The following is a 233,489-nucleotide window of genomic DNA, read 5'->3' on the forward strand; positions in this document are numbered from 1 at the left end:
GGCGTGCACGTACAAGTGTTGGTGTCATGACACATGCAATTCACACCTTTGACTTATAATCCATATTTAATTATTTAAGCAAACAAGAATACTTAAACAATATTTACAATATTACTCGGATACTACTGAAATATTAAATACACAACACCTTGCAGCTTAGGTATAATCCCCACCTCAATAAAAAATGCATCTCACCACATATACAATATACTACATGAAGGATTTCTTCCTCTTGTGGGATAACCCCTTTCCAGACAGGGGTATCACTCTGCTTAGCAAGTGAGACTTGTGGCTGTGAAACCATCTCAGATTCTATGGCCTCCTCCTAGTGGTTGTAGGAGTTGTTGACTCTGAGACTGCAGGAAGAGGTTCTGACAGTGTTAAATACATAGAGTACATAGAAATCTACAGCACATTACAGGCCCTTTGGCCCACAATGTTGTGCCGACCATGTAATCTACTCAAGAGATTGCCTAGAATAGTCTGTAAAGGACACCTTTCTTCTCCTAGTTCATGCATTTAGTTCACTGGAGTATTCTCTTATTAATCCTTCTATTGCTCCCGTTATGATCTGATCTTTCATCTTGGTTTCCTCAACCACAACATGTGATGAATCCTCTGTTTTTGTCTCTCCTTTGACTCCTTTTTTGGCCTTCCTTTCATCGATCTGGGCTTTGGTCTTTGCATTTACTTTTGCAAGCAGTATTTTGTCTCTCACTTAAGTTCCTGAAACAACCAAAATGCACACAGAACAGGCTCCAGTCCTTTGTGCTCACACAAGCCAAATGCTTGCATCTTTCCTGACAATCCTTGAAATCTATTCCAGCTTAAAACCAAGGCACATTTCACAAGTAACTGACTGATTAACGTGTCAGAAGCTTCCTCAGACATGTTGCCGATACAGAATGTTGTAGTTGATCTGGTGCTTACATCATTTTCACATTCCTCTGAGCAACATGATCCTTCCTTGGTACAATATGCTTTCCAACTAAAGGCACAGAGGTCGGCACCAACACATGTTTGTCCTCAGTTAGGCAATGGTTTATGGTGTTTGTCATAGAGGCAGTTGTGGCATTATCCGGTACCTTTCTTAATTTGGTTTCAGTTGGCTTCTTTGCAAGGGATGTGGCATGCAGTTGGTGGATGGATCGCCAATCAAACAGCAGATGTCTCAGCCAATCAAGTCCTCACAATGCTGGTTCTTCTGTTTTGTTTTCCACATACATGCTCAATGTGGCTTGTTGGTTGTTGTATTTCACATTTAGGAATATCATTCCGACAGGAGTTATCTTTCCACCAGTTTATGTTCTCAGTTGAGGACCTGCAGGCTTTAGCTTACATCTTTAAAATGCCATTCAAACTCATTTTGTGGAGTGACTGAAACAGCTGAACCGGTGTCTAATTCCATTTTAGTGAATATGCCATTCTCTCATGGTGCATGCCAAATTGCCTGTCTATTGTTAATTTCATACAGTAAATCTGAAGGCTACACTGTCCAGTGTCACACTCATCATTATCAGATTTTTCATCTACAGCATGCAGATTAGTGCTCTTTTTGAAGCTGCAATTTGACTTCTTAGCTTTTTCTCTTCCCAGTACCATTCATTTATATTTATCTGGACAACATGCTGTTTGTATGTGTCCTACTTTGTTGCATTTTTTGCAAGTTTTACCTTTAAACCTGCATATCTTTAGTGAAAGTGAGTCCCTGACACAATGGTAACACAATTTGATCAGCCTGGCCTGTTTGTGTTTGGACATTGCAATTTGTTCACACTCACTTTCATTCCTGATTGCAATTCAATTGCATCTGTCTGTTGATTCCATTGGAACAGCAATTTTAGCTGCTCTCTCCAATATGAGTTGTGCTTCAGTTAGGAGCCATTTTTGAATGCTTTCTTGTAAGATTCCACAAAGTAAATAATCTTTCAATGCATCATTGAGCTGACAATACTCAGATAATCTCTTCAATTCAGCCACAAACGCTGAAGTGGACTCCCCTGCTTTTTGATTCTGCTTATGAAACCTATAGAAAACCCTGATCATCCTGTACATAGCACCATCCAGAGACAGAGAAGCAGTTTCAGCGACAGGTTGCTATCGATGCAATGCTCCTCAGACAGGATGAAGAGGTCAATACTCCCCAATGCCATTAGGCTTTACAATTCAACCGCCAGGACTTAAGAACTTTTTTTTTTTAAAGCTATTATTAATGCTTTTTGAGTTAGTGATTTAGATGCATATCATATTTATACTGAGTTAAGTATTGTATGTAATTAGTTTTGATACAACAAGTGTATGGGACATTGGAAAAAAAGGTTGAATTTCCCCATGGGGATGAATAAAGTATCTATCTATCTATCTATAGCATTCTACAATCAACTATGGCATTTTTTCCAAAAGTTCCTGCCTTACTCTAAGAATATCATTAAAGCTAATTTCTGGTTTGGTTGAAGCAGTCAAACTTTGAAGTCAACTGTATGCCTTTAAAGGCAAAGTGCTCAGCAAAATTTACACTCGTTTCTCAGTGTCTATTACATTTGCTTCAGACTAGTGTTGAATTAGCTCAGTATACATATTCCAATTATCTGCTGTGGAATCAAACGAGCCAATCTTTCTGATGTAACCAACTATTTCTACTGTTTTAAATTCTTTATCACCCAGTACCAACTCTTTATGAACGGATGAACCCTTCCAATTTCTGACATTAAAAAAAACTTGATTGTGTCCTCCCTTCAGAAGAACATGTGCTGTGCTACTTCTCTTTTTTTAAACTTGACCATCTCTGCACATGCTGGGCTACGTTTTTTAAACTCTTTTTTTGTTTGAGTCTTTAGCTGCTCTTCAAAAGGTTCATTTTAGAGATACCTTGTCACACGTGCTACATTTTCTAACTTCCGAATATAAAACTAATTCAAAAGAAAATACAGGGGTCAGGGAATGTGGGTCTAACAAAAGAGATTGATTCTCCACAAATGTTATATTTGCACAATTTCTGAAGACGTATGTATATTTGATCTTGGTACAAAATTCCAGCACAATCTGTGTGATCCAGAAGCCTTCACTTTACCTTATAGACCAATTTGTGAGGAGCTGATTCATCAGGTTTCTGTAAAAGGCAACATTCAAATCATCAGACTCATCGACACTGGGAACTCTGCTATACATTTGTATCTGGAGCTTGGACTCCAATTTATTCACATCAACCATTCTGCATACATACAGTGTGTCAACATCTTTTCAATATCATCTGCAAATAGCTTTGTATTGACCATTGGATAAGAAAACATAAATGTCTTTTCTCAAATGATCTGTATATTTGAAAGCAAATTCCACTGACATACAGAAGCCTACCTTAGTTTTCCTTGTGAACCACGTGACTGAAATAGTGCAGATCATCAGCAGAGCGAAGAGTAGCCAACGGCCCATTTTCCATATTTTCCATATCATGAAACTGAGCAAAGGGGAAGAGATACAGAACTGATGAGATGAACCAAGGTGGTTTTGTGCTTGAAGCATTCATCTCTTGTTTCCTCTGTAACCTTAGTCAAGTGAACAGTGCAATGTAAGCAGAGCCAGACAAGTTCAACTAGAGGAGTAAACTAGCATTGACTGAACGGTGGGTTGGAGAAGGGGGAACAACCTGATCATCAGTTGGAATAAAACCAAATTTTCTCAAGGCAATAGCAACATCTTGCATGTGGTCATTCATTGATTCTATTGTGGTTGTTGGAATTACTAAGTGTGCCACGATAAAATGAATCTTAGTGTTTTGTATGACAATATATACCTGTCTATACTTTACTTTGAACTTTCAAATCCTTTCTGCAATTCATCCAGTTTAATAACTGTTGTTTTTAGCAGATTACCAACCTCTCTACTATGATTCATGCTAGAAACTTACTTTACTAACCTTTCCTTTTCTGACTCCACTTTCAGGGAACCATGTACCTGAATTCCAAGATTCCATTGTTCTTTAACACTTCCTAAGGCTGACCAAGCACTGTGAAATTCTTACTTGATTTGACTTTTGAAAATACAAAACTTGGCACAGTTCTGAATTAAACTCCATTTTGCTATTCCTCTGCCCAAAAACCCAGCTGATCAAGATTCTTCGAAATCCTATTCACTGCCTGAGAAACAATCTGTCTGAATGTCATCTGCAAATGACATTTATTTCTCCAGTTATTGTCATTGAGACTTTGCCCAACCCTGCAAGATGTGACCTTACTACTTGTTACTCTACCAGCAATCTTTGAGTCAGTGAATGTCAATGAATATCAGGGTAAAGGAAAGCAGCATCCTAGGGTTTGGCAAACACAAAACTCATCACACATCATGGGTGAGGGTTAGTGATGGAGTAGTCATGGAGAATACTGCATGACACCCCTTTGAATGTAACAAATGATTTTTATTTCCAAAGGATTAACATTTAACAAAAGATTAGGCTTGCTGTTCTTGGAGCAGATAGGGTGAAGATTGGATATAGTTGAGGGATGGAAAATTATGAGATGTACAGGTTGGATAGACGACAGCAAATTTTCCTCATTCTCAGAGGTGAATAAACCAAGATGACATAGATTTAGAAGGGATTTGAAGGGCTTGTTTTTACCCAGAGAGTGGTGGAAACAGAGTCACACTCAGTGTTTGTGAAGTGTCTGAATGAGATCTTAAGTCACATCTCCATAAAGGCACTGGGCAATGTGCTGCAAGGTTGAGTTTACATATAGTATTGTGCAAAAGTCTAAAGCACATGTAAAATAATTCTGTAAAGTGAAGATGCTTTCAAAACTAATGAAACAAAAAGTTTTTAAATATCTAAATATTTACTATAATGTGCAGTTAGCAGAAAGAAACTAAATCAAATCAGTATTGGGTGTTACCACACTTTGCCTGTAAAACCAATTACTTTCAGTACACTGTGATGCAGTTTTATAGGAAAATTAGCTGGTAGATTATTTGAAGGATCTTGGAGAACTTGCTAACTTCTTCTGCAGACTTTGGCTGTCTCACTTGGTTCTGTCTCTCCATGTAATCCCAGAAACCCTCAATCTTGATATCAGGGCTCTGTGGAAATGTTGGCATCTGAAACTATATATAAAAAACACTGAGGGTTCAGTTGAGAACAGTAACTTGTCACTTTCATTCTGGTCATGTTGTAAGCTTTATGCATACTTGAAAAGTATTTTTCACTGTTTCTCTGAGGCTTAGGGGAAGCGGTGGGAACCGGACCTGCTGATAGTCATCCTTGGACCAACAAGCTTCCTGCCTTCAGCCAATAAGTATGAAAAAATGGCTGTATTGTTTGGAATGGTGATTGCTAAGATGTTAATCCTGCAAATGTGGAAAATGGGCTTTGTGCCTACGTACGAACTGTGGCTGACAGAACTGGCAAATATTTTACATTTGGAGAGACTGAGACTATGTAATGAGAACAGAGGGGATATTTTTGAAAGGATATGGGGCCCTGTATTGGACTTTCTTACGGGGTGAGGACTAAGGTTTTTTTTTGGTGCTGTGCACCTCTGCTGTGTATGTTTACTTTTGCCTTTATATTATTCTCCCTTTTGCTGCTCAATATTTAATTTGATTTTGTTATTGTTGTGGTTTTTGTGGATGTGTTGCATTTTTTTGTTGTTAGTTTGTTGAAAAAAAAAGAATAAAAAATATATTTTAAAAAATTGAGGGTGCCCAAGACATTTGCAGTGTTCTGTAGATAGATGTGCAATGGAAATCCACATGGTCTTTGTCTGTTATACGACTCTAGGACCATATGATTCTGTTACACAACAGCATTATCTGAACCCTGAAGCTTAAAGTTCAAAGTGGATTTATTATCAAAATACGGTACATGTACGTCACCATATACAACCCTGAGATTCAATTTCTTGTGGGCATACTCAATAAATCTAAAGAATAATAACCACAACAGAATCAATGAAAAACCCGCCAACTAGAACGTTCAACCCGAGTGTAGACAATAACCATCTGTGCAAATAGAAAAAGAAATTAAAATATTAATTAAATAAGGAAAAAAATATCGAGAACATGAGATGAAAAGTTCTTGAAAGTGAGTCAAATAGTTGCGTGCACATTTCAATAATGAGACAAGTGAAGTTGAGTGAATTTATCCCCTTTGGTTATCATTATCCATTCCAATAATCTACTTAAAATAAAACACGCACAACACGTTGGAGGAACTCAGCAGGTCGAGCAACATCCGCGGAAACGAACAGTCAACGTTTCCGGCCACGACCCGTGGAAATGAACAGTCAACGTTTCCGGCTGAGACCCATGGAAACGAACAGTCAACGTTTCCGGCCACGACCCGTGGAAACGAACAGTCAACGTTTCCGGCCAAGACCCGTGGAAATGAACAGTCAACGTTTCCGGCTGAGACCCATGGAAACGAACAGTCAACGTTTCCGGCCACGACCCGTGGAAACGAACAGTCAACGTTTCCGGCTGAGACCCATGGAAACGAACAGTCAACGTTTCCGGCCACGACCCGTGGAAACGAACAGTCAACGTTTCCGGCCAAGACCCGTGGAAATGAACAGTCAACGTTTCCGGCCAAGACCCATGGAAACAAACAGTCAACGTTTCCGGCTGAGACCCATGGAAACGAACAGTCAACGTTTCCGGCCGAGACCCATGGAAACGAACAGTCAACGTTTCCGGCCGAGACCCGTGGAAACGAACAGTCAACGTTTCCGGCCAAGACCCATGGAAACGAACAGTCAACGTTTCCGGCCGAGACCCGTGGAAACGAACAGTCAATGTTTCAGGCCGAGCAGGTGGGGGGAGGGTGGGAAGGAGAAGGCTGGTAGGTTTCTCAGCCTGAAATGTTGACTGTTCGTTTCCATGGGTCTCGGCCCGAAGCATTGACTGCTCATTTCCCCGGACGCTGCCCGACCTGCTGAGTTCCTCCAGCATATTGTGCGTGTTGCTTTGACCCCAACATCTGCAGTGTATTTTGTGTTTACTTATAAAAAAAATGTATCAACTTTCACGTTTAAGTTATTGCAGAATATTTAGAGAAATCAATTTATCTTGGATTCCTGGCCTTAAAACATGTAGTAGAGAATTGGTTATACTACTGGATGTGGAAATGAAAACAATATTCTCACAGACATTCAGTTTAAATGAATAAAATTGTAATTTCCCCCTTAATCATCTCTTATACAGGAGCAGGGTGCAATGATTGGTGCAGGGCCAATCATTGCACCAGCAATGAGAACATTGTACATTTGAGCAGAACTTGATCAAGTGGTTTACCTTGCAGCTGATACTGTTGTAAATGTTTCACATGAATATTCACGTCCTGTTGAGGCAAGGAAAGATAATTCAGTCTTATGTCTTTTCCAAGTGCAGTTAAGCAAGAGTACATGATTGACGGGTAGAAACTCATGCCTCAATAAAGGACTGATTGGTTACATGGAGGTGAGTAATTTCTGTTTCCTGTGCATATCTGAACACCGATGTTCCTGGGGAAGTTATGGGGCTTGGATCGCTGGGATTGAAAACCCTATTTAATCCTGTGCATATCTGAACACCGATGTTCCTGGGGAAGTTATGGGGCTTGGATCGCTGGGACTGCAAACCCTATTTAATCCTGTGCATATCTGAACACCGATGTTCCTGGGGAAGTTATGGGGCTTGGATCACTGGGATTGAAAACCCTATTTAATCCTGTGCAAACAGAAGTGGAAGTTCCAGCCGGGCTAATGACAGCTGCCAGCACTGGGAGATCTGTTGTTGGGGTCGCAACATCCACCAGAGGGATGAACTCATCTCTGCACTGAGTGAATGTGGAGATATTGGACCAAGTACAGTTGCTGATATGACAGTGTAATGCTTCTGTTCTCAATGAAAAGCCAATTCCTGATATAATACAAAATACTGAAGGAATTCAGCAGTTCAGGCAGCATCTACGGAAAGAATAAACAGTAGACATTGCAGACGAAAACCCTTTCTGATGAAGGATTTTGGCCTGAAACACTTACTGTTTTTTCCTTTGCATAGATGCTGCCTGACCTGCTGAGTTTCTGCATCATTTTGGATATGTTGCTCTTGTTGTCCACCATATGCAGAATCCCTTGTGTTCCTGTTCTTATATTGGTCAGACAAACGTCGTTGAACATCAGAGAGTTATACAGTATGGGAACAGGCCCTTCAGCTCAACTCATTCACACTGATGAGTGTGTTTAACTGATCTAGTCTTACTTGCTTGCATTTAGTCCAGAAAGGTTTTAAAATCATTTTTGTGGTCTCCACCTCCACAAATTTGTTCAGTAATATGTTCCAGATACACTCAGTATCTGTGTAAAAATACTGCCCCTTAGGTCCCCTTTATATACAACACAGATCTGTATTACACAATACAGACCCTTCGGCCCACCATGTTGTTCCAGCCTTAACCGTACTCCATGATCAATCCAACCCTTCCCTCTGCACAGCACACAACCGTCATGTATCGATTGAAAAGTCCCTTGTACATCCCTGATATATTCGGTTGCATCATGGTAAATCTCCTCCACATCCTGTAAAGATTCCACAACCTTCCTATAATGAGGAGACCCGCACCAAACGCAAAACTCCATGTGTGAACTAACCAGTGTTTTATCGAGCTTTAACGCTACCTTGTGACTCTTGACTTCAGTACTCCAATTAATGAAGGCCAGTAGAGCATGTGCCTTCATCATCATCCTTTCAACTTGTTAGTCAACTTTGAAGGACTATTGGTCTTGGACTCCAACATCTTGCCATTAACACTGTACTCTGCCTTCAAATGTCATCTTCCAAAATGTACACCTTCACACTTTTCCAGATAGAACTCCATTCTGCATCCTGTCTACATCCCTAAGACTACAAGGATCAGAAGATAGAGAAGCAGAATTAGGGCTTCAGCCCATCGAGCCTGGTCCACCATTTTATCATAACTGATGCATTGTCTTCTCAACCCCATTCTTCTGCCTTCTCTCCATTACCTTTCCTGCCCTGACTAATTAAGAACTGATCAATTACTGCCTTAAAGACACTCAAGTGACATGGCTTCCACCACTGCCTGTGGTAACGAGAGCTGTATAACCTTAGGCCACAAACTTATCAATCACCCCTCGTATTGCACATGGTATAACCTGTTCAATTCGCTCTATTTTCCATGAAACAAACCACTGGAAACTGTTTCGAAATCTAGAAGAAGCGAGTTTGGGTACTTGCTGTTTTTCAAAGATGAGAAATCTCAGTCAGCGACCAGAAACATCAGCCATTTGGATACAAAGCTACCATACTCAGTGAGACAGGATACTCTCTGGTTTAAGACTCACTTCTCAGCTACTGAACATGACATGCCATTCTCTGCAAGATTTGTCATAGCAGAGACAGAATATTCCAGAAATGCTTGAATGCAGCCTTAAGAACATAGATTAGCACCCTCACTCCACTACCTCACCCCTCCACAAAACCCACTACCACTACTTTTTCATTTCTTATCAGCCACCTGAGTTACAAGCACAATTGTGTCTATGGTGCTTTATGAACATGCAATCAATGTATATAAACTGTCTTATGAATTTGTATTTATTGTATATAATACAAATATACAATATTTGACTTTATTATTGTGATCTATATCTTATTGTGTTTTTGTGCTGCATTGGATCCAGAGGAACAATTATTTTGTTCTCCTTACAATTGTGTATTGGAAATGACATTTAGCAATCTTGAATCTTGAAAACAGTATATGATACTCAATCACCCTGATGATTCACAGCCTCCACCACTTACCAGTGCCACTGAATCGAATCACAAGACTGCAGTTGCCTCCTCTGTTGTAGATGGACACATTCACTATTTCACTAGACTTTGCTCCATGAGTATTTGAGGCTCTGCAGTAATATTGATGGTTTTGGTGTTTGAAGGATTGACAACGTAGATCCAGTTTACTGGTGTTAGAGATCTTTGAATCCAAAGATGAGATGTTTTCATACCATGTGTATTGAATGGGAAGGGATCCCAGTACAGACTCACAGGACAGTGACACGGAGCCCCCACCACACGAGCCATTTGCAGAAGACAGAAAGTGAAGCACAGGAACAGACACCGGTTCTGTGGGAAAGAATCATTGAACATCAGAAAATCAATAAAGATGCTGTAGGTGGGGATCTGAACTCCACATCAATCTGTGGCTTTGCATCGTCCCAGATGCCTGAACTGCCACATTTACCATTATCCTAAAGCACAGCAGAATTACCGATCAGGACAGCAGTGATGACACTGAGGATGTGTCTGTGTGAACATCAGAGTTACAATCTCTCTCAGCATCACGGAGACAGTCTCCAGTGTTGTTTGAAAATTCAAGGCAAGTGTTGTTTTAAGGTGCCTTCTTTAGGCACGCAGGCAGAACAGATACAAAAGCAATATTAGAGACGCATTTAGACTAACCCACTAAAAGGAGCAGAATTCAGCCATTTGGCTGATTGAGTCTGCTCTGCCATTCAATAGTGCTGATAAATATTTTCCCTCTCAAACCCATTCTGCTGCCTTCTCCCTGAATCCTTTGATGCCCTTACTAATCAAGAACCTATCGTACTACACTTTAAGTATACCCAATAACTTAGCTTCCATAGCCTTCTGTGGCAATGAATTCCACAGAATCATCACCATCTGGCCTAAGAAATTCCTCCTCAGCTCTGTTCAAAAGGAGTATCCTTCTATTGTCTCTCTCCCACAGTCTTGACTCCTCCATGGTTGGAATGTGCTTTCTATGTCTTCTCTATGTAGTCTTCAATATTTTATTGGTTTCAATGAGTTCCTCTCTCATTCTTCTAAGTGCTAGTGAGTAAAGGCACAGAGCCATCCAATGCATCTCATATGTTAACCCTTTCATTCTGGGGAATACGGACAGTGGTACATGGTGGACTGAAGGGCCTGTTTCTGTGCTGGAAGTTTCATGTTCAAACAACTTCTGTAATTCCATTGCAGTATTTTCCGTATGGGATTGGGCCGGATGGAAAGATTGGCTGTTGGCTGTGGGTGGTCAATGGGTGCTGATTCTGGGGGCCCATAGTGGCTTGATTGGGATGGAGGGAGAGAGTGAGAGATAGCCACAGACAGAGAGACAGATAGAGACAGACAGGGAGACACAAAGAAAGAGGCATATTGTGGAGGGAGCGACTGATCCCTGAGGTGAGGTGGGACTGTGCCGGCCTACTCCTAGAGGACTGAGCTGAGTCTGCTGAGCTCTGACAACCAATTTCCTTTTAATACATATTCAGGTACTTAGACCAGGAGTGACATTTTTATCTCACTGATCTGTTGTTGGATTATTAGTTTATGTCTGAACGCAAACCTCTGACAGGGTGACATTTCATCCAGTTCAGAGGCAGGAGAATGTGCTGAGCCTCCCACTGGAAATCGGTGTCCAGTCAGTGGGTCAGAAAGCATGAGTAGGGTATCCTGACCCCTCCCCACTCACCACAGGCCTCTGCACTGCTGAGCAGCTTCAGGATATTCCGACTGCCCAGAGACTTCCCAGAGAAAACATGGATCAGACATTTCAATAGAGACATAATGTCAATCAATGGGAAACTTACCATCAGACACTATTAGATGCACATCAAAGACTGGATTATTGCCAGATGTTTTAATTCCACATCTGTAATATCCTGTATCATTAGAGACAAGATTCTCCATAGTAACAGTAAATATTCCCTGGGATGTGTTATCTCTGATTGTCATTCTTCCATACTGCGCAATTGTCCCATTTGTATTCACTGACAATGTGCATTGGCGACCCCACATGCGGCACAAATATTTTGAGTCTGAGCGGTACACTGGTGCATAGTGACAATCGATTGTGATCGCTTTTCCCACAACTCCTCTTACTTTATCTTCTGCCCATAAAGCACCTGAAACTGGAGAAAATGGACAGGTAAAGCCAAATTTCATCAAGCAGATTCAAGATTGTTTAATGTCATTTCCACTACACAAATATAAGGGAGAAAAAATTCATTGTTACTCTGGATTTGATGCAGCACAGAAAAAAGACAAACCATCAAGGATGTAATAATGATAAAAAAGTTGTTTTATTTAAAGCTGTTGCTGTGTTCTAAGGAATCTGCTACACTGTCAACTGGTATAATTAAATTCTACATAGACTGAGAATACAGCAGCATCATCCCTCATCTCGTGCTCACAGCTCTTCACTAGTAGTGATTTTTATTTGATTGGGGTCATCATTGTCACTGCCCACTAATGCCCACTCAATCCCATTCTCCTGATTTCTGCCCAGAATCTTTGATGCATTTACTAAAGAAGCAACTTTTGAGTTCCATTTTAAATATACCCAATGAATTCATCTTTAAAGCCATCTATGGTAATTAATTCCGTAGATTCAATACCCTCTGGCTAAATAAATTCCTCCTCATCTCTCTTCAAATGTATGGTGTCTGAATATTCTACATGTGGAATGCGTTGAGGTTGCCTGGGAGGCCTCATTTCCTCTCGTAGTCCAACGACATACAGGGTGGTTTAATTGGTCTTTGTAGATTGTCCTCTGATTAGGATATGTCTAATCGGGTTTGTCGAGGGTTGCTGGGCTGGTGTGGCTTGATGGCCTGAAGAGCCTACACTACACTCTATCAATAAATAAATAACGCCCTTTAACACAGAGGCTGGTTTTTCAGGCAAGATTTCCCCATATGGAAACCATATTTTATTATATGCCTCCAAGTATCCCAAATTTTGTTCTTAATAATGGACTTCAACATTTTCTCAACCACCGAAATCATGCTAACTCTTCTATAATTTCCTTTCTTAAAGAGTTGAGTGACATTTTGAATTTTTCAGTCCTCTGGAACATTCCAGAGTCTAGCTAATCTTGAAAGATCACCACTAATGCCTGGACAATTTCTTTAGCTACCTCTTTCAGAACCTTGGGGTGTAGTCCATCTGGTCCAGGTTAGTTATCTACCTTCAGAGCTCTCAGCTTCCCAGGCACCTTCTCCTTAGTAATAACCATATAACAATCACAGCACGGAAACAGGCCATTCCGGCCCTCCTAGTCCGTGCCGAACTCTTAATCTCACCTAGTCCCACCTACCCGCACTCAGCCCATAACCCTCCACTCCTTTCCTGTCCATATACCTATCCAATTTTACCTTAAATGACACAACTGAACTGGCCTCTACTACTTCTACAGGAAGCTCATTCCACACAGCTATCACTCTCTGAGTAAAGAAATACCCCCTCGTGTTTCCCTTAAACTTTTGCCCCCTAACTCTCAAATCATGTCCTCTCGTTTGAATCTCCCCTACTCTCAATGGAAACAGCCTATTCACGTCAACTCTAACTATCCCTCTCAACATTTTAAATACCTCGATCAAATCCCCCCTCAACCTTCTACGCTCCAATGAATAGAGACCTAACTTGTTCAACCTTTCTCTGTAACTTAAGTGCTGAAACCCAGGTAACATCCTAGTAAATCGTCTCTGCACTCTCTCTAATTTATTGATATCTTTCCTATAATATAATAATAGCAACCACACTTACCCCTGCCCCCTGACATTGCGAATTTCTGTCATTCCCACCAATATTTGAGATATTTTATGTCCTTCCTTTTCTTTTTATGACAGTTTCACTGTCACATGACTCAACACACACTCCAGCCTTTTTCAAAGCAGAAGCTTGAAGTATGAATGGAATGCTCTGAATTTGTCCGAGAGGAAAGTCCTCATGTTTGAGATGCTTCCACATCTTCCTGGAGGAAGTGACAGACTTAACTGTTCACTGAACTTTATTTCTACCCCATGGTGGCTGCAATGTGTAGCTTCTACAAATGCAAAGAAATTCCTTACCCTACTAGAAGTATAAGAGCAGCAGGAACAGAGAAACAAAAAGAAATAGTTAAATGTATGCTTCCTTGAAATTAGAACTTACTGGTGCCATTGATTTCTGTCACATAACTGCAGATCTCTCCGTTGTTGAAGACTGTCACTTTAACCATTGCACTGGATTTTGCTTCAAGCCAATTCGAGGCATTGCAGTAGTATTGATGGTGCTGGTGGTTGAAGGATTGACAATGTAGAGCCAGTTCATTTGTATCTGAAATGTTTTGATTCCCAGATGAGGTTATTTCATACCATGTGTACCGAATGGGAAGGGATCCCTGGAAGGACTCACAGGAAACTGACACTGAGCCCCCGAGACGTGAGACATTTGCTGGTGACAGATATCGAACCACAGGAACAGACACAGGTTCTGTGGGAAGGAATTAAACATTCAGACACTGAATGAACATCTGAAAATCAAACACTCTTCTGCACTTTATTACATACACCTGTTCACCTGCTCGGTAAAACAAATACCTAATTAGTCAATCATGTGGCAGCAACATAGCCCATAAAAGCATGCAGACATAGTCAAGAGGTTCAGTTGTTGTTTAGGCCAAACATCAGAAAGAGGAAGAAATGTGATCTAAGTGACTTTGACCATGAAAGAATTTTAGGGGCCACATGGGGTAGTTCCAGTATCTCAGAAACTACTGATATCCTGGGATTTTCACACACAACAGTCTCCAGGATTTACAGAAAATGGTGCGAACAGCATAAAAAACACCGAGTGAGCAGCAATTCTGTGAACAAAAAACATTGTTAATGAGAGAGGTGAGAGGCGAATGGCTTGACTGCTTCAAACTGACAGAAAGGTGACGAGAAATCAAATAACCATGTGTTACGGCAGTGCTGTGTTGAAGAGCATCTTGAAATGGATGGTCCACAGAAACAGAAAACCACAAGCGTACACTCAGTGGCCACTTTATTATGTCCAGGAGGTGTCTAATAATGTGGCCCCTATGGTTGAAAGGCAGCAACTTGTGAGATATCTGTCACATGTCTGGTGGCTTTCAGGAGATAATGAAATGGTGATTGGGTTTAGTGACCTGCCGTTTAGAGGGATATTTTGCTTTATGGAAGGCATAATGTTAATCCCTGAGAAACCTACCATCAGATACTTGGAAATGTATGTTAAATATCGGATCGGGACCAGCTGTTGTAATTCCACAGCCGTACCATCCTGTATCTCCAGAGCGAAGATCCTCCATAGTAACAGTAAATATTCCCCGTTCCGGGTTATCTGTGATTGACACTCGTCCACTCCGTCCCTGTTGCCCTTTTGTTTCCACTAAAACTGAACAGTAACGAGTCCATCCATGGCACCAATACTTTGTGTGCGAGCGGTACTTTGCTTCATAGTGACAATCGATTGTGATGGCTCTTCCCACAACTCCTGTTACATTTTTCTCTGCCCACAAGGCACCTGAAACTGAGGTAGGCATTTTCAGATTTGAAGGGAAAGGAATAACTTAATAAATAACAAATAACTTTGAACATTACAGTAAAAGCTGGTGCAGGTCACGACCAGCATGTGGTTCATGATGTCACAGCCAATGATATTGGTCTGAAGTGCAGTTAGTGCTGTTACCGTGTCAGTTGTGTCGGTGCTTTCCTCCCTGTGTCGGGGATTGTTTAAAGTCAAGCTTCAATTCTCTCTATGAGACTGATGTCCTGACTTCCTCCTCACTTACAGAAGAGTTTATAAACTAGAAAGAAACTCCTCATGATGTCTGAAACTGAGCCCTCTGGTTCTGATGGAAATTGTATATATTGTACCCGTCAAGTATTTCTATGTGCAGTTAAAAGGTACTGCAACAGTGGTCATTACCACTTTGGTGTCTAGAAATCCAGATGTGTTTTCAGTTGCTGTAAAGATACATTGAGTTTCTAAACACAATGAAATAATTATTTTTGGAATTAGAAAACACATATCAATGATTCATTTAATGATCAATTGCCTGGTGTCAAAATCCCATCTGGATTAGAAAGGCCTTTAGGGATTGAAATCTCTCATCCCTACACATCCCTGTACCTTTGACTCCAGATTTAGTAACGTTATTTACTGAAAAGGCCCAGGAAAACATTGATTTCAAGACAATAATGTCATTGGTGTAGCGATCCCTACAGAGTGAGATCAGATTCCAGCAATGGTAGTCCTGATATTCTTGGTTAACAGCCTCCAGGAGATACCTCCACCTGGACATATTCTCCCCCCACCTGGCTCCACACTATTCCCCTTTTCTCTTTATCTGCCTCCACCTCTCACCCACCCCAAACTGCACCCCTTTTCATCCCACTCTATTTGCCTGTTGTGCTTCACCTCTCCTCACTCCCAACCACCTAGTAGACCCAGTCTCACACCTCCCCCTCTCCTATTTACACTGTCCCCCTCTCCATTCACACTTAATGCAGAGTCTCAACCTGAACCATCGACAATTCCCTTCCTCCTGTCAGATGCCAGGAGTGTACTCTGAACTCCAGTTTCCAACATCTTTAGTGTCTACAGGTTTTCAAGCACTGTTGTGGAAATGGTGAGCAACCACCTCCCTCCCCAATCCCCAAACAACACTGATTGTGCGAACGTTCACCTAGTTGTCACTCACCGGGTAGGAAACCAATCAGAAGAATCAAAGTCCACATTGTTTTATTCACAGAGACCCAGCCAGGACCTGTCTGTTCTCAGAGGGAAATAACTGTGAAATAAAAATGAGGAAGAAGGCAGCAGGAAGTTTGTTCAAAAAACTACAATGACACAACTGGTGTGTGGTATGTGACAATCTGGGGAGCTTTCAATGACACTTAGCGGGACAGAAACATTTAAACAATTTCCTAAGGCTGAACAAAACAAAGTGCAGAATTAAAATATTAGACACAAGCAAATGTTGTAATCTGAAGCAGAAATAGAAGGCTGGAGGTGTCCTGAAGCAGGGGATTAATCTGAAATGTTGACCATGGACTCCCGAAGTTCATCCAGAAGCATTATTTTTTGCTTTATTTAAAATGTTAGCTGTGCTGAGTCTTTGGGGAAAGTGTTTATGGTGAGTAGTTAATGATGGAAAGGTAAACAGCCCATGTTGAGTGTTATTCTGAGTGTGAGTAGAAAGCTCCACCACCCCTAGTCCAGCCCAGAGGAGTGTTTGATGGCTCTGGGCCTGTAATCACTGGAGTTTAGGAGGATGGGGAGGTTTTGGTGTAAGATGGCACTGCTGAAGTCAGGAGACTAATTATTAGGTTTTTGCCAGGTCTTCAGGAGTTGAGCTACAGAGAAAGATTGATCAGGTCAGAACTTTAGATCCTTGTAGCATAGAAGAATGAGGGGGGATTTGATAGAAGTTTACAAAATTATAAGGAGTATGGACAGAGTAGGCTCTTTCCACTTAGACTAGGAGAGATAAATATGAGAGGACATGGATTTATGGTGAAAGGGGAAAGGTTTAGGGGGAACATTAGGGGGAACTTCTTGACACAGAAAGTGGTGTGAGTGTGGAACGAGCTGTCATCTGACATGGTAAATGTGGGTTCACTCATAAGTTTTAAGAATAAATTGGATAGATACATGGATGGGAGAGGTCTGGAGGATTATGGACTGAGTGCAGGTCAATGGGACTAGCGGAATAAAGTTTCAGCACAGACTAGAAGGGTGAAATGGCCTGTTTTCTGTGCTGTAGTGTTCTATGGTTCTATGGTACTGGCTAGTAACAAAACAAGGAATAGAACTAAATACTTAATAACACTTTTTCTGTAAACATTTCTGGTAAACGAGCACTGAAACGTTGAGGAGGTGAGTGAAAGTGAGGCTGAGTCAGAGATGAAAGTGTGTGGCGGAGAGGCAAAGTTAGATAGATAGATAGATAGATAGATACTTTATTCATCCCCATGGGGAAATTCAACATTTTTTCCAATGTCCCATACACTTGTTGTAGCAAAAACTCATTACATACAATACTTAACTCAGTAATAATATGATATGCATCTAAATCACTAATTCAAAAGCATTAATAATAGCTTTAAAAAAAAAAAAAAGTTCTTAAGTCCTGGCAGTTGAATTGTAAAGCCTAATGGCATTGGGGAGTATTGACCTCTTCATCCTGTCTGAGGAGCATTGCATCGACAGTAACCTGTCGCTGAAACTGCTTCTCTGTCTCTGGATGGTGCTATGTAGAGGATGTTCAGGGTTTTCCATAATTGACCGTAGCCTACTCAGCGCCCTTCGCTCAGCTACCGATGTTAAACTCTCCAGTACTTTGCCCACGACAGAGCCCGCCTTCCTTATCAGCTTATTAAGACGTGAGGCGTCCTTCTTCTTAATGCTTCCTCCCCAACACGCCACCACAAAGAAGAGGGCGCTCTCAACAACTGACCTATAGAACATCATCAGCATCTCACTGCAGACATTGAATGACGCCAACCTTCTAAGGAAGTACAGTCGACTCTGTGCCTTCCTGCACAAGGCATCTGTGTTGGCAGTCCAGTCTAGCTTCTCGTCCAACTGTACTCCCAGATACTTGTAGGTCTTAACCTGCTCCACACATTCTCCATTAATGATCACTGGCTCCATATGAGGCCTAGATCTCCTAAAGTCCACCACCATCTCCTTGGTCTTGGTGACATTGAGACGCAGGTAGTTTGAGTTGCACCATATCACAAAGTCCTGTATCAGTTTCCTATACTCCTCCTCCTGTCCATTCCTGACACACCCCACTATGGCCGTGTCATCAGCGAACTTCTGCACATGGCAGGACTCTGAGTTATATTGGAAGTCTGATGTGTACAGGGTGAACAGGACCGGAGAGAGTACGGTTCCCTGTGGCGCTCCTGTGCTGCTGACCACTGTGTCAGACCTACAGTCTCCCAACCGCACATACTGAGGTCTATCTGTCAAGTAGTCCACTATCCAATCCACCATGTGAGAGTCTACTCCCATCTCCGTTAGTTTGTGCTTTAAGATCTTGGGCTGGATGGTGTTAAAGGCACTAGAGAAGTCAAGGAATGTAATCCTCACAGCACAACTGACCCCATCTAGGTGAGAGAGTGATTTGTGCAGCAAATACGTGATAGCATCCTCCACTCCCACCTTCTCCTTGAGGCACCTTCAAGGCAATGTCAAGACCAGTGGAGCAAAGCAAAGTCAGAGTGAAGGATGGGCAGATAAAAGGCCCTTCCACCGAGAGCGACGTTTGATCGATCTAAGTACCAAGCCAATTTGGAATGTTCAAGTACGAGCTGAAACATGATGGCAGGGTCCAGGCCCAAAGCATAGCGATGCAACAGGGTGGGTCTTAGAGTGAGGAATGACCCAATATTCAGACAATTTAAACACTGGGCCAGATGGATTGAAAAGGCAGAGTGTCGGGACCAGAGGTGTGTGCGGGCTGGTTCTGTTCACTGATCCATCACGTTTTCTCTGCTCTGTGCTGCACTGAGGGTGAGGCTGTAGTCTATCCTGGCGATTCCAGGCTTTGTGTATGTGGGCTCCATAATGTTTAAACTGCTATGTGCTGTAATGCGGTTGAGGCTTTGGCCTCCTTCAGGCTTCATTCTAAATGCTATTTGTTTACTTTTATTGTGTGCACCATTTCTTTACTTCTCTCTCTCTGCACATTGGGTGTGTTTGTTGGTCTTTTATTTAAGGGTTCTTTTGGGTATCTATGTTTTGTGGCTGCTTGTAAGGAGATGAATCTCAAGGTTGTACAATGTATATACACTTTGGTAATAAATGTAATTTGAACTTTAAATTGGTGTACTTTGGGACCTATTGAATATTGAAAGGCTGTGATAGAGTGTGGTAAACTACATATACCTGTCTGGACTGCTCCTGTGGCTCCTCCCACAGACCCCTGCTGACTGCTTCTGTGGCTCCTCCCCCAGACCCCTGTATAAAGGCGATTGAGGCCTGATGCCTGGCCTCATTCTCCAGGATGTAGTGTTGTTCATTCTTCCAGTCAATAAAAGCCGATACCTCGCTTCTTACGTCTCAGAGTGAGTTATTGATGGTGCATCATAGAGTGGATGTGGAAAGGCTATTTCCTATAGTAAGGGAGCCTAAGACCAAAGGGCACAGCTTCAGAATACAAGGGCATTCCTTTAGATCAGAGATGAGGAAGAATTCCTTTAGCCAGACAGTGCTGAATCTGTGGAATTCACTGCCACAAGTGGCTGCAGAGGCCAAGTTATCGGATATATTTAAAGTAGAGGTTGTCAGGTTCTTGATTAGTAAGAACCTCAAAGGTTATTGGAAGAAGGCAGGAAATGGCTTTGAGAGGGAAATCAGCCGTGATAGAATGGTGGATTAGACTCAATGGGAAGGATGGCCTAACTTTTCTCCTATGTCTTTTGGTCTTATGATCTTCTCATACAGGAACCAATCTTGTGAATCTCTTCTGTAACCCCTCCAAAGTTTCCATATCCTTCCGACTATGCTGCAAACAAAACTACACACCTACCCCCAAATCTGACCTAAACGTATTTTTATATATTTGCAATATGAATTCTTAAATGCTCAATTCTCTCCCAATGCCAAAGACATCATGTTTAGACCTATTCCCAATGCCATGCATATTTGTAAATAGGATTGTAAAATGTTTTCCATTTGGTTGTTGAGAAACTATCCAACTGAGGCTTTATAAGCTATTGGTCAGATCACATTTGGAACATGGTGACCAGTTTTGGAGCTCCTATTGCTGAAAGGATGTGCTGTATTTGGAGAGGGCCCAGAGGAGGTTCATGAGAATGATCCCGGGAATGAATGGGTGAATGTTTGGGGCATTTGATGGCTCTGGGCCTGTACTCACTGGAGTTTTAGAAGAATGTTGGGAAGCTGGTATTTCTCATTGAAACCTCTTGAATACTGGAGGACCTAGAACCTCAATGGAGTGTATGTGGAGAGGATTTTTCCTATAGTGGGAGAGTATCAGACCAGAGGGCACAGCCTCAGAATACAGAGATGAGGATGGATTTTTTTCAGCCAGATGGTGGTGAGTCTGTAGAATTCACTGTCACCAGATGGCTGTGGAGACCAAGTCATTGAAAATATTTAAAGTGAGTATTGATAGGTTCTTGATTAGTAAGGGTGTTGAAGGTTACAGGGAGAATGGGGATAATAAATTAGAGATCTGGCATGGGGGCAGGAAGCAGAACCAACTTCCAATTGCCATCAAGTTCACTTGATCTTTTTCTAAAACCTCCCTCCTCTTTCTCGATCTCTCTGTCTCCATCTCTCCAGGAGCTGTTTGAAAATGTAATAATCAGCACTGCACAATAATAGAGTTAGGGATCACTACAAAAGTCTCCACAATTTCTTCAGCTATCTCATTCAGAACCCTGGGGTGTTATCCATCTGGTCCCGGCAACTGGTGCTGTTTCACAATGTCCACTCTCCTATTTACATTTCCATCTTTCTTCTGCACTCAGACTTGATGCAGGGTCTCGACCATGTTAGACCAAAGGAAATGGCCAGAGGTTATGACCAAAGGGAAAATGACTGGAATCGCTTCACACTTTACTGCAAGAGTGTTTATCAAGTGTGTCAAAACCTTAGCAAAAATAGTGAAAATGAAACTGCCAGTATCTGTAAAAAGACATCTAGCAGACAGCACAATAATAACTCCTTACTTTTCCCAATCTGAACTTCAGGCAGCCCCAATCTCTCTCCTATCCAAGAGTGATGAGCCCCGGTTATTAGGCACAAGGAGATATCATCTTTAATTACCCACAAAGTTAACTTAAGACTACACATGAATTAAATGCGCTTCCCTTGGACAACATCGGTGGTGTGGAGAGGGGAGACTTGCAGCATGGGCAACTGCAGGTCTTCCATACAACCTTGCCGAGGCCTCAGTCGTCATCGAAAATCGACGGACAGCCGAAGAGAGAGAGAGTTACTATCATATTATGAAATAAATTGAGGGATCTACCTTAAATACTACATACAAACAACCTATACACATTTACACATCCCCATTACTAAAGAAATAAAAAAATTCTCTGTGCATAGTGGGAAGGCGCCATAAACCAAACCAAGTGTATCAGCCCAGTTTAGGACCCATTATGAGAATATATTGGAGAAAACACTGAAGTCCGTACACTCAGCTCAACAACAGCAATGTTTGGGTGTGTGTGAATGTGCAAGTGTAAGTTTACAGAGTGCTCTCCATAACAGACCCAAGCCATGGACAATTCTTCCCACTAACAGATACTGCTTGTCCTGCTGAGTTCCTGCTGGTGTTTTCTCTGAAATTCAGATTCCTGCATCTTTAGTGTCCGTATGTATTCAACACTGTTCCAGAAATGGTGCACAGACCACACACAAACACCAATTATGAAAATGTCGATGTTGGTTGTCACAAACAAGAGACAATCTACAGATGCTGGAAATCCAAGCAACACACATAAAATGCTGGAGGAACTTTGCAGTCCAGACAGCATGGATGGAAAAGAGTACAGTTGACATTTCGGGCCGAGACCCTTCAGTAGGACTGGAGATAAGAGATGAGGGGTCAGAGTAAACGTGTGGGGGAAGGTGACGGAGAAACACAAGGTGAAAGGTGGAATCGGGAGCGGGGAGGGGTAAAGTAAAGAGCTGGGAAGTTGATTGGTGAGAGGTATACAGGGCTGAAGAAGGGGAATCTTATGGGAGAGGACAGAAGGCCATGGAAGAAAGAAAAAGAGAGGAAGAGCGCCAAAGGGAGGTGATGGGCCGACAAGGAGATAAGGTGAGAGAGGGAAATGGGGCATGGGCGCAGAAGGCATTATTGGAGGTTCGAGAAATCAATGTTCATGTCATCAGGTTGGAGGCTACCCAGCCTAAGTGTGGCCAGATTGTAACAGTGAAAGAGGCCATGGATAGACATATTGGAATGGGAATGGCAAGTGGAATTAAGATGGGTGGCCACTGGGAGATCCCCCTTCTTCTGTGGATAGACTGTAGGTGCTCAGCTAAACGGTCTCCAAATCTATGTCAGGATTGTTGGTTGTCACTCACCAGGTAGGAAACAATTAGAAGAATTGTGATCCATGTTGTTTTATTCACAGAGAATTAGAGTTTGATACGTGACAATACAAAAATCAACACAACCCACTTATCCTATTGAAAGAAATTTGCTTAAATTGAAAAGTCAATTTTATGTGTTTAAAATAGGATCATCTACATTAGGTCCATATAGGTTAACCGGAACAATTTTTCTATTACAAATTGTTCCTTTAACAATTAAAAATCTACCATTAATATCTGACACAATATCTTCTTGGATTAATAAAATATTAGATTTAATAAAAATAGATATTCCCTTTGTTTTATTTTGACAAGTAGCGTTAAATTGAAGGCCCCTCCACATTTAAAAAAATCTATTTCGATCGCCCGTTTTGATATGCGTTTCTTGAGCAAAAATTATATCGGGTTCGAATCGATTAATGATTTTAAAAGTCTTCTTTCAATTAATAGGATGCTTCCAACCACATACATTCCAACATAATGTTTATCTGTTTAGTCACCATAATAAAATTTTATTTTATTGAACACATAAATACACACATACCAGTGCGGGCTGATCAAAAGTGGTGGTGGTAAATATAACCATATACAAAACATGCATGCTCCGGAACTCCATAATGGGAAAAAATACAAAAAAGAAAACTAAAATTAATCCTACAGTTAATCCTATAACTCAAAACTAACCCCAATCCTCCCACCACCCCTAAAAGCCTGAAATTCCGCAAAGAAAAGCCAAAATGCATACCCATAGAGTAAAAAAGAGAGAGACTCCGTGAGCTGCCCATTTTATAATAGTGATTTTAAAAGCTTTCCTTAATTCTTCCCCCCAAGTTACAAAAAAAACCATACAACCCTAAAATAAAAAAAGCCCTGCAGAGGAAAAAAATGTTTTGCTAAATATAAAAAGCCAAACACTAAAGAGAAACACAACAGCATATCAAGTCATGTTAACTGGTTCTTCTGCCCACTTACAGGCCTTGCTTCTAACTGATATATATGCAATTTAAATATCAATTTACTTTGATGCCTTCCATTGCTTTATAGAGTATTATTGTTCTGGAACAATGGACACTGGTGAGGCTGAGTAATCATTAAAACATGGAATAGATTCCCAGCCGAAAGATCTACCATGGGTAGTCACAGAGGCAGACACAGTAAGGACATTTGAGAGACTCCTAGATAGACTCTTAATGAAAGACGAATGGAATTCTCTACAGGTCAGAAGCAATAGATTGATCATGGAGTAGATTGAAAGGTGAGCAGAACATCATGAGCCAAAGGGCCTGTATTGTGCAGTATTGCTCTACAACATCTGGCTCCCCACATCCAGCATAAAAGTTCAGAGAAATTTTTTTTTAACTTAATCCTTAAAAACCAGCTGGTGAATGCAGAAACAATTTCCAAAAATGCCAAAACAATAAAATTAATCAAAGAGAAAAATGCCTATGTAATCTCTAATGAAGAAAAATCAGCACCATTTTCCAATTAACTTACACTCCCAATGAAAAATTGTTTTTAGAAAAAACTGTGTCTATCTACTAAGCACTCACAACTATATATATATAAAGAAAAGTCCTTATGAACCATGAAAACTATCACTTAATTAATAAAAAAAGGAGGATAAAAACAAATAATCAAACAATCTGTCCATTGTGTTAATTCGCTCAGTAGACCAAACAGATTTTGGAAAAGTCATTCATCATTCACATCAAAAAGTTCACATCTTCTTCAAATAGTCAATCGATCAAAGGACATCTTAAGCAAATCAGAAATCTTCAAAACTTATCTTCTTTCCGAAATAACAATTATTCAGCAGACCTAAAACCATTCAAACCTCGGCTACAACTGAAATAGAATTAACATAGTCCAATGCTTCTTTGGGGTTCAGAAAAACACGTGGAGTCAAATCTTTGGGAAATAATTTTAATCAGGCTGGATTTTGAAGTGATGGGAATAATATTTTAACATAGACTATTTTCATGATTGGAACGAATTTAGACCACCGGTCCATAACTTCCCGTGGATAATCTTCATAAAAATGAATCTCAGAACCCTTAAATTTAAAAACTCTGTTCCCTTGCATATTTTATGATTTGGTCTTTAGCTTTGAAACGAAGAATCACACCAAAACTTACCTTGGTTTATTTGGATCCTGAGATTTTGAAGTGAAAATTCTATGCGCTCTTTCGATATCGGGAGGTTGAGGTAAAATATACGGAAACAGAGATTGAAACAAGTCAGCAAAATAGTCCAATAAATCCCCACTCTCAGATCCTTCCTTCAGTCCAACAATTTGAATATTATTCCGACGAGATCTTCCTTCCAAATCGATAATCTTATGTTGAGACTTTTCCAAGCGGGCTGAAATATTCACTATTTGACACTTTGTCCCTTTAAGTTTAGAATTCAGGGAAATAATATTTTCCCGCAAAAATTGAAAACTCTCTCATAACAACTTCATCTCAGAAGAGGTAGCATCAAATTTTACCGTGTTGTTGTCTATTTTCCTGTCGAGAACCATCAATGAACGTTCTAAGCACTCAGCCCAAGCCGGGATATACTCTGATTGTTTCCCCTGTCCATTGCTGGATTCAGGAAGCTGATTTCCACTTCTTAAAGATTGTGACATAATAACAACTATTCCCCTCTAAGATCCGACAAATAAAAGTTAAAAATTTGAAGTTTAGACTGGGGAAAAGGAAGAATTAATTGCAGCCATATGAACTGCGTGTCACTCCATTAGACAGTAGACGGAGTCTCCATCTTTCTCACTTTTCATTGGCTAAATATTAGCACATTACCAATGTGATTGAATTGCTTTAATTATGTAGTATATTAACTAGTTTATTTCTATTTTAGGAATTTTCCTTATCTTAGTGATAAAAGTGATGTATTTTTGAGAGGCACAATCCTTTTGTCTTTGCATTCTTTGCCATTCATTTACTTCTTTGCATTGTTTCTCAGCTCTTTATTTAGTTTGCTGAGTATTTGTATGTTTGTTTGTACTTTAAAATTAATGATCTTTAGAATTAAGATTGCTTGTCATTCTTGACTCCCAGAAACACCCAAAGGATCAGAAAATAAACATAAATCCATTGGAGGAGAATGGCCAAACTGGTTCAAGCTGACAGGAAGGTGACAGTAACTCAAAAAAATATGCGTTACAACAGTGGTGTGCAGAAAAGCACCATTCAATGCACAACACGCTGAACCTTGAAGAGAATGGGTTACAGTGGTAGGAGCCCACAAACATACATTCACTGACCTTTTTATTAGGTACAGGAGGTACCTAATATGCATTGCAACAGCAAGACAAGGATGGGGAAATAAACAGCACAGACTGCAGTAAGCAATTCCCCTAAAAAGTAACATAAGTTGCCTGTGTAGAGTCCTGTGAAGTACCAGGAGAGAATGCTTTCCGTTTGGGCTTTGCAGGTTGACCTTGAAAGTTGATATCTGCATAGATGATGGTCTCCTCAGCAGTAACAGAGTGTACAGCTCTCGATTTCTTTTTATGTTTCATGTTTGCGTACACAATTTCATTTTCATTGTTAGCCGACTGGGCAGCAGCCTCGTTGTTTTGATCATAGTGTAGATCTGCATAAATGACATTTTCTTGCAACGTGGCCATTTCCTGAAATAAAAAATAAATTCCAAGATCTATTGTATGCATGATGAGTGTGAAAGGTGAAGGTGTGAAAGTTTGAAGGAAGAAGGCAGGAACATGGGATGAGAAGGTAGAGGGACAGAGCAGTCTTGATGGGCAAAATGACCTACCGTAGATTCCGGACTACAGAGCGCACCTGATTAAAAGCCGCTGGCTCTAATTTTAGAAATAAAATCAATTTTTTACTTGTACAGGCCGCACCGGATTTTAGGCCGCACCGGATTTTCGGCCGCAGGTGTCCCACGTTGTAATATGAGATATTTACACAGAAAGATATTACACGTGAGGATTTTTTAACTTTTAATTAAATCCATATGGTAACAAACAAATATATATTGCAAATGCTTTTTTTCGAACCGTGCCTGTAATACGGCTACTTTTAAATATACATACGTATCGGTAACACAAATTACGTTGCATATACTTTTTTACTGAACAGCACGAATAACATTCCAATATCTCCTAGCGACTGGTAAAAATATATATACTGCAGCCTACCAGGAAAAGTTATTGATCGCCTTTAACTTAAAAGCAGCGTTTTCGCTCGGGTCTGATGTGCTCGGGTCTGATGTGCTCGGGTCTAATGTGCTCGGGTCTGATGTGCTCGGGTCTGATGTGCTCGGGTCTAATGTGCTCGGGTCTGATGTGCTCGGGTCTGATGTGCTCGGGTCTGATGTGCTCGGGTCTGATGTGCTTTTCTTCGAGTGTTTTCCATGTTGATGAGGGTGAGTACAAATGACTGATTTACAATAATTTAATTGTGAAAGTGCGCTTGATTTATCGTACAATTTCATTGGACCTCTGTGAACTACTCATCAATTTTATTGGTCTACTGTTACGAGGCAAAATGTTTACGAGGCGGCATGAAAAAAAACCATGTATTAGCCGCTCTGGATTAAAGGCCGCAGAGTTCAAAGCTGTTCAAAATGTGGGAAAAAAGTAGCGGCTTATAATCCGGAATCTACGGTATTTACTTTTTATTCACAGTTATTTTGTAAATAACACTATTCTTTGCATATATGGTTAGATGCTAACTGCATTTCATTGGCTTTGTATCTGTACTTGGCACAATGACAATAAATTTGAATCTAATCTAATCTAATTCTGCTCCTGGATTGTTCCTGGATTTTTACAATTACCTATCTTATGCTTATAGCTTGAGTTCTATTCTCATCTGTAAGTGGGAACACCTTCACTATCCTATAAAACAATTGGATAGTCTTGCAAACATCTACCAGATCACCCTCAGATTTCACTCTTTAAGTAAACCCTGATCTTTTCAATTAACTTGTAGAGCTTAATTTTCCATTATGTTTGATAACAGTTTATGACCCAGTAGCTGTGATCCTTAGTGAGGACCCGCTACTAAATGTACAACAACAGCATGCTGATTTACAATACCAACACACTAAACTGGTCCTAGATGTTTCACAGGGGTTCAGCAAGAGAAGAGGTTGAAAATGAACTTGGGGATTATTTTGGCAAATTACAGACTCAATGGTTTACAGACAAAATGGTTTGTCATAGCAGGTAAATTGATCAGACGGGTGTAATTGGGTGGCTCGTGGACTGGAAGGACCTGTTACTCTGCTGTATCTCTAATGAACAAAAGTTAAGAGGACAGAATCGCAGGAGTTCATGGATTTGTGGGATTTGTCTAGGTTGTGGGATTTGGGCATCTGAAGCTACTGACATTGGGGGTGGGATTCAGAGACTGGAGGATGCACAAGAAGAGCACACAGTTCTCTGAGGGTACAGCTCTTGGAGGGAAAGTGTTGCCAACAATCTCCACCTTGTAGTTACCTTTGGGAAAGTGAAAAGCAGCTGATGAAACTGAAGCTCTTTGATAATATTGACCCTAATTCTTCAATTAGGAAAAAGATAAATCAATTGGGATCTTTTAATCAGAAGGTAATAATAACAAGCAAGCTGAAAACTGTGGAAAATATCACAAATAATATTATTGATGACAGACTGAAGAGACAATAGAATATTCATACAGGTGTCAGGATTGAGGGGTAGAGTGAGAAAGTGGGTGGGTGAGGTCAGTACAGAACAGATATTTACTTATTTAGAGATACAGCATGGAAACAGGCCATTCTGGCCCAACAAGCCCACATCACCTAATTAAACCCATGTGACCAAATTAACATAGCAATGTCTTTGGAATGTGGGAGGAAACCAGAGCACCCAGAGGAGACCCACATGGTCACAGGGAGAACATACAAACTCCTTCCAGACAGGAGCAGAACTGAACCCAGGTTGCTGTCGCTGTAATAGCGTTACGCTAACCACTACCCTACCGTGTCACCCCCCCAATTTATTGTTCTGAATAGACCTGCCCTATTTTTTCTGATTTCACATCAGAGTTTGAGACTCAGAGGGAATATACAAAATGTAAACAGCAAAGTCATTGAACCCAAAGTCAGATTTACACAATTAGGTGTTCCATCTGAAACAGTAAAGCAAGGACCAGTCTCACTTTTCAACTTTCAGTAACGTAACAAAGACTGAAGCATTTTGAAGATTAATCACATAAGATATTGTGGTTAGACTGAAGGAAAAGCTGGATGAGCACGAGAGCAAGGGACGATTAACTGGAAGGATATGCTGATGGGATTCAATGAGAGGAGTGTTCGGAAGTTTGCGCAAAATGTGAATAATGGACTGATCTGGGGGGATGAATGAACTGTAAACTCCCATGTAATCCAATTGTTAAACATTCTGAAGCATTCAGACAATTGATACTTCATGTCCGTACCTGGGTTTCATTGTTGCCTCCTCTGTTAGATGCGTTGAGCTTGGATTCTGGAAAATACAACATTACTGCTCACAATTCTGCATCTGTCACGGACATAAGCATTTATTTATTCATTTATTTATTTGTTGATACAGCACAGAGTTGGCCCTTGTAACCCTTGAGCTTCACCACTCCAGCAACCCCTGACAAACCAGATTAACCCTAACCTAATCACGGGACAATTTCCATTGATCAATTAACTGAGGAGGAGGAGAAGATGGCGGCACGATGCAGCATGCGCGGCCTCTCTGGAGATGGATATCTGTCACTTGTTAAGTAGGGATCTGTGCACAATCCTGATTTGATGGAGACAGATGTGAGGGTGTGGAGGAACATCTGGAGAAACTTCTGAAATGCGAGCTTCGCTGCCGCTGTTACTGTGTGGTCCGGAATCTCCGGAGGAGAAGGCCTCCGAGACCTCGGCTTTGCTTGTTTCGGTGGCCGGGACGAGGTCGAAGGCGCTTGGCAGAGGATGGCGCTCGGTAGGCTGTATTGGAGGGGCTGGTCGGAGGCTCGAAGTTTTCGGACGGACTCAGAGTCTGCTGTGGTAGGGTGCTTCCAAGGCATCAGCTGTCGGTGCCTGGAAGTTTATGGCAGGAGAGTTTCTCCCTTTTGCTGCCTGATATCGGGACTATTGGAGTCGATTGGGACTAGAGACTTTTCTTAAAACCGTGCCCATGGTCTGCTTTCATCAAATTACTTTGCACTGCTTTGCACTGCTTTGCACTGCTGTAACTATATGCTATAATTATGTGGTTTTGTCAGTGTGAGTCTTTGGTTTGTCCTGTTTTTTTGTGATATCACTCTGGAGGAACATTGTATCATTTCTTAATGCATGCATGCATTTCTAAATGACAATAAATGAGGACTGAGTGTCCTCATAATCTAAATATTCTAATCTACCTGGTAGGTTTTTGGACTGTGGGAGGAAACTGGAGGACCCGGAGTGTATCCATGCATCCCACAGGAAGGACATCCAGAGACTCCTTTCAGAACGGCACTGGAATTGAACTACAAACTCTGGAACACCCTGAGCTGTAATAGCTTCATGCGAACCACTACGTTACCATGGTCACCATACTGAATCTCAGAACCACAGGAACCCAGGCTGCAACACAATAATGATTCTCCACACAGAGCAAACCTCTGCTCTGGTTACTACATAATATTCAGAAATAGGAGCAGAATTAGACCATTTGGCCCATTGAGTCTGCTCCACCATTCATTCATGGCTGATCCTTTTCTCCCCTCCTCAAACACATTCCCCAGCCTTCTCCCATAATCTTTGATGCTGTGTCTAATCAAGAACTCTTCAATCACTGCCTTAAATACACCCAACGACGTGACCTCCACAGATGCATGTGGTATCAAATTCCACAAATTCACCACCTTCTGGCTAAAGAAAATTCTTTGCATCTCTGTTTTAAATGAGCGTTCCTCTATCCTGAGACTGTGCCATCTTGTCCTAGACTCTCCCACCATGGAAAGCATCTACTCTGTCTAGGCCTTTTAACATTCGAAGGGTTTTAATGAGGTCCCACCTCATCCTTCTAAATTCCAGCGAGTTCAGACCCAGAGACAGTAAACATTCCTCGTATGATAACCCTTCCATTCCTGGAATCATCCTTGTGAAACTTGTGAATGGAGTCACCAGGTTACAGTGGAAGCAACACCATTCATTCATGAGTTGTAAACCAACACACTGGCACTCTAATCCTGGCTTTTTGTTGACTGCAACCAAATCAAGTTCCTTAAAATTCAGCAGCTAGCTATCATATTCATCATGAAATAATTAAAGGAAAAAAGAAACCTACCCCTGTTTTTTCTCTTCAGGTAACAAAGTACACAAACGACAAGCAGTATGAGTAGAATCCCAACGACACTGAGCACAGTTGTGTAAGTGTGTCTGTGGTAAAGAATAGGAAAGGGTCAGTCCTGGTTCACCATTTATTCTTGGCCATTTGTAAAGTCTGTCATTTACACAACACTTTTCATGAACTCAGGATGTCTGCAGCTCAGAAAATCAACATTGGACACTGTTGACTGTGTGGGAAATTGCAACAGCCAATCTGTTCACAGCAAGGTCTCACAAGCAGAAATGTGATCATGACCAATGATGGTGATGTTGGTTGAAGACTAACTATTGTCCAGGCCATTTAGGAACACTTCCAGCACTTAGAGAAATAACTTGAAGTGCGATGCCGTCAGCCTTCAGTTCAGCAGGGAGTTTGCCTTGCTGTGACTTTCTCTGCTGTGGCACCAATGGTAAAGAAGCATTGCAAGAGCTTCACAAGTGCAATTCAACTTATGTCATGGGATATAGTTAGTCTTGGGACTGTCATAGTAAACATTACAGGGAGCACCCTCTGAGTCATGGCAAATGGAAGAATTTATTCTAATTTCCTCACTATGGATATAACACAGCAGTGTGATGTAAACATGACACCATTTCCATTCCATAGCAGATCAGGAGAGTTCAGGAATGGCACGTTCCTGTAAGGGTGAAGTGCAAGACAGGCAGGATTAGGAAATCCTGGTTGACAAGGGATATTGAGATACTGGTCAGGAAATACAAGGCATTTGACAGTTATAGGCAGCTGGGATCAAGTGAATCCCTTGAGGAATATACGAGATGTAGGTTTACAATTAAAAGAGATCAGGAAAGCAAATAGAGGATATGAGGTAATTCAAGCAGATAAGGTAAAAGGAAATTCTGAGAGATTTACAGGTCTATTAAAAGGAACAGAGTAGTAAGGGAGAGATTAATTATTATTAGATAGGGAAGTAGGGTTGATCATAAAAAAATGTCCTTGCAGATTCCAAATAACCAACCGACAGAATATACCTCATTGGCTGTAAATTATAATTAATTATTTGACTACCCCCATGATGTATTTCCTGTCTTCTCTCTCTGTCACTGTCTCTTTCTCTCTCTCTCTAACAAACCAGACAATGACTTTCAGTGTAGTGTTATCCCCTTGTCACTGTTTGTTGCAAAGATCTGAACAAAAGGAATGCATTATTTTCCAAAGAGAAATTCCCTAAGTGATCAATACCTGAGATATTGGCAGAAAAGTGCTGGGAATGCTCAGCATGTCAGATGGCAGCTGTGGGGAGAGGAACAGCTGATTCTTCAAGGATTAATGTGATCATCCATATGTGGAGCTACAGGAGACCAGTGCGGTCTTAAATTAATACAGAATTTCTCATCTTTATTTACTATGGAGCAGGCCATGGAAGATAAGCAATTAAGAGAAATGAATAGTATTCTCTTGGAATACTATTATTCTATTGAATAATAGTATTCACTATTATAACAAAAGAGGAATTGTCAGTGTTGAAGAATACAATTTTTGGAAAATTTCATAGGGCTTGAGCAAGAGTAGCCCAGGGAATTATGGGAAGCTAGGAAGGAAATGGTTAATGCTTTGGCAGAAATACTTGCATCATCGTTACCAAAAGTGAGGTAACAGAAGTCTGGAGGATTAAAGGCAGATGTGTCTTTATTAAAAAGGGATACAAAGGCACACCAGGAAGCTGCAGGCCAGTGAGACCAACATCAGTGGAAGGAACATTACAGGAGAGGATTCTGAGCAATTGGATAAGCGAGGACTGATAAGGGATAGACAGCATGGGGAATCAGATCTCACCAATATGATTGAGCTTTTTGCAGAGGTGACATTGTCACAATGTACACTGGCAATATTGGAACCCAATTGCGCAGGAAAGCCAAACTCTAATGTAGAGATGGTTACCAAAGTTTATTCATAGGATTTCCACCAGAATATCAATGGCTTGGCTGAGCGGCAACTGCAACACCGAACGCTCTCAAATAGGACCCCGCGATTAGCGCTAATCCGACATCCGCTTAAGTTATACAAGTTACATGGAATTCCTGAATGCAAACACGAGAAAATCTGGAGATGCTGGAAATTCAAGCAACACACACAAAATGCTGGTAGAACACAGAAGGGTCTGCTGCATTCCACCAGCATTTTGTGTGTGTTGCTGGAATTCCTGAGTCTATCAAAATAAACTTAACAAGTTTAAAGAGAAAGCACTGGGGTCCATACTACAAAGAGCGAGTTGCTCAAGAAAAAACCAAGGATCTCTAAAGGATTAACGATACTTGTTAAACTACAATTAAGTAATTCAGGTGCTCTGAAAACTTCGGCGCTCAATGCTCTCTGGCTCCCCACACAGGCCCAAAGAGCTCATTACAGACAGAAAGGATTAATGAGGGTAGGGTAATGGATTTTGTCTACATGAACCTTAGTAAGGCCTTTGACAAATACACTACTCCAGAGGTTTAGATCAACATGGGATTCAGTGTGAGGTACCTAATTAAATATAACTTTGGCTTGGTTGAAGGAGTTAGCGGGTTGTAGTGGGGTTCTTCAAACTGGAGGTTTTGAATTTTAGTAAGTTAAACCAGTGCAAGACATACACAGTAAAATGGTTGGAGAATGTTCTAGAAAAGAGATCGAGGCTTCCAGGTACATTGTTACCTGAAAGTGGTGACACAGGTAAACAGGGTATTGAAGAAGGCAATTGGTACATTTACTTTGTTGGTCAGGGCATTGAGTTCAAGATAATTATATTATGTTATGGCTGTACAAGATGTTAGTGAGACCACTCTTCAAATACCATGTGCAGTTGTGGTCTCCCAGTTATAGGGAAGATATCATGAGACTGGAAATGGTGCAGCAGAAAATTCATGAGGACATTCCTGGGAATGGAGGGCTGGAGTTATAATGGAGGTTTGGATATGATGAGACTTTTGCCCTGGAGTTTAGAATGCTGACGAGTCATTGAACAGAGGTATATAAAATCATGAGGGGCGTCGATAAGGTGAATGATTACTGTCAATTTACAAGGGGAGCGGACAGTAAAGTGACCAGCTGCAGGCTAAAATTGAGTAGGGGAAGGACCTAAGGAGCAACTTTACATACAAAGGCTCTTGTGTATATGGAACAAGCTGCCAGAGCAATCCTTAGAAGTGGATACATTTACAAAATTTAAAAGACATTTTGACAGATACGTGGATAGGAAAGGCTTAGAGCAGGGGTTACCATAGAACCATAGAACCATAGAACACTACAGACCCTTCAGCCCTCCATGTTGTGCCGACCCATATAATCCTTAAGAAAACGTACTAAACCCACACTACCCCATAACCCTTCATTTTTCTTTCATCCATGTGCCTATCCAAGAGGCTCTTAAATACCCCTAATGTTTTAGCCTCCACCACCATCCCTGGCAAGTCATTACAGGCACTCACAACCCTCTGTGTAATAAACTTATCCCTGATGTCTCCCCTAAACTTCCCTCCCTTAATTTTGTACATAATGCCCACTGATGTTTGCTATTGGTGCCCTGGGTAACAGGTACTGACAATCCACCCTATCTATGCCTCTCAAAAGTTCACAAACTTTTTTATGCCATGGACCTTACAATACTTAATTCATGCACTTCATTTTGTTTATTTATGTGTAATCCATCTGTAGATTTCATCCTCGTAATGCCATTAGGCTTTACAATTCAACCGCCAGGACTTAAGAACTTTTTAAAAGCTATTATTAATGCTTTTTGAGATAGTGATTTAGATGCATATCATATTTTTTACTGAGTTAAGTATTGTATGTAATTAGTTTACAATTAATACAAGTAATTAATACAAGTGTATGGGACATTGGAAAAAAGTTGAATTTCCCCATGGGGATGAATAAAGTATCTATCTATCTATCTATCTATCTATCTATCTATCTATCTATCTATCTATCTATCTATCTATCTATCATTTTCATAAGTTATTATGCATTACGTATACTATGGTACTTTACAATTTGGTTTGGAGAAACAGTGTTTCACTGGACAGTATGCATATAAATGACAATAAACTTGAGTTGACTGGACTGGACTGGACTTGACACTAAGTTGGGAACACCTGGCAGAGAAGAATATGGGATAAATATTTTTTTTTTAAATTTTTTTTATTAGTTTTTCAAAACATTTTACAAAATTAAAAACCCCAAATCCCAATGAGGAGCATTAATACAGTGCAAGATTAAGCATACAATAACAATATGCTACAAAGGAAGAGAATTTAACAAAAAAACACCCAAATTAAAGACAAGTGAGCTTAGTGTCCTCCCCAAGCCCCACAACACAAGCAAAAAACAACAACAACTCCAGACCAACCACCACACAATATAAAGAGTATAAGTCCGGACAGTCAAACTCCCAGACTGTGAATACACTTAGCAACAGAGGATAATAATGCCTACTACCAGAAAAAAAAAGGGAGCTGAAAGCAAGGGACCGAAAAGAAGAGAAAAAAAAAGAAAAAAAAACCCTAGTCAAGAGGAAGGTTATGAAAGTACTCGATAAAAGGTCCCCAGACCTTATGGAACTTTAGATCCAAATTAAGAACTGAATAATGAATTTTTTCGAGGTCCAAGCAGGCCATAATGTCGTTAAGCCATTGCGCATGAGTGGGCGGGGCAACATCTCTCCATCTAAGGAGGATCAAGCGTCTCACCAGGAGAGAGGCAAAGGATAGTATTCGGCATTTGGTCGGACCCAGACATAAATCTGTCTCGCCCCAAAAACTGAACAGAGCAATTAAGGGGTTAGATTCTAGGTGCTGATTCAGAATACCCGATAACGTAGTGAAGACATCTTTCCAGAATTTCTCCAAGCTAGGACAGAACCAGTACATATGGATGAGAGAGGCCACGCCCCACTTGCATTTATTACAGAGCGGACTAATGCCAGGGTAGAATCGAGATAGTTTAGATTTAGACATATGGGCTCTATGAACAATCTTAAACTGTAAAAGGCAATGGCGAACACAAAGGGAGGTTGAGTTAACCGATTTGAGAACTGAGTCCCAGCTCTCCTCAGATAAGGAGATACTTAAATCCTGCTCCCAGGCCATTTTAATTTTATCCACAGGGGCCCGTCGTAAGGCTGCTAGTTTATCTCGGATAATTGATATTAAACCTTTACCTAGTGGATTAATGGAAAGAAATAGGTCCATAGCATTTTTCGCAGGCATTTCAGGAAAGTTAGGAATTAAAGGAGCAGTAAAGTGTCGGATTTGGAGATATCTGAAAAAGTGAGCTTTAGGCAGGTTGAACTTAACGGAGAGCTGCTGAAAAGAAGCGAAGCGATTATTAATGAAGAGATCTTCAAAATGTCTAATGCCCTTCCTGTACCAAACATGGAATGCTGAATCGTACGTAGTAGGTAAAAAAAGGTGATTATGTGCGACAGGGCTAGAAACGGAAAACCCCTGGAAACCATAGCATTTCCTGAACTGAGCCCATATACGCAAAGTGTGTCTGACCAGAGGATTAGCTATTGATCTGGGCAGACTGCTAGGGAGTGCAGAGCCAAGAAGTGCAGATATAGATAATTCTTTAGTGGAGCTCAACTCCATTGCCACCCAGTTAGGGCACTCGGGTTGACCGTGGAAGAAAGACCTGAAGGCAGCACAATGTATATTAGCTGCCCAGTAATATAAGCGAAAGTTAGGTAAAGCCATGCCACCCTCTTTTTTAGATTTTTGGAGGTGGATTTTATTAATTCTAGAGCGCTTATTCTGCTACAGATATGACAAAATAATAGAGTCTAAGGAATCAAAAAAAGATTTAGGAATAAAAATTGGGATAGATTGAAATAAGTATAAAAATTTGGGGAGAACATACATTTTAACAACATTAATACGACCTACCAAGGACATAGATAGAGGTGACCATTGTACCAGACTCTGTTTTATAGCATATGAAAGATTGACAAAGTTTTCACGAAAGAGATCTTTAAACTTCCTTGTGACTGTAATTCCAAGATAAGTAAATTGATTATGGACTACTTTAAAAGGGAGATCACGAAATATTAGTTCTTGTGCTTCTTTATTAATTGGGAAAAGTTCACTCTTATGTAAGTTGAGTTTATAGCCAGAGTTCTGGCTAAACTGGTCAAGAAGTGAAAACATTAGAGGTAAGGATGTAGATGGATTTGAGAGAAAGAGTAATAAGTCATCAGCATAGAGAGAAACTTTATGCTCAACACCCCCTCTTCAAATCCCTGTCAATTCAGGACAATTTCGAAATGCTATCGCCAGAGGTTCTATAGCCAAATCAAAGAGAAAGGGACTTAAGGGGCATCCCTGACGGGTGCCACGTTTGAGATTAAATACTTGGGATTTCTGAAAATTAGTTAGAACAGAAGCAGTAGGACACAGGTACAGCAATTGGATCCAAGAGGGATAAATAAAATTAAATGTGCCAAGCTGAGATGAACATCTTGGTTGGTTTGGATGAGTCAGGCTAAAGGACCTGTTGTTCTAATATGTAACAATGACTTTATAACTCCATACATGAGCTTCAACTGCTATGCTTAAATTATTAAATATTTGGGAAAAGAAATTTATCTTTGATCTCAGGCTTGATGCATGCACAAGAAAATCTATATTACTCAGTTTCCAAAACATCATTTTATTGAAGTTAATCATGTCAAATATGTTTAACACCAGTTAAAGAGAAACATATTTCTCTCCCAGCTGGCTCTGTTTGAAAGCAGTTAGTGAAACAACCAGAAGAGAGAACCTTATACTTTACGTTTGAGGTGAAGTAGTTTCTTTCCTTTGTGCAGTCGTCATCGATTCTGTCACAGTATTTTCACATAAATGAATTGGCCCTTAAAAGAAAATAAAATTGAATGTTATCTGCTTTGTACTTGCAAGAACAAGAGAGCACAATAGTTAGACGATAGGAACTTGAGCATGGTGGACCAAAGGTGATTTTTACCCAATGAACATTTAAAGATTAAAGATGAGATTTATTTGTTACATGTACATCAGATCATACAGTGAAATGCATTGTTCACAACATCAACCTACAGAATTTGTGCTGGGGGCAGCCTGCAACTGTGCCCAGTTTGCAGCGCCAAAATGACTTGCACAGGATTTACTAATCCTAACCTATCCATCGCTGGAACGTGGGAGGAAACTGCGGCACCCGGAGGAAATCCACGCAGTCACTGGGAGAACGTAGAATCAACTTGCAAACAGAGGTGGGAATTGGACCCTGATCACTGATCGCTGGTGCTGTCATAGTGTTACACTAATTGTTGTGCTCCTGTGCACCCAATTACATTTACTGGCAATTGGGATACAGGATACACTTTTTATCCAACAGGCTAATGCAGGAGATTTTCTCAATGAAAAGACAAGGTCTTTTGTTTCCCATATCTCTTCATCTCTCTACCTCTGAGAAAAATAACTCAATCTTTCTTGAACACAGGTCATCACATTTTGGGGAAGAAATCCTTCCTAATCCCAGTTTTAAATGTCTCATCCCTCAGATTCTTTCAGAGTCCATGTTTACTTACTTACTGCCCATTACACCACTGGCCTTTCAGGCAGCAATGAAGGTCTCCTATCTCTGGCGGTGTTCAGGGCTTCCTTCATTATGTCAGTAGATTCCTCTCGGTTTTCACTGCTGTCAGTCATGCAAGACCCGGATGGGGACTGAGCAATACCATCAATCTCTGATGCAGGATACTTGTTTCCATGAAAATTTTGTTTAAGCAGTCAGGGTTGTTAGTCCTGAGCTGAACCCCTGAACCTGGAGGACTGGTGGACCACTCTAAGGCTGGTCTCTAACCTTTGTCCTGTTTGGGAATGGGTGACCCTTCCAAGAGCCAAATCATAAAGCCCTCACTCCAGCCAACATAGCTGTCTGAGTTATTCAGGCATGCAAGTCTCCAAATCTAACAACAAGATTGTGGTCCTTTTGGAGGTTAGACTCCATGGACTACCCTGTATTCCCTGGCATTGGAATCATCCTACCTGCATCTGTACCACCCTGCTAAAATACTGCAGGTTTCTATGAGATCACCTTTCAACCTGCTGAACTGAAACAGATAAAATCCCCAATCAACCAAGTCTCTGATCTTGTGTCACTTATGGCATTCCAAAGATCAGTCTGCTGATCCTTGGCTTGCCTTCTTCCATAACAAGAACATCTTTCATCGGACCAAATCTGCTGACAACGCTGGTGACCCGAGAGTGAGGATCAAGTCAATGTCTGACCAATTTAAGCTTCGGGCCAGAATGGAAAGGTCGGGTACGAGCCCAATGAATGCAGTTGGTCCTGAGTATGAGAGCATATTGAAGTAGCTAGAACTCCTACTATCCAAGCCATGCTCTTTTCTCACTGCTGCCAGTATGAAGGAGTTGCAGGAAGCTTAGATCCCACACCACCAGGTTCAGGACCAGTTACTACCTTCAATCATTAGGCTTCTGAAACATCATGGATTACTTCACTCACTTCAACACTGAGCTGATTCTGCAACCTGTGGACTCACTATCAAGTGTTGTACAACTCATCTTCTCAGTATTTACTTATTTATCTCCTTCACCTTTCCCCATTCCCCTTTCCCTCTCTCTCCTATCTCCTAAACTGCCCATGACCTCACTCTGGTCCTCCTCCACTTTCCCTGCTTTCCATGACCTCCTGTCTTCTCTTATCAGATTTCCCCTTCACCAGCCCTTTATCATTTTCATCATTTGACTTCCCAGCTCTTTAATTCACCCCTCGCCCTGCCTGTTTCACCTCTGACCTATTACCTTGTACTCCTCACTCTCCTCTATCCACTTCCTCACTTTGACCTCTAATCTCCTTTTTTCCAGTCCTGCTGAAGGGTGTCATTCCGAAACGTTGACTGATGGCTCTTTTCAATAGATGTTGCCTGGCCTTCTGAGTTCATCCAGAATTTGTCGTGAAATGCTTTGCTTTTCAGTATCTGCAAATTTTCTCTTGTTATTTACTTATTTATTATTTGTTTCTTTTGTATTTGCACAATTTGTCTTATTTTGCACATTGATTGTTTGTCCACTTTTGATTGTGTGTAGTTTTACATTTTGTCTGTTGTATTCATGTGTATCTACTGTGAATGCTGACAAGAAAATGGATCTCGGGGTAGTATATGGTGACATAGACATAATTAACTTTGAACAGTGAAGTGGTTTATCTTAGAAGGACTATCTTAATGAATGGCCAGAAATATTACCGGATGAGACACATTCACACCCAGCCAGTGAGAACAGATCAGAGGCAGGAGACCCTATGGTGAGTGACTCATGTTTGAACTGCTGTGCTGAAAGGCTTTTCATTCTCTGAAAGGTGGTGACAACATTCACTCCATGCTCCTGAGTGAAGTTCCAACAACACAATATCCAGTACACATCAGTCATTCAGTTGTACTCCATCGACCATCATAAAGAATCAAACCCTGCACCACTTACCCATGCTGTTGATTTCAATCACATTTCTGCAGGTGCTGACACTGTTGGAGATGGACACTCTGACCATCTCACTGGACTTGGTTCCATAAACATTTGAGGCTTTGCAATAATACTGATTATTTTTGTATTTTAAGGATTGACAATGTAGATCCAGTTTATTGGTGTCAGAGATCTTTGAATCCCCAGATGGCGTCTTTTCATACCATGAGTACTGAATGGGAAGGGATCCATGGACAGACTCACAGGACACTGACATGGAGTCCCCACAACTTGAGCCACTTGTTGGTGGTGAAAATCGAAGCAAAGGAACAGACGGGGGTTCTGTGGAAAAGAATCAGTGAACATCTGAAAATCAAACACTCTGAAGAATTCAACAATTCTGTATCTCAACCAGGACTGACCAGTTTGGAATCTCAGCAGCTCATCGACCTCTCTGAGTCTCTGAATCCTCGCAGCTGCCTGAACTGCCGTGTCTGCCATTATCCCAGAACACAGCAGGACTCCAGATCAGGACAGCAGTGAGGACACTGTGTATATGTCAGTGTGAAAATCAGGGGTACAAGCTCTCTCAGCAGCAAGGAGACTGTCCAAAATGGCACCTAACTGTTTGACTCTGCAAAGGCAGCTTTTGTGGGTGTCCTGGAAAACTCTGCATAATGTGAAAGCAGAAACCTGTCGGATATGTACAAATGAATGGTGATTTCAGGGAGAGTATAACTGTGATTGGTTTTGGTGATCTTCAGTATAAAGGCAACTGATTAGTACTGGTATCTACTGTGAGACTGGAGATCCAGAAAGGCTGTAGACCAAAAGACCATAATATATAGCAGCAGAATTAGGCCATTCTGTTCATTGAGTCTTTTCCACCATTAAGTCATGGCTGGTTTATTATCCCTCTTTATCTATTTCCAGCCGTCTCTCTGAAACCTTTGATGCCCTTTTTAATCAAGAACCTATCAACCTCCATGTTAAAAACACCCAATTATTTGGCCTCCACCACTGCCTGTGGCAATGAATTCCAAGATTCACCAGCCTCTGGCTAAAGAAATTCCTCCTCATCTCTCTTTTAAAGAGATGTCTTTCTATTCTGGGTCTGTGCCCTTTGGTCCTAGATGTTCACACTGTAGGAAACATCCTCTCCACAACCACCTGGCTTTTCCCTGCTGGACAGCTTTTCATGAAATCCTCCCTCATTATTCCAAACTCCAGAAAATACAGTTGCAGAAGCTTCAAATGCTCCTCATAAGTTAAGGGAGTGTGACACCTCATGGAATTCAATAGGTGGATTCCTTTAGAATTTATGTACAGAGAATTCTTGGGTTTCAAGTCCATTGCTCCCTGAAAGCAGCAACACAAGTGGATAAAATAGTAATGAAAGCATTCAGCATGTTGGCCTTCTTCATTCTACATATTGGAGACTAAAGATGATAAGGCATTTTGTAACTTTATTAGACTTTGGTTAGGGCACATTTTCAACACAGTAATTCGTTGTTCTAGTTGCAACACTATAGAAAAGATATGGGAGTTTTGGAGAGCGTGAAGAGGTAATCAGGATGACACCAGTGTGGCACGATAGTGTAGTGATTAGCACAACGCTTTACTGTACCAGTGACCTGGGTTCAATTCCTGCTGCTGTCTGTAAGGAGTTTGTATGTTCTCCCTGTGACTGCGTGGAATTCCTCCAGATGCTCTGGTTTCCTCCCGCAATCCAAAGACCAAAAGTTTGTAGGTTAATTGCTCATTGTAAATTGTCCGAGGTTTAGGCTAGGGTTAAATCTGGGGATTACTGGGTGGCGTATCTCAGAGGGCTATAGGAGCTATTCCATGATGTATCTCAATCAATAAATAAACATAAATATATGTTTCCTGGATTGCAGTGTATTAGCTGTGGGGAGAAGTTTGTCAAAGTTGGTTTGTTTTCATTGGAGTGTAGGAGGCTGAGGAGTGACCTAATAGAAGTTTAAAAAGTTACATAAGTCAGAAATAGGGAAGATAGTCATAATATTTTTCCCAGAGTTGAAACAGCAAACAGTAGAGAGTATAGTTTGAAGGCAAAAGGGGGAAGGTTTAAAGGACGTTTGTACGACAAGTTTTTTTCCCACTGAGGGTGGTGACTCCATGGAATACACAGTCAGACTGGGTGGTAGAAAGGGATATCATAACAATATTTTAGAGGCTTTTAGACAAGGTCAAGAAAAGGGAGGGACCGGAGGACTATGGACCATATGCAATGAAATGGAATTAGCTTTGAATGATATGGTCAGTGCTGACATGGTAGACCAAAGATTCTATTCCTGTGCTGGACTGTGTCCCATGTTTTCTCTAATTCAATTACTCTATTTCCCACCAGGAATGGGCCAGAAGAAAAGTCTGGTTGCTGGGAAGTGGATGGTCAGTAAGTGCTGTGGGTGGAGTGTTGGAACACATTGACAGGAATGAAGAGAAAGACGGTGGGGTAGGGGAGTGAGTGACTGGTCCATGAAACAGGGATGGGAAATGGGAGAGCTTGCCCAGTGAGGACTGAACACAGTCTGTTTATCTCTGAGAACTGATTCCCTTTTTATGAATTTTGAGGTATTTAGACCATGAGTAACACTTGCTTCTCATTGATTGTTAGTATCAGATTATTAGTTTCAGTCTGAAGTAAACCTCTGACAGGATGACATTTCATACAGTTCAGAGACAGGAAAACATGCTGAGCCTCCCACTGGAAATTAGTGTCCTGTCTATGCGTCAGACACCGCAACGGGTGAGAACAACATGGCTGGAGTTTCCCCGACTCCTGTCTGCTCCCTATAGTACTCTGCACTGCTTTGGAGCTTCAGGATATCTGTGCTGTCCTGACCTTTCCCAGAGAAAACACAAATCAGACAGTTCACTGGAGGCACCAGGTCAATCAAAGAGAAACGTACCGTCAGATACTTGTAGATCTATGTCAAACACTGGATGATTGCCATATGTTGTAATTCCACATCTGTAAAGTCCTGAATCTTGAGAGACAAGATTCTTCATAGTAACAGTAAATATTCCCTGAGTTGTGTCATCTCTGATTGTTACTCTTCCATACTGCTTATTTATCACATTTGTATTCACTAACGATGTGCATCGGTGACCCTGGATGCGGCACAAATACTTTGTGTGTGAATGATACATTGGTGCATAGAGACAATTGATTGTGACCGCTCTTCCCACAACTCCTCTTACTTTATCTTCTGTCCATAAAGCACCTGAAACTGAGGAAGAAGTTTTTCAGAAATTGGACAGGTAAAATCAAATTTACAGAAGCAGATTCAAGATAGTTTAATGTCATTTCCTGCATACAAATGTAAAGAACAACATCATTATTCCTCTGGATCTGTACCAGCACAAAAAACAAATGATAAGGAAAGCATTAGTAATAAAAAGAGATGTTTTATTTAAAGCTGTCGCTGTGTTCTAAGGAATTTGCCACACTGTACAATTGAATTCCACATTGACTGAGAAGACAACAGCATCGTCCCTCATCTCGTGCTCCCAGCTCTTCACAAGTAATGATTTTTATTTGATTGGAGTCATCATTATCACTGCCCACTAATGTCTCAGTGTGTTTCCACATTTCTGAGTCAATAGATTACTGATCCTGTCCCATTTGAGGCAGGGGAACACAAGATCAGTGGTGGGTAACTTACTGGAGGCAATTGTGTGGGCCAGGATCGACCTGAATTTCCCAAGGCAAGATCTGATTTGGGATAGTCAAACTGATTTTGTGCATGAGAGAACTTCATCTACAGAATTTTCTGAAGGGCTGATCAAAGGGACTAATGAGGGTAAGGAGTTTAGCAAGGCCTTTGACAAGGTCTAGCATTGTAGACTGTTCTGTAATGTGAGATCACAAGGTAAGCTAACAGGATGGATATTGACCAGACTTGGTGCAAGTAATCCGATTGGTAGTGCAGTGTTATTTATTTGAAAGTTTTAGACTTCATCACCAGTTGAATGCCGTTAGGATCATTGCTCTTATTCAGTAACAAATTACTTGTCATCTACATTGATAATTTCCAATAATAATGTAGTTGGCATGATTAATAATTTGTGGATGACACTGTCGTGCGGTGGGCAGTGAAAAGAGTTGTCGAAGTTTACAATGTGATCTGGAAAAAGAACCTGGGTTCAGCCCCATTACTCTGTGTCAGCAAGATCCCCCCCACCTGAGCCAGTCCCGTCTGCCTGAATTTGACCCGTCTCCCTCTCTTCATGCTACTACCATTGGGCAGGATTTGCAGGAGTCTTGGGACCCATGCCGTTGGCTCTTGGACCAGCTTGACTTGCCTCAGCACAGAACTGACTCCGTAGCTGTGGACTCACTTTCGGGGACTCTGCGACTCATGTTCTATGTATTATTTCTTTACATATTTTTATTATATGCACGATTCATTCTCTTTTGCACATTGGATGTTTGTTGTGTGTGGTTTGTCCTGGATTCTATTGTGTTACTTTGTTTTGTGGGTGTCTGCAAGAAGATGAATCTCTAGGTTATTTATGGCCTGCATACTCTGGCAAAAATTAATTTGAACTTTGACCAGGAAAGTAGCCAATGGAACAGCTGAGGGAATTGAACTCAGGCAGTGTGAAGTGAAGCATTTTCATAAATTAAAACTGTACACAATTTACACAGTAGAGAACTAGGACTGCAACTACATAGGTCCCTCAGGGTGGCAACACAGGTGGACAAAATGGTGACGAAAGTATATACCATGCTTGCCTTCATTGGAGAGGTCATTAAGTACAGTTGGGATGGTATGTTACATCAATAACGAATATTCAGAAGACCTCACCTCAATTGCTCGGTGCAATTTCAGAGGAAGGGTGTGATTAAATTAAAGAGTACAGAATACATTCACAAAGACCAACCACTGTGGAACACCACAAGCCACTGACAGCCCCCTTTATTCCCACTCTTTGCCTCCTGCCAGTCAGCTAATCCTCAATGCACATGAGTATCTTTTCGGTAGTAGCATGGGCTCCAATCTTGTTTAGCAGCCTCATGTGTGGCACCTTGTCAAAGGCCTTCCAACAATCAAGCAAATAACATCCACGGACTCTCCTTTGTCTATCCTGCCTGTTATTTCCTCAAAGAATTCCAATAGCTATTTCAGGTAAGATTTCCCCTGAAGGAAACCATATGTTATCACATGCCTCCAAGTAGCCCGAAACCTCATCCTTAATAATGGACTCCAACATCTTCCCAACTACTGAAGTCAGGTTAACTCATCTGTAATTCCCTTTCTTTTGCCTCCCCTCCTTCTTAAAGAGTGGAGTGACATTTCCAATGTTCCAGTCCTCTGGAACTTTCTAGAACCTAGTGATTCTTGAAACATCACTACTAATGCCTTCACAATCTCTTCAGCTATCACTTTCAGAACTCTGGGGTGTGGTTCATCTGGTCCAGGTGACTTATCTACCTTCACTCCTCTCAGCTTCCTAAGCACCTTCTCCTTACCAATATCAACCGCACTCACTTCTGCCCCCTGACATTCTCAAATGTCTAATATACTGCTTGTGACTTCGTCAGTAATGGCTGATGCAAATTTCTTACTAGGTTCACCTCCCATTCCTTTGACTCTTATTACTATCACTCCAGCGTCATTATCCAGTGGTCTGATATCCACTGTCACTTCTCTTTTCCACTTCATGTATCTGAACATTTTTTGGTATCCTCTTTTATATTATTGGCTAGTTTTTATTTATTTTTTGTCTTTTCTCTCCTTATGGCTTTTCTTGTCACCTTCTATTGTTTTTTTAGAAGTTTCCCAATTCTGTAACATCCCACTAATATTTGCCATATTATATGTCCTTCCTCTTGTTTTTATGACAGTGTCACTGTCTCACAACTGAATACCAGTTCTAGCATCTTCAATGGAGAACCTGGAAGTATGAATGGAACGCTCTCAATTTGTCTGGATATGCAATTCCAACAATGTTTGAGATGCTCCAATTCTTCCGGGAGGAAGTGTCGGACTTAACTGTTCACTGCACTTTATTTCAACCCCATGGTCGCTGCAATGTTTATACAAATGCAAAGAAATTCCTTACCCTCACTAGAAGTATAAGAGCAGCAGTAACCGAGAAACAAAAGTAAATAATTAAATGTATCGAATCCTTGAAAGGAGAACTTACTAGTGCCACCGATTTCTGTAACTTAACTGCAAATGTCTCCGTTTATGAAGGCTGTTACCTTAACTGTTCCCCTCATTAATTCTCCATTACCATTTGAGGCTCTGCGGTAATATTGATGGTATTTGCGGTTCAGTGTAGAAAGGGGAACATTTGGCACTGATATTAATGCAGAGATAATGAGGGAGGGACAGGATCTGGACAAAGATCTTGTGCTCTATCCTAAGGTTGAGCAGGAGACTGCTATTCTTCAGGCACATCCACAAGATGGACAATTCTGCATTCTACAAGCTTACCCTGGGATCAGCACAGTGTCACTGCCAAGGACATCTGATGCTCTGACCCTTCCCAGAGGAAACATGGATGAGACATTTATTTTACTGAAGGCACAGAGTTAATAACTGAAAATCCTACCGTAAAGTACTTGTAGATGTACATAAAATATTGAATTGTGCCCTGTTGCTGTAATTCCACATCCGTACCATCCTGTATCTCCAGAGCCAAGATTCTCCATAGTAACAGTAAATCTTCCCCGTTCCTGGTTATCTGTGATTGACACTCGTCCACTCTGTCCATATCGCCCATATGTTTGCACTAAAATTGAATGAGTCCTTTCATGGTACCAATACTTTGTGTGTGAGCGGTACTTTGCTTCATAGTGACAATCGATTGTGATCGCTCTTCCCACAACTCCTCTTACATTCTGCTCTGCCCACAATGTACCTGAAATGAGGGAGGCATTTTCAGATTTGAGGGGAAAGGAACAACTTAATGCAAACAGTAATGAACATTACAGTAAAAACAGTTCCAGGACAAGTCCAGCATGTGGTCCATCATGCCACAGCCAATGATTTTGGTGTGAAGTGCAGTCAGTGCTGTTACTGTGTCAGTGCTCTCTCCCCTGTGTCAATACATTGTGGGTTTACTTCCCACTCCAGAGTCCTGAGCAGAAACCCAGGGCTGACCTTCCACTGCAGTACTGAGAGAGAGCGGCAGTGTTGAACTTTCAATAATCTCTGAATATGTTGTCCTTTCAAACATACACAAAGATCCCAGCTATTTCATTTGGGAGATGTGTGTGTGTGTGTGTGTGTGTGTGTGTGTGTGTGTGTGTGTGTGTGTGTGTGTGTGTGTGTGTGTGTGTGTGTGTGTGTGTGTGTGTGTGTGTGTGTGTGTGTGTGTGTGTGTGTGTGTGTGTGTGTGTGTGTGTGTGTGTGTGTTTCTGATTCGATGGAATTCTAAGGTTGAGATGGAGGATCGGTAGATTGATTTGAGGACACATTTCAAATCTCTCAATAAGGCCAAAGTCGTGACCTTGTCCTCACTTACAAAGAAGTTTATAAGTTGCAGAAAGAAACCGTTCATGATGTCTGAAATTGTGTCCTCTGGTTCCTATAGAAACATTATATTTTGTACCTGTCAGATATTTCTATGTGTAGTCAGAAGGTGATGCAACAGTGGTCGTTACCACTTTAGTGTCTACAAATCCAGATGTGATTTCAATTTCTGTAAGGATACATTGAGTGATTAAATACAATTTATTAAATAATTCTGGAATTAAAAGCCACATATCAATAACAATAATGAGGAACTGCCAGATTGTCAAAATCCCATCTGAATTGGAAAATCCTTTATAGACAGAAATCTCTCATCCCCACCCACACTAATTTACCTTTGACTCCAGATCTAGTAATGTTCTTTACTAACTGTCCTACTGAAATGACACAGGCAAGACTCTGCTTTCAAGACAATAACATCGATTGTCATAGTGATCCCTGCAGAGTGAGATCAGTTTCCAGCAATGGTAGGCCTGATATTCCATCCATGAGATGGACAATTCTGTATTCAACAAGCTTACCACGGAATCAGCACAGTGTCACTGCTCTGGACATCTAATGCTCTGACCCTTCCCAGAGGATGCATGGATGAGACATTTATTTTACTGAAGGCACAAAATCAATCACTGAGAAACCTACCATCAGATACATGTAAATGTACATCAAACATCGGATCGGGACCTAGTGTTGTAATTCCACATCTGTACCATCCTGTATCTCCAGAGCCAAGATTCTCCATAGTAACAGTAAATATTCCCCGTTCTGGGTTATCTGTGATTGACACTCGTCCGCTCCGTCCGTGTTGTCCATTTGTTTTCACTAAAACTGAACATTGGATAGTCTGTCCACGGCACCAATACTTTGTGTGTGAGCGGTAATTTGCTTCATAGTGACAATCGATTGTGATCGCTCTTCCCACAACTCCTCTTACATTCAGCTCTGCCAACAATGCACCTGAAATGAGGGAGGTATTTTCAGATTTGAGGGGAAAGGAACAAATTAATGCAAATAGTTATCTTTGAAGATTACAGTAAAAACAGGTCCAGGACATGTCAGGCATGTGGTCCATCATGCCACAGTCAATGATTTTAGTCTGAAGTGCAGTCAGTGCTGTTACTGTGTCAGTGCTCTCTCCCCTGTGTCATTACATTGTGGGTTCACTTCCTCTGAATATGTTGGCCTTTCAAACATACACAAAGATCCCAGCTATTTCATTTGGGTGTGTGTGTGTGTGTGTGTGTGTGTGTGTGTGTGTGTGTGTGTGTGTGTGTGTGTGTGTGTGTGTGTGTGTGTGTGTGTGTGTGTGTGTGTGTGTGTGTGTGTGTGTGTGTGTGTGTGTGTGTGTGTGTGTGTCTCTGATTCGATGGAATTCTAGGGATGAGACGGAGGATCGGTAGATTGATTTGAGGACACATTTCAATTCTCTCAATAAGGCCAAAGTCGTGACCTCGTCCTCACTTACAGAGAAGTTTATAAGTTGCAGAAAGAAACCGTTCATGATGTCTGAAACTGTGTCCTCTGGTTCCTATAGAATTGTTATATTTTGTACCTGTCAGATATTTCTATGTGTAGTCAGAAGGTGGTTCAAAAGTGGTTGTTACCACTTTAGTGTCTAGAAATACAGTTGTGATTTCAATTTCTGTAAGGATACATTGAGTGATTAAATACAATTTATTAAATAATTCTAGAATTAAAAGCCACATATCAATAATAATAATGAGGAACTTCCAGATTGTCAAAATCCCATCTGGATTGGAAAGGCCTTTAGAGACAGAAATCACTCATTCCTACCCCCCCCCCACCCTAGTTTACCTTTGACTCCTGAACTAGTAATGTTCTTGACTAACTGCCCCACTGATATGGCCCATGAAAGACTCTGATTTCAAGACAATAACATCGATTATCATAGTGATCCCTGCAAAGTGAGATCAGATTCCAACAATGGTAGACCTGATGTTCTTGCTTAACAGCCTCCAGGAGATTTCTCCACCTGAACATATTCTCCCCCTACCTGGTTCCACACTATTCCCTTTCTCTCCTTGCACTATTCACCAAACTCCACACTCCTCCGTTTTTCTTCCCCTTTCCATTTGCTTGTCGTGCTTCACCCCTCCTCAATCCATGAACACCTAGTGGACCCAATCTCACATCTTCCCCTTGCCTATTTACACCATCTCCCTCTCTGCTCACACTTGATGCAGAGTCTAAACCCAAACAGTTGACATTTTCCCTCCCCCTGACAGATGCTGCTCAACCCACTTAGTTCCTCAAAGACTGAACTCTGAGCTCCATTTTCTGACACGTTTCATGTCTACAGCTATTCAAGCCGCGTTGTGGAAACGGTGTATGACCCCCAAACCAACACCGATTATACAAATGTCCAGTGCTGTCTGTCACTCACCAGGTAGGAAAACAATGAGAAGAATCGAAGTCCACATTGTTTTATTCACAGAGACCCAGCCAGGACCTGTCTGTCCTCAGAGAGAAATAACTGAGAAATAAAAATGAGGAAGAAGACAGGAGGAAGTTTGATCAAAAACCACAACTGGAGTGTGGGAAGTGACGATCTGAAAGCTTTTAGCTATATTTAGCAAGACAGAAACATTTAAACGTTTCCCAAAGACTAAGCAGAATGTTGAGAAGAGTTAAAATGTTAAGATCAGAAAATGTATCAACAAGATGAGTTGCAATGTAAAAGGCAGACAAAATCGAAAAGAGTGAATACAGAACTGAAGGTGTGATATTTGAATGTGTGGGGTATATGGAATAAAGTAGATGAGCTTGCAGCACAGTTACAGATTGGCAGGTGTGATGTTGTAGGCATCACTAAATCATGGCTGAAAGAAGATTATAGCTGCGAGCTTAATGTATAAGGATAGACATGATATTGAAAGGACAGGCAGGAAGGCAGAGAGGTGGGTGGCTCTGTTGGTAAAAAATGAAATCAATTCATTAGAAATAGGTCACATATGGTAAGAATCAATTGTGGATAGAGCTAAGGAATTGCAAAGGTAAAAAGACCCTGATGGGAGTTGTATACAGACCTCCAAACAGTAGTAAGGACGTGGTCAGCAAGTAACAACAGCAGGTAAAAAATGCATGTCAAAAGGGCAAAGTTACAACAATCATGGGGGACTTCAATATACAGATAGATTGGGAAAATCAGGTTGGTGCTGGATTCCAGGAGGGGGAATTTCAGCTGATGGGGCTCCGTGCATGGGCAATTGAGGGCATTTTGAGGTTGCAAAGATGCTGGGCTAGCAGCATGAATGCTTCTACTGGACTGGGTACAGGCAGGATGTGGATCTGTTGGTGCACTGCTGCTACGCTAGCATGTCTCAGAAGGTGTAGGCCACTATTCTAGGGTGTCAATGCAGCAATACATTGTGTAGTGCCCCACTATGGATCTATTGCCCCTCCCAGTAGAAAAAACTATCCCCCAGGCTGGGAAACCATTGGAAGTCGCTGGAAGAGGTGCTCAACCATCTCTCTGAGTATTGGGTGTGGTTGGCAGAGCAGCAGAATGCAGTCGTGCTACACTGGGACTGGCTGGCACTGTGTCGGCCATTGGCCTCCAGTCCAGTGAGGCTGAAGGAAGGAAATGACATCTGGGTGACCTGCCTTTTTCCTCACACAAACTGGGGCTCCAGAAACCTCCAGCACCCCAGGCGGCAGTGTTGACCCCCACTGGGACTTAGGACTCTGTTACTAACTGAAGCGTTGCCGAGGATGGCTGAGTCCTCAGGTGGGGGCAGTGTGATGCTCCAGGGCAGGGGTGTGTGGGTGTCATCGACAAACTGCCCCTGCATTTCTGATGGTCAGCACTGTTTATTATTCTTGTGTTAAAATGCTCTTGTGGGATTATGGTTGGAAGGTACAGTTTCTGCAGTTATTTATTTGTGTATTTGTGGGTTACAATGGACTTGGCCAGAACTGATTGGCAATGAACACTGGCAGGGATGATGGCAGAGCAACAGTGGCTGGATTTTCTGGAAGCAATTCTAAAGGCACAAGATATATACATCTCAAAGAGGAAGAAATCTACCAGAAGAAAGATGACACAACAGTGGCAACCAAGAGAAATGAAAGTCAACATAAAACTGAAAGATTGGGAATATAATAGAGCAAAATCTAATGGGAAGTTAGCGGATTGGGAAGTTTTTAAAAACAAGCAGAAGGCAACTAAAAAGTTATTAAGAAGGTAAAAGATGGAATTAAAAATAAAGCTAGCCAATAATATAAAAGAGGATACCAAACATTTCATCAGATACATGGCTTGTAAAAGAGAGGTGAGAGTTGATATTGGACTGCCGGAAAATGATGCTGGAGAGGTAAGAATGGGAATCAAGTAAATGGCTGAGGAACTGAAAAAGTGTTTTGCTTCAGTCTTCACTATGGAAAGCACCAGCTGTAAGGTGGAAGTACCAGGTGTCAGGGGTCGTGAAGGGTGTGAAGTTACCATTACTAGAGAGAAGGTTTTTGGGAAACTGAAAGGTCTGAAGGTAGATAAATTACCTGGACCAGATTGTGTATAGTACAGATTACTGAAAGAGATGGCAGAGGAGACTGCAGAGGCATTAGTAACGATCTTTCAAGAATCACTAGATTCTGGAATGGTTCTGGATGACTGGAAAATTGCAAATGGTACTGCACTCTTCAAGAAGGCAGAGAGGCAGAAGAAAGAAAACTATTGGCCAGTTAGTCTGATGACAATGATTAGGAATATATTGGAGTCGATTATTAAGGATGAGGTCTCAGGGTACTTGGAGGCACATGATCAAATAGGCCAAAGTCAGTATTGTTTCCTTAAGGGAGAATCTTGCCTGACAAATATGCTGAAATTCTTTGAAGAAATAATAAGCAGGACAGACAAAGGAGAAATGGTTGATTTTGCGTACTTGGATTTTCAGAAGGCCTTTAACAAGGTGCCACACATGAGGCTGGTTACAAGCTATGAAGTATTAGAGGAAAGATTCTAGCAGAGATTGAGCATTGGCTGATTGGCAAGAGGCAAATAGTGGAAATAAAGGGAGACTTTTCTGGTTTGCTGATTGTGAGTAGTGGTATTATATTGGTTTATTACATTTGTTTTAGGGGAAAGCAGTGCAGAATATTAGCTATGAATGTATAACTGCTTAAATTCTGTACATTGTATAGTAAGTGCTGACTCTGTTGCATCAGTCACTGCTGTCATCTGTGTAATGTTCATCTCAGTGAAGGATGTGGTCAGAACTTCTGTTCTCTTTATTTGTCTTACCAAACTGAATATAGAGAAGTAACAACAGATGCTACACATTGACCTATTGCTCCACTCTCTTCCTGCATTGCCTCATCAGTTCTTGGAAAACTTTTCAACAACCATGGGTCAATATGCTGATGAGAACAAGTGCAGAGATACAAAACATCTTCAGCAAAACATTGATACTTCTCTAAAATCTGTTTCGTGAGTCAAGTTAAGAGGACAGAATTTTGAAGCACATCCATTCAGAATTCCTTTGGGATGTCCTCAGACAGGGAAAGGTTCCTGTTCAGAATCAGAATCAGGTTTGTTTTCATTGTCTTCTGATGTAAAATCCGCTGTTTTGCAGCAGAAAAAACAATGAACAAGTTCCTTCCCTCTGACAATTAATGAGCTTAGGTTTAAAAGGTCCAGATTCACAAGTGGGACCACTGTAAATGGAATTACCTCCAGCTAATCAAATCCGATCAGATAACTCTGACCTGTAGAGGTCAAGAGCTCCAAACAGACTCGTGTTTTTGCTTCACATCCTCACACAGCAAGTGAAGGATATTGTGCATATTCCTCCTTGTCAGTGAGGCATTTCAAAGTTCAAAATTCAAATGAAATTTATTATCAATGGACATATGTCACCATTAACAACCCTGATTATATTTACAACAATGCAGTTCACATTCTGTTTTATTTCCAAGACATTTTATTCCATGTGTGTACATTTATGGGTTAGAGACGCATGTTAGTAATGAGAAAAGTTACACAGTCTGTTTGCAGGTTTACACCCTGATGACCAATGCAAGTTGCAATAATTTGCAGCTCACTCATTTTAATCAGCATCAACTTTATTTTCATGCTTGAATCTCTTTCTCAATCCATTTCTTCAATATGTGTTACGCTAGGACAGTGGTAATGCACCTTATCAAAGTTCAAAAAGAGCTGCTGCATGCTTCTTGGAGAAACGTCACTCTGGGACAATATCCCTTGCTCCATCACTCTTCAGGACGGACATGTCACTCAGTGGTTTGGACTGATATTATTATAATCATTTATTTTTGTGAATCTATGTGCTATTTTAACTTTATGTGCCATGTGGTGTGTGCTGTGTGTTAAGGTATGTACTGTATTTTTCACCTTGGCCCTGAAGGAACACTGTTTTGTTTAGCTGTTTCATGTGCGTGGTTGAATGACAATTAAACAAACTTCAGATTGAACTTGAAAAGGAGTGAATAATCCTTTGTATTTTCTAACTTCATGACTATAATGACAATATTGCAGTTCACCTCTTATTTTCAAGAACCTTTATTGCACATTCATGGGTCATAGTCACAGATCAGTACTGAGAAAAGTTACACCATCTATTTGCAGATTCACGTCCTGATGACTGATGCAAGCTGCAAAAGTTTGCAACTCATTCAATTTATTCAGCACCCAACTTTTATTTCCATTGATCGTTCTCCTTTAAGTCCCTTGTACAGTGACTGGAAATTTTTCATGGTAGTGTCTGTTTCTCATTCCATTTTTACAAAATAGGACAGACAGGAGATTCTTTAGCAGAAAAAGAGACAGCAGGATAGTGTGTTGTCTGCTGTGAACTAGGGTCCAGTATGTCTCAGAATGGTTGCAGAATATTCTTGAAGGGGAGGGTCAGCAGCTGGAAGTCATGGTACATGTTGGTACCAGTGAGATAGGCAGGAGAGGGGTAGAGGTGCTGCACCACACTTTTAGGGAGTTAGGCAGGAGGCTGAAGAGAAGAACCTCCAAGGTGGTAATCTCCAGATTACTCGCAGTGTCACGAGCTGGTGAAGGTCAGAACAGGAAGATAACACTGATGAATGAGTGGCTGAGGAAATGGTGCAGGAGGCAGAGTTTCAAGTTTTTGGATAATTGGCGGCTGAACTTAGAGTGGGGATCAATATGTGGAACTATTATGTTGCGGCCAAAACAAAGACCTGGATGTCTCAGATGCAGGAATGTCTGCTGAGCGTGGCAGCCTAGAAGTTTTAAAAAGGACTGAGAGGGAGGCAAAAGAGTTGGGAGAGTAGCATTGCTAATCAGGGATAGTATCATGGCTGCAGAAAAGGAGGAAGTCATGGAGAGATTGTCTACTGAGTCATTGTGGGTGGAAGTCAGAAACAGGGAGGGGGCTAAAATTTACTGGGTGTATTTTATAGACCATCACCCAATAGTAACAGAGACATCGAGGAGCAGATAAGGAGACAGAATTTGGAATGGTGCAAAAATAAAAGGGTTGTTGTGATGGGTGATTTTAAGTTTCCTAATATTGACTAGCATCTCCTTCGAGCAACGGGTTTAGATGGGGTGGAATTTGTTAGGTGTGTTCAGGAAGGTTTCATGACATAATACATAAGTAAGTCAACTAGAGAAGTGGCTGTACTTGATCTGGTATTGGGAAATGAACTGTCAGGTGTCAGATCTCTCGGTTGGAGAGCATTTTGGAGATAGTGATCACAACTCTTTCTGCTTTACCTTAGCGCTAGAAAGGGATAGGAACAGACTAGTTGGGAAAACATTACATTGGGGCAGGGGGAAATGTGATGCTATGAGGCAGGCACTTGGAAACATAAATTGGGAGCAGATGTTCTCAGGGAAATGCATGGCAAAAGTGTGGCAAATGTTCAGGGACCATTCGCATGGAGTTCTGCATGGGTATGTTCTATTGAGACAGGGAAAGGATGGTAGGGTAAAAACATCATGGTGTACAAAGTATGTAGAAAATCTAGTTAAAACGTAAAGAAAAACTTACAAAACGTTCAAGAAACTAGGTATTATTAAAGCTCAAGAAAATTACAAGGGTGCCAGAAAGGAGCTCAAGAATAAAACTATGAGAGCCAGAAGGGGCCATGAGAAGGCCCTGGTAAACAGGATGAAGGAAAAACCAAAGGCGTTCTACTATTATGTGAAGAGCAGGGGGATGAGCCGTGTGAGAATAGGACCAATCAGGACCGATAGTGAAAAGATGTGTATGGAGTCGATGGAGGTAGCAGATGAACTTAATGTATACTTTGCTTCATTACTCACCAATGAAAAGGAGCTTAACAATTGTGGGGATGACATACAGCAGATTGAATCACTTGAGTGTATAAACATTAAGAAAGAGGATCTGCTGGAGCTTTTGATAGGTATTAAGTTAGATGAGTCACCGGGACCAATTATGATATACTCCAGGCTACTGTGGGAAGCGAGGAAGGAGATTGCTGAGCCTCTGGTGATGATTTTTGTATCATCAATAGGGACGGGAGAAGTACCAGAGGACTGCATAGTTGCAAACTTTGTTCACTTGTTCAGGAAAGGGATTAGAGATACCCCAGGAAATTCAATTCAGTCAGTTCAATTCAGTTCCGTTTCAGTTTATTGTCATTTAGAAACCACAATGCAATGCAGTTAAAAAATGAGACAACGTTCCTCCAGAATGATATCACAAAAGCACACGACAAAACAGACTGTACCAGAAAATCCACATAATGTTTGGTAATCCCCAGATCCAGAGTCCGGAGAGACTGCTGCGTATTAATATCACGCTACCATCTTAGCGCATTCCCTGGAAAGGAGCTCCAAATCCACCAGACAAAACAAGACCACCCAGACACACCAAGTCAGGAGACCAATTCTGCCACCCAACAAACCAGAAACTAAAGCTACAAGACCTACACAAAACCACATAGTTACATATAGTTATAGATAACATATAGTTACAACAGTGCAGACAATACCATAATTGATTAAAAAAAAGACCATGGGCACAGTAAAAATAGTCCAAAGATGTTAGAAGACTATAAGTTCTAAAGAAACCACCATACAGTTGCCACAAGCCCTCAGGGTCCTGATAGACTCGTCATCCCACGCCGGCGGCAGAAGGGTATACCCCCGCTATGGACTTCCACGGCGCCGCCGGACACAGCCTAGCAGATGCAGCACACAGTGAAAGCACCCCGACCGAAGCGGACTCCAAGTCCGTTGAACATCCGATCCTCTGACGATCCCCTACAGCACAGCCTCTCTGAGCAGTGTCCTCTGCCAGACACACTATGACGCCCCCTCCAAATGCCACCAGCAACACGACCCCGAGGACTGGGAGCCTGTTCTTCGCAGCAGAGACCCAGACCCCTTCACTGACCTCTTATAGATCAGTGACACTCACTTCAGTGGTGGGCAAGTTGTTAGAGAAGATCCTGAGAGGTAGGATTTATGAACATTTGAAAAGACATTGTCACCAGATTCAGATACGGCCCAAGTGCGGAGTGAGAGAAACTGAAGCAGTTTGATATTTCACAGTCTTCAATGTGAACAATGTTAAAGGGAAAAAGAAAACAGTAACTGCTAGGCCACACAGGGCCGTTGACTAAAACACTCAAATGGAAAATAAAGGCTACACTGCGACTGAAAAGAACAACTAAGAGAAAAATGAATACCGCTGGTCTTCACAGCCAGTTGATAGTCCAATTTCTCAGCCAAGGCAGAATGCAGTTAACGAAGTGTAGCTATGTCCAAGTCTCGAAAAAATACTACAGCGGAATGAATGGTGTTAAATACTATTCCAACGAAATAATAATTAGCTGGCGCATGCATATTCATGTGTGCAATTGTCGAATCTCCTGTGCTGCCGAATCCATGGTTGTAACAGACATAATCTGATTAGGGATAGCAGCATGGCCTTGTCAAGGGCACATCAAGCCTTATGAACCTGATTGAATTCTTGGAGTATGTAACAAAACCATTGATGAAGGTAGAGCAGTGGATGTAGTGTATATGAATTTCAGTAAGGCATTTGATAAGGTCCCCCGGCAAAGCTCATTTAGAAAATATTGAGGCATGGGATACAAGGAGACCTTGCTTTGTGAATCCAGAATTGGCTTGTCCACAAAAGGAAAAGTGTGGTTGTATATGGTTTGTATTCTGTTTGGAGGAGGGTGACCACAGTGTTCCACAGTGATTTATTCTGGGACCCCTCTTCTTTGTAATTTTTATAAGTGACCTGAATGAGGAAGTAGAAGGGTGTTAATGGCACAAAAGTTGGGGATGTTGTGGATAGTCTCGAGAGTTGTCAGAGATTACAGTGCGATGTCGATAGGGTGCAGAACTGGATTGAGAATTAGCAGATATATAAGACGTTAGTTAGAACTCACTTGGAGTACTGTCTTCATTTCTGATCACCCCACTACAGGAAGGATGTGGATACTACAAAGACAGTGCATAGTAGATTTAAAAGGATATTGCCTGGATTGGAGATCATGCCCAATGAGAATAGGTTGAGGGAACTTGTCCTTTACTTTTTGGAGTGATGGAGGATGAGAGATGACCTGAAAGAGGTGCAAGATGATGAGAGGCATTGATAGTGTGGATAGCCGGAGGCTTTTTCCCAGGGCTGAAATGGCTAACGTGAGGGATCATAGTTATAAGGTGTTTGGAAGTAGGTACAAGTTTTAAGTGAGAGGTGAGTTTTTCACAAAGAGTTGTCATTGCGTGGTATGCACTGCTGGCAACGGTGGTGAAGATGGGATTCAATAGGGTCTTTTAAGGGACTCGTAGATAGGTAAATGGAGCTCAGAAAAATAGAGGGCTATGCAGTACGGAAATTCTAGGCAGTTTCTAGAATAGTTTACATGGTCGACATAACTTTGTCGGCTGATGGGGCTGTAATGTGCTGTAAACTTCTGTGATCTATGCTCTAAAATGTGTTACAGTTGGTAAGTAATCAGGCACCTTATCAAAGCTCAAAAAGTTTAAAGCAAATTTATTATCAAAATTTGGAAATACCACTATATATGAAGAAAGTGTAATTCTGAAAAGTGGAGAAAAAGAAAACAGTTCTGTTATTTGTAGCAACACACACAAAATGCTGGCGGATTTTGTCAGACCAGGCAGCATCAATGGAAAAGAGTACAGTCAACATTTCACATAGAACAGTAAAGCACAGTATGGACCTTTCGGCAGACAATACTCAGACAATCTATACTCCCTGATCAGCTTAACTTATCCCTCCTACATCGCCCATAACACTCTATTTTTCACACATACATGTGTGTACCTATCTGTGAGCCTCTTATATGTCCCTATTATATCAGCCTCTACCCCCAAGCCTGCCGTGCATTTCAGGGACGTACCAGTCTGTGTGGAAAAAAACTTACCTCTTATATTTCCCCTAAATTTTCTTTCACTCACCTTAAATGAATGTCCTCTGGTATTGGTGATTGTCACCATGGGAAAGGGGTGCTGGCTGTCCACTCAATCTATGCCTTATACTCTACAATACTCCGAGTGTGATCAAATCAGAGTTTTATAGAGCTGCAACATTACCTTGCAGCTCTGGAAATCAGTCCCCTTGACTAATGAAGTCCAGCACATCATACACCTTCTTTAACATCCTTTTAACTTGTGCAGCAACTTTGAGGAATCTACATACTTGGACACCAATATCCCTCTGTACCTCCACATTGCTCAGAGTTCTGCCATTAACCTTGTAATGGCCTTCAAATTCAAACATCTAATGTGTTCCATCCACTTATTTTTGTCTGCCCAACATGTTCTTTGTATGTGTCATATTTTAATGCTCCTTCTGCAAGTTTCACCTTTAAACCTGCATTTGTTTGGTGAATGTGAGACCCTGACACATTGGTAACATAATTTGTTCAGCCTGGCCAGTTTGTGTTCAGATATTGCCATTTGTTTACACTGACTTTCATTCCTGACTGCAATTCAATTGCGTCCCTGTCTGTGGTTTCCTTTGAAACAGCAATTTTAGCTGTTCTCTTGAATGTGAGTTGTGCTTCAGTTAGGAGCCATTTTTGAATGCTTTCTTGTAAGATTCCACAAATTAAATAATCTTTCAATGCATCACCAAGCCCATCATTGAGCTGACGATGCTCAGACAATGTCTTCAATTCAGCCACAAATGCTGAAGTGGGCTGCCTTGCTTTCTTATTCCGCAAATGAAACCTAAAGCTTTCTGTAAGTGACAGATAGATAGATAGATAGATAGATACTTTATAGATACTTTATCCAACATTTTTTCCAATGTCCCATACACTTATTGTAGCAAAACTAATTACATACAATACTTAACTCAGTAAAAATATGATATGCATCTAAAATCACCCTCTCAAAAAGCATTAATAATAGCTTTTAAAAAGTTCTTAAGTAGTTTACTTAAATACATTGAGTTCTAACCCCGGCACTTTAACCTATCTTACTCCTGGCGGTTGAATTGTAAAGCCGAATGGCATTGGGGAGTATTGATCTCTTCGTCCTGTCTGAGGAGCATTGCATCGATAGCAACCTGTCGCTGAAACTGCTTCTCTGTCTATACAATAGACAATAGCATTGTTTCTAAATGTTCTAATATGAGAATATTAGCAAAGCTATTTTCTGCTGGTTTGTTTGGAGCAGGCAAATTTCAAAGCAAACACTATGCCTTTAAAGGCAAAGCTCTCAGCAATATTGTCACTCATTTCTCGGTGACTATTACATTTGCTTCAAACTAATGTTGAATTAGCTCAGTATACATATTCCAGTTCTCTGCTGTGGAATCCAACGAGCCAATCTTTCTGATGTAGCCAGCTGTTTCTGCTGTTTTAAATGATGATTATTGATCGGTACCAGCTCTTTATGAATGGATGAATTCTTCTGGTTTCTGAAATCTTTTCAACTTGATTGTGTCCTCCCTTCAGAAGAACATATGCTGGCTGTATTTTCTATTAAATATGACCATCTCTGCACGTGCTTGGCTCCGATTTCTTTTTAACTCTTTTTTTTTACTTAAAATCTTTTGCTGCACTTCAACAGGTTGACAGCCATCTAACATTTATTTTAAAGATACATCGTCACCAATGCTATGTTTTGTAACCTTAAAACACCAAACTAATTCAACAGAAAATATGAGAGTCAGGGAATGTGGATCTAACTTCATTCTTCACTTCAAGTGAGGCGTGCATGTATCATGTGAATCGCATACATCATCATGCTGGCTTATATTTTATGATCTTATGGTGTTGATTTCATCAAGAAAATCCAGGAGCCTAAATGTGATCTGTTCACCATGTTTAAATTTTATTCTCAACTAAACCAAAAGGATAAATTTCTTATTAACATCAACAATTTATTAATAAGGATACTAACTGATTATTGAAACATACAACAATCACCTCAGGCTTTTGAATCCACAGCATTTAATAGAGTAAAATGGTCTTAAGCAGTTCACAGCCATGATAGGGTTAAAAATTGTTGCTTGTGCAACAAAAAGAAAATATTGTGAAAAAATGCCATGCGATTCAGATCTGTGGAGGTGACATGTTGAAAATGGATTGCTAAAAAAAATCAATGTCCTGAGGTATGGTAACATTATTTCTTTACCTTCATGAAGTTGATAATGAATGACAAGAGGGGTTAATATTCCACAAATGTTAAATTTGCACAAATTCTGAAGAAGTATGAATATTTGATCTTGGTGTGAAATTCCAGCACAATCTGTGTGATTCAGAAGCCTTCACTTTACCTTATAGACCAGTCTGGGAGGAGCTGATTCATCCGGCTTCTGTAAAAGGCAATGTTCAAATCATCAGACTCATCGACACTTGGAACTCTGCTATACAGTTGTGTCTGGAGCTTGGACTCCAATATATACACATCAAACATTCTGCACACATACAGTGTGTCAACATCTTGACAATATCATCTGTAAATAGCTTTAGATTGACCATTGGATAAGAAATAGTAAATGCGTTTAAATGTCTTCCCACAAATGATCAGTACATATGAAAGCAAATTCCAACAACGTCCAGAAGCCTACCTTAGTTTTCCTTGTGAACCATGAGACTAAAATAGTGCAGATCATCAGCAGAGTGTAGAGCACCCAACGACCAACCATCCATATCATGGAACTGAGCAAAGGGGAACAGATACAGAACTGATGAGAAGAAATGAGAGGGCTTTGTGTTTGAAACATTTACCTCCTGTTTCCTCTGCAACCTTAGAGGAGTGGAGCGAGGTAAATAAACAGAGCCAGAGGAGTTCAATTAGAAGAGTAAAGTAGTGTTGACTGAACAGTGGGTTGGAGAAAGGAGAAAAACCTGATCATCATTTGGAACTGAACCAAATTTTCTCCAGGCAATGGCAACATCTTGCATTGCAGTCATTCATTGATACTATGATAATTGTTGGAATTACTGAGTATGCCTACTAGAAAATCAATCTTCGGGTTGTTTAATAAATTTAACTTGATAATAAATTTATTTTGAGCTTTGAAATCTTTTCTGCATTTCATCCAGTTCAATAACATCTCTTTTTTCTTAGCATATTACCAACTGCCCCTCTCATGTGTCATCTCTGATATTATTCTTCCATACTGTTCACTTTTCCCATTTGTATTCACTAACAATGTGCACTGGTGATCCCACATGCGGCACAAATACTTTGTGTGTGAACGGTATATTGGAGCATATTGACAATCGATTGTGATTGCTTTTCCCACAACTTCTCTTATTTTATCTTTTTCCCATAAAGCACCTGAAACTGTAGGAAAAATTCTTCAGAAAATTAACAGGTAAAATCAAATTTACACAAGCAGATTCACGATTGTTTAATGTCATTTCTGTCAATTGGTATAATTGAATTCCACATAGACTGAGAAGACAACAGCATCATCCCTCATCACGTGCACACAGCTCTTCACAAGTAATGGTTTTTATTTGATTGGAGTCATCATTGTCACTGCCCACTAATGTCCCAGTGTGTCTCCACATTTCTGAGTCAATGGGGTTCCTGACCCATCGTATTCCAGTCAGGTGGGCATACGATCAGTGGTAGATAAATTACTGGAGGTTATTGTGTGAGACTGGATCTACCTGAATTTGCAAAGGATCCTGTTGTGTTTCTTTGTGTTGTGCATGTGTGAAAGAAGATGAAACTCTAGGTTGTTTATGGTCTACATACTTTGATAAGAAGTTTACACTGAATTTTGAACTTGGAAAGTGGCTAATGGAATGACTGATGGAATTGAACTGAGGCAATGTAAAATGCTGTAGTTTGGGAAATTGAACAAGGGCAAAACTTATACAGTAGAGAACTAGGTATATGACTACACAGATGCCTGAAAATGGCAACACAATTCCTGAAATTGGCAACACAGCTGGACAAAGTGCTGAACTAGGAATATGGCCTGCTTGCCTTCATTGGATGGGGCACTAAGTACAGTTGCGATGGCATCTTAGAGATATAAAGGATATTGACAAGACCTCAATTTGACTACTCCGTGCAGTTCCAAAGGAAGAGAGTGATTAAATTAGAGAAGGTACAGAAAACATTCACAAAGATGCTGCCGGGACTGGAGGGTTTGCTTATGGATAAAGTTTCAGTTTGAAACTTGGATGTGCACGTTCAACTATGTTTGCGATGTTCCACATTTGAATGGAGTAAGTGACAGATTATAACATTGCATTAAGGTAGTACAAGGAAAAACAGGAACAGAATGCAGAATAAAGTGTTACAGTTACAGAGAAAGTGCCATGCAGTAGACAATGAGGTGCAAGTGGAGTTAGATTATAAGATCAAACACCCATTTTTTCATCCTAGGAGACCATCCAATGGTTTAGTAACAATGAGAAAGAAGCTGTCGTTGAAGACTGTGGTACATGCTTTCAGACTTTTGTAATTTCTGCCCGATAGGAGAGAAGAGGAAGGGAATATGTCAGTGGCTAAAAGATGGCTGCGAATGTGTTGGCACATGGCCAAGTGGCTAAGGCGGTAGTCTAGTGATCTGAAGGTCACTAGTTCAAGCCTCAGCTGAGGCAACATGTAGGGTCGTTGAGCAAGGCACATAACCACACATTGCTCTGTGACGACACCAGTGCCAAGCTGTTTCGACCTAGTGCCCTTCCCTTGGACAACATTCGTAGTGTGGAGAGGGGAGACTTGCAGCTTGGGCAACTGCCTGTCTTCCATACAAACTTGTCCAGGCCTCAGTCAAGTTCAAAGTTGATGGACAGCCAAAGAAGAAGAAAGAAGAAGAAGTTATTGGGAACTGAATGTCCAAGGATATACAGGGTATCTGAAAGATCGGTTAGTAGGCAGAAGGGGTGGTGTGACCGTGTGTATAAGAAATAATATTAAATCATTAGAAAGGGATGACATAGGATTGGAAGGTGTAGGATCTCTATGGGTTGAGTTAAGAAATGGCAAGGGTAAATGGACCCTAATAGCAATTGTGTACAGACATCCAAACAGCAGCTGGGATGTGGAATACAAACTTCATCAGGAGATAGATAGGGCATGTGATAAGGGTAATGTCATGATAATCTTTGGGGATTTTAACATGAAAGCGGATTGGGAAAACCAGGTCAGTACTGGATCTCAAGAGATAAGAATTGTAGAATGTCTAAGGGATGGCTTTTTAGAACAGCTTGTTGTTGAGTCCACTAGGGGATCGGCTGTGCTGGATTGGGTGTTTTGCAATGATCCGGAGGTGATAAGAAGCTTAAGGTTAAGGAATACTTCAGGAACAGTGATCACACTATGATTGTTCACTTTGAAATTTGAGAAGGAGAAATTAAATTCAAATGTGTTGGCATTTTGGTGGAATAAAGGAAATTAGAATGGCATGAGAGGGGAACTGGCCAATGTTGACTGGAAAGGGACACTTGCAGGAAGGATAGCAGAGCAGTAATGGCTGGACATTCTGCAAAATATGAGGGATGTGCAAGGCAGATTTATTGCAAATAAGAAGAAATTTTCGAATGAAGAAGGCTGACAAGTGAAATCAGAGCCACAGTAAAAGCAAAAGAGAGGGCACACAAGGAAGCCAGAGCTAGCGGGGAGATAGAAGATTGGGAAGCTTTTAAAAACTTGCAGAAAGAAACTAAGAAAATCATTGGGAAGGAAAAGAAGAATTATGAGAGGAAGCTGGTAACTAATATCAAAGAAGATACAAAAAGCTTTTTTAAGTATATAAAGGGTAAAAAAGAGTCGAGAGTACATATAGGACCAATAGAAAATGACACTGGAGATTTGTAATGATAGACCCAGAGGTGGTATATTTTGCAACAGTCTTCACAGTGGAAGACATTGGCAGTATACTGGATATTTAAGAGTGTCAGGGAAGTGAAGTATGTGCAGTGAAAATTATGACTGAGAATGTGGTCAGTAAGCTTAATGGTCTGAAGGTGGATAAATCTCCTGGACCAGAAAGCCTGCAGTGAACGTCTCAGGGCAAGCTGTTTGACATCTCATGAGCTCCTCCAAACACACATTGTAGATGAGATGTCTCCTGCTGTTACACTGACCAGCACTTAGAGAAATAACTTGAAGTGTGATGTCCTCAGCCTGTAATTCAGCAGGAACTTTGCCTTGCTGTGACTTTCGCTGCTGTGGCACCAGAGGTAAAGAAGCTTTGCAAGAGAGACTTTCACGTCTATTAAAAGGAAAAGAGCAACGAGGAAGAGAATAGGCTCCCAAATGGATTAATATGATCATCCATATGTGGAGCTACAGGAGAGTGGTTCGCCATTTATTCTTGGCCATTTGTATATTCTGATATTTACACAGCACTTTTCATGAGCTCAGGATGTCTGCAGCTCAGAAAATCAACATTAGACACGGTTGACAGTGTGGGAACTTGCAACAGCCAATCTGCTCACAGCAAAGTCTCACAAGCAGAAATGTGATCATGGCCAATGATGGTGATGTTGATTGAAGAATAACTATTGTCCAGGCCATTTAGGAACTCTTCCAGCACTTAGAGAAATAACTTGGTGTGATACCCTCAGCCTGTTGTTCAGCAGGGAATTTGCCTTGCTGTGACTTTCTCTGCTGTGGCACCAATGGGAAAGAAGCATTGCAAGAGCTTCACAAGTGCAATTCAACTTATGTCATGGGATATAGTTAGTAATGGGACTGTCATGGTAAACATTACAGGGAGCACCCTCTGAGTCATGGAAAATTGAAGAATTTATTCTAATTTCTTCACCACAGATATAACACAGCAGTGTGATGTAAACATGACACCATTTACATTCCACTGCAGATCAGGAGAGTTCAGGAATAGTACATTCCTGTAAGGGTGAAGTGCAAAACAGGCAGTATTTGGAAATCCTGGTTGACAAGGGATATTGAGATACTGGTCAGGAAAAACAAGACATTTGACGGGTATAGCCAGCTGGGATCAAGTGAATCCCTTGAGGAATATACGAGATGTAGGTTTACAATGAGAAGAGATCAGGAAAGCAGATAGAGGATATGAGGTAATTCAAGCAGATAAGGTAAAAGAGAATTCTGAGTGATTTATAAGTTTATTAAAAGGAACAGAGTATTAAGGGAGAGATTAATTATTATTAGATAGGGAAGTAGGGTTGATTGTAAAATGATATCCTTGTAGATTCCAAATGACTAGCTGACAGAATATACCTCACTGTCTGTAAATTATGATAGCTAATTATTTGACTACCCCCATGATGTATTTCCTGTCTTCTCTCTCTGTCACTGTCTCTCTCTCACTCTCTCTCTAACAAAACAGACAACTTTCAGAGTAGTGTTATCCCCTAGTCACTGTTTGTTGCAAAGATTTGAACAAAAGGAGTGCATTCTTTTCCAAAGAGAAATTCCCTAAATGATCAATACCTGAGATATTGGCAGAAAAATGCGAGGAATATTCAGCATGTTAGATGGCAGCTGTGGAGAGTGGAACAGCTGATCCTTCAAGGATTAATGTGATCATCCATATGTGGAGCTGTAGGAGACCAGTGAGGTCTTAAATGAATATTTCACATCTTTATTTACTATGGAGTAGGCCATGGAAGATAAGTAATTAAGGGAAATGAATAGAGTTCCTTGGAATATATTATTATTACAAAAGAGGAGTTGTTGTCAGTGTTGAAGAATATAATTTTTGGTTAATTTCATAGGGCTTGAGCAGGTGAAGCCCAGTGAATTATGAGAAGCTGGCGAGGAAATGACTAATGCCTTAGCAGAGATACTCGCATCATCGTTATCACAAGTGAGGTAACAGAAGTCCAGAGGATTGAAGGCAAATGTTGTGTCTTTATTAAAAAGGGATACAAAGGCACAGCAGGCAGCTGCAGGCCAGTGAGACCAACATCAGTGGAAGGAACGTTACAGGAGAGGATTCTGAGCAATTGGATAAGCGAGGACTGATGAGAGATAGACAGCATGGGGAATCAGATCTCACCAATATGATGGAGATTTTGTAGAGCTGACATTGTCACGATGTACGCTGGCAATGTTGGAACCCAATTACATAGGAAAGCCAAACTCCAATGTAGAGATGGTTACCAAAGTTTATTCATAGGAATTCCACCAGAATATCAATGGCTTGGCTGAGCGGCAACTGCAACACCGAACGCTCTGAAATAGGACCCCGCGATTAGCGCTAATCCGGCATCTGCTTAAGTTATACAAGTTACATGGAATTCCTGAACGCAAACAGGAGAAAATCTGGAGATGCTGGAAATTCAAGCACCACACACAAAATGCTGGTAGAACACAGAAGGGCCTGCTGCATTCCACCAGCATTTTGTGTGTGTTGCTGGAATTCCTGAGCCTATCAAAATAAACTTAACAAGTTTAAAGAGAAAGCACTGGGGTCCATACTACAAAGAGCGAGTTGCTCAAGCAAAAACCAAGGATCTCTAAAGGATTAACGATACTTGTTAAACTACAATTAAGTAATTCAGGTGCTCTGAAAACTTTGGAGCTCAATGCTCTCTGGCTCCCCGCACTGGCCCAAAGAGCTCATTACAGACAGAAAGGATTAATGAGGGTAGGGTAATGGATGTTGTCTACATGAACCTTAGTAAGGCCTTTGACAAGTACACTACTCCAGAGGTTTAGATCAACATGGGATTCGGTGTGAGGTACCTAATTAAATAGAACTTTGGCTTGGTTGAAGGAGTTAGCGGGTTGTAGTGGGGTTCTTCAAACTGGAGGTTTTGACTTTTAATAAGTTAAACCAGTGCAAGACATACACAGTAAAATGGTTGGAGAATGTTCCAGAAAAGAGATTGAGGCTTCCTGGTACATTGTTACCTGAAAGTGGTGACACAGGTAAACAGGGTATTGAAGAAGGCATTTGGTACATTTACTTTGTTGGTCAGGGCATTGAGTACAAGATAATTATATTATGTTATGGCTGTACAAGATGTTAGTGAGACCACTCTTCAAATACCATGTAAAGTTGTGGTCTCCCAGTTATAAGGAAGATATCATGAGATTGGAAAGAGGGCCGCAGAAAATTCATGAGGACATTCCTGAGAATGGAGGGCTGGGGTTATAATGGAGGCTTGGATATGATGAGACTTTTGCCCTGGTGTTTAGAATGCTGATGGGTCATTTAACAGAGGTATATAAAATCATGAGGGGCATCGATAAGGTGAATGATTACTGTCAATTTACAAGGGGAGTGGACAGTAAAGTGACCAGGTGCAGGCTAAAATTGAGTAGGGGAAGGACCTAAGGAGCAACTTTACATACAGAGGGTCTTGTGTATATGGAACAAGCTGCCGGAGCAATCTATAGAAGTGGATACATTTACAAAGTTTAAAAGACATTTTGACAGATACGTGGATAGGAAAGGCTTAGAACAGGGGTTACCATAGAACTATAGAACACTACAGCACAGTACAGACCCTTCAGCCCTCCATGTTGTGCCGACCCATATAATCCTTAAGAAAAAGTACTGAACCCACACTCCCTCATAACCCTTCATTTTTCTTTCATCCATGTGCCTGTCCAAGAGGCTCTTAAATACCCCTAATGTTTTAGCCTCCACCACCATCCCTGGCAAGTCATTCCAGGCACTCACAACCCTCTGTGTAAAAAACTTACCCCTGATGTCTCCCCTAAACTTCCCTCCCTTAATTTTGTACACAATGCCCTCTGGTGTTTGCTATTGGTGCCCTGGGTAACAGGTACTGACTATCCACCCTATCTATGCCTCTCAAAAGTTCACAAACTTTTTTATGCCATGGACCTTACAATACTTAATTCATGAACTTCAGTTTGTGTATTTATCTGTAGATTTCATCCTCATTTTCATAAGTTATTATACATTATGTAAACTACAGTACTTTACAATTTGTTTTGGAGAAACAGTGTTTCACTGGACAGTATGCATGTAAATGACAGTAAACTTGAGTTGACTGGACTGAACTGGACTTGACACTAAGTTGGGAACACCTGGCAGAGAAGAATATGGGATAAATGAAATTAAACGTGCCAAGCTGAGATGAACATCTTGGTTGGTTTGGATGTGTCAGGCTGACGGGCCTGTTGTTCAAATATATAACAATGACTTTATAACTCCAGACATGAGCTTCAACTACTATGCTTAAATTATTAAATATTTGGGAAAAGAAATTTATCTTTGATCTCAGGCTTGATGCATGCACAGGAAAATCTGTATTACTCAGTTTCCAATACATCATTTCATTGAAGTTAATCATGTTAAATATGTTTAACACCAGTTAAAGAGAAACATATTTCTCTCCCAGCTGGCTCTGTTTGAAAGCAGTTACAGTGAAACAACCGGAAGAGAGAACCTTATACTTTACGTTTGAGGTGAAGTAGTTTCTTTCCTTTGTGCAGTCGTCATCGATTCTGTCACATTATTTTCACATAAATGAATTGGCCCTTAAAAGAAAATAAAATTGAATGTTATCTGCTTTGTACTTGCAAGAACAAGAGAGCACAATAGTTAGATGATAGGAACTTGAGCATGGTGGACCAAAGGTGATTTTTACCCAATGAACATTTAAAGATTAAAGATGAGATTTATTTGTTACATGTACATCAGATCATACAGTGAAATGCATCATTTACAACAACAACCTACAGAATTTGTGCTGTGGGCAGCCTGCAAATGTGCCCAGCTTGCAGCGCCAAAATGACTTGCACAGGATTTACTAATCCTAACCTGTGCATCACTGGAACGTGGGAGGAAACCGCGGCACCCGGAGGAAACCCACGCAGTCACTGGGAGAACGTAGAAACAACTTGCAAACATTGGTGGGAATTGGACCCTGATCATTGATTGCTGGCGCTGTCATAGTGTTACACTAATTGCTGTGCTCCTGTGCACCCAATTACATTTACTGGCAATTTGGAAACAGGGTACACTTTTTTATCCATCAAGCTAATGTAGGAGGTTTTCTCAATGAAAAGGCAAGGTCCTTTGTTTCCCATATCTCTTCATCTCTCTACCTCTGAGAAAAATAACTCAATCTTTCTTGAATACAGGATCATCACATTCTGGGAGAAGAAATCCTTCCTAATCCCAGTTTTAAATGTCTCATCCCTCAGATTATTTCAGAGTCCATGTTTACTTACTTACTACCCATTACGCCACTGGCCTTTCAGGCAGCAATGAAGGTCTCCTATCTCTGGCGGTGTTCAGGGCTTCCTTCATTATGTCGTAGATTCCTCTCGGTTTTCTCTGCTGTCAGTCATGCAAGTCCCGGATGGGGACTGAGCAATACCATCAATCTCTGATGTAGGATACTTCATTCCTGTTTCCATGACAATTTTTTTTAAGCAGTCAGGGTTGTTAGTCCTGAGCTGAACCCCTGAACCTGGTGGACTGGTGGACCACTCTAAGGCTGGTCTCTACCCTTTGTCCTGTTTGGGCATGGGTGACCCTTCCAAGAGCCAAATCATAAAGCCCTCACTCCAGCCAACATAGCTGTCTGAGTTATTCAGGCATGCAAGTCTCCAAATCTAACAAGATTGTGGTCCTTTTGGAGGTTAGACTCCATGGACTACCCTGTATTCCCTGGCATTGGAAGCATCCTACCTGCATCTGTACCACCCTGCCAAAATACTGCAGGTTTCTATGAGATCACCTTTCAGCCTGCTGAACTCCATCAAATTTAAAACCCCAATCAACCAAATCTCTGATCTTGTGTCACTTGTGGCATTCCAGAAATCAGTCTGCTGATCCTTGGCTTGCCTTCTTCCATAACAAGAACATCTTTCATTGGACCAAATCTGCTGACAATACTGGTGGCTCGAGAGTGAGGATCAAGTCAATGTCTGACTGATTTAAGCTTCGGGCCAGAATGGAAAGGTCGGGTACGAGCCCAATGAATGCAGTTGGTCCTGAGTATGAGAGCATATTGAAGCAGCTAGAACTCCTACTATCCAAGCCATGCTCTTTTCTCACTGCTGCCAGTATGAAGGAGTTGCAGGAAGCTTAGATCCCACACCACCAGGTTCAGGACCAGTTACTACCTTCAATCATTAGGCTTCTGAAACATCATGGATTACTTCACTCACTTCAACACTGAGCTGATTCTGCAACCTGTGGACTCACTATCAAGTGTTGTACAACTCATCTTCTCAGTATTTACTTATTTATCTCCTTCACCTTTCTCCATTCCCCTTTCCCTCTCTCTCCTATCTCCTAAACTGCCCATGACCTCACTCTGGTCCTCCTCCACTTTCCCTGCTTTCCATGGCCTCCTGTCTTCTCTTATCAGATTTCCCCTTCACCAGCCCTTTATCATTTTCATCATTTGACTTCCCAGCTCTTTAATTCACCCCTCGCCCTGCCTGTTTCACCTCTGACCTATTACCTTGTACTCCTCACTCTCCTCTATCCACTTCCTCACTTTGACCTCTAATCTCCTTTTTTCCAGTCCTGCTGAAGGGTGTCATTCCGAAACGTTGACTGATGGCTCTTTTCAATAGATGTTGCCTGGCCTTCTGAGTTCATCCAGAATTTGTCGTGAAATGCTTTGCTTTTCAGTATCTGCAAATTTTCTCTTGTTATTTACTTATTTATTATTTGTTTCTTTTGTATTTGCACAATTTGTCTTATTTTGCACATTGATTGTTTGTCCACTTTTGATTGTGTGTAGTTTTACATTTTGTCTGTTGTATTCATGTGTATCTACTGTGAATGCTGACAAGAAAATGGATCTCGGGGTAGTATATGGTGACATAGACATAATTAACTTTGAACAGTGAAGTGGTTTATCTTAGAAGAACTATTTTAATGAATAGCCAGAAATATTACTGGATGAGACACATTCACACCCAGCCAGTGAGAACAGATCAGAGACAGGAGACACTGTAGAGAGTGACTCATGTTTGAACTGCTGTGCTGAAAGGCTTTTCATTCTCTGAAAGGTGGTGACAACATACACTCCATGCTCCTGAGTGAAGTTCCAACAACACAATATCCAGTACACATCAGTCATTCAGTTGTACTCCATCGACCATCATAAAGAATCAAACCCTGCACCACTTACCCATGCTGTTGATTTCAATCACATTTCTGCAGGTGCTGACACTGTTGGAGATGGACACTCTGACCATCTCACTGGACTTGGTTCCATAAACATTTGAGGCTTTGCAATAATACAGATGATTTTTGTATTTTAAGGATTGACAATGTAGATCCAGTTTGTTGGTGTAAGAGACCTTTGAATCCTTAGATGGTGTCTTTTCATGCCATGAGTACTGAATGGGAAGGGATCCATGGACAGACTCGCAGGACACTGACATGGAGTCCCCACAACTTAAGCCACTTGTTGGTGGTGAAAATCGAAGCAAAGGAACAGACAGGGGTTCTGTGGAAAAATCAGTGAACATCTGAAAATTAATCACTCTGAAGATTTCAACAATTCTGTATCTCAAACAGGACTGACCAGTTTGGAATCTCAGCAGCTCATCAACCTCTCTGAGTCTCTGAATCCTCGCAGCTGCCTGAACTGCCGTGTCTGCCATTATCCCAGAACACAGCAGGACTCCAGATCAGGACAGCAGTGAGGACACTGAGTATATGTCAGTGTGAAAATCAGGGGTACAAGCTCTCTCAGCAGCAAGGAGACTGTCCAAAGTGGCACCTAACTGTTTGACTCTGCAAAGGCAGCGTTTATGGGTGTCCTGGAAAACTCTCCATAATGTGAAAGCAGAAACCTGTCGGATATGTACAAATGAATGGTGATTTCGGGAGAGTATAACTGTGATTGGTTTTGGTGATCTTCACTCTGAAGGCAACGGATTAGTACTGGTATCTACTGTGAGACTGGAGATCCAGAAAGGCTGTAGACCATAAGACCATAATATATAGGAGCAAAATTAGGCCATTCTGTTCATTGAGTCTTTTCCACCATTAAGTCATGGCTGGTTTATTATCCCTCTTAATCTATTTCCAGCCGTCTCTCTGAAACCTTTGATGCCCTTTTTAATCAAGAACCTATCAACCTCCATGTTAAAAACACCCAATGATTTGGCCTCCACCACTGCCTGTGGCAATGAATTCCAAGATTCACCAGCCTCTGGCTAAAGAAATTCCTCCTCATCTCTCTTTTAAAGAGATGTCCTTCTATTCTAAGTCTGTGCCCTTTGGTCCTAGATGTTCACACTGTAGGAAACATCCTCTCCACAACCACCTGGCTTTTCCATGCTGGACAGCTTTTCATGAAATCCTCCCTCATTATTCCAAACTCCAGAAAATACAGTCGCAGAAGCTTCAAATGCTCCTCATAAGTTAAGGGAGTGTGACACCTCATGGAATTCAATAGGTGGATTCCTTTAGAATTGATGTACAGAGAATTCTTGGGTTTCAAGTCCATTGCTCCCTGAAAGCAGCAACACAAGTGGATAAAATAGTAATGAAAGCATTCAGCATGTTGGCCTTCTTCATTCTACATATTGGAGACTAAAGATGATAAGGCATTTTGTAACTTTATTAGACTTTGGTTAGGGCACATTTTCAACACAGTAATTTGTAGTTCTGTTGCAAAACTATAGAAAAGATATGGGAGTTTTGGAGAGCGTGAAGAGGTAATCAGGATGACACCAGTGTGGCACGATAGTGTAGTGATTAGCACAATGCTTTACTGTACCAGTGACCTGGGTTCAATTCCTGCTGCTGTCTGTAAGGAGTTTGTATGTTCTCTCTGTGACTGCGTGGAATTCCTCCAGATGCTCTGGTTTCCTCCCGCAATCCAAAGACCAAAAGTTTGTAGGTTAATTGCTCATTGTAAATTGTCCGAGGTTTAGGCTAGGGTTAAATCTGGGGATTACTGGGTGGCGTATCTCAGAGGGCTATAGGAGCTATTCCATGATGTATCTCAATCAATAAATAAACATAAATATATATTTCCTGGATTGCAGTGTATTAGCTGTGGGGAGAAGTTTGTCAAAGTTGGTTTGTTTTCATTGGAGTGTAGGAGGCTGAGGAGTGACCTAATAGAAGTTTAAAAAGTTACATAAGTCAGAAATAGGGAAGATAGTCATAATATTTTTCCCAGAGTTGAAATAGCAAACAGTAGAGAGTATAGTTTGAAGGCAAAAGGGGGAAGGTTTAAAGGACGTTTGTAAGACAAGTTTTTTTCCTACTGAGGGTGGTGACTCCATGGAATACACAGTCAGACTGGGTGGTAGAAAGGGATATCATAACAATATTTTAGAGGCTTTTAGACAAGGTCAAGAAAAGGGAGGGATCGGAGGACTATGGACCATATGCAATGAAATGGAATTAGCTTTGAATGATATGGTCAGTGCTGACATGGTAGACCAAAGATTCTATTCCTGTGCTGGACTGTGTCCCATGTTTTCTCTAATTCAATTACTCTATTTCCCACCAGGAATGGGCCAGAAGAAAAGTCTGGTTGCCGGGAAGTGGATGGTCAGTAAGTGCTGTGGGTGGAGTGTTGGAACACATTGACAGGAATGGAGAGAAAGACGGTGGGGTAGGGGAGTGAGTGACTGGTCCATGAAACAGGGATGGGAAATGGGAGAGCTTGCCCAGTGAGGACTGAACACAGTCTGTTTATCTCTGAGAACTGATTCCCTTTTTATGAATTTTGAGGTATTTAGACCATGAGTAACACTTGCTTCTCATTGATTGTTAGTATCAGATTATTAGTTTCAGTCTGAAGTAAACCTCTGACAGGATGACATTTCATACAGTTCAGAGACAGGAAAACATGCTGAGCCTCCCACTGGAAATTAGTGTCCTGTCTATGCGTCAGACACCGCAACGGGTGAGAACAACATGGCTGGAGTTTCCCCGACTCCTGTCTGCTCCCTATAGTACTCTGCACTGCTTTGGAGCTTCAGGATATCTGTGCTGTCCTGACCTTTCCCAGAGAAAACACAAATCAGACAGTTCACTGGAGGCACCAGGTCAATCAAAGAGAAACGTACCGTCAGATACTTGTAGATCTATGTCAAACACTGGATGATTGCCAGATGTTGTAATTCCACATCTGTAAAGTCCTGAATCTTGAGAGACAAGATTCTTCATAGTAACAGTAAATATTCCCTGAGTTGTGTCATCTCTGATTGTTACTCTTCCATACTGCTTATTTATCCCATTTGTATTCACTAACGATGTGCATCGGTGACCCTGGATGCGGCACAAATACTTTGTGTGTGAATGATACATTGGTGCATAGAGACAATTGATTGTGACCGCTCTTCCCACAACTCCTCTTACTTTATCTTCTGTCCATAAAGCACCTGAAACTGAGGAAAAAGTTTTTCAGAAATTGGACAGGTAAAATCAAATTTACAGAAGCAGATTCAAGATAGTTTAATGTCATTTCCTGCATACAAATGTAAAGAACAACATCATTATTCCTCTGGATCTGTACCAGCACAAAAAACAAATGATAAGGAAAGCATTAGTAATAAAAAGAGATGTTTTATTTAAAGCTGTCGCTGTGTTCTAAGGAATTTGCCACACTGTACAATTGAATTCCACATTGACTGAGAAGACAACAGTATCGTCCCTCATCACGTGCTCCCAGCTCTTCACAAGTAATGATTTTTATTTGATTGGAGTCATCATTATCACTGCCCACTAATGTCTCAGTGTGTTTCCACATTTCTGAGTCAATAGATTACTGATCCTGTCCCATTTGAGGCAGGGGAACACAAGATCAGTGGTGGGTAACTTACTGGAGGCAATTGTGTGGGCCAGGATCGACCTGAATTTCCCAAGGCAAGATCTGATTTGGGATAGTCAAACTGATTTTGTGCATGAGAGAACTTCATCTACAGAATTTTCTGAAGGGCTGATCAAAGGGACTAATGAGGGTAAGGAGTTTAGCAAGGCCTTTGACAAGGTCTAGCATTGTAGACTGTTCTGTAATGTGAGATCACAAGGTAAGCTAACAGGATGGATATTGACCAGACTTGGTGCAAGTAATCCGATTGGTAGTGCAGTGTTATTTATTTGAAAGTTTTAGACTTCATCACCAGTTGAATGCCGTTAGGATCATTGCTCTTATTCAGTAACAAATTACTTGTCATCTACATTGATAATTTCCAATAATAATGTAGTTGGCATGATTAATAATTTGTGGATGACACTGTCGTGCGGTGGGCAGTGAAAAGAGTTGTCGAAGTTTACAATGGGATCTGGAAAAAGAACCTGGGTTCAGCCCCATTACTCTGTGTCAGCAAGATCCCCCCCACCTGAGCCAGTCCCGTCTGCCTGAATTTGACCCGTCTCCCTCTCTTCATGCTGCTACCATTGGGCAGGATTTGCAGGAGTCTTGGGACCCATGCCGTTGGCTCTTGGACCAGCTTGACTTGCCTCAGCACAGAACTGACTCCGTAGCTGTGGACTCACTTTCGGGGGACTCTGCGACTCATGTTCTATATATTATTTCTTTACATATTTTTATTATATGCACGATTCATTCTCTTTTGCACATTGGATGTTTGTTGTGTGTAGTTTGTCCTGGATTCTATTGTGTTACTTTGTTTTGTGGGTGTCTGCAAGAAGATGAATCTTTAGGTTGTTTATGGCCTGCATACTCTGGCAAAAATTAATTTGAACTTTGACCAGGAAAGTAGCCAATGGAACAGCTGAGGGAATTGAACTCAGGCAGTGTGAAGTGAAGCATTTTCATAAATTAAAACTGTACACAACTTACACAGTAGAGAACTAGGACTGCAACTACATAGGTCCCTCAGGGTGGCAACACAGGTGGACAAAATGGTGACGAAAGTATATACCATGCTTGCCTTCATTGGAGAGGTCATTAAGTACAGTTGGGATGGTATGTTACATCAATAACGAATATTCAGAAGACCTCACCTCAATTGCTCTGTGCAATTTCAGAGGAAGGGTGTGATTAAATTAAAGAGTACAGAATACATTCACAAAGACCAACCACTGTGGAACACCACAAGCCACTGACAGCCCCCTTTATTCCCACTCTTTGCCTCCTGCCAGTCAGCTAATCCTCAATGCACATGAGTATCTTTTCTGTAGTGGCATGGGCTCCAATCTTGTTTAGCAGCCTCATGTGTGGCACCTTGTCAAAGGCCTTCCAAAAATCAAGCAAATAACATCCACGGACTCTCCTTTGTCTATCCTGCCTGTTATTTCCTCAAAGAATTCCAATAGCTATTTCAGGTAAGATTTCCCCTGAAGGAAACCATATGTTATCACATGCCTCCAAGTAGCCCGTAACCTCATCCTTAATAATGGACTCCAACATCTTCCCAACTACTGAAGTCAGGTTAACTCATCTGTAATTCCCTTTCTTTTGCCTCCCCTCCTTCTTAAAGAGTGGAGTGACATTTCCAATGCTCCAGTCCTCTGGAACTTTCTAGAACCTAGTGAACTTACTAGGGTCACCTCCCATTCCTTTGACTCTTATTACTATCACTCCAGCGTCATTATCCAGTGGACCAATATCCACTCTCGCTTCTCTTTTCCACTTCATGTATCTGAACATTTTTTGGTATCCTCTTTTATATTATTGGCTAGTTTTTATTTATTTTTTGTCTTTTCTCTCCTTATGGCTTTTCTTGTCACCTTCTATTGTTTTTTTAGAAGTTTCCCAATTCTGTAACATCCCACTAATATTTGCCATATTATATGTCCTTCCTCTTGTTTTTATGACAGTGTCACTGTCTCACAACTGAATACCAGTTCTAGCATCTTCAATGGAGAACCTGGAAGTATGAATGGAACGCTCTCAATTTGTCTGGATATGCAATTCCAACAATGTTTGAGATGCTCCAATTCTTCCGGGAGGAAGTGACAGACTTAACTGTTCTCTGCACTTTATTTCTACCCCATGGTCGCTGCAATGTTTATACAAATGCAAAGAAATTCCTTACCCTCACTAGAAGTATAAGAGCAGCAGTAACCGAGAAACAAAAGTAAATAATTAAATGTATCGAATCCTTGAAAGGAGAACTTACTAGTGCCACCGATTTCTGTAACTTAACTGCAAATGTCTCCGTTTGTGAAGGCTGTTACCTTAACTGTTCCCCTCATTAATTCTCCATTACCATTTGAGGCTCTGCGGTAATATTGATGGTATTTGCGGTTCAGTGTAGAAAGGGGAACATTTGGCACTGATATTAATGCAGAGATAGTGAGGGAGGGACAGGGTCTGGACAAAGATCTTGTGCTCTATCCTAAGGTTGAGCAGGAGACTGCTATTCTTCAGGCACATCCACCAGATGGACAATTCTGCATTCTACAAGCTTACCCTGGGATCAGCACAGTGTCACTGCCAAGGACATCTAATGCTCTGACCCTTCCCAGAGGATGCATGGATGAGACATTTATTTTACTGAAGGCACAAAATCAATCACTGAGAAACCTACCATCAGTTACTTGTAAATATACATCAAACATTGGATCGAAACCTCGTGCTGTAATTCCACATCTGTACCATCCTGTATCTCCAGAGCCAAGATTCTCCATAGTAACAGTAAATATTCCCCGTTCTGGGTTATCTGTGATTGACACTCGTCCACTCCGTCCATATCGCCCATTTGTTTTCACTAAAACTGAACATTGGATAGTCTGTCCACGGCACCAATACTTTGTGTGTGAGCGGTACTTTGCTTCATAGTGACAATCGATTGTGATCGCTCTTCCCACAACTCCTCTTACATTCAGCTCTGCCAACAATGCACCTGAAATGAGGGAGGTATTTTCAGATTTGAGGGGAAAGGAACAACTTAATGCAAATAGTTATCTTTGAAGATTACAGTAAAAACAGGTCCAGGACATGTCAGGCATGTGGTCCATCATGCCACAGTCAATGATTTTAGTCTGAAGTGCAGTCAGTGCTGTTACTGTGTCAGTGCTCTCTCCCCTGTGTCATTACATTGTGGGTTCACTTCCTCTGAATATGTTGGCCTTTCAAACATACACAAAGATCCCAGCTATTTCATTTGGGAGGTGTGTGTGTGTGTGTGTGTGTGTGTGTGTGTGTGTGTGTGTGTGTGTGTGTGTGTGTGTGTGTGTGTGTGTGTGTGTGTGTGTGTGTGTGTGTGTGTGTGTGTGTGTGTGTGTGTGTGTGTGTGTGTGTGTGTCTCTGATTCGATGGAATTCTAGGGATGAGACGGAGGATCGGTAGATTGATTTGAGGACACATTTCAATTCTCTCAATAAGGCCAAAGTCGTGACCTCGTCCTCACTTACAGAGAAGTTTATAAGTTGCAGAAAGAAACCGTTCATGATGTCTGAAACTGTGTCCTCTGGTTCCTATAGAATTGTTATATTTTGTACCTGTCAGATATTTCTATGTGTAGTCAGAAGGTGGTTCAAAAGTGGTTGTTACCACTTTAGTGTCTAGAAATCCAGTTGTGATTTCAATTTCTGTAAGGATACATTGAGTGATTAAATACAATTTATTAAATAATTCTAGAATTAAAAGCCACATATCAATAATAATAATGAGGAACTTCCAGATTGTCAAAATCCCATCTGGATCGGAAAGGCCTTTAGAGACAGAAATCACTCATTCCCACCCCCCCCCCACCCTAGTTTACCTTTGACTCATGAACTAGTAATGTTCTTGACTAACTGCCCCACTGATATGGCCCATGAAAGACTCTGATTTCAAGACAATAACATCGATTATCATAGTGATCCCTGCAAAGTGAGATCAGATTCCAACAATGGTAGACCTGATGTTCTTGCTTAACAGCCTCCAGGAGATTTCTCCACCTGAACATATTCTCCCCCTACCTGGTTCCACACTATTCCCTTTCTCTCCTTGCACTATTCACCAAACTCCACACTCCACCGTTTTTCTTCCCCTTTCCATTTGCTTGTCGTGCTTTACCCCTCCTCAATCCATGAACACCTAGTGGACCCAATCTCACATCTTCCCCTCGCCTATTTACACCATCTCCCTCTCTGCTCACACTTGATGCAGAGTCTAAACCCAAACAGTTGACATTTTCCCTCCCCCTGACAGATGCTGCTCAACCCACTTAGTTCCTCAAAGACTGAACTCTGAGCTCCATTTTCTGACACGTTTCGTGTCTACAGCTATTCAAGCCGCGTTGTGGAAACGGTGTATGACCCCCAAACCAACACCGATTATACAAATGTCCAGTGCTGTCTGTCACTCACCAGGTAGGAAAACAATGAGAAGAATCGAAGTCCACATTGTTTTATTCACAGAGACCCAGCCAGGACCTGTCTGTCCTCAGAGAGAAATAACTGTGAAATAAAAATGAGGAAGAAGACAGGAGGAAGTTCGATCAAAAACCACAACTGGAGTGTGGGAAGTGACGATCTGAAAGCTTTTAGTTATATTTAGCAAGACAGAAACTTTTAAACGTTTCCCAAAGACTAAGCAGAATGTTGAGAAGAGTTAAAATGTTAAGATCAGAAAATGTATCAACAAGATGAGTTGCAATGTAAAAGGCAGACAAAATCGAAAAGAGTGAATACAGAACTGAAGGTGTGATATTTGAATGTGTGGGGTATATGGAATAAAGTAGATGAGCTTGTAGCACAGTTGCAGATTGGCAGGTGTGATGTTATAGGCATCACTAAATCATGGCTGAAAGAAGATTATAGCTGTGAGCTTAATGTATAAGGATAGACATGATATTGAAAGGACAGGCAGGAAGGCAGAGAGGTGGGTGGCTCTGTTGGTAAAAAATGAAATCAATTCATTAGAAATAGGTCACATATGGTAAGACAGTCTTGAATCAATTGTGGATAGAGCTAAGGAATTGCAAAGGTAAAAAGACCCTGATGGGAGTTGTATACAGACCTCCAAACAGTAGTAAGGACGTGGTCAGCAAGTAACAACAGCAGGTAAAAAATGCATGTCAGAAGGGCAAAGTTACAACAATCATGGGGGACTTCAATATACAGATAGATTGGGAAATTAGGTTGGTGCTGGATTCCAGGAGGGGGAATTTCAGCTGATGGGGCTCCGTGCATGGGCAATTGAGGGCATTTTGAGGTTGCAAAGATGTTGGGCTAGCAGCATGAATGCTTCTACTGGACTGGGTACAGGCAGGATGTGGATCTGTTGGTGCACTGCTGCTACGCTAGCATGTCTCAGAAGGTGTAGGCCACTATTCTAGGGTGTCAATGCAGCAATACATTGTGTAGAGCCCCAGTATGGATCTATTGCCCCTCCCAGTAGAAAAAACTATCCCCCAGGCTGGGAAACCATTGGAAGTCACTGGAAGAGGTGCTCAACCTTCTCTCTGAGTATTGGGTGTGGTTGGCAGAGCAGCAGAATACAGTCATGCTACACTGGGTCTGGATGGCACTGTGTTGGCCATTGGCCTCCAGCCCAGTGAGGCTGAAGGAAGGAAGTGACATCCGGGTGACCTGCCTTTCTCCTCACACAAACTGGGGCTCCAGAAACCTCCAGCACCCCAGGCGGCAGTGTTCTACCCCACTGGGACTTAGGACTCTGTTACTAACTGAAGCGTTGCCGAGGATGGCTGAGTCCTCAGGTGGGGGCAGTGTGATGCTCCAGGGCAGGGGTGTGTGGGTGTCATCGACAAACTGCCCCTGCATTTCTGATGGTCAGCACTGTTTATTATTCTTGTGTTAAAATGCTCTTGTGGGATTATGGTTGGAAGGTACAGTTTCTGCAGTTATTTATTTGTGTATTTGTGGGTTACAATGGACTTGGCCAGAACTGATTGGCAATGAACACTGGCAGGGATGATGGCAGAGCAACAGTGGCTGGATTTTCTGGAAGCAATTCTAAAGGCACAAGATATATACATCTCAAAGAGGAAGAAATCTACCAGAAGAAAGATGACACAACAGTGGCAACCAAGAGAAATGAAAGTCAACATAAAACTGAAAGATTGGGAATATAATAGAGCAAAATCTAATGGGAAGTTAGCGGATTGGGAAGTTTTTAAAAACAAGCAGAAGGCAACTAAAAAGTTATTAAGAAGGTAAAAGATGGAATTAAAAATAAAGCTAACCAATAATATAAAAGAGGATACCAAACATTTCATCAGATACATGGCTTGTAAAAGAGAGGTGAGAGTTGATATTGGACTGCCGGAAAATGATGCTGGAGAGGTAAGAATGGGAATCACATAAATGGCTGAGGAACTGAAAAAGTGTTTTGCTTCAGTCTTCACTATGGAAAGCACCAGCTGTAAAGTGGAAGTTCCAGGTGTCAGGGGTCATGAAGGGTGTGAAGTTACCATTACTAGAGAGAAGGTTTTTGGGAAACTGAAAGGTCTGAAGGTAGATAAATTACCTGGACCAGATTGTGTATAGTACAGATTACTGAAAGAGATGGCAGAGGAGACTGCAGAGGCATTAGTAACGATCTTTCAAGAATCACTAGATTCTGGAATGGTTCTGAATGACTGGAAAATTGCAAATGGTACTGCACTCTTCAAGAAGGCAGAGAGGCAGAAGAAAGAAAACTATTGGCCAGTTAGTCTGATGACAATGATTAGGAATATATTGGAGTCGATTATTAAGGATGAGATCTCAGGGTACTTGGAGGCACATGATCAAATAGGCCAAAGTCAGTATTGTTTCCTCAAGGGAGAATCTTGCCTGACAAACATGCTGAAATTCTTTGAAGAAATAATAAGCAGGACAGACAAAGGAGAAATGGTTGATTTTGCGTACTTGGATTTTCAGAAGGCCTTTAACAAGGTGCCACACATGAGGCTGGTTACAAGCTATGAAGTATTAGAGGAAAGATTCTAGCAGAGATCGAGCATTGGCTGATTGGCAAGAGGCAAATAGTGGAAATAAAGGGAGACTTTTCTGGTTTGCTGATTATGAGTAGTGGTATTATATTGGTTTATTACATTTGTTTTAGGGGAAAGCAGTGCAGAATATTAGCTATGAATGTATAACTGCTTAAATTCTGTACATTGTATAGTAAGTGCTGACTCTGTTGCATCAGTCACTGCTGTCATCTGTGTAATGTTCATCTCAGTGAAGGATGTGGTCAGAACTTCTGTTTTCTTTATTTGTCTTACCAAACTGAATATAGAGAAGTAACAACAGATGCTACACATTGACCTATTGCTCCACTCTCTTCCTGCATTGCCTCATCAATTCTTGGAAAACTTTTCAACAACCATGGGTCAATATGCTGATGAGAACAAGTGCAGAGATACAAAACATCTTCAGCAAAACATTGATAATTCTCTAAATTCTGTTTCGTGAGTCAAGTTAAGAGGACAGAATTTTGAAGCACATCCATTCAGAATTCCTTTGGGATGTCCTCAGACAGGGAAAGGTTCCTGTTCAGAATCAGAATCAGGTTTGTTTTCACTGTCTTCTGATGTAAAATCCGCTGTTTTGCAGCAGAAAAAACAATGAACAAGTTCCTTCCCTCTGACAATTAATGAGCTTGGGTTTAAAAGGTCCAGATTCACAAGTGGGACCACTGTAAATGGAATTACCTCCAGCTAATCAAATCCGATCAGATAACTCTGACCTGTAGAGGTCAAGAGCTCCAAACAGACTCGTGTTTTTGCTTCACATCCTCACACAGCAAGTGAAGGATATTGTGCATATTCCTCCTTGTCAGTGAGGCATTTCAAAGTTCAAAATTCAAATGAAATTTATTATCAATGGACATATGACACCATTAACAACCCTGATTATATTTACAACAATGCAGTTCACATTCTGTTTTATTTCCAAGACATTTTATTCCATGTGTGTACATTTATGGGTTAGAGGCGCATGTTAGTAATGAGAAAAGTTACACAGTCTGTTTGCAGGTTTACACCCTGATGACCAATGCAAGTTGCAATAATTTGCAGCTCACTCATTTTAATCAGCATCAACTTTATTTTCATGCTTGAATCTCTTTCTCAATCCATTTCTTCAATATGTGTTACGCTAGGACAGTGGTAATGCACCTTATCAAAGTTCAAAAAGAGCTGCTGCATGCTTCTTGGAGAAACGTCACTCTGGGACAATATCCCTTGCTCCGTCACTCTTCAGGACGGACATGTCACTCAGTGGTTTGGACTGATATTATTATAATCATTTATTTTTGTGAATCTATGTGCTATTTTAACTTTATGTGCCATGTGGTGTGTGCTGTGTGTTAAGGTATGTACTGTATTTTTCACCTTGGCCCTGAAGGAACACTGTTTTGTTTAGCTGTTTCATGTGCATGGTTGAATGACAATTAAACAAACTTCAGATTGAACTTGAAAAGGAGTGAATAATCCTTTGTATTTTCTAACTTCATGACTATAATGACAATATTGCAGTTCACGTCTTATTTTCAAGAACCTTTATTGCACATTCATGGGTCATAGTCACAGATCAGTACTGAGAAAAGTTACACCATCTATTTGCAGATTCACGTCCTGATGACTGATGCAAGCTGCAAAAGTTTGCAACTGATTCATTTTATTCAGCACCCAACTTTTATTTCCATTGATCGTTCTCCTTTAAGTCCCTTGTACAGTGACTGGAAATTTTTCATGGTAGTGTCTGTTTCTCATTCCATTTTTACAAAATAGGACAGACAGGAGATTCTTTAGCAGAAAAAGAGACAGCAGGATAGTGTGTTGTCTGCTGTGAACTAGGGTCCAGTATGTCTCAGAATGGTTGCAGAATATTCTTGAAGGGGAGGGTCAGCAGCTGGAAGTCATGGTACATGTTGGTACCAGTGAGATAGGCAGGAGAGGGGTAGAGGTGCTGCGCCACACTTTTAGGGAGTTAGGCAAGAGACTGAAGAGCGGAACCTCCAAGGTGGTAATCTCCAGATTACTCGCGGTGTCACAAGCTGGTGAAGGTCAGAACAGGAAGATAACACTGATGAATGAGTGGCTGAGGAAATGGTGCAGGAGGCAGAGTTTCAAGTTTTTGGATAATTGGCGGCTGAACTTAGAGTGGGGATCAATATGTGGAACTATTATGTTGCGGCCAAAACAAAGACCTGGATGTCTCAGATGCAGGAATGTCTGCTGAGCGTGGCAGCCTAGAAGTTTTAAAAAGGACTGAGAGGGAGGCAAAAGAGTTGGGAGAGTAGCATTGCTAATCAGGGATAGTATCATGGCTGCAGAAAAGGAGGAAGTCATGGAGAGATTGTCTACTGAGTCATTGTGGGTGGAAGTCAGAAACAGGGAGGGGGCTAAAATTTACTGGGTGTATTTTATAGACCATCACCCAATAGTAACAGAGACATCGAGGAGCAGATAAGGAGACAGAATTTGGAATGGTGCAAAAATAAAAGGGTTGTTGTGATGGGTGATTTTAAGTTTCCTAATATTGACTAGCATCTCCTTCGAGCAACGGGTTTAGATGGGGTGGAATTTGTTAGGTGTGTTCAGGAAGGTTTCATGACATAATACATAAGTAAGTCAACTAGAGAAGTGGCTGTACTTGATCTGGTATTGGGAAATGAACTGTCAGGTGTCAGATCTCTTGGTTGGAGAGCATTTTGGAGATAGTGATCACAACTCTTTCTGCTTTACCTTAGCGCTAGAAAGGGATAGGAACAGACTATTTGGGAAAACATTACATTGGGGCAGGGGGAAATATGATGCTACGAGGCAGGCACTTGGAAACATAAATTGGGAGCAGATGTTCTCAGGGAAATGCATGGCAAAAGTGTGGCAAATGTTCAGGGACCATTCGCATGGAGTTCTGCATGGGTATGTTCTATTGAGACAGGGAAAGGATGGTAGGGTAAAAACATCATGGTGTACAAAGTATGTAGAAAATCTAGTTAAAACGTAAAGAAAAACTTACAAAACGTTCAAGAAACTAGGTATTATTAAAGCTCAAGAAAATTACAAGGGTGCCAGAAAGGAGCTCAAGAATAAAACTATGAGAGCCAGAAGGGGCCATGAGAAGGCCCTGGTAAACAGGATGAAGGAAAAACCAAAGGCGTTCTACTATTATGTGAAGAGCAGGGGGATGAGCCGTGTGAGAATAGGACCAATCAGGACCGATAGTGAAAAGATGTGTATGGAGTCGATGGAGGTAGCAGATGAACTTAATGTATACTTTGCTTCATTACTCACCAACGAAAAGGAGCTTAACAATTGTGGGGATGACATACAGCAGATTGAATCACTTGAGTGTATAAACATTAAGAAAGAGGATCTGCTGGAGCTTTTGATAGGTATTAAGTTAGATGAGTCACCGGGACCAATTATGATATACTCCAGGCTACTGTGGGAAGCGAGGAAGGAGATTGCTGAGCCTCTGGTGATGATTTTTGTATCATCAATAGGGACGGGAGAAGTACCAGAGGACTGCATAGTTGCAAACTTTGTTCACTTGTTCAGGAAAGGGATTAGAGATACCCCAGGAAATTCAATTCAGTCAGTTCAATTCAGTTCCGTTTCAGTTTATTGTCATTTAGAAACCACAATGCAATGCAGTTAACAAATGAGACAACGTTCCTCCAGAATGATATCACAAAAGCACACGACAAAACAGACTGTACCAGAAAATCCACATAACGTTTGGTAATCCCCAGATCCAGAGTCCGGAGAGACTGCTGCGTATTAATATCACGCTACCATCTTAGCGCATTCCCTGGAAAGGAGCTCCAAATCCACCAGACAAAACAAGACCACCCAGACACACCAAGTCAGGAGACCAATTCTGCCACCCAACAAACCAGAAACTAAAGCTACAAGACCTACACAAAACCACATAGTTACATATAGTTATAGATAACATATAGTTACAACAGTGCAGACAATACAATAATTGATTAAAAAGAAAAGACCATGGGCACAGTAAAAATAGTCCAAAGATGTTAGAAGACTATAAGTTCTAAAGAAACCACCATACAGTTGCCACAAGCCCTCAGGGTCCTGATAGACTCGTCATCCCACGCCGGCGGCAGAAGGGTATACCCCCGCTATGGACTTCCACGGCGCCGCCGGACACAGCCTAGCAGATGCAGCACACAGTGAAAGCACCCCGACCGAAGCGGACTCCAAGTCCGTTGAACATCCGATCCTCTGACGATCCCCTACAGCACAGCCTCTCTGAGCAGTGTCCTCTGCCAGACACACTATGACGTCCCCTCCAAATGCCACCAGCAACACGACCCCGAGGACTGGGGGCCTGTTCTTCGCAGCAGAGACCCGAACCCCTTCACTGACCTCTTATAGATCAGTGACACTCACTTCAGTGGTGGGCAAGTTGTTAGAGAAGATCCTGAGAGGTAGGATTTATGAACATTTGAAAAGACATTGTCACCAGATTCAGATACGGCCCAAGTGCGGAGTGAGAGAAACTGAAGCAGTTTGATATTTCACAGTCTTCAATGTGAACAATGTTAAAGGGAAAAAGAAAACAGTAACTGCTAGGCCACACAGGGCCGTTGACTAAAACACTCAAATGGAAAATAAAGGCTACACTGCGACTGAAAAGAACAACTAAGAGAAAAATGAATACCGCTGGTCTTCACAGCCAGTTGATAGTCCAATTTCTCAGCCAAGGCAGAATGCAGATAACGAAGTGTAGCTATGTCCAAGTCTCGAAAAAATACTACAACGGAATGAATGGTGTTAAATACTATCCCAATGAAATAATAAATAGCTGGCGCATGCATATTCATGTGTGCAATTGTTGAATCTCCTGCGCCGCTGAATCCGTGGTTGTAACAGACATAATCTGATTAGGGATAGCAGCATGGCTTTGTCAAGGGCACATCAAGCCTTATGAACCTGATTGAATTCTTGGAGTATGTAACAAAACCATTGATGAAGGTAGAGCAGTGGATGTAGTGTATATGAATTTCAGTAAGGCATTTGATAAGGTCCCCCGGCAAAGCTCATTTAGAAAATATTGAGGCATGGGATACAAGGAGACCTTGCTTTGTGAATCCAGAATTGGCTTGTCCACAGAAGGAAAAGAGTGGTTGTATATGGTTTGTATTCTGCATGGAGGAGGGTGAACAGTGGTGCTCCACAGTGATTTGTTCTGGGACCCCTCTTCTTTGTAATTTTTATAAGTGACCTGAATGAGGAAGTAGAAGGGTGTTAATGGCACAAAAGTTGGGGATGTTGTGGATAGTCTCGAGAGTTGTCAGAGATTACAGTGCAATGTCGATAGGGTGCAGAACTGGATTGAGAATTAGCAGATATATAAGACGTTAGTTAGAACTCACTTGGAGTACTGTCTTCATTTCTGATCACCCCACTACAGGAAGGATGTGGATACTATAGAGACAGTGCATAGTAGATTTAAAAGGATATTGCCTGGATTGGAGATCATGCCCAATGAGAATAGGTTGAGGGAACTTGTCCTTTACTTCTTGGATTGATGGAGGATGAGAGATGTCCTGAAAGAGGTACAAGATGATGAGAGGCATTGATAGTGTGGACAGCCGGAGGCTTTTTCCCAGGGTTGAAATGGCTAACGTGAGGGATCATAGTTATAAGGTGTTTGGAAGTAGGTACAAGTTTTAAGTGAGAGGTGAGTTTTTCACAAAGAGTTGTCATTGCGTGGTATGCACTGCTGGCAACGGTGGTGAAGATGGGATTCAATAGGGTCTTTTAAGGGACTCGTAGATAGGTAAATGGAGCTCAGAAAAATAGAGGGCTATGCAGTACGGAAATTCTAGGCAGTTTCTAGAATAGTTTACATGGTCGACATAACTTTGTCGGCTGATGGGGCTGTAATGTGCTGTAAACTTCTGTGATCTATGCTCTAAAATGTGTAACAGTTGGTAAGTAATCAGGCACCTTATCAAAGCTCAAAAAGTTTAAAGCAAATTTATTATCAAAATTTGGAAATACCACTATATATGAAGAAAGTGTAATTCGGAAAAGTGGAGAAAAAGAAAACAGTTTTGTTATTTGTAGCAACACACACAAAATGCTGGAGGATTTTGTCAGACCAGGCAGCATCAATGGAAAAGAGTACAGTCAACATTTCACATAGAACAGTAAAGCACAGTATGGACCTTTCGGCAGACAATACTCAGACAATCTATACTCCCTGATCAGCTTAACTTATCCCTCCTACATCGCCCATAACACTCTATTTTTCACACATACATGTGTGTACCTATCTGTGAGCCTCTTATATGTCCCTATTATATCAGCCTCTACCCCCATGCCTGCCGTGCATTTCAAGGACGTACCAGTCTGTGTGGAAAAAAACTTACCTCTTATATTTCCCCTAAATTTTCTTTCACTCACCTTAAATGAATGTCCTCTGGTATTGGTGATTGTCACCATGGGAAAGGGGTGCTGGCTGTCCACTCAATCTATGCCTTATACTCTACAATACTCCGAGTGTGATCAAATCAGAGTTTTATAGAGCTGCAACATTACCTTGCAGCTCTGGAAATCAGTCCCCTTGACTAATGAAGTCCAGCACATCATACACCTTCTTTAACATCCTTTTAACTTGTGCAGCAACTTTGAGGAATCTACATACTTGGACACCAATATCCCTCTGTACCTCCACATTGCTCAGAGTTCTGCCATTAACCTTGTAATGGCCTTCAAATTCAAACATCTAATGTGTTCCGTCCACTTATTTTTGTCTGCCCAACGTGCTCTTTGTATGTGTCATATTTTATTGCTCCTTCTGCAAGTTTCACCTTTAAACCTGCATTTGTTTGGTGAATGTGAGACCCTGACACAATGGTAACATAATCTGTTCAGCCTGGCCAGTTTGTGTTCAGATATTGCCATTTGTTTACACTGACTTTCATTCCTGACTGCAATTCAATTGCGTCCCTGTCTGTGGTTTCCTTTGAAACAGCAATTTTAGCTGTTCTCTTGAATGTGAGTTGTGCTTCAGTTAGGAGCCATTTTTGAATGCTTTCTTGTAAGATTCCACAAATTAAATAATCTTTCAATGCATCACCAAGCCCATCATTGAGCTGACGATGCTCAGACAATGTCTTCAATTCAGCCACAAATGCTGAAGTGGGCTGCCTTGCTTTCTTATTCCGCAAATGAAACCTAAAGCTTTCTGTAAGTGACAGATAGATAGATAGATAGATAGATAGATAGATAGATAGATACTTTATTCATCCCCATGGGGAAATTCAACATTTTTTCCAATGTCCCATACACTTATTGTAGCAAAACTAATTACATACAATACTTAACTCAGTAAAAATATAATATGCATCTAAAATCACCCTCTCAAAAAGCATTAATAATAGCTTTTAAAAAGTTCTTAAATAGTTTACTTAAATACATTGAGTCCTAACCCCGGCACTTTAACCTATCTTACTCCTGGCGGTTGAATTGTAAAGCCGAATGGCATTGGGGAGTATTGATCTCTTCATCCTGTCTGAGGAGCATTGCATCGAAAGCACCCTGTCGCTGAAACTGCTTCTCTGTCTATACAATAGACAATAGCATTGTTTCTAAATGTTCTAATATGAGAATATTAGCAAAGCTATTTTCTGCTGGTTTGTTTGGAGCAGGCAAATTTCAAAGCAAACACTATGCCTTTAAAGGCAAAGCTCTCAGCAATATTGTCACTCATTTCTCGGTGACTATTACATTTGCTTCAAACTAATGTTGAATTAGCTCAGTATACATATTCCAGTTATCTGCTATGGAATCCAACGAGCCAATCTTTCTGATGTAGCCAGCTGTTTCTGCTGTTTTAAATGATGATTATCGATCGGTACCAGCTCTTTATGAATGGATGAATTCTTCTGGTTTCTGACATCTTTTGAACTTGATTGTGTCCTCCCTTCAGAAGAACATATGCTGGCTGTATTTTCTATTAAATATGACCATCTCTGCACGTGCTTGGCTCCGATTTCTTTTTAACTCTTTTTTTTTACTTAAAATCTTTCGCTGCACTTCAACAGGTTGACAGCCATCTAACATTTATTTTAAAGATACATCGTCACCAATGCTATGTTTTGTAACCTTAAAACACCAAACTAATTCAACAGAAAATATAAGAGTCAGGGAATGTGGATCTAAAACTTCATTCTTCACTTCAAGTGAGGCGTGCATGTATCATGTGAATTGCATACATCATCATGCTGGCTTATATTTTATGATCTTATGGTGTTGATTTCATCAAGAAAATCCAGGAGCCTAAATGTGATCTGTTCACCATGTTTAAATTTTATTCTCAACTAAACCAAAAGGATAAATCTCTTATTAACATCAACAATTTATTAATAAGGATACTAACTGATTATTGAAACATACAACAATCACCTCAGGCTTTTGAATCCACAGCATTTAATAGAGTAAAATGGTCTTAAGCAGTTCACAGCCATGATAGGGTTAAAAATTGTTGCTTGTGCAACAAAAAGAAAACATTGTGAAAAAATGCCATGCGATTCAGATCTGTGGAGGTGACATGTTGAAAATGGAATGCTATAAAAAAATCAATGTCCTGAGGTATGGTAACATTATTTCTTTACCTTCATGAAGTTGATAATGAATGAAAAGAGGGTTTAATATTCCACAAATGTTAAATTTGCACAAATTCGGAAGAAGTATGAATATTTGATCTTGGTGTGAAATTCCAGCACAATCTGTGTGATTCAGAAGCCTTCACTTTACCTTATAGACCAGTCTGGGAGGAGCTGATTCATCCGGCTTCTGTAAAAGGCAATGTTCAAATCATCAGACTCATCGACACTTGGAACTCTGCTATACAGTTGTGTCTGGAGCTTGGACTCCAATATATACACATCAAACATTCTGCACACATACAGTGTGTCAACATCTTGACAATATCATCTGTAAATAGCTTTAGATTGACCATTGGATAAGAAATAGTAAATGCGTTTAAATGTCTTCCCACAAATGATCAGTACATATGAAAGCAAATTCCAACAACGTCCAGAAGCCTACCTTAGTTTTCCTTGTGAACCATGAGACTAAAATAGTGCAGATCATCAGCAGAGTGTAGAGCACCCAACGACCAACCATCCATATCATGGAACTGAGCAAAGGGGAACAGATACAGAACTGATGAGAAGAAATGAGAGGGCTTTGTGTTTGAAACATTTACCTCCTGTTTCCTCTGCAACCTTAGAGGAGTGGAGCGAGGTAAATAAACAGAGCCAGAGGAGTTCAATTAGAAGAGTAAAGTAGTGTTGACTGAACAGTGGGTTGGAGAAAGGAGAAAAACCTGATCATCATTTGGAACTGAACCAAATTTTCTCCAGGCAATGGCAACATCTTGCATTGCAGTCATTCATTGATACTATGATAATTGTTGGAATTACTGAGTATGCCTACTAGAAAATCAATCTTCGGGTTGTTTAATAAATTTAACTTGATAATAAATTTATTTTGAGCTTTGAAATCTTTTCTGCATTTCATCCAGTTCAATAACATCTCTTTTTTCTTAGCATATTACCAACTGCCCCTCTCATGTGTCATCTCTGATATTATTCTTCCATACTGTTCACTTTTCCCATTTGTATTCACTAACAATGTGCACTGGTGATCCCACATGCGGCACAAATACTTTGTGTGTGAACGGTATATTGGAGCATATTGACAATCGATTGTGATTGCTTTTCCCACAACTTCTCTTATTTTATCTTTTTCCCATAAAGCACCTGAAACTGTAGGAAAAATTCTTCAGAAAATTAACAGGTAAAATCAAATTTACACAAGCAGATTCACGATTGTTTAATGTCATTTCTGTCAATTGGTATAATTGAATTCCACATAGACTGAGAAGACAACAGCATCATCCCTCATCACGTGCACACAGCTCTTCACAAGTAATGGTTTTTATTTGATTGGAGTCATCATTGTCACTGCCCACTAATGTCCCAGTGTGTCTCCACATTTCTGAGTCAATGGAGTTCCTGACCCATCGTATTCCAGTCAGGTGGGCATACGATCAGTGGTAGATAAATTACTGGAGGTTATTGTGTGAGACTGGATCTACCTGAATTTGCAAAGGATCCTGTTGTGTTTCTTTGTGTTGTGCATGTGTGAAAGAAGATGAAACTCTAGGTTGTTTATGGTCTACATACTTTGATAAGAAGTTTACACTGAATTTTGAACTTGGAAAGTGGCTAATGGAATGACTGATGGAATTGAACTGAGGCAATGTAAAATGCTGTAGTTTGGGAAATTGAACAAGGGCAAAACTTATACAGTAGAGAACTAGGTATATGACTACACAGATGCCTGAAAATGGCAACACAATTCCTGAAATTGGCAACACAGCTGGACAAAGTGCTGAACTAGGAATATGGCCTGCTTGCCTTCATTGGATGGGGCACTAAGTACAGTTGCGATGGCATCTTAGAGATATAAAGGACATTGACAAGACCTCAATTTGACTACTCCGTGCAGTTCCAAAGGAAGAGAGTGATTAAATTAGAGAAGGTACAGAAAACATTTACAAAGATGCTGCCGGGACTGGAGGGTTTGCTTATGGATAAAGTTTCAGTTTGAAACTTGGATGTGCACGTTCAACTATGTTTGCGATGTTCCACATTTGAATGGAGTAAGTGACAGATTATAACATTGCATTAAGGTAGTACAAGGAAAAACAGGAACAGAATGCAGAATAAAGTGTTACAGTTACAAAGAAAGTGCCATGCAGTAGACAATGAGGTGCAAGTGGAGTTAGATTATAAGATCAAACACCCATTTTTTCATCCTAGGAGACCATCCAATGGTTTAGTAACAATGAGAAAGAAGCTGTCGTTGAAGACTGTGGTACATGCTTTCAGACTTTTGTAATTTCTGCCCGATAGGAGAGAAGAGGAAGGGAATATGTCAGTGGCTAAAAGATGGCTGCAAATGTGTTGGCACATGGCCAAGTGGCTAAGGCGGTAGTCTAGTGATCTGAAGGTCACTAGTTCAAGCCTCAGCTGAGGCAACATGTAGGGTCGTTGAGCAAGGCACATAACCACACATTGCTCTGTGACGACACCAGTGCCAAGCTGTTTCGACCTAGTGCCCTTCCCTTGGACAACATTTGTAGCGTGGAGAGGGGAGACTTGCAGCTTGGGCAACTGCCTGTCTTCCATACAAACTTGTCCAGGCCTCAGTCAAGTTCAAAGTTGATGGACAGCCGAAGAAGAAGAAAGAAGAAGAAGTTATTGGGAACTGAATGTCCAAGGATATACAGGGTATCTGAAAGATCGGTTAGTAGGCAGAAGGGGTGGTGTGACCGTGTGTATAAGAAATAATATTAAATCATTAGAAAGGGATGACATAGGATTGGAAGGTGTAGGATCTCTATGGGTTGAGTTAAGAAATGGCAAGGGTAAATGGACCCTAATAGCAATTGTGTACAGACATCCAAACAGCAGCTGGGATGTGGAATACAAACTTCATCAGGAGATAGATAGGGCATGTGATAAGGGTAATGTCATGATAATCTTTGGGGATTTTAACATGAAAGCGGATTGGGAAAACCAGGTCAGTACTGGATCTCAAGAGATAAGAATTGTAGAATGTCTAAGGGATGGCTTTTTAGAACAGCTTGTTGTTGAGTCCACTAGGGGATCGGCTGTGCTGGATTGGGTGTTTTGCAATGATCCGGAGGTGATAAGAAGCTTAAGGTTAAGGAATACTTCAGGAACAGTGATCACACTATGATTGTTCACTTTGAAATTTGAGAAGGAGAAATTAAATTCTAATGTGTTGGCATTTTGGTGGAATAAAGGAAATTAGAATGGCATGAGAGGGGAACTGGCCAATGTTGACTGGAAAGGGACACTTGCAGGAAGGATAGCAGAGCAGTAATGGCTGGACATTCTGCAAAATATGAGGGATGTGCAAGGCAGATATATTGCAAATAAGAAGAAATTTTCGAATGAAGAAGGCTGACAAGTGAAATCAGAGCCACAGTAAAAGCAAAAGAGAGGGCACACAAGGAAGCCAGAGCTAGCGGGGAGATAGAAGATTGGGAAGCTTTTAAAAACTTGCAGAAAGAAACTAAGAAAATCATTGGGAAGGAAAAGAAGAATTATGAGAGGAAGCTGGTAACTAATATCAAAGAAGATACAAAAAGCTTTTTTAAGTATATAAAGGGTAAAAAAGAGTCGAGGGTACATATAGGACCAATAGAAAATGACACTGGAGATTTGTAATGATAGACCCAGAGATGGTATATTTTGCAACAGTCTTCACAGTGGAAGACATTGGCAGTATACTGGATATTTAAGAGTGTCAGGGAAGTGAAGTATGTGCAGTGAAAATTATGACTGAGAATGTGGTCAGTAAGCTTAATGGTCTGAAGGTGGATAAATCTCCTGGACCAGAAAGCCTGCAGTGAACGTCTCAGGGCAAGCTGTTTGACATCTCATGAGCTCCTCCAAACACACATTGTAGATGAGATGTCCACTGCTGTTACACTGACCAGCACTTAGAGAAATAACTTGAAGTGTGATGTCCTCAGCCTGTAATTCAGCAGGAACTTTGCCTTGCTGTGACTTTCGCTGCTGTGGCATCAGTGGTAAAGAAGCTTTGCAAGAGAGACTTTCACGTCTATTAAAAGGAAAAGAGCAACGAGGAAGAGAATAGGCTCCCAAATGGATTAATGTGATCATCCATACGTGGAGCTACAGGAGAGTGGTTCGCCATTTATTCTTGGCCATTTGTATATTCTGATATTTACACAGCACTTTTCATGAGCTCAGGATGTCTGCAGCTCAGAAAATCAATATTAGACACGGTTGACAGTGTGGGAACCTGCAACAGCCATTCTGCTCACAGCAAAGTCTCACAAGCAGAAATGTGATCATGGCCAATGATGGTGATGTTGATTGAAGAATAACTATTGTCCAGGCCATTTAGGAACTCTTCCAGCACTTAGAGAAATAACTTGGTGTGATACCCTCAGCCTGTTGTTCAGCAGGGAATTTGCCTTGCTGTGACTTTCTCTGCTGTGGCACCAATGGGAAAGAAGCATTGCAAGAGCTTCACAAGTGCAATTCAACTTATGTCATGGGATATAGTTAGTAATGGGACTGTCATGGTAAACATTACAGGGAGCACCCTCTGAGTCATGGAAAATTGAAGAATTTATTCTAATTTCTTCACCACAGATATAACACAGCAGTGTGATGTAAACATGACACCATTTACATTCCACTGCAGATCAGGAGAGTTCAGGAATAGTACATTCCTGTAAGGGTGAAGTGCAAAACAGGCAGGATTTGGAAATCCTGGTTGACAAGGGATATTGAGATACTGGTCAGGAAAAACAAGACATTTGACGGGTATAGCCAGCTGGGATCAAGTGAATCCCTTGAGGAATATACGAGATGTAGGTTTACAATTAGAAGAGATCAGGAAAGCAGACAGAGGATATGAGGTAATTCAAGCAGATAAGGTAAAAGAGAATTCTGAGTGATTTATAAGTGTATTAAAAGGAACAGAGTATTAAGGGAGAGATTAATTATTATTAGATAGGGAAGTAGGGTTGATTGTAAAATGATATCCTTGTAGATTCCAAATGACTAGCTGACAGAATATACCTCACTGTCTGTAAATTATGATAGCTAATTATTCGACTACCCCCATGATGTATTTCCTGTCTTCTCTCTCTGTCACTGTCTCTCTCTCACTCTCTCTCTCTAACAAAACAGACAACTTTCAGAGTAGTGTTATCCCCTAGTCACTGTTTGTTGCAAAGATTTGAACAAAAGGAGTGCATTCTTTTCCAAAGAGAAATTCCCTAAATGATCAATACCTGAGATATTGGCAGAAAAATGCGAGGAATATTCAGCATGTTAGATGGCAGCTGTGGAGAGTGGAACAGCTGATCCTTCAAGGATTAATGTGATCATCCATATGTGGAGCTGTAGGAGACCAGTGAGGTCTTAAATGAATATTTCACATCTTTATTTACTATGGAGTAGGCCATGGAAGATAAGTAATTAAGGGAAATGAATAGAGTTCCTTGGAATATATTATTATTACAAAAGAGGAGTTGTTGTCAGTGTTGAAGAATATAATTTTTGGTTAATTTCATAGGGCTTGAGCAGGTGAAGCCCAGTGAATTATGAGAAGCTGGCGCGGAAATGACTAATGCCTTAGCAGAGATACTCGCATCATCGTTACCACAAGTGAGGTAACAGAAGTCCAGAGGATTGAAGGCAAATGTTGTGTCTTTATTAAAAAGGGATACAAAGGCACAGCAGGCAGCTGCAGGCCAGTGAGACCAACATCAGTGGAAGGAACGTTACAGGAGAGGATTCTGAGCAATTGGATAAGCGAGGACTGATGAGAGATAGACAGCATGGGGAATCAGATCTCACCAATATGATGGAGATTTTGTAGAGCTGACATTGTCACGATGTACGCTGGCAATGTTGGAACCCAATTACATAGGAAAGCCAAACTCCAATGTAGAGATGGTTACCAAAGTTTATTCATAGGAATTCCACCAGAATATCAATGGCTTGGCTGAGCGGCAACTGCAACACCGAACGCTCTGAAATAGGACCTCGCGATTAACGCTAATCCGGCATCTGCTTAAGTTATACAAGTTACATGGAATTCCTGAACGCAAACAGGAGAAAATCTGGAGGTGCTGGAAATTCAAGCACCACACACAAAATGCTGGTAGAACACAGAAGGGCCTGCTGCATTCCACCAGCATTTTGTGTGTGTTGCTGGAATTCCTGAGTCTATCAAAATAAACTTAACAAGTTTAAAGAGAAAGCACTGGGGTCCATACTACAAAGAGCGAGTTGCTCAAGCAAAAACCAAGGATCTCTAAAGGATTAACGATACTTGTTAAACTACAATTAAGTAATTCAGGTGCTCTGAAAACTTTGGAGCTCAATGCTCTCTGGCTCCCCGCACAGGCCCAAAGAGCTCATTACAGACAGAAAGGATTAATGAGGGTAGGGTAATGGATTTTGTCTACATGAACCTTAGTAAGGCCTTTGACAAGTACACTACTCCAGAGGTTTAGATCAACATGGGATTCGGTGTGAGGTACCTAATTAAATAGAACTTTGGCTTGGTTGAAGGAGTTAGCGGGTTGTAGTGGGGTTCTTGAAACTGGAGGTTTTGACTTTTAATAAGTTAAACCAGTGCAAGACATACACAGTAAAATGGTTGGAGAATGTTCCAGAAAAGAGATTGAGGCTTCCTGGTACATTGTTACCTGAAAGTGGTGACACAGGTAAACAGGGTATTGAAGAAGGCATTTGGTACATTTACTTTGTTGGTCAGGGCATTGAGTACAAGATAATTATATTATGTTATGGCTGTACAAGATGTTAGTGAGACCACTCTTCAAATACCATGTAAAGTTGTGGTCTCCCAGTTATAAGGAAGATATCATGAGATTGGAAAGAGGGCCGCAGAAAATTCATGAGGACATTCCTGAGAATGGAGGGCTGGGGTTATAATGGAGGCTTGGATATGATGAGACTTTTGCCCTGGTGTTTAGAATGCTGATGGGTCATTTAACAGAGGTATATAAAATCATGAGGGGCGTCGATAAGGTGAATGATTACTGTCAATTTACAAGGGGAGCGGACAGTAAAGTGACCAGCTGCAGGCTAAAATTGAGTAGGGGAAGGACCTAAGGAGCAACTTTACATACAAAGGCTCTTGTGTATATGGAACAAGCTGCCAGAGCAATCCTTAGAAGTGGATACATTTACAAAATTTAAAAGACATTTTGACAGATACGTGGATAGGAAAGGCTTAGAGCAGGGGTTACCATAGAACCATAGAACCATAGAACACTACAGACCCTTCAGCCCTCCATGTTGTGCCGACCCATATAATCCTTAAGAAAAAGTACTGAACCCACACTCCCTCATAACCCTTCATTTTTCTTTCATCCATGTGCCTGTCCAAGAGGCTCTTAAATACCCCTAATGTTTTAGCCTCCACCACCATCCCTGGCAAGTCATTCCAGGCACTCACAACCCTCTGTGTAAAAAACTTACCCCTGATGTCTCCCCTAAACTTCCCTCCCTTAATTTTGTACACAATGCCCTCTGGTGTTTGCTATTGGTGCCCTGGGTAACAGGTACTGATTATCCACCCTATCTATGTCTCTCAAAAGTTCACAAACTTTTTTATGCCATGGACCTTACAATACTTAATTCATGCACTTCATTTTGTGTATTTATGTGTAATCCATCTGTAGATTTCATCCTCATTTTCATAAGTTATTATGCATTATGTAAACTACGGTACTTTACAATTTGTTTTGGAGAAACAGTGTTTCACTGGACAGTATGCATATAAATGACAGTAAACTTGAGTTGACTGGACTGGACTGGACTTGACACTAAGTTGGGAACACCTGGCAGAGAAGAATATGGGATAAATGAAATTAAACGTGCCAAGCTGAGATGAACATCTTGGTTGGTTTGGATGTGTCAGGCTGAAGGGCCTGTTGTTCTAATATATAACAATGACTTTATAACTCCAGACATGAGCTTCAACTACTATGCTTAAATTATTAAATATTTGGGAAAAAAAATTTATCTTTGATCTCAGGCTTGATGCATACTCAGTTTCCAATACATCATTTCATTGAAGTTAATCATGTTAAATATGTTTAACACCAGTTAAAGAGAAACATATTTCTCTCCCAGCTGGCTCTGTTTGAAAGCAGTTACAGTGAAACAACCGGAAGAGAGAACCTTATACTTTACGTTTGAGGTGAAGTAGTTTCTTTCCTTTGTGCAGTCGTCATCGATTCTGTCACAGTATTTTCACATAAATGAATTGGCCCTTAAAAGAAAATAAAATTGAATGTTATCTGCTTTGTACTTGCAAGAACAAGAGAGCACAATAGTTAGATGATAGGAACTTGAGCATGGTGGACCAAAGGTGATTTTTACCCAATGAACATTTAAAGATTAAAGACGAGATTTATTTGTTACATGTACATCAGATCATACAGTGAAATGCATCGTTTACAACAACAACCTAGAGAATTTGTGCTGTGGGCAGCCTGCAAATGTGCCGTGCTTGCAGCGCCAAAATGGCTTGCACAGGATTTGCTAATCCTAACCTGTCCATCACTGGAACGTGGGAGGAAACTGCGGCACCTGGAGGAAACCCACGCAGTCACTGGGAGAACGTAGAAACAACTTGCAAACATTGGTGGGAATTGGACCCTGATTACTGATTGCTGGCACTGTCATAGTGTTACACTAATTGCTGTGCTCCTGTGCACCCAATTACATTTACTGGCAATTTAGAAACAGGGTACACTTTTTTATCCAACAAGCTAATGTAGGAGGTTTTCTCAATGAAAAGGCAAGGTCCTTTGTTTCCCATATCTCTTCATCTCTCTACCTCTGAGAAAAATAACTCAATCTTTCTTGAATACAGGATCATCACATTCTGGGAGAAGAAATCCTTCCTAATCCCAGTTTTAAATGTCTCATCCCTCAGATTATTTCAGAGTCCATGTTTACTTACTTACTACCCATTACACCACTGGCCTTTCAGGCAGCAATGAAGGTCTCCTATCTCTGGCGGTGTTCAGGGCTTCCTTCATTGTGTCGTAGATTCCTCTCGGTTTTCTCTGCTGTCAGTCATGCAAGTCCCGGATGCGGACTGAGCAATACCATCAATCTCTGATGTAGGATACTTCATTCCTGTTTCCATGACAATTTTGTTTAAGCAGTCAGGGTTGTTAGTCCTGAGCTGAACCCCTGAACCTGGTGGACTGGTGGACCACTCTAAGGCTGGTCTCTACCCTTTGTCCTGTTTGGGCATGGGTGACCCTTCCAAGAGCCAAATCATAAAGCCCTCACTCCAGCCAACATAACTCTCTGAGTTATTCAGGCATGCAAGTCTCCAAATCTAACAAGATTGTGGTCCTTTTGGAGGTTAGACTCCATGGACTACCCTGTATTCCCTGGCATTGGAAGCATCCTACCTGCATCTGTACCACCCTGCCAAAATACTGCAGGTTTCTATGAGATCACCTTTCAGCCTGCTGAACTCCATCAAATTTAAAACCTCAATCAACCAAATCTCTGATCTTGTGTCACTTGTGGCATTCCAGAAATCAGTCTGCTGATCCTTGGCTTGCCTTCTTCCATAACAAGAACATCTTTCATTGGACCAAATCTGCTGACAATACTGGTGGCTCGAGAGTGAGGATCAAGTCAATGTCTGACTGATTTAAGCTTCGGGCCAGAATGGAAAGGTCGGGTACGAGCCCAATGAATGCAGTTGGTCCTGAGAATGAGAGCATATTGAAGCAGCTAGAACTCCTACTATCCAAGCCATGCTCTCTTCTCACTGCTGCCAGTATGAAGGAGTTGCAGGAGGCTTAGATCACACACCACCAGGTTCAGGGCCAGTTACTACCTTCAATCATGAGGCTTCTGAAACATCATGGATTACTTCACTCACTTCAACACTGAGCTGATTCTGCAACCTGTGGACTCACTATCAAGTGTTGTACAACTCATCTTCTCAGTGTTTACTTATTTATCTCCTTCACCTTTCCCCATTCCCCTTTCCCTCTCTCTCCTATGTCCTAAACTGCCCATGATCTCACTCTGGTTCTCCTCCACTTTCCCTGCTTTCCATGGCCTCCTGTCTTCTCTTATCAGATTTCCCCTTCACCAGCTCTTTATCATTTTCATCATTTGACTTCCCAGCTCTTTAATTCACCCCTCACCCTGCCTGTTTCACCTCTGACCTATTACCTTGTACTCCTCACTCTCCTCTATCCACTTCCTCACTTTGACCTCTAATCTCCTTTTTTCCAGTCCTGCTGAAGGGTGTCATTCCGAAACTTTGACTGTTGACTCTTTTCAATAGATGTTGCCTGGCCTTCTGAGTTCATCCAGAATTTGTCGTGAAATGCTTTGCTTTTCTGCATCTGCAGATTTTCTCTTGTTATTTACTTATTTATTATTTGTTTCTTTTGTATTTGCACAATTTGTCTTATTTTGCACATTGATTGTTTGTCTGCTTTTGATTGTGTGTAGTTTTACATTTTGTCTGTTGTATTCATGTGTATCTACTGTGAATGCTGACAAGAAAATGGATCTCGGGGTAGTATATGGTGACATAGACATAATTAACTTTGAGCATTGAAGTGGTTTATCTTAGAAGGACGATCTTAATGAATGGCCAGAAATATTACCGGATGAGACACATTCACACCCAGCCAATGAGAACAGATCAGAAACAGGAGACACTGTAGAGAGTGACTCACGTTTGAACTGCTGTGCTGAAAGGTTTTTCATTCTCTGAAAGGTGGTGACAACATTCACTCCATGCTCCTGAGTGAAGTTCCAACAACACAATATCCAGTACACATCAGTCATTCTGTTGTACTCCGTCGACCATCATAAAGAATCAAATCATGTACCACTTACCCGTGCTGTTGATTTCAATCACATTTCTGCAGGTGCTGACAGTGTTGGAGATGGACACTCTGACCATTTCACTGGAATTGGTTCCATAAACATTTGAGGCTTTGCAATAATACTGATTATTTTTGTATTTTAAGGATTGACAATGTAGATCCAGTTTATTGGTGTCAGAGATCTTTGAATCCTCAGATGGCATCTTTTCATACCATGAGTACTGAATGGGAAGGGATCCATGGACAGACTCACAGGACACTGACATGGAGTCCCCACAGCTTGAGCCACTTGTTGGTGGTGAAAATCGAAGCAAAGGTACAGATGGAGGTTCTGTGGGAAAAATCAGTGAACATCTGAAAATCAAACACTCTGAAGATTTCAGCAATTCTGTATCTCAACCAGGACCGACCAGTCTGGAATCTCAGCAGCTCATCGACCTCTCTGAGTCTCTGAATCCTCGCAGCTGCCTGAACTCCCGTGTCTGCCATTATCCCAGAACACAGCAGGACTCCAGATCAGGACAGCAGTGATGATACTGAGTATGCGTCAGTGTGGAAATCAGGGGTACAAGCTCTCTCAGCAGCAAGGAGACTGTCTAAAATGGCACCTAACTGTTTGACTCTGCAAAGGCAGCATTTATGGGTGTCCTGGAAAACTCTCCATATTGTGAAAGCAGAAACCTGTCGGATATGTACAAATGAATGGTGATTTCGGGAGAGTATAACTGTGATTGGTTTTGGTGATCTTCACTCTGAAGGCAACGGATTAGTACTGGTATCTACTGTGAGACTGGAGATCCAGAAAAGCTGTAGACCATAAGACCATAATATATAGGAGCAGAATTAGGCCATTCTGTTCATTGAGTCTTTTCCACCATTAAGTCATGGCTGGTTTATTATCCCTCTTAATCTATTTCCAGCCGTCTCTCTGAAACCTTTGATGCCCTTTTTAATCAAGAACCTATCAACCTCCATGTTAAAAACACCCAATGATTTTGCCTATGGCAATGAATTCCAAGATTCACCAGCCTCTGGCTAAAGAAATTCCTCCTCATCTCTCTTTTAAAGAGATGTCCTTCTATTCTAAGTCTGTGCCCTTTGGTCCTAGATGTTCACACTGTAGGAAACATCCTCTCCACAACCACCTGGCTTTTCCCTGCTGGAGAGCTTTTCATGAAATCCTCCCTCATTATTCCAAACTCCAGAAAATACAGTCGCAGAAGCTTCAAATGCTCCTCATAAGTTAAGGGAGTGTGACACCTCATGGAATTCAATAGGTGGATTCCTTTAGAATTTATGTACAGAGAATTCTTGGGTTTCAAGTCCATTGCTCCCTGAAAGCAGCAACACAAGTGGATAAAATAGTAATGAAAGCATTCAGCATGTTGGCCTTCTTCATTCTACATATTGGAGACTAAAGATGATAAGGCATTTTGTAACTTTATTAGACTTTGGTTAGGGCACATTTTCAACACAGTAATTTGTAGTTCTGTTGCAAAACTATAGAAAAGATATGGGAGTTTTGGAGAGCGTGAAGAGGTAATCAGGATGACACCAGTGTGGCACGATAGTGTAGTGATTAGCACAACGCTTTACTGTACCAGTGACCTGGGTTCAATTCCTGCTGCTGTCTGTAAGGAGTTTGTATGTTCTCTCTGTGACTGCGTGGAATTCCTCCAGATGCTCTGGTTTCCTCCCGCAATCCAAAGACCAAAAGTTTGTAGGTTAATTGCTCATTGTAAATTGTCCGAGGTTTAGGCTAGGGTTAAATCTGGGGATTACTGGGTGGCGTATCTCAGAGGGCTATAGGAGCTATTCCATGATGTATCTCAATCAATAAATAAACATAAATATATGTTTCCTGGATTGCAGTGTATTAGCTGTGGGGAGTAGTTTGTCAAAGTTGGTTTGTTTTCATTGGAGTGTAGGAGGCTGAGGAGTGACCTAATAGAAGTTTAAAAAGTTACATAAGTCAGAAATAGGGAAGATGGTCATAATATTTTTCCCAGAGTTGAAATAGCAAACAGTAGAGAGTATAGTTTGAAGGCAAAAGGGGGAAGGTTTAAAGGACGTTTGTACGACAAGTTTTTTTCCCACTGAGGGTGGTGACTCCATGGAATACACAGTCAGACTGGGTGGTAGAAAGGGATATCATAACAATATTTTAGAGGCTTTTAGACAAGGTCAAGAAAAGGGAGGGATCAGAGGACTATGGACCATATGCAATGAAATGGAATTAGCTTTGAATGATATGGTCAGTGCTGACATGGTAGACCAAAGATTCTATTCCTGTGCTGGACTGTGTCCCATGTTTTCTCTAATTCAATTACTCTATTTCCCACCAGGAATGGGCCAGAAGAAAAGTCTGGTTGCCGGGAAGTGGATGGTCAGTAAGTGCTGTGGGTGGAGTGTTGGAACACATTGACAGGAATGGAGAGAAAGACGGTGGGGTAGGGGAGTGAGTGACTGGTCCATGAAACAGAGATGGGAAATGGGAGAGCTTGCCCAGTGAGGACTGAACACAGTCTGTTTATCTCTGAGAACTGATTCCCTTTTTATGAATTTTGAGGTATTTAGACCATGAGTAACACTTGCTTCTCATTGATTGTTAGTATCAGATTATTAGTTTCAGTCTGAAGTAAACCTCTGACAGGATGACATTTCATACAGTTCAGAGACAGGAAAACATGCTGAGCCTCCCACTGGAAATTAGTGTCCTGTCTATGCGTCAGACACCGCAACGGGTGAGAACAACATGGCTGGAGTTTCCCCGACTCCTGTCTGCTCCCTATAGTACTCTGCACTGCTTTGGAGCTTCAGGATATCCGTGCTGTCCTGACCTTTCCCAGAGAAAACACAAATCAGACAGTTCACTGGAGGCACCAGGTCAATCAAAGAGAAACGTACCGTCAGATACTTGTAGATCTATGTCAAACACTGGATGATTGCCAGATGTTGTAATTCCACATCTGTAAAGTCCTGAATCTTGAGAGACAAGATTCTTCATAGTAACAGTAAATATTCCCTGAGTTGTGTCATCTCTGATTGTTACTCTTCCATACTGCTTATTTATCCCATTTGTATTCACTAACGATGTGCATCGGTGACCCTGGATGCGGCACAAATACTTTGTGTGTGAATGGTACATTGGTGCATAGAGACAATTGATTGTGACCGCTCTTCCCACAACTCCTCTTACTTTATCTTCTGTCCATAAAGCACCTGAAACTGAGGAAGAAGCTTTTCAGAAATTGGACAGGTAAAATCAAATTTACAGAAGCAGATTCAAGATAGTTTAATGTCATTTCCTGCATACAAATGTAAAGAACAACATCATTATTCCTCTGGATCTGTACCAGCACAAAAAACAAATGATAAGGAAAGCATTAATAATAAAAAGAGATGTTTTATTTAAAGCTGTCGCTGTGTTCTAAGGAATTTGCCACACTGTACAATTGAATTCCACATTGACTGAGAAGACAACAGCATCGTCCCTCATCATGTGCTCCCAGCTCTTCACAAGTAATGATTTTTATTTGATTGGAGTCATCATTATCACTGCCCACTAATGTCTCAGTGTGTTTCCACATTTCTGAGTCAATAGATTACTGATCCTGTCCCATTCGAGGCAGGGGAACACAAGATCAGTGGTGGGTAACTTACTGGAGGCAATTGTGTGGGCCAGGATCGACCTGAATTTCCCAAGGCAAGATCTGATTTGGGATAGTCAAACTGATTTTGTGCATGAGAGAACTTCATCTACAGAATTTTCTGAAGGGCTGATCAAAGGGACTAATGAGGGTAAGGAGTTTAGCAAGGCCTTTGACAAGGTCTAGCATTGTAGACTGATCTGTAATGTGAGATCACATGGTAAGCTAACAGGATGGATATTGACCAGACTTAGATAGATAGATAGATAGATAGATAGATAGATACTTTATTCATCCCCATGGGGAAATTCAACTTTTTTCCAATGTCCCATACACTTGTTGTAGCAAAACTAATTACATACAATACTTAACTCAGTAAAAAAAAAATATGATATGCATCTAAATCACCGTCTCAAAAAGCATTAATAATAGCTTTTAAAAAGTTCTTAAGTCCTGGCGGTAGAATTGTAAAGCCTAATGGCATTGGGGAGTATTGACCTCTTCATCCTGTCTGAGGAGCATTGCATCGATAGTAACCTGTCACTGAAACTGCTTCTCTGTCTCTAGATGGTGCTATGTAGAGGATGTTCCTCTACCGGGACAATACAGGATGTCTTCCACTGTCTGGGTACTCTTCTCTGCTCCAGGCTCATGTTGAAGATGCGCTGTAGTGGTTCTCCCAGCTCAGTAGCACAGGCCCTCAGTAATCGTGGGGAAACTCCATCCGGTCCAGCCGCCTTGCTGGTACAGATCTTCCTCAGTTGACCTTCCACCTGTGCAGCTGTAATCCTGGACTTGGTGCAAGTAATCCGATTGGTAGTGCAGTGTTATTTATTTGAAAGTTTTAGACTTCATCACCAGTTGAATGCCGTTAGGATCATTGCTCTTATTCAGTAACAAATTACCTGTCATCTACATTGATAATTTCCAATAATAATGTAGTTGGCATGATTAATAATTTGTGGATGACACTGTCGTGTGGTGGGCAGTGAAAAGAGTTGTCAAAGTTTACAATGGGATCTGGAAAAAGAACCTGGGTTCAGCCCCATTACTCTGTGTCAGCAAGATCCCCCCCACCTGAGCCAGTCCCGTCTGCCTGAATTTGACCCGTCTCCCTCTCTTCATGCTACTACCATTGGGCAGGATTTGCAGGAGTCTTGGGACCCATGCCGTTGGCTCTTGGACCAGCTTGACTTGCCTCAGCACAGAACTGACTCCGTAGCTGTGGACTCACTTTCGGGGACTCTGCGACTCATGTTCTATGTATTATTTCTTTACATATTTTTATTATATGCACGATTCATTCTCTTTAGCACATTGGATGTTTGTTGTGTGTAGTTTGTTCTGGATTCTATTGTGTTACTTTGTTTTGAAGGTGTCTGCAAGAAGATGAATCTCTAGGTTGTTTATGGCCTGCATACTCTGACAAAAATTAATTTGAACTTTGACCAGGAAAGTAGCCAATGGAACAGCTGAGGGAATTGAACTCAGGCAGTGTGAAGTGATGCATTTTCATAAATTAAAACTGTACACAACTTACACAGTAGAGAACTAGGACTGCAACTACATAGGTCCCTCAGTGTGGCAACACAGGTGGACAAAATGGTGACGAAAGTATATACCATGCTTGCCTTCATTGGAGAGGTCATTAAGTACAGTTGGGATGGTTTGTTACATCAATAACGAATATTCAGAAGACCTCACCTCAATTGCTCTGTGCAATTTCAGAGGAAGGGTGTGATTAAATTAAAGAGTACAGAATACATTCACAAAGACCAACCACTGTGGAACACCACAAGTCACTGACAGCCCCCTTTATTCCCACTCTTTGCCTCCTGCCGGTCAGCTAATCCTCAATGCACATGAGTATCTTTTCTGTAGTAGCATGGGCTCCAATCTTGTTTAGCAGCCTCATGTGGCACCTTGTCAAAGGCCTTCCAAAAATCAAGCAAATAACATCCACGGACTCTCCTTTGTCTATCCTGCCTGTTATTTCCTCAAAGAATTCCAATAGCTATTTCAGGTAAGATTTCCCCTGAAGGAAACCATATGTTATCACATGCCTCCAAGTAGCCCGAAACCTCATCCTTAATAATGGACTCCAACATCTTCCCAACTACTGAAGTCAGGTTAACTCATCTGTAATTCCCTTTCTTTTGCCTCCCCTCCTTCTTAAAGAGTGGAGTGACATTTCCAATGTTCCAGTCCTCTGGAACTTTCTGAAACCTAGTGATTCTTGAAACATCACTACTAATGCCTTCACAATCTCTTCAGCTATCACTTTCAGAACTCTGGGGTGTGGTTCATCTGGTCCAGGTGACTTATCTACCTTCACTCCTCTCAGCTTCCTAAGCACCTTCTCCTTAGCAATATCAACCGCACTCACTTCTGCCCCCTGACATTCTCAAATTTCTAATATACTGCTTGTGACTTCGTCAGTAATGGCTGATGCAAATTACTTACTAGGTTCATCTCCCATTTCTTTGACTCTTATTACTATCACTCCAGCGTCATTATCCAGTGGACCAATATCCACTCTCGCTTCTCTTTTCCACTTCATGTATCTGAACATTTTTTGGTATCCTCTTTTATATTATTGGCTAGTTTTTATTTATTTTTTGTCTTTTCTCTCCTTATGGCTTTTCTTGTCACCTTCTATTGTTTTTTTAGAAGTTTCCCAATTCTGTAACATCCCACTAATATTTGCCACATTATATGTCCTTCCTCTTGTTTTTATGACAGTGTCACTGTCTCACAACTGAATACCAGTTCTAGCATCTTCAATGGAGAACCTGGAAGTATGAATGGAACGCTCTCAATTTGTCTGGATATGCAATTCCAACAATGTTTGAGATGCTCCAATTCTTCCGGGAGGAAGTGTCGGACTTAACTGTTCACTGCACTTTATTTCAACCCCATGGTCGCTGCAATGTTTATACAAATGCAAAGAAATTCCTTACCCTCACTAGAAGTATAAGAGCAGCAGTAACCGAGAAACAAAAGTAAATAATTAAATGTATCGAATCCTTGAAAGGAGAACTTACTAGTGCCACCGATTTCTGTAACTTAACTGCAAATGTCTCCGTTTGTGAAGGCTGTTACCTTAACTGTTCCCCTCATTAATTCTCCATTACCATTTGAGGCTCTGCGGTAATATTGATGGTATTTGCGGTTCAGTGTAGAAAGGGGAACATTTGGCACTGATATTAATGCAGAGATAGTGAGGGAGGGACAGGGTCTGGACAAAGATCTTGTGCTCTATCCTAAGGTTGAGCAGGAGACTGCTATTCTTCAGGCACATCCACAAGATGGACAATTCTGCATTCTACAAGCTTACCCTGGGATCAGCACAGTGTCACTGCCAAGGACATCTAATGCTCTGACCCTTCCCAGAGGAAACATGGATGAGACATTTATTTTACTGACGGCACAGAGTTAATAACTGAAAATCCTACCGTAAAGTACTTGTAGATGTACATAAAATATTGAATTGTGCCCTGTTGCTGTACTTCCACATCCGTACCATCCTGTATCTCCAGAGCCAAGATTCTCCATAGTAACAGTAAATCTTCCCCGTTCCAGGTTATCTGTGATTGACACTCGTCCACTCCGTCCATATCGCCCATATGTTTGCACTAAAATTGAACGAGTCCATTCACGGTACCAATACTTCGTGTCTGAGCGGTACTTTGCTTCATAGTGACAATCGATTGTGATCGCTCTTCCCACAACTCCTCTTACATTCTGCTCTGCCCACAATGTACCTGAAATGAGGGAGGCATTTTCAGATTTGAGGGGAAAGGAACAACTTAATGCAAACAGATACCGTTGAACATTACAGTAAAAACAGTTCCAGGACAAGTCCAGCATGTGGTCCATCATGCCACAGCCAATGATTTTGGTGTGAAGTGCAGTCAGTGCTGTTACTGTGTCAGTGCTCTCTTCCCTGTGTCAGTACATTGTGGGTTTACTTCCCACTCCAGAGTCCTGAGCAGAAACCCAGGGCTGACCTTCCACTGCAGTACTGAGAGAGAGCGGCAGTGTTGAACTTTCAATAATCTCTGAATATGTTGTCCTTTCAAACATACACAAAGATCCCAGCTATTTCATTTGGGAGACACCCAATTGTGTGTGTGTGTGTGTGTCTCAGATTCGATGGAATTCTAGGGATGAGACGATGGATCGGTAGATTGATTTGTGGACACATTTCAATTCTCTCAATAAGGCCAAAGTCGTGACCTTGTCCTCACTTACAGAGAAGTTTATAAGTTGCAGATAGAAACCGTTCATGATGTCTGAAATTGTGTCCTCTGGTTCCTATAGAAACATTATATTTTGTACCTGTCAGATATTTCTATGTGTAGTCAGAAGGTGATGCAACAGTGGTCGTTACCACTTTAGTGTCTACAAATCCAGATGTGATTTCAATTTCTGTAAGGATACATTGAGTGATTAAATACAATTTATTAAATAATTCTGGAATTAAAAGCCACATATCAATAACAATAATGAGGAACTGCCAGATTGTCAAAATCCCATCTGAATTGGAAAATCCTTTATAGACAGAAATCTCTCATCCCCACCCACACTAATTTACCTTTGACTCCAGATCTAGTAATGTTCTTTACTAACTGTCCTACTGAAATGACACAGGCAAGACTCTGATTTTAAGACAATAACGTCGATTGTCATAGTGATCCCTGCAGAATGAGATCAGTTTCCAGCAATGGTAGGCCTGATATTCCATCCATGAGATGGACAATTCTGTATTCAACAAGCTTACCACGGAATCAGCACAGCGTCACTGCTCTGGACATCTAATGCTCTGACCCTTCCCAGAGGAAACATGGATGAGACATTTATTTTACTGAAGGCACAAAATCAATCACTAAGAAACCTACCATCAGTTACTTGTAAATATACATCAAACATCGGATCGGGACCTAGTGTTATAATTCCACATCTGTACCATCCTGTATCTCCAGAGCCAAGATTCTCCATAGTAACAGTAAATATTCCCCGTTCTGGGTTATCTGTGATTGACACTCGTCCACTCCGTCCATATCGCCCATTTGTTTTCACTAAAACTGAACATTGGATAGTCTGTCCACGGCACCAATACTTTGTGTGTGAGCGGTACTTTGCTTCATAGTGACAATCGATTGTGATCGCTCTTCCCACAACTCCTCTTACATACTGCTCTGCCGACAATGCACCTGGAATGAGGGAGGTATTTTCAGATTTGAGGGGAAAGGAACAACTTAATGCAAACAGTTATCTTTGAAGATTACAGTAAAAACAGGTCCAGGACATGTCAGGCATGTGGTCCATCATGCCACAGTCAATGATTTTAGTCTGAAGTGCAGTCAGTGCTGTTACTGTGTCAGTGCTCTCTCCCCTGTGTCATTACATTGTGGGTTCACTTCCTCTGAATATGTTGGCCTTTCAAACATACACAAAGATCCCAGCTATTTCATTTGGGAGGGGTGTGTGTGTGTGTGTGTGTGTGTGTGTGTGTGTGTGTGTGTGTGTGTGTGTGTGTGTGTGTGTGTGTGTGTGTGTGTGTGTGTGTGTGTGTGTGTGTGTGTGTGTGTGTGTGTGTGTGTGTGTGTGTGTGTGGGTGTGTGTGTGTGTGTGTCTCTGATTCGATGGAATTCTAGGGATGAGACGGAGGATCGGTAGATTGATTTGAGGACACATTTCAATTCTCTCAATAAGGCCAAAGTCGTGACCTCGTCCTCACTTATAGAGAAGTTTATAAGTTGCAGAAAGAAACCGTTCATGATGTCTGAAACTGTGTCCTCTGGTTCCTATAGAATTGTTATATTTTGTACCTGTCAGATATTTCTATGTGTAGTCAGAAGGTGGTTCAACAGTGGTCGTTACCACTTTAGTGTCTAGAAATCCAGTTGTGATTTCAATTTCTGTAAGGATACATTGAGTGATTAAATACAATTTATTAAATAATTCTAGAATTAAAAGCCACATATCAATAATAATAATGAGGAACTTCCAGATTGTCAAAATCCCATCTGGATCGGAAAGGCCTTTATAGACAGAAATCTCTCATCCCCACCACCCCCCCACCCTAGTTTACCTTTGATTCCAGAGCTAGTAATGTTCTTGACTAACTGCCCCACTGATATGGCCCATGAAAGACTCTGATTTCAAGACAATAACATCGATTATCATAGTGATCCCTGCAAAGTGAGATCAGATTCCAACAATGGTAGACCTGATGTTCTTGCTTAACAGCCTCCAGGAGATTTCTCCACCTGAACATATTCTCCCCCTACCTGGTTCCACACTATTCCCTTTCTCTCCTTGCACTATTCACCAAACTCCACACTCCACCGTTTTTCTTCCCCTTTCCATTTGCTTGTCGTGCTTCACCCCTCCTCAATCCATGAACACCTAGTGGACCCAATCTCACATCTTCCCCTTGCCTATTTACACCATCTCCCTCTCTGCTCACACTTGATGCAGAGTCTAAACCCAAACAGTTGACATTTTCCCTCCCCCTGACAGATGCTGCTCAACCCACTTAGTTCCTCAAAGACTGAACTCTGAGCTCCATTTTCTGACACGTTTCGTGTCTACAGCTATTCAAGCCTCATTGTGGAAACGGTGTATGACCCCCAAACCAACACCGATTATACAAATGTCCAGTGCTGTCTGTCACTCACCAGGTAGGAAAACAATCAGAAGAATCGAACTCCACATCGTTTTATTGACAGAGACCCAGCCAGGACCTGTCTGTCCTCAGAGAGAAATAACTGTGAAATAAAAATGAGGAAGAAGACAGGAGGAAGTTCGATCAAAAACCACAACTGGAGTGTGGGAAGTGACGATCTGAAAGCTTTTAGCTATATTTAGCAAGACAGAAACATTTAAACGTTTCCCAAAGACTAAGCAGAATGTTGAGAAGAGTTAAAATGTTAAGATCAGAAAATGTATCAACAAGATGAGCTGCAATGTAAAAGGCAGACAAAATCAAAAAGAGTGAATACAGAACTGAAGGTGTGATATTTGAATGTGTGGGGTTTATGGAATAAAGTAGATGAGCTTGTAGCACAGTTGCAGATTGGCAGGTGTGATGTTGTAGGCATCACTAAATCATGGCTGAAAGAAGATTATAGCTGCGAGCTTAATGTATAAGGATAGACATGATATTGAAAGGATAGGCAGGAAGGCAGAGGGGTGGGTGGCTCTGTTGGTAAAAAATGAAATCAATTCATTAGAAATAGGTCACATATGGTAAGACAGTCTTGAATCAATTGTGGATAGAGCTAAGGAATTGCAAAGGTAAAAAGACCCTGATGGGAGTTGTATACAGACCTCCAAACAGTAGTAAGGACGTGGTCAGCAAGTAACAACAGCAGGTAAAAAATGCATGTCAAAAGGGCAAAGTTACAACAATCATGGGGGACTTCAATATACAGATAGATTGGGAAAATCAGGTTGGTGCTGGATTCCAGGAGGGGGAATTTCAGCTGATGGGGCTCCGTGCATGGGCAATTGAGGGCATTTTGAGGTTGCAAAGATGCTGGGCTAGCAGCATGAATGCTTCTATTGGACTGGGTACAGGCAGGATGTGGATCTGTTGGTGCACTGCTGCTACGCTAGCATGTCTCAGAAGGTGTAGGCCACTATTCTAGGGTGTCAATGCAGCAATACATTGTGTAGAGCCCCAGTATGGATCTATTGCCCCTCCCAGTAGAAAAAACTATCCCCCAGGCTGGGAAACCATTGGAAGTCACTGGAAGAGGTGCTCAACCATCTCTCTGAGTATTGGGTGTGGTTGGCAGAGCAGCAGAATGCAGTCATTCTACACTGGGACTGGCTGGCACTGTGTCGGCCATTGGCCTCCAGTCCAGTGAGGCTGAAGGAAGGAAGTGACATCCGGGTGACCTGCCTTTTTCCTCACACAAACTGGAGCTCCAGAAACCTCCAGCACCCCAGGCGGCAGTGTTCTACCCCACTGGGACTTAGGACTCTGTTACTAACTGAAGCTTTGCCGAGTATGGCTGAGTCCTCAGGTGGGGGCAGTGTGATGCTCCAGGGCAGGGGTGTGTGGGTGTCATTGACAAACTGCCCCTACATTTCTGATGGTCAGCACTGTTTATTGTTCTTGTGTTAAAATGCTCCTGTGGGATTATGGTTGGAAGGTACAGTTTCTGCAGTTATTTATTTGTGTATTTGTGGGTTACAATGGACTTGGCCAGAACTGATTGGCAATGAACACTGGCAGGGATGATGGCAGAGCAATAGTGGCTGGATTTTCAGGAAGCAATTCGGAAGGCACAGGATATATACATCTCAAAGAGGAAGAAATCTACCAGAGGAAAGATGACACAACTATGGCAAACAAGAGAAATCAAAGCCAACATAAATGTGAAAGAGTGGGAATATAGTAGAGCAAAATCTAATGGGACGTTAGCGGATTGGGTAGTTTTTAAAAGCAAGCATAAGGCAACTAAAAAGTTATTAAGAAGGTAAAAGATGGAATAAAAAAGTAAGCTTGCCAATAATATTAAAAAGGATACCAAACATTTCTTCAGGCTTGTAAAGGAGAGGTGAGAGTTGATATTGGACTGCTGGAAAACGATGCTGGAGAGGTAACAATGGGGATCAAGGAAATGGCTGAGGAACTGAAAAAGTGTTTTGCTTCAGTCTTCACTATGGAAAGCACCAGCCGTAAGGTGGAAGTTCCAGTGACAGGGGTAATGAAGGGTGTGAATTTACCATTATCAGAGAGAAGGTTTTTGGGTGTGATGTGTGATGAGCAAACCAGACTGAGATGGGGTCCAGAGTTGACCCCCCTGTGAGTTATACTGCTAACGAGAGAGAGAGAAGAAGAGGGGGGAGGCATCCTGCTGCAGATGCTGATAATGAGAGGGAGAGAGAGATGATTTAGTATTATGGCTTCTTCGATAATTGTTTACTTTACTCCAAGGACACTTTTCTTTGCCTGCTCGTGTGGATTCCGGCTGAGACAGCAATGCGGTACCAGGTGATGGACAGCTGATGAATGGCTGGTACCCCGTCAGGTGAGATAAAAAGCAAGTCTGCTGAGACACAAGCAGACACACCACGGGACACTGGAAGAGCATAGTGCACCCACACAAAGATGGGGGTTTGGAGGATCAATTCGGGGGAATCGATCAGAGGCTCACAGTGTGTGAAGGCAGACCGGTGGGGGTTTGTGTGTGTGTTCACCCTCACCTGGGTGACAGGCTCACCACTGAAGAACGGACTGGTCTGGTATGGAGGGGTCACAGTTGGTGACCACAACAGGACAAGAAGACAACGGAAGGTTTGCCTGCAACTGCTCACCTCTCGCTCTCTGTCCCTCTCCAATGGTACAACAGCAACTACCTTGACTCAAACTAAACTGAACTGAACTCTGCACCATCATAAGACTATTCATTTACCCCTAGACTTCGGTAGAGCTTGGTTTTGATTCCTATTTCCACACTTCTGTATATATCATTCCTAACCTGTTTTATATATATTTGCATTTTATAGTACTCTATTACTTAGTTTACTAATAACCACTTTTAGTTATGGTAATACCAGACTCCAACGTATTATTCCATTTCTTCTGATTTGGTAACCCGGTCACGGGGTACGTGACATGGGAAACTGAAAGGTCTGAGGGTAGATAACTCATCTGAACCAGATTGTGTATTCTACAGATTACTGAAAGAGATGGCGGAGGAGATTGCAGAGGCATTAGTAACGATCTTTCAAGAATCACTCGATTCTGGAATGGTTCTGGATGACTGGAAAATTGCAAATTGTACTGCACTCTTCAAGAAGGCAGAGAGGCAGAAGAAAGGAATCTATTGGCCAGTTAGTCCGGTGACAATCATTTGTAATATATTGGAGTCGATTATTAAGGATGAGGTCTCACGGTACTTGGAGGCACATGATCAAATAGGCCAAAGTCAGCATTGTTTCCTTAAGGGAGAATCTTGCCTGACAAATATGCTGAAATTCTTTGAAGAAATAGCAAGCAGGACTGACAAAGGAGAAATAGTTGATTTTGCGTGTTTGGATTTTCAGAAGGCCTTTGACAAGGTGCCACACATGAGGCTGCTTAACAAGCTATGAAGTATTAGAAGAAAGATTCCAGCAGAGACAGAGCATTGGCTGATTGGCAAGAGGGAAATAGTGGAAATATTGTGGGAGATAGTGGGAGACTTTTCTGGTTGGGTGCTTGTGAGTAGTGATATTGTTTTGGTTTATTACTTTTGTTTTAGGGGAAAACAGTGCAGTATATTAGCCATGAATGTATATCTGGACGTGAGAAGCACGGAGGAACATCTGGTGAAACTTCTGACATGCCTGTTTCGCTGCCGCTGCTACAGTGCGATTGAAAAATCTCTGGAGAGGAAGCCCCCGAATCCTCGGCTTTGCCTGTTGCTTGGCGGCCGGGGCCGGGGTCAAAGCGCTTGGCAGAGACGGTGCTCGGTGCTCGGTGTCGGAGGGCTGGTCAGAGGCTCGAAGTTTTCGGACGGACTCAGAGTTGGCTGTGGTCGGGTGCTTCCAGATGCTGCATCGGGAAGCTTTGCAGCGCTGGAGGTTCATGGCAGGAAGAGTTTTTCTTCCTTCTACCGTCTGCGTGAAATGATGGGCTGTCGGGGAATTTGAGACTGTTTTTACCATGCCTATGGTCTGCTCTTATCAAATTATGGTATTGCTTTGCACTGTTGTAACTATATGTTATAATTATGTGGTTTTTGTCAGTTAGTCTTGGTCTGTCTTGTGTTTTTGTGATATCATACTGGAGGAACATTGCATTATTATGCATGCATTACTAAATTACAATAAATGAGGACTGAGTGTTCTCATAATCTAATCTAATAATCTAATGAATGTATATCTGTTTAAATTCTATACATTGTACAGTATGAGTGCTGACTCTGTTGCATCAGTCACTGCTGTCATCTGTGTAATGTTCATATCAGTGAAGGACGTGGTCAGAATGTCTATTTTCTTTATTTGTCTTTCCAAACTGAATATAGAGAAGTAACAACAGAAGTTACACATAAATAAGTTGTTCCACCCTCTTCCTGCATTGCCCCATCACTTCTTGGAAAGCTTCTCAACAACCATGATTCAATATGCTGATGGGAACAAGTGCAGAGATGCAAAATATCTTCAGCAAAGCACTTTTGTTTCAGCAACAAGATCACTGAACAACAATAACAATTTAGTGAAGGAAAGTCAAAAGGCAATTTAGCCACTGTGTTTAAACCTAATCCCAGTCCTGTGCACACCTGTAAATACAACGGTGAGATTGTAAAACATTTTCCTTTCTGGTGTTGAGAAGTCATATAAAAACTGCAGCTTTATAAGGTATTGATCAGACTACACGTTGAATATGGTGAACCATTTGGGGTCTGTTATCTTAGAAAGGATGTGCTTTAATCGGAGAGTGTCCATAGCAGGTTTCTGAGAATGATCCCAGTAATGAAAGGGTTAATGTATGAGGAGTGGTTTGTATTTGCTGGAGTTTGGTAGAATGGGGGTGAGGTGGTGGTTCTCATTGTAACACCTTGAATAGTGAATGGCCTAAAACCTGGATGGAGTGTATGTGGACAGGATATTTCCCTGACCTGATTCTGTGGAATTCATTATCGCAGACAACTGTGGAGGCCAAGTCCTTGCCGATACAGTATATTTAAAGTAGAGGTTGATAGGTTTTTGATTAGTTACGATGTCAAAAATTATGGAGAGAATGTGGTTGAGGGGCTGAATAAATGAGTCATTATAGAATGGTGGTACAGACTCAGTGGGCTGATTGGCCTTCTTCTGCTCCTATGTGTCTTATGGTCTGAAGTGATTGGCCAATGCAGGAAGAGGGTGGAACAGTTTGTTTACGTGAGGTACTTCCCTTTATCCTGTGCAGATTGGTAGTTTGTTAGTCTTAGTGTGTAGTTTTTCAGCTTTGATCAGGTGCATGATCGCTGAACTTTCATAACACATTTTGTAGAAATGGAGTGAGAAAGATACACTGCATCAACATTTCCAGTAACTGTATACAGGTCTTAAGGAGAACAAACAGGGGAAAGAAAAGTTGGGTGCTGAATAAAATGAGTGAGCTGCAAATTATTGCTGCTTGCATTGGTCATCAGGGCGTGACTCTGCAAATAGCAGGCGTAACTTTTCTCAGCCCTGATCTGTGACTGTGACCCATGAACGTCTAATAAAGGGTCTTGAAAATGAGAGAAGGTGAAATGCATTATTATGGTGGCATATATGCACTTTGATAAACTTAATTGGAATTTTGAACTTTGATATACTCCACTGACAACGAGGAATATCACTTAATATCCTCCATCAGAGATGTGAGGTTGTAAAGCAGTAACACCAGAGTCTGTTTGAGCTCTTGACCTCTTCAGCCCAGGGTTATCTGATGGGTGTTGATGAGCTGGAGATAATTCCAGATGCAATGGTCCCACTTGTGAATCTGAACCTGATAATCCTGAGCTCATTGATGGACTAAGGAAAGGAACTGGCTTTTGTTGTTTTCTGCTGCAAATCAACAAATTTAACATCAGAAAACAGTTAAAGTAAACTTGATTCTTATTTTGAAAGAGAATGTTTCCCTGTTCCAGGTCAATTCAAAGCAATTCTCAAAGGATATGGTTAGAACTTCTGTGCTCTTTACTTGTCTTACAAGGCAGGATAAAGGGAAGTACCAGTGGATGCCTCACATAAACAAACTACTCCATTCTCTTCCTGTATTGCCTAATCACTTCAGCACATAAGACGATGAGACATCGGGGCAGAAGAAGGCCATTCAGCCCATTGAGTCGGTTCCACTCAAGGCATCAACTGCATATAAAACTCAGAAGAAAGAATAATTCTGAAAATTAGAGAGAAAGAAAACTAGTTCTCTTATTTGTAGGAACATAGAACATATGGTTCCTATAAAAAGTATTGAACCCCATAAAAAGTTTTGTGTTTTATAACATTGAATTACAGTGGACTCGGCTATTTTTGACACTGATCAACAGAAAAAAAAAGTCATTTTTGTGTCAAAGTGAACAGAAAACACTACAAAGTGATCTAAATTAATTATGTGTATAAAACACAAAATAATTGTTAGTATAAATATTCACCCCCTTTAATATGACATATCAAATCATCACTGGTGTAGCCAAATCATTTTAGAAGTCACATAATTAGTTAACCAGAGATCTGTTTTAGGAGACCTGTATGCAGTCAAGATGTTTCAATTACTCCTGTATCTGGAAGGTCCAACTGCTGGTGAGTCAGTATCCTGGCAAAAACTACACCATGAAGACTAAAGAATGCTCCAAGCAACTCGATGAAAAGGTCAGAGATGGATACAATAAAATTTCCATGTCACAGAAAATCCCTTGGAGTACAGTTAGGTCAATTATCTTGAAATGGAAAGAATAAGGCACAGCTGTAAATCTGCCTAGTGCAGGCCATCCTCAAAAACTAAGTGACCGTGTAAGAACGGGACTAGTGAGGGTTCCACTGAGAGATTTACAACAATCCTGGAGGAGTCACAATCTTCACTAGCAGAGATGGGAGAGATTGTGCATGCAACAACTATTGCCCAGGTGCTTCACCAGTCACTGTTTTATGGGAGAGCGGCAAAGAGAAAGCTGACGTGAAATCTTGGCTGGAGTTTCCCAGTAGGCATGCGGGAGACTCTGAAAACAGCTGCAAAAAGGTACTATGGTCTGATGAAAACAAATTGAGTTTTTTGGTTATCAGACTATGTTGATGCAAGCTAAATGACGCACTTAATCAAAACCACATAATCCCTACTGTGAAGCAAGGAGGTGGCTGCATCATGCTGTGGGGATACTTCATTGCAGCAAGCCCTGGAAGGCTTGTGAAGGTAGAGGGTAAAATGAATGCAGCAAAACACAGGGAAACACTGAGGTAAACCTGATGCGGTCTGCAAGAGAACTTTAGGAGAAGATTCGTTTTTCCAAGAATGACCCCAAGCATAAAGCTAAAGCTACACAGGAATGACTTAACAACAACAAAGTTAATGTCCTGGAGTGACCAAGTCAGAGTCCAGACCTCAATTCAACTGAGAATTTGTAGCTGGACTTAAAAAGGGCTGTTCGCTCACGATCCCCATGCAATCTGACAGAGCTTGAGCAGTTTCATAATGAAAAATAAGGAAAATTGCAGTGTCCAGATGTGCAAAGCAGATGGAGACCTATTAGTCCGTGAGCCAATAGGGTTGGTCAGTACCATCTGAGGGGAATAATGCTCATAGTGATTTTTAGCAAGGTATACATTTCTAGAGTTAGAAAATATGTGATAGTATTGCATCAGTAGTAGCTTTATGCATTTTATAACATTACCCTAAAATAAGCATTTCTGAAAAGTGGCCAATATAAAGTACAACATATATATTCAACCTAGTGGTATTTTGTCATCAGTGATCCTTCAACATTGAAATTTGTCACGATGATAGCTGAGTTCGAGCACTTTTCGTCAAATGTTAAAAATTCTACATTGAAAACTATGTCATTGGTGGCACTCGCAGTACAGTGCCCAATTTCAGTAGAGTGAATCATTTCATTTTTAGAAAAATGTTTGTCTGTTGTTTATTTTGGAAATGTCAATTAAAACCCTAGGTCACATATAAGCACATAGGTTTGCAGAGAATTTATTTAGGAATTCAAATAAGTAATCACTTTTTGTATATATTCCATATTAACATCATACAGTAGAAAATGTTACCCCACCCCACAAAAGGTGAAAAAACCTCATTTGGAGAGAGTTCTGGAGTTTTATCAATGTTGTGATATTTTCCATATCGTTGTATCAAATCAAAACATTCTTAAGCTTTTGTCGTAGCATATAGAATTTCAGTACAATAGTTCAAAAGTGGGCTTCCACGCGGCCATAACCTAGGCCCCATTTGGTTGTTAAATGAATATATTTAATCAAAGACTGCTTTCCATACTTTGTTTTCCATTCTTTTATAACCTATTAATAATCATCATAATTTTCCAAGTCTTCCACATCTTCCACATCTTCATCTGAACTTTCCACACTCTCTGAGGTGGATGCCTGGTTCTCACAGTCTGCCAGTCTGCACATGTCAGTACACCTGAGGCCATTTGCAACACACATCTTGGGAGTGAACAATTTTTTGGACAGTTACAGGCCAGTAGATCCAGGACGGCATTGGGTGCTGGCTGGCCTCCCATCCAGTGCACCACCAACTGTTCAGCTTCCTCTTCTCTCTCCATCTTCCATCCTCTGCCAACAGGGCTTGGCGCTTGTGGGTCCTTCTCCAAACATCTTCTCCAAATACCAGCTTGGTCATTGACTCGCTGTGCATGTTTTGTTAAGCAGTCCTTGCATGGCGGGGGTTGATTACTTTTGATTTCACCTTTTTTGGCACAGAAAAAGTGATACCTGAGCTCATTGCCTTGGTGATTGATACTTTTGGGACAGGGCCCAGGGCAATGAGAAAGGACGTCCTCCATACGTTGACTGCACCATTGTGCCATCACTATGATGTGTCCAAACAAAGACCTGTCTGCTTTCAAGATGATCGCCCTCCCATTTGATTTCACTTCTCTCTTCTTACACATATCACTGAATGTTTTGAGCTTGTTGGTTTTCATTGGGTCATGGAAATTCTTTGCTGGTGGGTCTTCCTCTAGTCTCTCATCCTTGAAGGGTGCATAGCATTGCTCACCAATCTCACATGCCTTCATCACACACAGAAAGCTACCACCGCTATAATGCTATCACATACTTTCTAGCTCTGGGGTGCATACCTTGCCAAAAATCACTAGAAGAGTTATTCCCCCCAGATGGTACCAGTGGCCCACATTTGGGGTCCTGGCTCATGGACTATATCCACAGAGACTCAAGGCTGTAATTGCTGCCAAAAATGTATTACTAAATACTAACTTGAAGGGGATAAATTGTTGTGCAATCAATCATTTTCACTTTTATATTTGTAATTAATTTACATCATATTGTAGAGATCTGTTTTCACTTTGATATGAAAGATACTTTTCCTGTTGATCAATGTCACAAAAGCCAAATTAAATCCACTGTGATTCAATGTTAGAAAACAATAAAATATGAAAACTTCCAAGGGGGAGGATACATTTTAAAGGACTGTATATGTACTGCATATGCCTATATAAAGCCTCTAAATGTCCCCGTTGTATCAACCTCTACCACCATGCCTGCAGTGTATTCCAAGGACCCACCACTCACTAAAAAAAAAAGAAACCCTATCTCTTACATTTGCCCTAAACTTTCTTCCACTCACCTTAAATGGACGTCCTCTGGTATTGGTCGTTGTCACCATGTGAAAGAGGTGCTTGCTGTCCTCTCAATCTGTGCCTTATAGTCGACAATACTTCAGGTGTGATTGAACCAGAGTTTTATAGAACTGTAAGATTACCCTGTGGCTCTTGAACTCAGTCCCCTCAACTAGTGAAGTCCAGCACAATATACAACTTCTTTAACACCTTTTCAATGTAAGCAGAAACTTTGAGGACTGAACAGACTTGGACCCCAAAATCCCACTGTACGTCTTCATTGTTAAGAATTCTGCCATTAACCTTGTAATCTGCCTTTAAGTTCTATCACACAAAGTAAATTACTTCACATTTTTTCAGTGATAAAATCCATCTACCACTTCCCCACCCAGCACTGCATCCTGTCTATTTTCTCTTGTAACTTACAACAGCCTTCTTTACCATCCAAAACACCAACAATCTTCATGTCATCTGTAAACATATGTATATATGTTGGTCTTCCGAATTAAGTAACATTACCGAGGCTTCTTCAGATGTAGAAGTGTCCATCAATCAGGAGTTCATAACCTGGACTGAACTGTATCGTTTTTCATCTTACGCATCATTCTTCTGACCATAATCTTCTTTCTACACTGATAGTCTTCCACTTTTAATCCAGATCTGAGGAGGGATCCCTGACCTGAAACTGGGTTCATGAAGGGTCTCAGCCAGAAACATCCACTGCTTATTTCTTTCCATAGATGCTACCTGCTCTGTTGAGTTCCTCCAGCACTCGGGTGTGTTCAATCAGCATGTAGGAGGAAGATAGAAAGTCTGCTGAATGGTATCAGAACAACTATCTCTCACTCAACATCAGCAAAACCAAAGAGCTGATTATTGATTACAGGAGGTGGTATCCAGAGGTCCATGAGCCAGTCCTCATCAGGGGATCAGATTGGAAAGAGGAAGTAACTTTAAATTCCTTGGTATTATCATTTTAGAGGATCTCTGCTGGGTCCAGCATGTATCTGCCATTACAAAGAAAGCACAGCAGTGCATTATTTACTTAAAAGTTTGGGAAGATCAAACTGTCATCTAAAACTTTGACAAAGTTCTATAGATCCACGGTGAAGAGTGTTCTTACTGGTTGCGTCATGGCATGGTATGAAACACTAATGCCTTTGAATGGATAAGCCTATAAAATGTAGTGGATAAAGCCCAGTCGATCACAGATAAACCTATCCTCACTGTGGAGCACATTGTCACACTAAAAACAGCATCCATCATCAACCAGGCCATGCTCTCTTCTTCCTGTTGCTGTCAGGAAGCAGGTACAGGAGCCTCATGTCCCACACCACCAGGATCAGGAACAGATATTACCCCTTAACCATCGGGCTCTTGAAGCAGAGTGAATAATTTCACCAATCACTAAACTGATTCCACAACCTCTGGACTCACTTTCAAGGACTCTACAACTCATGTTCTCAAATATTATTTTGTACTCATTTACATATTATTATTATTTTGTTTTTCTTTTAGTATTTGCACATTTTTCTTTTACACATTTGTTGTTTTTCTGCCTTTGTTCATGTGTAGTTTTTCATTCATTCCACTGTGTTTCTTTGTATTTACACTGAATGCCTGTAAGTAAATGAATGTCAGGATAACATATGGTGACATATACATTATGTACTTTAATAATATATATAACTTTCTTTTGGAGAATGATGCAATAATTTGCTCAACATAAAAATAAAATTAATTGAAAGTGGATATATTTCCAGTCAATATTCAAAGGCGTTAAAAACAAATGAACAATAGATTAAAAGTTGGGCGTTGAATAAAATGAGTGGTTACAGCTTTTTGCTGCTTGCAATGGTCAGTGGGGTGTGAATCTGTAAACAGAAGTTGCTATTTTTCTCAGAGTTGACATATAACTGTAACCCGTGGATGTACAACTGGCCTCGGAGCTGCTATTTGAAGGGAGCTGTTTGCAAATGTGAGAATCAACACTGCATGATAACAAAGTGCAAAATATTGAAGGATTCTTTGTAATCAGATAACGATGTGGTATAGCATAAGTTTTTTTCACACAGTGGATGAGAAAGAGAATAAATAAGACCAAAGGTCATCATTACATTGAAAACTGAGGCAGGGCACTATTATGCAGCAAGTTTCAGCATGGAGTAAAACTGCTAACTACACACCAATTTTGAGTTTGTTTTAGTTGTATATCTTTCAACATTGATCAAGATGATGTCATTTTCTATGATTAATTTGACAGAGGATTCACATTTTAAGGTGTCAAGTTTCAGTAACCAACAGACTGTAGTTTCAAGATCAGGCTCCTGAATCAGCATGGATACCTTCACTCTCTCAACACTGAACTGATTACTACACACAACCTATAGGCTCACTTTCAAGGACTCTACAACTCATGTCCTCTGTATTTATTTATTTGGAGATTCAGCACAGAACAGGCTCTTTCAGCCCAATGAGCAACACCGCCCAGTAACCCACCCATTTAACCCAGCCTAATTCCAGCACAGTCTTTGCTAATTTGATTTGACACAAGAAGATGCATTTTGCTGTATGTTTCAAAGTTTTCATGTACATATGGCAAAAAATGTGAATCTATTTCATCAAACTGAATATACATGCAATATTTCCTTCCTGTCCGTGTAGCCCATTTATTTCTACTAAAGATGAACATTGGTGACCAATATTCCAAGGCACCGACACATTGTGTGTGACTGATTTACTGTTGCATAGGGGCAATCGATTGTGATTGCTCTTCCTAAACTCCTCTTAACCCATCTCTCCATCTCCACAATTCCATGTCTCCCTACCCAAAAGGAAGATGAAACTGAGAGAAAAATTCTTGAGGATCTGAAGACAATTCAGAAATGGGGTGAAGGAGGGTGAGAGACAATATGATAGAGATGTACAAGATGATCAGAGGCATAGATCAAGCAGATATCCAGAGAATATCTCAGGGCAGAAATGGCTACAGTGTGGCGAATAATTTCAAGGTGATTGGAGGGGTCGTCAGAGGCAGGATCTTTGCAGGGTGCATGGAAAGCCTTGCCAGGAGAGATGGAATATGCAGATACATTTAAATAATCTCTCAGGTGGGCACATGGAGGATTGGAGAGTTACAGAAGGAAAGGATTAGATTGATCTTAGAGGAGGTTAAAAGGCCCTGTACTCTGCTGAAATATTCGATCTTCTATGTGCCATGAGTGGTGGAAACAACCCAGTCCATGACAGGGAAAGGCCACCCCACCAATGGACAAACACATTTACAAGGGGAGCTGCCACAATAAAGCAATGTCCGTCATCGAGGACCCCCACCATCCAGGCTCTTTTCCCACTACCATTGGGTAAGAGGTGCAGTCACCTTAGGTCCCACTCACCCAGGTTCAGGGATAATTAACACCCTTCAATCATCAGGTGCATAGCTTCACTCACTTCAACTCTGAACTGATTCCATTATCAATGGATTCAGACTCACTTTCAAGGATTATACAACATATTATCAGCATAAAATAATAACAACAATATTTAGATTTTTATTTGCACTCTCTTCTTTGCACATTGGTTGTTGGTCAGTCTTTTCTTTGGGTGTAACTTTTTCATTGATTGTTTTGTATTTCTTTGTTCTACTGTGAATGCCCAATTGAAAATGAATATCAAGGCAGCATATGATGACATATGTACTTTGATAATAAATTTACTTTGATCTTTGAAGTCTAGTGGTAATGGAGATGCTGCTTTCAAATCAGATGCCTTCCAACTACTCAAATGCGCACAATGATCACTCACTGATGTTTCTTTAAGAGTCCCAGCTGTAATGGCTACACTTCTCATTTAAACTACACTGGCCTTGATTTTTCAGATGGCATTTGGGCGTGAGGATCAGTGGAATCCCTTAGTCCTCACAGTACCATCAACCATCCATCTGACCACACTAATGTCAGATGGTACCTCATGAGTGAAGACAGTCACTCCAATCCCCCTCCATTCTACTGGAGCCTGACAAGCCAAGCCCAAAATCTCATCAGGCAGCCTCCTCTTCCAGTATTTCTTGCTCCCTTGAGAATTTTTAGCAAACTGGGTTCTGAATGATGAGAGAAACTCTGGTATAGCAAACAGAGAGAAACTCTAGTATAGCATGAAGTCTGTGGACCATTCTGGAACTTGGCAGAGCAAACAAAGGCACTGAGAAACAAAGTCTCCTTTGTCTATCCTGCCTGTTATTTGCTCAAATAATTTCAATGGATTTGGGAGGGTAGACTTCTCCTGAAGGAAACCATGTTGACTTCGGTGTATTTTATCATATACCTCCAAGTACTCTGAAATCCCATCCTTAATAACAGATTCTAACATCTTACCACCCTTTGAAGCCAGGCTAGTTGGCCTGTAATATCCCGCCTTTTGTCTCCCTCCCTTCTTAAAGAGATGAATTACATTTTAATTTTCCAGTCGTCGGGAACCATATTTGAAAGATTATTTCTCATGCTTCCACAATCTCTTCAGCTACTTCATTCAAAACCCTGGGGTGCGGTCCAGATAACTGATCCTATTTCACAATGCCCTCTCTCCTATTCTACTCCACTCAGATTCAATTCAGGGTCTTGACCCAAACTATCAACAATTCCCTTCCGCACGACAGCTGCTGCTAGGTCTGCTGAATTCCTCCAGGAATTTTCTCTGAGCTCCAGATTCTGGAATCTTTAGTGTCTACATATATTCACACACTGTTCTGGAAATGATCAATGACCACCTCATCAAAACAGGTTATGAAAATATCCCACACTGGTTGCCACTCACTGTGTAGGACATAAATTGGAAGAATCAAATTCCACATCATTTTATTCACAGAGACCCAGTCAGCACTTGTCTGGTCACAGAGTGAAATAACTGTCAAATAAAATTAAGCAGGAAGGGGGCAGGAAGTCCAATCATGTAACCATACATCATCAGCTTATGTGTGATATGTAATCATATTTCATGTTTAACTTGAAATTTGATGGGGAGAAAATAATGTCTAACTTTAGCGGAGTAAAGGAAATTACAGTGGTATGAGAGAGGAGTTGGCCAAAGTAAATTGGAAGGAGCTGCTGGCAGGGATGACAGCAGAGCAGCAATGGCGTGAGCTTCTGGGGAAAATGAGGAAGGTACAGGATAGATGCATTGTAAAAATGAAGAAATACTCAAATGGCAAAATAGTACAACCGTGGCTGACAAGGGAAGTCAAAGCTAATGTAAAAGCAAAAATTAGCAGGAAGATAAAACATTGGGAAGCTTTTAAAAACCTACAGAAAGCAACTAAAAGTATCGTTGGGAGAGAAAAGACAAACTATGAAAGCAAGTTACCAAACAATATCGGGGTGGATAGAAAAATGTTTTTCAAGCATTTATGAAAATAAAAGAGGGATAAGAGTTGATATTGGACTGCTAGAGAATGATGCAGGAGAAATCATATTGGAAGTCAAAAAGATGGCAGATGAGCTAAATGAGTATTTTGCATCAGTCTTCACCGTGGAAGCCACTAGCAATGTGCCAGGTGTAGAAGGTGTGAGGGGAGAGAAGTGAGTGCAGTTATTATTACAAGGAATGAGGTGCTCAGAATGTTGGAAAACCTAAAGGTGCTCAAGCCACCTGGAACTGCACCCAAGGGATCTGAAAGTTGTAGCGGTAGAGATTATGGAGGCCTTAGTAATTATCATTCAAGAATCATTGGACTCTGGCATAGTGCCAGAGGCCTGGAAAAATTGCAAATGTCACTCCACTCTTTAAGAAAGGAAGGAGGCAGCAGAAAGGAAATAATTGATTATTTAGCCTGACCTCCGTGTTTGGGAAGATGTTGATCATTAATTATGAGGTTATGGAGTATTCAGTGACACAGAACAAGATAGGATAAAGTCAGCATGGTTTCCTGAAGGGAAAATCTTGCCTAGCAAACCTGTTGGAATTCTTTGAGGAGATTACAAGTAGGATAGATAAAGGAGATTTATTGGATATTGTATATCTGGATTTTCAGAAGGCCTTTGACAAGGTGCCACACATGAGTCTGCTTACCAATTTAAGAGCACATGGTATTACAGGAAAGTTAATAGCATGGCTGATTGGTAGGAGACTCCAAGTTGGAATAAAAGGGTCCTTTCTCATTGACTGCCAGTGACTAGTGGTGTTCCGCAGGGGTCGGCATTAGGACAGCTTCATTTTATGTTATATATCAATGAATTAGATGATGGAATAGATGGCTTTGTTGCCAAGTTTGCAGCTGATATGAAGATAGGTTGAGTGGCAGATAGTGTTGAGTAAACTGGAGGCTGCAGAAGGACTTAGACAGATAAGGGAAATGGGCAAAGAAGTGGCAAATGAAATACAATGTTGGAAAATGCATGGTCATGCACTTTGACAGTAGATATAAATGTAAAGTCTGTTTTCTAAAAGGGGAGGAAATCCCAAAATAAGATGCAAAGGGACTTGGTAGTCCTTGTGCAGAACACCTAAAGATTACTTATAGGTTGAGTCAGTGGTGAGGAAGGCAAATGCAATGTTAACATTCATTTCAAGTGTTCTAAATATAAGAGCAGGGATGTGATGCTAAGGCTTTATAAGGCACTGGTATGGCCTTACTTTGAGTATTGTGAACAGTTGTGGGCTCCTTATCTGAGAAAGGGATCAAAGGTGGTTCATAGCAATTATTCTAGGAATGAAAGGGTTATCATATGAGGAATATTTGATGGCTCTGGGCTTCTACTCACTGGAATTTCAAAGGATGAGGGGTATCTCATTGGAACCTTTTAAAAGTTGAAAGGCCAAGACAGAGTAGATATGGAAAGGATGTTTCTCATGGTGGGGGAGTCTAGGACAAGAGGGCATAACCTCAGGATTCAGGGGTGTTCATTTAAAACAGAGATGCAGAGAAATTTCTTTGGCCAAAGGGTGGTAAATTTGTGGTATTTGTTAGCACAGGCAGCTGTGAAGACCAGGCCATTGGATGTATTTAAGGTGGCGATTGTAAGATTCTTCATTGGCCATGGTATCAAATGTTATAGGGAGAAGGCTGGGAAGTGGGGCTGTGGAGGGCAAAACAAAGGATCAGCCATGATTGAATGGTGGAACAGGCTTGGTGGGTCAAATGGCCTAATTCTGCTCCTACATCCTACAGTCTTATGAAAAGCAACACACACAAAATTCTTGAGGAGCTCAGCAGGTCAGGCAGCAACTATGGAAATTAATATACTGTCGACATTTTGGGATAAGAACCTTTATCAGGACTGAAAATGAAGGGGGAAGACATCAGAATAAAAAGTGGGGTGAGGGGATGGAAGGTGATAGGTGAGACCATCTGGAAAGGTAAGGTAGAGGGCTGGTGAGGAATGAAAATGTTAGCAGTGGAGTGTGGACCAAAAGAGGAAGGGAAAGAGGAGGGACCCCAGGGAAAAGTGATTGGCAGGTGAGAAGAGGTAAAAGGCCAGAATATCAGAAGCTCTTAATTATATCTAACAAAATAATAGACAATTCCCAATGTCAGATAGAAATGATGAGAAAAATTGAATTGCTAGACACCAGCAGCAGGAGATGTTATGATCTGGAGCAAAAATAAATTGCTGGAGGTGTCATGAAGCAGGGGCTTAATCGGAAATGTTGACCATTCTGCATCTGCAGATGTTCTCTAAGTTACTTCTGAATTTTTTTTTCTTACTTAAAGTGTCATCCATGATGAGTCATCATGTAAAGGGTTCACGGCAAAAATGAATTCGAGGAAGAATAATGAAAGAGAGGAAGAGAAAAGACATGGTCAAGAGGTTCAGTTGTTGTTCAGAACAAACCTCAGAATGGGGAAAAAATGCGATTGAAGTGACTTTGACTGCAGAATGTTTGCAGATGCCAGATGTCTGAGTCTCTCTGAACTTGTGGATATCCTACGATTGGCACACAAAACAGTTTCTAAAGTTCACAGAAAATTGCCTCTTAAATTTCATTATTACATCCTCTGCCACTATCTAATCTAGCAGTATTTTCCAGGCACATACAACTACATCAGGATGCTGTTCATCGACTATAGCTCAGCATTTAATACCATCAGTCCCACATTCCTGATTGAGAAGTTGCGGAAACTAGACCTCTGTACCTCCCTCTGCAATTGGATCTTCGACTTCCTAACTGGAAGACCACAGTCTGTGCGGATTGGTGATAACATATCCTCCTCGCTGACAACAAAACTGGTGCACCTCAAAAGTGTGTGTGCTAAGCCCACTGCTCTACTCTTTGTATACTAGCATAGCTCAAATACTATCCACAAATTTGTTGATGATACAACTATTGTTGGTAGAATCTTAGGTGGTGACAAGAGGGCGTACAGGAGTGAGATATGCCAACTAGTGGAATGCACCAGGTACACACTCAGCAATTCAGGAACAACCTCTTCCCCTCTGCCATCCAATTCCTTTAGATGTACATTGAAGCTTTCAACACTACCTCACATTTTTTAAAGTATACAGTATTTCTGTTTTTGCACATTTTAAAAAGTCTATTTAATATATGTAATTGATTAACTTGTTTATTTATTATGCTTTATTTTATTTTTTTTCTCTCTCTCTGCTAGATTATGTATTGCATTGAACTGCTGCTGCTAAGTTAACAAATTTCACGTCACATAATGGTGATAATAAACCCGATTCTGATTCTCTAAAGGTCTAACTGGTAAATTTTTTCAGGTTTTACCACTCTCATCTCTCATATCAGATCCTGGGGAATAAGACTTTAACTCTCTGCCCTATCTATCTCTGCTGCTTATAATTTCATAAACTTCTGTCTGATGTCTCCTCAGTCTCCAGAGAAAACAATCTTCATATGTATAACCTCCCCATATCGCTTATATGCTCTAATCCAGAAAGAAAATACAGGAAAACATCTTCAGATGCTCGAAAGGGTCCAGATCCTTCCTGTTTTGCAGCAACCAGAACAAAACATGTTCTTCAAAACATGGAGTTTGCAAACTTTCATACAGCCACTACACATTCCTGACAATTTTATTTAATGTCCAGTCTGAAGTCTGTTTTACCACTGACATTACATCTGTCCATGTTGTCACCATCACAGGGATATGGATGTGCACTCCAATATTTGTACTGTAGATCATTCTGGAACTTCCTTAGTGATAATTCAGTCAAACCACAAACAAAGGAAAATCTGCAGATGTCGGAAATACAAGCAACACACAAAATGCTACAGGAACTGAGCATACCAGGCAACATCTCTGGAAAACAGTACAGTCAACATTTCGGGCCGAGACCATTTGGCAGAACCCTTCCTGCTAAAAGGTCTTGGCCCAAAACCTCGACTGTATGTTTTTCCATAGATGCTGCTGTCATAACGGGGGGCACTGGGAGCGGACCCAAATGCAAGACACAGACACTGAAGTACAAGGAACTGGACTGGACTAGAGTTAGGGACGGGACAGGACATAGACTAGGAGGTGGGACAGGAACACAGACGTGGACTAGGACTTTGACTAGGAAAATGGGACCAGGACAAGGAACTGGGAACTAGGAGCCTGGGCTTGGACTCCGAGCCAGAGACTGGACAAGGACCCAGAACCTAGGTCTTGACTCAGGCTCGGACCCTGGAACTAGGCGAAGACATGATGTGGTTACAGAACTGGACATGGCTTGGGTTCTTTGAGGCATGGCTGCAGGACTGGGCGGGGCTTGGCTGCCAGACTAGGCAGGGCTTGGGTTCTTCGAGGCTTGGCTGCCGGACTAGACATGGAGCTCCTGCACAGGATGAGGCAAATGGACAGGGCAAGAACCCAAAGCCTTGACTCGATCTTGGGACACCTGAACACAGAGCCTTGGTCTTGAGAGAGACAGGAACATGGAGCCAGGACCTGTCCTTAGGAACAGGACTTGGGGCCGGGGCACTACACAGAGTCAGGACCTCTCCTAGCAAGTAGGACATAGGGCCAGGACTCGTACATTGAACACAGAGAGATGGCTCCCAACACAAGGTACAGCAAATGGCCAGAGCTACCTAACAAAGGTGTGGACACAGAGACAGATCCAAACAATGATAGACAGTTCCTTATCTAGAAACAGCAAGGCTCCAGGGGAAGGGGAAGGGCTTGACAGTGATACAGGCGAGGATGCAGGCAAGGCTTCAGAAGGAAGGGGAAGGGAAGGGAACAGTCCAGCAAATGAAATTGAACCCTGGAGCAATTTATGTAGCCAGCCTAAAATGAGAATCAGGTGCCTCAATTAGCGCACCCAACAGAACAAGGGAAAACCAGAAAACCTGGAATAAGGAGCCTGGACCAGACCGTGAACCGGAATGCAGACTTCACGGACCGGACCATGACAGCTGCCTAACCAGCCAAATTCCTCCAGCATTTTGTATGTGTTGCTTTGTATTTCCAGGATCTGCAGAATTTCTTGGGCTTATAAATCCACGATATTGCTGTCCACCTAGTTAGATCTTCAGATGCTTGTCAAGGTGGTATGCCATGTGATTTAGTGCAACAAAGTGAATAATGGGTAACAGTTGCCATAGATTTACACATGTTGGAGAAGTAATATATTCTGTTTAATTGTTTGGTCTAGATTTCACTGTACTTTAAAAATTGGGTTATTCTGAGAAAATAGCGGATTTATATACACCAGAAATTTGAGGGTGTGTGAAAGTACTATATATACAGAAAATGGTAAACCCTAAAATAACACTAGGTTCTTGTTTCCACACACATTCTGGTTTTATAACTTAGCAAAAAAGGACACTGGCATATGTCACCAGAATTTCCCATCAATAAAAAAATAGAGTATCAATTTCCACTTCTGTTTTCCTGTAGCAAAATCATAGAATGTACAACACAGGAGGCTGTTCAGTCCTCCACTGGGTACTGGTTGAAAAAGCTCTGTCTGTTCTGGTCTTTCCTCTAATACTGGGTCCTTTGCCCGGCAGGTGACAGCTCTTCAAATACACCTTCCAGGCTCTGTTCATTGTGCTGAAAGTTTCTGCATCTACCAACCATTCAGGAAATGTGTTCCGGAACACTACCACGTCCTCACTTCTCCGTGGGTCGTCACCTTGTTATGGTGGAGAGATCTGTGAGCTCCTTAAATCCTGACAGTGCTGCTGTCCAGGGCTTAGCTCATGGTCAGGCCTCCCATGCCAGCAAGATCAAGGGGGAGGTTACAGACATCTCCCCACTAATCCAAATGACAGTTATTCTTAACCCAAGACCCCTATTTTAACACTCATCTAAGTGATTAAACTTCCTCCTATTTATCATTTTGATGCTCTTTATAATTTTTCACACCTCAATTAAGTCTCCTCTCTGTCTCCTCGGTTCCAGACAAAGCAAGCCCAGCCAATCCAATCAATGGTACGACTGAAGCATTTAGCCCCTCAGCGATCTCTTCTGCGGTCTCCCCAGTACATTCTTCTCTTCTGGTAATGTGGTGATTACAAATGACCAGCGTTCAAGCCATGGGCAGAACCACACTGCCTCTACTTCTTCGGTCTCTGCAAATAAAGGAAGCCATTTTGTCTGCCTTTCTACTCACCTTATCTTCGTCTTCTGTCACGCTCAATGATCAGTGATCACACTCACCAAGGACCCTTTCACCCTCCACATCCCTCAATATCCTTGCATTTACTTATCAATTTGTACACTGGTGGTGGGGTGGAGACACCTCGCTACCAAATGGAGGAGTAAGACGCTCTTACCCTCCACTAACCTGTGCAGGTCACCCTTGGGCAAGGTGTAGCACTTGCTTCACCCCCCAGCCCCCTCATCAAGGTCACGTGAAGCCATGGGAGCAGGTGGCGGATGTTCCGATGAGAGATGGTGCACTTCACGTCCTGTCTATGCGAATACTGACGCCATTCAGACAACCTCTGAAGATTTATTTACAATGGCTATGGTGTCCCAACGTTCGGATATGGCCAAAGTGCGGAGAGGGAGAGGCACACTGAAGCGGGTCGATAGTTTACAGGCTTTAACGCGAACAGGATGTTAATGGAAAAGAAAACAAGAAACGCGAAGTCAAGCAGGTCAGTTACCCAAAACTCTCAAACGGTAAACACCGCGGCTGAAAGGAATATTTAAATATACAATGAAGACCGCGGGTTTGTAGCGTCAGTTGATTGCAAGCAGGCAGTTTTTTCGCTGCAGCAGAGTCCGTGGTTGTGACTGGGATCCCTACCTCGGCGCAGCTGCTGAGTCGCTAAAAACCTCTGCCCGCTAGAAGACTCGAATGGGAGACTTGTCCAAGAAGTCTTGCACCGGGAGCTAAGAACGTTCTTCAGGACCGTACCCTTCACAATCCTCAAGGTACTGAACCTCACCCCGTTTCCGGCGAGATGACAGGAGGCGCCGTACAGTATTGACCAATGAACGATCTACCAAGCGGGGAGGAGGCGGGTGCTGGTAACCGGTTGGAGCTAAAAAAACTTGGGACATTGGGCGGAGCTTTTATAATGCTGGTAGACAAAATCTGTCCCAGAACTTGTTGCAGCCTTTTCCACTACAAATGGTCCCATGTACCGCGGGATCGATTTGTGGCTCTGGACTTTTGCCGGAAGATTCCCTGATGCCCAGCAGATCTCCTCTCCTGGCATGAAAGTCCTCATATGTCGGCGGAGCCGGACCTGTTGTTTCTGGGCGCGCAGCCGAGAAGCTTTGGCTGGTCTCAAAGTGCGCTTGGAATCAGCGTTCAGCATCAGGAACTCCTACAACAATCTCCTGGTCAGGGAAGAGTGGGGACATAGCTGCGGAGGGAGACTGGAGGTTATTGTGGACGATCTCTGCCCAAACCATTTGGGAGCTCCGGGACTGGGGTTGGAAGAGGCAGGGCAGTGCAGGCTCGTCTCCGACTCCTGATTCACTCTCTCGGTCCGGCTATTCGATTGGGGGTGGAAACCAGACGAGAGGCTGACAGTGGTTCCTACTAGAGGACAGAAACCCTTCCAGAAGAGGGAGGTGAACCGTGGTCCACGATCAGACACTGTCTCGAGGGAAGCTGTGGGGCCTGAATACATGTTGAATCATGAAGGTGGCAGTCTCACCAACCAACGGCAGCTTAAGGAGAGCAATGAAGTGGGCTGCTTTGGAAAGTCGATCCACAACGACCGGAATGGTGTTGCTTCCATTAGATGGGGGCAGTCCAGTGATGAAATCCACCGAGAGGTGGACCAGGGACCGGGGTGGGCTCTGGCGGCGGACATAGCAGTCCCGCAGGACGCTGCCGGGACAGGAAAATACGAAGTCGTGGCTATCCTGGGATTGTTGGCCACAAAATTGTTGAATTCCCAGATGGTCAGCCAGCCGAAAGGAGTGACCCCATTCCAATCACTTTAAAGAACACCGCCGCTGGGGCATACAGCCGGTTCGGAGGTCCCCTACCTGGGCCTGGGTCCGACTGTTGGACAGCCCTCGCCTCCGCCTCTATTTAACGGATCACCGTATCAGCAATCACGAGCGAGGAAGAATGGGCTCTGGATCGGCATTGTCCTCAGATCTGTCCACGATGGGGAGTGAGCGTCGGCCTTGGTATTCTTGGGGTCAGGAAGATAGGTAAGGATGAAATTTAACCAGGTGAAGAAGAGGGCCCAACTTTGGGTGTCAACTTTCGCCCTCCTCGAAATCTGATGAGGATTAACTGGGTCTTATTACAATCCTAAACCATCAGTGATGGTGCACCGGTTTAGATTCAACACTCGCATTCAATTAGAAGATGAACCAGTAGCAACGCTTGTTGCTGATTTAATTTTGTGATTTTGGAGCTGTTACAGAAGGTAAGATACTTGTTTGTCGGCGTCCGTGATGTTCGCATTCAACATCGGCTATTGGCAGAATCCGAGCTCTCACTTAACGCACATTCCCCTTGGCATTGGAAATGGCAATGGAAGCGCCAGATAATGCAGTTTTGTTGCACCAGTTCGAAGCACATCACCGACAGCTGCCGCAGATTATACTGACATTAATAAAGTGTCGCAGCGAAGGAGAAAAACGAATGATACTCCAGGTGTTACTGACTGTCGGCACCGAGATTCCGTCTGTTCTACCGGCCAAAAGCAAGGTCAATTGACAAGAGTTTGCCGATCTCCGCCTCCGTCTAAACCAGAACCCCCCACAGCAGCACAGTACGCGGTTGCAGTCACCGAGCAGGAAGCGTACGTAATGTACTCGGATGTTCGAGGTCTAGTTCTCCCTACACAGATGGTTTTAAAGAGTAACGGCGGACCCGTTTCCTTTGAGCTCGACACTGGGTGTGCTGTTACTATGTGCCGTGGAAAGGCATGGGTAGACGTGTTTGGCTCTGACTCCGAGACACACGCCACCGCATTACACTGAAGCCTTACACTGGGGAGCAGTTACAGCTGCTTGGTTGTGACAGAGTTCTTCTTGAGCGTGAAAATCAATCTACTAGTGAGGGAGAAGGAGTGAATTTACTCGCGTGCGACTGGATATACAGCAAGTGCCTGTCCTAAGTCTGTATCAGATGAAAACCGGCATGTCGGTCAGGAACTTATTCAAGCGGAAAAATATTTCTCAGCTATCCCGATGAAGGTAAACTCAAGGGTATGTCTTCCAGAAACAGGTGCAGCCAAACCAACCTTCTTCAAGGCGCATTGCCGCTTTAGCTCCAAAACCGAAGCGGAGCAGACGCGATTGCAAGTAAACGGGATCATTGATCCGGTGAGATTTTCACAATTGCAACCCCTGATGTGCCAGTAGTTGAGAGTGATGGGAGCGTAAGAATATGTCGAGATTACCAGGTCACCGACTGAGACGTACCCGATTCCAAAGATAAAATACATCTGTGCAACACTAGGAGGCGGAAATTTCTTCACTAAACTTGACCTCGTACATGCATACCAACAGCTTGAGCTAGAACATTCTCAGAGCCTCACTTCTACTGCAGCGCACAAAGGCTTGTAACAGTATACGAGGCTTCCGTTCGGAATAAATTCGTCTCCAGTGTATCACCGAATCCAACATTAAAGGCCTGTCCACTGCAATAACTTACTTAGATGACATTCTGCTTACCGGTCGACCCTTGAAGAGCACCTGAATCATCTTGATAAATCCTTCTCCCGAGTGATGCAGCTGGGTCTACCAGAGAAGCGCGAGAAACGCACCATGCTGGCACATCCGGGTTTTCGCCCAGACCTACATCCTATCAGAGAAAAGCTTGGCCCCATTCTTAAAGCACCGTGAACTTGGCGCCTTTTTGAGCACATTGAATCATGCCAGATTTTTGCCTCACACAGCCACGCGTCTGGCTGCGCTTAACGCTCTCCTGAAGGAAGGTACGAAGTGGCGTTGGGAACGGGCAGAAGAATTTGCTTTCCGGAGAGAGAAACACATGCTGACTCAATCGCAAGCATTGATACACTTCAAACCCGGGGCGCCAGTAGTTTTGTCTCCCCGTATGGTGTTGTTGCGGTGTTAACACAGAAAGATAACGGACTAAGATGAAAATCCTGTCGCTTCCGCGTCATGTACCCTTAACCCAGTCGAACGAATCTATGCACAGTTGGTCAAGGAAACATTGGCAGTTGTTTCGGGTCATGCGTCTTCACCATTACTTGTACAGCGAACGTTTTGAAATTCGTACGGATCACAAGCCATTGGTGGGATTACTTGTATTCTGCACAGCCTGCTCATCAGTACACGATAGCTTAAGTTCCCCGTATAAGCCATTGCACTGCTGTTTTAAACTGTCTTCTGTTACGTGAATATTCTCGCCAGTTAGAACTCCCAGGTGAATTGGTGCTACTGATGGACTGGGGAACGCATCTCCGATCTCAGGTAAAAGAAGAGACTGAGCGAGATGTAACAGTGGTACAAGTAAAAGGCTACGTAGAAGATAAATGGCAAACTAATGTGCCCTAAACTGTGCCACCCGATGCCAAACGTCAAAACGAGCTGTGCATCCACAATGGTTCTCTTCTGTTGGAGGAAGTCGTTATGTCATTCCGACATGATTGCGGTATCCTGTCTTGCGAGAGTTACATTCCGCGCATCAAGGAATATCACATATCAAAGCGCTAGCCCGGAATTACGTTTGGTAGCCAAAACTCGATGATAATATTCAGCACATTATTCGTGCATGCGGCCCATGCCAGCAGTCTCCACCTTTAAACGCACCGTATCAACGGTTCCATAGCACTGACCCACCAAACCTGGAGACGTTTACACGTAGACTGTGCAGGTCCGATGCTACTGATAGTCGTCGATGCGCATTCTAATTGGATCGTGATTAAATGCTATAATCGGCTGCAAAACAAAGCAGTATGTTTGACCACACGCATCCCTTCCCAATGAAGTTTATGCATTCTGAGCATGTTTCGAACAGAAAGGGTTTGGAATGTCATCACTTGCTCTGACAGCCTCCAGTGCTCCTGATCCCACAGTCACTGTTACAGATGTCAATTCAGTCTGGAGACTCAACCCGCGGAAAGTATCTAGACTGGCTGGTGGACCTGGCCATGTTCTCAGATCCTGTGGGGATTTGACTGACATTTTTTTTAACTTCGTCCTGCCTCTGTCTGAAGTTCCCTTCTGCTTTAAGATGAGCACCAACATCCTGGTCGTCGTTAGGACGCATCTGGAATTTCCAGTTGGCGGATGATTTCCCTCCATGCCGCTCTGTCCCGACATTTGTTGAGTCTGACATATTAGGAAATCGTGCTTGGCAGGACACAGCAGTGGTTTGCCTTTGCCTTCTGCTGGATGAGTTTAAAGAGATCACCACCTTTCTTCTTGGTAGATCATCTGCTTGCAAAGCAACCGTTGTCTTCCAAGGTCCTAGCTCTTCTGCCTTCCCCACCAGTCTCCTGCTGGGTCCGTCACTGGCCATCGCTCGTAACCCTGAGCAAGGGACCCTTACCAGGTGCTACCAGCCGGGTCAGCTGGACCTGGGGCGAATCGCAAGGGAAGGGTCGACCACACCCTTAGGCCGACTTGAAGCCCTGCTACCCTATTATCTTGGTACCCAACGTAATTTGCCTAAACCACGTTTGCTTGTTAGCTCTGACATTCACTATTCTGAAGTGTTTTGAGAGGCTGGTCATGGCATACATTAACATTATTCTCCTACACAACCTCAACCCACAACATACTGTAAAAGCAAGTCTATGATGGAGGCCATCTTCCTTCCCCTATACTCTTCTCTGCAGCATCTGGACAGTAAATACATCCGTGTTAGGCTGCTTTTGGATAAAGCTCTGTTTTCAATACAATAATTCCAAGTATAATCATCTCCAAACTCCTAGACATGGGGGACAGCATCTCCCTTTGCAATTGGATCCTTAACTTCCTGACCAACAAGCTACAATCTGTAATGATAGACAGCAACACAATCACGATTATTGAGTTTAAAAGCCATTAGGTATTGTAGCAGCTCTATAAAAAACCTGGTTATACCTGACTGGAGTACTGTGTTCAGTTCTAACCATCTCATTATATGAAGGATGTGGAAGTTATAGAGAGGATGCAGGGGAGGCTCTCGTGTTCAAATAAAAACAAATATTTGTTCAGCTTGAGCACATTTACAATTATTGGATGAACAGCCAAGAGGTCAGTTAACAGTGGGGTGATAAAAGCTGGATAATGAGTAAAATGAGGGTGTTGGACCATACAGTGATCAATGTGCGGTGACATTCTCGATAGGATAGAATCTCGGTGCTGTTTGTGGCTGCTCCAGACTCCAGTTGTCACCAGTTGTAGTTTCAGGTGAAATATTATTTCCTTTAGTGACCCTGTAGAGGACCACTGATCTTATAGAGGGATATAAAATCATGAGGGGAACAGAAAGAGGAAATCACATGATCATTTCCCCAGGGAAACTCATGCCTGAAGAATCTTTTACAGTCTTGGGAATTGGTGTTATATGTTGCAGTTGTATAATTAGATGTTGAGGCCACACTTGGAGTACTGTGGACAGTTTTAGTCACCCTGCTGGAGGAAGGACATGGTTAAACTAAAACAGTGCAGAGATGATTTATAAAGATGTTGTTAGAGTTAGAGGGCACTGAGTTACAGGGATGGGTTGACCAGGTTAGATATTTATTCCTTGGAATGCAGTAATATTAGGAGTGACCATGTATTATAAACAAGCAAGAACAACTTTACAGCTATAGCCACCCGAAACACACACAATGTATAGAAACAAACCAGTGAAAAATAAAAATACATTGAATTAAAAGAGAAAATTGAGTAACTATGGAACAGGAACAGGATATGTGGTACATTACCCCAGTAGTAATTACTACAACTGGTATCTCCCTGATTTGCCACACCATAGCATTAAACAATCAGATCTACACAGCAAATATTTATGTAAATCTCACATGATAGATAGATAGATAGATAGATAGATAGATAGATAGATAGATAGATAGATAGATAGATAGATACTTTATTCATCCCCATGGGGAAATTCAACTTTTTTCCAATGTCCCATACACTTGTTGTAGCAAAACTAATTACATACAATACTTAACTCAGTAAAAAATATGATATACATCTAAATCACTATCTCAAAAAGCATTAATAATAGCTTTTAAAAAGTTCTTAAGTCCTGGCGGTAGAATTGTAAAGCCTAATGGCATTGGGGAGTATTGACCTCTTCATCCTGTCTGAGGAGCATTGCATGGATAGTAACCTGTCGCTGAAACTGCTTCTCTGTCTCTGGATGGTGCTATGTAGAGGATGTTCAGAGTTTTCCATAATTGACCGTAGCCTACTCAGCGCCCTTCGCTCAGCTACCGATGTTAAACTCTCCAGTACTTTGCCCACGACAGAGCCCGCCTTCCTTACCAGCTTATTAAGACGTGAGGCGTCCCTCTTCTTAATGCTTCCTCCCCAACATGCCACCACAAAGAAGAGGGCGCTCTCCACAACTGACCTATAGAACATCTTCAGCATCTCACTATGCCAACCTTCTTAGGAAGTACAGTCGACTCTGTGCCTTCCTGCACAAGGCATCTGTGTTGGCAGTCCAGTCTAGCTTCTCGTCTAACTGTACTCCCAGATACTTGTAGGTCTTAACCTGCTCCACACATTCTCCATTAATGATCACTGGCTCCATATGAGGCCTAGATCTCCTAAAGTCCACCACCATCTCCTTGGTCTTGGTGATATTGAGATGCAGGCAGATATTGAAACACCAGTAGAATAATCCAAAAGCTCCTAGCAACTGAGACATGAATGCGCTTGACTCTGGTCGTACCTGAAGTTTTACCACCTTGAACTGAGGAGAAAAAAAAGATTAAATAATAAGAGGCCCTCTGCTGGTCAGGGTCAACCGCGGATGTTGTTTTCCAGCTGTCTACGTGATAAGCGAGCCGGTCAGCACAATGTGGACAGCAAGCTGTTGCCCATGTAACACCACCGTCCCCATGCCACTGATACATATACAGAGACATATACAGTCTGATAGCAGTGTCCTTACAGTAGTTGCCAATCAGCATTCAACTCAACGTAGGACTACCATAGGAGCACCTGGATACTCACTAGGCCTTACCCATGAGTAGGTATAGCTGCAAGGCAGTGGAGGTTTGAGTTGGGGAGTCTTCCAGAAGAAGTGATGAGGCAGGAGCAGAAGTACCATTTAAGAAGCACTTGAATGGGGACATGGAAGGGCAGGGTTCAGAGAGATGTGGGCTGAGTGCAGAAAATCAGAATCAGAATCACGATTAATATCTGCTCTGTCGTGAAATTAGCTGTTTTGCATCAGAGGTATATTGATATACATAATAATAAAAAGCACAAGTTACTATATATAAGCAATGCAAAAGGAGAGGAGAAATAGTGAGGTAATGCTCATGAATGCGCTGTCCGTTTAGAAGTCTGCTGGTGGAAGGATTGAAACTGTTTCTGAAACATTGAGTGTTTGTTTCAGATTCAGATTCAGATTCAGTTTATTGTCATTTAGAAACCACAAATGCAATGCAGTTAAAAAATGAGACAAAGTTCCCCCAGAATGATATCAGAAAAGCATATGACAAAACAGACTACACCAGAAAATCCACGTAACATTTGGCAATCCCCAATCCAGAGTCCGGAGAGGCTGATGCATATTAATATCGCACTACCATCTAGCGCGTTCCCTGGAAAAGAGCTCCAAAACCACCAGACAAAACAAGACCAAAAACTAAAGCTACAAGACCTGCACAAAACCACATAATTACAACATATAGTTACAACAGTGCAAACAGTAGCATAATTGATAAAAAAAAACAGACTATGGACACAGTAAAAATAGTCCAAGATGTTAAAGGACTGTAAGTTCAAAAGAAATCACCACAGTTTCCACAAGTCCCCAGGGTCCCGACAGACTCGCCATCCCATGCCGGCGGCAGAAGAGAATACCCCTGCTATGGACTTCCAAGGCGCCGCCTCACTCAGCCTCACAGATGCAGCACACAATGGAAGCTCCATCGAAACCAGCCTCACAGACGCAGCACACACCGAAAGTGACCTGAGTCCGTCGAACCTCCGAGCCGATAACCATCCCCTCCGGCACAGCTTCTCCAAGCACCATCCTCTGCCGAGCGTATTAAGACAGCCCCGCTAACGGCCATCGGCAACGCGACCCCGAGGACTGGGGGCCTGTTCTTCCCAGCAGAGTCCTGGACCTCACAACAGCAGCAGCAATGAAGAAGGTCTTCCTGGAATTTCCTGATGTTTCTCCGTGCTTCCACGTCCGTTTTCAATCGATTATGATTGCGCACGGCACCCCGCTTCACAAATAACAGATAATCAGTTTACAGCTTTTGTAACATCTTCTTGATGATAGCAATGAAGAGAGGGCCTGTCCTTGGTAACGGGGGTCCTCAATGATGGCTGCTGCCTTTTTGAAGCATCGGCTTCTGAAAGTCTCCTCGATGCTGGGCAGGGTAGTGCCCACAATGGAGCTGGCTGAGTTCACACCTTCCTGAAGATTTCTCAGATCCTGTGCAGTGGCCCTTCCATACCAGACAGTGACCCAATCAGTTAGAATGCTCTCCACGGAACACCTGTAGAAATCTGTGAGTATCACTGACGACATGCCAGGATGCCAGGTCTCCTCAAACTTCTTAGGAATTATGCCACTGTCGTGCCTCCTTTATAATTGCATCAATATGTTGGGCCCAGGATAGATCTTCAGAGATGTTGGCACTGAGAAACTTGAAACTGCTCACCCTTTCCACTGCTGATCCCTCGTTGTGCACTGGTGTGTGTTCACTTGAATTGCCCTTTCTGAATTGAGACCAACTGGGGTGGGCACTGCAGTCAGCAGGCAGAGACTGGGCTATCCATGCTATATTGCTCTGTAGCTCTACAAGATTGTTGTGAGTCCTGAACTGAGTCACATGGAAACCGAATGTGTGAGATACAAAAGAACATATCGAACACAGCAGATGTAGAGAATCTATTTCTGCTCTCTCCCAACATCAGTACAGTGATGTTTTATACTTGGTCAACAAAAAGAAAACAATAAGTGGTTAAATGCATTTTAATAGCTATTGTTACCTAACATTTGACTTTAATTTTTGAAAATAGATGGGCAACTTTTGCAGAATTGCATATTTACAATGGGAGAACATTCCAAATGATCAGCACATCTGAATAGACTAGTGGCTGGTCCAAGAGCTTCTGAGCATAAACACCAGACTCCCAAGAAATACATCTTCTATTGCAGAGCTGAGCAATGAACCCTTGACTATACAAAGCAGGTATGTGCCTTAACACTGTGTTATACAGAAGACGACAACTTGATTTTATCCTGAAGGTTTCATTAAGTACAATTTAACATCACCATTCATCTGTTGTCTCACCTATGGCAGTATATAATCAGATAACGCCATCCTCAGGGTGGAGGAGCAAAAGCTTATTTTCCATCTGGTTAACCTCCAAACTGATGGCATGAAACACGAGGAAATCTGCAGATGCTGGAAATTCAAGCAACACACACAAAATGATGGTGGAACACAGCGGGCCAGGCAGCATCTATAAGGAGAAGCACTGTCGACATTTCGGGCTGAGACCCTTCGTCAGGACTAACTGAAAGGAAAGATAGTAAGACTCTTTAGAGGGAGAGGGGATTGCATAGTGGTGGTGGGGGAAGGGGAGATGGGAGTCACAAACGCAGCATGTGAAGACCCGGCCTGGAGTTCAAGGCTGGATTCGCAGTCGGTGGTTGCGCAATCACTTTGAAGCTGTCCATGGTCGTTGGAACCCACGTTGATGGTGCTGGAGTTCGGGTTTTCAATATGCCCTGGGTTGCTGGGGCAGCCGAGATCGACGGCCGAGGCCAATCCATGGTCGTTGGAACCCGCGGTGATGGTGCTGGAGTCCGGGTTTTGAAGTATCCTTCTATATCTGAGTGTGATAGTATTCCTGAGCCTCAACCTGGGATTTGCATGACTAACATAGAAAACCTACAACACAATACAGGCCCTATAATGAAAACTGAGAGAAGGCTACTGACACGATGAAGGAAGCCCTGAACACCACCAGAGATGGAGGACTTCCATTGCTGCCTGAGTGCCAGTGGCTTAATGGGTAGTAACACAAAGATGATTTGGATTCAGATGCTCATTGCCAATGGATTATACTTGCCTGTGAAGAGGAACTGGAGGAGGGGTATGTGTGGAAGAAGCAGCTCAGAATCAGCTCTGCAGGATAATTATGTGGATGGATTCAGGCAGAAGTGTTACACTCCGTGGCCAGTTTATTAGGTACACCTATACACCTGTTCGCTAAAGCAGATACCTAATCAGCCAATCATGTGGCAGCCACGCAATGCATAAAGGCATGCACATATGATCAAGGGGTTCAGCTGTTGTTCAGACCAGAGTCTGGAATGGAGAAGAAATGTGACATAAGTGATTTTTAAAAAAAATTCCAGTTCTGTGTGCGCAATGCCTGGTTAATGAGAGAGGTCAGAGGTGTTGGAAACCACTGCTTTTTTTTTAAACAATACTTTTTTTATAAGATTCGTACATTTTAACAAATTCATATATTTTTCACAGTATGGGGTGGTTCATCCCCACTCACTGGCAGAAACTGGTATAGCCGTTAAACTAATCGTTTATCACTTTCCTCACTTTTCATTGACTAAGTATTAGCAGGTTACCCACAGGAGGTAATTATTTTAATTATGTTGTCTTTTAACTAGTTTACTTCTATCGAAGGAATTTTCCTGATCTTAACTATAAAGGTCATGGATGTTTCAGGGGCGCCATCTATTTGACTTTGCATCCTTTGCCGTTCATTTACCTTCTAGCATAATTTCTCACACATCTACTTTGCTTCATCTGCTGAGTTACTCCAGAATTTTGTGTGTGTTGCTTAGTATTTGTATGCTTATTTGTACTTTAAAATAAATGATCATTAGAATTAAGACTGCTCGTCATTCCTGACTCCTGAACGAACCCGAAGGATCAGTAAATAAACAGAGGTCCAATAGAGGACAATGGCGAAACTGGTTTAAGCTGACAGGAAGGTGACAGAAACTCAAATAAACATGCATTACAACAGTGGTGTGCAGAAGGACACCTTTCAATGCACAACATGCCAACATGCATGCTTTTATGCATCGAGTTCCTGTCACATGATTGGCTGATTAGGTATTTGCATTAACAAGCAAGTGTACAACTGTACCAAATAAAGTGGCCTCTGGAGCGTAACTCTTCTGCCTTAATCCACATAATGATTTAGTCAAACTTATTCTGAGTCCTATGGAGTACCAGGAGAGAAAGCTTTCTGTTTGGGCCTTGTGGTTTGGCTTTGAAATTTGATATCTGCATAGGTGGTGTTGTCCTCATACATAACAGAGCGTCCTGCTCTTGACTTCCTTTTAAATTTCATGTTTGCATACACAGTTCCATTTTCATTGTTAGCCGACTGGGCAGCTGCCTCATTGCTTCGAGCATGGTGTACATCTGCATAAACGATGTTTTCTTCCAACATGGCCATTTCCTGAAATGATAAATAAATTCCAAGATCTATTGGATGATTGATGAATGTGAGAGTTGAGGCATGAAAGGTTGCAGGAGAAGGCTCCTATGCCTTCTCGTCTATGGTTTTAAGTCCCTGGATTTAAAAAAAAAATCTTTATAGCTAGATTTCTATTCTTCACTGTAAGTGAAAACACATTTACTACTTTATAAAACAATTTGATACTCTTGCAGATAACTACCAGAACACCTTCAGTTTCCTCTCTTTAAATAAACCCTGATCCTTTCAATCGGCTTGTAGAATATAATTATCCAGAATGTTTGATAATAGTTTATGACTCAGTGGCTGTAATCCTTAGTGAGGACCCACTACTAACTATGCAACAACAGCATGTTGCTTTACAACACCAACACACTAAACTGGTCCAAGCTGTTTCACTGATTTTAGCAAGAGAAGAGGTCAAAAATGAACTTGGGAATTATTCGGGCAAATTACAATACTTTTATGGTTTACAGCATAAATGGTTTGTTGTAGGAGGTTAATTGATCACACGGGTGTAATTGGGTGGCTCGTGGGCCAGAAGGACCTGTTACTCTGCTGTATCTCTAACGAACAAAAGTTAAGAGGACAGAATTACAGGAGTTCATGGAGTTAAGTCCAGTGTGTGGGATTTGGACAGCTGAAGCTACTGACATTGGTGGTGGGATTCAGAGACTGGAGGATGCACAGGAGGAACACACAGTTCTCTGAGAGTACTGCTCTTGGAGGGAAAGTGAAAAGCAACTAAAGAAATGAGAAAACAATTGAAGCTCCTTACTAACATTGATCCTAATTATTCAATTAGGACAAAGTTAAATCAATCGGGATTTTAATGAAGAAGGTAATAATGCACAAGCATTCCAAACCTGTGGAAAATATCACAAAAATGTTGATAACCGACCTAAGAGACAATAGAATATTTGTACTGGCGTCAGGATTGAGGGATAGAGTGAGAAAGTGGGTGGGTGAGGTCAGCACTGAACAGATATTTACTTATTTAGAGATACAGCATGGAAACAGGCCATTCTGGCCCAACGTGCCCGCATCACCCAGTTAAACCCATGTGATCACATTAGCCTACTTTGGAATATAGGAGAAACGGGTCCACCTCACGCTCACGAGGAGAACATACAGGCAGTAGCCGGAGAGAACCCAGGTCGCTGGCGCTGTAATAGTGTTACGTTAACTACTACACTACCGTGCTACCCCCAATTTATTGTTCTGAATAGACCTGCCCTATTTTTCTGACTTCACATCAGAGTTTTAGACAGACTGAATACACAAAATGTAAACTGGTAAATCATTGAACCCAAGGACAGATTTACACAATTAGACGCTCCATCAACAGTAGAGAAAGGACTAGTCTTGCTTTTGCCATTCAGTAACAATAATAAAGACTGGAGCCAATTTGAAGAATAGTCACATAAAATATTATGGATAGACTTAAGGAAAAGTTGGATAATCACAAGAGAAAGGGAAAAATAACTGGAAGGATATGCTGATGGGATTCAATGAGAGGGGTGTTCGGAGGTTTCTGTAAAATATTATGCTGGACTGGGCTGGGGGGGGGATGAATGGTTTGTAAACTCCCATGTAATCCAAATTTTAAACATTCTGAAACATTCAGACAATTTATACTTCATGTCCATACCTGGGTTTCATTGTTGCCTCCTCTGTGAGATGTGTTGTGCTTGGATTCTGGAAAATACAACATTACTGCTGAAAGTTCCATGTCTGTTACAGACATAAACATTTATTTATTTATTGATACAGCACAGAGTCGGCCCTTGCACCCCTTGAGCTTTACCAGCCCAGCAACCCCCAACAAGCCAGATTAACCTGAACCTGATCACGGGACAATTTCCATTGACCAATTAACCTACCTGGTACGTCTTTGGACTGAGAAGAAACTGGAGGACCCAGAGTGTATCCAGGCATCCCACAGGGAGGACATTCAGAGACTCCTTTCAGAATGGCACTGGAATTAAACTGCAAACTCTAGAACGCCCCGAGCCGTAATAGCTTCGTGTGAACCATTACGTTACCATGGCCCCCATACTGAATCTCAGAACCACGGGAACCTTAGGCTGCAACACAATAATGATTCTCCACACAGAGCAAATCTCTGCTCTGGTTACTGCACAATATTCAGAAAGGATCATAGTTTTTACAACCCCCCACCACCTGCTCTGCCACTGAAAACTAATGTTTACCATCTCTGTATATTGTAATGAGGGTTTTGGATTTGAAATCTTAATTGTTTTTCTGCTAAAATTTCGGTTTGATTTACCGAGCATTTTCTACATTGTCTGTGGGTGTTTCTGCATCAGATTTCTCCTTCACAATATGATGGAGAAGATTATTTGTCAGAATTCTGATGGACCTCTCCAGGGCTCTTTAGCAGATTGTCTGTCACGCAGAAGGAATAAACTCCCCAAAATAAAAATCGCCTCATTTTTCAATTGGCCATAAAACCTTCTTTTGATTTCAACACTGAGATCAACAATTTTATCTGTTGTCTCACCGGGTCATACGGAATCTGAATATCTTATCCTTAATGAAGAGTTTTGATGGTCTGAGACTATTAGTGGATGTTATGTTCCCCCCGCCCCCCACACTCCAATTTAGTTTGCTATTTTATTTCTAGCCACTAGATATCACTAGATGCTTACTTGTAAGTTTACAGCAGTTGTTCATTCCTCACTACTGCACTGTGTTTCTAAGCAATTGACCTTCTACACCAGGTGGGTCATTTTATAATCATTTGTTTATTTATTCATTCATTTGTCAGAAACACTGTTATGAGTCAAAGGAACTTTAATCAATGTTTGAATCCATCTCTTGTGAGAACACCTAGAAACACTATCATTTTTCTCAGCTCTTGGCTTACTGTAATGTGTTGCTGAACAATAGAACCTTCTTCAAGCAACAACTATACCTGGATTGGAGTTTACCTATCTAACTAGCTTAAGAAAATGGGGAAAACTCTTGAGTGAGGGCAGAATAGTAGAAGTTGAATTGTGACCAGATTTTATTTCCCAAAGCCTTTTCCAGTTTTTTTTATTATTATTAGTCAACTATATAAAGAGAATGTCAAGGGAAATCAAGAGCAGTACACTCTGTTACTGATGAGGATAAAGTTACTGATGCAGATATCAAATTTCAAAGCCCATTCATCTTTAAGTCTTCATTAATCTTATTACAACCACCTTTTGCCACACACATCATCTTTTCTAATGTTTTTTTTTTCTGTTTTGTACTCTATCAGAAACCCTCTCTTTTGTGCTTCCTTCCATACTCCCTCTGCACCTCAAGACTTGTTTCCGCTCACATTTTCCAGTTCTGATGTAAGGTCGTTGCCTTGAAGGATCTGCTGTTCCTCTCCCCACAGCTGCCGTCTGACATGCTGAGCATTCCCAGCACTTTTCTGCCAATTTCTCAGGGTTTGATCACTTGGGGAATTTCTCTTCGGAAAAGAATGCACTCCTTTTTTTCAGATCTTTGCAACAAACAGTGACTAGGGAAAGTCATTGTCTGGTCAGTTGGAGAGAGAGAGAGAGGCCAGTGAATACAGCATGGGGAGCAGTTGAATTATTAGTTGTCCTAATTTTGAGCCAATGAGTTATATTCTGTCAGCCGATGAGTTGGAGGCTGCAGGGGCTTTATTTTCCAGTGATGAACTCTCATTTCCCCATCTGATAATAACACACAGATGATCACCCCACTCAAAGTTCTCTTCACTGGTTTTCAAAGTCTAATTAAGGGACACAAGATTATTGACTTATTTATTTATACATCACAGAGTAAGCCCCTTTGAGCCATGCTGACCCAACAACCCCAACAAACCTGATTAACCTTAACCTAATCATGGGACAATTTACAATGACCAAATAACAGACCTGGTATGTCTTTGGACTGTGGGATGAATATGGAGCACCCTGGGAAAACCCATGCACTGAATGGTGAGGACATAAAGACTCTTTAAGAACGGTGCCGAATTGAACTCCAAAGTCCAAAACACCCCCAGAAGTAATAGCATAGAGCTAATCTCTACTCTACTGCGGTGCCCATCTCAGGATCATCTCAATAAAGCAGACCCATGACTTAATCTACAGTAACTTTTTCCAATAAGAGCAGGGAATATTCTCCAGTTAGTGATAGAAAGGTAAAAGATGCATCTGATCTTTTTTTTTTGAGAATTACTTGAGAGAATGATTTTACACATACATTGCCCAAATGATTGCTTTTAATTGGAGGGTGAACTGAGGAAGAGCTTATTGAATACACTTTCAAATACAACAGCTAATTCCCCAAAACTGAGTACAACAGGTGAGACCATCTATATCTTTCTTCTACCCAGCCTCTTGGTTCTCTGCCATACCACACCTGAGGTGAGATTCCATCGCCTGATGTTTTGGGAATAATGGAGTCACCAGGTTACAGTGGAAACAACACCATTCATTCATGTGTTGTAAACCAATACATTGGCATTCTAATCCTGGCTTTTTGTTGACTGTAACCAAATCAAGTTCCTTAAGATTCAGCAGCTAGCTATCGTATTCATCATGAAATAATTAAAGGAAAAACAAAACCTACCCCTGCTTTTTCTCGTCAGGTAGCAAAGTAGAATAACGACAAATAGTATGAGAAGAATCCCAGCGACAGTGAGCACAATTATGTAAGTGGGTCTGTGGTAAAGAATAGGAAAGGGTCAGTCCTGGTTCATCACTTATTCTTGGCCATTTGTAAACTCTGACATTTACACAGCACTTTTCATGAGCTCAGGATGTCTGCATCTCAGAAAATGAATTTTAGACACTGTTGACAGTGTCCAACAGGCAGAAATGTGATCATGACCAATGATCGTAATGGTGGTTAAAGAGTATCTATTGTCCAGGCCATTCAGGAATACTACCTGGTTCCTTTACAAACATTTTGTTGGAGGTATTACACAATATGATTGATTGGTGGTTTCTTCTCTGACAGACAGCATTGCTGACCATGTAGCCATACCTCTTCTTTTTTATGATTTTCTTTGTTTCATGACTGCCTGCCCTCTTGTTTGGCTCGGATGAATCAGGCCGAGGGGCTGTTGTTCTAATATATAACAATTACTTTATGATTCAGAACAGGAGTATTATTATTGAATGTTTAAGGTAAGAAAATTATCTTTGTTCTCAGGCTTGATGCATGTACAATAAAATCAGGAATAATCAGTTTCCAATACATCATTTAATACATCATTTCATTGAAGTTAATCATCTCAATCGAGTGGAAAACCAGCTAAAGAGGAACAAATTTCTCACCCATCTGGTTCTATTTGGAAACAGTATCTGTGAAACCACCTGGAGTGAGAACGTTATATTTTACATTTGAGGTGAAGTAGTTTCTTACTTTTGTGCAGTTATCGATCCAGTCTCAGTATTTACATGGAAATGCTTCGACTCTGTTAAAAGAAAATAAAATTCAATTTTGTTTGCTTTGTACTTGCAAGAACCGGTGAGCACAATTGTTAGACCAATGGGTACTTGAGCATGTTGGACCAAAGGTGATCTGTTACCCAATCTGTTACCAAATGATTAAAGATGAGATTCATATGCAACATGTCCATCAGTACATACATCACTTTTATGTTTTCCACTCATTCCCTTCCTCTTACCCAGGTCTGGCTTTCTGTATCTGCACTATTGATAGAAACCTCGGCCATTCTGAGAAGCTGTCATAAAATCCTGTCAATAATATTCTATGTATAGAATTTCTCTGATTCTCTTGCTGGTGGTAAACTTTCTACTCCTCCAGGGAAACTCAAATATTTGAATAAACCTTTTAATTTTTAAAACATTTGTTCAAAGTGCACAGAGTAATAGACACAAGTACAAGAATGAAAGGATGCTCAATATTCTCTTAGAATTGTCCCCATTCTCGACCCTGCTGCCTTTCAACATGAAATCCATCCATCCTTCAGGGAATATTTCATTTGATATGTTTGATACACCTTTTAATTTTGAGCAAGTCTGGCGACCCTTCATTCAATATTTTCATATGATCTATTTATCTATCTATCTATCTATCTATCTATCTATTTATTTATTTATTTATTTATTTATTTCTCTTTATTCTCTTTAGGGAAAATCCTTATCCGTGAAGATTCGGAGGTGACTGGAAGAATGTTTTCTCTCTTTCTTTTTCTTCTAATTTTATCCTCAAATGGACTGCCCAATCTTTCTTTTCTTTTTTTCTTCTTTTTTTTGTTCTAATTTAGTTTAGTGGGTTTTTTTTCCTTTTATTAAATAAAATTTTCCAATTTTTTTTTACGGTTTGTTAAGAGTAGTTGTGGTTTCCTGAATATATTGTATATATAACAGTGTAACTTTATACCTATCTGATTTTGACAATATATACTTTTCTTTACTGCTGTTTATACATCTTTTGTATTATCTGTTTGCTAAACTTCTCCTCTGATTTGTATATTTTTTACTGGAAAATCAATAAAAAGATTGAAAAAAAAGAAAATGAAAAGTCTACAAGGAGTGTTGCCACAGGAAAACAGCATCCATCATCAAGGACTGCGACCATCCAGGCCATGCTTTCTTCATGCTGCTGCCATTGAGAAGGAGGTTTCACCCCACCAGGTTCAGAAACAGTTATTATCCTTCAACCATCAGGCTCCCGAACCAGTGTGAATAACTACACTCACTTCAACACTGAACTGATTCCACAAACTATTGACTCACTTGCAAGGACTCTACAACTTATGTTCTCAATGCTATTTACTTATTTACTTGTTACTAATTTGTTTCTTTTGTATTTGCACGGCTTCTCTTCTTGTGCACATTGGTTATTTGTCTATCTTAGATTATGTGTTGTTTTTCATTGATTCTGTTTTATTAATTTGTATCTACTGTGAATCCCTGCAAGAAAATGGATCATGGGGTAGAATATGGTGACATATACATACTTTGATAATAAATTTACTTTGAACTTTGAAGCGGTTTATCTTAGAAGGACTGTCTTAATGAGTGGCCAGAAATATTAGCAGATGTGACACATTCACAGTCAGCCAGTGAAAGAAGATCAGAGGCAGGAGACCCTGTGGTGAGTGACTCATGTTTGAACTGCCGTGCTGAAAGGCTTTTCATTCTCTGAAAGGTGGTGACAACGTACACTCCACACTCCTGAGTGAAGTTCCAACAACACAATATCCAGCACACATCAGTCATTCAGTTGTACTCCATCGACCATCATAAAGAATCAAACCCTGCACCACTTACCCATGCTGTTGACTTCAATCACATTTCTGCAGTTCCTGACACTGTTGGAGATGAACACTCTAATAATTTCACTGGACTTTTCTCCATTAACATTCAAGACTTTGCAGTAATACAGATGATTTTTATATTTTAAGCATTCACACTATAGATCCAATTTATTGGTATCAGAGATATTGAAATCCACATATGGGGTCTTTTCATCCCATGAGTACTGAATGGGAAGGGATCCATGGACAGACTCACAAGACACTGACATGGAGTCCCCACAACTTGAGCCGCTTTTTGGTATTAAAATCAAAGCAAAGGAATAGACTTAGCACAGAGTATAGAACAGGATTCTATGGGAAAAATCAGTGAACTTCTGAAAATCTGAACACTGAAGATTTCAGCAGTTCTGTATCTCAACCAAAACCCACAAGTTTGGAATCTCAGCATCTCATCTACTCCTTTGTGTCTCTGCATCCTCATATCTGCCTGAACTTCCATGTCTGTCAGTATCGCTGAAAACAGCAGGACTCATGATCAGAACAACGGTGATGACACTGAGTATGTGTCAGTGTGAAAATCTGAGCTTCAGTCTCTCTCAGCAGCAAGGAGACAGTCTGAAGTGAGACCTAACAGTGGGACTTGGCAATGGCAACATGTGTGTGTGTCCTGGAAAACTCACCATAATCTGAAAGCAGGAAATTGTCAGATACATACAAAATGAATGGTGACTTTAAGGAGAAAGTATAATTGTGGTTTGGTTTCAGTTACCTACAGCAGGAAGGGAAATCATTAGTACTGATATCGATATGAAGACAACGAGGAATCACGTGAGATCATAGACCATAATACCATGAAAGATAGGAGCAGAATTAGGCCATTCCATCCATTGAGTCTGCTCCACCATTCTATTATGGCTGATTTATTACCTTTCTAAATTTGCGCTCCTGCCTTCTCCCTATATCCTTTGATGTCCTTACTAATCAAGAACCAATGAAGTCTCGTCTTAAATATAGCCAATGACTGACAGCTGATAGCTCATTCTTCACTCTTAAATTCCTCAGATTGAAGAAGTTTCCTCTCATGCTTCCCTTAAACTTTTCACCTTTTACCTTTAACCCATGACCTCTGGTTGTTGTCCCACCCAACCTCAGTGGAAAATGCCTGCTTCCATTTGCTCTTTCTATACCCCTCATAATTTTGTGCACTCTATCAAACCTCCTCTCAAGCTTCTCTGTTGTTAAGTAATACAGGCATAACCTAGTCACTCTTTCCTTATAGCTAAGGTCCTCTAGACCTGACAACATACTTGAAATGTTTCTCTGTACTTTTTCAACTGTGTATACATTTCTCCTGCAGGTAGGTGACCAAAACTGCACACAATACTCCAAATTTGGCCTCAGCAACATGTTATACACCTTCAACATAACATCCCATCTCTTGTACTCAATACATTAATTTATGAAGGTCAATATGCCAAAAGCTTTCTTTACGACCCTATCTAACTTACACAAATTATGGACCAACATTCCCTTTGCTCTACCACACTCCTCAGTGTCCTACCATTCACTGTATAAGACCTACCCTGGTTGGTCCTACCAAAGTGCAAAACTTCACTCTTGTCTGCATTAAATTCCATCTGTCATTTTTCAGCCTATTTTTAATCTATTGTAGATCTCTCTGCAAGCCATGATTGCCTTCCTCACTGTGGAATACACACACAGTCTTGGTATCATCTGGAAATTTGCTGATCCAGTTTACCGCATTATCATCCAGATCACTAATACAGATGCAAACAACAACAGAAAAGGTGCCAATCTCTGCGCTAAGCATCATTGTCGCTAAGAATATTTTAAATATGTCTGCCAGGGCCCAGGTAATTTCTGCACTTGCCTCCAGTTAGGTCCAAGATAACAGGCAGGCCTTCCGGATATATTCACACTAATTTGCCTCAGGATAGCAAACCCCGTCCTTTAACTGGGGGACATTTCATGGAGTTCAGAAGCAGGAAAATATACTGAGCCTTCCACTGGAAATCAGTATCCCAACAGTGGTTCAGAACTCACAGTGGACGAGAGAATTATGAGCGAGGTATCCCCATCTTTGCACACTCACTGCAGGGCTCTGCACTGCTGAGGAGCCTCAGGGTATTCCTGCTGCCATGACTCTTCCTAGAGAAAGCCTGAATCAGACATTTCAGTGGAGACATCAACTCAATCAATGAGAAACCTACCGTCAGATAGTTGGAGATGCACGTCAAACACTGGATGCTTGCCAGATGTTGTAATTCCACATCTGTAATGTCCTGCATCATTAGAGACAAGCTTCTTCATAGTAACAGTAAATATTCCCTGGGATGTGTTATCTCTGATTGTCATTCTTCCATTCTGCTTATTTGTGCCATTTGTATTCACTAACAAAGTGCACTGACGATCCCGCATGTGGCACAAATACTTTGTGTGTGAACGGTACATTGGTGCATAGTGACAATCGATTGTGATCGTACTTCCCACAACTCCTCTTACTTTATCTTCTGCCCATAAAGCACCTGAAACTGAGGGAGAAAATCTTTAGAAAATGGACAGGTAGAATCAAATGTACACAAGCAGACTCAAGTTTCAAGATTGTTTAATGTCATTTCCTGTATGAACGTGTAGACTAGAATAAATTCATTTTTATGCTGGATCTAAATGCCCCACAAAAAGCACAAAAGATAATGAATGCAATTATAATAAATAAAGATGTTTTATTTAAAACTAATACTGTGTTCTAAGGAATCTGTGACAGTGTCAATTCCAAACAGACAGAGAAGACAACAGCATCGTCCTTCATCACGTGCTCACAGCTCTTCACAAGTAATGATTTTTATTTGATTAGAGTCATCATTATCACTGCCCACTAATGTCTCAGAGTGTTTCCACACTTTTAGTTCAATAGATTACTGATCCAGTCCCATTCCAGGCACGTGAGCAGTGGGGGTAACTTTCTGGAGGCAATTGCGTGAGACAGGATCTACCTGAGTTTGCAAAGGCAAGATCTGATTCCGGATAGTCAACATGATCTTGAGCATGGGAAATCCTCTCCCAAAAATATTTGACTGAATTTTTTTTGAGAGATGTTCGAAGGAACTAATGAGGACAGGACCTTAGAGTTTAGTAGTTTTGTTTAGCAAGGCTTATGACCATACCTTGTATAGTAGACTGATCTGCAATGTGAGATTTCATGGTAAGCTAGCCGGATGGAGACTGAATAGGCTTGGTGGAAGGAGTCAGATTGTGGTGGTGGAGTGTTGGTTTTCTGACAAAGTCAGACTTTATCACCAGTGGTGGGCCATCGGGATCAGTGCTGTTATTTGTTAATGACTCTTATTTGTCATCAATATTAATAATTTGGAATGAAAATGTAGGTAGCGCGATTAATAAGTTATGGGTGACACTGCAGTGTGGTGGATAGTAGAAAGAGTTGTTTAAGTTTACATGAAAATGAGCCGGTGTTCAGCCCCATTACTCAGTCCCAGCAAGCTCCCCCCACCAGAGCCTGTACTGTCTGCTTCCATTTAACCCGTCTCCCTCTCTTCTCGGTACTACTATCAGGTGGAAGGTCCCACACCACTGGGTTCCTCAACATTTGTCCTACAGCAATCAGGCTCCGGGATTAGCTTTCAACTCGCCTCAGCTCTGAACTGACTCTGCAGCTGTGAACTCACTTTCAGAGACTCTGCCTCTGAAAACTCGTGTTCTATGTATTATTTGTTTACATATTTTTATTATTTGCAAGATTTGTCTTCTTTCGCACATTGTTTTTTTGTCAGTCTTTGTTGTGTGTGGTTTTACAAGGATCCTATAGTGTTATTTAATTTTGTTGGCAAAGGTATGGTGGATAATCACTGTCTTTACTTCAGGGTAGGGGGAGTCAAAAACTAGAGACTCTTGGCTCAAGGAGTGAGGGGAAATCCTTAGATAGCCTGGAGTGGCAGTGTTTTCCACACAGATCAGTGTGTGTGTAGAAGAGGCTACCAAGGGAAGTGCTAGATATGGGTACAAATAACCTATTTAAAATAGAGTTGGACAAGTTCATGTACAGGGAAGTTTTAGAAGGATAGAGGTAAATTGCGAGGAACTGCGCGAAGCTCAGGAAGACACTGTGGTCAGCATGGACGATTTGGGCTGAAGCTTCTGTTTCCATAACCTATAACTCTCTGACTCTGCAGCATCCTCTCTAAACTGGAACACACTTTTGAAAAGTTAAATTCAAAATTCAATTTCATTGCATAGATGTGACAGCTTATGGAATCACAGCCAATCAGATTGCACTTCAATCTCAAAATTCAAAGTTCAAAGTACATTTAATATCAAAGAATGAATACCATATATAACCTTGAGATTCACCTCCTTCCAGGCAAACATTAAAAAAAATAGAACACCCAATATACAAAAAAAGAGCAAATCAAAGTAAGCAAATAACATTTGGAACTGAAATTCACAAAACTGAGGCCACAGCCAAGAAGCCAGTCATCACTGTAGTCAATTCATGAGCCTGTTAATTGCCAACCACACCCTCAGTTCAGCGTAAAGACACGCAAACCTTGCTGTGCAGCAAGCTGAACACCAGCCCATCCCTCGCCTTGGAATGACATTCCTTTAGTGTTTAAAAGGGAATTGAAGGTTTATTATCCTTTTTGTAATCTTTAAATGCAGCAGCCTTTTTCATAGAAAGAATGGATTTCCTTCTCATGTCTCAAAGTGAGTGACGATTTTTATTCAACAACCAAAAACTAACTTTCAGCAGTTAATAATTTACCTGGACTGCTCAGATATTCAAAAGCTAGAAATGACCAAAGGCAATGAGACCATAAGGCATAGGAGGACAATTAGGCCATTTGGCCCATGTAGTTTGCTCCACTATTCTATCAAGGCTGATTTATTACCCCACTGAATTCCATTCCCGGGATTCCTACCTGTAGTCTTTAAAGCCTTTTCTAATTAAGAAACTATTAAGTACGCTTTAAATATACCCAACGTCTTGGCCTCAAAAGCCACGTATGGCACTGAATTCCACAGATTCAACACACTCTGGCTACAGAAATTCCTCCTCATCTCTGTTCTAAATGTACGGAGTCTGTACATCCTCCATGTGGAATGTATGTGGTCTCCCCAAGTGGTCCTGTTTCCTCCCACAGTCCAAAGACAGACTCATTAGGAGAATTAGCCCTTGCAGATTGCCCTGTGATTAGGTTACAGTTAATTGGGATTGTCGAGAGTTCCTTCAGTGTTGTGGCCCAAAGGGCTGGTAGGACCTACTCTGTACTCTATTGGCAAAGAAATAAAATAAAGCGATGTTCTTTCACTCTGAGGCTGATTTTCAGGCATGATTTCCTCATAAGGAAACCATATTTGATCATATACTTCCAAGCACCCCAAAATCCTGTTCTTAATAATAGACTCCCACACCTTCCCAACCACTGATGTCCTTCTAACTGGTCAACTATTTCTTTCCTTTTGCCTCCCTCCCTTCTTAAAGAGTGGGGTAATATTTCCAATTTTCCAATCCTTTGAACATTCCAGAGTCTAGTTATTCTTGAAAGGTCACCACTAATGCCTCTACAATTTCTTTATATAACTCTTTCAGAAACTTGGGGTGTAGTCCATCAGGTCCAAATGACTCAGCTACCTTCAGATCCCTCAGCTACCCAAGCACGTTCTGCTTAGTAATAGCAACAACACTCATCCCTGTCCCTGATATTGCTAAATTTCTGTCATTCCCACTAATATTTGCAATATTGTAAGTCCTTCCTTCTGCTTTTATGAGAATCAGAAGTCGATACCTACTTTTCAAAATAAAGCCAGAATAATTAATGTAATGTTCTCAATTTGTCTAGATGTGCAAGTCCAACTATGTTTGAGATGCTCCACATCTTCCTGGAGGAAGTGACGGACTTAACTGTTCACTGCACTTTATTTCTACCCCATGGTGGCTGCAATGTGTAGCTTCTACAAATGCAAAGAAATTCCTTACCCTCACTAGAAGTATAAGAGCAGCAGTAACAGAGAAACAAAAATAAATATTTAAATGTATACTTCCTAGAAACCAGAACTTACTAGTGCCATTGATTTCTGTCACGTAACTGCAGATCTTTTGATTGTTAATGACTGTCACATTAACCATTGCACTGGATCTTGCTCCAAACCGATTTGAGGCACTGCAGTAATATTGATGGTGTGTGTGGTTGAAGGATTGACAATGTAGAGTCAGTTCATTGGTATCCGAGATCGTTGGATACCCAGATGAAGTTTGTTCATACCATCTGTACTGAATGGGAAGGGATCCCTGGAAGGACTCACAGGAAAATGACACTGAGCCCCCGAGACGTGAGACATTTGCTGGTGACAGATATCGAACCACAGGAGCAGACATGAGTTCTGTGGGAATGAATTAAACATTCAGACACTGAATGAACATATGAAAATCATAGACTCTTCTGCTACTTTATTAGGTACAAATTTTAACCTGATCATTAATGCAAATATCTAATTAGTCAATCAGACCATCAGCAACTCAGCCCATCAAAGCATGCAGAAATATTCAAGAATTTCAGTCAACGTTCAGGCCGAACACTGGAATGTGGAAGTAATGTGAGTTAAGTGCCTTTGATCTTGAAATTATTGTTGGTGCCAGACAGGGTAGTTTAAATATCTAAGGAACTACTAACATCCTGGGATTTTCACACACAACTGTCTCTAGAGTTTATTGAGAATGGTACGAACAACATGAAACAACATCCAGAGAGCAGTAATTCTGTGAACAAAAGTGCCTTGTTACTGAGAGAGGTCAGAGGAGAATGGCCAAACGGGTTCATACTGACAGAAAGGTGACAGGAATTCAAATCACCATACGTTACGACAGCGGTGTGCTGAAGAGCATCTGAAAGATCAACACGTCAAACCTCGAAGTGGATGGGGAACAGAAGCAAAAGACCATGAACATACACTCAGTGGCCACTCTATTATGTACAGGACGTTTAAAGGCAGCAACTTGTGAGATATCGGTCACATGTTTGGTGGCTTTCAGGAGAGAATGAAATTGTAACTGGGTTCAGCGACCTGCTGTATAGAGGGAAACATTTGGCACTGATATGAATGCAGAGATAGTGAGGGGTGGACAGGGTCTGGATAAAGATCATGAGACACTTACTTTATGGAAGGCACAAAGTCAATCCCTGAGAAACCTACCATCAGATACTTGTAGATGTACATTAAACAATGGATCGAAACCTGGTGTTATAATTCCACAGCTGTACCATCCTGTATCTCCAGAGTGAAGATCCTCCATAGTAACAGTAAATATTCCCCGTTCCGGGTTATCTGTGATTGACATTCGTCCACTCCGTCCGTGTTGCCCTTTTGTTTCCACTAAAACTGAACATTGACGAGTCCATCCACGGCACCAATACTTTGTGTCTGAGTGGTACTTTGCTTCATAGTGACAATCGATTGTGATCGCTCTTCCCACATATCCTCCGATATATTCCTCTGCCCACAATGCACCTGAAACTGAGGGAGGCATTTTCATATTTGAGGAGAAAGGAACAACTTAATGCAAACAAATATTTTTGAACATGACGGTGAAAACACGTGCAGGTCATGTACAGTATGTGGTCCATGACACCACAGCCAATGATTTTGGTCTGAAGTGCAGTCAGTGCTGTTACTGTGTCAGTGCTCTCTCCCCTGTGTCAGTACATTGTGTGTTCACTTCCCACTCCAGAGTCCTGAGCAGAAACCCAGGGCTAATATTCCAGTGCATTACTGAGGGAGAGCGGCAGCATTGAACTTACAATTATGTCAGCTTATTTCAGCCTTTGAAATGCCCATAGAGGTCCCAGCTATTTCATCTAAAATGCTCCCAATTTTGTGTGTGTGTTCAGACAAGTTTATGAACTGCAGAAAGAAACCCCTCATGATGTCTGAAACTGTGCTCTCTGGTTCTGAAGCAAATTTTAAATATTGTACCTATCAAGTATCTTTATGTGTAGTTAGAAGGTGGTGAAACAGTGGTCATTGGTACTTCATTGTCTAGAATGCCAGGTGTGATTTCAATAACTGTTGGGATACTTTGAGTGCTGAAATGCCATTTATTATTTCTGGAATTTAAAAATAAAGTATCAATAATGACAATGATGAACTGCCAGATTGTCAAAATCCCATCTGGATTGGAAAGGTTTTTATGGGAGAGAAATCTCTCATCCCTACCACCCTGGTTTACTTTGACTCCAGATCTGGTAATGTTCTCTGCTAACTGCGCTACTGAATTGACCCAGGAAGAACTCTGATTTCAAGACAATAATGTCGAATGTCATCGTGATCCCTGCAGAGTGAGATCAGATTCCAGCAATGGTAGACCTGATATTCTCACATAACAGATTCCAGGAGATTTCTCCAGCTGGACATTTTCTCCCCACACCTGGCTCTGCACTATTCCTCTTTTCTTCTTATCTGCTTCCCCCTCTCAACCACCTCCAAACACCATCCCTTTCCCACCCCGTTTCATTTGCCTGTTGTGCTTCACCATTCCTCAGCCCGACTAACTTGAGGACCCAGCTCCACACCTCCACCTCTCCTATTTACACCCTCTCCCTCTCTACTCAGACATGACGCAGGGCCTCGACCTAAACCATTGACATTTCCCCTCCCCTGACAGATGCTGCTTGACCCACTGAGTTCCCCCGGGAGTGTACTCTCAACTCCAGTTTCCGACATCTTTGTGTCTACAGGCATTCAAGCACTGATGTGGAAACAGTGTACGACTCCCAATCCAACACTGATTATGCAGTTGTCCAGTGCTGTCTGTAACTCACCAGGTAGGAAACCAATCAGAAGAATCAATGTCCACAGCATTTTATTCACAGAGACCCAGCCAGGATCTGTCTGTCCTCAGAGAGAAATGACTGAAATAAAAATAAGGAAGAAGGCAGCAGGAAGTTCGATCAAAAAAACTACAGTAACACAATTGGTGTGTGGTATGTGACAATCTGAAAAGCTCTTAGTTATATTTAGCACGACAGGAACGTTTAAACAATTCTCAAAGACTGAATAAAATGCTGAGACGGGTTAAAATCTTACACTCAAGCAACGGTAAATGTTCTAATCTGAAGTCAAAATAAACAACTGGAGGTGTCCTGAAGCAGGGAATTAATCTGAAATATTGACCACCTGATGACTGAAGTTCAAGTTATTTTTTGCTTGATTTATAATGTTAGCCGTGGTGCGTCATTAGGGAAAGTATTCATGGTGAAAAGTTAATGATGGAAGGAGAAAGAACCCATGTTGAGGATTATGAGTGTGAGGAGAAAGTTTGATGGCTCTGGGCCTGTACTCACTGGAGATTAGAAGAATGAGGGGGAGGGGGGGAATCCCATTCAAATCTATTGAATATTGAAAGGACAAGAGAGAATGGACGTGGAGAGGATGTTCCCTGTAATGGGGAGTTCTAGGATCGGAGGACAGTGTCTCTGAGTACCTGCACATTCCTTTAGAGCAGAGATGAGGGAAAATTGCTTTAGCTGGAGGGTGGTGAATCTGTCAAATTCACTGCCACAGACAGCTGTGGAGGCCAATTCACTGTAGGTAGTTAAATTCTTGAATATTAAGGGCATTAAAGGTTAACAGGAGAAGTAGGGGAATAAGGTTGAGAGAGAAAATGAATCAGACATGATGGAATGGTGGATAGACTCAATGGGAAGAATGGCCTAATTCTTCTCCTATGTCTTTTGGTCTTATGGTCTGCTATTACAGGCAAAATCTAGTGAACCTCTTCTGCCATCCTTCCAATGTTTCCACATCCTCTTTGCTATGCTGCAACCAAAACTACACACCAACTAGAGCGTGTCTTAACGTTATTTTTATAACTTGCAACATGAATTCTGATATGCAAGATGCCGGCCCATTGCCATAACCTCTCCTTTATCAGCTAATTTACATGATTCCAAATTTCCCTCTGTTCATCCTTCTGGATCTTGCCTTGGTACACCCAGTACTCAGGGCATTCCCTTTTCTCATTGTTACCATCAGTTAGGAGATACAGAGACCTGAAGGCACACACTCAGCGATTCAGGAACAGCAGCTTCCCCTCTGCCATCTGATTGGTAAATGGATATTGAACCCGTGAACACTACCTCACTTGTTAAATATACATGATTTCTGTTTTTGCATGATTTTTAACCTATTCAATTTACATATACTATAATTGGTTTATTTATTTATTTAATATTCTTACATCTCTTCTATATTATGTGTTCAATTGAACTGCAACTGCTAAGTTAATAAATTTCACAACACATGCCAGTGATAATAAACCTGATTTTTATTCTGATTCTGATAATTCAATCAAATCTGTTTTGGGGAACTTGCTGCTGAGGAGGGAGCGAAGTAGGAAATAGGTGTGATGTTGATGGGGCTTTTCAAACAAACTCAGTATACGGTACTTCACTTCATTCCCTCTCCTCTCTGACAGCTGTGTCTGCTCTTTGAAGGGAACTTTAAAGCTTACCTCTTCTGAATTCTGTTCCATCTGTTGGTGCAATTTCAAGAGCTCTGATGGAATTGCACTTTGCTAGAGTTAAATGTGAGGGAAAACTAAGTGAATGGAATTACACAGTCACAATGACATAATATCCATGTCAGATCTGTTCTTAAACCAAATCAACTCCATTTTGACAGGAAATTATCTGTGTTAAGTAGACGACCCCCTGCATTTTCTATTTCTCATAGAATCATAGAGCACAGTAAATGGGCAGGTCACACTTGTCCAAGGAGAAGACATTTCTATCATACCTATCTCAGCTCCATGGTCTCCCTTTCCCCTAACCCTACATACCTTTGCTCAGACTCTCAGTCTCTAGCATCACAGTATCCCTGTACACCAGGTTAGATCTTTCCATGTCAGTTGAAGTGTGATCTATCCAGATTCATGCTGTGCGATTACCGGGGGCAGATGAAGTCTGAGGAGATTATCAGTACAAATGATAACAATTCTCACGTGTCACACATGTTGGAGAAGTCATACAGAATCAGAATATGAATCAATTTTAATATCACCGACATACTGTATGTCATGAAATTAAGCATAGCAGTCTTAAACGGGAATATTCGATGATGGAGCTCTACACAGAATCGCCACTTATCGGCGCCATCTTGAACTTTAACTGAACAATGTTAATTGTTTAACTTTAACTTCATTGTAAACACTGGAAAATCTGCAGACACTAGAAATCCAATCCAACTAACAGAAAATGCTGGAGGGAACTCAGCAGATCAGGCAGCATCTGTGGAAGTGAATAGATAGTCAACGTTTCAGCCCGAGACACTTATTCAGGACTGAGAAGAAAGTGAGCAGCTGTCTGAAAGATGGGGGAGAGGAGGAAGGCTATCTGGAATGTGATCGGTGAAGCCAGGTGGATGGGAATGGTGGTACAGGCTGTAAAAGAAGGAAACTGATAGGAGGGTTGAGTGAACCAAAGGAGAAATGGAAGGGAAAAGGGACCCTGGGGAAGTAAAAGTGATGCACCATCAATAACTCTCGGAGACGCGAGGCGAGATATAGGCTTTTATTGGCTGGAAGAAAGAACAAGCAGCAATTGACCACCACACTACATCCTGGGGACTGAGGCCGGGGCGGTGTCTCCAATCGCCTTCATACCGGGGTCCGTGGGAGGAGCCACAGGAGCAGTCAGCAGGGCGGGGGCATGTCCAGACAGGTATATGTAGTTCACCACAAAAAGACAAGGAAGAAGAATGGCCTCAATCCAAAGTGTCAACTATTTATTCATTTCCATAGATTCTGCCTGATCTGCTGAGTTCCTCCAGCACTCTGTGTGTGTGCTTTTGATTTCATTGTAGTGTGAGGGTTGAGGTGATGCAGGAATGTGGCTGATTTATTTTATCCTGAATTTTTGTTGCTGACTTTGCAATTGTGTATAAACATTTAATTTCACATTATATGTAAAAAGATAAATGATAAAAATAATTCAGAATAGATGGAGAGGTTTTGTAATTTTGGGTTTGTTACATTTATTTTAGGGGAAAGCAGTGCAGTATGTTAGCCCTGAATGTATCCCTGCTTAAATTCTGTACATTGTATAGTATGAGTGCTGACTCTATTTCATCAGTCACTGCTGTCATCTGTGAAATGTTCACCCTCAGTGAAGGATGTGGTCAAAACTTCTGTGTTCTTTATTTGTCTTAGCAAACAGAATATAGAGAAGTAACAACAGATGCTAAACATTGACGTATTGTTCCCCTGTCACTTCTTGGAAAATTTCTCAACAACCGTGGTTCAATATGCTGATGAGAACAAGTGCAGAGGTGCAAAGCGTTTCTGCTTCAGAAACTGGATCATTGAACAACAATAACAATGTGGTGAAGAAAAGTGAAAAGGCCATTTCACCTTTGTTTAAACCTGATCACAATCCTGTGCAAACCTGTATGTACAACGGTGGGATTGTAAAGCATTTTCTGTTCTGTTGTTGAGAAATCATACAGACTCTGCAGCATTATGAGGTATTGGTCAGACTGCATGTGGAATATCATTGACAGTTCTAGGCCCCTTATCTTTGAAAGAATGTGATATAATTGGAGAGGGATGAGTGGATGTTCCGGAGAACGACCTGAGGATTGAAAGGGTTAATGTATGAGGAGTGTTTGATGGCTCTGGGTCTGTATTTGCTGAAGTTTAGAAGAATGAGGTTGCGACAGTGAGGGTTCTCATTGAAACCTCTTGAATAGTGAAGGGCCTAGAACCAGGATGGAGTGTATGTGGAGAAGATGGGGATCTCATAAAAACATTCAGAATGTTAAGAGGCCTGAACAGATTAGATATGGCTATGTTACTTCACATGGTAGGAGATTCTAGGACAAGACGGCACAATTTCATGATAGAAGGACGTCCTTTTAGAAATGCGCTGCAGAGAAATTACTTTAGTCAGTGGGTTGTAAATCTGTGGAAGTTGTTGCCACAAGTGGGTGTGGAGGCCATGTCATTGGGTGTATTTAAAGCAGAGATAGATAGGTTCTTGATGAGCCAGGGCATCAAAGTGTATGGGTGAAAGCAGGGGAGTGGGGATGACTGGAAGAATCGGATCAGCCCATTTTTGAATGGTGGAGCAGACTTGATGGGCTGAATGGCCTACATCTGCCTCAATGTCTTATGGTTTATTGAACAGTGTCAAAAAGCCAAATTAAATCCGCTGTTATTCAATGTTGTAAAACAATAAAACATGAAAACTTCCAACTAGGGCGAATGCATTTTTACGCTCTGTAAATGTACTGTAGGTGTCTAAAAGTTTCGAAACGTCCCTGTTTCTGTTAGCCTCTACCAGCATGTCTGCAGTGTAGTCCAGGGGCCCAATATTCTTTGTGTGAAAAAAAAAACTTACCTCTTATATCTCCCTGAAACTTTCTTCCGCTCTCCTAAAATGGATGTCCTCTGGTATTGGTCATTGTCACCATGGGAAAGAGGTGCTGGTTGTTCTCTCAATCTATGCCCTATACTCCACAATACAAAGTTCGAACCAGAGTTTTATCAAGTTGTAACATTACCTCGTGGTTCTTGAACTCAGTCCCCTAATCTACTGAAGTCCAGCCCATTCTACACTTTTTTAACACACTTTCAAATTGTACAGCAACTTTGGGGAATTTACAGACTTGAAACTGAATATCACTCTGGACCTCAACATTGTTAAGAATTCTACATTAAACTTGTAATCTGCATCCAAGCTTGATCATCCAAAGTTTATCACTTCATAATTTTTAGAGTTAAACTCCATCTACCATTACACCCTCCAGCACTTCAACCTTTCTATGTCCTCTTGTAACTGACAAGAACCTTCTCTACAATCCCACACAAGGACAACCTTTGTGTAAACATATGTACATACTTGGGACTTTTGAATTAAGTAACATTATAGAGTCTTCTTCAGATGTAGAAGTGTCCCTAGATCAGGAGTTCATAACCTGGGACTGAACTGTATTGTCTTTTATCTTACACATCTTACACATCACGAGCGGTGAACATAGATGCAGAGATCAGCAACAGAATTGCCAAAGCCAGTGCCGCCTTTGGGAGACTCCATGAGAATGGAACGGAGTGGAGAGGACTCAGTCTTACCACCAAGCTGAAGGTCTACCGAGCAGTGGTTCTCACCATCCTCCTCTATGCCAGCAAGACCTGGACTGTTTACAGCAGATACGCTAAACAGCTCAACTACTTCCACTTGAGCTGCCTCCGCAGACTTCTCCACGTACGATGGCAGGACAAAGTCCCAGACACGGAGGTCCTGGAGCGGGCTGGCACCCACAGCGTCTACACCCTCCTACAGAAAGCCCAAGCCAGATGGGCTGGCCATGTCATCAGGATGTCTGACAGTCGACTACCAAAACAGCTGCTGTATGGAGAGCTGAGCCAGGGCAAGCGCTCAGTTGGAGGGCAGAAGAAACGTTTCAAAGACTGCTCAAAGTGTCCCTCAAAGACCTCAACATCAATCCCAGTAGCTGGGAATCGCTTGCTCTGGACCGCCCAACCTGGTGGAGCAGGACCACTAAAGGAGCGTATGCAGCAGAAATCAGACGCACCGCAGAGGCTCAGAGGAAACGCGCCGCGCGCAAGGCTTGAGCTACCTCCACTTCCACTGCAGCACCTACCCTCATGTGTCCCACATGTGGGCGAGCTTTCAGGGCCTGGATTGGCCTCACCAGTCACCTCCGGACCCACAGTCACAAACCCTCCACCTGACAGAAGTCGTGGTCGTCTTCGACACCGAAGGACGAACAACACACACACACAACACACACATCTTCCTTCTGATCAGATCTGCTTTCTTTTCTGACAGTCTTCCAATTTTATCCAGATCTGAGGAGGGGTCCCTGACCTGAAACTGGGTTCAGTGAAGGGACTTGGCCCAAAACATCAATTGCTTATTCCTTTCTGTAGATGCTGCCTGATCTGCTGAGTTCCTTCAGCACTTGTGTGTACTCAATCAGCATTTAGGAGTGAGTTTGAAAATCTGGCTGAATGGTGTCACAACAACCATCTCTCACTGAACATCAGCAAAACCAAAGAGCTGATTATTGACTGCAGTATGAGGTATCCAAAGGTCCATGAGCCAGCACTCAGCAGGGCATCAGCGGTGGAAAGGGTCAGTAGCTTTAAATTCCTTGCTGTTATCATTTTAGAGGATCTGTCCTGGGTCCAGCTTGTAATTATCATTACAAAGAAAGTACAGCAGCGTGTTATTTACTTAAAAGTTTTCAAAGATCAAACTGTACCCTAAAACTTTGACAAAGTTCTATAGATCCACAGTGGAGAGTATTCTTACTGGTTGCATCATGGCATGGTATGGAAACACTAATGCCTTTGAATGGAAAAACCTACAAAAGGTAGTGGACACAGCCTACTCCATCACAGATATGCCCTGCACACCGTTAAGTACATTATCACCCTAAAAACATCATGAATCTCACAGTAGTATATAGTGACATGAATGTATTTTATAATAAAGTTACTTCGACTTTGACAAATGAAGCAGTTTGTCAAAGGCCTTCTGAAAATCCAAGTAAACAACATCCACTGACAGACAAAATATCCTTTCCCCATCCAGCCTGTTAATTCCTTAAAGAATTCCAATGAATTTGTAAGGTAGATTTCTCCTTAAGGAAATCATGCTGACTTAGGCCTATTTTATCATATCATATTTTATCATTTCATATATTCTGAAACCTCATCATTAATTATAGACTCTAACATCTTACCAACCACTGCAATCAGGCTAATTGGCCTGTAATTTCCTGCCTTTTGTCTCGTTCCCTTCTTAAAGTCATGAGTGACATTTATAATTTTCCAGTCCTCTAGAACCATACTTGCAAAATCATTACTCATGCCTTCAGAATCTTTTCAGTTCCCTCTTTCAGAACTCTGTGGTACAGACCAGGTAACTAACCCTGTTTCACAATGTCCTCCCTCCTATTTACACCATCTTCACTCTCCACTCACACTCAATGCAAGGTCGCAAACCAAACCATCGACAATTACTTCCCCCTGACAGACACTGCATGGCCTACTAGGTTCCTCCAGCTTTCTCTGAACTCCAGATTCTGGCATCTTTAATATCTACGCATATCCAAGCACTGTTCTGGATAGGATGTAAGACCCCCAAATGAACAGTAAAAATGTCCCATGCCGGTTGTCACTCACCAGGTAGGAAACTAATTAGAAGAATCGAAATCCACATTGATTTATTCACGAGGCTGATCAGCACTTCACAGAGAGAAATTACTGTAAATAAAAAATAAGGAACAAGAAGGCAGGAAGTATGATTAGAAACCACAGTGAGGCAACTTAGGCTGACGTGTGATCATATGACAAGCAACAAACAGAAAATTCAGGAGGAACTCAGCAGGTCAGGCAGCATCTATGGAAATGAACATAGTGTCGATGTTTCAGACTGAGACCCTTTATCAGGACTGAAAAGGAAAGGGGAAGACAGCAGAATAAAAAGGTGGGGTAAGGGGACTCAGGCTAGCTGGAATGTGATTGGTGAAGTCAAGTGATGGGTAAGGTAAAGGGCTGTAGAGGAAGGAATCTCATAGGAGAGGATATTGGACCATAGGAGAAAGAGAAGGAGGCAGACACCCAGGAGGAAGTGATAAGTAGGTCTGTTTAGGTAACAGGCCAGAATATAAAGAGATCATAATTATAATTAACAAAATAAAGGACAATTCCCAATGACTGATAGAAATGATGAGAAAAATCAAATTGTGAGACACCAGCAACAGCAGATGTTATAATCTGGCTCAAAAATACATTGCTGGAGGTGTCATGAAGCAGGGGCTTCATCTAAAATGTTGACCACACTACATCTGTAAATGCCATCTGACTCCTGTTACGTAACCCATAACTGGGTGTCTTACCAGCAAAGATAGAAGTATCCGTTGGAGTCTGGTACTATTTTCAAAACAGTGTTTATTAGTAAAATATACAAAACAATATCAACAATGCAAATATACAGATAATACACGTTAGCAATACTAAACCTAAAAGTGTGGGGATAATAATAATCAATAATAAACAAGCTCTATTGATGTCTAGGGGATAATGAATTGTCATATGTGAATATAAAGTTCAGTTCATACAGGCTGAGGTAGTTGTTGGTCGATGTGTTGTAATTGTTGGAGAGAGAGAGAGAGAGAGAGAGAGAGAGAGAGAGAGAGAGAGAGAGAGAGAGAGAGAGAGAGAGAGAGAGAGAGAGAGAGAGAGAGAGAGAGCGAACAGTGACAGCCAGTCAAACCTTCCTTTACTTTCTTGATCCGTCGATGTGTTGTTGTGGCCATTCAGGTATGACCCCTCTGTCCTTTAGCTATACCGTTCTTCCGTGGTGGACTCATCACCCAGGCAAGGGTGGACACACACATAAGCCCCCACCGGCCTCACTATTTCGGTCTCCAATGCCCCACACTTTCTCGTGGGTTCCAACACTTAAGCAGTACTCACTAGTGTGTCTCTTGGTGTGTCTGAGGGGTGTCTCCCCAGACCTCACTTTTATCCCTACTCACGGGGTTTCAGGTGTCAATCAGTTTTGAATGGCTTAGTCCATCAAACCAGCCCACTCCGGCTGTCCACTGAGGAATTTTAATGAACAGAATGCTACCAAGTAAACAATCCTTCTCCGAAGCCATAAGTCTTTCAGGAGTCATAATATGGTGGAACAACAAGTCTCTCTTTCCCGGTGTTATCTCTCCCTTGTCTGAAGCAAATGTTCCAGTCCCAGGAAGTTTTTGTTCCATCTCTTTCTCTCTCATCAGCAGCCTGGCAACAGTAATGGTTTGTAATTCTCCCAGGGGAGGGGACATGGGCAACCCTGCACCCTTCTGCCCATCAGAACTGTTCATCCTTCGTAACACCCCCATCCTTCGAGGAATTTTTACCAAAGGGGAAAATTAACTAGCACTGTGTCTTACAGAATTACAGAATCTAACAAAATACAGAAGTGTTTTTAACTACAAAGCAATACAGATATACCTTCAACTTAGCATCTAGATAAACAGTCAGCGATTAAATTGTCACTTCCTTTAATATGTTGTATCTGAATATCAAACTCTTGTATCTTAATCCTAATCCTGTAGCATCAGACTCCAATTTAATAACCACCTATTTTTTTCCTCTTTGTTAGCCAACAAATTCCAAGGGTTGTGATCTTAGCTTAAATGTATATTACAAAATGTGAACTAATACAGGTGTGATTATACTGTAGTACATTACAAAAGCTTGTGCAAATACTAATCTCTATTTTACTTTTAAACTTAACAGTCAATCTTCCATGGTGTTGTCTTTATTATTTACATGCTTTGTCAAATTCCCTCAAAACCAGATCCTGTTATGCAAAGTGGCATTTTGTCAACCTTTGTCCCTTTTCCACTTAACTCTCACATGGTTAGCTTGCTCACCAGTGTGGAATAGGCTTTCACATACCCCTTTCATAGGAGTTATCTTATCACCAATGTTTTGCAAACTTAGCCCATTTTCTGAACTTCCACACAATTCTTTATTTTTGAGCAAGTCATTAATTTTATCTTCAGGACCCTTCATTCTATTAGTTTTCAGTTTAACATCTGCAAGTGATCCCTCTTTGTCAAAACAACACTTTTGATTCTGTCCCTCCAAATCACCTCCTTGAATAACATCAGCGAGTTGTTTACCTTTAAATTCCAAAACAAACTGTAATTGATTCACAGGCACCTTGTTAACAAGCCATTGTTCCTTCAGCCTGGTTATAGCTTCTAAAACCAATCCAGACTTTAAATTTTCTTTATTCAATTTAGGAACAACACCTTTCCCTTCTCCTTCAATAATATTCACATCACCAGCCTTCATCTCCTCACTAACTTTTAACACACCTTCTAACACGAACAACTAAGAATTCTCACTTTCCACTGGTACCAAGATTAACCCTTTCTTCACTGAACCAAGTCCATCTGACTCAAAAGGACTGCATTCCTTTTCAACTAAATCAGATACCTCAGACTCTTTCTGAGCTTCAACACTAGGTTCAGTATTCTGTGACTCCACATCCTTCACATCCTGAACACACTCAAACGGGACATTTACCTCTTCCAGGCTTTCAATACCAGACCCCTTTTTAAATTTTAATTTCCCCTGATCCTCCCAGTTACTCTCTGGGCAACTCCCATCCGGTGTAAACTCAACCCTGCGGGTTAAAACAACTTCATCTGCTAACCCAGCAGACTCCTCCAAGGTAATGGCATCCTTTTCATCTAGGACTGCCCTTATATCATTATTGTATACACATTTAAATTTTTCAACTTCAAACTGCTCTGTCAAGCCAGACAGATCATCCATGTCCAACCCTGGACCTTCTAACTGCCTTATCTGTTTCTCATCTTTACTCTGTGCCTCTATACATTCCCTCTTGGCTAAGGGTAGATCTACCTCCTCTCCTTTATTCTCTTTCACCTCCCTATTCTCCGCTTTACCATCCCCTAACCCCTCTTGGTACAGGGTCGGTAAAAACGTCTCAGCCAAATCAACAGTGGACTCAATTAAACTGTCCTCTTTCTCAGCCGCCTTTCTCGACATGCTGCGAGTGATCGTGCCTGCGGGATAGATCTTAGAATCCAGGGGCGTGTCCTCAGCTCTCACAGGCTTGCTTATTAATTTCACTGATGCACACATGTCACCACCTGCTAAATCATTACCAAGAAGGACATCTACGCCATCTCTCGGTAATTCTGACTGCACCCCTACTTTGACTGGTCCAGATACCAGATCACAGTTTAAAATGATCCAATGCAAAGGCATAGCTTCTGTCGCTTTTCCTATACCTCTTAAAACTACCTCTCCAGTCTCAGGACCAAAATCTAGCACCTTACTTAGGATCAATGACTGATCAGCCCCAGTATCTCTCCAGATTCTCACTGGAACTGGGGTCTCTCCTTCTTTCACAGACACCGTCCCTTCTGAAATAAATTTCTCACGCCCCTCTCATACTCTATCTACCTATGCCTTCCTCGTCGATTTGCTGATCGACTCAATACACCCAGTAGGGATTGCCGTTTTCCCTTTTCCTGTCTCCTTCTTTGGAGCAAAGCACTTAGATGCAATATGACCAACCTTTCCACAATTATAACAGGTCAAGCCAGGAACCTTCCTGCCAGCCTGCTTGTCCTCCTCCTTACCTTTACCACTAGCTCCCAGCTTATTCTCTACCTTAGCTGGTGGACTTTCTTTACCGTCCCTACTGCCTTTCTGGTAACTCTTATTTGAGAAAAACTTTGTCTTGTGGGTTAGGGCATATTCATCTGCGAACCTGGCAAATTCCGATATAGACTTATTCGTCTTCTCGTTCAGTACATCCTGATATTATCCGAAACACAACCTTTAAATTCCTCAATCAGAATTAACTCTCTGAAACGATGGAAATCCTCCTCCACCCTTTCTGCAGCACACCAGCGATCCAAGAGGACACCCTTTTCATAGGCAAACTCTGCATACGTCTGATTCTACAGTTTCTTTAAATCTCTGAACTTTTGTCTATACGCTTCAGGTACCAACTCATAGGCCCGAAGGATAGCCTCTTTTACTTCTTCATAATTCTCAGACTCGTCCATGGACAATGCCGCATATGCCCATTGAGCCTTCCCTTTTAATGCACTTTGTAACAACGCCACCCACTGATCTCTGGGCCACTTCTGATTCACTGCCACCTTTTCAAAATGCAAGAACTAACTATCAACATCTGTTTCCTCGAACGGAGGTACTAACCTAAACTCTCTACTAACATTAAACTTCTCCTCTCTTGAGCCTTCCCCTTGGTCTTTTCCCTGTTGCTTTAACCTCTCCATGTCCAGCGCATTCTGCCTATCTCTCTCCTTTTCCCTTTCCTCCATCTCCCTTTTGGCTTTCTCCTTCTCCCTTTGTGCCTCCCAGGCAGCTCTTTCCTGCTCCCTTTGCGCCTCTAACTCCTTTAGCTGGAGCTCATACTCCCTTTTCTTCTGTTCCGCGTCCAACCTTAATTTTTCCAACTCTAACTGAACCACCCCAACAACTGGTTTCTTTTCAGGGATAAGTTCCAATACCCCCGGCGTGAGCACATCCTTGGATATATAATACTGGGCTATGGCCCTCTGTATCTCCCACTTTTTCATTGACGACTTCACCTCTGGGAGATTTAAACCTTTCGCAATATTCACCAAGTCCGTCTTTTTGGCACTCTCTAGCGCCTTCAAAGTCAGGTTTTCTATAAATTCGTATACATCCATCTTTGCTGGTTTCCTGTCTGGTTACCCACACAACCAGAACAAATAATGGACTTATAGCCCAATTCACTGGCCCCCCAATTTGGTATCAAATCTCGAGACGAGACCCCAATTTGTTACGTACCCCGTAACTGGGTGTCTTACCAGCAAAGATAGAAGTATCCGTTGGAGTCTGGTACTATTTTCAAAACAGTGGTTATTAGTAAAATATACAAATCAATATCAACAATGCAAATATACAGATAATACACGTTAGCAATACTAAACCTAAAAGTGTGGGTATAATAATAATCAAAAATAAACAAGCTCTATTGATGCCTAGGGGATAATGAATTGTCATATGTGAATATAAAGTTCAGTTCAGTTCATACAGGCTGAGGTAGTTGTTGGTCGATGTGTTGTAATTGTTGGAGAGAGAGAGAGAGAGAGCGAACAGTGACAGCCAGTCAAACCTTCCTTTACTTTCTTGATCCGTCGATGTGTTGTTGTGGCCATTCAGGTATGACCCCTCTGTCCTTTAGCTATCTTCTATGGTGGACTTGTCACCCAGGCAAGGGTGGACACACACACAAGCCCCCACCGGCCTCGCTATAAACACTGTGAGTTAAAATTGACCGATCCTTTGTTCGGTCTCCGATGGCCACACTTTCTCGTGGGTTCCAACACTTAAGCAGTGCTCACTAGTGTGTCTCTTGGTGCGTCTCTTGGTGTGTCTGAGGGGTGTCTCCCCAGACCTCACTTTTATCCCTACTCACAGGGTCTCAGGTGTCAATCAGTTTTGAACGGCTTAGTCCATCAAAACAGCCCACTCCGGCTGTCCACTGAGGAATTTTAATGAACAGAATGGTACCAAGTAAACAATCCTTCTCCGAAGCCATAAGTCTTTCAGGAGTCATAATATGGTGGAACAACAAGTCTCTCTTTCCCGGTGTTATCTCTCCCTTGTCTGAAGCAAATGTTCCAGTCCCAGGATGTTTTTGTTCCATCTCTTTCTCTTTCATTAGCAGCCTGGCAACAGTAACAGTTTGTAATTCTCCCAGGGGAGGGGACATGGGCAACCCTGCACCCTTCTGCCCATCAGAGCTGTTCATCCTTCGTAACACTCCCAAGTTCCTCCAGAAGCTTTTTTTTCTTGCCTGAGTTAAAATGTCAACCGTGATGTGCCATCGAGGAAAGGGTTCACGGCAAAAAGTTACCTGAGGAAGAGAAAAGACATGATCAAAAGTTTCAGGTGTTGTTCTGAACAAACATCAGTATTGGCAAGAAGTGTAATTTAAATGACTTTGACTGTAGAATGATTTTAGGTGCCAGATGGGGTAGTTTGAGTATCTCAGATACTGGTGATCTCCTGGGATTAGTACACATCACAGTTTGTAAAGTTACAGCGAATGATGCAAAAAAAAAAGCAAATTAACAAAACATCTTGTGAGTGGCGGCTCTGTGGGTGAAAACGCCTTGTTATCGAGAGAGGTCAGAGGAGAATGGACAGACTGGTTCAAGTTGACAGGAAGGAGACTGTACCTCAAATTACCATGTGATACAACAGTGGTGTGCAGAAGAACATCTCTGAATGCATAGTACATTGAACATTGAAGTGGATGGGCTTCAGCATTCGAAGACCACAAGCATACAGCCAGTGACCACTTTATCAACTACTCCTGTTGAGGGCATATTGAGTGTTATTTTGGATTTGAGTGGAATAGCTCCCCCTCCCCATGTATGTTTTCAACAGTGCAGGGGATTTAAATTAAAGCCACAGGAATAGCAGTTGTTGGAGAAATTGTTTACCGAGACAGAGGGTTATATCAGAGTGTCTCAGAGTCTAAAACATTGAACAATCATGTTAATAATGATAAATTAGTTAAATGTTGAAGTTTAGACGATGTCAATACACATTTAAAGTAATTTAAGCTTTTATGCAATCATGTCTAAATCAAATTAATAGCTCCAGTTACCTCCCCCATGTGGCCAGTTTCTCCTGCTGATCCCTCTATCCTTGTACCTGCCACGGATTCCCCTCAAAAATGGGATCATCGGCAGTCCGCTTGAGTGGTCACAAGGTAAACGTCAATTCTGCTTCTACACAGTTACATAAAATTTGTATTCTGAACTTCAGCAATGCTCTTCACTTGTTGCAAAGTAGAGTCAGGGAGTCAGAGTGTGAAAACGTGGAAACTCTCCATTTGGACAAGTCATATGCTGGAATCTAGAAAATATGAGGGTGAACCTCTTCTGCAGCCTGCCTCTGAGGAAAGAGCAGAGCAGAAAACAGGTGTGATGAAGAAGGGGATTTTCATGCAACACTTGGCTCCTTTCCCTCTGAAGGCTGTGTCAGTTTTCGAGGCAACTTTAAAACATACCAGTCATGTGGCAGTAACTCAAAGCATAAAAGCATACAGACATGGTTGAGCTGTTCAATAGTTGATCAGACCTAACATCAGAATGGGGAAGAAATGTGATCGTACTGACTTTGACCATGGTATGATTACTGATGCCAGGCAGGGCTGTTTGAGTATCTCAGAAAATGCTGATCTCCTGGGATTTTCATAAACAAGCTTCTAGAGTTTTTAGAGAATTGTGCAAAAAACTAAAAAATAAAACATCAGAGCAGCAGTTCTATGACAAACACGCCTTGTTAAAGAGAGAAGTCTGAGGAGAGGAGCAGACTGGTTCAAGTTGAGAGCAATATGACAGTAACTCAAACAACCATGTGTTATGACAGTGGTGAACAGAAGAGCATCTTTAAATGCACAACAAATAAAACCCTGAAATGGATCGGCTTTAGCAGCAGAAGACCACAAATATACTCTCTTAGTCGCTTTATCAGGTATAGGAGGTACATAATAAAGAGGCGACTGGAGGTACTATATATAGAAACATAGAAAACCTACAGCACAATACAGACCCTTTGGCCCACAATGCTGTGCTGAACATGTACTCACTTTAGAAATTACCTAGGGTTACCCATAGCCCTCTATTTTTCTAAGCTCCATCTATCTATCTATCTATCTATCTATCTAGGAGACTCTTAAAATACCTTAGTAGATGCCCCCAACAGACTCACGGGACTGCATGAATTGTGTGCATCACATCGTATGAACATTGCTGTATCAGGCAGGCACTCTTGTTAGCTGTTTGATGGTTATTTCCAGTAAAGGTCTCTGTCTGGAACCTCTGTCCTCTGTACTTTCCTTATGAAACTCAATGTGGAGATACTGCAGTGGGTACTCCAGAATGGCAACTTCTTCCATCCTCTTCCTTGATTGCCCCATCACATCAGAAAACTGCTCAGCAAACCACAGAACCCGGTGCTGATGAGAACAAGTGTGTGGATATGAATCACATCCTGTGTTTCACTGGTAGATTAGAGTTTCAACACCTTACAACAATTCAATGAAATGAGTCAAAATGCTGTTTAATCACATTTGCTCAAACCAAAGCTCAATCCTGTAAACTGAACAATGGAATCTTGCAATGTTTACCACTCTGTGTCTCTGAGGTGCTCTGTGATGCCCAATGATAGTGTAAGGCTCCATTTTGAGGCATTCCTTCCTGAAGAGCATTGACAAGCTCAGGTTTAACAGGTCCGGATCCATCGGTGGGGCAACTGCATCTGGAAGTATCTGTGGCTAATCAACACTCATGAGATAACCGTGACCTGAAGAGGATATGAACTCAAAACAGACTCTGGTTGTATTGCATCACTTTCTCACAAATCAGGTGAAGGATGTTATGTCACCTGATCATTTGTACCTGATTAGGGTGAGTAATCTATATTTTCTAACTTCATGATTACAGCAATGGTGTTCTTCTTTCATTTTTAAGTAAGATGAATTATTATTTTTTTAATTAATATTATTTATTTATTAATTTTTAGAGATTACAAAGAATAAATGTAGTGATAAAATAGTAAGAAAAATGATATTAACCCTCCCCCCTCCCCTTAACCCTCCCTCCTTAACCCTTATCTAAAGAAAGAAAAAAAAAGAAAGAAAGAAAGAAAAGAAAGATTGCCTGGATATCGGAGGATCTCCACATGCTCCATGGAGTTCAAAATAATTTTGATATTTATTTTCACTTTCCCCAATTACTATAATTTTATATTCAAAGGACCTATGTATCTAATCCTATCTTTCATAAGTATGGGGACCAAATTTTCAAAAATATATCATATTCATTTCTTAAATTATACGTAATTTTTTCAAGTGGAATACAACTATGTATTTCATTATTCCAACGATCCATAGTTAAATTTAAATCAGATTTCCAAGTAACTGCAATAACTTTTTTGGCTACTGCCAAAGCAATTTTTATAAATTTTTTTTGATACTTATTCAATTTAAGTTTTGGTATTGTCCCTTCAATGTCTCCTAATAAAAATAATACTGGACTATGTGGGAGTTGTACTCCAGTAATTTGTTCCAATAAAAGTCTTAGATTTATCCAAAATGGTTGAATTTTAAAACAAGACCAAGTAGAATGTAAAAAAGTACCAATTTCTTGATTACATCGAAAACATTGGTCAGACATATTTGAATTTAATCTATTTATTTTCTGTGGTGTTATATATAATTGATGTAAAATTATATTGTATTAATCTAAGTCGAACATTTATTGTATTTCTCATACTATCAGAACATAATCTTGACCAATTTTTTCCATCAATTTTAACATTCAGATCAGATTCTCATTTTTGTCTTGATTTATGAATTCCTAATTTAATTGTCTGCTTTTGAATCAAATTATACATACAAGATGTAAATCTTTTAATTTTTCCTTTCTGAATTAATATTTCTATTTCACTAGGTTTTGGCATCAACATTGTTTGTCCCAGCTTTTCTCGTAAATAGGCTTTTAATTGAAAATAACAGAAAAGAGTGTTATTTGATATTTTATATTTATTTTTTAATTGATCAAATGACATCAATATACCTCCTTCAAAACAGTCACCTATATATTTAATTCCCTTTTGAAACCAATTATGTAAAAGTTTATTATCCATTGTAAAAGGAATAAGCCTATTTTGAATTAAAGTCCTTTTTGCTAATAAAGATTTCTTTATCTCATCGTCCATATTTACCTTATTCCATAAATCAATCAAGTGTCTTAATATAGGAGATTCTTTTTTTTCCCATATCCATTTGGATTCCCATTTATATATAAAATCTTCTGGTATATTTTCTCCTATCTTATCTAATTCTATTCTAATCCATGCCGGTTTTTCTTCATCAAAAAAAGACGCAATAAATCTAAGTTGATTTGCTTTATAATAATTCTTAAAGTTTGGAAGTTGTAACCCTCCTAAGTCAAATTTACATGTCAATTTTTCCAATGATATTCTTGACATCTTTCCTTTCCAAAGAAATTTCCTTACATATTTATTCAGTTCTTGAAAAAACTTCTGAGGTAATTGTATTGGTAAAGTTTGAAATAAATATTGCAATCTAGGAAATATATTCATTTTTACAGCATTAACTCTACCTATTAATGTTATTGGTAACATCATCCATTTATCAAGATCCTCTTTTATTTTTTTTAATAATGGCAAATAATTTTGTTTATATAAATTTTTTACATCATTATTAACTCTAATACCTAAATATTTTATCCCATTTATTGACCATCGAAATTGAGTTGCTAATCGACATTGATTATAATTTCCTTTGGTAAGGGGTAAAATTTCACTTTTATCCCAATTTACTTTATAACCCGATACTTTCCCATATTCTTCCAATCTAAAAGATAATCTTTGCAAAGATTGCAATGGGTTTGTTAAGTAAATCAAAACATCATCAGCAAATAAGTTAATCTTATATTGTTCTTGATTAACTCTAAAACCCCCAATATCTGAATCTGTTCTAATTAATTCAGCTAATGGTTCTATTGCCAATACAAATAAAGCAGGTGATAATGGGCAGCCTTGTCTAGTTGACCTCGTTAAACAAAATGGTGTTGAAATCTGACCATTTGTAACTACTTTAGCTTGAGGATTAGTATTTAAAATTTTAATCCATTATATAAAAGATTTTCCTAATTCATATTTTTCCAATACCTTAAATAAAAAATCCCATTCCAATCTATCAAATGCTTTTTCTGCATCCAAAGCAACTGCCACACTCATTTCCTCTCTTTTTTGTGCCAAATGAATTATACTAAGTAACCGGGTTATATTATCCATTGATTGTCTATTTTTAATAAAACCTGTTTGGTCCATATGTATTAATTTTGGTAAATATTTAGATATTCTATTAGATAAAATTTTTGCTATTATTTTATAATCTGTATTCAACAAAGAAATAGGCCTATATGATGTTGGTTTTAAAGGATCTCTATCTTTTATTGGCAGTACAGTTATGATTGCTGTTAAAAAAGATTGTGGGAATTTTTGCATTCTTTCCACTTGATATATTAATTCCATAAAAGGAGGAATTAATAAATCTTTAAATTTTTTTATAAAACTCAGGAGGAAAACTATCTTCTCCTGGAGATTTATTACTCTGAAGTAATCCTAAAGCTTCTTCAACCTCTTTTAATGTAAAGGGCATATCTAATCCTTTCTGTTCTTCCAAATTTAATTTTGGAAGAGTTATTTGTGATAAAAGTTTATCTATCTCAGCAATCTTATTTTTTGATTCTGATTGATACAATTCAGTGTAAATTTTTTTAAAAGTTTCATTAATTTCTAAAGGCTTATAAGTAACCTTATTTACACTTGTTCTAATTGCATTTATTGTTTTAGAAACCTGTTTTCAGCTGCCAAGCAAGAATTTTATGTGATCTTTCACCTAATTCATAATATTTCTGTTTAGTTCTCATAATTACCTTTTCTGTATGATATGTCTAGAGTGTATTATATTGTAGTTTTTTGTTAACAAGTTGTCTTCGTTTTTCTTCTGTATTGTGTCTTTGAAATTCTTTTTCTAACTTTATATCTTTTTCCAACTGATCTATTTCTGCTGTGTATTCCTTCTTAATTTTAGATGTATAACTTATAATCTGACCCCTTAAATATGCTTTCATCGCTTCCCATAATACAATTTTATCCTCAACTGAATGTAAATTTATATCCAAAAAAAATTGAATTTGTTTTTTCATAAAATCACAAAAATCTTGACGTTTGAATAGAATTGAATTAAATCTCCATCTATAAATCGCTTCCTCCTTATCCATCATTATCATTGTCATTATCAAGGGGGAATGATCTGACAGTATTCTTGCTTTATATTCCACACTTTTCACTCTATCTTGAATATTTTTTGATAGTAAAAAAAAATCAATCCTTGAGTAAGTTTTATGTCTATTTGAATAAAATGAATAATCTCTTTCTCTTGGATTAATTTTTCTCCATATATCAATCAGGTTTAAATCTTTCATTAATGATAAAGTTAATTTTGTTACTTTTGATTTTGTAGCAACTTTAGTTGACCTATTCAAAACTGGATCCAAACAAAAATTAAAATCTCCACCTATTAATATTTTATCATGTGCATCAGCCAATTTCAAAAAAACTTCTTGTATGAATTTTACATCATTTTCATTTGGTGCATAAATGTTCATAAAAGTCCATAATTCTGAAAAAATTTGACAATGTATAATTACATATCTCCCCCAGAATCAATTATTACATTTTGTATTTTAATTGGTAAAGATTTATTAACCAAAATTGCAACTCCTCTCGATTTTGAATTAAATGAAGCTGCAATGACATTTCCAACCCAATCTCTCTTTAATTACTTATGTTCTGTTTCTGTTAAATGCATTTCTTGTAAAAAAGCTATGTCTCCTTTCATTTTCTTAATATATGTTAAAACGCTTTTTCTTTTCACAGGTCCATTAATTCCATTAACATTAAAACTTAATAAATTAAGCAAATTAATCATTCATAGTACTTTGGGAACTCTTTAAAATTCTCCATGTTGCTATGAGTCTCTCCCCAACCATCGAGGCAAAAAAGAAGAAAAATATAAGAAAGATAACTAATATATAAGAAAAAAAACGAAATACCCCCCCACTAATGTTGCAAATAAGAAGAACACAACATTACCCCCCCCATTTTACGGGTCATGGCAATCGCCATGATTGTACATGTGAAACTCGCAGCCATCGATCAGGAGCTCCTCCAGCTCCCCCGCAAAAGGAAAGAAAAAAAATATATCAATGAAGAAAAAAAAGAAAATAATTAATGTCTCTACTCCCAATTAATTCTCCTCGACTATTTTTTCCTTATAAATGTCCATCAAATCCAACCTTATTTCAATCTTCATCATTAGTCCATTTCATTTCTATAATTCTTTAGTCCTCTTCATAAACATCAGGTAATTCTTGTACAAATTTCTCCGCTTTCCGGTAATCAACAAAAAAACTTCTTTCTCCATTTTCCAGGAAAATTATCAATTTTGCTGGGTAGCTCAATAAAAATTTATAGCCCTTTTCCCATAAAGATTTTTTCACTGGATTAAATTCTTTCTGCCTCTTCAGAAGATCGTAACTTATGTCTGGATAAAAAAAAAACTCTTTTCCCTTCTATTATCAATGGCCCTTTTCTCTCTTTAGCACCCTGAGTAGCTGCCTTCAAGATCATTTCTTTATTTCTTTACCTTAAGCATTTTATCAAAATTGATCTTGGATTTTGATCTTGTTGAGATCTTGGTCTTAAAGCTCTGTGTGCTCTTTCAATTTCAATTACTTGACTTCCTTCTTCCATTTCCAAAATTTTCAGAATCCATTCTTGAAAAAATTTTATTGGATTTTCTCCCTCTGTACCTTCCATAAGACCAACAATTTTAATATTATTTCGTCTACTACAGTTCTCAAGCGCATCCATTTTTTCAAACATCCGTTTTCTTTCTGTTGTCCAGACAAGATTATCGTTTTCTATTTTGTCTATTTTCTCAGTGTTTTCTTCCACTTTTACTTCCATCTCTTTAACTTCCTTCTCCATCTTCTTTTGTTTTTCCACCACATTATCAAGTATGTTCTGCATCTTTTTTAGATCTGTTCTTATAGCTTTTAATTCATTCGTCATATCTGTTCTTATATTTTTTAATTCATTCATTATATATATCAGGATATCTTTTATGTCTCCTTTAATCTCTTCCTTCTTTTCCTCTTCTTCCTCCTCCGAACTTCCCAAAGAATCTGTTTCTACTTCCGATCCAGATCCAATTTCACTTCCAGCCGTAGTTGGGATTTGTAGTTTTGTTGATATCTTTTCATACATACTTTCGCGCATGCGTTGTTCCTGCTGTTTCTTCTTTGAGACCGCCGACATTACTGCAACTTCCTTCCCCGCATCATCAGAAGTGCCATGCACTTCGCCGGGAGGAGATCCAACTTGAGTCCAAGGCTTTGCCGAGGCGGCTAGGCCTTTTTCCCCACCGATTTGCGCAGTCTTCGAAGTAGTAGCTTTCTTCTGTTTCAGTTTAGGAGCCATATCAAAAGATAATCCCGAGTTGCTTATAAATAGTTTCTAATAGATATTTGTTAACTCTTCTTCATTTAAACCCTATTTCATTACTTTTTACAAGGGAGCTGGATTCCCAACGTCTCGACCCTACGTCATCACGTGACGTCCCCGTAAGATGAATTATTGTACAATCTTGGGTTACAGTCACAGATTGGCTTTGAGATACACAACATCTCCAGTTTGGAAGTTGACACCCTGTTGACTGATACAAGATGCATCATGTTGTGTATCACTCATTGTATTCAGCTCCCTACATTACTTTCTATTGCTCTTTGTCCTTGAACACCCTTGTACAGTGACATCAATTGTACCCACATTGAATAATTCTTCACAGCAATCGCTGTGCTATGGATCAGTATTTCTGAACACACAAATAAAATAAGATGGTGGCATTTTCAATCAACGTGGCTGCATTTTACTGATATCTTAAATGTGTTGTAGGGGCTGTGTGTGACTATTGGTACTATGTTTTGTACCTTGGTCCCAGAGTAACGCTGTTTCATTTGTCTGTATTCATGCATATTCATTTAAGATGGTTGATTGACAATAAAATTTGAACTATCAACCATGAAATGAAATCTGTGTGTAACCCCCTGTGTCGCCTCAGGCTCGCTCAGCTCGTTCTCGTCTAGGGGGAGCAGACTTGTTCCTGCCAAACTGGGTAATCAGCTTGTGTGGATCCTGTGATGTCCCCGCCTCGCCCAAAAACAGACAGTACACCATATGCGATTAAATGAGTACAATTTATAAAGGTTACTATAACTAAGTGATTAATAATGATACAGTATATATGAAGGAAAAGAAAATAAAGAAAAGGCACCAAACTTATCAAAGTCCAAACCACTTGGTGCACAACCATTGGAGATCAATTACTGAAGTGTTCTGGCCACCATTCAATCCCCTCCGAACTCCTCGACTCGCAGCTCAGGACAATCCGATGTGGTCAACCAAACATATCTATCTTCGTCTCCTCTCCTCGGGGTACCTCCTGGCCTCGGACCCCCACTTGGGGTCCGTTCCTCGCCCAGTTTACAGCATCATGTCCTCTCTCTCTGTCACCCCTTCACGCTGATCTCCCCAAAATGCCCGCCAACAATAGCTTACAGACTCAGAAGAAAGAACAACATTAATCCCAATTGGTTTACAAAGGAATACAATTCTCGTTATCAGTAAATTTTAACCCAAACAAGCTTCCAGCACTCTCTCGCAACAAAGAAGCATTCCTACTTTTAACAAAGAAGCCATTTTGATTAACATACGCAGTAACAAAGAAAAAGAAGAAACCCCCCTTTACACTCTCCCCCCACCAAATAAAAGTCATGTCCTCATGACTATTAAATAACTTGCCACCCTTCCTGCCAACACAAACCCTAACCCAGGCACAAACAGTGACATCTCCTCCCCACACAGTAAACCTCACACGCTGTTCCTCAGGCGCTACATAGACCAACTTATCTGGGAGTTTCCTAACCCTCCGAGACCTCTGTACCCCCTCACCTAAACCCTTCAGGCTCGGACACAACAAGGAATACCTTGGGCCCGCTACCAACTCCTCTCTCAACCTCTCACTCATGCACCCCACTGCACACAGCTAACCCTCCCCACTACACCTGACTCAGTGGGAGAAGGGCCAAAGTTCTCTTCCTCAGTCGAGGGAAAGTCAGCAAAAGGCAGCATTTACCACACATCCAGCACATCACTCTTTGAATCCGTATTCTTCCTCATTTCTGCGATAGGTAGCTGCTGTTTGATCTTCTCCAAACGGAAACACGTGGCCTGCACGGCTGCTGCAGTCTCTTCAGCCTTCTGCAATCAAGATATCAAATTCTTCTCTGGCTCCTCCAACTCTTGCCACAGGCTCAGCAGTTCTGATTCACGTGTTCTGGCCATCTCAATCTGGGACGCAGTTACTCCACCAGCTTCTTCTACCCCGACCTGAAAAGCAGCGGTTAAAGATTGGTCAGCCTCCAGTTCAGTATTCACTGCACTTATCTCCAGCTTCTTCTTCATCATGACTTCTTCCAGATCGACTTTCAGGCTTTGCACTTCATTTGAACTGTCGATGGTCATCTTCAGGTTTCCTTCCAGCTTCCGCTTCCCTCTGTCGAGATCTGTTCGCAATTGCTTCACATCCTCAAACTCCCCTTTCTGGGCTCTCGGATTTCTGTTGCCCTCAGTCAGACAACTTACTTCGTTTTCTCCAACTTGTAAGTTTTCCCACTGGTTCCAGATCACTCTCTCCAGTTTCTCTGTCCTCATTTCAAACTTGATTCCGTAGAGACAGTCACTCATGAGCTGTGACCTTCGCCAGCCCCGGCACGTGTCCAGAAAACACTTTATCTCTGTAGTTCCCAGCCGCTCCTGCAACGACCTCACTTCATATTCTCCCGAGGCAAATCCAAATACCAGGAGGTCATCCACATCTGCCAAAACTCCAAACACCTCCACATCCCCCAGGGTCTTCCACATGCCCCGCGGGAAGGTTGCAAGGGCTCCGGATATGCCCTGTGGCATCTTTTCAGACCGGAAGAATCCTAGGGAACTTATAACGGCCGTCTTCTCCTTGTCGGTCCCACTCATCGGGATCTGGCAACATCCACTCCTCAGATCCAGCACCTTAAACCACTTCGCACCACTCAGACAGGCCATCGCCTCTTCGGCCCTCAGGGCCGTATTCTGGTCACTGACAGTGCGCCTCTTCAGCGCAATATAATCCACACACACGCTGCCTACGTCTTCCACGGCTTCAGGGGCCAGTGACCGCGAACTCTCTCTCACCGAGGTGTCTTCAGCGGTCAACTCCCCTCCCTCGTGGTATTTCGCAGCGTCCACTAAGAGGGTCTCACCCTCAGATACTTCCCCCAGGCCGTACCACCACCGGCTCTTGTTTGAATTCGGTATCGGCCCAATGCTGCTACACACGTCCGCACAAGCAGCTTGAAACTCTGGGTGCATCGACAATGCCTCCAAACAACGCTCACCCCCCTCCTCCGGGCAGGCCCCCAAGCGCACCAGCAGGGTATTGGTTCTCTCCAGAACCAAAACGCTGACCGTCTCAACAGTGTCCAGACACATCAGCATTAATAATTCCCGAACCTCAGTCACCCCCACATTTGCCTCTAAGAACTCCATTTTCACTGATCAACAACCGTCGTCTAGATAATCACCAGCACTAGTACCCCAAATCTCCAGTGCCCTCAACGTCGTCAGGGGTAAATGCTTCCAATAACGGTTATAAAACAAACTGTACAGCAACTTAACCGGCGCCCCGGTGTCGAGGATGGCTTTAACTTGGCTTCCATCCATCCGTAACGACACTTGAGTGCATGGTCCCTCTAAGCCTTCAGGAATAGGGTCTGTTCCTTTCGGGAGTTCCGTGGTACATTGTTGGGAACGTGCTCCCCCAGAGACCCCAAGCCATTCCACCACTGGGCCTCCTCTAAGTTTCCCGACACCTCTCGGATCAACTGAACAACTGAGGGAGGAGCTGATCCCCTTGACAGATCCCCCTGGCACCTCAAGCAATTTATCTGCCCCCCAACCAAAAGGGATACTCTAAAAACTTCCCACCAATCTCCTGCCACGGATATGGTAAGCCCCCCAGCTGTGGCATTTGACTTCCAGTCGAACCAAATACATTTTCCCACACTTTCCCAGAACTGGCAGCTGTCACTTCCAGGTAATTGTACCTGACAGTTCTAACAACGTCACCAGCCCGCCTACTCAAACTTTCAACCAATCCCTGTAGCTTTCCCTCAGCCAAGCACTGCCACTCACCCAACAACTGAGAGGTCTGCTCCGCCCACGCCTCCACCCTTTTAGGACTAGATGTTATTCCAACAACCGGGCGGAGCCCACCAACCCTTCCCCGCTCTCTTAACAGCATGGACAGCCCATGGCTCCAACACCATTTCGTCAATGCTAGTCGGAACTCGAACAACGCCCTCCGGGGCACCAACAGCCACCCCATCCAACACACATGCAGAGATAACCAGCAATCGCACACCCGCAAAGGCACACCAGCTCCTCACCGCAGTGGGCGATCACACAGCTTCCCCAGAAATCAATCCGGACAAGCACCCCACAATGTAACCCCCTGGGTCGCCTCAGGCTCGCTCAGCTCGTTCTCGTCTAGGGGGAGCAGCTTTCGGCCCTGCCAAACTGGGTAATCAGCTGGTGTGGATGCTGTGTGATGTCCCCGCCTTGCCAAAGAACAAACACGACACCATATGCGATTAAATGATTACAATTTATAAAGATTACTATAACTGATTAATAACCATACAGTATACATGAAGGAAAAGAAAATAAAGAAAAGACGCCAAACTTATCAAAGTCCAAACCACTTCATGCACAACCGTTGGAGCTCAATTACTGAAGTCTTCTGGCCACCATTCGATCCCCTCCGAACTCCTCGGCTCGCAGCTCAGGACCACCCGAAGTGGTCAACCAAGCACATCTATCTTCATCTCCTCTCCTCGGGGTACCTCCTGACCTCGGATCCCCACTTGGGGTCCATTCCTCGCCCAGTTTACAGCATCACGTCCTCTCTCTCTCACCCCCTCACGCCGATCTCCCCAAAATGCCCGCCAACAATAGCTTACAGACTCAGAAGAAAGAACAACATTAATCCCAATTGGTTTACACAGGAATACAATTCTCGTTATCAGTAAATTTTAACCCAAACAAGCTTCCAGCACTCTCTCGCAACAAAGAAGCATTCCTACTTTTAACAAAACAAAGAAGCCATTTTGATTAACATACGCAGTAACAAAGAAAAAGAAGAAACCCCACTTTACAAGTGAATAATAGAAATACCCAGTAGGTCAGACAGCTTCTGAAGAGATAAAAGTAAAGCTGATACTTCATAAAATTGTTCTGATGGGATGTCAGAATGAGTGATTAACTTTCACTTTACTGAAGATTCACAACTGTTGACAGCAAAGGGAAGTCTAAGAGCTTGAATGTGATCTATTTCCCATGAATGCATTTCAGTTCAAAACATAAACTGATAATATCAGTTTATGAAGAAGCATTTTAATTGATTATCATTCATTGGTTATTGGTATAAACAAAATCTGCACGCATTTGTATCTATAGAACAAAGTTTAACAGTTTCAAACGGTATTAATCAGTTCACAGGTATATAAGTTTTAAAATTTTTGCTCGCTTTGGGAAAACTGCTGTAATATTGATATCAATGAGGGTAACATGTTGGAGAAGGAATTCAAAAGTTAAAGTCACTGCCTTGAAGGATGATGACATTGTCTTGTTATTTTTTTATCTTCATGGAGTGAACAGTTGAATTCTCACACCGCAAAGTGGGCAGAAAAAGTAATATTTGATCTTGATGCAAAATTCCAGCACAGTCAGTGTAATCTGGGAGTCTTCACTTTACCTCCTGGACCACCAGGCTGTGAGGATTAGATTCATCACGTCTCTGCAAAAAGCAATGGCCAACCCATCAGATTCTCTCAACAATGGGAACTCTGCTTTATTTCACTCACTATGAAATTCCGTCTGAAGCAAGCATTCCATACATTGACATGAAGCATGCTACACACAAGAGAGCATGTCAAAGCTGAGTTATATCATGATCAGTATATTTGAAAGTGATTCCATAAGCCTACCTTAGTTTCCCGTGTGACCCACATGACTGAAATCGTGCTGATCATCAGGAGAGCGAAGAGCAGCCAACGACCCACCTTCCACATCATGAAACTGAGCAAAGGGGAAGAGATATAGAATCAGTACGAGCAAATGAGGTGACTTTGTGTTTGAAACATTTGCCTTCTGTTCCACTGTAATCTCAGTGGAGTGGAGTGAGGTAAAGCAGCTGAGCCGGGGGTTGAAACAGAAGGCTAAGCTATTATCCGACAGAGAGAAAGAAAGAAAATAACCTCTGATGATCAGTTACAGATCTAATTACTAGAACATGGCTGCAGAAAAATGAAGACTGCGAATCAGAAATTGCAAAGTGAAAATAAATTTTGGAAAGGAAGAGAAGGAAATAGTGAAATGCAGAGGTGCGATGATGATAAAGAGATACAATTGAAGGAAGTGGACACTGCCATAAGGAAGACAGTGATAGAGTCCATGTGGATAGATCTGACAGATAATAAATGATGTGTGACTGATGGTGAAAGGGAGAAGGGACATGAAATGATGCAGACAAATTAGAATGATTAATATAGTGTTGTGGGATGGAAATACGTCTCTACCAAAGGAGGTGTAAGACCCTAAGACAAAGGAGCAGAATTAGGCCATTCATCCCATCGAGTCTGCTCTGCAATTCCATCACGACTGATCCCAGATCCCACTCAACTCCATACACCTGCCTTCTTGCCATATCCTTCGATGTCCTGAGTGAACAGGAAACGATAAACTTCCACCTTAAATATACACACAGACTTGACCTTCACCGCGATCTATGGTTGAATATTGCACAGATTTTAGTCTCTGGTTAAAAATTTCCTCCTTACCTCTGTTCTAAAGGGTCAGACCTCAATTTTGAGGCTGTGCCCTCTATACCCCCACCATAGGAAACATCTACTCCACATCCACCCGATCTATTCCTTTCTGCATTTTGTAGGTTTCATGAAATCCCCACACTTTCTTCTAAATTCCACTTAGTACAGGCCCAAAGGAACAGAGGCTCCTCCTATGTTATGTCCTTCATTCCAGGAATCATCCTCGTGAACCTCCTCTAGATTCTCTCCAAAGACAACATATTCTTTCTGAGATATGGGACACAAAACTGCAGACAATATTCCAAGTGCAGCCTGATTAGAGTCTTATAAAGACTCAACATTATCTCCTTGCTTTTATATTCTATTCTCCTTAAAAGAAATGACAACATTGCATTTGTCTTCTTTACCACAGGTTCATGCTGTAAATTAAACTTTTGGGAGTCTTACACGAAGTCTCCTAAGTCCTTCTGGAACTATGATGTTTGAAACTACTCCCCAGGTAGATTATGATGCGCACTATTATTCCTTTATAAAAAAATGCATTATCATACATTTCCCAACACTGTATTCCATCTGCCACATTTTGTCCATTTTTCCAATTTGGTCTAAGTCCTGCTGCAATTGCATTGCTTTCTCAGCACTACCTATCACTGCACCTATCTTTCTATCATCCGCAAACTTTGCCACAAAGCCATCAACTCCATTATCTAAATCATTGAGAAACAATGTGAAAAATTGCAGTCCAATATTGACCCCTGAGGAACACCTCAGGTCACTGGTAGCCAACCAGAAAAGGCCCCTCTTATTCCCATTTGCTGCCTCTTGCCTGTCAGCCATTCTGCTATCCATGTCAGTATCATTACTGTAACCCCATAGGATTTTATCTTGTTAAGCAGCCTCATGTGTGGCACCTCATCAAATGCCTTTGAAAGTCCAAGTAAATGACATCCACTGCCTCCCTTTTCTCCATCCTGCTTGTTACTTCTTGTAAGAACTCTAATAGATTTGCCAGGCAAGATTTCCCTTCAGAGAAACCTTGCTGACTTTGACTTATTTTATCATTAGACTCTAAGTACCTTGAAATCTCATCCTTAATAATAGACTCCAACACTTTCCCAACCACTGAGTTTAGGCTAACTGGCCTATAATTTCCTTTCTTTTGCATTCCTCCTTTCTTAAAGAGTGGAGTGATAGTTGCAACTTTACATTCCTCTGGGACCATGCCAGAATCAAATGATTCTTGAACGATCATGACCAATGAATCCATTATCTCTTCAGCAACCTCTCTCAGGACTGTGGCATGTAGTCCATCTGGTCAAAGTGTCTTATCCATGATACAACTTTTGAGTTTGCCTAGCACTTTTTTATTTTCTAATAGCAATGGGACCCTCTCTTGCTCCCTGACACTCATGGACTTCTGGCACACTGCTAGTATCTTCCACAGTGAAGACAGATGCAAAGTACCTCTGAAGTTCATTTGCCATTTCTTTGTCCCCCATTACTAGCTCACCAGTATAACTTTTCAGTGGTTCAATATCATTTCTCTCCTCCCTTTTACTATTTATAAAACTGAAAAAACTTTTGGTAACCTGTTTTATATTACTGAACCATCTGTCATCATATTTTATCTTTTCACTTCTTATAGCTTTTTTAGTTGCCTTATTTTGGATCTTGAAAGCTCACCAATCATCCAACTACCCACTCACCTTTGCTACCTAATATGCACTTTCCATGGATTTAATGCAATCCTTAACTTCCTTTGTCAGCCACAGTTGCCTACCCCTGTCATTTGATAACTTCTTCCTCTGTGGGACAAATCTATCCTTTGCCTTGTGAAAATGAAGCCATCTCTGCTCTGCTGTCATCCCTGCCGGTATCCTCCTCCAATCCATCTGCACAAACACTTCTCTCATGGCTCTGTAATTCACTTTTTCCATTGCGATACTGGTACATATGAGTTATGCTTCTTCCTCTCAGATTGCAGTATGAATTCAATCATATTATGATCACTGCCTCCTAAGGCTTCCTTTACATTAAACACCCTAATAAGTTCTGGGTTATTATACAACACCCGATCTAAGATGCTCCTTCCCTCTGCTAGTCTGCTGGTCACCCTTGGGCAAGGAGTAGCATTTGCTTAGCTCTACAGACATGGGTGACATGAAGCCATTGGAGCAGGTGCTGGATGGTCATATGAGCAGCTGGCTATGCGACCAATGATGCCAGGCAGACAATCGCTGAAGTGTATTGATAATGGCTGGGATAACCTGTCTTATAGAGACACTGCCCATAAGAGGTCAATGGTAAACAACTTCTGTAGAAAAATTTGCCAAAGCAATCATAGTCATGGAAAGACCATGATCATCCACATTATACGACATGCCACAAAATAAATGAATGAATATGGAACTGAGAAAGATAATCATTGTTGATCAGTAAAAACCACCTCATTATTCCTGGACTGGTGTTTATGTGGGGATGGAGGAGTTAAGTTCAATGAATTTCATAACAAATCCAAAAGCCAAATTGAAACAACTGCAGGATCAATCAACCAGAGCATGCACAAAACAAGAGAAGGTGTAAAAACAATAACATCTATGATATTGAGATTTTAACAATGATGTAGGCATAAAACAAATTAATGCATTGGGAAAAAAAACAATGTTGTGTGGCTCTGCATAGAGATAAAGTGTGCAAGAGGAAGGGAGAAGACTCAGACTGCTTGGTCTCAGAGGACAGACAGCATAATATCAGAAAGGGCCAAACATTGAACTAGCAGTGAGAACATTGTACTGTTGTGCAAAACTGAATCAAATGATTTACCTTGCAGATGACACTGTTGTAAATGAATATTCACGTCCTGTTGAGGCAAGGAATGAAAAGTCAGTTTCACGTGGATGTGTTTTCCGAATGGGGTCAAGCAGGAGTGCATGATGTTGTATTTGGCAGACAAATGTCAGAGAGTTATACAACAGGATCATGTTTCTGTTCTCAATGACAAAGCAGCTCTAACTTACTACAAAATGCTGAGGGAACTCATCAGGTCTGGCAGTATCTACGGAAATGAATAAACAGTTGACATTTCTGATGAGGGTCTCAGCCTGAAACATCAACTGTTGATTTCCTTCATTGATGCTGCCTGACCTGCTGATTTCCTCCACCATTTTGTATATGTTGCTCTTGTTGTCCAGCATCTGCAGAATCTCTTCTGTTCCTGTTCTCATATTGGTCAGACAAACGTCGTTGAACATCAGAGAGTTATACAGTATGGGAACAGGCCCTACAGCTCAACTCAGACACACTGACCTGCCTGAGCTAATTCTACCTGGTTGTATTAGTCCCATTTCCCTTTTCTATATATGTGCTGGTATAGAAATCTTTTGTTCATTTTTACTGCACCCACTTCTACCACTTCCTCGAGCAACTCATTCCATATACCCACTGCCCTCTGTGTGAAAAACATGCCCCAAGGCTCTTGTTATATCCTTCTCCTCTCTTCCTCTACCTTTAGACCAAACCACTATAGAACATAATACTGTGAACTTTCACATTATCAATTCCCCTCGTGAATTTTCATAATAAAGGATCAAAGTACTTTCTTTGACTTGGAACACAGTTATTTGGAAATGCATCATACAGTATCGAGTCCCACCTCTCTTGAGTTTTTGGTTTGTTTTAAAGTAACCACTACATTGCAAATGACATAAAAAAGTGTGGGTTGATGATGACTTCAGGGCTTCCCAACTGTATATAGATAGATGAATGTGGAGCCAAAACATGGTCAATGGGACAATATGAGGTTATGAACCTCAATGTAAGGAACCTAAAAACAGGTTCCACCTGCAACCATCCTAGAAACGGTACCGCAGCATTAAAACCAGGACCAGCAGTCTCTGGGACAGCTTCTTCCACCAGGCCATTAGACTGATGAATTCATGCTGATACAATTGTATGTCTATGCTATACTGACTGTTCTGTTGCACATACTATTTGCAACAAATGACTATAAATTGCACATTGCAGTTTCAGACGGACATGCAACATAAATGTTTTTACTCCTCATATTTGTGAAGGATATAAAGAACAGATTCAATTCAATTGATGTTGGAGACTGAAGCTGACAAGGCATTTTTGTAGCTTCATAAAACTTTGGGTAGGTCACATTGAGAGCAATAATAAGTAGTTCTGTTTGTAACCCTGTGGAAAGGATGTGGATGTTTAGGAGAGGGTAAATGCCTTGCTAAAGTCTACGTAAACAACATCCACTGCCTTCCCTTTATCCACTTTCCTTGTAACCTCCTCGATGAAATCTGTAAGTTTGATTAGACATGTACTACCACACACGACGCCATGCTGATTATTCTTAACCAGCCCATGTCTATCCAAATATGATATATCTATCCAGTCACTTAGAATACACTCCAGTAACTTTCCTGCAACTGATGTGAGATTCACTGCCGTACAATTTCCTAATTTATGCTTAGAGCCTTTTTTAAACAGCAGAACAACATTGGCTACTCTCTGACCCTCTGGTACCTCTCCTGTTGCTAAGAATTTCCTTAAATATGTTTGTCAGGGCCCAGGTATTTTCTGCACCTGTCTTCTGTGAGGTCCAAGGGAACACCTTAGCAGGCCCTGGGGATAGCCCACACTGATATGCCTCAGGATAGCAAAGGCCTCCTCCTCTGACAGGGTGACGTTTCATGGAGTTCAGAGGCAGGAAAATATGCTGAGTTTTCACTGGAAATTGGTGTCCCATCAGTGGGTCAGAACCTCCACTGGGTGAGAGCAACATGAGAGGGGTTTCTTTACCCTTGTCAACTCGCTGCAGGGCTCTGTACTGTTGTGGAGCTTCAGGATATTCCTGCTGCCCTGACTCTTCCCAGAGAAAACATGAATCAGACATTTCAGTGGAGACATCGTCAATCAATGAGAAACCTACCGTCAGATACTTGTAGATGCACATCAAACACTGGATGCTTGCCAGATGTTGTAATTCCACATCTGTAATGTCCTGTATCTTGAGAGACAAGATTCTCCATCGTAACAGTAAATATTCCCTGGGATGTGTTATCTCTGATCGTCATTCTTCCAGACTGCTCATTTTGGCCATTTGTATTCACTAACGATGTGCATTGGTGACCCCACATGCGACACAAATACTTTCTGTGTGAACGGTACATTGGTGCATAGTGACAATCGATTGTGACCGCTCTTCCCACAACTCCTCTTACTTTATCTTCTGCCCATAAAGCACCTGAAACTGAGGGAGAAGTTTCTCAGAAAATGCACAGGTAAAATCAAATGAACACAGGGAGATTCAAGATTCTAGATCATTTCATGTCATTTCTTGTACAAAGGTGTAAAGGAGAACAAAATCATTCTCACACTGCATATGACACAAAAGATAAGAAATGCAATCATAATAATAAAGATATTTTATTTAAAGCTGTCACTGTGTTAATTAGTATAATTGAATTCCACATTTTCTGAGAAGACAATGGCATCATCCCTCATCACTTGCTCACAGCTCTTCAGAGATAAGGTTTTTGATTGGAGTCATCATTGTCACAGCCCACTAATGTCTTGGTGTGTTTCCACATTTCTGAGTCAATAGATTATTGATCCATCCGATTCCAGGCAGGTGAGCACAAGATCAGTGGTGGGTAACTTACTGGAAGTGATTGTGTGATACAGAACTTACCTGTATTTGCCAAGGCAAGATCTGATTTTGGATAGTGAACATGATTTTATGCATGGGAGATCCTCTGTCAAAAATATTTGACTGAATTTTCTTTGAGAGATGATCAAAGGATCTGATAAGGACAGGAACTTTGAATTTAGCAATTTTATTTAGCAAGGCTGATGACCATACCTTACATAGTAGACTGATCTGCAATGTGAGCTCACATAGTAAGCTATCTGGATGGATACTGAATAGGCTTGGTGGAAAGAGTCAGGTTGTGGCAGTGTAGTGTTGGTTTTCTGACAACGTCAGACTTTATCACCAATGGTGTGCCATCAGGATCAGTGCTGTTATTTGTTAACCACTCTTATTTGTCATCAATATTAATAATTTGGAATGAAAATGTAGGTAGCGCGATTAATAAGTTATCGTTTACGCTGCAGTGTGGTGGACAGTGGAAAGAGTTGTGTAATTTTACATGAAAATGAGCCAGTGTTCAGCCCCATTACTCAGTGCCAGCAAGCTCCCCCCCACCTGAGCCTGTCCTGTCTGTCAGGGCCCAGGTAATTTCTGCACTTGCCTCCAGTTAGGTCCAAGATAACAGGCAGGCCTTCCGGATATATTCACACTAATTTGCCTCAGGATAGCAAACACCCCCTCCTTTAACTGGGGGACATTTCATGGAGTTCAGAAGCAGGAAAATATACTGAGCCTTCCACTGGAAATCAGTATCCCAACAGTGGTTCAGAACTCACAGTGGACGAGAGAATTATGAGCGAGGTATCCCCATCTTTGCACACTCACTGCAGGGCTCTGCACTGCTGAGGAGCCTCAGGGTATTCCTGCTGCCATGACTCTTCCCAGAGAAAGCCTGAATCAGACATTTCAGTGGAGACATCAAGTCAATCAGTGAGAAACCTACCGTCAGATACTTGGAGATGCACGTCAAACACTGGATGCTTGCCAGATGTTGTAATTCCACATCTGTAGAGTCCTGTATCATTAGAGACAAGCTTCTCCATAGTAACAGTAAATATTCCCTGGGATGTGTTATCTCTGATTCTCATTCTTCCATTCTGCTTATTTGTGCCAATTGTATTCACTAACAATGTGCACTGACGATCCCACATGCGACACAAATACTTTGTGTGTGAACGGTACATTGGTGCATAGTGACAATCGATTGTGATCGTACTTCCCACAACTCCTCTTACTTTATCTTCTGCCCATAAAGCACCTGAAACTGAGGGAGAAAATCTTTAGAAAATGGACAGGTAGAATCAAATGTACACAAGCAGACTCAAGTTTCAAGATTGTTTAATGTCATTTCCTGTACGAACGTGTAGACTAGAATAAGATCATTGTTATGCTCATCTAAATGCAGCACAAAACAAAAAGCACAAAAGATATTGAATGCAATTATTATAAATAAAGATGTCTTATTTAAAACTGACTCTGTGTTCTAAGGAATCTGCCACAGTGTCAACTGGTATAAATGAATTCCAAACAGACTGAGAAGACAACAGCATCATTCCTCATCACGTGCCCACAGGTCTTCACAAGTAATGATTTTTATTTGATTGGAGTCATCATTATCACTACCCACTAATGTCTCAGTGTGTTTTCACACTTTTGGTTCAATAGATTACTGATCCAGTCCCATTCCAGGCAGGTGAGCAGTGGGGGTAACTTTCTGGAGGCAATTGCGTGAGACAGAATCTATCTGAGTTTGCAAAGGCAAGATCTGATTCGGGATAGTCAACATGATCTTGAGCATGGGAAATCCTCTCCCAAAAATATTTGACTGAATATTTTTTGAGAGATGTTCAAAGGAACTAATGAGGACAGGACCTTAGAGTTTAGTAGATTTGTTTAGCAAGGCTTATGACCATACCTTGTACAGTAGAGTGATCTGTAATGTGAGATCTCTTGGTAAGCTAGCCGGATGGAGACTGAATAGGCTTGGTGGAAGGAGTCAGATTGTGGTGGTGGAGTGATGGTTTTCTGACAACGTCAGACTTTATCACCAGTGGTGTGCCATCGGGATCAGTGCTGTTATTTGTAAACCACTCTTATTTATCATCAATATTAATCATTTGGAATGAAAATGTAGGTAGTGCATTTAATAAGTTATGGTTTACGCTGCAGTTTGGAGGACAGTGGAAAGAGTTGTGTAAGTTTACATGAAAATGAGCCGGTGTTCAGCTCCATTGCTCTGTGCCAGCAAGCTCGCCCCCCCCCCACCAGAGCCTGTCCTGTCTGCTTGCATTTGACCCGTCTCTCTCTCTTCTTGGTACTACCATCAGGTGGAAGGTGCCGGAGTCTTGGGGCCGACACCACAGGGTTCATCAACAGTTGTTGTCCGACAGCAATCAGGCTCCGGGATTATCTTTCAATTCGCCTCAGCTCTGAACTGACTCTGCAGCTGTGAACTCACTTTCAGAGACTCTGCCTCTCATGTTCTATGTATTATTTGTTCACATATTTTTATTATTTGCATGATTTGCCATCTTTTGCACATTGTTTTTTTGTCAGTCTTTGTTGTGTGTGGTTTTACATAGATTCTATTGTGTTACTTCATTTTGTTGGCAAAGGGACAGTGGATAATCACTGTCGAAAACAGTGAAGGGTAGGAGACAGGGTAGAAAACAGGGTAGGAGAGTCGAAAACTAGAGACCCTCATCTTAAGGAGTGAGGGGAAGTTCTTAGAGAGCCTGGAGTGGCAGTGTTTTCCACACAGAGCAGTGTGTGCGTAGAAAAGGCTGCCAGGGGAAGTGCTAGATATGGGTACAAATAAACTATTTAAAATACATTTGGACAAGTTCATGTACAGGGAAGTTTTAGAAGGATAGAGGCAAATTGTGAGGAAATACACGAAGCTCAGAAGACACTGTGGTCAGCATTTAAGATTTGGGGTGAAATTCCTCATTCCATAACCTACAACTCTGTAACTCTGCAGCATCCTCTCTAAACTGGAACACACTTTTGAAAGGTTAAATTCAGAATTCTATTTCATTGCATAGATGTGACAGCTTATGGAATCACAGCCAATCAGATTGCACTTCAGTCTCAAAATTCAAAGTTCAAAGTACATTTAATATCAAAGAATGAATACCATATACAACCATGAGATTCACCTCCTTCCAGGCAAACATTAAAAAAAAATAGAACATCCAGTATACAGAAAAAAGAGGAAATCAAAGTAAGCAAATAACATTTGGAACTGAAATTCACAAAACTGAGGCCACAGCCAGGAAGCCAGTCATCACTGTAATCGATTCATGAGCCCGTTAATTGCCAACCACACCCTCAGTTCAGCGTAAAGACACACAAACCTTGCTGTGCAGCAAGCTGAACACCAGCCCATCCCTCGCCTTGGAATGACATTCCTTTTGAGTTTAAAAGGGAATTGAAGGTTTATTATCCTTTTTGTAATCATGAAATGCAGCAGCCTTTTTCACAGAAAGAATGGATTTCCTTCTCATGTCTCAAAGTGAGTGACGATTTTTATTCAACAACCAAAAACTAACTTTCAGCAGTTAATAATTTACCTGGACTGCTCAGATATTCAAAAGCTAGAGATGACCAAAGGCAATGAGACCATAAGGCATAGGAGGACAATTAGGCCATTTGGCCCATATAGTTTGCTCCACTATTCTATCAAGGCTGATTTATTACCCCACTGAATTCCATTCCCAGGATTCCTACCTGTAGTCTTTGAAGCCTTTTCTAATTAGGAAACTATTAAGTACGCTTTAAATATACCCAACGTCTTGGCCTCAAAAGCCACGTATGGCATTGAATTCCACAGATTCAACACACTCTGGCTACAGAAAATCCTCCTCATCTCTGTTCTAAATGTACGGAGTCTGTACATCCTCCATGTGGAATGTATGTGGTCTCCCCAAGTGGTCCTGTTTCCTCCCACAGTCCAAAGACAGACTCATTAGGAGAATTAGCCCTTGCAGATTGCCCTGTGATTAGGTTACAGTTAATTGGGATTGTCGAGAGTTCCTTCAGTGTTGTGGCCCAAAGGGCTGGTAGGACCTACTCTGTACTCTATCGGGAAAGAAATAAAATAAAGCGATGTCCTTTCACTCTGAGGCTGATTTTCAGGCATGATTTCCTCATAAAGAAACCATATTTGATCATATACTTCCAAGCACCACAAAATCCTGTTCTTAATAATAGACTCCCACACCTTCCCAACCACTGAAGTCGTTCTAACTGGTCAACTATTTCTTTCCTTTTGCCTCCCTCCCTTCTTAAAGAGTGGGGTAATATTTCCAATTTTCCAATCCTTTGAACATTCCAGAGTCTCGTTATTCTTGAAAGGTCACCACTAATGCCTCCACTATTTCTTTATATAACTCTTTCAGAAACTTGGGGTGTAGTGCATCTGGTTCAAATGACTCATCTACCTTCAGATCCGTCAGCTTCCCAAGCACATTCTGCTTAGTAATAGCAACAACACTCATCCCTGCCCCTGATATTGCTAAATTTCTGTCATTCCCACTAATATTTGCAATATTGTAAGTCCTTCCTTCTGCTTTTATGAGAATCTGAAGTCAATACCTACTTTTCAAAGTAAAGCCAGAATAATTAATGGAATGTTCTCAATTTGTCCAGATGTGCAAGTCCAACTATGTTTGAGATGCACCACATCTTCCAGGAGGAAGTGACAGACTTAACTGTTCTCTGCACTTTATTTCTACCCCATGGGGGCTGCAATGTGTGACTTCTACAAATGCAAAGAAATTCCTTACCCTCACTAGAAGTATAAGAGCAGCAGTAATAGAGAAACAAAAATAAATATTTAAATGTATACTTCCTTGAAACTAGAACTTACTAGTGCCATTGATTTCTGTCACGTAACTGCAGATCTTTTGATTGTTGAAGACTGTCACATTAACCATTGCACTGGATCTTGCTCCAAGCCGATTTGAGGCACTGCAGTAATATTGATGGTGCTGGTGGTTGAAGGATTGACAATGTAGAGTCAGTTCATTGGTATCCGAGATCGTTGGATACCCAGATGAGGTTTGTTCATACCATCTGTACTGAATGGGAAGGGATCCCTGGAAGGACTCACAGGAAAATGACACTGAGCCCCCGAGACGTGAGACATTTGCTGGTGACAGATATCGAACCACAGGAACAGACATGAGTTCTGTGGGAATGAATTAAACATTCAGACACTGAATGAACATATGAAAATCATAGACTCTTCTGCTACTTTATTAGGTACAAATTTTAACCTGATCATTAATGCAAATATCTAATTAGTCAATCAGACCATCAGCAACTCAGCCTGTTAAAACATGCAGAAATATTCAACAGTTTCAGTCAACGTTCAGGCCGAACACTGGAATGTGGAAGTAATGTGAGTTAAGTGCCTTTGATATTGAAATTATTGTTGGTGCCAGACTGGGTAGTTTAAATATCTAAGGAACTACTAACGTCCTGGGATTTTCACACACAACTGTCTCTAGAGTTTATTGAGAATGGTATGAACAACATGAAACAACATCCAGAGAGCAGTAATTCTGTGAACAAAAGTGCCTTGTTACTGAGAGAGGTCAGAGGAGAATGGCCAAACAGGTTCATGCTGACAGTAAGGTGAGAGGAATTCAAATCACCATACGTTACGACAGCGGTGTGTTGAAGAGCATCTGAAAGATCAACACGTCAAACCTCGAAGTGGATGGGGAACAGAAGCAAAAGACCATGAACATACACTCAGTGGCCACTCTATTATGTACAGGAGGTTTAAAGGCAGCAGCTTGTGAGGTATCTATCACATGTTTGGTGGCTTTCAGGAGAGAATGAAATTGTAACTGGGTTCTGAAACCTGCTGTATAGAGGGAAACATTTGGCACTGATATGAATGCAGAGATAGTGAGGGGTGGACAGAGTCTGGACACTTACTTTATGGAAGTCACAAAGTCAATCACTCAGAAACCTACCATCAGATACTTCTAGTTGTAGATTAAACAATGGATCGAAACCTGGTGTTATAATTCCACAGCTGTACCATCCTGTATCTCCAGAGTGAAGATCCTCCATAGTAACAGTAAATATTCCCCGTTCTGGGTTATCTGTGATTGACACTCGTCCACTCCGTCCATGTTGCCCTTTTGTTTCCACTAAAACTGAACATTGCCGAGTCCATCCACGGCACCAATACTTTGTGTGTGAGCGGTAGTTTTCTTCATAGTGACAATCGATTGTGATCACTCTTCCCACATATCCTCCGATATATTCCTCTGCCCACAATGCACCTGAAACTGAGGGAGGCATTTTCATATTTGAGGAGAAAGGAACAACTTAATGCAAACAAATATTTTTGAACATGACGGTGAAAACACCTGCAGGTCACTTACAGTATGTGGTCCATGACACCACAGCCGATGATTTTGGTGTGAAGTGCAGTCAGTGCTGTTACTGTGTCAGTGCTCTCTCCCCTGTGTCAGTACATCGTGGGTTCACTTCCCACTCCAGAGTCCTGAGCAGATACCCAGGGCTAATATTCCAGTGCATTACTGAGGGAGAGCGGCAGTGTTGAACTGTGTTGTATTCGATGATGGAGCTCTACGCAGAATCGCCACTTATCGGCGCCATCTTGAACTTTAACTGAACAATGTTAATTGTTTAACTTTAACTTCATTGTAAACACTGGAAAATCTGTAGACACTAGAAATCCAATCCAACTAACAGAAAATGCTGGAGGGAACTCAGCAGATCAAGGAAGAAGAGAAGAATGGCCTCAATCCAAAGTGTCAACTATTTATTCATTTCCATAGATTCTGCCTGATCTGCTGAGTTCCTCCAGCACTCTGTGTGTGTGCTTTTGATTTCATTGTAGTGTGAGGGTTGAGGTGATGCAGGAATGCGGCTGATTTATTTTATCCTGAATTTTTGTTGCTGACTTCGCAATTGTGTATAAACATTTAATTTCACATTGTATGTAAAAAAGATAAATGATAAAAATAATTCAGAATAGATGGAGAGCTTTTGTAATTTTGGGTTTTTACATTTATTTTAGGGGAAATACAATGCAGTATGTTAGCCGTGAATGTATCCCTACTTAAATTCTGTACATTGTATAGTATGAGTGCTGACTCTGTTGCCTCAGTCACTGCTGTCATCTGTGTATTGTTCATCTCAGTGAAGGATGTGGTCAGAACTTCTGTTTTCTTTATTTGTCTTAGCAAACAGAATATAGAGAAGTAACAACAGATGCTAAACATTGACATATTGCTCCGCTTTCTTTCTGCATTACCCTGTCACTTCTTGGAAAATTTCTCAACAACCATGGCTCAATAAGCTGATGAGAACAAGTGCAGAGATGCAAAGCGTTTCTGTTTCAGAAACTAGATCACTGAACAACAATAACAATGTGGTAAAGAAAAGTGAAAAGGCCACTGAACCATTGTGTTTAAACCTGATCCCAATCCTGTGCACACCTATAAGTACAACGGTGGGATTGTAAAGCATTTTTTGTTCTTCTGTCAAGAAATCATACAGACTCTGCAGCTTTATGAGGTATTGGTCAGACTGCATGTGGAATATCGTTGACAGTTCTAGGCCCCTTATCTTTGAAAGAATGTGATATAATTGGAGAGGGATGAGTGGATGTTCCGGAGAACGACCTGAGGATTGAAAGGGTTAATGTATGAGGAGTGTTTGATGGCTCTGGGTTTGTATTTGCTGAAGTTTAGAAGAATGAGGTTGGGACAGTGAGGGTTCTCATTGAAACCTCTTGAATAGTGAAGGGCCTAGAACCAGGATGGAGTGTATGTGGAGAAGATGGGGATCTCATAAAACCATTCAGAATGTTAAAAGGCCTGAACAGATTAGATATGGCTAAGCTACTTCACATGGTAGGAGATTCTAGGACAAGACAGCACAATTTCATGATAGAAGGACGTCCTTTTAGAAATGTGCTGCAGAGAAATTACTTTAGTCAGTGGGTGGTAAATCTGTGGAAGTTGTTGCCACAAGTGGGTGTGGAGGCCATGTCATTGGGTGTATTTAAAGCAGAGATAGATAGTTTCTTGATGAGCCAGGGCATCAAAGTGTATGGGTGAAAGCAGGGGAGTGGGGATGACTGGAAGAATCGGATCAGCCCATTTTTGAATGGTGGAGCAGACTTGATGGGCTGAATGGCCTACATCTGCCTCAATGTCTTATGGTTTATTGAACAGTGTCAAAAAGCCAAATTAAATCCACTGTTATTCAATGTTGTAAAACAATAAAACATGAAAACTTCCAACTGGGGAGAATGCATTTTTACGCTCTGGTAAGGTACTGTAGGTGTCTAAAAGTCTCTAAACGTCCCTGTTTCTGTTAGCCTCTACCAGCATGTCTGCAGTGTAGTCCAGGGACCCAACATTCTTTGTGTAAAAAAAAACTTACCTCTTATATCTCCCTGAAACTTTCTTCTGCTCACCTAAAATGGATGTCCTCTGATATTGGTCATTGTCACCATGGGAAAGAGGTGCTGGTTGTCCACTCAATCTATGCCCTATACTCCACAATACAAAGTTTGAACCAGAGTTTTATCAAGTTCTAACATTACCTTGTGGTTCTTGAACTCAGTCCCCTAATCTACTAGAGTCCTACACATTCTACACCTTTTTAACACCCTTTCAAATTGTACAGCAACTTTGGGGAATTTACAGACTTGAAACTGAATATCAATCTGGACCTCCACATTTTTAAGAATTTTGCATTAAACTTGTAATCTGCATTCAAGTTTGATCACCCAAAATGTATCACTTCATATTTTTTAGAGTTAAACTCCATCTACCATTTCACCCTCCGGCACTTCAACCTTCCTATGTCCTCTTGTAACTGACAAGAACCTTCTCTACAATCCCACACAAGGACAACCTTTGTGTAAACATATGTACATACTTGGGACTTTTGAATTAAGTAACATTATAGAGTCTTCTTCAGATGTAGAAGTGTCCCTAGATTAGGAGTTCATAACCTGGGACAGAACTGTATCGTCTTTTATCTTACACATCACGAGCGGTGAACATAGATGCAGAGATCAGCAACAGAATTGCCAAAGCCAGTGCTGCCTTTGGGAGACTCCGTGAGAATGGATGGGAGCGGAGAGGACTCAGTCTTACCACCAAGCTGAAGGTCTACCAGGCAGTAGTTCTCACCACCCTCCTCTATGCCAGTGAGACCTGGACTGTCTGCAGCAGACATGCTAAACAGCTCAACCACTTCCACTTGAGCTGCCTCCGCAGACTTCTTCGCTTTCCGATGGCAGGACAAAGTCCCAGGCACGGAGGTCCTGGAGTGGGCTAACACCCACAGCGTCTACACCCTCCTACAGAAAGCCCAAGCCAGATGGGCTGGCCATGTCATCAGGATGTCTGACAGTCGACTACCAAAACAGCTGCTGTATGGAGAGCTGAGCCAGGGCTAGCTCTCAGTTGGAGGGCAGAAGAAACATTTCAAAGACTGCTCAAAGTGTCCCTCAAAGACCTCAACATCAATCCCAGTAGCTGGGAATCGCTTGCTCTGGACCGCCCAACCTGGTGGGACAGGACCACTAGAGGAGCGTATGCAGCAGAAATCAGACGCACCGCAGAGGCTCAGAGGAAACGCGCCGCGCGCAAGGCTCGAGCTACCTCCACTTCCACTGCAGCACCTACCCTCATGTGTCCCACATATGGGCGAGCTTTCAGGGCCTGGATTGGCCTCACCAGTCACCTCCGGACCCACAGTCACAAACCCTCCACCTGACAGAAGTGGTGGTCGTCTTCGACACCGAAGGACGAACAACACACACACACAACACACACATCTTCCTTCTGATCAGATCTACTTTCGATACTGACAGTCTTCCAATTTAATCCAGATCTGGGGAGGGGGCCCTGACCTGAAACTGGGTTCAATGAAGGGACTTGGCCCAAAACATCAATTGCTTATTCCTTTCTGTAGATGCTGCCTGATCTGCTGAGTTCCTTCAGCACTTGTGTGTACTCAATCAGCATTTAGGAGTGAGTTTGAAAATCTGGCTGAATGGTGTCACAACAACTATCTCTCACTGAACATCAGCAAAACCAAAGAGCTGATTATTGACTGCAGTATGAGGTATCCAGAGGTCCATGAGCCAGCACTCAGCAGGGCATCAGCGGTGGAAAGGGTCAGTAGCTTTAAATTCCTTGCTGTTATCATTTTAGAGGATCTGTCCTGGGTTCAGCTTGTAATTATCATTACAAAGAAAGTACAGCAGCGTGTTATTTACTTAAAAGTTTTCAAAGATCAAACTGTACCCTAAAACTTTGACAAAGTTTTATAGATCCACAGTGGAGAGTATTCTTACTGGTTGCATCATGGAATGATATGAAAACACTAATGCCTTTGAATGGAAAAACCTACAAAAGGCAGTGGACACAGCCTACTCCATCACAGATATGCCCTGCACACCGTTAAGTACATTATCACCCTAAAAACATCATGAATCTCACAGTAGTATATAGTGACATGAACGTATTTTATAATAAAGTTACTTTGACTTTGACTAATGCAGCAGTTTGTCAAAGGCCTTCTGAAAATCCAAGTAAACAACATCCACTGACAGACAAAATATCCTTTCCCCATCCAGCCTGTTAATTCCTTAAAGAATTCCAATGAATTTGTAAGGTAGATTTCTCCTTAAGGAAATCATGCTGACTTAGGCCTATTTTATCATATCATATATTCTGAAATCTCATCATTAATTATAGACTCTAACATCTTACCAACCACTGCAATCAGGCTAATTAGCCTGTAATTTCCTGCCTTTTGTCTCGCTCCCTTCTTAAAGACATGAGTGACATTTATAATTTTCCAGTCCTCTTGAACCATACTTGCAAAATCATTACTCATGGCTTCAGAATCTTTTCAGTTCCCTCATTCAGAACTCTGGCGTACAGACCATGTAACTGACCCTGTTTCACAATGTCCTCCCTCCTATTTACACCATCTTCACTCTCCACTCACACTCAATGCAACGTCTCAAACCAAACCATCGACAATTACTTCCCCCTGACAGACACTGCATGGCCTGCTAGGTTCCTCCAGCTTTCTCTGAACTCCAGATTCTGGCATCTTTAATATCTACGCATATCCAAGCACTGTTCTGGATAGGATGTAAGACCCCCAAATGAACAGTAAAAATGTCCCATGCCGGTTGTCACTCACCAGGTAGGAAACTAATCAGAAGAATCAAAATCCCCATTGATTTATTCACGAGGCTGATCAGCACTTCACAGAGAGAAATTATTGTAAATAAAAAATAAGGAACAAGATGGCAGGAAGTATGATTAGAAAGCACAGTGAGGCAACTTAGGCTGACGTGTGATCATATGACAAGCAACAAACAGAAAATTCAGGAGGAACTCAGCAGGTCAGGCAGCATCTATGGAAATGAACATAGTGTCGACGTTTCAGACTGTGACCCTTTATCAGGACTGAAAAGGAAAGGGGAAGACAGCAGAATAAAAAGGTGGGGTAAGGGGACTCAGGCTAGCTGGAAGGTGATTGGTGAAGTCAAGTGACGGGTAAGGTAAAGGGCTGTCGAGGAAGGAATCTCATAGGAGAGGATATTGGACCATAGGAGAAAGAGAAGGAGGCAGACACCCAGGAGGAAGTGATAAGTAGGTGTGTTGAGGTAACAGGCCAGAATATCAAAAGATCATAATTATAATTAACAAAATAAAGGACAATTCCCAATGACTGATAAAAATGATGAGAAAAATCAAATTGTGAGACACCAGCAACAGCAGATGTTATAATCTGACGCAAAAGTAAATTGCTGGAGGTGTCATGAAGCAGGGGCTTAATCTAAAATGTTAACCACACTACATCTGTAAATGCCGTCTGACTCCTAAGTTCCTCCAGAAGCTTTTTTTTCTTGCCTGAGTTAAAATGTCAACAGTGATGTGTCATTGAGGAAAGGCTTCACGGCAAAAAGTTACCTGAGGAAGAGAAAAGACATGATCAAAAGTTTCAGTTGTTGCTCTGAACAAACATCAGTATTGGCAAGAAGTGTAATTTAAATGACTTTGACTGTAGAATGATTTTAGGTGCCAGATGGGGTAGTTTGAGTATCTCAGATACAGGTGATCTCCTGGGATTAGCACACACTACAGTTTGTAAAGTTACAGAGAATGATGCAAAAAAAAAGCAAATTAAAAAAAAACATCTTGTGAGTGGCTGCTCTGTGGATGAAAACGCCTTGTTATCGAGAGAGGTCAGAGGAGAATGGACAGACTGGTTCAAGTTGACAGGAAGGAGACAGTATCTCAAATAACCATGTGATACAACAGTGGTGTGCAGAAGAACATCTCTGAATGCACAGTACATTGAACATTGAAAAGGATGGTCTGCAGCATTTGAATACCAGGGACATACAGTCAGTGGCCACTTTATCAAGTATTCATGTTGAGGGCATATTGAGTGTTATTTTGGATTTGAGTGGAATAGCTCCCCCTCCCCACGTATGTTGTCAACAGCGCAGGGGATTTAAATTAAACCCACAGGAGTAGCAGTTGTTGGAGAAATTGTTTACCGAGACAGAGGGTTATATCAGAGTGTCTCAGAGCCTAAAACATTGAACAATCATGTTAATAATGATAAATTAGTTAAATGTTGAAGTTTAGACGATGGCAATACACATTTAAAGCAATTTAAGCTTTTATGCAATCATGTCTAAATCAAATTAATAGCTCCAGTTACCTCCCCCATGTGGCCAGTTTCTCCTGCTGATCCCTCTATCCTTGTACCTGTCACGGATTCCCCTCAAAAATGGGATCATCGGCAGTCCGCTTGAGTGGTCACAAGGTAAACGTCAATTCTGCTTCTACACAGTTACATAAAATTTGTATTCTGAACTTCAGCAATGCTCTTCACTTGTTGCAAAGTAGAGTCAGGGAGTCAGAGTGTGAAAACGCGGAAACTCTCCATTTGGACAAGTCATATGCTGGAATCTAGAAAATAAGAGGGTGAACCTCTTCTGCAGCCTGCCTCTGAGGAAAGAGCAGAGCAGAAAACAGGTGTGATGAAGAAGGGGTTTTTCATGCAATACTTGGCTCCTTTCCCTCTGAAGGCTGTGTCAGCTTTCGAGGCAACTTTAAAACATACCAGTCATGTGGCAGTAACTCAAAGCATAAAAGCATACAGACATGGTTGAGCTGTTCAATAGTTGCTCAGACCTAACATCAGAATGGGGAAGAAATGTGATCGTACTGACTTTGACCATGGTATGATTACTGATGCCAGGCAGGGCTGTTTGAGTATCTCAGAAAATGCTGATCTCCTGGGATTTTCATAAACAAGCTTCTAGAGTTTTTAGAGAATTGTGCAAAAAACTAAAAAATAAAACATCAGAGCAGCAGTTCTATGACAAACACGCCTTGTTAAAGAGAGAAGTCTGAGGAGAGGAGCAGACTGGTTCAAGTTGAGAGCAATATGACAGTAACTCAAACAACCATGTGTTATGACAGTGGTGAACAGAAGAGCATCTCTAAATGCACAACAAATAAAACCTTGAAATGGATCGGCTTTAGCAGCAGAAGACCACAAATATACTCTCTCAGTCGCTTTATCAGGTATAGGAGGTACATAATAAAGAGGCGACTGGAGGTACTGTATATAGAAACATAGAAAACCTACAGCACAATACAGACCCTTTGGCCCACAATGCTGTGCCGAACATGTACTCACTTTAGAAATTACCTAGGGTTACCCATAGCCCTCTATTTTTCTAAGCTCCATCTATCTATCTATCTATCTATCTAGGAGACTCTTAAAAGACCTTAGTAGATGCCCCCAACAGACTCACGGGACTGCATGAATTGTGTGCATCACATCGTATGAACATTGCTGTATCAGGCAGGCACTCTTGTTAGCTGTTTGATGGTTATTTCCAGTAAAGGTCTTTGTCTGGAACCTCTGTCCTCCGTACTTTCCTTATGAAACACAGTGTGGAGATACTGCAGTGGGTACTCCAGAAAGGCAACTTCTTCCATCCTCTTCCTTGATTGCACCATCACATCAGAAAACTGCTCAGCAAACCACAGAACCCGGTGCTGATGAGAACAAGTGTGTGGATATGAATCACATCCTGTGTTTCACTGGTAGATTAGAGTTTCAACACCTTACAACAATTCAATGAAATGAGTAAAAATGCTGTTCAATCACATTTGCTCAAACCAAAGCTCAATCCTGTAAACTGAACAATGGAATCTTGCAATGTTTACCACTCCGTGTCTCTGAAGTGCTTTGTGATGCCCAATGATAGTGTAAGGCTCCATTTTGAGGCAATCCTTCCTGAAGAGCATTGACAAGCTCAGGTTTAACAGGTCCGGATCCATCGGTGGGGCAACTGCATCTGGAAATATCTGTGGCTAATCAACACTCATGAGATAACCGTGACCTGAAGAGGATATGAACTCAAAACAGACTCTGGTTGTATTGCATCACTTTCTCACAAATCAGGTGAAGGATGTTATGTCACCTGATCATTTGTACCTGATTAGGGTGAGTAATCTATATTTTCTAACTTCATGATTACAGCAATGGTGTTCTTCTTTCATTTTTAGGTAAGATGAATTATTATTTTTTTTTATTAATATTATTTATTTATTAATTTTTAGAGATTACGAAGAATAAATGTAGTGATAAAATAGTAAGAAAAATGATATTAACCCTCCCCCCTCCCCTTAACCCTCCCTCCTTAACCCTTATCTAAAGAAAGAAAAAAAAAGAAAGAAAGAAAGAAAAGAAAGATTGCCTGGATATCGGAGGATCCCCACATGCTCCATGGAGTTCAAAATAATTTTGATATTTATTTTCACTTTCCCCAATTACTATAATTTTATCTTCAAAGGACCTATGTATCTAATCCTATCTTTCATAAGTATGGGGACCAAATTTTCAAAAATATATCATATTCATTTCTTAAATTATACGTAATTTTTTCAAGTGGAATACAACTATGTATTTCATTATTCCAACGATCCACTGTTAAATTTAAATCAGATTTCCAAGTAACTGCAATAACTTTTTTGGCTACTGCCAAAGCAATTTTTATAAATTTTTTTTGATACTTATTCAATTTAAGTTTTGGTATTGTCCCTTCAATGTCTCCTAATAAAAATAATACTGGACTATGTGGGAGTTGTACTCCAGTAATTTGTTCCAATAAAAGTCTTAGATTTATCCAAAATGGTTGAATTTTAAAACAAGACCAAGTAGAATGTAAAAAAGTACCAATTTCTTGATTACATCGAAAACATTGGTCAGACATATTTGAATTTAATCTATTTATTTTCTGTGGTGTTATATATAATTGATGTAAAAATTATATTGTATTAATCTAAGTCGAACATTTATTGTATTTCTCATACTATCAGAACATAATCTTGACCAATTTTTTCCATCAATTTTAACATTCAGATCAGATTCTCATTTTTGTCTTGATTTATGAATTCCTAATTTAATTGTCTGCTTTTGAATCAAATTATACATACAAGATGTAAATCTTTTAATTTTTCCTTTCTGAATTAATATTTCTATTTCACTAGGTTTTGGCATCAACATTGTTTGTCCCAGCTTTTCTCGTAAATAGGCTTTTAATTGAAAATAACAGAAAAGAGTGTTATTTGATATTTTATATTTATTTTTTAATTGATCAAATGACATCAATATACTTCCTTCAAAACAGTCACCTATATATTTAATTCCCTTTTGAAACCAATTATGTAAAAGTTTATTATCCATTGTAAAAGGAATAAGCCTATTTTGAATTAAAGTCCTTTTTGCTAATAAAGATTTCTTTATCTCATCGTCCATATTTACCTTATTCCATAAATCAATCAAGTGTCTTAATATAGGAGATTCTTTTTTTTCCCGTATCCATTTGGATTCCCATTTATATATAAAATCTTCTGGTATATTTTCTCCTATCTTATCTAATTCTATTCTAATCCATGCCGGTTTTTCTTCATCAAAAAAAGACGCAATAAATCTAAGTTGATTTGCTTTATAATAATTCTTAAAGTTTGGAAGTTGTAACCCTCCTAAGTCAAATTTACATGTCAATTTTTCCAATGATATTCTTGACATCTTTCCTTTCCAAAGAAATTTCCTTACATATTTATTCAGTTCTTGAAAAAACTTCTGAGGTAATTGTATTGGTAAAGTTTGAAATAAATATTGCAATCTAGGAAATATATTCATTTTTACAGCATTAACTCTGCCTATTAATGTTATTGGTAACATCATCCATTTATCAAGATCCTCTTTTATTTTTTTTAATAATGGCAAATAATTTTGTTTATATAAATTTTTTACATCATTATTAACTCTAATACCTAAATATTTTATCCCATTTATTGACCATCGAAATTGAGTTGCTAATCGACATTGATTATAATTTCCTTTGGTAAGGGGTAAAATTTCACTTTTATCCCAATTTACTTTATAACCCGATACTTTCCCATATTCTTCCAATCTAAAAGATAATCTTTGCAAAGATTGCAATGGGTTTGTTAAGTAAATCAAAACATCATCAGCAAATAAGTTAATCTTATATTGTTCTTGATTAACTCTAAAACCCCCAATATCTGAATCTGTTCTAATTAATTCAGCTAATGGTCATATTGCCAATACAAATAAAGCAGGTGATAATGGGCAGCCTTGTCTAGTTGACCTCGTTAAACAAAATGGTGTTGAAATCTGACCATTTGTAACTACTTTAGCTTGAGGATTAGTATTTAAAATTTTAATCCATTGTATAAAAGATTTTCCTAATTCATATTTTTCCAATACCTTAAAAAAAAAATCCCATTCCAATCTATCAAATGCTTTTTCTGCATCCAAAGCAACTGCCACACTCATTTTTTTCTCTTTTTTGTGCCAAATGAATTATACTAAGTAACCGGGTTATATTATCCATTGATTGTCTATTTTTAATAAAACCTGTTTGGTCCATATGTATTAATTTTGGTAAATATTTAGATATTCTATTAGATAAAATTTTTGCTATTATTTTATAATCTGTATTCAACAAAGAAATAGGCCTATATGATGTTGGTTTTAAAGGATCTCTATCTTTTATTGGCAGTACAGTTATGATTGCTGTTAAAAAAGATTGTGGGAATTTTTGCATTCTTTCCACTTGATATATTAATTCCATAAAAGGAGGAATTAATAAATCTTTAAATTTTTTATAAAACTCAGGAGGAAAACTATCTTCTCCTGGAGATTTATTACTCTGAAGTAATCCTAAAGCTTCTTCAACCTCTTTTAATGTAAAGGGCATATCTAATCCTTTCTGTTCTTCCAAATTTAATTTTGGAAGAGTTATTTGTGATAAAAGTTTATCTATCTCAGCAATCTTATTTTTTGATTCTGATTGATACAATTCAGTGTAAATTTTTTTTAAAAGTTTCATTAATTTCTAAAGGCTTATAAGTAACCTTATTTACACTTGTTCTAATTGCATTTATTGTTTTAGAAACCTGTTTTCAGCTGCCAAGCAAGAATTTTATGTGATCTTTCACCTAATTCATAATATTTCTGTTTAGTTCTCATAATTACCTTTTCTGTACGATATGTCTAGAGTGTATTATATTGTAGTTTTTTGTTAACAAGTTGTCTTAGTTTTTCTTCTGTATTGTGTCTTTGAAATTCTTTTTCTAACTTTATATCTTTTTCCAACTGATCTATTTCTGCTGTGTATTCCTTCTTAATTTTAGATGTATAACTTATAATCTGACCCCTTAAATATGCTTTCATCGCTTCCCATAATACAATTTTATCCTCAACTGAATGTAAATTTATATCCAAAAAAAATTGAATTTGTTTTTTCATAAAATCACAAAAATCTTGACGTTTGAATAGAATTGAATTAAATCTCCATCTATAAATCGATTCCTCCTTATCCATCATTATCATTGTCATTATCAAGGGGGAATGATCTGACAGTATTCTTGCTTTATATTCCACACTTTTCACTCTATCTTGAATATTTTTTGATAGTAAAAAACAATCAATCCTTGAGTAAGTTTTATGTCTATTTGAATAAAATGAATAATCTCTTTCTCTTGGATTAATTTTTCTCCATATATCAATCAGGTTTAAATCTTTCATTAATGATAAAGTTAATTTTGTTACTTTTAATTTTGTAGCAACTTTAGTTGACCTATTCAAAACTGGATCCAAACAAAAATTAAAATCTCCACCTATTAATATTTTATCATGTGCATCAGCCAATTTCAAAAAAACTTCTTGTATGAATTTTACATCATTTTCATTTGGTGCATAAATGTTCATAAAAGTCCATAATTCTGAAAAAATTTGACAATGTATAATTACATATCTCCCCCAGAATCAATTATTACATTTTGTATTTTAATTGGTAAAGATTTATTAACCAAAATTGCAACTCCTCTCGATTTTGAATTAAATGAAGCTGCAATGACATTTCCAACCCAATCTCTCTTTACTTACTTATGTTCTGTTTCTGTTAAATGCATTTCTTGTAAAAAAGCTATGTCTCCTTTCATTTTCTTAATATATGTTAAAACGCTTTTTCTTTTCACAGGTCCATTAATTCCATTAACATTAAAACTTAATAAATTAAGCAAATTAATCATTCATAGTACTTTGGGAACTCTTTAAAATTCTCCATGTTGCTATGAGTCTCTCCCCAACCATCGAGGCAAAAAAGAAGAAAAATATAAGAAAGATAACTAATATATAAGAAAAAAAACGAAATACCCCCCCACTAATGTTGCGAATAAAAAGAACACAACATTACCCCCCCATTTTACGGGTCATGGCAATCGCCATGATTGTACATGTGAAACTCACAGCCATCGATCAGGAGCTCCTCCAGCTCCCCCGCAAAAGGAAAGAAAAAAAAATATATCAATGAAGAAAAAAAAGAAAATAATTAATGTCTCTACTCCCAATTAATTCTCCTCGACTATTTTTTCCTTATAAATGTCCATCAAATCCAACCTTATTTCAATCTTCATCATTAGTCCATTTCATTTCTATAATTCTTTAGTCCTCTTCATGAACATCAGGTAATTCTTGTACAAATTTCTCCGCTTTCCGGTAATCAACAAAAAAACTTCTTCCTCCATTTTCCAGGAAAATTATCAATTTTGCTGGGTAGCTCAATAAAAATTTATAGCCCTTTTCCCATAAAGATTTTTTCACTGGATTAAATTCTTTCTGCCTCTTCAGAAGATCGTAACTTATGTCTGGATAAAAAAAAAACTCTTTTCCCTTCTATTATCAATGGCCTTTTTCTCTCTTTAGCACCCTGAGTTGCTGCCTTCAAGATCATTTCTTTATTTCCTTACCTTAAGCATTTTATCAAAATTGATCTTGGATTTTGATCTTGTTGAGATCTTGGTCTTAAAGCTCTGTGTGCTCTTTCAATTTCAATTACTTGACTTCCTTCTTCCATTTCCAAAATTTTCGGAATCCATTCTTGAAAAAATTTTATTGGATTTTCTCCCTCTGTACCTTCCATAAGACCAACAATTTTAATATTATTTCATCTACTACAGTTCTCAAGCGCATCCATTTTTTCAAACATCCGTTTTCTTTCTGCTGTCCAGACAAGATTATCGTTTTCTATTTTGTCTATTTTTTCAGTGTTTTCTTCCACTTTTACTTCCATCTCTTTAACTTCCTTCTCCATCTTCTTTTGTTTTTCCACCACATTATCAAGTGTATTCTGCATCTTTTTTAGATCTGTTCTTATAGCTTTTAATTCATTCATCATATCTGTTCTTATATTTTTTAATTCATTCATTTTATATATCAGGATATCTTTTATGTCTCCTTTAATCTCTTCCTTCTTTTCCTCTTCTTCCTCCTCCGAACTTCCCAAAGAGTCTGTTTCTACTTCCGATCCAGATCCAATTTCACTTCCAGCCGTAGTTGGGATTTGTAGTTTTGTTGATATCTTTTCATACATACTTTCGCGCATGCATTTTTCCTGCCATTTCTTCTTAGAGACCGCCAACATTACTGCAACTTCCTTCCCCGCATCATCAGAAGTGCCATGCACTTCGCCGGGAGGAGATCCAACTTGAGTCTGATGCTTCGCCGAAACGGTTAGGCCTTTTTCCCCACCGATTTGCGCAGTCTTCGAAGTAGTAGCTTTCTTCTGTTTCAGTTTAGGAGCCATATCAAAAGATAATCCCGAGTTGCTTATAAATAGTTTCTAATAGATATTTGTTAACTCTTCTTCATTTAAACCCTATTTCATTACTTTTTACAAGGGAGCTGGATTCCCAACGTCTCGACCCTACGTCATCACGTGACGTCCCCGTAAGATGAATTATTGTACAATCTTGGGTTACAGTCACAGATTGGCTTTGAGATACACAACATCTGCAGTTTGGAAGTTGACACCCTGTTGACTGATACAAGATGCATCATGTTGTGCATCACTCATTGTATTCAGCTCCCTACATTACTTTCTATTGCTCTTTGTCCTTGAACACCCTTGTACAGTGACATCAATTGTACCCACATTGAATAATTCTTCACAGCAATCACTATGCTATGGATCAGTATTTCTGAACACACAAATAAAATAAGATGGTGGCATTTTCAATCAACGTGGCTGCATTTTACTGATATCTTAAATGTGTTGTAGGGGCTGTGTGTGACTATTGGTACTATGTTTTGTACCTTGGTCCCAGAGTAACACTGTTTCATTTGTCTGTATTCATGCATATTCATTTAAGATGGTTGATTGACAATAAAATTTGAACTATCAACCATGAAATGAAATCTGTGTGTAACCCCCTGGGTCGCCTCAGGCTCGCTCAGCTCGTTCTCGTCTAGGGGGAGCAGACTTGTTCCCGCCAAACTGGGTAATCAGCTTGTGTGGATCCTGTGATGTCCCCGCTTCGCCCAAAAACAGACAGTACACCATATGCGATTAAATGATTACAATTTATAAAGGTTACTATAACTAAGTGATTAATAATGATACAGTATATATGAAGGAAAAGAAAATAAAGAAAAGGCACCAAACTTATCAAAGTCCAAACCACTTGGTGCACAGCCGTTGGAGATTAATTACTGAAGTGTTCTGGCCACCATTCGATCCCCTCCGAACTCCTCGACTCACAGCTCAGGACAATCCGATGTGGTCAACCAAACATATCTATCTTCGTCTCCTCTCCTCAGGGTACCTCCTGGCCTTGGACCCCCACTTGGGGTCCATTCCTCACCCAGTCTACAGCATCATGTCCTCTCTCTCTCTCACCCCTTCACGCTGATCTCCCCAAAATGCCCGCCAACAATAGCTTACAGACTCAGATGAAAGAACAACATTAATCCCAATTGGTTTACACAAGAATACAATTCTCCTTATCAGTAAATTTTAACCCAAACAAGCTTCCAGCACTCTCTCGCAACAAAGAAGCATTCCTACTTTTAACAAAGAAGCCATTTTGATTAACATACACAGTAAGAAAGAAAAAGAAGAAACCCCACTTTACACTCTCCCCCCACCAAATAAAAGTCATGTCCTCATGACTATTAAATAACTCGCCACCCTTCCTGCCAACACAAACCCTAACCCAGGCACAAACAGTGACATTGCTTCCCAAACAGTAAACCTCACGCGCTGTTCCTCAGGTGCTACATAGACCAACTATCTGGGAGTTCCCTAACCCTTCTGAGACCTCCATACCCCCTCACCTAAACCCTTCAGGCTCGGACACAACTGGGGATACCTCGGGCCCGCTACCAACTCCTCTCTCAACCTCTCACTCATGCCCCCCACTGCACACAGCTAACCCTCCCCACTACACCTGACTCAGTGGGAGAAGGGCCAAAGGTCTCTTCCTCAGTCGAGGGAAAGTCAGCAAAAGGCAGCATGTACCACACATCCAGCACATCACTCTTCGAATCCGTATTCTTCCTCATTTCTGCGATAGGTAGCTGCTGTTTGATCTTCTCCAAACGGAAACACGTGGCCTGCACTGTTCCTGCAGTCTCTTCAGCCTCCTGCAATCGAGAGATCAGCTTCTTCTCTGGCTCCTCCAACTCTCGCCACAGGCTCAGCAGTTCTGACTCACGCATCCCGGCCATCTCAATCTGGGACGCAGTTACTCCAACGGCTTCTTCCACCCCGACCTGAAAAGCAGCAGTTAAAGATTGGTCAGCCTCCAGTTCTGTATTCACTGCCCTTATCTCCAGCTTTTTCTTCCTCATGACTTCTTCCAGGTCAACTTTCAGGCTTTGCACTTCATTTAGACTGTCGATGGTCATCTTCAGGTTTCTTTCCAGCGTCCACTTCCCTCTGCCGAGATCTGTCCGCAATTGCTTCACATCCTCAAACTCCCCTTTCTGGGCTCTCGGATTTCTGTTGCCCTCAGTCAGACAACTTACTTCATTTTCTCCAACTTGTAAGTTTTCCCACTGGTTCCAGATCACTCTCTCCAGTCTCTCTGTCCTCATTTCAAACTTGATTCCGTAGAGACAGTCACTCATGAGCTGTGACCTTTGCCAGCCCTGGCACATGTCCAGAAAACACTTTATCTCTGTAGTTCTCAGCTGCTCCTGCAACGACCTCACTTCATATTCTCCCGAGGCAAATCCGAATACCAGGAGGTCATCCACATCTGCCAAAACTCCAAACACCTCCACATCCCCCATGGTCTTCCACATGCCCCGCGGGAAGGTTGCAAGGTCTCCGGATATGCCCTGTGGCATCTTTTCAGACCGGAAGAATCCTAGGGAACTTATAATGGCCGTCTTCTCTTTGTCGGCCCCACTCATCGGGATCTGGCAACATCCACTCCTCAGATCCAGCACCTTAAACCACTTCGCACCACTCAGACAGGCCATTGCCTCTTCGGCCCTCAGGGCCGTATTCTGGTCACTGACACTGCGCCTCTTCAGCACAATATAATCCACACACACGCTGCCTATGTCTTCCACGGCTTCAGGGGCCAGTCGCCGCAACCTCTCTCTCTCCGAGGTGTCTTCAGTGGTCAACTCCCCTCCCTCGTGGTATTTCGCAGCGTCCACTAAGAGGGTCTCACCCTCAGATACTTCCCCAGGCCGTACCACCACCGGCTCTCGTTTGAATTCGGTATCGGCCCAATGCTGCTACACACGTCTGCACAAGCAGCTTGAAACTCTGGGTGCATTGACAATGCCTCCAAACAACGGTCACCCCCCTCCTCCGGGCAGGCCCCCAAGCGCACCAGCAAGGTATTGGTTCTCTCCAGAACCAAAACGCTGACCGTCTCAACAGTGTCCAGACACATCAGCATTAATGATTCATGAACCTCAGTCACCCCCACATTTGCCTCTAAGAACTCCATTTTCACTGATCAACAACCGTCGTCTAGATAATCACCAGCACTGGTACCCCAAATCTCCAGCGCCCTCAACGTCGTCAGGGGTAAATGCTTCCAATAACGGTTATAAAACAAACTGTACAGCAACTTAACCGGCGCCCCGGTGTCGAGGATGGCTTTATCTTGGCTTCCATCCATCCGTAACGACACCTGAGTGCATGGTCCCTCTAAGCCTTCAGGAATAGGGTCTGTTCCTTTCGGGAGTTCCGTGGTACATTGTTGGGAACGTGCTCCCCCAGAGACCCCAAGCCATTCCCCCACTGGGCCTCCTCTAAGTTTCCCGACACCTCTCAGATCAACTGAAGAACTGAGGGAGGAGCTGATCCCCCTGACAGATCCCCCTGGCACCTCAAGCAATTTATCTGCCCCCCTAGCCAAAAGGGATACTCTAAAAACTTTCCACCAATCTCCTGCCACGGATATGGTAAGCCCCCCAGCTGTGGCATTTGACTTCCAGTCGAACCACACGCATTTTCCCACACTTTCCCAGAACTGGCAGCTGTCACTTCGAGATAATTGTACCTGACAGTTCTAACAATGTCCCCAGCCCGCCTACTCAAACTTTCAACCAATCCCTGTCGCTTTCCCTCAGCCAAGCACTGCCACTCACCCAACAACTGAGAGGTCCGCTCTACCCACGCCTCCGCCCCTTTAGGACTAGACATTATTCCAACAACCGGGCGGAGCCCACCAAACCTTCCCCGCTCTCTTAACAGTATGGACAGCCCATGGCCCCTCCACCATTTTGTCAACGCAAGTCGGAACTCAAACAATGCCCTCCGGGGCACCAACAGCCACCCCACCCAACACACATGCAAAGAGAACCAGCAATCGCACACCCGCAAAGGCACACCAGCTCCTCACCGCAGTGGGCGATCACACAGCTTCCCCAGAAATCAATCCGGACAAGCACTGCACAATGTAACCCCCTGGGTCGCCTCAGGCTCGCTCAGCTCATTCTCGTCTAGGGGGAGCAGCTTTCGGCCCCGCCAAACTGGGTAATCAGCTGGTGTGGACGCTGTGTGATGTCCCCGCCTCGCCAAAGAACAAACAGGACACCATATGCGATTAAATGATTACAATTTATAAAGATTACTATAACTGATTAATAACCATACAGTATACATGAAGGAAAAGAAAATAAACTTATCAAAGTCCAAACCACTTCATGCACAACCATTGGAGTTCAATTACTGATGTCTTCTGGCCACCATTTGATCCCCTCCATACTCCTCGACTTGCAGCTCAGGACCACCCGAAGTGGTCAACCAAGTACATCTATCTTCGTCTCCTCTCCTCGGGGTACCTCCTGGCCTTGGACCCCCACTTGGGGTCCATTCCTCGCCCAGTTTACAGCATCGCGTCCTCTCTCTCTCACCCCCTCACGCCGATCTCCCCAAAATGCCCGACAACAATAGCTTACAGACTGAGAAGAAAGAACAACATTAATCCCAATTGGTTTACACAGAAATACAATTCTCCTTATCAGTAAATTTTAACCCAAACAAGCTTCCAGCACTCTCTTGCAACAAAGAAGCATTCCTACTTTTAACAAAACAAAGAAGCCATTTTGATTAACATACGCAGTAACAAAGAAAAAGAAGAAACCCCACTTTACAAGTGAATAATAGAAATACCCAGTAGGTCAGACAGCTTCTGAAGAGATAAAAGTAAAGCTGATACTTCATAAAATTGGTCTGATGGGATGTCAGAATGAGTGATTAACTTTCACTTTACTGAAGATTCACAACTGTTGACAGCAAAGGGAAGTCTAAGAGCTTGAATGTGATCTATTTCCCATGAATGCATTTCAGTTCAAAACATAAACTGATATTATCAGTTTATGAAGAAGCATTTTAATTGATTATCATTCATTGGTTATTGGTATAAACAACATCTGCACGCATTTGTATCTATAGAACAAAGTTTAACAGTTTCAAACGGTATTAATCAGTTCACAGGTATATAAGTTTTAAAATTTTTGCCTGCTTTGGGAAAACTGTTGTAATATTGATATCAATGAGGGTAACATGTTGGAGAAGGAATTCAAAAGTTAAAGTCACTGCCTTGAAGGATGATGACATTGTCTTGTTATTTTTTTATCTTCATGGAGTGAACAGTTGAATTCTCACACCGCAAAGTGGGCAGAAAAAGTAATATTTGATCTTGATGCAAAATTCCAGCACAGTCAGTGTAATCTGGGAGTCTTCACTTTACCTCCTGGACCACCAGGCTGTGAGGATCAGATTCATCACGTCTCTGCAAAAAGCAATGGCCAACCCATCAGATTCTCCAACAATGGGATCTCTGCTTTATTTCACTCACTATGAAATTCCGTCTGAAGCAAGCATTCCATACATTGACATGAAGCATGCTACACACAAGAGAGCATGTCAAAGCTGAGTTATATCATGATCAGTATATTTGAAAGTGATTCCATAAGCCTACCTTAGTTTCCCGTGTGACCCACATGACTGAAATCGTGCTGATCATCAGGAGAGCGAAGAGCAGCCAACGACCCACCTTCCACATCATGAAACTGAGCAAAGGGGAAGAGATATAGAATCAGTACGAGCAAATGAGGTGACTTTGTGTTTGAAACATTTGCCTTCTGTTCCACTGTAATCTCAGTGGAGTGGAGTGAGGTAAAGCAGCTGAGCCGGGGGTTGAAACAGAAGGCTAAGCTATTATCCGACAGAGAGAAAGAAAGAAAATAACCTCTGATGATCAGTTACAGATCTAATTACTAGAACATGGCTGCAGAAAAATGAAGACTGCGAATCAGAAATTGCAAAGTGAAAATAAATTTTGGAAAGGAAGAGAAGGAAATAGTGAAATGCAGAGGTGCGACGATGATAAAGAGATACAATTGAAGGAAGTGGACACTGCCATAAGGAAGACAGTGATAGAGTCCACGTGGATAGATCTGACAGATAATAAATGATGTGTGACTGATGGTGAAAGGGAGAAGGGACATGAAATGATGCAGACAAATTAGAATGATTAATATAGTGTTGTGGGATGGAAATACGTCTCTACCAAAGGAGGTGTAAGACCCTAAGACAAAGGAGCAGAATTAGGCCATTCATCCCATCGAGTCTGCTCTGCAATTCCATCACGACTGATCCCAGATCCCACTCAACTCCATACACCTGCCTTCTTGCCATATCCTTCGATGTCCTGAGTGAACAGGAAACGATAAACTTCCACCTTAAATATACACACAGACTTGACCTTCACCGCGATCTATGGTTGAGTATTGCACAGATTTTAGTCTCTGGTTAAAAATTTCCTCCTTACCTCTGTTCTAAAGGGTCAGACCTCAATTTTCAGGCTGTGCCCTCTATACCCCCACCATAGGAAACATCTACTCCACATCCACCCGATCTATTCCTTTCTGCATTTTGTAGGTTTCATGAAATCCCCACGCTTTCTTCTAAATTCCACTTAGTACAGGCCCAAAGGAACAGAGGCTCCTCCTATGTTATGTCCTTCATTCCAGGAATCATCCTCGTGAACCTCCTCTAGATTCTCTCCAAAGACAACATATTCTTTCTGAGATATGGGACACAAAACTGCAGACAATATTCCAAGTGCAGCCTGATTAGAGTCTTATAAAGACCCAACATTATCTCCTTGCTTTTATATTCTATTCTCCTTAAAAGAAATGACAACATTGCATTTGTCTTCTTTACCACAGGTTCATGCTGTAAATTAAACTTTTGGGAGTCTTACACGAAGTCTCCTATGTCCTTCTGGAACTATGATGTTTGAAACTACTCCCCAGGTAGATTATGATGCGCACTATTATTCCTTTATAAAAAAATGCATTATCATACATTTCCCAACACTGTATTCCATCTACCATATTTTGTCCATTTTTCCAATTTGGTCTAAGTCCTGCTGCAATTGCATTGCTTTCTCAGCACTACCTATCACTGCACCTATCTTTCTATCATCTGCAAACTTTGCCACAAAGCCATCAACTCCATTATCTAAATCATTGAGAAACAATGTGAAAAATTGCAGTCCAATACTGACCCCTGAGGAACACCTCAGGTCACTGGTAGCCAACCGGAAAAGGCCCCTCTTATTCCCATTTGCTGCCTCTTGCCTGTCAGCCATTCTGCTATCCATGTCAGTATCATTACTGTAACCCCATAGGATTTTATCTTGTTAAGCAGCCTCATGTGTGGCACCTCATCAAATGCCTTTGAAAGTCCAAGTAAATGACATCCACTGCCTCCCTTTTCTCCATCCTGCTTGTTACTTCTTGTAAGAACTCTAATAGATTTGCCAGGCAAGATTTCCCTTCAGAGAAACCTTGCTGACTTTGACTTATTTTATCATTAGACTCTAAGTACCTTGAAATCTCATCCTTAATAATAGACTCCAACACTTTCCCAACCACTGAGTTTAGGCTAACTGGCCTATAATTTCCTTTCTTTTGCATTCCTCCTTTCTCAAAGAGTGGAGTGATAGTTGCAACTTTACATTCCTCTGGGATTCTTGAACGACCATGACCAATGAATCCATTATCTCTTCAGCAACCTCTCTCAGGACTGTGGGATGTAGTCCATCTGGTCAAGGTGTCTTATCCATGATACAACTTTTGAGTTTGCCTAGCACTTTTTTATTTTCTAATAGCAATGGGACCCTCTCTTGCTCCCTGACACTCATGGACTTCTGGCACACTGCTAGTATCTTCCACAGTGAAGACAGATGCAAAGTACCTCTGAAGTTCATTTGCCATTTCTTTGCCCCCATTACTAGCTCACCAGTATAACTTTTCAGTGGTTCAATATCATTTCTCTCCTCCCTTTTACTATTTATAAAACTGAAAAAACTTTTGGTAACCTGTTTTATATTACTGAACCGTCTGTCGTCATATTTTATCTTTTCACTTCTTATAGCTTTTTTAGTTGCCTTATTTTGGATCTTGAAAGCTCACCAATCATCCAACTACCCACTCACCTTTGCTACCTAATATGCTCTTTCCATGGATTTAATGCAATCCTTAACTTCCTTTGTCAGCCACAGTTGCCTACCCCTGTCATTTGATAACTTCTTCCTCTGTGGGACAAATCTATCCTTTGCCTTGTGAAAATGAAGCCATCTCTGCTCTGCTGTCATCCCTGCCGGTATCCTCCTCCAATCCATCTGCACAAACACTTCTCTCATGGCTCTGTAATTCACTTTTTCCATTGCGATACTGGTACATATGAGTTATGCTTCTTCCTCTCAGATTGCAGTATGAATTCAATCATATTATGATCACTGCCTCCTAAGGCTTCCTTTACATTAAACACCCTGATAAGTTCTGGGTTATTATACAACACCCGATCTAAGATGCTCCTTCCCTCTGCTAGTCTGCTGGTCACCCTTGGGCAAGGAGTAGCATTTGCTTAGCTCTACAGACGTGGGTGACATGAAGCCATTGGAGCAGGTGCTGGATGGTCATATGAGCAGCTGGCTATGCAACCAGTGATGCCAGGCAGACAATTGCTGAAGTGTATTGATAATGGCTGGGATAACCTGTCTTATAGAGACTCTGCCCATAGGAGGTCAACGGTAAATAACTTCTGTAGAAAAATTTGCCAAAACAATCATAGTCATGGAAAGACCATGATCATCCACATTATACGACATGCCACAAAATAAATGAATGAATATGGAACTGAGAAAGATAATCATTGTTGATCAGTAAAAAACACCTCATTATTCCTGGACTGGTGTTTATGTGGGGATGGAGGAGTTAAGTTCAACAAATTTCATAACAAATCCAAAAGCCAAATTGAAACAACTGCAGGATCAATCAACCAGAGCATGCACAAAACAAGAGAAGGTGTAAAAACAATAAAATGTATGATATTGAGATTTTAACAATGATGTAGGCATAAAACAAATTAATGCATTGGGAAAAAAAAACAATGTTGTGTGGCTCTGCATAGAGATAAAGTGTGCAAGAAGAAGGGAGAAGACTCAGACTGCTTGGTCTCAGAGAACAGACAGCATAATATCAGAAAGGGCCAAACATTGAATTAGCAGTGAGAACATTGTACTGTTGTGCAAAACTGAATCAAATGATTTACCTTGCAGATGACACTGTTGTAAATGAATATTCACGTCCTGTTGAGGCAAGGAATGAAAACTCAGTCTCACGTGGATGTGTTTTCCGAATGGGGTCAAGCAGGAATGCATGATGTCATATTTGGCAGACAAATGTCAGAGAGTTATACAACAGGATCATGTTTCTGTTCTCAATGACAAAGCAGCTCTAGTTTATTAGAAAATGCTGAGGGAACTCATCAGGTCTGGCAGTATCTACGGAAATGAATAAACAGTTGACATTTCTGATGAGGGTCTCAGCCTGAAACATCAACTGTTGATTTCCTTCATTGATGCTGCCTGACCTGCTGATTTCCTCCACCATTTTGTATATGTTGCTCTTGTTGTCCAGCATCTGCAGAATCTCTTCTGTTCCTGTTCTCATATTGGTCAGACAAACGTCATTGAACATCAGAGAGTTATACAGTATGGGAACAGGCCCTACAGCTCAACTCAGACACACTGACCTGCCTGAGCTAATTCCACCTGGTTGTATTAGTCCCATTTCCCTTTTCTATATATGTGCTGGTATAGAAATCTTTTGTTCATTTTTACTGCACCCACTTCTACCACTTCCTCGAGCAACTCATTCCATATACCCACTGCCCTCTGTGTGAAAAACATGCCCCAAGGCTCTTGTTATATCCTTCTCCTCTCTTCCTCTACCTTTAGACCAAACCACTATAGAACATAATACTGTGAACTTTCACATTATCAATTCCCCTCGTGAATTTTCATAATAAAGGATCAAAGTACTTTCTTTGACTTGGAACACAGTTATTTGGAAATGCATCATACAGTATCGAGTCCCACCTCTCTTGAGTTTTTGGTTTGTTTTAAAGTAACCACTACATTGCAAATGTCATAAAAAAAGTGTGGGTTGATGATGACTTCAGGGCTTCCCAACTGTATATAGATAGATGAATATGGAGCCAAAACATGGTCAATGGGACAATATGAGGTTATGAACCTCAATGTAAGGAACCTAAAAACAGGTTCCACCTGCAACCATCCCAGAAACGGTACCGCAGCATTAAAACCAGGACCAGCAGTCTCTGGGACAGCTTCTTCCACCAGGCCATTAGACTGATGAATTCATGCTGATACAATTGTATATGTCTATGCTATACTGACTGTTCTGTTGCACATACTATTTGCAACAAATGACTATAAATTGCACATTGCAGTTTCAGACGGACATGCAACATAAATGTTTTTACTCCTCATATTTGTGAAGGATATAAAGAACAGATTCAATTCAATTGATGTTGGAGACTGAAGCTGACAAGGCATTTTTGTAGCTTCATAAAACTTTGGGTAGGTCACATTGAGAGCAATAATAAGTAGTTCTGTTTGCAACCCTGTGGAAAGGATGTGGATGTTTAGGAGAGGGTAAATGCCTTGCTAAAGTCTACGTAAACAACATCCACTGCCTTCCCTTTATCCACTTTCCTGGTAACGTCCTCGATGAAATCTGTAAGTTTGATTAGACATGTACTACCACACACGACGCCATGCTGATTATTCTTAACCAGCCCATGTCTATCCAAATATGATATATCTATCCAGTCACTTAGAATACACTCCAGTAACTTTCCTGCAACTGATGTGAGATTCACTGCCCTACAATTTCCTAATTTATGCTTAGAGCCTTTTTTAAACAGCAGAACAACATTGGCTACTCTCTGACCCTCTGGTACCTCTCCTGTTGCTAAGAATTTCCTTAAATATGTTTGTCAGGGCCCAGGTATTTTCTGCACCTGTCTTCTGTGAGGTCTGAGGAACGACCTTAGCAGGCCCTGGGGATAGATCCACACTGATATGCCTCAGGATAGCAAAGGCCTCCTCCTCTGACAGGGTGACGTTTCATGGAGTTCAGAGGCAGGAAAATATGCTGAGTTTTCACTGGAAATTGGTGTCCTATCAGTGGGTCAGAACCTCCACTGGGTGAGAGCAACATGAGAGGGGTTTCTTTACCCTTGTCAACTCGCTGCAGGGCTCTGTACTGTTGTGGAGCTTCAGGATATTCCTGCTGCCCTGACTCTTCCCAGAGAAAACATGAATCAGACATTTCAGTGGAGACATCGTCAATCAATGAGAAACCTACCGTCAGATACTTGTAGATGCACATCAAACACTGGATGCTTGCCAGATGTTGTAATTCCACATCTGTAATGTCCTGTATCTTGAGAGACAAGATTCTCCATCGTAACAGTAAATATTCCCTGGGATGTGTTATCTCTGATCGTCATTCTTCCAGACTGCTCATTTTGGCCATTTGTATTCACTAACGATGTGCATTGGTGACCCCACATGCGACACAAATACTTTGTGTGTGAACGGTACAATGGTGCATAGTGACAATCGATTGTGACCGCTCTTCCCACAACTCCTCTTACTTCATCTTCTGCCCATAAAGCACCTGAAACTGAGGGAGAAGTTTCTCAGAAAATGCACAGGTAAAATCAAATCAACACAGGGAGATTCAAGATTCTAGATCATTTCATGTCATTTCTTGTACAAAGGTGTAAAGGAGAACAAAATCATTCTCACACTGCATATGACACAAAAGATAAGAAATGCAATCATAATAATAAAGATATTTTATTTAAAGCTGTCACTGTGTTAATTAGTATAATTGAATTCCACATTTTCTGAGAAGACAATGGCATCATCCCTCATCACTTGCTCACAGCTCTTCAGAGATAAGGTTTTTGATTGGAGTCATCATTGTCACAGCCCACTAATGTCTTGGTGTGTTTCCACATTTCTGAGTCAATAGATTATTGATCCATCCGATTCCAGGCAGGTGAGCACAAGATCAGTGGTGGGTAACTTACTGGAAGTGATTGTGTGATACAGAACTTACCTGTATTTGCCAAGGCAAGATCTGATTTTGGATAGTGAACATGATTTTATGCATGGGAGATCCTCTGTCAAAAATATTTGACTGAATTTTCTTTGAGAGATGATCAAAGGATCTGATAAGGACAGGAACTTTGAATTTAGCAATTTTATTTAGCAAGGCTGATGACCATACCTTACATAGTAGACTGATCTGCAATGTGAGCTCACATAGTAAGCTATCTGGATGGATACTGAATAGGCTTGGTGGAAAGAGTCAGGTTGTGGCAGTGTAGTGTTGGTTTTCTGACAATGTCAGACTTTATCACCAATGGTGTGCCATCAGGATCAGTGCTGTTATTTGTTAACCACTCTTATTTGTCATCAATATTAATAATTTGGAATGAAAATGTAGGTAGCGCGATTAATAAGTTATCGTTTACGCTGCAGTGTGGTGGACAGTGGAAAGAGTTGTGTAATTTTACATGAAAATGAGCCAGTGTTCAGCCCCATTACTCAGTGCCAGCAAGCTCCCCCCCACCTGAGCCTGTCCTGTCTGTCAGGGCCCAGGTAATTTCTGCACTTGCCTCCAGTTAGGTCCAAGATAACAGGCAGGCCTTCCGGATATATTCACACTAATTTGCCTCAGGATAGCAAACACCCCCTCCTTTAACTGGGGGACATTTCATGGAGTTCAGAAGCAGGAAAATATACTGAGCCTTCCACTGGAAATCAGTATCCCAACAGTGGTTCAGAACTCACAGTGGACGAGAGAATTATGAGCGAGGTATCCCCATCTTTGCACACTCACTGCAGGGCTCTGCACTGCTGAGGAGCCTCAGGGTATTCCTGCTGCCATGACTCTTCCCAGAGAAAGCCTGAATCAGACATTTCAGTGGAGACATCAAGTCAATCAGTGAGAAACCTACCGTCAGATACTTGGAGATGCACGTCAAACACTGGATGCTTGCCAGATGTTGTAATTCCACATCTGTAGAGTCCTGTATCATTAGAGACAAGCTTCTCCATAGTAACAGTAAATATTCCCTGGGATGTGTTATCTCTGATTCTCATTCTTCCATTCTGCTTATTTGTGCCAATTGTATTCACTAACAATGTGCACTGACGATCCCACATGCGACACAAATACTTTGTGTGTGAACGGTACATTGGTGCATAGTGACAATCGATTGTGATCGTACTTCCCACAACTCCTCTTACTTTATCTTCTGCCCATAAAGCACCTGAAACTGAGGGAGAAAATCTTTAGAAAATGGACAGGTAGAATCAAATGTACACAAGCAGACTCAAGTTTCAAGATTGTTTAATGTCATTTCCTGTACGAACGTGTAGACTAGAATAAGATCATTGTTATGCTCATCTAAATGCAGCACAAAACAAAAAGCACAAAAGATATTGAATGCAATTATTATAAATAAAGATGTCTTATTTAAAACTGACTCTGTGTTCTAAGGAATCTGCCACAGTGTCAACTGGTATAAATGAATTCCAAACAGACTGAGAAGACAACAGCATCATTCCTCATCACGTGCCCACAGGTCTTCATAAGTAATGATTTTTATTTGATTGGAGTCATCATTATCACTACCCACTAATGTCTCAGTGTGTTTTCACACTTTTGGTTCAATAGATTACTGATCCAGTCCCATTCCAGGCAGGTGAGCAGTGGGGGTAACTTTCTGGAGGCAATTGCGTGAGACAGAATCTATCTGAGTTTGCAAAGGCAAGATCTGATTCGGGATAGTCAACATGATCTTGAGCATGGGAAATCCTCTCCCAAAAATATTTGACTGAATATTTTTTGAGAGATGTTCAAAGGAACTAATGAGGACAGGACCTTAGAGTTTAGTAGATTTGTTTAGCAAGGCTTATGACCATACCTTGTACAGTAGAGTGATCTGTAATGTGAGATCTCTTGGTAAGCTAGCCGGATGGAGACTGAATAGGCTTGGTGGAAGGAGTCAGATTGTGGTGGTGGAGTGATGGTTTTCTGACAACGTCAGACTTTATCACCAGTGGTGTGCCATCGGGATCAGTGCTGTTATTTGTAAACCACTCTTATTTATCATCAATATTAATCATTTGGAATGAAAATGTAGGTAGTGCATTTAATAAGTTATGGTTTACGCTGCAGTTTGGAGGACAGTGGAAAGAGTTGTGTAAGTTTACATGAAAATGAGCCGGTGTTCAGCTCCATTGCTCTGTGCCAGCAAGCTCGCCCCCCCCCCACCAGAGCCTGTCCTGTCTGCTTGCATTTGACCCGTCTCTCTCTCTTCTCGGTACTACCATCAGGTGGAAGGTGCCGGAGTCTTGGGGCCGACACCACAGGGTTCATCAACAGTTGTTGTCCGACAGCAATCAGGCTCCGGGATTATCTTTCAATTCGCCTCAGCTCTGAACTGACTCTGCAGCTGTGAACTCACTTTCAGAGACTCTGCCTCTCATGTTCTATGTATTATTTGTTCACATATTTTTATTATTTGCATGATTTGCCATCTTTCGCACATTGTTTTTTTGTCAGTCTTTGTTGTGTGTGGTTTTACATAGATTCTATTGTGTTACTTCATTTTGTTGGCAAAGGGACAGTGGATAATCACTGTCGAAAACAGTGAAGGGTAGGAGACAGGGTAGAAAACAGGGTAGGAGAGTCGAAAACTAGAGACCCTCATCTTAAGGAGTGAGGGGAAATTCTTAGAGAGCCTGGAGTGGCAGTGTTTTCCACACAGAGCAGTGTGTGCGTAGAAAAGGCTGCCAGGGGAAGTGCTAGATATGGGTACAAATAAACTATTTAAAATACATTTGGACAAGTTCATGTACAGGGAAGTTTTAGAAGGATAGAGGCAAATTGCAAGGAAATACACGAAGCTCAGAAGACACTGTGGTCAGCATTTAAGATTTGGGGTGAAACTCCTCATTCCATAACCTATAACTCTCTGACTCTGCAGCATCCTCTCTAAACTGCTACACACTTTTGAAAGGTTAAATTCAGAATTCTATTTCATTGCATTGGTGTGACAGCGTTTGGAATCACAGCCAATCAGATTGCACTTCAGTCTCAAAATTTAAAGTTCAAAGTACATTTAATATCAAAGAATGAATACCATATACAACCATGAGATTCACCTCCTTCCAGGCAAACATTAAAAAAAAATAGAACATCCAGTATACAGAAAAAAGAGGAAATCAAAGTAAGCAAATAACATTTGGAACTGAAATTCACAAAACTGAGGCCACAGCCAGGAAGCCAGTCATCACTGTAGTCGATTCATGAGCCCGTTAATTGCCAACCACACCCTCAGTTCAGCGTAAAGACACGCAAACCTTGCTGTGCAGCAAGCTGAACACCAGCCCATCCCTCGCCTTGGAATGACATTCCTTTTGAGTTTAAAAGGGAATTGAAGGTTTATTATCCTTTTTGTAATCTTTAAATGCAGCAGCCTTTTTCACAGAAAGAATGGATTTCCTTCTCACTTCTCAAAGTGAGTGACGATTTTTATTCAACAACCAAAAACTAACTTTCAGCAGTTAATAATTTACCTGGACTGCTCAGATATTCAAAAGCTAGAAATGACCAAAGGCAATGAGACCATAAGGCATAGGAGGACAATTAGGCCATTTGGCCCATATAGTTTGCTCCACTATTCTATCAAGGCTGATTTATTACCCCACTGAATTCCATTCCCAGGATTCCTACCTGTAGTCTTTAAAGCCTTTTCTAATTAAGAAACTATTAAGTACGCTTTAAATATACCCAACGTCTTGGCCTCAAAAGCCACGTATGGCATTGAATTTCACAGATTCAACACACTCTGGCTACAGAAAATCCTCCTCATCTCTGTTCTAAATGTACAGAGTCTGTACATCCTCCATGTGGAATGTATGTGGTCTCCCCAAGTGGTCCTGTTTCCTCCCACAGTCCAAAGACAGACTCATTAGGAGAATTAGCCCTTGCAGATGGCCCTGTGATTAGGTTACAGTTAATTGGGATTGTCGAGAGTTCCTTCAGTGTTGTGGCCCAAAGGGCTGATAGGACCTACTCTGTACTCTATCGGGAAAGAAATAAAATAAAGCGATG

At 41.2% G+C, this 233,489-nt stretch overlaps 6 protein-coding genes across 13 annotated transcripts; all 6 read right to left on the bottom strand.

Annotated features, from left to right (window-relative positions):
* Positions 1-3,061: 3,061 nt before the first annotated feature.
* Positions 3,062-25,513, bottom strand: LOC140717000 (polymeric immunoglobulin receptor-like). The gene is made up of 9 exons (XM_073030195.1): positions 25,373-25,513; positions 16,499-16,568; positions 15,004-15,324; positions 13,942-14,262; positions 11,598-11,918; positions 9,790-10,110; positions 7,279-7,324; positions 3,355-3,454; positions 3,062-3,109 (listed from the first exon to the last, which is right to left on the bottom strand). Exons 1-9 carry the CDS (start codon positions 25,511-25,513, stop codon positions 3,062-3,064), a joined length of 1,689 nt encoding a protein of 562 aa, XP_072886296.1.
* Positions 22,899-40,981, bottom strand: LOC140717278 (uncharacterized). The gene is made up of 5 exons (XM_073030705.1): positions 40,666-40,981; positions 37,976-38,054; positions 31,166-31,257; positions 29,313-29,359; positions 22,899-26,518 (listed from the first exon to the last, which is right to left on the bottom strand). The coding sequence occupies exons 1-5, from the start codon at positions 40,919-40,921 to the stop codon at positions 26,243-26,245; spliced, it is 750 nt and encodes a 249-aa protein (XP_072886806.1). The 5' UTR covers positions 40,922-40,981; the 3' UTR covers positions 22,899-26,242.
* Positions 40,982-43,391: 2,410 nt separating this feature from the next.
* Positions 43,392-50,593, bottom strand: LOC140717001 (polymeric immunoglobulin receptor-like). The gene is made up of 5 exons (XM_073030196.1): positions 50,557-50,593; positions 48,795-49,109; positions 47,233-47,541; positions 43,578-43,898; positions 43,392-43,510 (listed from the first exon to the last, which is right to left on the bottom strand). Exons 1-5 carry the CDS (start codon positions 50,591-50,593, stop codon positions 43,392-43,394), a joined length of 1,101 nt encoding a protein of 366 aa, XP_072886297.1.
* A 10,840-nt stretch (positions 50,594-61,433) lies between these two features.
* LOC140717280 (polymeric immunoglobulin receptor-like) lies at positions 61,434-208,307 on the bottom strand. Of its 7 annotated transcripts, none has more exons than XM_073030710.1 (8): positions 113,223-113,334; positions 111,438-111,752; positions 109,992-110,300; positions 105,794-106,114; positions 102,897-103,217; positions 69,963-70,041; positions 62,195-62,285; positions 61,434-61,939 (listed from the first exon to the last, which is right to left on the bottom strand). In XM_073030710.1, exons 1-8 carry the CDS (start codon positions 113,257-113,259, stop codon positions 61,892-61,894), a joined length of 1,521 nt encoding a protein of 506 aa, XP_072886811.1. In that variant the 5' UTR covers positions 113,260-113,334; the 3' UTR covers positions 61,434-61,891. The 7 variants fall into 7 exon arrangements, with proteins under 7 accessions (XP_072886811.1, XP_072886816.1, XP_072886812.1 ...); XM_073030711.1 differs by lacking the exons at positions 61,434-61,939; positions 62,195-62,285; positions 69,963-70,041 and adding exons at positions 91,679-92,184; positions 92,440-92,530; positions 100,200-100,278 and having other exon boundaries at positions 105,794-106,108; XM_073030709.1 differs by lacking the exons at positions 61,434-61,939; positions 62,195-62,285; positions 69,963-70,041 and adding exons at positions 91,679-92,184; positions 92,440-92,530; positions 100,200-100,278.
* Positions 144,602-163,022, bottom strand: LOC140717282 (polymeric immunoglobulin receptor-like). 2 transcript variants are annotated; one of them, XM_073030717.1, is made up of 8 exons: positions 162,934-163,022; positions 161,309-161,629; positions 160,178-160,498; positions 156,313-156,633; positions 152,218-152,269; positions 151,420-151,511; positions 148,475-148,521; positions 144,602-146,805 (listed from the first exon to the last, which is right to left on the bottom strand). In XM_073030717.1, the coding sequence occupies exons 1-8, from the start codon at positions 162,971-162,973 to the stop codon at positions 146,563-146,565; spliced, it is 1,437 nt and encodes a 478-aa protein (XP_072886818.1). In that variant the 5' UTR covers positions 162,974-163,022; the 3' UTR covers positions 144,602-146,562. The 2 variants fall into 2 exon arrangements, with proteins under 2 accessions (XP_072886818.1, XP_072886819.1); XM_073030718.1 differs by lacking the exon at positions 156,313-156,633.
* On the bottom strand, positions 190,255-202,186 carry LOC140717187 (polymeric immunoglobulin receptor-like). Its single transcript, XM_073030484.1, has 6 exons — positions 201,871-202,186; positions 197,944-198,264; positions 196,278-196,598; positions 194,159-194,195; positions 190,496-190,586; positions 190,255-190,305 (listed from the first exon to the last, which is right to left on the bottom strand). The coding sequence occupies exons 1-6, from the start codon at positions 202,184-202,186 to the stop codon at positions 190,255-190,257; spliced, it is 1,137 nt and encodes a 378-aa protein (XP_072886585.1).
* Positions 208,308-233,489: the final 25,182 nt, after the last annotated feature.

This window comes from Hemitrygon akajei, chromosome 27 (genome assembly GCF_048418815.1).
Source record: "Hemitrygon akajei chromosome 27, sHemAka1.3, whole genome shotgun sequence".
Lineage (NCBI taxonomy): Eukaryota > Metazoa > Chordata > Chondrichthyes > Myliobatiformes > Dasyatidae > Hemitrygon > Hemitrygon akajei.

What these genes read in the sequence shown, in the direction of transcription:
- LOC140717282 (XM_073030717.1), bottom strand. Translation starts at nt 162,973, where the DNA reads ATGCTGTGGACATTGATTCTTCTGATTGGTTTCCTACCTG. An exon ending in TCTGATTGGTTTCCTACCTG is followed by an intron (nt 161,630 to 162,933) that starts GTGAGTTACAGA and finishes TGCCTCCCTCAG; the next exon opens with TTTCAGGTGCATTGTGGGCA. An exon ending in GCATCTCCAACTATCTGACG is followed by an intron (nt 152,270 to 156,312) that starts GTAGGTTTCTCA and finishes TTCTTTTAACAG; the next exon opens with AGTCGAAGCATTTCCATGTA.
- LOC140717280 (XM_073030710.1), bottom strand. Translation starts at nt 113,259, where the DNA reads ATGTGGAGTTCGATTCTTCTGATTGTTTTCCTACCTG. An exon ending in GAAACTACTTCACCTCAAAC is followed by an intron (nt 62,286 to 69,962) that starts GTAAAGTATAAG and finishes CCCTTTGCTCAG; the next exon opens with TTCCATGATATGGATGGTTG. An exon ending in GGTTCACAAGGAAAACTAAG is followed by an intron (nt 61,940 to 62,194) that starts GTAGGCTTCTGG and finishes TGCCTTTTACAG; the next exon opens with AAGCCGGATGAATCAGCTCC.
- LOC140717278 (XM_073030705.1), bottom strand. Translation starts at nt 40,921, where the DNA reads ATGTCAGTGTCCTGTGAGTCTGTCCATGGATCCCTTCCCATTCAGTAC. An exon ending in GAAACTACTTCACCTCAAAC is followed by an intron (nt 31,258 to 37,975) that starts GTAAAGTATAAG and finishes TCTTTACCACAG; the next exon opens with ACACACTTACACAACTGTGC. An exon ending in GAGGCAACAATGAAACCCAG is followed by an intron (nt 26,519 to 29,312) that starts GTACGGACATGA and finishes TTTTTATTTCAG; the next exon opens with GAAATGGCCACGTTGCAAGA.
- LOC140717001 (XM_073030196.1), bottom strand. Translation starts at nt 50,593, where the DNA reads ATGTGGACTTCGATTCTTCTCATTGTTTTCCTACCTG. An exon ending in TCTCATTGTTTTCCTACCTG is followed by an intron (nt 49,110 to 50,556) that starts GTGAGTGACAGA and finishes CCCTCATTTCAG; the next exon opens with GTGCATTGTTGGCAGAGCTG. An exon ending in ACATTTACATGTATCTGATG is followed by an intron (nt 47,542 to 48,794) that starts GTAGGTTTCTCA and finishes CCCTCATTTCAG; the next exon opens with GTACATTGTGGGCAGAGCAG.
- LOC140717000 (XM_073030195.1), bottom strand. Translation starts at nt 25,513, where the DNA reads ATGTCACAATCTTTAAGAAGTGGAAATCAGCTTCCTGAATCCAGCAAT. An exon ending in ACATTTCCAAGTATCTGATG is followed by an intron (nt 14,263 to 15,003) that starts GTAGGTTTCTCA and finishes TCCTTCCCACAG; the next exon opens with AACCTGTGTCTGTTCCTGTG. An exon ending in ACAACAGTATCAGCTGCAAG is followed by an intron (nt 3,455 to 7,278) that starts GTAAACCACTTG and finishes CCCTTTGCTCAG; the next exon opens with TTTCATGATATGGAAAATAT.
- LOC140717187 (XM_073030484.1), bottom strand. Translation starts at nt 202,186, where the DNA reads ATGTCTGTTCCTGTGGTTCGATATCTGTCACCAGCAAATGTCTCACGT. An exon ending in GACAGAAATCAATGGCACTA is followed by an intron (nt 198,265 to 201,870) that starts GTAAGTTCTAGT and finishes TTTCTCCCTCAG; the next exon opens with TTTCAGGTGCTTTATGGGCA. An exon ending in GCATCTACAAGTATCTGACG is followed by an intron (nt 194,196 to 196,277) that starts GTAGGTTTCTCA and finishes TTGCCTCAACAG; the next exon opens with GACGTGAATATTCATTTACA.